Here is a 288,358-nt window from a genome sequence, read left to right as displayed (position 1 = left end):
AAGTGCTGGGTCATGATTGGCGCTAATTTTCAACGGAACTGTTAAAGGAATTTGTGAGTCACTTGCAGCAGATGGTCAACAATTTGACATTTTTCAGGACCAGAGGCCTTGGTATGTGAGTTCCCCAAGGATACGAACCACAACTATCTTGGGGTTCAGGACAGCACCTTTTACTCTCTGGGGCTTAGGACATATTAACTTTCCAGAACAATGAGAACAAGCCTTCCAAGGCTCCAGCCAGCTCTGCCTGCTTTGAGGAGTGGGAGGAAGACTCAGAGGGTCAGTCTCTCAAAAGTTGACCCAGACTTTTGTCATGTCCCTTATACATGACAGGTTTAGAAAGGGAAAATTAGATATTTTCCTTGAGTATGAATCACTCATGAGGAAAGAGAGAATTAATTATTTGACGGTTTGAGGCCTGGGATGGAGTGGTTTTAGATGAGCTCCACCTCCTACTGATTCATTACAAGCCCTCAGGACACCCAGGAGAGGAACTTTGGATAATGCCAGTGTGGATGCCTGTAAAAGACACCCCTTTCTCCCAAGACATTAGTCTGATCACACAGCAGACTTTATCCTTTCCCAAACATCTCCCAGGAGAGACAGACATACAGATCTCTCACTAACCTTTTCAGCAACTTGTCTTCTCCACTGATATTTATTATCTTGACACGGCTTATGCATAGGGCAGCTCACCCCCTAGTTGATTAGTGGTGGGGGTTTAGAGTAATTGACCTTTAGAGGTTCTCCCAGGTCTGATGATGGTAGATCTCTGTGGCATTTATTCATTCATCAAGTATATAATGAGTGCTTGCTATACACTAGGTGCTAATGAACAGCGAAGATTAAAATAGTCAAGAAATCCTGCCTTTGCATTAGGGGATATGCTGATGTTATATGGTTTGGTCAAAGTATAGACTACCTTTATTATTCCTATAGCACAGAGTATTTTGTGATAATGTGAAGGTGGGCAACATTTTCTATTTCCCTTAGGAACTGTTCATTAGTCATCCCATCTGCAAACATATATTATGTACCTACGGCACACAAATCCTCATGATTCCTGAAGCACTTGGTGCTGTGTGGTCTCTTCTGGGTCCATAATGTTAGATAAGATGTCCATTATTTCTTGCACTCTGAGGATTGACACTTTCAGAAAGAAACTCCCTCCATGACTCAGGGCTCGCCCTGAGCTCACTCACCAATTCTGTACATTAGTTACCAAGCTGTTCTTGTTCCATCTTTCCCTGACACCTTCTCTGGCTTGGCTGAAGTGAATACAGCTCTCATGGCCTCCAATTTGGAATCTAACTTCTTATGTAGAACTTTCATTAGCTCCCAGTAGGAGCATCGCCTGAAGTTTTTTTTTTTTTTTCTTCTTTCCATTGTTGTTTTTTGTTTTTCAGTGCTTGGTTCAGCAGGCCTCCCTTTCCCTTAATTGATCAATTTTCCTGTTCAGAAATAGACATAATCAGATATATTGCTTGGTAGCCTCTCTGAGAAGGCATTAGCTACGTCTGCTTAGACAGGCATTAGGTTCCTCACCCCGAGGGTGGCTTTTCTTTTTCAAGAAAAATTAAATGTCTAAGTAAGAGGGTGCTAAAACCAACTTGTATTATGGTTTGGCATTTAATTGAGAAACTTGCTAATGTGTCCTTTGAACTCTTGGTTTCCCCTTTCCCTGAGGAATTGCTGATACTTTGCTTTAATGGAAGCATAAAAATCTCAGTTTGACTCCGGGTGCTATTATTTGGGCTTTAAGATTGCAAATTGTTGTTTTTAGTGCATTCATTGGTCTAGTGATTCTGACAGCCACCATATCCAAGTAACTGACAGTTAAGTTTCTAGTTTGGAGGGTTTCTTAGCTCTCAGGATCTCAAAGTCCTTTCCTGGTGGTTGGCGCTCATGATTCCAAGGTTTAGTGAGGCTTATATGTAATGGAAGTCACCGTTTCCCAACAGTAGGTAGCAGACAGGTGAAAACGCCCCTCCCTGAATAAAGGATCATGGGAATGTGGGAAGTGAGTGGGCTTTGAAGCAAGATAGACTCTCGCCCCAAACCGCCTTTTTGGCAAGACTCAGCAATTCCTGAGCCTCAGCTTTTGCATTTACAGAATGTATGCAGTAGATATGAATCTATAGCACATAACTCACTATACAAGTACATAACTTTCAAAATTTTCTGAAAATCAGACTTTATATCTATTATAAGACTCCCTTCTGATGAGATGGCAGTAGCTTCATTACATAGTTACTTCCTTACTCTTCCTCGTTTCTTATAGTGTCAAGGTGTTGGGGAGAGTCCATCTTCTCCTTGCTCTCATCTGTCCACCAAAATCTAATGCAGCGTCCTTTGACCCGTCTGGATCTGGGGCATCCGTCAACTATAGGTTACCTCTGAGGTGCTCCCCTTGCTACAGTCCAGGTGGACCTGTCAGGTTTTCTGGTTCTGTCTTCCACTTTCCCATCATGCATGAGACTCTTGCAATAATTTTGCTGCTTTAGGTAACGTTCAGGCATAAAAATCTCTGCTTACACTGCTGAGGTACCCTTGCCTGACTCATAGCACATTTCTCTTGGAGGCCTTGTGCCTCCCTGAGATTCTGCTCATCAGTAAGTACAGGACACTCTCTCTGGGGCCCAGCAACATCCCTTGTGTCCTTCCTCTCTTTTGTGTTCCCTATCCCTAACCAGAAAAAAAAAAATTCCATTCTCCAGGGAAATCTCTGTTCTTAAACTTCACCCCAGGAGAACATTTAACCTATGCCCAAGGTCCTTCTGAGTCTTATAAGAACATTGAATTTTTGGAGTAGAATGCCAAAATATTCCTTTTTCTCCTTTTCTCTGCTTTCTACCTGTTTCATCGGCCCCCTAATGTGACGAGTATTGACTGGTCTAGCTGCTTGAATTGGGAGTGGTGAATAGGTGGAAAAAAGCAAACCACCCAGAGCAAAACAGAAAATCAATGAATAATTCCAAATATTATCCTGTCACATGGGGATAATAACATCCTCCCCGTAGCATTGTTGTAGAGTTCAGATGGGAATGTGAGATGCATGTACTGAGATACCAAATAATAGATAGGTGCCATTCACTGTCCATGCCATCTCTACTTCCCCTTAGTTCCAAAGGAGTGTGAGAGGGAAGTTGGGTTCAGTGTCTCTTCTGCTTAAGCCTCCGTTCTCTTTTTGTTTTCCGTATGTCAGTGTCCTTTATTTTTATGTCAGAAACTGGGGAATAATCTTGAACACCTTTCCTGGGCCTCCCTTTTTTCTAATCATTTTCCAAAATCCAATTAATTGCCAAATCTTGATTATTCTCTCTCTTCTATCTTTCTCTCTCTCTCCTATTTCCCTAGTCCTGGCTTCTACCATCTGTTTACAGAACTATCATCCCAGTCTCCCCAATGATATCCCAACCTCTGGTTTTTGCTCACCATTAATTTTTTTTTCCCTATATGGCATCAGAGAATGTTTCACAACAATAAAACCTCTCCCTGGCTTAGCTTCTCGTCCTCTGATAAGAATGAAAGTGTACTTCATGTCCTACATGGTCCTGTAGAACCTGGCCCTGGCTCTCTTTTGAGCCTTATTTTATTCCTATCCAGCCCAGATGAATGGCCCCTAGAGCTGATGCCTCTCAGTGCCTATTAGTCATCCTCTCCCTGGTTGGCTTTCTATTTCTCCCCATTTGATCCTGTAGACACCCTCCATCAGATGCCCATACTGACCTCTGACTTGCCCAATTCTCAGCAGACGACCTAACTTTCATCTTTGAGAAGGTAGGAGGCACGCTTTCCGAGTTCCTTGAATTGGTTTCATGTTCTTCTTCAAAATAGCTTTGTCTTCTCTGCTCTCTTTCTCTCCTCTCTTCTCAGTGCAGACATTTCTTACATCCTTTCCCAGACTTGTCCTTCTTCCTGGGCTCCTGGTCCTAGGAAGACACAGGACACTTGGTTAAATTAGAATTTCAGATAAATGGTGGACTAGATTTTTATTCTAAGTGTGTCCTGAATCTCTCATGAGACATACTTATGCTAAATAATTACATGTAATTTATCTGAAATTCAAATTTAATGGAGCATTCTATAGTTTGACAAACTTGGCAACCTTACCACTCCTTCCTTGGAAATTTTCCCTTCTCTTTCTCCTTTTCTACTGGGTGCTCCCATTCAGTTTTAAAATCTGGACAGAAAGCTAATCATTCCTTTCCTTATGTTCTCCTTTAAGCTACTATCACAACTCTTATCGTCCACTCTCTATTTCAACTTCTTTACTTGTCTTTCATTCTTTAGGTGTTTTTTTTGTTTTGTTTTTTTGTACCAGGGATGAACTCAGGGGCACTTGACCACTGAGCTGCATCCCTAGTCCTATTTTGCATTTTATTTAGAGACAGGGTCTCACTGAGTTCTTAGTGCCTTGAATTTGCTGAGGCTGGCTTTGAACTTGCAATCCTCCTGCCTCTGCCTCCTGAGCTGCTGGGATTATAGGCATGTGCTGTCCATTCTTTAGGTCTTTACAACAGGATTTCCAGTTTCCCACTCAGCTGTCATCTTACATATCACAGGTGGTTTCCAAATTCCTTCTTCAGTAATTTTTATATCTTGTTAGATTTTTAATCTCTCCTGTCCGTATTTCTCCTTATATACTCTGTGCTCCCAATGTCCAACAGTTACCTTCTAACTGTTCTCTTGCAATTTATCCCCCTTTTAGTATTCATTCCCTGGCATAGATTGACTGACTTTTCTCTACCCTCAACCAAGGTCTAATTGCTTTAATTCAAAAGCATCTACACAGATCTGGTTGCCCAGGCTAGAACCCATAGAGTCGTATTCAATTCCTTCCCCTTATCCATCATTCCCAATACAATAGGTCACCAGGTTTATGGCATCTTTCTCAGGAATAAGTCTTTCTTGGTGTTGTCTTCTTTACCTCCCTCTCCCACATTAGGTTAAGCCTCTATCATTTCTCCTCTTAATTAATACCATTGCTGAATCAAGGGCGATGTAACATTTTCTGTTTGATGTATATGCCAAATAAAACTCAGGATTTTGCCAAGTTACATTCTTGTCATTAAGAGATACTATTGTTAATTTTAAAGAATTATTGCCAAAGCTGAGCACTGTCTATAAAAACAACTTTGGCAATCTGTTAAGTAAAAAGACCATTTTGATGTTCTAATTGCATCACTAATAAGGTTGATTTTTGAAAAAGCCTCTAGATCTTTTGGAAGCTCAAATCTGGACCTGCATAAAAATCTTTCATTACCATGGGATGAAATATAAAATCCTTAGTATGATATTTTAAAGTTTTCACTATTTAGCCCCAAATATTTTGTCAAATTTTTGTTACCCATTTTTTCCTCCCTGCCCCCACTGAGTGAAACAGAGTATAATAGTATAAAAGGGGAGTTAGATGGTAATTTCCCTGAGCCAGGGCCTGTGGCTTTTTTTTTTTTTTTTGGTGTGTGGTCCTGGGAATTGAACCCAGGGCCTTGTATATGGAAGGCAAGTACTCTACCAATTGAGCTATATCCCAAGCCCAAAATAGTAACTTCCATTGCCTACTCTGAGGTTCAAACTCAGAACCTTCAGATTATAAGACTGGTGCGCTGCCTACTGCATAAGGAGACAACTTGTGCTTTTTCTTTATCTCCTACTGTGATTCTAGTTCTAGCACATAGTAGGTGCTTAATGAATAGAAGGGTTACAGGTGAGAATGAGTTGAATGAAAGCTTCTGTGAAGAGAAGCGCAAAAAGGCAATAAAGAGGATCCAACATGGCGGCCGGCAAGGAAGCAGCACTTTCAGTATCTCCACATTAACCGGATCAGAAACACCCATTAAAACAGCTACATTCTACCTACTGAGGAACTTCTAGCAAAATTCCGCTGAAAGGAGACCTGCCAGGAAGTAGTAAGTTATATTAGAGGTGACAGTTGGCCCCAGACAAGTGAATCTTGGCCGGCCGCGGGTGCAGAGGTCCAATCCTGCAGCCACCGCCCAACCGGCTCTGCAAGCGGCCACCGGCGGCCCGGGGCAGTGAGAAGGGTCCACGCCTGGCCCAGGAGACGGCTCCCGCCATCCTGGCTCTCCTGGCGGCCCCGCTCGCTCGGTGATCGGCCACCCCACCCGCCCGGCTCTTAGCCACGAGGCCACTGCCTACCGGGTTCTACAAGCGGCCCCCGGCGGCCGGCGCGCCGAGAAGGGTCCCTGCCTGGCCGGGCAAACGGCCTCCGCCCTCCTGGCTCTGCTAACGGCCCCGCCCACCCGGCAAACGCCCCCCCCCACCCGCCCTCCCGGCTCTGTTGGCGGCCCCGCCCCCGGCCAGCACAGGCTCGGCTCTGCAGGCGGCCCCGGCGGCCCGCGCAGCGAGAAGGATCCCCACCTGGCCTGGCAAACGGCCTGTGCCCTCCCAGCGCTGCTAACGCCCCGCCCCCTGCCCGCCTGGCTCTGCAAATGGCCCCGCCCACCCGGCAAACGGGGGCCCCCGCCCTCCGGGCTCTGCTGGCACCCCGCCCATGGCCACCACCCCAGGCTCTGCAGTCGGCCCCCAGCGGCCCTGCGCTTCGAGAAGGGTCCCTGCCCGGCAGACGGCCTGTGCCCTCCCAGCTCTGCTAACGGCCCCGCCCCCACTGCGAACGGCCCCGCCCACCCTGCAAACGGCTCCCCCCCTGAGACGGCGTGAAGGAAATCTAACCAAGCCTTTATGAAATAGCGAACTGGGAACTAAAACCAGAGATTGGGTCAGACCAGAGACAAGCCAGTTCCACCCCTCCCTTCGGACACTCCAGCAAGGAGGCAGGGGCCCGCCATTGCAGAGAGGGGAAGTCACCAAAGTTCGGCCAAAGAGATTCCTTCCCAGTGGAATCTACTTTGGCAGGTGTGTGACTCCCACCCGCATCAGATACAAACAACCGGGAAACTTCAAAATCTCTCCGTGGGCGTGACTGTAAGGGCCAAAGGACTCTCGACCCCCAACTCCCAATACTGCCAGTGACGTGGGCGTGACTGTAGGGGCGGAGGGAAGCAGAGAAGACTCCCCACCCCCAACTCCCCCAACCGCCAACTGAGAGGGCGTGACAGTAGGGGCGGAGGGAAACAGAGGACACTCCAGACCCCCAACTCCTCCTACTGCTAGCGGAGTGGTCGTGATTGTAGGGGCTGAGGGAAGCAGATGGGATCCTCGACCCCCAACTCCCATTACCACCAGTGGCGACACCAATGGTCTTAGCCGCCAGACTCCGAAGGTGTGCCCACCAAAGGGGTCAGGAAAAATTAAACTATTGACTCCCAGAACACAGCTCCACAGCACTGGGGCTTAGATGAATGACAGAGAGAGTGCTCAGTCATTAGGGAAATAGAGCACCCAGAGGTGCTGAAAGTGTAACCAAATCCTTGGAGAACCTCCTCCGGTGCACAGGACCTGGCTGGCTGGCAAGAGGAAGGGGAGGAGGGGCCGTAGAAGTGAAACGGCTCTGGACCAACAGGATTGAGAGACTCCCAGGAGCCGCCTTACAGGGATTGCTGTTGACACATTGAGGGCAAATCTCAGCCTGGAGGGCACAGCTTTGCCTACGGGAAGAGAAGAAAATGGATCTCTAAGACCTAATTTTATTTTTTATTTTATTTTATCTTTTCTCTCCCTTTTTCCCTCTTTCTCTCCCCTTCCAAGTTTTATTGTTCTTTCCATTCTCCTCTATGCTATCTAACTCCCCCTCCTTCTTACTTTTCAAGAGCACCTTCCTTTCCCTTCCCCCCAACTTTCATCCCAAGCATTACGTCCTCCATTTCGTGTAACTGTCTAAATGCAAACAGGTGAATGTTTCGAGGCCGTCTATAGGGCTCCTAAATACCTAGCTACTACCAACACCCTGATCCAATTGACGGTTAGCATCCCCCTTCAGTAGAGCAATCTTCTACAGTAGCCAAGACATACTAACCCGTATACCTTCATAGCACCCAACATAAAGTCCTAAGAACAAAAAACAAATCACCATATGCATACAAAATCCGGAAGCCCTTTATAAATTGAATGAATCAGCTCTAAAGTACAATAAAGCCCAACATCTATAGGCATAATCTCCCACCACAAAGGAGAAACAACAGATATAAACAAAGCCAAAACAAATGTATAGGAGAAAGCAGTTACAAAGCAGTCAAATAGAGCTGGAAAGTAATGTGAACAACATGAAAAAAACAGGGAAAAAAGGAGTACAGATAATGCAGGACAATTTAAATCTACAGGAGGACCTAGAAGCATCAGAAACATGGACAGGGAAAGAAATCAAGGCATACCTAACTCAGATGGAACGGAATTTTAGAGAAGACATGAGACAGCAAATCCAAGAATTGAAAGTATATTTTGAAAACCAACTAAACAAACAAATACAAACTGCAAAGAACGAGCTTTACCAGGAGATAGAGATCTTAAAAAAAACCAAACAGTGATTTTAGAAATGCAAGAAACCATAAACCAGATTAAAAATGCTAACGAGAATATTACAAATAGACTAGATCAAGTAGAAGTCAGAACATCAGATAATGAAGACAAAGTTTATCAACTTGAAAAGAATATAGTCAATACTGAAAAGATGCTTAAATCTCACGAGCAATCTATCCAAGAGATATGGGATTTCATCAAAAAACCAAATTTGAGAGTCATTGGGATAGAAGAAGGCACAGAGATTCAAGCCAAAGGAATGGACAACCTATTGAATGAAATAATCCTAGAAAACTTCCCAGAGATGAAAGATGGAATGGATTGCCAAATCCTGGAAGCCTACAGGACCCCAAACATCCAAAACTGTAATAGGCCAACTCCAAGACATATAATTATGAAGATAGCCAACATACAGAACAAGGAGAGAATATTAAAAGCTACGAGGGAAAGGAGGCAGATTACATTCAGGGGTAAACCAATTAGGTTAACGGCTGATTTTTCATCACAGACTTTGAAAGCGAGAAGATCCTGGAACAATGTATTTCAAACGCTGAAAAATAATGGATTCCAACCAAGAATACTGTATCCAGCAAAATTAAGCTTCAGATTTGACAATGAAATTAAAATCTTTCACAATAAACAAAAGCTAAAAGATTTCGCAGCCAGAAAACCAGCACTGCAAAGCATTTTGGGCAAAATTCTACAAGAAGAGGAATGGAAAAACAGTGCCCAAAACCAACAGCGGGAGGTATCTCAGTAAAGGCGGAGGAAAACAACCAAAAAGTAAAAACTAGCCAAACTAAAATAAATAAATAAATAAACATGACTGGAAGTACAAATCATATTTCAATTGTAACCTTAAATGTTAATGGACTAAACTCACCAATCAAGAGACACAGGCTGGTAACCTGGATCAAAAAAACAAATCCAACAATATGCTGCCTTCAGGAGACTCATATGATAGGAAAAGACATACACAGGCTGAAGGTGAAAGGTTGGGAAAAATCATACCACTCACATGGCCCTCGGAAGCAAGCAGGAGTGGCCATACTCATATCGAATAAACTCAACTTCAAACCTAAGTTAATCAAAAGGGATAAAGAAGGACACTATATCCTGTTAAAAGGAACTATTCACCAACAAGACATAACAATTATCAATTTATATGCACCAAATAATGGTGCAGCAACATTCATAAAACAAACTCTCCTCAAGTTCAAAAGTCAAATTGACCACAACACAATAATTATGGGTGACTTCAACACACCGCTCTCGCCATTAGACAGATCCTCCAGACAAAAGCTGAATAAAGAAACTATAGAACTCAATGACACAATCAATAACCTAGACTTAACCGACATATATAGAATATATCAACCATCATCAAGTGGATACACGTTCTTCTCAGCAGCACATGGATCGTACTCAAAGATAGATCATATATTATGCCATAGGGCAACTCTTAGTAAATATAAAGGAGTGGAGATAATACCATGCACCATATCTGATCATAATGGAATGAAACTGGAAATCAATGAAAAAAGAAAGAAGGAAAAATCCTGCATCACATGGAAAATAAACAATATGTTACTGAATGATCAATGGGTTACAGAAGACATAAAGGAGGAAATCAAAAAATTCTTAGAGATAAACGACAATTCAGACACAACATACCGGAATCTATGGGACACAATGAAAGCAGTTTTAAGAGGGAAATTCATTTCCTGGAGTTCATTCCTCAAAAAAAGAAAAAACCAACAAATAAACGAACTCACACTACATCTCAAAACCCTAGAAAAGGAAGAGCAAAACAACAGCAAATATAGCAGAAGACAAGAAATAATTAAAATCAGAGCGGAAATCAACGAAATTGAAACAAAAAAAACCATTGAAAAAATTGATAAAACTAAAAGTTGGTTCTTTGAAAAAATAAATAAGATCGACAGACCCTTAGCCATGCTAACGAAGAGAAGAAGAGAGAAAACTCAAATCACTAACATACGGGATGAAAAAGGCAATATCACAACAGACACTACAGAAATACAGAAGATAATTAGAAAGTATTTTGAAACCCTATATTCTAATAAAATAGAAGACAGTGAAGACATCGATAAATTTCTTAAGTCATATGAGCTGCCCAGATTGAGTCAGGAAGACACACACAATTTAAACAGACCAATAACAAAGGAAGAAATAGAAGAAGCCATCAAAAGACTACCAACCAAAAAAAGCCCTGGACCAGATGGGTATACAGCGGAGTTTTACAAAACCTTCAAAGAAGAATTAATACCAATACTTTTCAAGCTATTTCAAGAAATAGAAAAAGAAGGAGCTCTTCCAAATTCATTCTATGAGGCCAACATCACCCTGATCCCGAAACCAGACAAAGACACTTCAAAGAAAGAAAACTACAGACCAATATCTCTAATGAACATAGATGCAAAAATTCTCAATAAAATCCTGGCGAATCGAATACAAAAGCATATCAAAAAAATTGTGCACCATGATCAAGTAGGATTCATCCCTGGGATGCAAGGTTGGTTCAATATACGGAAATCAATAAATATTATTCACCACATCAATAGACTTAAAGATAAGAACCATATGATCGTCTCAATAGATGCAGAAAAAGCATTCGACAAAGTACAGCATCCTTTTATGTTCAAAACACTAGAAAAACTGGGGATAACAGGAACTTACCTCAACATTGTAAAAGCTATATATGCTAAGCCTCAGGCTAGCATCATTCTAAATGGAGAAAAACTGAAGGCATTCCCGCTAAAATCTGGAACAAGACAGGGATGCCCTCTCTCACCACTTCTATTTAATTTAGTCCTTGAAATACTAGCCAGAGCAATTAGACAGACAAGAGAAATTAAAGGCATAAAAATAGGAAAAGAAGAACTTAAAATATCACTATTTGCGGACGATATGATCCTATACTTAGAAGACCCAAAAGGGTCTACAAAGAAACTACTAGAACTGATAAATGAATTCAGCAAAGTGGCAGGATATAAAATCAACACGCATAAATCAAAGGCATTCCTGTATATCAGTAACAAAACTTCTGAAATGGAAATGAGGAAAACCACCCCATTCACAATATCCTCAAAAAAAATAAAATACTTGGGAATCAACCTAACAAAAGAGGTGAAAGATTTATACAATGAAAACTACAGAACCCTAAAGAGAGAGATAGAAGAAGATCTTAGAAGATGGAAAAATGTACCCTGTTCATGGATAGGCAGAACCAACATCATCAAAATGGCGATATTACCCAAAGTTCTCTACAGGTTCAATGCAATGCCAATCAAAATCCCAACGGCATTTCTGGTAGAAATAGATAAAGCTATCATGAAATTCATATGGAAAAACAAAAGACCCAGAATAGCAAAAGCAATTCTAAGCAGGAAGTGTGAATCAGGAGGTATAGCGATACCAGATTTCAAACTGTACTACAGAGCAATAGTAACAAAAACAGCATGGTACTGGTACCAAAACAGGAAGGTGGATCAATGGTACAGAATAGAGGACACAGAGACCAATCCACAAAATTACAACTTTCTTATATTTGATAAAGGCGCTAAAAGCATGCAATGGAGAAAGGATAGCATCTTCAACAAATGGTGCTGGGAAAACTGGAAATCCATATGCAACAAAATGAAGCTGAACCCCTTTCTCTCGCCATGCACAAAAGTAAATTCAAAATGGATCAAGGACCTAGATATCAAATCAGAGACTCTGCACCTGATAGAAGAAAAAGTTGGCTTCAATCTACACATTGTGGGGTCGGGCTCCAAATTCCTTAATAGGACGCCCATAGCACAAAAGTTAATAACTAGAATCAACAAATGGGACTTACTCAAACTAAAAAGTTTTTTCTCAGCAAGAGAAACAATAAGAGAGGTAAATAGGGAACCTACATCCTGGGAACAAATCTTTACTCCTCACACTTCAGATAGAGCCCTAATATCCAGAATATACAAAGAACTCAAAAAATTAAACAACAAGATAACAAACAACCCTATCAACAAATGGGCGAAGGACCTGAACAGACACTTCTCAGAGGAGGACATACAATCTATCAATAAGTACATGAAAAAATGCTCACCATCTCTAGCAGTCAGAGAAATGCAAACCAAAACCACCCTAAGATACCATCTCACTCCAGTAAGATTGGCAGCCATTATGAAGTCAAGCAACAATAAGTGCTGGCGAGGATGTAGGGAAAAGGGTACTCTTGTACATTGCTGGTGGAACTGCAAACTGGTGTGGCCAATATGGAAAGCAGTATGGAGATTCCTAGGAAAGCTGGGAATGGAACCACCATTTGACCCAGCTATCGCCCTTCTCGGTCTATTCCCTGAGGACCTTAAAAGAGCATACTATAGGGATACTGCCACATCAATGATCATGGCAGCACAATTCACAATAGCTAGACTTTGGAATCAACCCAGATGCCCTTCAATAGATGAATGGATTAAAAAACTGTGGCATTTATACACAATGGAGTATTACGCAGCACTAAAAAATGACAAAATCATGGATTTTGCAGGGAAATGGATGGCATTAGAGCAGATTATGCTAAGTGAAGCTAGCCAATCCTTAAAAAACAAATGCCAAATGTCTTCTTTGATATAAAGAGAGCAACTAAGATCAGAACAGGGAAGAAGAGCATGAGGAAATGATTAACATTAAACAGAGACGAGTGGGGGGAGAGAAAGGGAGAGAGAAGGGAAACTATGGAAATGGAAGGAGACCCTCATTGTTACACAAAATTACATATAAGAGTTTGTGAGGGGAAAGGGGAAAAAAAAAAAACAAGGGAGAGAATTAAACAACAGCAGATGGGGTAGAGAGGGAAGATGAGAGGGAAGGGGAGGGGGGATAGTAGGGGATAGGAAAGGTAGCAGAATACAACAGTCACTAATATGGTATTATGTAAAAATGTGGATGTGTAACCAATGTGATTCTGCAACTTGTATTTGGGGTAAAAAATGGGAGTTCATAACCCACTTGAATCAAATGTATGGAAGATGATATGTCATGAGCTGTGTAATGTTTTGAACAACCAATAAAAAAAAAAAAAAGGCAATAAAGCCAAGAAATAGCATGAAGCTGGTAGATGGTGTGTCAGACATATCTAGGGGTTTATGATTCCAAAATGTCCTTCATGAGGCTACTGTAACGGTTTGAATATGAAATGTCCTCCAAAGACTCATATGTTGAAGGCTTGGTCCCCAATGCAGCCATATTTTAGAGGTGGGCCTTTTGGGAAGTGATTGGATCATGAGGGCTCTGACCTCATCAGTGGATGGACCCATTGATGCATCCCTAGCTGAATGGACTAGAGGGAGATGGCAGAAACTGTAGGAGGTGGGACTTAGTTGAGGGGAGTCAGTCTTTGGAGGATTAGATCTTGTTCCCAGATCTTTTATTTTTCTTTGCTTTCCCAGCTACCATGAACTGAGCAGTTTTCCTGTACTATGCCCTTCTACCATGATGTTCTGCCTTGCCTCAGGCCCAAAGCAATAGAATCAGCCAACCATGGACTAAAATCTCTGAAACCATGAGCCAAAATAAATCTTTCCTCCTTTAAATTGTTTTCCTCAGGTATTTTGTCACAGTGATAAAAACCTGACTAATACAGCTATCCATCCGTGGAAACTATGAGATAAAAGCAGATCGGTTAAGAAAATTCAAAAAATGCACACACAGTTGTACATAATAATATCTTTAGCAATATACCTGAAAAAGAGAGGGAGTTCCTTCCCGCTTTTCTTACTTCCTTTCCTCTAGGACTAGGGATTGAAACTAGAACCTTGTGCATGCTCTGCCAGTGCTCTGCCACTGAGCTACATACCCAGACCTTCTTAAATTTTATTTTGAGAAAGAGTCTTGCTAAACTGCCAAGGCTGGACTGGATTCTCCTTCCTCAGCTTCATGAGTAGCTGGGATTACAGGTGTGTGTCACCTCACCTGGAATAAGTCATTTTCTTGAAGCTCTAACATCAATCCCTTCACCAGTAATCTTAGGACAGGCCCTGTTAGCTGTCTGGACCACCACCCCTGCTTTCTGGGCCTTCAAACCTAGTCAATCCCTGGCAGAGATTTGCTGACTTTTCTCCATCTTCACCCAAGATGTGAGTGCCTAGGCACCATGTTTTGCACAGATCTCATTTACAGCTCTCCTTAATTGCTCCTCTTCATTGGGACCCCTGGACAGCTAGCTACCTTTCTGTCTCCTCCACCCATAGAGGGCAGCTCCTGGCATCGTCCCTGCTGCGCCCTCTAGTGGCCATCAGGCTGTTGCACAAATGTTAAAGAACAGCTTTCCAGGATCGAAATCCCCCAACAACATGTGTAATCCTACAATAACTCAAAGCATTAGCTCAGCTCATTTACTCTTCCCTGGACCAAGGCTCTTATTTCCTGTATGCTTCAGGTAGGATCTGAATCCATTGTCATGGAGGCTTGGCAATAACACCTAATCCCCCCCTTCTTGTCTTAGGGCACCCTTATTTGCAAATCAATTCCGGAAACATCCTTACATATAATTCCATAAACAAGATGTGTGAATTCAAGTCTAACAATCATCTTGAATTCTATGGATGATTTGTAATCTGTGATAAGATCACCAATTGGTACAAATAGCTGTACCAATCACAATAGAAGGGAAACACCCAGAAATTCAAAATAGTAGGATTGTAACTGACAGTCCTGATTTTATGAAAACAAAGAGCAGCGTGGAAAAGTCATCTAGCCAATAACCTTTGTATTCTGAGTCTGCTCCCATTTTTAGGCTGACTGACTCTCATGCTTCATGCTTATTTTACTTAGGGGAGGAAAGAACAACCCTGAAATACTGAAAGAGTCTTTCCCTAAACTCCCAGCCTCGCTGCAGCACAACCCATGCTCAAACTGTCAGTCTGATGCCCAAGTTGTCATTTTCTTCCTGCTGCCTCTCTCCCCAGAGCCTGATGGAGTCTCCTTGAGGCAGCTGAAGGATTGACAGATAGACGTGTTGTAGAGCGGGGCCATTTGAGGCAGCCACGTGAGGTGTGGAAAATGTGATTTATAGGTATTTTTTCCCTAGGGGAAAATGGATTTCATTATTTTCCACCTCAGGTAAGGGGTAAACCTCTGGGCTTGACCTTGGAAGGTTGTGCAGCTATAATAGTGCTGGCTGAAATGCTGATATAGAGCAAAACCTCATTAAATCAATATTGGTTATTCAAAATCATGCTTGATTGGAGGCAACTGCTTTTCTTCAGCTGCCTGATGCCCCAATCTTCCTTGGGCAAAAACATGAGATACTCTAAAGCTGTTGAAGTTTTTTTTTGATCCTTAGAGTTTCAAATTGATAAGGTTTTATTATTTTCTAAATTGAAGACAGTTCTAAAACACAAAGTCCAATATTGATGATAATCTCCCGCTGTCACATGTACATTTATTAATAAAAATCCTGTCTGTTTGAGTAAAAAAAGTCAGGCATTTTTCTCTATCCATTTACACAGGTGTACACTTTCAATTTATTGGAATAAATAAGCTTATGAACCCGTAGGCAGATAGAAGTTATGTAAATAAACAGCCAATGGCTAATTATCCATGGCAACGGGCAACTGGGACTGCAGATGGATGAGTTCTGTCGTGGCTCTTACAACCAACCGTCTTAGCCAGAGTGAGACGAGGCTGAAGGAACTGGAAGATGAGAAATCCCAGGTGATTTTGGACAGTTTTGTACTCTGTATTCTCACCAAACCAAACCAATTGGTAGTACACAGTAGCACAGGTCACTTGGGTTTTCAGTAAAAACAATATAAAAGTGCCTCAGAAGAGATTACACAGGCAGTAGAGGACTGGTTCATCCACAAATAAATAGATGTCAGGTGTGTATTTATCTTCACGATGGTCCCAGAAAGTTCTGATGGTGCCCACAGAGTCCAGATCACCAGAATGCTGGGCACTCTGAGGCCTTTGGAGGTGATACTGCACATTTGTGTTTGTCACCCATTGACTAAAGAGTTTTGGGGGTTTAATTGAAGCAGGCCATTGGATTGAGTATCTCCTTCATATCATGATTTTCTTCTTCCTTTGTTCTTCTTCTGGTTGAAGCCAGGAAAGTGTCTGCTATTTATAACTTTCATAATATACCTCTTTCTTCTTGAACCCCTCTGAATTCCCAGATCTCCGCTGTGAGAAGTGGGAATGGGTCCACGTGGCATTAGGGAACTCTTCTGGGAGGTCATAAATTAGGTCTGTTTTCAGGGAAGTCTTAAAAATGGATTTCTGATTCTTTAGGGTCCTGGAATGGGAACCCTTGCTACCAGCCAGCAAACAGGACAGGGGAGGAGGGGCTGTCCATGGCTGGGGATCATATCCTAAATTGTTCCTCTTACCTCAGGGACAGTTCTGTTATTATGAAAATAGGATATAGGGACAAAAGTAGGCACTTCTTCCCAGAAATGCAAATGCTTGGTGACCTCATATGACCAAGGGCCATGGCAAGGTATCTGACTTGCAGCCTCCCCTGGCCCCTGCCCCTTTATCCCAGCGGGGACTCTGGGCAATGAGACTCCTTTTGTTCATCCTGGGAAGGCTGCTGACTTGCCCATGTGGATGTGGCCTTAGAGGTAAAGATATAAAAGTGAATATAAAATAAAGATAAAATATATGAAATAAAAAATAAGCCTATTTTAATAAAACCTGATACATGTAAAGTGGAGTTTATAAGACTACTTCCATGACGCAAGCCTCCCTTCCAGATTCCTATAAGCTATGAACTTCCCTAAGAGGTTTTCATTGTTCCTCAATCTGCTCACCACACTTTTCAGGAGCAAACAGGACAGAGTGAGCAGGGCAGCCCTCAAGATAGCACAAGGGGGAAGCTTGTCTAGGGAGAGTTCGAGGAACATTAGCCTGGTCAGGAAGCCCATGATTCAGGGTGACTGCATTGGAAGAGCAATTGAGGACACTCAGCAAATTAAAGACATTTCTCTTTTATCCACTTCTTGCCCTCATTAATTTTCCCCAGTGCATTGTTTTCCCAGGATTGCAATGAAATGAACCTTGCTCATGATTTGTCTAGTCATAATTAGAATCTTCCTTTCTCTCGTTAGACAGTAATGCCAATAATGACTGCAAACATTTTGTCTCCTTTTAGAAAGGCAAGAGCCAAAATCATTGTATCTGTGAGTTGATGTCAGATTTATAAATGCAGAGATGCAGGCTTCACATGCCATATGTGTGCCAAATTTTCATTAAGCCTTTGGAAGGCTTAAACCGTGCATTAAGAAGAGATCCTGTTTTTTTTTTTTTTTTTTCCTGATGAATTTTTTTGTCCTATTTATTTGCACTGAAAAGCCAGAGATTTCTGTTTACCATGACTCATGTTCAGGGGAGGCGAGTGGGAGGAAAGAGATTCAGAAAAGAGGACGGATGATAAGAGATGTGAAGAGGAAAGTAGGGGCAGGGAGGAATTGGAGGAGGATTATAAAAGAAAGTGAAGGAGAGATTAGAGGAGAAAGGAATAGAGACACAGGAACAAGGACAAAAGGTGGTGTGTGTGTGTGTGTGTGTGTGTGTGTGTGTGTGTGTCCGCGTGTGTGTACATGTGCGCAGGGGAAATGAAGAATGATTGCATAGAAAGAAGCTGACAAAGCAGAGGAAAAAGTTAACTTGATTGACTTGCTTTGGCTGGTTCTCCTCACCTGGGCTCACACTCAGACATGCTAGAAAGAATAGTTTAAAAATAGACTGAAGTTATCACATGTGGTTGAGCAGATTTCTCCCAAGGGAGTGTTTTCCTGGACCCAAATGGTAGGATCCCAACCATTTTGCACTGCAGAAGAGGTAATTTACTTCACACAAGTGAGCACTTGGCTCCCTGGGAGAGTATTTCTTCCTTTCTGGCTCACGACAGAATGGGGTCCAATGTTCCCAGCCTTGTTGGTGAGAACTACAAACGTATAAACCAAGGGAGGAAGATAATTCATGGATTTTGAAATTATCTGGATGAGAGAAAGGCAAGAGAATCTTTCCAAGATTCCTGATGTGGGCTCCTTAGTCCACCCCTGCGTGGCAACTCCAGAATGTTTTAGAAAATGGTGCCCAAACGCTAAAGACAGATACATGTTTTCCTTCTCTCCCTCCCTCCCTCCCTCCCTCCCTCCTTTCCTCCCTCCCCCCCTCCTTTACTTTTGTGATGATGATTATCTAGGTGTTTAATTTCCCCATGTTCACTCAAAATTGAAAATTTCTTGCTTACCCCTCCGGGCTCTGGGAAAATAGGTTTGGAGTCGGATGAGCTGCCTGTTGCCAGCCCCTCTGTTTTCTTGGCACCAAGGTTTCTCAATAGTGGACTCAACAGTTGCATTTTTCACCTACAAAGAATTGCTATCAGAAAACCAGACAGCGGATAATTGTATTTTGTGAATTGACGGTGAAGCTACTCGGTTTCAGCCAAGGTCCGAAGGCTGATAATGTTCAACCAGGAGAAATGGTTTGTGTGAGAGAATTCATTTTTGGGTGCTCATTTTTACTGCTTGGATTTCTCTTTATTCTTCTCCGACATGAAGTCAGAGGTTCAGAATCCTTAATAGCTCTGGCAACCACTGCTGAATTAGTGGGAACACAAAACTCCCAGGAAGACTGTGGGCTCTGGTTTTTAGGGGGATTCTCAAACTTCATCCATCGCCTCAAACCTGCTAGGGGAGAAAATAAAAAATATGCGCCTGTAAATATCCTCCCGGACGGGCAGCAAATGGGTTGGCATCTTGCCACCTGACTGTATTGGACATAGAAACATGAAGCGGATGAGTGTCCCCTGCAAGCACACGTGGGGGTGCCCCTGCCCCTGTCCAGAGCAGAACTAAGAAGCTTCTTTAGAAGTGTGCTAGCTGTCCATGGGGCCAGGTTTATCCATCCAACAGTTTTCTGGGACTGTTTTGGCTATTTTTTTTTTTTTCATTTGAATTTGGGGAAGGAAGAAAGGAGAGACTTATATGCCCCTCCTTGCCTCACTAAGGGAAAGTGAGAAGGAAGACAATGCCCGTGAGTCTGTCTCTCACACGTGTTGGACCCAGGCCCACCTCTGTGTGTGCTGTTCAGCTGACTTGGAACACCCTTCTGGCTCCCATCAGTCACCAGTTACCTAGATTTTATTCACTCCTCAAGACTCATTAAATCCCATCTGCTTCATGAAGATTTTTCCATCTATGAGTCAGTCCTCTCCCTCGCCTGGTCTCCTACTGTACATACAATCTGTACTAGGATTTAATGTGAATGAGGCCTTACCTTGGATTTCTTCCCTTTTCCCTGCCTCTTTTCCTGTGCCCAGGACAGTACTGGTCCTTAATAAGCTTCAGGCAATGCTTCTTGGCCCACACGGTGAGGAGATGAGCTGCCCCTCATTCTCCTTCTGCAGCAGGGAACAAGAGCTGAGGAAGTCAGTGCATGCCTCACATGCAAAATTATCCCAGTGGATTTCTGGGTCTGGACTCTCTCTACAGGGTAATATTAAGGACAAGAGAATTGTCCCTTGTCCCCATATCTCTTTTTTTCTCTGTTCTATTATTTTATCAGATCAGGTAAAATGGGAAAGAAAGAGTGTGGAATTCCACTTGTTGAGCTACCTGACAGTAGGGGTGCATGTGAATATTTCTTGGGATCAGGTTTCTTTTTGGGAAGGGGGAAGTACTGGGGATTGAACTCAGGGGCATATGGCCACTGAGCCACATCCCCAGCTCTATTTTGTATTTTATTTAGAGCCAGGGTCTCACTGAGTTGCTTAGTGCATCACTTTCCAAGGCTGGTTTTGAACTCACCATCCTTCTTCCTCAACCTCCCGAGGCACTGGGATTACATGTGTGTGTGCCACCATGCCCGGCTGGGATCAGGCTTTTTTGAGGTCACTCTGCAGCCTCCTTGGAGATCTCTTAACAAATAATGTGAATACCATGAGAACTTGAATTGAGTCCCAGGAGGCCCCTGAGCAGGGGAGCCCACTGTACTGATAAGGTTGGTGATGGTGGGCTGTCATGGAAGGGTTCACAGGGCAGGAGACCTTTGAATTTGGCCTCAAAACTCTGTCACAGTCATAGTTCTTTAGCCTATCCTTGGTAGGGAAGGGACCCTAAAAATCCCATAGAGGGCTGTTTGGATTCTAATGCCTTACATAGCAGCACACATGGATACCCACAGTACAAGTGCTCTCTCCTGGGCTGCCACAGACACAGTGGCTCAAAACAAGGTGGTGGAGTGTCCTGGTGATTTTGCCATATATTCCCCAGACACACAGAGCTGGCTCAGTCTTCCAGCTGCTGGGCAATTGGGAGCCTGGGGATAAAACTGGCAAAGGCTGGCTGATGGTGACAGAGTAAGCCTTCCAGCGTTCTCTAATGGAGGAGGAGGGGAGATGTCTGCTCTGAAGATTGAACCCAAACTGCACGTGGTAGGGACAGAAGGCTCAACCCCAGAGCATCTTTATCAGGGACGTCTATCAGAAGGAAGATCCAAGTAGGCCAACCCTCTCTGGGAGTCATCAACACATTGTACATCAAGTCCCCAAGTGGGCCAGCCTGGTGGCAAGTGGCAGTGGCAGCTTGATCAGCACTGTGTCCATCATCATTAATTTCCCAAAACTGGAATGTAGGTCCAATTGGGATGCTTGCCAGCCCCAGTGCTTTTCAATGCTGCCTCCAGGATTTGCTGAGAACCTGTTTGGTTTGGTAGCCCTGGGTAGCAGTTGGGCAACTTGGTTTAAAATGAAATGATCTGTAGTGAAACCAGAGGAGAGGTGAACCACTGCAGTGCAAGGGCAGGCTGCCATCTAGCCTTGGACACTGATAAGCAAAAAGGCAAGAGAAGGAGAGAGCTCAGAGGTCCACGCCCTGTGTGTCCTGTGGGCAGTGAGGGAGAGTCCCTGGGGTTGGGACAAACACTGTGGGGACAATCCCTATAGGTAATTTTCTGTGCCATGTTATCCTGCTCAGTTTGGAGGTTGATTATTATCGACCCATCCATCTACCCATTCGAAAATCTTTATTGAATGTGTTGGATGTACAAGTCATGGGCTAGGCATTGGTTCTTCAAATGTAGATTGTGTCCCTTTGGGGTCAGAGTCCAATCATAACCATTGATCACTGAGAAATAGATTGGATGACTAGTGTGGATTGGATTTGGTTCAAGAGAATGACCAAAATAATTAGTCTGACAATTTGGTCCTTCATTCATTCAATCATTTTTTTCATTGATTGGATTGAACCTGCATTCATTAAGTGATTCTAGTTGTCAGGAAGCACTGGGACTTTTCTTTTGAGGAGCTTCATCTTTCCTGCTGGAGGTAGATGGATCCCCAAGGAAATAGTACTCGAGTGCCAGAAAGACACAGAGCAACCAGCTCGGCTATTAGTATTAGTGATGGGCAACTAGGTCATTTGAATGGGCAGAAGACATTTGAACTGAGTCTAGAGAGAGGAGAATTGTCAGGAAAGGAAGAGGAAGGGGAATGGAAGCTAGAGGTAAGTTGGTTCAGTTGTGTGGGCAGAGGTACAGAGAGGTAAGGAAGCAGGGTGCCTTAAGCGGCCAGAGTCTATGTGGGCAGTGGAGGGATGGAGGCCAGCCCTTTTTCCCTGGGAAGCTGTGTGTGAATGTTGATTAGTATGCTGCTGAGATGAAATCTTAGCAGTTTCAAAATTATACATTCTGACTTTGAACTGCAAAAGTAAAAATGTAGGCAAGACATACTCAAATCTTCCAAATGCAAATTCATTTTCATACTTCAAACTGGAAGCCTAAATTAATGTTGTTTGTTTTTCTAAATCCTCTGCTTGTTATTGAGAAAAGCCTCCAAATTTCCTGGAGAGGTGATCATAGCAAGAATGCCTCAGATATACTTTAAAACATCTGCTTCATCCTTCATTTGGTTCTGAGGATGAAAATAGTCTGCCCATCGGCCAGGATTCAGGGACAATGGTGCTGTTTGGATTGGCTGGGTTACTAGGGCCACGAATTCCCATCCTGGAAAAAGGAGTTTTCATGAGAACTATTGCTATTCTGGATTTCTAGAAGATAAAATTTCAGGGGTAATTTGTATGTTTTAACAGATTATGCTATTATGGACAAAACTGGAATTGCTTCTAATCATTTCACAAAGGACATTTTAAAACTTGCAGACAGTTTTGCTATTTTGTCAATGTGGGAAGGACCCATTTATACTTTCCAGTTATATTAATTTTTAATTTAAATTTAATGAAATTAATTCAAATTAAGGAGGTGACCAGTATCAATTTCCTTTCCTATTAGTTCCTTAATGCTTTGGCAAATTGCATTCTAAACTTCTCCTTCAGTGAGCTGGATACATATTCATGGGTTTCCTAAGAAAAGATGAATTTGATCTTGATATGCTAATCCCATAGCTGTGGCAGCAATCAAGGAACAGCTAGGGAGAGAAGTGCATTCTGGTATTAATTATGAATCAGGCATTAAGAACTGGTAAATAATTAAAGCTTCGTGTGTCACAACACAAGTTAAGATCAGTGTGTTTTTCCATTACCAAATGCATTTTTGGGGGCAATTTCTAGTTTCATTTTGAGTTGTTTGAACATAAACTGTGGTAGAAATAGGTAACTCTCATTCACAGTAAACTCACAGTACAAATTTTTGAACTTATTGAACTGTTGATGTAGTTCACATTCAATTTCAGGAGCTGAGGCTCTACATTTACAGGAGCTTCTGAGTCATCCCTCTTAGTCCCTTTCCCTGAAGTTTTCTCAGTCTTTGGGGATTCTGTGCCGAGTAATCATGCCCTGGGGGCAAAAGGTTGAACTAGACGTCCTCAAGGGTCTTGCTACTCAAACCATGGTCCATGGACCAGCAGTGCTTACATTTCCCAGGAGGTGGTTCAAAATACAGTCTCAGGCGCATCCAGATGCATTGAATCAGAGTCCATATTTGAAGAAGATTCCCAGATAATTCATATAATGAAGTTTGAGAAGCTCTGCTAAGGGAATTTCCAGCTTGTGGAATTTGTGATTTTCCCAATTCCTCAGTTTTCCCCTCTATGATGGAAAGGAGATTAGGATCTACTTTGACCTTCCTAGTGTTCTAAATTGCCACTGTATACCATCAGACTGAAGCATCAGATACCACTGAGGTTCATCTCAGTGTAGTTAAGGTGCTAGAAGCAATGGTCTTGGGTTTGAATCATGACTCTGCTCCTTGTGAGCTTAAGCAACTGACTAACTACCTGGAGGTGCAGCTCCAATGGAAATAGTGCTACCTTCCTCTTAGGGCTGTTGTGAAGAGTGAATGAAACAATGTGTGTGGGAAATTATGCTTGATAACACAGCATTCTGCAAGTGGAAGCCATAATGATGATAGTGATAATAATGGCATTGAAGAAAAAATAACTTTTGGAAGAACTAATGCCCCAGCAGGAGGTGATGAACTTAATGGACATTAGAATGATGCTTAACAGAGTCTTTAAAGGTAGCCATGGACTATGCGTTATGTTGGCCTCTGCCTGACAGCCTAGAATGGAAGTCTAAAGGAGAGGTGTCTTGGCATGGGTTTTGGGAGAGGAGGTAGTCTCAAGAGAGTGAAAGAGTATTTAAAGGGAAATCCCAGTGCTGTCCCATTTTGACTCTTTTCCCCTGACTTTCTTCATGTCAAAATACTGTAGCAATTCTACCAATTAAATGTTTGTCCTTTCATGAGGATATCACCCTTTTTCTCTGGAGGAGAAAATAGGTACCCTTTTTTGTCTTTTCTGAAGTCTAAATTAATGAGGAAGGCAAATCAAATGCTTGAAGTACTGAAGTCTAAAAAACCTTAACTAAAAATTTTCTATTTTATAAAAGTAAATGTTTATAAAAGTTTGTTCTTGAAGACTTCTGTTATGCCCCTCAAACACAGTGACTGGTCATAATGAATTTAGTCGGTCTTATTTCCCATCCTAGAGAATCTCCTTTCTTCAGGTTCCCTCAGTTATTCCTGCTCCCAAGAAGTATAAAAATGATATTTATGACAATAATAAATCTTGTCCTCTTCAAAGATAGAATGAGCCTTAGTAAGTAGGATGGGGTTAGGAGACCAGATGCCAGGGCAGCCTGCTGAATAAGAATAAGTGAGAATGAGAAGGGTTTGGCGGTTCCCATTAGCAGCTGTAGGTCACAAGGTCACGGGCTCTGGCCCGAAGGAACAGATGAAAACCGAATCCGAAGGGTTACTTCTTCCTTATTCTCTAGAAGGCACACTGTGGAATTACCCATTATGGTCATGAATTGCCACTTTATTTCCAAAGCAATGAAAGACAAGAAAAGTCAAACATTAAAAAAACCCTCATCTTAAACCTTTTCAATTTTTAAGACCATAAATATAGGGGTCAGGACAAGAGGACTTTCTTTTAAAAATATTTTATGTCAGGTTGTACCATATATAATATTTAGCAAGTTTATTTTTTCTCATCTGGGAGGTAAAGGATTTTTTACCAGCTCCACTCACAGTGTAATTTATAAAGAAATGCTGAAATTTATTAGAATTAAGTCCTCAACTTTCCATTTAAATTTTGGGCACCAAGTTTGATTAGCTGTCCATTGGTACTGAAGCTTTGAACTTGGTTCCAAAATTAGTTGCTTGCAGAATCTCTGAGATAGAAGAAGGACAGGCATCCAAGCTAAGGTTTGACCTTGGAAATTTACTCAAGGGGGCTTAATTTCTTCCTCCTCTCTCTCCGCACATGGTATACCTCACTTTAAGTTCCTGATGGGTGTCCTTGTACAACACATTGTCCTCATTTGGAGATTTAAGGAGCAGCATGGCAAAGTGGTTAAGGAGTTAGACTCAGGAGTCAACTTCTCTCTGCTTTTATCCTGCCTCTGTCATAAGCCTCTATGGAAGTTTAAGCAAGACACTCTTAGTTCCTTTTTTTTTTTTTTTGCAAAATGCTAAGAGTAGTACTACTTACCTTGTGGGGTGATAGTGAGACTTGAATAGGTGAGTTAATTCACATGATGCAATTAAAACTTGTACCTGCCATATAGTAATTGGTATATATTCGCTGGATATTTCTCATCCACCTGCCTGACCTTGAGCTTGGGGAAATAATTTGTGTTTATATTTTTATAGTGCCAGGTGGAGTATACATTCATTCATTTCACAAATATTTATTATATACCCTACACTGGGCCTGGCCATGGCTGAAAGACATTATGCTCACCTTTCTGGATTGTCTGGTCTTGTTAGAGAGATTGGTGAGGACTGCAGGATTTCTGGGGTGCTTATCTCTACGTGTGTGTGTGTGTGTGTGTGTGTGTGTGTTGGGGGGAAGTGATAGCTGAGCAGGTAGACAGCAGAGAGTGGGTAGAGGAAAGCACAGGGGAGAAGTCATTCTACCAATAACTGTCTAATAAGTGAGAGAATGAAGAGAAATTTTGCTTGGCCTTTGAGAAGATGAGGAAATTTCAACATTCTCCTAAAAATCTTCCTGGAAGATCTCCCTGGGTCAAGGGCTCTGTACTGAAATGAGACTTGGCACCTCCACATGCTTCATGAAGCATACTGCTCTCTTAATGGCTTTCTTCCACATGTATCGTAGTGCCCTCTTCCTCTGAATCCTGTGATATCCCTGGTGACTTTCCCTGATGGTATTGGTAGGCATCTCCACTGCAGATGAGCAAATGACTTATTGTAAAGAAAACAGGTTGAGCTTCCTTCCTCTCCTGCCCAGAACCCAACATTTTGAAACTGTCCCATCTTCAGAGGGAGTTTTATTCCCATCTGGATAACTGTGGCCACCCCTGCACTCCCAAGGAGTTTCCCCTTCACCCATTTCTGTGTTTCTTACCACAAGGCATAAGCGGACTCTTAAGCTGGAAGTCAGTGGAATTAAATGAAAAAGAAAAATTGGTTTTTGGCTACTCATTTACAAACTATAAAGAGCAAGAAGTAAAACTTGCCAAACTCATCTTAGGGCCCCTCATTGGGAAGTTTTGGTATGGGGCAGACATGAGCTACCACCTTCCTTTCCTTTGAGAAGAATGGAAATAGCCCTTGTCAATACACAGCATCTTTCTCTGAAGAAGGATCCTTGATTGGGTTGGAAGGCTGGCTGCTTTTCCTGCCCCTTGATAGCAGGGTTCCCTTGACTCTCAGTAACCTTTTCAGCATTTCGCTCAACAAGATCAATAGCTTTCCATTAATGCTTCTGGGCCTGGAGGAAGCAGAATAGATGAGAAAAGGTGAGTGGGGTGATAGATACTTTAGAAACACCCAAAGGCAAATGGTTATTTCATATATTGAAGCCAGGAGGGAGAATCACTGCAAGTGTACATATTTTCCCAAGACAGGTGAGTGACTGCATAGCTCTCTGGAAGGGGTACTGAATTGCTCATCAGCATTTTGAGAGTTAGCCAATCTTTGCCTACCTTCCCATGAATAAGAAAATGTCTTTAGAACAAATCCCTCCCTAGAGAACTTTCTGTAACAACTGAACATGTGCAGTGACTTTCCTAAAAAAAGCCCACGTTTTTATTTTTAAGGGAACTTTGTCATTCTGCGAATGTGGGAGATAGAACCGGATTATATAATGATTTCTCATGAGAAGACAAGCAGTACGATAAGTGGCAGGTTTTACATGCTAGTCTCTCTATCGTGCCTGCTTGTGTTTTTCATGCTTGGAAAATGTTCTCAGAGTTGTTTAGGAAATGTGCAGAGCAGGCGTACAATTATGGCAATGCAACAGAGGAGCCAGGCCAAGAGCCTGGAGCCTGCAAAATCCCACCAGAGAGAGAGAGAGAGAGAGAGAAAATTAGAGAGAGTGGAATGACACAGCTTGTTGTAGTTTGGATTTGGAATGTCCCCCATGGGGTCACATGCTAAAGGCTTGGTAGAATCTTTAAGGGGTGAACCTAGTGGGGCGTGCCTTTGAAGGGGATTATGGAACTCTAGGCTCTTCCTCTTCCTGGCCTCCATGAGGTGAGCAGCCTGCTCTCCCACGAGTCCCCCGCTATGATGTGCTGCCTCACCACAAGCCCCAAAGCAACAGGGCCAATGAGTCATGAACTGAAATCACCAAGATTGAGACAAAAACAAACCTTTCCTCCTTATAACTTGATTATCTCAGATATTTTATTAGGATAACAAAAAGTTGACTAACACGTGTCTGATGGTCAATGGGAATGATCACATTTTAATGGGGGACCCTGCTTGGGATGAGTTTTCAGAGTGATTTATGGATGCGTGCCTCCTTTTTTCTTGTCTCTTCTGTGTCTTCTCTAATAAAGCCGCTATCACCTTGCATTGCTTATTTATTTATATGCATCTTATAAGATTATATAGGCCTTGAATTGTAATAGTCTTTTTAAAAATAACGTTTACTTAAAAACGGTCAAAGTAATATGTGAACCTGATGAAAAACATCAAAGATTGCAAAGGGGCTTACAGTGGGAGGTAGTTGAGGTTGCTCCACTCATCACCATCTCCCAGAGGCATCGTTTTGAACTTTTCTGTTTTTTTGTACAGCAATTGTTATGTATTTGTTTATCAACTTGAGACCGCTTTTCATACTAGAATTACTTAGCTCTCATACTTTACTTCCCACTCCTTCTCCCTCCATCCTTCAAGAAGAATTGTTTTTTACATATAGCAACAAAGCAATTACTTTACTGAGTATCTGAATATCTTACATTGTAGGGCCAGGAGGATATTCTGATTACATTTTCTTTCTTCGACAGCTATTGGCTTTTCTTCATGTTTCCAATTGTCTTTCTTTGTTCTGTGTATTGTTTGCTCTTAACACATTCTATGCGATTTCAAATCCTTCAGAAAATTTCAGACTTCAATAATCTTTCCTCTTCTTCCACCTTCCATGTGACCCTCCCTTTGCTGGATAACTCACTGTGAAGTAGCAAGTTTTTTTGAGGGGAATGGTGTATCTTTTCATCTGTCTCTACCTCCCACCTTTTACCTTGTTGGGCACCTACTGCATGTTCATTAAATATTTGATGAATGACTGAATGACTGTATTTCCAAGGAGCATTGAACAAATGAATTTAGCCTTTATGTGCTTGATTGAGCTTACTTTCAGATGTTAAATATGGTAATATAATTCTTTGAATCCCCCATTTCCTTTCTGGTTGTCTTTACATTATAACTCTTGAGTTCACCATGTAAATATTCATATGTTCCCAAGTATAACCTGAATTGAAACTGGAAGGTGGGTAGTGCAAGTATTGTCAATCATATACAAAGATTACTTATGAATACTGAAGTCTAGATAGGAAACAGCTGCTCTTTGTTCAATAATTTAGCACACTGTTTACTCACCTGAGCAGACTACTGTATACTTATTATTATTACCTTGTAGTTCTCTCTGTGGGATGAGTACTGACTATCATGCATGTGAATTCCTGCTACAAAGCTTTTTTGCATTATCTTGTCCTTCTGCATGGAATTTTCCTTTCATTGCATCCCCTTACCCCTTCCCCACAATACACAATCTAGCTTGTGCCTAGTTTTCCTTCATAGCTCAACTTGGTTATTTTTTGATCAGAGAATTTTTATTTTAACTTGATTATCTCAAAGGTATTTTGCTAGGGTAACAAAATATCTTTTTTTTGTTACCAGGTTTTCATCATTATAAAGTATATATTGATTTTATATTTTAGCACCTCTTTAGTCAGGATCCATCTTACAATCAACAGTGTGTCACAATTTGTTAATATTTTTCTTAGTGTAGTACTTACAACTACTATAACTGAATTTTTTATTCTAATTTTTAAATTCATTTTTATTCTTTTTTATTCATTATACCGATATTGTTATATATGACAGTAGAATGCATTACAGTTCATATTACACATATAGAACACAATTTTTCATATCTCTAGTTATATACAAAGTATATTCACACCATTCCTGTCTTCATATATGTTCTTAGGGTAATGATGTCCATCTCATTCCACCTTCTTTCCTACCCCCATACCCCCTCCCTTCTCCTTCCACCACTTAGCTTTATCTACCAATTGAATTTTTAAAAATTTATTTATTCTAATTAGGTATATATGACAGTAGAATGCATTTCGATTCGTTGTATACAAATGGAACACAACTGTTCATTTCTCTGGTTGTACATGATATAGTGTTGCCATAAGTGCAGTCATACTGGTACCTAGGGTAATGATGTCTGTATCATTCCACCATCTTTCCTGCCCCCATGCTTCCTCCCATAATGGTGGGGCATGGGAAGAATGGAGGAACTATAACTGAATTTTGATCTAAGTGATTTCTTGACTAATGACTGCGTCCCCCACTAGAGAGTAAGCTTCTATCATGTGGGACCCTGCCTGGTTGTGCCTTCCATTTCATCCCCAGCGTTCTTTATGGAGCTTGATACTTAGTTGATGCTCAGTTATGTCATTAAAATTTCCTTATGATACGCACACACATACACACACACACACACACACACACGGGCACACATATTTAATAAGGATTGTATAACATTAGACTTCTGGGAAAATTCTTTTCTAAATATATTTGTCTGAATATTTATAGGCTATTCAAATGTTCTTTCTCCTGGGCTAGTGAGAGGAAAGAGTAGGGGTGAATCCCCCATTTCACTAGGAAATCTGGATTAGTGGATGAGTGATCCAGGTAATTTCATTACAGGAAAAAAAAATGGTGTTTTTCCAAAGTGGAGGTTGGTTATGGTTTCCATTAGTTATGGAAAGAAAACATGAAAACGTCTATTCATAATGAGCTTACTTTAAATATAGTATACTATAACACTTCATCTGTCATCATGAATATTCAAGTCTTTCCACATCAGCGAATTTTTAAAATAACTAACACTTATCTTACTTAGCACCAAAACATTTTTTTTATATGTACTATTTTAAAGAAAATATTTCCAGTATCTACATGGACCTTTCTGCCTTCTTTGAAGAAAAGAAGACTTAAGCTTTTTCCTAGTGACTCTGTCATAGTTAGGGACTTTAGAAAATAAAATATATTCATGTCTGGTTTTCACCAGGGTTGTACAATATATTGGTGGAGAGATCTGAAGACCTTGATTTTTTTTAAATGTAAGACATCAAATATTGAGTTAATGCTAAGAACATTTGTAAAATATGTATAAAGTAAAAAGAATAAAAATACAAGGATTGTGTAAGCACCTAGAACCCTGTTTTAAAAGCAGAATATTTTTATAACCTCTAAAATCTGGAGGCACTATTATCTCGATTCTTCTTTTTCATTCTATCCTTAGGTACAATCAATTTTGTCTTCATGATTATCTTGCATTTTATGGCTTCCAAATGTGCATTTACAGCCTGAAGACTATATTATTTAATTTTGCACCTTTGTGATTGTTTATAAATGGAGTCATACTATAAATATTCAGCAACTTGCTTTTTTTTTTTTTTGCTTAATATTATGTTCATGCGGTCATTCCTTGATCTTGAGTATAGCTGTAATTCATCCATTTTCACCGACGTATAATGTACCATTCTGAGACTGCCCAGCACTTATTTATCCATCCTGGTGGATTGTTTCCGGGCTTTGCAATTACAACTGCCACTATGAACATGCTATGTATGTGTCCCCTGGGTGGGAGCTTATCTTGAGGATGAATCTAGGATTGGAATTGCAGAGTCATGGGCTGTGTGCGTTTTAGACTGGATAAAACCAAAATGTTCTCCATAGTAATTGTACAGATTTACGCTCCCAGTGGCAAAGTGTAAGCATTTTAGTTCAACATTCTCCCTAGCACTTGGTGTTGTCAAACCTCTAATTTTTACCAAGCTGGCAAGTGTGAAGTGGTATTTCATTATAGTTTTAATTTGCATTTCTCTGATTACTAATGAAGCTGAGCATTTTCCGCACATATTTATAGGCTATTCAAATGTTCTTTCTGTGAAGTGCCTGTTCAAAAATCCTGCCCATTTTTATTGAGTTTTGTTTGCCTCTTTTGGTATCAATCTACAGTTCTTTATAGCATATTTTATTGAATTAAGGAGACCTCTTACTGTAAGAGGTGCTGATAATTTATCACTAAGAAAGAAAAATATTAACAAATTGTGACACACTGTTGGTTGTAAGATGGATCCTGACTAAAGAGATGCTAAAATATAAAAGCAATATATACTTTATAATGATGAAACCCTGGATATTCTGGATATTAATCCTTTGCCAATTAAGTGTATTTTAAAGTGTAATCTCTCAATTTGTATTTTGTTTCCTTACTGTCTTATGCTATCTCTTTATGCAAATGGTTTCTTCATTTAATACAGTCCAATTTTTAAAAAATATTATTTTGTTGTCAATGGACCTTTATTTTATTTGTTTATTTGTATGTGGCGCTGAGAATTAAACCCAGTGCCTCAAACATGCTGGGCAAGCGCTCTACCACTGAGCTACAAACTCAGCCCCAATACAGTCCAGTTTTAACATCTTTTTTCTTCTATGATTTTTACCTTTTGTGTTTTAACAAGTGTGCCCTACCCTTAGATAATAAAGATATTTTTTCAATAGTTTCCTCTGTACTTTATAGGTTTGCCTCCCATACTTAAATTCATAATTAACCTGGAAGTGATTTTGGTTTATGATGTGAAGAGGACTCCTAAGTAATATTAATTAATTATTACGGTATGAAAATGTCCACCCTTTCTGGACTGATCTGCAATTTCATCTTAATCTCAAATAGTGTCCAAACATATGCCTGCATCTGTTTTGGGGCTCTCAGATCTGCTCCATTGGTGTTTGTTCCAACACCATCACCATGCAGGTGGGTGGGATTCCCCACGGAGCTGAAGAAGCTTGAACTTCATCACCTGCTCATTTGTGGGGTACCTAACTTAGGCTTTGTAATTTTCTACTATTTTCTGTAGAAGTGTGCCCAAATTATGTACACTTAAGGCCTGTATATTCTAGATCCACCCTTGAATGCAATCTAAATGGTTAGTTTTACAAAATAATTCTTGATGTGTGTTACATCAAATCTCCCACTCTGTAATTGTGGAATGTCTTGCCTATTATTTTGGCGTTTATTTTTCTGTAAGCATTTTAGAATCAGTTTGTCAAATTCCATAAATAAACTGCAGTGTTTTTCATGGGATTGTATTGCATCTGTACATTAATTTGGAAAACACTCACATTTTTGCAATATTAAGTTTCTCAACCACTAAACATAGTACATCTTTGCACATTTTAGCTCTCCTTTAATATCTCAGAATAGAGTTTATAATTTTTCATAAATATTTTGTGTATCTTTTATTAGGCTTACTTTTAGTACTCTGTGATCCTTAGTGGGGGCTACTACAATGACTATATTTTTAAAATTGTATTTTCTGTCATTAATGATATATAAAAATTCAATTGGTTTTTGAGTACTGATTTTTGTACTCAGCAGCTTTGTTTAACTTTATTATTAATTCTTACAACTTGGATTCTTTGGGGGCAATCATGTAATGTTAGCATTGTCAATTTTGTTTGTCTTTTTGCAATCTTTACTTCTTCTATCCCTCCATCCCCGTATCACTTATTCTTCCCCTCCCTCCTTCACTCCCTGTTTTTTTTTTTTTTTTTTCTTTTCCTTTATTGCTTTACTCTACTGCCTAGGGTCTCCAGTACAATGTTGAACAGATGGTAGGTACCTTGTGTTCTTTTAAGAACAACTTTATTGAGATATTATTGATATGCATATAATCCACCCAATTAAAGTGTATGATTCAATTTTTTTGCATATTCACGAAATGATGTAGTCATCATCACGATTTAATTTTGGAGCATTTTTACTACCCCCCCCAAAGAAATTCTATATCTATGAAAACCATTTACTCCCCAGTCTAACACCACCTTCACCCCCTAGTCCCTAAGTAACCACTCATCTACTTTCTGTCTCTATAGATTTGCCAGTTCTAGACATTTTATACAAATGGGATATGTGGCCTTTTGTGATTGGCTTCCTCTACTTAGCATAATATTTTCAAGATTCATCCACATTGTATATCAGTAATTTGTTTCTTTTAATTGCCAAATAATATTCTATTGTATGGATGGGCCATGTTTTACTTATCCATTCAACAGTTGGTGGAAATTTTGGTTATTTCCACTTTTGAGCTATTATGAATCATGCTGCTATATTCACGTATAAGCTTTTATGTGGACAAATGTTTTCAGTTTCCTTGAATATATATCTAGGAGTGAAATGGATCATACATTAACTTTATATGTGCAATATTAAGTTTCTTAACCCCTAAACATAGTATATCTTTGCACGTTTTAGCTCTCCTTTAATATTTCAGAATAGAGTTTATAATTTTTCATAAATATTTTGTGTATCTTTTATTAGACTTACTTTTAGTACTCTGTGTCCTTAGTGGGGGCTACTACAATGACTATATTCCTTCTGTGAAACTGCCAGACTGTTTTCTAAAGTGGCTGAGCTATTTTATATTCCCACAAAGGTCCCAATTTCTCCACGTTTTTGCCAATACTTATTATTGTCTACCTTTTTGTTCTTTGTAATCCTAGAGGGTATGAAGTGTTATCTCGTTGAGATTTTGCATTTCAATGACAACAAATGAATATTGAACATCTTCACAAGTGATTATTGGCCATTTGCATATCTTCTTTGGAGAAATGCTTATCAGATCTTTTGTCTGTTCTTTAATTGGGTTATTTGTCTTTTTGCTATTGACTTGTGAGAGTTCTTTGTATAACCTACATACAAGTCTTATCAGGTACATGATTAGCAAATTTTATCTCCCAGAAGGGCTGTCTTTTTCAATTTCCAAGTGGTTTTCTCTAAAGCCAAAAGCTTTTAATTTTGTTAAAGTCCACTTATAATCTATTTAAATTCTGTTGTGTGTGCTTTAGGTGTCATATTTAAGAAGGTTTTGCCTAACCCAAGATCATGAAGTTTTCTGGCTTTTCAGTAGATGCCCTTTCTCAGGCTAAGAAATTTCCCTTCTACTCTGAAAATATTTGGGATACTATCAAAATCATTTTCTATATCTGTTGAAATTACTGTACTTTTCTTTATTTTATCTCTTAATGTAGTGAAGTACATTAAATTCATTCTCTGATGTTAAACCATTTTCAATCCTGGTATAAATCCAACTTATTCATGAAATTCTAAAAATAGATTGCTTAGATTTGGTTTGATAATATTTTACTTAGCATTTTTGCATCTATGTTCATGAATGAAATTGAGTATGTAATTTTCTTTTCTCCAACTGTCCTTTCCAGGCTTTAGAATTGAGGTTAGGCTACCAACCTCATAAATTGAATTAAGGAGTATTCTTTCTTGCTCTTCTCTGGGCTAGCTTTTTATAAGACTGAGATTATTTGTACCTTGCATGTTTGGTAGAATTTGCTGAATAAACTCCCTATGTTTTCTGCACGGGAAGATTTTAAACTACAGATTCAAGTTTTTAAATAAGTTTTTAAGATTATTCAGATTTTCTATTTCTAGGAATTTTTCTAGGAATTTATCTCCTTCAAGCTTTCAAATTTATTTGGCTTAGAGTTTTTTCATAATCTTCTTATTCTTTAAAAAATTGCTTACTGCATGTACTTATATCTTCTATACTTCAGAATATATATATCTGTGTCTTGTTTTTTTTCTTGATCAATATGGCTAGGGTTTTGTCAATATTTTTTTTTTAAATATGACTTTTGGCTTTACTAATAATCTATATTGTATCAGCTTTCCCAGCAATGAACTCCAGATTGTCCCAAATCCCAATGCTACCATGTCCATCCTGAGAACTATATGGGCATTCTCATTATGGAGAAGAATGTCTGGGATGTAGGGTTTGCATGCATCTAGTTTGAATAATTAGGACTGATTTCTCTCACTGGTCTACAATTTCAGTGGACAGGGGTTCCTACATCCCCACAGATTTATCTACCTACCTCATTATGATAGTCCAATGTAAAGTGATAAGCATTTTTGTTTTAATTTGTGTTCTCTGATTATCAGTGTTTGGAGTCTTTTCTCATGTGCTTGTCACTTTCCAGGGATATTCTTTTGTTATACTACCTGTTCATATACTGCTCCTGATTTTTTTAAAAAATTCTATTGTGGTTTCTGTCTTTTGCTCATCGACTGGATGGTGTTCCTTGGATATCCCATATATTAATCTTTCTTTGGCTTTAGACATCACACATATCTTCTCAGATTTTGTTGTTTACTAATTTTTTTCCATGATGGGTTCGGCTAAACAGAAATCCTTAATTTTTATGTGATCAGATTTATCAATTGTTTTCCCTGATGGTTTGTGCTTTGAAAGTGTTATGAAGTCCTTTCTAACACTAGATTACAAAAACCTACATATTTTTTTCTAGAAACTCTCTCCTCCTGCCCTTTATATATATGGTCTAAATTTCTCTAGGGTTCATCTTTAGACATATGTTGAAAAGGAATTGGTTTAGTTTCCTTTATGTAGCAAGGTAGTTTTCCTAATGGTATTTACTAAACTGTCTGTTCTCCACCATTGATTTTGATGCTTTTTAGTGCATGATAGATTCCTATATACCTATGAATTTGCCTCTTGAGTTTCTTGAACCAAAATGTTGTTGTTGTTATTATTATTATTACTATTTTATTTAAAGAGTTTCCTAAGTCTGATAGATCAAATGTTCCACCTCTTATTCAAGGTCAAATTAACTATGCTTAAAAATTTATTTCCTCTTGTAAATTGTATTTATTTTAAATTTTATTTTATCGATTCTTTTTAGTTATATATGACAGCTGAATCCATTATGATATATTTATACAAGCATGGAATATATCTTTTTCTCATTAGGATCCCAGTACCCCTTCTTCCCCTACCCTTTCCCCACCCTCTTTGCCTTCCCTCAATCTTTCTGCCATTTATTTATAGTTATTTTTATTTATTTATTTATTTATTTTAAAATACATTTCTTGTGGATGTACATGATGGTGAGATTCACTGTGGTGTATTCATATATGTACATAGGAAAGTTATATTAGATTCATTCCACTGTGTTTCCTTTCCCCCACATACATTTTGGATTGTTGAGTGTCTCACAAAATCCAAAATGGAGTTTTGATTGGGATTTTCATTGGATTTATATATTTGTGGAAAAATTGATTTCATCAAAATAAAAAATTTTACTCATCAGACTGCCTAAATCTGACAAAATAGTTATAATCCAAATATACAAAGAACTCCAATAAGTCACCAATACAAAGAGAAAATGATATGATAAAAATGGACAAAATACTTGAACAGATATTTCTTTTTATTTTATTTTTTGTTTAAAGAAAATGAATATTAATTGATTCATAAAATTATAAAGTCCATGGTAGAGTCTAGTGAAACTAAAATGACTCTAGAAATCACTTTCTTCCTCTCCGTATCTTTCTCTTTGTTGTCTCCTGTTTCCACTGGTCGCAGTAAGATGGCTTGTTTCAGATAGCTAGCTTCATATTCTGTAAAGTTCAAGTCCAATGTCTTATTTCTAGCAGTCTACATCAAAGACTCAGCATCTGGGATCCATCCCTGAGTCAACACGGGTATACAGGGAAACTCAATGCTCTGATTGCCCATATAGGTCCAATGTTTACCTCTGAGTCCAGTACAGAGTCAACACTATTCAAATGTTGAACAGACATTTCTTAAAAGAAGATATGTGAATAGTTAATAAGCATGTGAAAATATTCTCTACATCATTAGTCATTAGGGAAATGCAAATCCAAGCTACCCACTAGAATGGCTGAAGTAAGAAAAGCTGACAATATAAAGTATTGGAGCTACAGGAACTCTCATACATTGCTTGGTAGAAGTATAAGTACTTTGGAAAACTGTTTGGAAGTTATATATTTTCATAAACTTACGCTTACCACATAACCCAAGAAATTACATTGCTATGTCTCTGCCCAAGATAAATTATCATGTGTGTCTCCAAAATTTGTACAAGAATGTTCACAGTGGCCTTATTTATAATAATTCCAACATAGAAATAACCCAGATATCTACCTATAGGAAGCAGATAAATAAATAAGTTATGTTTATGGTCATATAAGGTGATATTCCTTAGCAATAAAAACAACACATTATTGATATATAACAGAGATGAATCTCAAAAACATGTTGAGCAACAGAATCCAAATAGAAAAGAATTGTTCATATGGTTCCATTTATATGAAGTTCAGGAGTAGTAGGCACAACTAATCTAGGGTTATAGAAATCAGAACAATGGTTGTCTTTAGGGGAGGAATATTGATGAGGGAACTCTCTAAGGTGAGGGAAATATTCTTTTATCTTGTTTGGGTGGTGGTTACAAGATTGTATACAATTATCCAAATTGGTTCCATTGAATATTTAAGATTACGTGCATTTTATTACATATAAATTTTCCCTTAATTTCCTTCTCCCTCATTTACCCATAATATTTTGGGAAAAAACAATCAAGGATATGGATCAAAGACGGAGTATTATAAGATACCAAAGACTCAGGCTGTATCTTAGCTACACCAGGAAGAAAGATAGTTCATGTTTTTATGCATTTTATATGGTCAATGTGTGTTTAGACTTCTGCATAGTTTCTATTTTGTTTTCTCGTCATTTTTTTCTTCCACTTAAGATAATTTGCAATATTTTTTTCCAGATCGAATGACATCCTTTAGGATTTATTTTTGAGTGTATTATGCCACATGATCTTTTCTGTTTTTTCTAAAAAATTTCACATTTGTCTTGAGAGACAGTTTACTGGGTACACAATTCTAGGATGCTTATCATTTCCTCTTGGTGCATTTTGATAGTATCCAGTTGTCTTCTTGGTTGCTGTTGAGAGGTCAGCTGTCTAATTGTCGTTCCTTTGCAGGGGACATTTCTATTCTCTCGTCTTTTTGTTTTGTGTTGCTCTGTAGTTTCCCTGTTGTGTGTTTAGGTGTGGATATATATTTTTAAAATTTACTCTGCTGCTTGGGAATCTTTATAGATCCTAAATTTGAGGCTTTCTTTCATCAGTTCAGGAAAATCCACTACTTTTTCGGGATTATTGTCTTCTCTTCTGCAAGTCCAATTTGCTAAAGATTTCTTCAATAATAATGATCTTACTAGCCAGGTCTGCTGTTAAAGCTATTGATTGGGTTTTAGTTTCAAATATATTTTTCATTTCTAAGAGTTCTACAAGAAACTTTCCCCCTCCTAAAAGAGTTTGGTCACTTAATTTCCTGCTCCTTACATATGTTTTTTTTGTCCTTCTTTTATTTCTTTGAAAATAATATATATTTTTATTTTGTATTCTGATTATTTTAGTATTTCAAGTTCTTCCAAGACTTGGAAAGCCAATAATTATTTCTATAGGCTCTTGCTTTGTTTTCTTATGTATTTGGTGATTTAAAAAATTTTTTATAAGTTTTTAATCCTGAGGGCCTATTTCTTAAATGTTTTATCAATTGGAAGGCTTGAGTCAAAGGCAGATTCTTCCAGAGAACACTTGGATTTGTTTTTAGCAGGCTCCTTGAATATCACCTGCCTGGGACACTTCAGACTTGTCTTGGTGAAGGGATAGTGAACAGGGACTGAAAAGCTATGTGAGGGTAAACTCTTGGGTACAAATTCTGAAGGGACTTTTCTTCTCTACCTCCAGTCAAAGTGTAAAACAAGCAAATTCTTCTGAGTTTACTTTCATTTTATCCCTACATAGATGGTGTGTCCCCTAGGGGTAATCTTTTTAAGTGGGATCTCAGATGATACTCTCTGCATTTGGAGAGGTCTTGCTCCTTATCTCCCATACCCTCCAGCCCACCAGGTATAAGCTGAAGCTCCAATTCACCGATTAAGCAGGTGCCCTCAGGTGGAAGCTGCCTCTATGCTCTATTGGACCTTTCTGGGTTCAATCTTTCAGTAGTTTTGGGCCTCTGAAAATTTCTTACTTTCTTGCCAGTTCATCCTCATATTTATAAAGGTCTAAAAAGAAAAAAAATCTGCCTTGCATCTTTGTTTTCACCAAAAAGGGTTGATTGAGATAGTTAGTTTGTCATAGAACTCCTACATTTATGTTTTATCTCTTTCTTAGAGTCTATTTTGTGTATAAATTTATATTTCTTCATTTATAAATTTAAAATGTGTATATTAATATAGTCATATTTGCATACCACTTACAAATGAATAAATGTAAAGTTATCAGGTGTCATATCTAAGTTGTCACCGCATGGATTATCACTTTTCCCTTGGTGCCTGTGATGTGACTATGGCAGACAGGATGCTTGCAAGGCCTCCAGCCTCCTGGGATCTCTAGGCTTCTTTCTTGACTTCTTATTATGGGGTGGGGTCTAGGAAAATTATGCAAATGTGACTGGTGATTTTTAACTTTCTGAGTCTTCAAAGCTTCCCAGGAGGCATTTTACTTCCTCTTGGAGGTGATGGCTGGTTGGTGCATTTTGTCCGGTGTATCCAGTATCACAGGGAGCCCTATGATACTGACTATAGGTGATCTGTCCGCTCAGTACTGATACTCTCCATACAGCATCTCAAGTAGTTGTGTCCTGCCCCTTTTCTAATGTGCTACTCCTGGCTGGTTGTAGTTGAGACAAACCTCTTTCACTTTAAGAATTTTTTTTTTTTTTTTAATGTTGGAGATGAGGCTTGAGATAGAGAAACTCTTGCTTTTGTTTGACTGATAGAACCTTGGCAAAGGAGACCCATTTTGCCAGTTGCTGGCTAATGTCCTGGCTGGGAAGACCAATAACCTCATTAATGAATTATCTCTTACTTACAAGACAAATTCGATTCATTTCTTTCCTTAAAAAGATGGTGTCATTGATTAAAGGTGGCCATTAGTAACCATGAATAAATGCATCTGGCAAAAGGAAGATGTTTAACATTTGCATTTTCTGCAAGGAAGCAAGATAGACAGGTCTTTGGAGTTATCTTCAGGGTAGCCTCACATTTTTAAATTATTATAATAATCAGAAGAGAAAATTATGTAAATATACCTGAATTTAATAAATAGATATAAGGATACACACTTATAACCCTTAAGTAGGGAGCTGTGCTAACTGTAGGCTAAATTATATGCAGAATCTACTGGGAGTGAGTGTGCTATTGAGGATGCAATTCACAAGCATGGTGATATCCAAGATAATAAGTCTGACTGTAGAAAAGCACTTAACTAAAGCTCTAAAGCCAAAAATGGAATCTATGGCACCAATTTAGTAACCCCAAACCAAAGCCAAATGTTAATTTTTTACAAAAAAGGCATCAAAGTTTCATTTTTTTAAAAGTCGACTGAACTAGGACGGATTGAAACCTGAGCCCATGCATTATTAAAATAATTGAATTGGGCTATCAAAATATCAGACTGAAGTTGAATCAGAATTCCATATGTTCTTGATTATAGATAACAGGTTTCTCGTTTATAAGCTAAATTGGGCTTTTTGAGAGGGAATGGCAGTTACGCTATCAGACAATGAAGTGATGGGACTCACGTGATCAGCCTTCAGAGCGAAGGTACAGATGTGCTGAGAATAACAACGTGCAGCCTGACCCTCCCATGGTGACCACAAGCTGTCAGTTCTTTTGCAGGCCACACACATGTCCATCAAATCATTCTGTAAGACATCTTTTGGCTGAACTTTGGACTGGTCATGGTAGCCTGGCTGGGACTGACCATAGAGGGGACAAGATGGACTGGGCTGGCAGTGTCAAAGCCTACTTTTTTGGGGGGCTCAGAGCCACATCCTGCTAGTTGTGCTTTTCATGAATGACTGAGGGAACATTTGCAAATGACACAGCTCCAGAGCCCCCACCAGCTGCACCGTTTTTTTCTGGGTGAGCCTGATTGCTTTTGGCTCTCCTAGTGCAGTGTTTTCCATCAAATCAGTCTTTGCTCCGCAGGGGTATTTATTATGTGCCATTTTGAAAATAAAAGGGACGCGGAGCAATCATCCAGCAAAACCATAAAACATTTTATTATCCGAGACGGTGAGGGGACAGGTTTGACATACAACACTGGGAGCGGCAATGGCCGAACAATGTGGTACTAAAGCGTGATTTAATGAGGCTTGGAGGATTTAGTTCAGTCAGAAAAGTTCCACTCTGTCTTGGGCACAGGAGAAGCTGAGCTGGCATGGACACCTGACTGAGCGACACCTCACCAGGTAGGCCTCAGCCAGCAGCTGCTATCTGTCCTGCTGTCCTGGACAACCATGGTCAGGGAGACTTTAGCTCTGGAAACTTCTGACTGATTTAGTGGACCTCAAACTTGGCATAGCTTCCTAGTGGCTTCCGTTTTACAAGGCCAGCAGTTAATCCAACAAAAGCCTGAATTCATTTCCCTCTATACCCATTGATTGCCAGCTGAGAGCTGGATGCCGTCAACTTGCCTTTCTTTTCTTTTTTTTTTTTTAAATAAAAAAAATCCATTTCACTGGAATGGAGGTCCTTTGCCCTCTGATAAATGGCAGTGTGCCATCTTGGGATACATTTTTGGTTTCCTACTTTATTCAGAGGAAAAACTCATTAGCAGATGGTGGCTGGTCATCGAGTCAATCATTGTCTTTGGATTTAATCATACACATCATTCGGATCCAGCTGAATTAAATCTACCTGTTATACTTCATTATCGTGTTGGCACAACCTCAGACTTGGAGTTATGAACACAAGACATTCCTGGACAAGATCAAGCATCACTTTGTTATCTTCTTCATTGAAGTAGGCGTGTTCATTGAATACTTCTCCAGTAACTGTGAGATGTCTGGTACCATGGGGATCGAAGAGGAGTGTGGAAGAGTTAAAATCCCTGGTTCCTGTTCCAAAGTGGCTGATGATTTAGAATATGGGATGGGACACAAACACGGAGAGAAAAATCAACATTGCATTATTACATAAGCTAAGGACTACCATGGAGGTGGCCTTGGCCTAGACTGATACAGTGGTTCACAACTGATACTGCATCACTGAATTAGCTGAGAAACTCTCAAGAAGATAAATGTTTAGGCCTGCACACCAGAGACCCTGATACAATTGATCTGTGGGAGGCCCATAGCCATAGTACTTGGAAAAGCTCTCAATGTGCAGCCAGGACTGAGAACCACTGTTTTAGGAGAAAGACACCTAGTTTTTTGGTTTGTTTGCTCTGTTTTTTGTTTGTTTGTTTGTTTTTAGATTTAGATTTTGTTTCTCTCCAGGTGAATGGGAACTTTATTCTCTGTACTCCAAAAGCTCTTGTGTATCTCAATTAGAGCGTTGTCACTTCCCTGTAACAATCTCATTAGGAACCAGTTATCCCAACAGCCCGGGGACCTCTTTGAGGATAGGGGAAAAGGTCCAGGTATCCTTTTATTCTCAGAAGATGATCCATCAATGTTGGTTGAATAAAGGAATGAAGGAATTAGCTGTTGACCTTGAGCAAGATGCATGAACTCTCTGCTTAGGAGCCTTTGTCTCCATGTTCACAAACGCGGAGAAGGAGGAATTATGTTATTTTCCCCTTGTCTTATAAGTGATCTGCATGACTCTATTAGATATAGATGTCTTTCCCTGATGGCCTTGAAGTCCTTTTGGAACAAAGGTGTAATGCAAATGCTTAGGCATTCTCATGGACAATTTACCCTGGAGTAATACCTTTGTTCTCCTAGTTTGTATCAAGACACAGGTGAATTTTGATGAGAATATAGCAGAACTGCTGCTGGTACAACACATCTACTCAGGTCATCTAAAAGAGGTATATGACTTTTAAAATATTTGGAGAATAGACCCAGAGTCTGAGAAGGACCATGACCTTCTTGATGATCCAGGGTTGCAGGCTGGCGGGTCAGTGGTCTCTCCACAACCTTCTATCCCACCAGCACCACTGATCTCTAAGAGACTCCTTTTTTATTAAAACACTCTTCTCAAACCTTATTTGCAAGTGCATTCATTTGTTTGGGGAGGAGAATCAGGGATGAGGAGATTAGTATGTCCAGGGGACTTCTACAATGACAAATGAACTATTGAGGTCTTTTTCTTTTCCCTGAAGTAGTTTAACTGCTTTTACAAATTTCTTCTTTGCTTTTGTCATATGGTAGCTTCAGTGTGATAAAAATTAGCACTCAAAGCTCTGAGTCACATATTCTAGATTACAGGAAGTCTTCTGCTTCTCAGAAAACATGTTGCTCATTTAAGTGCTGTAAATGTTGTGCTATGAGTTTCTGAAATCCAGGCTCATTTGTTGATTTGGGTCTAGAGCCCAGAGATAGCTGTGGGCATTGTCTCCATCTCGCTTCTGCTCTCTGAAGGCTGAGCTGAGGGCTGAACTCCCTTGACTGTTGCTGAGAAGCGACTGGCCTTCTGCCTTATATTTAATTAGCTGATTTTCTCTTTTGAGATCAAAATGTCTTTTTGAAAAATTTCAAGGCCCAAGGACATCAGAGGTCACCCTTTAAGTTTTGTCTCTCTAGAGTAGGTCTTTTCCCATGGTGCTCCTTGCCTATTTATTTTTTATTTATTTTTTTTAGGGGGAACAAAAAGGAGTTCAGACTGTCATTAGGGAAATTAGTATCATTTAAAGGTGAATTAAATATTCCCTTCTTCTCAACTGCTCTGGGAGAGAACAAAGAACTGTTACATGATGGTGGTTGACACAAGGGTATTTTTTTTTCTTTTTCTGGTGTAAATGGTAACTGTGTCATGACAAAGTAGGTTTTGTCAAGACAACAGGGCACAACCAGCTACAGTAATTTGAAGGATTTTGGAGGGAGCTGTGTGGTTAGGTGCAAGTCAGTCCCCAAAGCATCAGGCTGGAGTCAGCTTCTAACATCAGGGCACTTCAACTTCTACCTTTAGAGCAGGGCCATTCGGCATGTCAAATCCTGAATTTAAATGAGTGTGAAGCTCTGTTGGAGAAACCTCACTCCTCTTTGCTGCCACAGCTGGGCAGCCACCAGAGAGTTTTCAGGCTAGACATGTTTTTCCCCAACATCTGTCAGCTTAGCTAAATCAGAGCTCCAAATGAACAGTGTAATACCCAAGATCATTATCTGGATTTGTGACACTCCCTCCCACTTCTCCCTGGAGGATTTGGGATTCTAAATGAAAAACAACATTTGTAAGGGATCAGGAGATGGAGGATTTTCATCTTTATTATTATTACTACTAATAATGCATTTTCATTAACATGGTTTTAATAGTATGGAACACGAGAAATGAAACATACTCCCTCCACGTCAACATGCTCTCCAGTGCCTTTTGCATAAGGTACTGTATCTGTGACTCACGCAATCCAAGATAAGCCTATTAATTAAGCTTGAGTCTACAGGTGCGGTCTACACAGCTGTAATTTTCTGCTCTGAGCTAAGCGCAAACTTGCAGATGGTCTCTGGGTTTAGCACGTTTTTCACAACATCGTAAAGACACGGTCTGTGCTCCAGGTAGAAGGAGAGAGTTAATCCACTAATCAAGTCAACAAATATTTATTGAGTGCCTACTTGATGCTCAGCTAGGTGCTGGTGTTGTAGGAGATGCATGATGAGGAGCACTTTCACCTTTAATGAGGAAACATGACTCACATTTATAAGCAGCGAGGCAGGGTGAACAGAGCTGCATCTGGAATCAAGCTGACCTGATTTGCAAATCCAGTTCCACAGTTTATAAGTGATCTGACCTTGGAAAATTTCTTTCATTCATGGTGTAGGCACCTATTTTCTTTATATTAAAATAGGGATTTTAACACCTTCAGGAGTGTTGAAAGCATTAGCAATAACATATATAGAGCACCTGCCACATTGGAGACGCTCCAAAAATGTTGTTCTAAGACGCTATACTATATAATATATCATAATTTAGCTCTTAATAATAGTTATACAAATGCTCAGAGGCTGAAGAGAATAGTGCCAGATGGAATAGATGGGTAAATGTTGAGCAGAACTAAGGTACTACTTAGAAATGACAGAAGTAAATTGCTAGAAGGAATCCTGGAGATTAATTGGTTCAACCAACTCATTTTACCAATGCAGAAACTGAAACTCAGATACGTTGACTTGCTCAAATTATTCAATAAATTGGGAGCAGGTGCCAGATTGGTCTATATATGTAACCTTGCTTTGGGAGATTGTGCTGTGTAACATAGAGGCTCCCAAACCTGATTGAGTATTAGGATACATGGTGAAATTTTTAAAAATGTAGACTTCCAAGAGAGTCTGATTTGGGAGGCTTGAAGAGAGGCCTAGAAATAAATTTTCTCAATGAGTTCCAGGCTTGCAAATCAGCCCACAGGTATAGCCTAAATAGCCCTGAACTTGGAGTCTGTTCCAGAAATTGCCCTGCTTGGCTGCGTGACTGGGGCAAGCCAACCTTTCTGTTCTTAGTTGTCTGTCTCTTGAATGGGTTGCTTTGGCTGAGATTCTAGTCTCTTTCATCTCTCATAATCACCCAATGACATCATTTCGGCTCAAGCTGGGATTGAAGTTTCAACAGGATCTGGCTCGTTGGTGAGGGGAGGGCTGGTGTGAGTGATTGGAGAGACGGTGATGTGGCCTGGCTGGGAGGAGCTTTCCTGTAGGGAAGGGGAGAGGGGGGGCAGTCACAAGGTTAGGGGAGGCTTTCAGTAAGGAGAGTTCTGCCAGGTGGGCATAGGTGTAGACATCTGTGGAATACTTGGAACATTAGATCTCAGATATGCTCTGAAAGAAATCTCTGTGTTTTCCAGGCATGGTGGTGCACACCTATAATCCCACCAGTTCAGAAGGCTGAGGCAGGAAGATTGTGAGTTCAAAGCCAGTCTCAGCAAAAGCGAGGCGCTAAGCAACTCAGTGAGACCCTGTCTCTAAATAAAATACAAAAGAGGGGTGGGGATGTGGCTCAGTGGTTGAGTGCCCCTGAGTTCAATCCCCAGTACACACACACACACACACAAAGAGGTCTCCATATTAATTAGTTTGGGAGATGCTGCATACTATATCATGGTCTAAGAGATTCATAATGCATATTGAGGGCTCTGAGGAGTCTGATTAACCTTACTTAGTCTGGAACGTTTAACATTTATTTGGTAATGAAACGCTTAAAACCAATAATTATTAATTAATGTTCCATGGAACATGTTTGGGAAACACTGTTATAGAAAACAGGGAGACATTATGAGTTTTGTGCTAGGTTTTAGAGAACTTATAAGAAGCTTGGGAAAGTGATCATTAGAAAGAACATTTAAGAAGAGCAGGGAATGAAGTGAAATTTTTCAGTTTCTTGGTTAAGAGAAGAGAAGCCTTACAACATCCATTTTTAGTTGTGTGAATTGGTATAATGAGGAATATGATTGATTGTTCTTCATATTTGCTGCGCATAAAGCCAGAAGGAATGGGCTTAAGAGTTAGGCCTAGAGATTTAGGAGGAAGAAAACAGAAATCTTTCAGATAAGGGATATTTACTAGAATAGTTTATCTAGGGAAATAATGTAATTTCCAGAGTCTCATCCATTTCATATAATAAAATCAGAAGGATAGACTAGAGAATGAGTCAAGTTGCCTGTGTTTCTGTGCCTGTCTTTTGACACTCAGGGACCTGTGTGTTAATATGGGAGCCACAGAGCACCCCAGCCATTCCAGCATTTATTCAGCAGCTTACGGAACCTTTGATTTGGAAAGGACCCAATATCTGTTCCCAGAAAACTTCCCACCAAAGTAGGAGAATTTTCTGCAGTACTTTTGCCCCGAGGCCTCTAGGAATATGCTGGCAACAACTCCAGTGCTTGGGAAATCATGACTTTTCCAGGCAGCTCATTTCATTTATGGATAGCTTTAATTGTTAGGAAGCTCTGCCTTACCAAGAATCAAAATATATTTCATTGTCTCTTCTACATTTTAAACCCACTTATTTATATTGGAGCTCTACAAAATATGCTTGCCATTTTTTTTCCCTCTGGGAAACCCATTTAGATATTTGGAGACAAATTGCATATCTATACTAATCTTTCTCCAAGACAAATAGTCCAAGCCCTTTAAACAATTTCACCTAACATAAAGTTTCTAGAACTTTCACCATTGTCTGTAAATATTTCAGTTGAAAGTGTGCTTATAACACTATGACCAGAGAATAGGGGTTGATCATCATGAACTACACCTGAGTTTTGATCTCTTTTTTATCTGGGCACCTTAATGCAAAGAGGCCACGTGTGCAGGACAAGTCCCCCAAGAGTTCCTACCCTGAGCACACAAATTTAGCATAGGAGGGTTGGGCTGGAGGTCCACTTGGTCTATTTACATGTGGAATAAAGAGACTACAGAAAGCCAGGTATGGTGGCACATATCTGTAATTCCAGTGATTCTGGAGGCTGAGGCAGGAGGATCATGAGTTCAAAGCCAGCCTCAGCAATTTAGTGAGGTTCTAAGTAACTTAGTGAGACCCTGTCTCAAAATAAAAAAATAAAAAGAAGAGCTGGGGATGTGGTTCAGTGGTTAAGTGCCCTAGGTTCAATCCCTGGCACCAAAAACAAACAAACAAAATAAAACAACAACCCCAACCAACCAACCAACCAAAAAGGCCAGTAAGAGACCTATCCTGGTGTAAAAAAACTGTTTATGAACACCAGTTTCAGGATAATAGTCTCAGGAAAGAGCACTGTGGGAGGGTAGGACTTAGAAAGGATTGGACCTATAATTTCTCTAAGTTACTGAGTGCTGTACCCAAAGCTGTTTCCTCAGCCATATCGGTGGAGTGAAAGGTGAAGATTCAGGAGATGTCACAGCACTTCCTGCAACACATCTTCCCAGGAATTATAGAACCATTATTAGAAATGAGTGAGGAGGTCTCAAGGGTCACTGTACTTCAGAGTGTATGTTGAGTTATCCCTGCAGGGAGGGCAGGGGCAAGTTGGCACCTCAAAGGAACACTGCTTCGAGACCTCTCCTTGGATCATCCAAAACTTCCTTAAACCTCACTAGCCTGGAATTAAGAGCCAGATTTTATTAATTTGTTCAATTCTTTACTATTTTGAATAAAGATCTGCTTCAGTCAGTTTCTATTTAACAATTACATCACTCAGTTAACAAAGCTACGTTTTTTTTTAATATACAAACCACTATGAATTAAGTTCTTCCACATATTGCAGTAAGCTCTTTGAGACTAAATGTAGGAATTTACATTTGTTCATGCTACATCTAATTTTATTTATATGATGTTATTGATGTTTTTATTCTCCTTTTTTTTCTGAAGTGCATGGTGTGCTTCCTAACTTAGCATCGTCCTCACTCTTAATAAATCAGCCTTCCATTTCTTCCTCAAAACATTTGAACATGCCCATCAGAAAAGGATCGGAGAAAGTTCTGTGGCATGATACCAGAGACTTCCTTTGAGTAAAACACTAGCCCTTTAATCAGCTCTTCGAGTGAAAATGTTCAGCTAGATATTTATTCATTCACAACCTAGGAATATTTTCCAAACCTGTTTTTATGTTTTATTTGCCAGGAAATCAAAGACTATCAAAATGGTTTACTAAAATCAAGATATGTTATGCAGCCAGGTGTGGTGGTGCATGCCTGTAATCCTAGTGGCTTGAGAGGCTGAGGCAGGAGGATCGAGAGTTCAAAGCCAGCCTCAGCAACTTAGCAAGGCCCTGAGAAACTCAGTGAGATCTTGTTTCTACATAAAATATAAAAATGGGCTGGGGATGTGGGTCAGTGATTAAGTGATGTGGGTTTAATCCCTACCAAAAGAAAAAAAAAAGATACATTATGCAATGGCTTGATAATTTCTTTCTATTGGTAATTTGGGTTTGAAGTGAAACCGGAAGTATCCTGTACTAGACAAAGACATTGCTGTCTCTGGGTCATGTCCATTTGCCCTTCCAGTCACAGGCATGTCCCATAGCACATTGTGTAACGAGTAACAGCTGCCCCTGACAGCACTCCTAATGCAGCTTTCGGGCTTTTTAGCTTTGTTTTTCTTTGTTTTCCCTTCATGCTTCAATTTTCTAAACAGGCCACATTCTTTATTATTTTTTTTTTTCAGAGTAGAAATTAGAAGTTTATTAAAGGACAGCAGAAAAGACTTCTCCCGGAGGAAGAAGGGGACCCAAAAGGTGGAATCCGTGGAAGGGATGTTGTCTCCCCTTTTTATAGTTCTTTCAGTGATGGAATGTAGGTGGGAAGGACCGAGGGGTGGGACACAGGTGGGCCAAAGAAGTAATCTGGTCAGGAAGGACTTGAGTCAGCACCTTTTTGCTGGGGGGCTGTTCATTAACATTTCTTTGAGGTGGACTTTGGCCTAGGGCCTTTTTGGGACTTCATTAACATTCCATGAGTTGTCCTGTGTTTTCCCTGAGTCATTCTCCGCATGGTCTCCATTTTAGATTTCACTTGATATTAGACCCGATTTATCTAACTACACTGACTACCTAACTTTAAATCTGGCTTCATTCCCCCCTCTAAGTTGGGAACTCCTTACTGCTGTAAGGAAGGGGGGCGAATAAGATCTTTCTGGCTTCTTCAGGCTGAAAAGGGACGATGTGGGGCAAGCAGTTTGGAGTCCCCCTTTAAAAATTGGGTCTGTCGAGTGGTCTATGATAGAAGTCCAATTGAGAAGTAATAGTCTGGAGGGCCATTTGAGTGATGGATGGTCTATAAGAGAAACAAGAATCATTAGTACTGGAACCATATTGATGCAGCAATAAATGCCATAGCACAGGAATATGCCAATGAGTATGATGGCAAAGACAAAGACTAACAATGTTTTCCACCAGGAAGTACCAAGAACCAGGAGCTAAGATATTGTTTCCATGACAAAGTTGCTGAGGACATGGCTTCTATCTGAGCATGTAAATCTTTAAGGACATTTGTCACATTGCCAGAAATGTCAGGGATGTAAACACAACATTTAACTTTTAGGGTTACAGACGTTCTTTCCCTTAAGATATAGTTTAATAATTTAATGTCATCTGATCTTGCAAAATCCTTTTACTAGTATGACCTCTGTGTCTAATAGAGAAATCTTTAATTCTGTTACTGAGGGCTGGATAACCATACTTGCAAACATTAAGCCTACCTGTGTAGGTTAGAAATAAAGGCCTTAAACTAAAAACTACTCTGGCAGTTCCTTTTGATAGTTATCAGGCATTCCTGTCTGAGAATCTCTTTTGCAGCCTCCAGTTTACTTATTTTTGGAAATTACATTTAACTATTATTATTATTTAAAATGCCCAGGGATAGCTGCATTTTGGCTTTGACTGTCTTTGCTAAGTGTTTAAGATGAAGCAAGTCAAACTGACTTTTGTTTCTATCTATTGTTAACAGTCAGCTGAGTTTCCCTGGGAGTCCTCGGGGAACTTACAGCAGCTTCTCAGTTCCGCTAGTGCCATTTGCGCTAGGATGGGTCCAGGCCTTGCTTGACCATGTGGCTTTCCTTGGAAGCATCCAGGATGTCTCCCTTTTCTGATGACCCTCCTCTTCACAGCAAATGCACTGATTGGCTTTCTGTCCTCCACTGGTCTCATTAATCTCCCTGATCGGGAGGTTATGTGGCCTAGAGTTGCAGAGCCCTTTGGAGAAGTCCCCTATTCCCTGATTCAGACTGACTCAGAGGGCAAGAGCCAAATTTTTAATTTTAAAACTTAATCTTAAACATCCAGCAAATAAGTTAACAGCCTTATATTAAGAGCACTGGGCTTTAATGTCTATCTCTCTATCCTGTAGGTGATAACTCCTTATCTTATGTTGACCCAGGTTGTGTTCTTAAAGCAGTACCTCTTTAAAACATTAACAGGCAATCCTTAAACCATCTATAAGCAAACTACAAAACAAAACTAACTAGGGTAAAAACATATTTAGCTTATATAATAGCTATCTTGAATTCTGGCAGGGTTATACATCATAATTCCCTGTTTGAGATCCTAGTAATCTTGGCAAAAACTACTTTTGGACACAACTTTAACTGTACTGAAATCTGGCCTACTTCTTCCATAGTCACTTTCACATGTAGTGAGATGGGACAGAGCCTTATCTCAAGTAAGGCAGGGCTCTTCATAAATCTTAAGTACTGTAGTTCTGAAACTGATCTTTGCTTTTTAAACATCATTTTACAAAGCCCACATAAATTGTTGCTCAAGTTCACATGAATATTACCTAACAAAATATCACACCCAAAACATGAATTAAAGAAAGGCTGAAAGCTTTTAACCTTTTGTAGAAAAGTAGTAATGTACTTTTGTGTTTTGCAATAAAACCTTCACACAGATTAGGCTCTCATTAACTTAAAAATACATTTAAATTGTATCTCAGTGTAAAAAGTAACATAGAACTTTACATATCTTATTGATAACAAGTCCAGTTATAGAACACAAATGATATAAATAAATCTCCAACATGTTTTTCTTTTAAGCCTAAAATTACCATACAACTTTAGAACACCAGCTTGATATAATGCTCTTTCTAAAGCTTCTACCTAATAGACTTGTATACCTGGAAGATATGGACACATTAACACCACAATTACATTGATGTTTTTATATTAATCAAGTTTAGCTTTTTAAAGAAATAACATGGCACAATTCTCTAAAAACAGTACTTGTTTAACCAGCTGTTTAATTTCTTTAAGATTACTTGCTCAAAAACTTACTTATAAGCAACTTACACAGACCTTTTTTATATCATTTACTTAAACCCTCTTAATTACTTAATCATATAGACTCTTATCCAGAAACACATTTTCCCTCTATTAAATCCATACCTAGAACCTTCTAATTTTTCTTTTTCATCTGTTAACCTCCTTCTGTTCACATTTTGAAACAATACTTGTAAATTTTTGAATTTAAGCAGATTTAACATTTTATTAGGGCCTTTTTGAACATCTAGAAAAACTTATAAGCTTAATTTTAAAGACATCTTTACTTTCATCTGTTTACCAAATTTAAATTGAACCATTTGAATCACGTGAATCAAAGATATTTGGATCCATTTTTTAAAAATTTTTCATGAGCGCTCCTCATCTGTCAATTGTCATATCACTGCACGATATATGGACATACACACAGACATACCGACATAAAACACGTAACACAAGTGTAACACAACACAATAGTAAAGGCCTTGTAGCTTTCTCAGGTGAAATCTCATTGCAATGTTTAAAAAAAACTCCAGTTGATCAAAAATAGAACTTATCAGAAAAACATTAACTTGTCTGTAGGATCAAAATCAGGAGCTCAAAAAAAATACAGAATCTAAGAAAAAAGCAAAAGTCCTAGAAAAAATTGACCGGCCAGTAATTAGTAAATGCCATACAACTTACTCTTTGGTTTAATCTAGTTTGAGTGCCCATGAAAAGACACCTTTACTCTTTTTTTTTCTTGGGCCTCAGATCTGTCTCCTACTGATTGCTCCAGGCTTCTTCTATTTGCATATCAACTTAAGTCCTGGCTGAGGTCTGGAAGGAACTGGGAAAACTGGAATTCTGAGCAGAAACCTCATGCCTAAGGCATTTTAACCATAAGTCACAATTTTCAGGTTTGGATGTTGAAAATTATGATACAAGTTTAAGATACAATTTACAAAATTTCATACCTTTACATTTTCCTACACTAGAAAAACTTGCTCACACAAAACTGAAAATAGGATCTCTACCATCAGAAGAAATTTCTTTAGGATCATTAAGTCACTTCCTTTGTTCTGAAGTTCCTAAAGTAGTATTAAGTTACATTAAATCACCTGAAAAAAAAATCTTAAGAGAGAACCACACACTACCATGTATATCCAAAATTAAGCTTTAAAAATTTAAGACTGTTGCTATTCAATGTTATTTCAATAAGCCAGACCAACGTTCCAATTCAACATTTTTCCTAAATCTTACACACTGAGGGGAACAGATACCATATCATAATTTACTATCCTTGCCCAAGTTAATGCACTGGTACACCTAGTGAAATCTTCTCAGGCTACCCAGTTCAAAATAAAACTAAATGATTGGGAGTTACTTGCCAACTTGGAAGTAGAGTTCTTTTTTAACTTTTTTATCCTAAGTATTTAAGTTCTCTGGCATGAATTATCTGAAATCACAAACTAAACAATTACCTAACCCCAACTTTTAACTGCAAGATTATGCAATGCTTCAAACTCATTTAGGTACCAGATTGTTACAATAAAAAAATCATCTTTTAGATACACATTCAGCAAAGATCATCCCCAAGAAACAATCTATAATAACCTTTAAAACAGACCAGATAAGAAAAAATCTCTCCAGGTTTTGAACTTCCATTTAATTATGATTCCTATCAGTGGCACCTTAGATTTCCCCATGAGTGGACCAGATGTTTTCACAGAGGGGCAACTATAGGTGTAAAATCAAGGGTCTCAGTGTGACTGACTTTACTGCATTCAGTGTCCCTTCTTTTTAAGTGGACAGAGATGGAGCAATCCTTACAGTGCAGGGAAGAATGAGGAAATTCCCCAAAGCGAAAATGGCTCCGGCAGCTGCTGGGAATCCTCAGTTTCCCTTTTACTTACAGGATTAGCTCCTTTGGATAGATCCAATCCCAGGCAATCTGGCATATCTCCTAACTTTCCAGTAGAGTCAGTTTTTATCTGCCTTAGGTCTTGAAGGGGGAAGGGGGTATGTACTTTGATCGGCCCAAATTTTTCTCTTGATTCTTTTTCCTCAGTGAGTCCAAGATTTTTTCTCTTCATGGCAGATATCATAGCTAAGTCTACTTTAGACTGTTGGCATAATTTAGGATTTTCCCTTAGAGCAAAGAAAAATCTGAACATATAGCACCTCACACCATTTCCTTTTTTGTAAATTTTATCAAACTGTAAAATTGTATTAAAATTGATATTTCCCTCTGGTGGCCAGGTTTCTTCAGAGTTTGTATTGAGGCCAGGCCAAGAAAATGAGGCGCTTTTCCTTGAGCGTCTGAGGTTCAAATTTATCCCAATTTTTCAATACGCAGGCTAGTGGTGCACCTGGCGTATTGGAGAGAGAGAAGCTCCCCTCTGAGTGAGAAGAAAACAGGACTCAGGCGCCCACGCTGTGCCAGAGAAAACTGTTCTCATTAGGGACGTCTCCCTAAGTTTGAGCTTCCTAAACGGTCCAGAAAACCCGTCTCTCACCTTGCTTTGCCAAGGGGTTTCTGGTCCCCTTTAGCAAAGTGCTAGGGTCTCAGTTTGCCCTGTGCCAGAGACCCTGGGAGGATTCAGACTTAAGGGCATTACTGCTTATCCTCCCGGCCACTAAAAACCCATTGCAAAAGAGAAACGTGCTCTTTTGTTGCCTTTGCTCTGTAGACTGAAGGAGCCGCCTAAGTGTTAAGGGATATCTACTGGTTGTAAGGTAGCAGATTACCGGAGGAGTTGATTCTAAAAATGCCTCTCTAGTAGCTTAAAGAGAACACAGCTCATTTTAAACATTGGGGGAGTAAAACAGACTAGTGAAATTTACCTATGCATCTTAGAGAACCTGGGCAGATTTTACTAATTATCTCATGCCTTTTTCAGTCCTACAACCTGAATTGCTAACATTTCTGACCTGCAAAGGAAGGGGAGCATCCAGGAGGAATGGATGCGAGGTTGGGAGTGTTGCCTGGCCCATACGGAGGCAAATGTGATTGGGGCTTTCCCTCAGTGCCATTCATCTACCGATCACCCTAGATACCCCTGGGGGCCGTCGGAAGGGGGCTCAAGAGAAAGGAACCTTAGGAATCATCTGAGTGTAGCCCAGACCGGAATTCCGCAGTTGTTCCAAACTCCTTCCTCCACCTCCACGCATCCGAGACAGATGGGGATTCGGGACACTGTGTACTCACGCCAATTGCTCTCCAGGCCCAGACAGAAAAGTTGGAAGCGGCTTTGGCAGAACCCAACATGCCTGCTCTGTATTGAACAGGTGATTGAGAGCTGCCTAGGCCGGGAAACCTCTCACCCGAGTCTTGAAGAGTGGCGGCTGCACTAATTGCGTTTAAGTAGCCGTCGGGTGCCCACCTTACCCTCCAGAAAGAAAGAGAGAGAAAGATGCACCTCAAACAGACATGGGGTGCGTGCACTAACCTCGGTGTAGAATATCGGTCTGGGACCTCCAATATGTTACCGCTGTTGACCGGTGACGAGTTCTTGCTTCCCCAATGTTGAAGAATAACACCAAAGAAGCACGCCGAGGCAAGGTCAGAGTAGAAATTAGAAGTTTATTAAAGGACAGCAGAAAAGACTTCTCCCGGAGGAAGAAGGGGACCCAAAAGGTGGAATCCCAGGCCACATTCTTTAAACCTCTGACCCTTGACTCCCCATTTCCTCTTCCTGGACACTCTGTTCTCTTCATTTTTTCTTTCTTTCCTTTTTTTTTTTTGTTTGACCACCTCCTACTTCACCTTTAGCTTAGCCCTAATTGAGGAAGCCAATCCCCGCCCCTCTATCCCCCGGGGCTGAATTAGGTATCCTATCTACGCATTCCCTCTGTCTTAGGTTTACCTCTGTGGCAGCACCTGCCACTCAGGTGTCCTTGCCTACAGACAGTTTCCTTCCCACTTGGTTGTAAACTTGAGAGCGGGGAGTGTGGTCTGGCACACAGCAGACTCTCAATGAGCCAATTCAAGATCGACAGGCTGTGAGCTCATAGGACACTGAGACACATTACAGGACTCTGAAGTTCTCAAGGTCCTCTGTCAATATTTGGAGCATGGCTTTAGAATAAGTCATTACCTTTTGGGGGGCTTCAGTTTCCCTATCCGTGAAATAAAGATGATCTCTAAGTCTCCAGGAGCATTAAACTGGAAACATGTAGCTCCTCTGACCTAGATCTGCCAAGAGATTTGGGGAAGGTGTTTAACCAACCCATTTACTTCTCTGAGTCTTTAGGGTTTTTATTATTATTATTATTATTATTAGATAAAGAGGCTGAACTTTGTGTAGTGGATGAACATGGAGCCAGAGACAGGTGACTATTGGAAAATTCACATCATGCCTTCTTTATTTACAAATTCCTCATTAGTTGGCAACATTCTGGTGAGGATTAGGTGAACTAACTTCAATAATTAGGATAAAAGATAAAAATGTATTGAATATTGAATGTTTTTCATCATCGTGATCAAAATATCTGACAATAACAACTTGAAAGGGGAAAAGTTTATTTTGACTTACAGTTTCAGTCCATGTTTGGCTACTCTCCTGCTGTTGACCTGAGATGTAGCAGAACATCATGATGGAAGGGTGTGGCAGAGAAAGGCTGCTCAGCTCATTGTAGTTGGGAAGCAGAATGAGATAGGGGAGGGGCAGGGATAAAGTACTGTCCCCAAGGACCTTCCCATAGTGACCTACTTCTTCCAACCACACACCACCTGACTATAGTTTCCACCATCTCCCAGTAGTCTATTCAAATTATTAATCCATTGCATGGATTAATCCACTGATGAGGTCAGAGCCCTTGTGATCCAATTATTTCCTAAAAGCTCCACCTGTGAACATTGCTGCCTTTGGGACCAAGCCTTCAACACATAAGACATTCCAGATCCAAACCACAACAAGTACCAAATGCGTGTTAAGTTCGTTCACGATGTCATGGCACTTCATCCTCCGGACAACCTGTAATGATAGGTTTTATAAGTCTCCATTTTTCTTGACGGAGGACCTGGTTCAAGGTCACGCTGTTTATAAATGGTAGAACTGGCTTCCCACGTGGCTGCAAACCATGCCAGTCCCATTTCACTCTGCAGCTCCTCCTCTGTTCAGCACCTGGCTGGGGTCCAGATGCAAAGGCTCTCGGCACCTCTCCAGGTCTAGGTCTGGCCCTAGGACGTCCTCAGCCCCAGGATGAGAGTTGGTGCTCATATGAGGCTCCCTGGCCTGCAGATGGAGAGAGGTCTAGCTGGAGCCTGCTGGCGCCATTGGCACAGCTGGCTTGAAGCCCTGCTCACGCACTCTCTCCGGAGCGGGAGGAGCAGGCACCGAGGCATCCAGGCAGCGTGCATGGTTTATAAAAAGCCATCAGGAGCACTGTCCTGGGACTGCAGTCATTTATCCGCACTTTTTCCTTGTAAAATGTTACTGACTGTTTTACACCAAGGGCAGTTTATCCTGAATGGGATGTACAGGCATTCAATTCACCTCTACTTTTTGCCAACTCTGCTTTTTTCCCCCCTTGCTTCTGAAGTTATATATGGTTTGGAAGGAGGAAGCCATTTTCTATCTGAGGGGATAAAAAAGAGCTGACGGCTGTAAAGAGAAACCCTCCATCATAGGAAAGAACATTTGGTTTGAGAAGATAATGCCTTTGTTTTTAAAAAACAGGATCCTGCTTCAGTGCTATTAAGGTCTTAAAAATTGACCCCATTTCCGGTCAGATGCTAAGAAGTTTACAGAGATGATCCCTATCAGTGTACCTTGCCAGGGTAAAATGGAAGATAGATATGATCAGCCCTGTTTTTCAAATGGGAAAATTGAAACTCAAAGAGGTTAAATCACTTGTTTAAGACCACAATGGAAGGGTGCTGGGGCAAGCAATTGGCCCTAGCAGTCGGGTTAATGATGGAGAGTCAGGTTAATAATGGGAAGGGGGGGGGGGAGAGATTGAGAGAGAGAGAGAGAGAGAGAGAGAAACTCTCCTTTCTGCCAGGTGCCCCCCTTTCTTACCCCCACTTCCCAGATCTCCCATGTGCTTCTCCCCCAGTTCGTGAAAAGGATATCCTTTTGCAGATGAGTCTGAGTTTCTGTGACATTAAGCAATTGCCTGAAAGTCACACTTAGTTATTGCAAAACAGGTCTCCAACCCAGACCTTCTGAGTCCGAGCTCGTTCTCCTCCCCAGACCCTCCAGCTGCCTTCATTAGTACCCGTCACTCGCCTGCCCTGGCTTTTGCAGAGAATCTAAATATAATGGATTGCTGCTGCAGAATGCCAGGATATTTTAATTTATAGAAAAGAATAATGGGGTTCAGGTGAATGCCCTCTTCGGTATATTCTCTTTGGAATGAGGCTTAGCTTTATTGTCCTTTCACTTCCCGTTAGTTCTAGCTAAAGTGATTCCATAATGACATATAAACCCAAACATGAGTAATTGATGGCAGCCTCAGGAGCTTGAGCAGGATAAAACCAGACTGACTAGAATCTCCAGGGTGAAGAATTAACATTTATTGGTTTAGTGAAATGAATTTATGTCCCAATAAAGCCAGTTACGGACTAGACAGTGATTTAATGAGGTGCCTTTTGTAAAAAGAACAAATATGAACTTCTGGGCCTGGGTTAGATGGTAACTAATATGTCACCTACTAAACCATTTTACAGATATATTCAGAAAAATCTGTGACATTTCCTTAATCCATGCCATTTGTGTTTAACCCGTTCTGTCTATAGAGTTGAAAGTTGGAGGGGAACAAAATCCACATCTCTGAAACCATGAACGGTACATTTGTTCTTCAGTCCCCAAAGATCAGGGCTCCAAGCACTCCCGGAAGCTTGAAGAATAAAGACTAACATAAATGCCACCATAAAGGAAAAGAAAAGAAATACTGAATTTAGATATGCATGACACCCTTTAAGTCTAGGGTCCCCTAAGCCTTCAGGAAGAAGGGGGAGAGCAAGGGGAAGAGATAATACAAATCTACCTTCTTTAAAGTGCCTCGCTGCAATGAGGCTGCAGGCAGAACAGGACCAGCTTGGTCACCCTGCTTTGGTCACTGGACATCCCATGGTCACCATTACATCTGTCTTCCACGACTTTCCTTGATTCTTTATTCAAAGAACTGAGGGGATTGTTGGCTTTGATAATGCTCAGGTCAAACATCTCAGAGTTATTCTGGACTCCTTTTGTATCCCAGATCTAATACATCAGGAAAAATCATCAACTCTACATTCAAAATTATCTCCAGAATCTGGTTATATCTCACCATCCCGGCCTCCCTAGTCCAGTCACTACCCTCTCTTTACCTGAGTGACTTCAATCCGAATTGGTCTTCTGTTCCTGATTCTGCCCCAAACTTGAACTCCCCCTTACCTCACATATACAATCTGGTTTTCACACAGCATCCAGAGGGAGATCCTCTTAATAGAAAAGTCACATCCTTCCTCCAACCTACCAATGGCTTCCCATTTCACAGAGAGGAGAGCAAAAGCCAATAAATAGCGTCAGAACCCTGCACTGCCAGGCCCTTCCTAAGCATCCCCAACCTGATCCCCAACCTCCACTACCACACCCCTGGTCCATTCATTCTTCCTGTCTGTTTCTCAAAGGCAGCAGAGCAGGCATGCTTCTTCTACCTCAGAGCTTCTGTCTGCATCTCTCCCTTCAAGATACCCATGTGGTGCACTCATTTACCAATTTTTCCTTTTTGCTCCCTCTCACCTTCTTGGTGAAGTCCACTCTGATTGTCCTATTTAAAACTGTAACTCCCAATTTCCCAGTTATCTTGACCTCCTTGTCTTACTCAGTTTTTTTATCCAGAGTACTTATTTGACATTTAATTCCCTCATTTATTGTGTGTGTGTGTGTGTGTGTGTGTATGTGTGTTGGTTATTGTTTATTTTCTGACTCCTTCATGGTATATAACCTCTGCAAGGGCTGGTATCTGCCTGTTTTGTTCATGAAGGGAGCCTAGGTGCTTGGCACGTAGGAACTGCTCAGGAAATATTTGTTGAAAGAATGAATGAACAAATAAACAAGAAGTTGGCTAAAAGCAATTGTAAATAGATTTAAAACTGAGGTGAATCAAGGCTAATTCAATTTTGTTCTCATAGTCTAATCTTTTCATAGCCTGATTTTTGTTATATGTTGTTTTGTGTCTAAGTCTGGAAAAGAAGATCTATCAAATTGGATTAAAACTGTCTTTTCTGTCTACGAAGTTTTGAGATCTTGTGAAAAAGATTTTCAATCAGATGAAGAGGGTTTTTATTTGAATAACTATTACTGAGTCCTCTTATTGGATCATAGTGGACATTTTGAATTAGAAATTAAGTGAAACAGTATTAGGAAGAATACAACCTCTTGTACTGTCACCATTGACACTGACAAAATATTTGAGCAGCCACTGGGTGCAGAGCACTGGAAAACAAAACAAAACAAACCCATGAAATGCGTGGCACACCCATCTGTGCTGCTGTGAGGCCAGATGTTCTAGTTGTGGGAGTTTTATGTTTTCAGTACTTCTAAGCAGGGGTGTCAGATTTCATGAATTTAAATTAACTTTGTGAGGAGTGGCTGGTAAGTATAAAATGTGGTCAGCAGCCAATAAAGCAAAAAGCAGTTTGGCTCAACTAGAAATATCCTGCAGCATTGGGGTTGGTTTTTTAAAATCATACTTTATCAGGCAAAACGTAGACCATAGTTGTCATCCTAATTCACATTTGTACAGCACTGTGCAGCTTACAAAGGACTTGCTTATAATAGATCATCCCAAGCGTATAGTTTCTGGGAAATGATTTGCCAAAACCGTTGTCTCTCTTGGTGCAATGAGTATAGAGGGTTTGGTTTTGCAGCCAGAGGCTCGTGGTTCAAGGTTGCCTGGGTGAAGAGGAGCCACTAGGAGGAGCCTTCAGCTGTGGGGCAGGCAGCTAGACAGACAGTCACATGCATGGTGCTGGGGTCCACTAGCCAAGAGCTTGGACTCTTAAAGCCAGGCTGCTGAGTTTCAAATCCAGGCCTGTTTCTTACTTGATTTGACTCTTGGTGCCTCAGTTTCATCATCTGTAAAATGGGCTTAATTTTAGTAGCTCTTTGTGTAGCAATTAGGAGAATTGTAGGAGTTTATCAAAGGAGAGTCCTTAGAGCAATTCCTGGCCCTTGGGAAGCCTCCCATGCATGTGCACTTTTAGTGCTAAGGGACAGCTTAAGAGCTTGCTTGTCCCTCATCTCTCTCTCAATTTTCTGGGATGATTTTTGGAATATTCCTCCTTGGAGTCACTCCTCTGGTTATGTAGTTCTTAATGTTTTTGAGGGGCAGAGCCTTATGAGAATCAGATGAAAACTGTGAACCTTTTAACAATGTACATGTAAATACAATTTTGCCTATCGTTTCAGGGAGCTGATAAATTTCTGAAGTCCAGATCAAGAATCTCCAGATTAGGAAGGAGATATGTGTTTCCAGAAAGCCTAGATTAAATTGTCCCTTGTTGGACCATCACATCAAGCCTCTGACAACTGTGACCACGCTGGGATGAGTTATTTGACCTGTCACATCTAGAGCATGGTGCACTGGCAGGGCAGTCAGGGTGATTGTGGTGTATTCCCAGAGGGACATTGGAGGGGTAGCTTGCTGCAGCTAGCGGAGACACAGACAGGGGAACAGTGTCTCCAGACACAGGCTTTCTGGTATAATCGCTCTCCTGGGGCACCTGTCCTCCCCGGCTTCATGATATTCTCTCCCCTTCTGTCTCCTCCCATGCTCAGTCATTCTCCCTGGGGGCATCGAGCTTCTGAGAAGTCCTGAGGGGGAGAGAGACTTCCCAGTGAAAAGGAAGCTGCTTAGGAGCAGATCAGAGCCGGGACTGGGGAGGGATCTGACATAGACGCGGCACCACGGAAGCAGAGCTGTATAATTGGTTGTCAATATATGTATTTCGAAACACAGTCTCCAGGTATCCCAACTTCCCAGGGAGATAAAAAAGAATCTTTCAGTATGAAAGCTTGTTCGGTCTCAAAGAAAGCATGCTGGTGGTTTCCAAGGACAGAATGACAAGGCAGAGTCATAAGCTGCACAACATGGGACTTCTTTGACACCTTGTCCCATCGCAGCTGGAAGGTCTTTAGATTTCTGCTTTCTGTCCCTTGCTCTTCAGCAGCCTCCCAGAGCAGTGCAGCATGGTCTGGTGGGTAGGGTTTTCTTGTGGGTTTAGCAGCCTCATAATTTGGGTCCATATCCACTCTAAGGAGGAAAATGCTAAGTGTGTGTGTCTTTCTAATGCTAAAAGAGGATGATAGATTTTTCTTTTCTTTTTTAACCTCTTAGGGACTTGGGGAAGATTAATCAGATGTTGTCTATGGAATTTGTTTTTAAGTGCTGGCAGAAGAAGGTGGTAAGCATTCTTTCCTAAGTTAGCTTCTTTAACAATTTTGTTGTTAGTGGATATCTCCACCCCTTAGCCAGAGTCTGGATGGGAGATCTCCTGTTCTGCAAAGTCAAAGGGATATAGGGTGTGCTGGTAATGGTGTCTCATGATGAAAATAGCAACCAACTTAATTGGCTCACTTCGGGAACACACTGGAAAGGGAGAGAGATGCTGCCCAGGCCAGAGTGGGATGGGCCCTCTCGGAAGCTTCTTGTCTCAGGAGTTGGTGAGAATGAAATGGGGCATCATGATATTCTGAGATGGCAGTTTCTACCTGACTTCCTAGAAGGCAGAGAGAGAGATTGGGACCCTTGGCTTGGGAAAGGAAGTCAATTTTCTTTCTTGACCAGGTCAGGTTTCCAAGGACAAAAGTCAGCTTGTGGGTGGAGCAATGGTGCCCCTGGTCTCCCAGCATGAGGTGAAGACCAGGTAGGAGAGGTCTTCTCATGGGTTCCTCCTTGGATGAGCTTCTATTCTTCTAGAGCATAGTGCAATCAGGTTGCCTTCTAAACAAAGGACAAAGCTAGTCTTGGCTCAAGAACTTTTTTTCTTTTATTCACTTAATAAATATTTATTGGGCATCAACAAATAGTCATAGTCCTAGTACAGGAGACATAACTGTGATCAAGATGGTCAAGATCTCTATTCCCAAGGAGCTAACATTTTAGCAGGAAAGATAGTCAACAAATAAATGAATTCCTCTATTTACATTAGAATGTGTTTTATTCAGCTTTTTTTTTCCTGCAATGACTGAAAGATCAGACAAGAACAATCAGAGGGGGAAAAGTTTATTTGGGGGCTCATGGTGTCAGAGGTCTCAGTCCATAGAAAGCCAGCTCCATTCCTTGGGACCTGAGATGAGGCAGACCATCATGGCAGAAGAGTGTGGTGGAGGAAAACAGCTGGGAACATGGCACCAGGAAGAAGAGAGGGAGAGAAAGAGAGAGAGAGAGAGAGAGAGAGAGAGAGAGATCTACCTACTAGGACAAAATACGAAAGGCACGTCCCCAATGACCCACCTCCTCCAGCTACATTCTACCTACTTTTAGTTACCACTCAGTTAGTCCCTATCAGGGGATTAATTCACAGATAGGGTTAAGACTCTCATAACCCAATCATTTCACCTCTAAACCTTCTTGCATTGTCTCACATATGAGGTTTTGGGGGACACCTCAAATATAAACCATAAGAGAATGTAAGCTCTACAAGGGCAGGTTCTGTTTGTTTGTTTGTTTTTAAATCTGTTTTGTTCATTAGTGTAGTCCCAGGACTTAGGCAAGGCCCTAATCACTTGATAGTAGGTGCTTAATAAGTATTTGCTGAATAAATGAATGGAAAGGATAATTTCAGATGGTGGTGAGTTCAATGAAGGAAGTGGATTGGAGTGTGGGTGGGAATTGAAGAGTGGATGACAGAACTACTTAGGACACATTGCTCTTACCCAAACTCTTACCAAAGCCCGCAAGACTGGAGAGGGTAAGAGCAATGGGTTCTAAGCACAGGAAGTATGTAATTCAGTTTACACTTTGAAACTACCACTCTAACAGCAGGGGGAGAACAGATGGAAAAGGGAGCAGGTAGAAGCAGGGAAATTGTTAGAAAGGTTTTTCATGGTCTAGAAGAGAGGTAGTGATGGTGCCCCAAGCAAATGGCCAGGGAAGTAGGGAAGGTGGTCAGGTTCCAGATTTGTTTTGGAGACAGAACCAGTGGGATTTGTTAATGGACTGAAGGTGGGGGTCTAGGAGACAGAGGAGTCCAGGATGACTCTGTTGACCTAAGCCAATAGATGGATAATGGCGCTGTTAATGAAGAGGTGAATGTAGGGGCTCTGAAATGCTGACTAGACTGTAAAAATTTCACCAAACAGGTTGATAGCAAAAACCAGGCAGACCAGAAATAGCAAAGAACAAAAAAGGGGAAATTCACTTACTGAGCTTCAGAGTCTTTAACCACAAAATGAGGATAAGAACATTTCATATTTAGCTCACGCTCTTTATTATGGACATCAAATTACTTTTAAATTGTTATATATTATTCTGTAACATAAAAGCTAAGTGCCTCTGGAGTCAGGGGTAGACAAATAACATAACTCTGTGGATTAGGGTCAAGTGTAAGGTAATAGAGAATGGGGAGGCCTGTGGCAAACTGAAACCTGCACTTGGTAAAATTCAAATTTTAGGAAACAATGTGGAGCCTTGTGAGTCCTCTGTGAGTTATGTGGCTTTTGGCCTAGAAGTCTAGTTTCCTGAAAAATGTAAAACAGGATACTTTACTTGCTATTATGTGGTGAGTCTGGATGGGACAATTGGTCATTTTTTTTTAATGACATTAGAGAAGAAAACTTTTAATGTAGTATGACTGAAGGGGCTTCTCCTTCAAGAACCTCCTTCTGAAGATTCCAGAAACTAATATCCTTACATCAGGGTTTGAGGAGGAGTAAGGATAGAGAGTGAGTTTTATGGGATAGTGGTTTTCATTAAGATATAAATATATTATCTACAATGGAAAACGTATTGATTTTCTTTTGACCATTAATACTTTAAGACAGTAATCAAAAACCTCTGTAAATTGTAATTAATTCACTCTTTAGCTTTAATATTGCTATTTCACAGCTAATATGTATAAGGCCCTTTAAAAGGGGACCAAAATGACATAGACAAATGCAGCTTTGAAGGCACTTACAATCCACTGGAAGACTGGAAGAGCCAAGGTGGTGCCTTTTGTTCACCACTATCTACCTGGCACCCCACAGTGCCCAGAGCATAGTGAAGACTCAAACATAGATGGAGACAGGCATGGCCACCACCCTCTGCAATGTTTAAGTGCTTAAAAAAAGGTGTAGCAGGGGTTGTGAGTTTCTCAGATTAGCTCTAGAAGGAAGAAAGAGACTGGGGAGATGGATGCATCAGAGAGGAGCAAGGGACTGAGAATTGATGAGGAAAGAAGAGGATCTTTCTGGAACCCTCCAGCAGGTCTAGGAAGTGTGGTGCGTGGAGTCTCCAGGAGACAAGGATATCAAAAGAGCAGGGGAGCTGGGGAAAAGCCAGAACCAGTTGGAACAGATCCAGTAGCAAGACAGCTTTTGAGGGTCCTGTGGGGCTTGTGGGGTGGACGAGAAGACAGCCAGGTGGGCACTTAGGCTGGCTGCCAGCAGGCTCCTGGCCTGGGAAGGCTTCCCATGGGATCTTACTAGACAGGTGGAAGGGCAGTGTCCCAGCTAGCTGGGATGACTGCAGATGGCTCCATGATATGCCTGCAGATGGTCTCGTGAGAACCTTGCTTGGGTGCAATTCCCAGGTCCTGTCCTAAACCCAGTGGTCTCATTCTTTCCCTGGCACCTGCTGCAGTCAGTTATCTCACAATCCTCTCCCAGACTTAAGTGATAATTTTAATAACTGCAGGGTTTTATGTTGGTAATTCGCCCCTGATAAGAGAACTCTTAATTGAGGCTCTTATCCACAGCTGTGAGCACAAGCTGGTTCGAAGTGAAAACAATGCCCCCAGGTGTAGGTTGGACTTCCTCAGCATCACTGTGTTCAAGGTCAGAACATCTGGGTAGTCTGGAGGTAAGGGTTGACCTTGACTCATGTTTTTGGGTAGCATTAGTGGTCTTTCCTGGTCCCTACAATTTCACCTACAGCATTTCAGCCTCATCTCCTGCCCTGACAACACTCAACATACTCAAGGCACTGCACATACCTGATGTCCTCATACCTGTAACCATTGAGTGATTCTGCCTCTTTATTCTCTGACATCCTTGATTTGCTCATCTTAAAAGTGAGGTGATCCTATCTGACTCAGAAGATTGCCTTGAAGAAGTATGGTGAGGTTGAAAGACGGGTTTTGGTGTCAGATAACAACTGCTTGAATTTCTTCTCTCCCATCTACAGCATTTCTGTGTGGCCTTAAGATATTAATGACTTTTTAAGAGTCTCAATTTCCTTGACTGTAAAATACATACAATCATACTGACTTTCATTGGCATGCAGAAGGCAATCTTAGATGACAGTCCCCTCCCTTTCTTCCTCATCTGTATAGCTCATCCTTAAAGACTTAGCTTGCTTATGGACATGTATTGGGGGCCTATTTGGAATCTCTTTTTTGGTTACTTACTTCATTTTTTTAGAATCATTTTTAACAGATATATGAAAACATAAAAATTGAATATACAATTGGGCTGTCATGTGATATTTTGATACATGTAGGTTTTGTATAATTTTAAAATCAGGGTAAACATACCCACCTCCTCAAACTTTTATCATTTCTTTATGGTGAAAACATTTAAAATGTGTTCTTCTAAGTTTTTGAGATACACAGTACATAATTGTTATATATTGTCGCCTTACTGTGCAATAGTGCAATAGTACAGGGAAACTTCTTGCTCCATTGATCAGTGTTTCCCCATCCATCTCCCCCAGCCTCTGGTAACCACCATTCTATTTCCACATATGAGTGACATCATGTGGAAATAAGGGTACTTATTTCTCTTAACATAATCATCCCCCAGTTCCACTCATGTTGCCAATGACAGGATTTCATCCTTTTTATGGCGGAATAATATTCCATTGTGATGGACACCATGTTTTTCTTTATCCACTTATCAGTCAATTGGCATCTTACAGAGTCTTATGCTGTCACATTTCCTGGGCTCTCCAATACTCCTGTACTGGGCCATACTCTGGCCGGTCTACGTTTTTTGCCTGCTATTACCCTTTGCTGCAAAGAACCACCCTTCTCCCTCATTCCACCCCGCCCCCCCCCCCCCCCAAAGATGCTGACCTCAATGAGGTTTAGGGAGGAAAGCAACTGGATTAAAGAGATTCATATAAATGTGCCAATGAATGATCAACCTTTACCTTAGCAGGAATATTTCTCTTACAGGAACATTTGCATTTTCTAATTGAATTCTTAATCAATGGTAGAGTCACCCTGGTAGAATTTCTGGCTGGAGGACAAAGGTAAGTGTAGAATTTCAGGCATTATGGGGGAGACAATGGTGTTAAAGTTGGAGAGGCAGAATGATATTCCCTTGGTCAGTTACACCTGGCCCTATGTAGCTCTGTTGCTTGGAGCACTAGTACCTGAAGCTACCTCTGAGCAGAGTGTGAACAAAGAACACAGTCCTTGCAGGTCTAAATCCAGAGGGAGATGCTATCTGTCTACACCCAAATGCTATTCCTTCAGAGATCTGAAGGATTAAGATCTGGCCTGTTGCTAAAATTATTGTTTAGAATTTGCATGGCCCTTTGTATTTTCAGGATTCTTTTAATTCATTAATTAGTTATTCATTTATTTAATGCAGTTTTTAATTGTGTGCTTATTCCATCTTGCAAAGGTAGAATTATTCAGAAGAACATTTAAAAGAAATTAACAGTATGACAGAGCTTATAATTGTGCTTTAATCTTAAATTAATATCCCTCCTGTTTTCACGTTACCAGGACAATTATCCTGAATGGTACCAGAAGCAGGAAATTATGTATTGCCCTATATATGGCATTCCCTCCCGGAGAGCACACCATTTATCATGGCTTTTTAATCTCCTCCATGTGCAAAGGAAGATAAAACATCTCAACAATATTTCAGTGTTTGGAGAAGATTAAAGCACCCGAAAACATTCGTGTTTATTTTGTCCACTCCCTGAGCTGCATCTAACTGGGTCAGAGTTTAGGTGGGTTTGGATACACCTTCAAGAATAGAGACAGGCATCCATTCAGAGTTTCTGGGGATTCTCTGAAAAGTCATGCAGTACCCCTAGCAGGAAAACCTGGGAATGTGCCGGTTTCTATCAGTATCTCCTTCTCTGAGGACTTACCCTTTTTTATACTGGTGTTAGCTAGCATGTGCCTGTTGACATAAGTTGAGTTGAAAGTATAGAGGACAAAGCCAGCATTTACCTCCTTGGACTGGCTGTGGATTTAATTTCCCTTAGAGAAGAGCCCCTGACTTTAGGCTTCAGCCCTCAAACTGATGTGCCGCCCATTCCTTACCTGCTCTCAGGGGAGGCCTGAGAAAGATGCTTTGGCTCCTGGAGAAACAGCCTATTGGAAATTACTCAGGGTTTTCAAGTGAAAGAGAATCAATAGGATATATATGCAACCATTTTTAAAAGGAATTAGTTCACATGATTGTGGGGACTGCCACATTCATAATCTGTAGGGGGAGTTGGAAATTCTGGTAAGAGTGGTCCTGAGTCTGAAGCATGGAAACCCAGGCAAACTTTCTATGTTGCTCTCTGGAAGGTGGAATTCCTTCCTTTTTAGGAAACCCCAGTCTTTGCTCTTAAAACCTTCCATGGATTGGATCGGGCCTATCCACATAATGGAAAGTAATCTGCTTTACTTCAAGACAACTGATTTTTAAAGCAGAATCCCATGTAAAAAATAACCTGCACAGCAACATCTAGATTCATATTTGACCAAACAAATGGGCATCATATCAGCCAAATAGAAACCTGAAATTGACCTTTACAGAGACCAAACATCCTGCTAATTATGGGATCCATTGGATCTTTTTCTCAGGGCAGGCAGTGGGGTTCGGGATGCAACTCTTATTCTGAAAATGCCTCACCCCTTTGGAGAGAAGCTCACTGTGATGTTTGAAGGATGATCAAGGTCTTTCTCTCTTTTGACATCCTTTTCTATCTTCCTATCCTAGCTGTTGACCTCCCACTCAGGCACAATGGGCCCTCTCCTACACCAGTATTTTTTGAAGTTGTTTTAAATTGCAATACTGGGGATTGAACCTAGGCCTCACGCATACCAGGCAAGCATTCTACCACTGAGCTATATCCCCAGCCCCCAAAGCGAATTTTTTAATAGAAGTATAAGATACATACAGAAAAATTCACAAACAGAAGAATGCAGGTTGATGAATTTTCACCAGATTCATTATAAGCTTCCTCATATAACCAACCCTAGACCAAGAAATGATATTTGCCCTTCCCAGCCCCAAGGGTCACCTCTACCCTGACTCCTAGCACCCAACATTAATTCAACCTTTGTTTAAAAAATTATATGTTGAGACAACACAATATGTTTCTTTCCATATTGTAGTTTTGTGTAGAGGAAACTGGAGAACACTCTGAGTGGCCCTATCCCTTCCTTCTGTCTATGCTTGCAAGCAGCAGGTGCGGCTGGTCTGTTACACATGGGACATTGTGCCAGAGAGTGCAGACATACCAGTTGCTCAAGAGATGTTGCAGAACCTCAACTGGTGGCTCTGTGGGGAAGGTGGGGAGGCACCCTGCCCTGAGTCTGCTGGGACTGTGGCGGTTCTCAGCCAGCTGGCTCAGTCCCCTTGGCTTCCCTCTCAGGGAGCCCCACCAAGGGACAGCAATACTCCTGATTTGCCCTTTGAAGAAATGGTGCCAGCTGCTTCGGCTTTGCTTGAACTCTCCCTCCTTGGAAGAGCCCCAGGCTGTGCCCATCTGCCATCAATTTATCAGTTACAGCCTCTGAGCACCTTCCCTGCACTCAGTGAGTGATTGGCTTGATAGTCTGGTGACTGATAAGCATTGTGGTCCATAACAATTCACAGCCTTACATTCTCCTGATAAGCAGCTTGTACTTTAATGATGCCACAAGCCACCAACAGTTGCCCATGGGCTTATTTGCCCCCATTTCCTCAATGTCTTTGTTTTTTCCCCAGAACCTAAGTGGACATACCCAGAGGTGGTATTATCAACACTGCTGTCCTTTGTTAAATTATTCTTGATCACAGCTATTAGTTCCTTGTAGACTGCCAGCCCCTGACACTAGCCCAGGTCAGCCTGCATGGTTCCAATGGGACAGTTCCTCACTGGGATCCTGCTGAGACCTCAGACTCTTGCTCCTGTTTCCCTCTTGCCATCAAATGTCCCTCTCCTTGCCCAGCTTCCCACAATCCACCTATCACCAGTTTTCTTCATTCTGCCTGGAAGATGCCTGTGCCCGGCCCACCATCCCCACCCCTCCATTTACCTGTCTGCATTTCTAGAGCTGCTGTCCTGACTGCCTCATTACTCTCTGGCCCCTCATCCATGCATCAGCATCCGATGCAGTTTTTGATCCATCTTTGTTACCGTCTGGGGCTCAGGAGATAAAGCCATATGTTGGGCATCCCAAACCTTCTGTGGCTTGTCCCTAGCAGCTCATCTCAGTGGAGAGTCCATGATCTCCCCAGGCACCCTCAGTCCCAGCTCAGCCTATTCCACTTCTGTTGCAGTGGCTGCTGCTAACTCTGTGGGACATAACGTGTTAAGAGCGGACAGATGAGAAACATCACAAAGGCCAATCCCTCCTTCATGGGTTACCCTGGTATCTGCTGTGTGCTGCACAGCCTGTCATCTTGCCAAGTTGTTCCCATGGCCCTGGCAGGAGGTGATCTTTTCTTTCTGAACTTGACTGCACTTATGATCCACATAATTTTTTCCTTATGTTAGAGTTAATTTTGTATCTAACTCTTTAACCTTCCTATGATAAGCAGAATAATGACTACCTCCTCCTCTCAAAAAAAAAGAAAGGAAGGATGTTTATTATCAATACCTGGAACCTGGCGACATGCTATGCTACATGCAAAGGAAAACAGGAATTATAGAAGGAATTAAGGTTGTTAATCAATGAAGACATGAGGAGAGAACCCTGGTTATTTTCATGGACCCAGTAAAATAATATTTTCCTTAAAAATGATAAGCAAAATGATTAGTGTCAGACTAATGTGATGTGAAGTCCCTATTAGCCAGGCTGGCATTGAAGATGCAGGAAGGGTCACAAACCAGGAGATGCAGGTGGCCTCTAGAATATAGAAAAGGCAAAGAAACAGATTCTCTTCTAGGGACTCCAGAAGGGAATGCAGCTCTGATAAATCTTCATTTTAGCCCAGTAAGACTGTCAGACTTCTGGCCTCCAGGACCTGAGATAATAAATTTATATTGTTTTAAACTTACTAATTTTGTGGTAATTTGTTACAGCAGCAATGGAAAACTAATACACTTCCCTACTAGATTTTAAGTATCTAGAAGCCAGAGACATCTCCTCTACTTCTTCATGTATCCCTCAAGCTGAGGCATTGTGCTTGGTATACATTAAGAGCTCAGTAAGTTCTTGCTTTATGGACTCAGACTTGGTTCCAGGAAACTCCTTGAGGAGGACAAAACTGGCCTTTGTGCCCCCTTCTATTCCCTCAGAGCTCTTTATGGCCTCCTGGGCTTTCATTCTTGGCCTCTGGTCATCAAACTTTTCTGTGTTCCTTTCCTGATCTTATTTGATTTCTGTTGATGGATAGTATTCAAAATTGGAACTTTCCTGGATATATTTCACTTAAAAGGAAATTCTCAGGGTTATAAAATCATCCACAAGTCATAATGCCTGAACATTATGAGGGGAATGGATGGCCTGCACCAGTTCTGACCACCTGCCTGATAATGGTGTTTTTTTTTTTAGTGGTGTTAGTGATTGAATCTGGGGCCTTGTGCATGCTAGGCAAGCACTCTACCAACTGAGCTATTTCCCCAGGCCGCTGGTGATGGTGGATTTTAACAATGATACCAACTGGTTCCCCATCTGGTCAGTTAGCTCTTGTTGCCCACTTGCACTTGGGTCCTAAACTTGGCTTCTCCACCAATGTCCTGGATTTCAATAGAGAAATCATATAACTTCCTTGAGCCTGAGAAATAGGTCAATCAGCTCTCCCCACCTCACAGGGTAGCTAAGCTGAGCACCCCAGGCTAGATTACTCTTGTTTCCAATGTGCCAGAGAATGTTGAAAGCCCCAGGATATACATGGTGCCCCTCCTGGTCATGTCCATTTAAAATATTATTTTCATATCAAGACAATTGTTCCAGACTCATTGTCTCACTCGTCGAGTTTCTGGGGAAGGATGCTGCTATTCCCATTTTCTGAGGTGGCCTAGAGTTATAGTCTGCAGGTCCTGAGGCTGCTGATCCTGCTGGTATTTGTATTTTCTCTTCTCAGCAGAGACTTCTCCCTTTACTCCCACCTGGGCTCAGGCAGGTGGTCAGAACTGGTGCAGGCCATCCATTCCCCTATCTTCCTTATTGTCTTGATTCACCTCCTGGTGTGATCAGCTCTGAGCCTCCATCTGATGTATGGAAAGTAATGGCTTTGCACTTTCTCCTCAGGCACACTGTGTCCTGCCAGGCAGGCAACGGGGGTCACCATCAGAGTTCTTAGCTCTGCGGCCAATCCCTTGGGAACCCTAAGCAGCTCAGTCTCCTAGACACGCTCTTCAGAAGCGTGGTTGAGAAATTGGGGCCACCAAAAATTCCTGCTCAGCATTTCCCAAGGACTATCCTCACCTTCAAGAGGAATCCCAACCTCCTTGGCATGGTTCACAAAGTCCCCCATGGTCTGGACTCTCTTTGCTTGAGGGCTTAGATTTTTATTCTTCTTCTCAGATCACACTGTTTGGCAATAATGCACAATGTGAAAGTCTTAGATCTTACTGTATTCTCTCTTATTCCCAGGACTTTGCAGACACTAGTCCTCTATTTTCCTATCCTTTTATGCCTCTCAATCCCTTAGATTCTTACTTTAAGGGCCTCAGCTAAGACTTCACTTCTTGAAGTAGTTTTCTGAAGCTACTTCAGAAAGATTAGATGCTATCCAATCTTCTGTGAGGTTCTATTTTCTTCCATGCCACTAACATGCTGCCTTTAACTCTGTTTTGGGTTTGAATCTAACCACTGGTTTCCTGTTTGAGTTCTCTTTACCCTTAATGATCTAAGGCTTCTTGAAGGCAAGACATGTGGTTTGCTCCTGTGAGATTCCTGTGCCTAGAGCTACAGAATCTAGTACAGTCACCACTAGCCACAGGTGGCTAGTGAGCATCTGAAATGTGGCTCCTCTGAATTGAGATGTGCTAGAAGTGTAAAATACACACTGGATTTCAAAGACACTGCCAGAAATAGTTAACAAAATTTGCTTTCACATTCATAATTTTTAATATTGACTACTTGTTGGAATGACAAAGTCTTAGGATATAGGATGTTAAATAAAATATATTATTAATATTAATTCCACCTGTTTCTTTTTTACTTTTTCATTTTCTTATTTATTTATTTATTTATTTTTTATTTATACCAGGGATTAGATCCAGGGATGTTTAACCACTGAGCCATATCCCCAGCCCTTTTTAAATTTGAGATGGGATCTGACTAAGTTGTTTAGGGCCTCGCTCAGTTGCTGAGGCTGGCTTTGAATTCGAGAGCCTCTTCCCTCAGCTTCCTGAGTCACTGGGATTACAGGCATGAAACATCACTCCTGGCTTTCCTTTTAAAAATATGGCTACTAAAATATTTTAAGTCACATAGAAGACTTGTGTTTTTGGCTCACAATTTATTTTTATTGGACTGCCCAAGCCTACAGTGTATTGCCTGCCACATCTGTTAAATGAATGTATTGGTGAATGGATCCATGTGAAAGGGTAGGTGTCTTTTATACCCCTCAGCTTCAGCTCATGTTCTTTGCTTCAGGTGTGACCCCACAGTCCTGTGATGCTTAGGGCCCTGAATTGGTCAGCATGGCTGTCTATGAGGCTGAGTCCCTTAGGGATGGACAACCTGGGATGGAACACTTAACTATCAGCCCATGAGCTCTGTCTTGCAGGCACTTTGTACACCTGTGTTCATATTTCCAGGACAAAAAAATTAACACAATATCCTAACTTGAGCAAGGCAGAGGCAATTACAACATCCTTTGATACTGTGGAGGCATTCATTTTTACTAGCAGTGGGTGAGGGCACTTTAATTCTCCATTTAGTACTATCTTTTAAAAACTAATTAATTAATTCTAATTAGGTATATATGACAGAAGAATGCATTTTGACTCATTGTACACAAATGAAGCACAACTTTTCATTTCTCTGGTTGTACACGATGTAGCGTTACACCATATGTGCAGTCATACATATACCTAGGGTAATGACGTCCATTTCATTCCATCATCTTTCCTGCCCCTGTGCCCCCTCCCCTCCCTCCCCTTTGCCTAAAGTTCCTCCATTCTTCCCATGACCCTCCCTTCCCCCATATGGATCAGGATCCACTTATCAGAGAGAACATTGGGCCTTTGTTTTTTTGTCTTGATTGTGTAGTAAAATAACATGTACTGATTACCTTGGGGGTTTTCCAAAGAAAGCTCTGCAAACCTGAGGAACAAAGAACCCTTTTTAAAAAAGAGTAACTGTAGCTTTTCTTTGTGTGTAGAACTATGGCTTTTTCCTCATCTTGTACTTCCTGGGTGGATAGTGTGACCAGGTTAGGAGGAAAAGTTTAATAGACACTGTCTCTTAACTGTCAGGAGTCTTTGAAGTGGGATTTCCTGAGGATTGGTGGTGGCTTAGCATAGCCATGGGCATAGTAAGCACATAGTCTTTGGGGTGCTAAATCTCTGATAGGGCACAACTTTTTAAATGGAACAAAAGTTAATGAATCATTAAATGAAGCTTTCTCTCTCTCTTTCTCCCTTTCTCCCTCCCCCCCTTTCTTTTCTTTCTTTCATTGAACTAGGGATTGAATCCAGGGATGCTTAACCACTGAGCCACATTCCCAGTCCTTTTATTTTTTATTTTGAGAAAGGGTCTTGCTAAATTGCTTAGAGCCTTGCTAAATTGCTTAGGGCCTTGCTAAATTGCTGAGGCTGGCTTTGAACCTGTGACCTTTCTGCCTCAGCTTCCTGAGGCCCTGGGATTACAGGTGTATACCACAGCACCCCGTGGGCCATACAATTCTTGAGTCTAGCTGACAAGTTCAAAGCCATATTTTTTAGTACATAGTAGATCTTAGTTCTTGAAATCATACCCAGCATTTACATCATGCTTTTACAATTTTCAAAAGTGCTTCCAGACACTCATTTATTTTGGGCTTTTTAGAACTATAGTCTTCTCAGAGTTGCCTGTAGTTGAGGTGTACAATTTTCTTCTCTTCACTCAATATCAAACGGCCTTATCACATCACTCTCATTAAGGGCCACTGTGTCCAGGTGTCAGTTCTCAGTCTGTCCATCTCACGTGACCCATTTCAGCCATTTGACACAGTTGACTGCTCTCTTCTCCTTGAAATCCTTTCTTCATTTGGCTTCAAGGACGTCTCACTTGCCTGGCTTTCTTCTGACCTTACAGGCAGCTCCTCTTCATCTGCTTTGCTATTATCTCCACATCTCCCTGACTTTTAATCTTAGAACATCCCAGATCTCACATGTCTTTTCTATCTATACTCACTTCATTACTGATTTCACTGAGTCTCATGATTTTACATATCATTGATATGCTAACAATTTTTAAATATTTATCACCAGCCTACACCGTTCCTGAATTCCAGAGTCATATATACAACTACCTTAACATCAGCTACTTGGATGTCTAGAAACCATCACCAATTTTACATTCCCAAACTGAGCCTCTGGATCTCCCTTCTGAAAGTGTTCCGTCCATGGTCATCTCCATTTCAGTTAATGACAGCTTCACCCTTCTACTCTCTGAGAACAAAGATCCCAGAGCTGCTCTCAAGTCCTCTCTTTCACAGCCCATAGCCCATGTTTTCATCTCAGATATCAAGTGTCACCCAGAATGTGGTCATGTCTCATCATCTCCACTGCTGTCACCCTGGTTGGAACCCCCTTCATCTCCTGCTTGGATTGGTTCAGCTGTCTCAATTCCAGAAATAGTTTCCCATTTCTGCTTTTGCTCAGCACAATCTGATCTCAACAGTGTGGGCAGAGTGGTGATGTTAAAATACAAATCAGGCCATGTTGCTTCTTTACTTAGAAGACTCCCACTTACCCATAGTAAAGTCCAAAATTCTTCTAATAAGGCCCTATGCAATCAGACATTCCCCCAACCTCAGACTACATTTCTCCACCTCATTTTGTGACTGCCATTCTGGCCTCCTTGCTGTGTCATTGAGTCCCAGGTGATGTGTCTGCCCCAGGGCTTTGCATTTTCCCTTCAGATAGTCCCATGTCTTTCTCCCTTACCTTTGGTCTACTGTCACTCAAGAGTCTTCTTCTCACTGAAGCCTTCCCTAATCACCCTACTTCAACATGCATCCCCTGCCGTCTGCATTTCCCTACTTCCCTTTCTATTTTATTTCCCATGGTGCTTAGTACACCTAGAATACTGTATATTTGACCCAGTCACATTGTCTATTGTCTGTCTTGATGAAACTTTCAGATCCACAGGGGTAGAGATTCTTAGCTCCATTGCTATATCCCAAAGCACCTAGAAGAGTACCTGATCCACAGGGCACACTTATTAAATATTTGTAAATAAATGAAGAAACAGTTCTATCAAATGAGCCTATTATTATTCTTTTTTTCCATTCTATAAATGAAGGTATTGGGAACCCAGTAAGACCCAAACACAAACTCACACATTCACATATACTCACATATACATATACCTATAATATAAAACATAGCCAAACACAGACACAGCAAAAGTAACATGTTTGTCTCTGGGAGGGAGGGGTACTGGGTCAAGATGGGGTAAAGACTATTTATATTTGGTAATGGTGGTCTGATCACCAGAGAGTTGTAACTAAGCAATAAACTTTAAAAATTCAGGTTAATGTTTTACAAGTACATTTATTTTAAAATAATCTTGTAAACTTTTCATTAAATATTAATTTTCACGATGACATCAAAGCAATAGTCATTCTAACTCTAAGTACAGTAGCAGGATTTGCATACACTAAGGAAATCTGAAACTGTATAATATCATTACCTAGCAACTGAAGTACAAAATTCTTAAAAGTGCAATTAAATTAGAGAAGCCTCAGGTCCTCTCATCACAATATTTCTGAGTCCTTGGGGTTCTACCAATTGGTTGCCACTTGATGGGCAAAGGTGACAGCTCTAAGAGTACTTCTTCCACCCTCATGCTGCCAAGTCTAGTTTTAAAAAGATGATTTAGATCAGAAAATAATGTATCAGATCTCAGTTTAGGATTTTTCCTCTTGCAGGAAGACTTTCTTAATTGATGCTTACACTGGAATTGATTAGATGCCCTTCACTGTAGTTAAGGTGGGCTTCATGGGCATACAGCCTCCGAATCACATAGGACCCCATATCCAGAAGGATCTCACACTTGGCTTAATGGTTTGCTATCACTGTCTTAAAATTCTTTCATCATGTTTGAACAAGGGCTCCACATTTTCGTTTTGCTCTGTGCCCCATAGGGGCCAAATCATAGCTGGGCAAGGTGAAGAGCATTAAATGAGGACCTGGAAGGACAAGCCAATAGCCCACTTTAATTATGTTCCTATGATCGTAGATAAGGTTGAGTTATTTGGTAATTTTGTGAAATTTATTTGCATAAATTTCCTGCACATGTTTGGCCATTGCTTCATTTAATGATTCATTAACTTTTGTTCCATTTAAATAGCAGATTCAAAATTTGTTTCATTGTGTTCCTGATTGTTTTCTAGAACTCATAAATCTAAGTTTAGTGATATAGCATGTTATCCTTGGTAATACATTTTAACATTATGCTGCTCTCCTGATAAAAGAGGGGGAAATTCACTACCTAAATTGCTATAGTCTTTTCTTTTTTCCTTAAAGAAAATTTTCTTTGCTTCTGAAAAGCAGGTTCTTCAAATTTGAAATTTTAAAATGATAATTGCCTACCATAAGGCCTATATAGACTAGGTAGGCCACTATATAAAGGAAAGAAACCAGGTGTGAGTGGTGGAGACTGTGCCAATCTGGGCAGCGTGTGCTTCTCAGCTCCACTAGTGTTGATCCTGGAGAGTAGAGTGGTTGGTGGTATGAGGGGTTGGCTTTCTTTCCTCTGCTAAAGTATCCCCCAATTTATGTGAAACCTTTCATTTTTTAAATATGTGGGCTCAAATAAATCGTCATGTGTCTGTTCTTGGACAGATAATCTTTTTTAAAAAAAATATCTTATTTACACATTGATGGACCTTTATTTTATTTATTTATTTATATGAGGTGCTGAGGATCGAACCCAATGTCTCACACATGCTAGGCAAGCGCTCTACCACTGAGCCACAATCCCAGCCCTGGATAGGTAATCTTGACATGACTTTCACTCTGTCTCATATAGCATTGATATACTTTTCATTTCTCATATGATAAACCTTTTAAGATAGATAAAAAATTCTCTAGTTTTATCTTGTATTTCGTTAGAGAAAATTTCTATAATATTTAACACTCATGAAGCAATATTAAATTTAAAATCTAGTGACAGTAAACCACCTGGTTAGCTAACTTCCAGTGAGTAAAAAGACATTTGGTACAACTTCCTGTGTTCTGGTAATCTCCAGAAGTTTCTCCATCATAGCTAATCATGCTGTTTGCTCTAGTGTATGCAGCACCATGCAATAGAAATACATTGTAAGCCAGAAATCTAATAAAAAAGGTTTAGTAGCCATGGGAAAAAAAAGAAATTAATTTTAGTAAAATATTGTATTTAACTCAATATAACTAAGTATTATCATTTCAGGCTAGGGATGAAGCTCAGTGGTAGAGTGCTTACCTGGGTTCAATCCTCAGACTGCAAAAAAAAAAATTCAATGGGTGATCAATTTAAAAGCCATTAATGAGATATTTAAAATTATTTTATTTTGTACTAAATCTTTGAAATCCAACACATATTTTTTTTTTTACTTAAAACATATCTCAGTTTGGCTTAGCCATATTTCAAGTGTTCAATAGTTATATTTGTCCAGTAGTTACCATAGTGGAAAGCTCAGGTCTGACATGGTATGCTGTATTTTTGTGCCCAAAGTCACTTAGCTTAGAAGTTGGTAGATCCAACAGTTTTTCTCAGTATTTTAGACTTTTTGCCCCACTCACTACATTGACCTCCTTCTAAGTATTAAGTATTGCATTTTTATATCAATACTAAGCCTTGGCTTAGAATTTGCAGGGTGTCTTAGCTAGAGCTGCTAAACTAAAGTACCATAGAGTTGGTGGCTTAATAACAACAGAAATTTTTTCACACTTCTGGATGCTCACAGTCCAAGATCAAGGGGTCAGTCTGGTCAGATTCTGGTAAGGGTCCTCTTCTGGTTTCTGCCAACTTTGCATTGTGTCCTTACATGGTGGATGAGGGTGTAAGAGCTCTCTGGGGTCCTTTCTGTAAAGGTACTAATTTCATCCTAAAAGCTTTGCCCTCATGACCCAGTTATCTCTCAAAGACCCCACCTCCTAATGCCATCATATTGGGGATATTAGGAGGTGGGGTCTTTGGGCATATGAATTTTGAGGGTACAGACATTCAGTCAGTAACATAAGGTTTGAGAAGATTTGGTTGGGGAAATAGAAAAGTACCAGGCATGTGCTATAGTTTGGATCTGGAATGTTCCCCAAGGCCATGTGCTAAATGCTTGGTCCTCAGCTTGGCACTATTGGAAGATGGTGAAATTTTAAGAGATGGAGCTGAGTGGGAGGTGCTATGTCATTGAAGGTGAGCTCTCAAAGGGGATAGTGAGATGCTGGTCCTTTTCTCACTCTCATGATCCCCAGCTGCCATGTGGGTTGCTTTACCACATGCTCCCTGCCATGATGTGCTGCGTAACTACAGGCCCCAAAACTATGGGACCATCTAACCATGAAACAAAACCTTTGAAATAAACTTTTCCTCTTTTGAAGTTGTTTATTTCAGATAGTTTGTTATAGTAGTGGAAAACTGATTAACACAGCATGACTAAGTCCAAAAATGCTACAGGAATTGAAGAGGTTACACTAAGAATTACCAGGTGACAACATGTCATAGATGTAGCAAGAGTTTCTCCTCTTTCTCACAGTGAGAGGTATATGGGGCTAGACATGTGCAACTAACTATGGAGAAAACACATCTTGCTAAGAACCCAGATATTATAACTAAGGTGTGGTAATGTGAGGCAAGCAGACTCTGACAATGGGACAAATAAGCAATAAGAGAAAACACTTCGCCTCTGGTTGGAGAAACCAACTCACCAGGCCTTTGAGGGATAACTGGATGATTTACAATATTTAGGATATATCTAAAAATATTAGAAATTGAATGGATCTAACCAACATCTATAGACTATTTCGTCCATTAACAGCCAAATTTACTTTCTTCTCAGCTGCTCATGAAATCCTCTTCAAAATAGAACCTATTTTAAACCACAGAACACCTCTTAGCAAATACAAAAAATGAATATAATTTCTTGTGTATTATCTAATCTTAATAGAATAATATTAGAAACCAACACACACACACACACACACACACCCCTACAGAAGCTATACAAACACATTGAGATTGAAAAACATGCTTTTGAATGATGAATGGCTTATAAAAAGAAATCAGGGGAGAAATTTAAACATTCGTAGACTCAAACAAGGGTAATGATACAACATACCAGAATATCTGAGACATAAGAAATTTGGTTCTAAATAAAAAGTTCATAGCTATGAGTACCTACAGAAGAAAATCAGAAAGCTCTTTTGTTTTTAAATATATTTTTAGTTGTTGATAGACCTTTATTTTACTTATTCATATGTGGTGCTGAGAATCGAACCCAGTGCCTCACACATGCCAGGCAAGTGCGCTACCGCCGAGCCCCAGCCCCAGCCCCCAGAAAGATCTTAAATAAACAACTTAATAATGCATATCAAGTTTCTTGAGAAACAAGAAAAAAATTCCAAAACCAGCCTAAGATAGGAAATAATTAAGATTGGAGCCAAAATCAATGAGAGAATTTTTAAAAAAATGTAGTATAAAGAATCGATGAAAAAAATTGTTTTTTTTAAAGATGAGCAAGACTGATAAGCTATTAGCCAAGCTAAACAAAAGAAAAAGAGAGAAGACCCAAATTAATAAAATTAGATATAAAAGTAGAAATCACAATGGACATCACAGAAATCCAGGGATTTAACCCTTTCAAATTCATTCTGTGAAGCCATTAGGAACTACTTTGAAAACTCGTACTCCAATAAATTAGAAAAGCCATAAGAAATGGATACATTTCTAGACACATATGGCATGCCTAAGTTGAATCAAGAGGACAAAGAGAACCTGAAAAGACTAATAACTACAACTGGTATAAAAGCAATAAATAATAATAATAACAACAATAATAATAATAAACATAAACTTCCAACAAAGACCAGAACCAGATGAATTCTCAGGTGAATTCTACAAGACCTTTAAAGAAGAAATAAAGCCAATAATCCTCAACTTATTCCATTAAATAGAAAGGGATTTAACCCTTTCAAATTCATTCTGTGAAGCCAGTATTGCCCTCATACTAAAGTCAGTTAAGGACACATCAAAGAAAGAAAACTACAGACCAATATCTCTGATGAACTTAGGTGAAAAAATACTTAATAAATATGAGCAAATTGTATTCAGCAACATATTAAGATTATACATAATGACCAAGTTGGTTTTATTCCAGGGTTGCAAAAATGGTTTAACATACTCAAATCAATGTAATGTACCCCATAAATAGAATTAACGATAAAAATCATATAGTCAACACAATAGATGCAGAGAAAGCCTTTGACAAAATTCATCACTCATTCATGGTTAAAAACTCTGAAGAAACTAGGGATAGAAGGAACTTACCTTTAACATAAAAAATGTGATATATGGTAAACCTGAAGCCAACATCATAGTGCATGGTTTAAAACTGAAAGTATTTCCTTATGAAATCTGGAATAAGACAAGGATGTCCACTCCCACCACTTCTATTCAATATAATATTAGAAATTCTAGCCAGGGCAGTTAGGCAAGAGAAGGAAATAAAAGGGATAAAAATAGGAAGGAAGAAGTCTGCACTGTTTGCAGATGATATCATCATGCACTTAGAAGAAACAAAAGCTTCACCCAGAAGACTGCTAGAGCTGATAAACAAATTAATCAACTTACAAAAATCAAGAGCTTTCCCATACACCAAAATGAATCTGCTGAGAAAGAAATCAAGAAAACAATCCCATTTGCAATAGCAAATAGTAAATTTAAGCAGAGGTAAAAGACTTCTGGACACTGAAGAAAGAAACTAAAGAAGACACAAGAAGATTGAAGGGAAAAAACCTTCCATATTCATGGAAAGGCGAATTGCTATTGTTAAAATGGTCATATTAGTGATCTACAGATTCAGTCTAATCACCGTCTAGTCTAATTACCATCAAAATAGAAAATCTTCACAGAACAAAAAAACAAAAACAAAAAACAAAACAAAACAACAACAACAACAAAAAAACCAGTCCTAAAGTTCATTTGGAAGAATAAAAGTCCCAGAATAGCCGAAGCATTCTAAGCCAAAAAAGCAATGCTGGAGGCATCACAATTTCTGATTTCAAATTATACTATGGAGCTATAGTAACAAAAACTGCGTGGTACTGGCATAAAAATGAACCTATAGACCAACAGTATAGAATAGAAGATACAGAACAAATCCATATAGATACAATTGTCTCATCACTGACTAAGGTGCCAAAAAATAGACATTGGAGAAAAGAAAGTCTTTTTAATAGATGGTGGTGGGAAAGCTATTTATCCATATGTAGAAGATCCTCATCTCACCCTGCACAAAGTCAATTCAAAATGGATCAAAGATCTAGGAATTGCACCAGAAACTCTGCAACTGCTAGAAGAAAATGTAGGGTCAACACTCCAGCATACATTCACAGGCAATGACTTTCTCAATAGGATCCCTAAAGCTCAGGAAATAATGTCAGGAGTTAATAATGTGGTGACATCAAATTAAAAAGCTTCTTCACAGCCAAGGAAACAATTAAAAATTTGAAGGGTTAGTCTACAGAATGGAAAAAAAAATCTTTCCAAGCTATTCTTCTGACAGAGAATATCTAGAATATATAAAGTACTCAAAAAACTTATTACCAAAAATCCAAATAACCCATCAATAAATGGACAACTGAACTAAACAGACAATTCTCAAAAGAAGAAATACAAATGGCCATAAAATATATATATAAAAAATCCAACATATTTGAACAATCAAGGAAATGTAAATTAAAACTACCCTGAGATTTCATTTCACTCCAGTTAGATTGGCAGCCATCAAGAATACAAATAAATGCTGAAGAGGATTGTGGAGGAAAAGGAATACTTATACACTGTGGGATTATAAACTAGTACAAACACTATGGAAATCAGTATGGTGGTTCCTCAAAAGACTAGGAATGGAACCACCACATGACCCAGCTATACCACTCCTTAGTGTTTATCCTAATGAATTAAAATCATCATACTATAGTGATACATGCATATCTATATTTTTAGCAACACAATAGCCAAACTAGAATCAGCATAGGTATTTGTTAATGGATGAATGAATAATTATATATATATATATATATATATATATATATATATATATATATATATCTTCCACATGATATATATGTATATGTATATGCATATATATATTCATATATATGATCATATATTCATATATATATATATATATATATATATATATATATGATTGAAGTTTTATTCAGCCACCAAGAAGAATGAAATTTTGTCATTTTCAGGAAAATGGATGGAACTTGAGAATGTTGTGTTAAGCAAAATAAACCAAACTCAGAAAGTCAAGGGTTGTGTGTTTTCTTTCATATGTGAAAGTTAGAGAGGAAAAAGGAAAAGAAAGGTGGGGTGTTAAGGATCTCATGAAAATCGTTAAGAGATAGAGTAGAGGAAAGGAACCGGGGAAGGGAGGAGGAGAGGGAAAGGGGAAATACTGGGAAATGTTATTAGTCAAATTGTGTTGTTATATCATGTGCATACATGAGTAGGAAACAATGAATCCCACCATTGTGTATAATTATAATGCCTCAATAAAACAGAATAAAAAGAAGTATGGAAAACTCTGATGTATTGTGGGAGTGAAATGAAGGAGTGTCTCAATGCAGTAGTTAGGAGAATTCAGGGGCAGCCATCTGCTGTGGTACTGGGATGAGCCTGAGGGATGTTGTCCATCTACCACTGGTGATGGTGGTGTGTGTCAGGTGTTTCTTGACTGAAGGAAATACTTGTGAGCACCATTGCAGCTCATTAGACTCAACTTCCCCTCTGAAGGATGTGAACTTTCACTGTCTCCTAAAAAATTAGCATTTGCCACCTTTCAGCATTTCTGTTGTGGTTGCTTTTCAGTATTTGCCTAGAAGTTTGCACTGGTTTCTATTAGTTTCCCTTGTTACTAGTATAGTTTTTATTTTATCCATATTGATGATTTTTCGGCAGATTGAAAACACAAGTATTTGGCTGAAAATTCTGTAATTTTGAGGTTTGAATATTCCAAACCTTGATGGGATGGCTGAATTTAGGTAGTTCCTGATTTAGGAAGTGCTTAGATAATTAGAATGTTAATTTGGGGATTTGAGTCTGGCAGAGGAGCAACCCTGGGAGCTCTGATCCAAGGATAAGTTACTTGGGTTGGCTACATGAGATTGCAAGGGAATGAATATGATCATGACCCTGGAAAGGATTCAGTTTGCTTGAGTTCTCTTAGCTAACTTTTTTGCTTGGCACTCACTTTTCTCCAATGCTAATTTAAACAGTATTTTCTTCAATAGTTATTTAAGCACTTCCTTCCCAATTCTTGTAAATCATTCACTCATGTAGGAATGCATTTATTCACTTCTTAAATATATTCCTCAGTGTGCAACTATTTATTGGGCCTCAAGTGCCAGACACTGGACCAGAGATTAGACACACATGGGGTCATAGTCTCCATCCTCAGAAGTTCTCCAGCTAGCAAGTTCTTCACATGTTGACCTACCTGGGTTGGTTCACCATGGTCTATCCAGTCTTTCCTTAGTATTCTAGCAATTGGTGTTGTGTTCAATTTGTTGTCTAGTATATTCCCTAATGTGGCCTGTCACCCCTAAATAACTAGACACTTCTTTATCAAATTTATGCTTTCTTCTTTCCTTATAACTTACTGTAGGGCCTGATATTTTCATGGAATAGGTGCTAATACACAGTGTTAATGAAGTGACTGCTTTTCACAGTGAATGAATGGTACCAATTGGGTATTATTTTTACATGTGATCACTGGTCTTGCTGACAGATTTGAGGGTTGTTTCTTGTCAATTGCAGTCAACTGGCATGAAAAAGGTCACAGCCACACAGCTTTGAGTGTCAGTTTATGGACTAAGTGTGGCTTCTGATGTCCTGTATACACCAGGACCCTAATGTGCACTCTTCTGAAAGTAACGAAATATGTTTGGCATTGATTTTTAATGATAGGAGGATTAAGTTAAAGTGATGTGTGTATGGGTATTCTCCCTGTACAATTGTACAGGAAGTAGTGCTTTGGGGAAATTCCCCTAACAAAGGACATAAATAGTAACTTTTTTCCAAGCTGTCAGTGAGGAATCTGTTACTCAAATGAATTTCAGTGACCCCATACTCTAGAGAGAGCCCAGGGTTGGAATACATTTTTATAAATAAAACAGTGTTTGCTTTGCAGCCCTGATAATTTTCTCCTGTCTTTGAGGCTGAAAAATAACAGGAGGTTTGCTGTTTCTGAGGACAAAGGTATTTGCAGAGGAACTGATCAAACAATTATTATTAATAATCTCATTACTGAGGCATCACCAATGCTTTTGTGCATTTGAGGTAACCAAATAGATTAAAATTTTATTCTGAAAACTATGGAAGCATACAGGAATCAAGCAGCTTATGAGCACAGTGGGGTGGTGATTTTCCTGGCTAAGACACCTTTGTGTGTGGGGAAAACTGATGCCCCATTTCTGCAGGAATATAACCCCTCTGGTAAGGGGTCTTCTAAAGAATTGGCCATAGAAGCCCTCAAAGGTAGTCATGACGACGGGCGGCCATTGTTAATGAGATTTTTTTCCCCCTGACAAGGGCACCAACGCGCTCTTTGAAAAAAGGGACAGGGAAGGCTCATTATAGTCTCAGGCAGAGGCTACTAGCAAATGAGAACACATTTGCCCTTTGCTTTGGTGGGAATCAGGAGAAAGAGGGAAATCGAGATGGAAGGTAGAGACACGCTCTTCTCCATATTCATAGCATTCAACCTCAGAATAATGGATTCAGTGGGCTGATTTTCATTCTCATACATGCTCTGTGCTTTCTCTTTCTTAGACTGTGCATGGATGATGCTAGAACTTTGGGCTAAAGAAGCCAAGACTGATTTGCTTGCAAGAGAGAACAATGAATTTCATAGTCAACATTCTGCTCCAAAATTCGTGTTCCCAGATAAAATACAGTATATCTTGTTTAATTTGAATGTTAAATAGACAACATGTATTTTAATATAAGTATGACCCAAATATTGCATGGGACATACTAATATTAAAACTTTTTTGTAATTTATAGGGAACTCAAATTGAAACTGGGGATCTCTATTTTTATTTGCTAAATCTGACAATCCTACATAGGGCAGAATATGAGAGGTGTTTGCTTAAAAATACATGTCTTTCCCACTGAAAGCTGACCATAGTCACCAGTTGCTGACCTTCATCTTCACCACAGATGGCCTTTGGGGCAGATAATATAGATAGACCCTACAGTTTCCAAGGAAGCTTTGGAGAAAATGCTCCTATCCTTGCCTCTAATCCCCATACCCACATGAAATAAGAAGACACTCTTGGGTGGCTCAACAAGTGTGCCTCAAAGTGTGCCTTATAGAACTTAGTCTAGAAGCAGACACTGCAATGGTCAGAGACAACCTGGACAGTGAACACTGAAGAGGGAAGCTTCAGGCATACTGGGAGGGACTCGGGGTCTCTAAAGTGAGCGCCCTCACTTTCTCTGGAAAGCAGCATTCAGTGAAGTGTGAGATCACACCTAGAAGTGGCTTCCAGACAAAGGACCCAGAATTGCTTTTCCTTCCTGGAACTTGTATACTCTGTCTTATTCACAGAGATTATCTTTGACCCCATCTCTTTAAAGGGCATACCGAGTTGGTAAGCAGATATTGGGCTTGAAAAAGCACAATTGAGTTAATATTTGTCAAGGGATAATCTGGATCTAAGGGTAGGTTATAGAGTAGGGCTCGGTGAGATGTGGATATGACTCAAGTTACTGGGCATCCTGACCTTCCTGGGTCATATGTTCCCTGGTTGCTTCCTCTTTCCCCACACACTTGCCATGGGGAAATCCCCACTGGGCACTATAAGAGATCCCTGAGCTCTGGGCAGAAGCCAGTGGATCCTGTCAAGAGGACAAGATGAGGTGGGGCCTTGCTTTCCTCCTACCCCATCTGTTCGTTCTCAGCTCTGCTGTTGGAGGATTGGAGAATCGGAGCCTCTGGACCTCTGACTTTCCGGAGGCTTTGACTGTAGCTCCAACTTCAGTTTTAACTTGGCCAAAAGGCCATGCTGCAGCCACAGCTTGGCCAAAAGGCCATGCTGCACCCCAGGTAAGGGGGCCCCAGAGTCTGAGTGAGTTGTGTTCATTCCCTTCCTTTAGCTTTTTGGGGACCTAAATACAATTTCATGGATGGATAGACCTGGGCACTCTAAAAGATTTATGGCTCTTGCTGTTCACTATAGGTGCCCTGGAAATGAATTAAAACCTGGGTGAAATAATTAAATTGTTAGCAAGAGAGAACATCCTAGTTCTCCAGCTGGAGGCTTTGGGGAAAGAATCTATGCTTTAAAGAGGTTCTTAAACCAGTCTGCACATTAGGACCAGTGGCCATGAGACTCCCAAGGCCCAAATGTGTGGGTTCTATCCTACTTAGATATTTAAATATCAGATATTTAAAAAAAATCCCCAGGTGATTCTCACATGCAGTCTGGGGTAGGAATCCTTATGGAAGGGGCCCTGTAAGTAGCAGCTCCAGGAAAGTTTGTTAAATTGATTTGCTGGCAAGAAGGGACCCCTATCATGGTAAAAAGTAACCCTCAAGGGAGTTACCTTGATGCTCCAGGAGGAGTCCAGGCAGTTTATCTGTCCTTAGTTTGTAAAGAAGAGAGAAGTAAGGGGAGGAATTTTTGTTTTTTAGCAAGTGCCTCTACATGTGGACATTTCCTGAGGAATTTTAACTCTTTTGGATCTTCTTTATAGGGAATCCTTAAGTCCATTTCCAGTGCCAAACAACTACAGTAAAAAAATAAACCAACAAAACCCCCATGTACTAAAAAGGGATTGGTCCAGCTAGGCTACCTTGTAGGACACATAGTTAGCCCAGCCCCTTGGAGGATGAGTCTTCTTTAGATCTCCTTTAAAGAAACGAGAACAGGCAAGGAGGGGTGAGAGATTGGGAGCAACAAAACAGTTATCTGTGCCTTCTTTTTTTTTAAATAAATTTTTTTTAAAGAGAGAGAGAGAGAGAATTTTTTTTTAATATTTATTGTTTTAGTTTTTGGCAGACACAACATCTTTATTTGTATGTGGTGCTGAGGATTGAACCCAGCGCTGCGCGCACGCCAGGCAAGCACGCTACTGCTTGAGCCACATCCCTAGCCCTATCTGTGTCTTCTTTGAGCCTTTCTGCAAGAGGCCTACTCTATAAAACTTCCTAGGCTAACCTTGCTTCATTAAAACTTGGGGTTGGAGGTCCAGATTCCATCAAACCTCCTCCTTCTGCACTTCTAGGATCTTCATTCACAAATTAGGTTGCTACTTATATAAGCACTTCTGAATGAAGGGGTGAATGGGAGAAGGGGTGAAGGGGATACTGTTTGCTTGCTTTCTTTGGCACCATCCGAATATGTAGACAATGAAAATGTGATGACTAGCAAATGGTTTGGAGAGATCCTAGAGGAAGACAATAGCAATAATTGTCACTGTGTACCTAAAAGACCAGGACCAGGTTAAGTATATAATATATATTATTTAACCCTAAGAGGCAGGTAAAATAAGTGATCTCGTTTTAGAGATGTTAAAGTGGAGGCTTAGTAAGGTAAAATCTTTGGCTTAAAGTCACTAAGCTGGCAAGTTATATAACTCAAAATCAGTTATTTCTCCCTGCTTTTAACTCATTTCCAGGGTGTTTATAATGAATATCATCTCTCTGTACACAGCTTTCTCTATCTCTAGGGAGAATAGATGAAAATTCCTTATTTTAAAGAGGAGAAAGTTTTCAGAATCATGAATATGCACAAGCATTCTTTGTAGCCAGAAATCAGATGCATAATTTTATCCCATGATACTGAACAATTTCTGGGGACAATTAGAATTGGTTAGCATATTTTTCAAAGTGAGGTTAACAAACAATAATTTGTTATGATGCTTTATCACGAATTAAAAACCAGCATTTGGGGAAGATCAGCTAAAATAATATAAAATAAAATATAGGTCAAGAAAAAAGAGAAATTAAAAATGCCTATTATCTGGTAAGACAAATATTTAAAAGGAGATAAGAAATGGTGGTTAAATTGTATCTTGAGGTTCTAATTACCTTCTTAGTTTACTTATCTCCCTCTGGTGATTCAGTGTTACAACTCCAATCTCTCTTTTTTTTTTTTATAGTGGACTGGGTGTCAATTCCACTATCAACCTAATTTTCTGGGGCTGGCTGTCAGCTTGATGAGCTCTTTGGAAAGTGGTGGAAAACCCTTTTATAACTGTCATTGAGCAAGTTCCAAACGTATCATTTTCTGTACGCTGAAAATGTTGAGTACCATTATTTTATGCCTTGAATCTTTGTGGGCACTTAGACTTGGCTACTAATTAGAGCCATTTGCAACCTTAAATCACAAATGTGAGTTGCACCTTCTGCTGTAGGGCTCAGAGCACTCTGCATGCCTCCAAAGAAGGGGCTGCTTCACAGCCTCATTTTATAGACAAGGAAAGGGCTTGATGCTTTGCTCTGTGCAGTAACTAGCAGAATCAGAACCACAATGAGTCAGACTACTGGGATGGTTGGAAAACAAACAAACCTTAAGAATTTTATAAAGATGGTGGTCCTGATTCCTGGCTGAAATTGGTCTTAATCATCTTATGCCAGAGTCTTACATATCGTATACATCAGTAAATGTTAATTGAACACGTCCTGAGTGGGAACCAAGCAGAGCTGGGTGTTTTGTGGGTCACACAGGACCCTATTTGCCCTCCGCCAGGGGGATCACATATCTTTCCAAAGGCCAAAGGGACAAGTATCTGTCTTTGTCTCTCAGTCCTCATGTTACACTCAAGTAGAGTTTAAGCATTCACCACAGAGAGAGACTCATCACCATTAGCTTCATTGTCTTTGGATTCAAGGAGCAGAAATATCTCTAATGGGAGACACCGATCAAACTTATGGACCATTTTGATGTCAGCTGAGCATGCTGGGCTGATGATAAGCGGGAGAGAAGCCCGCAATGTTGGGACAGAGATGTTCAATAGAAACCAGTGGAATGGCTGTCAGCAAGACTCGTAATTATTTGTCTGTCTTTCAGGTGATCTTCAAGACTAAAAGTTGTTAGCTAGTGGTTCCTAGTTGAATGTCTGGAGACTACTTGATGATATCTGCTGTCTCCTGAGTTGACAGAGCTTTTCAGAGAAATCTAAGATGGTCCAACCCTGTCTTGGGCAGCTAATTAACCTCCTCTTGTCAATTGCAATGCAAGATTTTTTTTCTTTCTTTTCTTTTTTTTTTTATTGCTAGACAGTTATTATAATAAGCTATTTCTTCAAAAGCCTGTGATTTGTTGGTCCTTCCTATAAAAGACCTGGCATGCTCGAATTGGAGTCTTTCTAATTTTAGACAGTGATAGAGCTGAGTTTGAGAGAGGCTGGCCTCTCTGACAGGCTGGTGTATCTCCTCCTGTCCTGATTCATCCCTGGCAAAGGCTCCTCCCCTCCCCACCCCATCCCCTTTCCCATCTTTAGCATACTGCTTGTTCCTCTTCCTTACTCTCTGATTTCTACAGGTGTGGGGATGTGATTAGAAAAGAAAATTGAGGCCAATATCAAGAAATTACCTGGCAAGGAGAGTTTGAGACACACACTTTTTGTTTTTTATTTTTTTTTCTCCCTTTCTGATTATCTTAAAGAAACTTAGGCTAAATTTAAAAAAAATAGTAAAAACACAATATCAACAACAAAAAAATCCCTTGGTTGCAAAAGTCTTAATTAGCCCAGAGGTCACAGCTGGGTTAGGCTGATGGCATATGCATCTAGGCCAGGCTTGCTCAGGAGTCTTGGAGGTGGGTAGAGAACACACAGAGAATGCAGAAAGAACGCAACCTCAGCTGCAGCTGGCTGACTTGAACGTTGAGAGTCATGGCCTGAGTCTTCAGACTCTGAAAACCACTGCTCTCTCCTTCATAGTTCTATGAAAAGTCCCTTCAGGCTGATGCTCCACAGGTGAGCTTTGGGCTGGCCTTCAGATGAGATCATTAAAAGGCACAGACAGTCGGCTGCTGAGAGTCCCACTCTGTAAGGCAATGGTAGTAATAAAAAAAAATGTTAATTGTGCCAGCATCCCCTTGGGGTAGTTCAAAGGGGACAAAAGAAAAACAGGATCTTTCAAACCTGTCATTTTAAAATATGCAGCGGCACCAAAGTGTGAGCCTGAATATCTTAAAGAAACATCAAATATTTTAAAATGACTTTCCTGCAAGTGGTAAGCTGGAGAACTTTTATTTAAAACATTTGCACAAAATCTCCAAAACTCATACACTGCTCAGTTTTTTAACCAATGGTGTATTTATTTCCATTTTGAAGAATGTTAATTATACAATTTCGCAGCTGAAGAGAGAAGATGAATTTGCATTGTATATTTTCCCCAGCCCACACCCTTGGCGGCTTCCTCATCCCACTTGGGATGAATTAGATTGGGATTGGGATAAAAGGTGAGGGAAGGGTGATGTTTAACAGAAGAGAAAATTGACAACAAATAGATCACCTACTAGGTGCCAGGAACTTGGCTCACATTACTTGGTTAATCCTGAGGACAAATCCTGTGACAATCTCATCTCTGTTTTACAGATGAGGAAACTGAGACTTAAGAAGTCACATCAGGAAGTGGTAGAATTGATATTTAAATTTAAGGATTCTCATCACTTCTTTCTTTCCCTTTCTTTGTGTAAGTTGTGTATAGATGGTAATGATTTCCTTTAAGACTCCTCAAGAATGAAGAATCTTCTTTGGGTAAAGGCTGGGGACACAGTGGCATAGTCCAACAGCTAGAGATGTGGTTAAATGCTCTGTGAGGTCCCCATCTCATGACAACATCCCAGTTTCAGCTTGCTTCTGTGATCCTATTTGTTTATATGTTGGACTCCACTTGCTTGCCTCCAAGCCCTCATTTGATAAGCCAATTTCTGTCACTCCTGTTGCCAAAAACCCCTCATTTTCCAGCTTATTATTGATGTCTACCTTATTATTATCTACAGTCATTTTCCAATTTCACCGGCTCTGTGGATGAACGTGGAACCTGCCAGTGCTCTGTTTCTCTGCCAGACACCACCTTTCCTGCGAACCGAGTGGAACGCTTGGAGTACATAGCTCACACCCTGTCTGTGAAGTTTGAGAAGGAGCTTTCTAAAGTAAGCATTTTCTTTTAAGACAATATCTGTTAAGAACAAATAGCAAAGAAGCAAAACAAAGCACTTGGTTGTTTGGTATATTAGAAGCAATCATTCTTCACTGTACCAAAGATAGCACTTTTATATCTTATGGCATCCTAGCATTCATTCACAGTCCATCTCTGTAGTTCCTCATGGGGGTGAGAAGGCAGGATGGAGGGTGTCCACAGCAGGCTCGCTCCAGGGCTGTGGTCCTCATGAGTCATTAAGAGGCTGCAAGTTCTCCCTGCAATGCCAGCTCTGCAGTTTTCGTTTGTCTGTTTCTTCTTTCCTTTGTTGTTCTTCTAGATCTTTCATCCAGCTTTGCCTTCTTTTCTTTGCTCTCCTCTATCCTCTTTAGTCTATTTTCTCTTTCCTTCACCTTTCCTTCTATTTCTATTTCCTTCCTGCTTTTCTTTCTTGTTCCCTTTGCCTCAATCCTGTCTCTTGTCTATTCCTTCTAATCTTTCTTTCTGTTTTCTTCTTGATTCCTCCTCCTCCTCCTCCTCCTCCTCCTCCTCCCCCTCCTCCTCCTCCTCTTTGACTCTTTTTGGTCTTCTCTTCCTTTTGGATGATTTTTTTATTCTTTTCCTTTTTCCTCCCCTCTCCCTCCCCCAAATCTTCTCCCTCTCATTCCCCTTCCTTCCCTCTTTTCCCTTCTCTTGTGCTTGCACTCATGCATGTGTACACACACACACACACACACACACACGCATGCACGTGCACACACACATACACATTTAAATCTTTACAGTTTGCTCTCTTCCTTCCTTTGTTTTTTGGTACTTGTCTTCTGTTGTTTCCACAAGAGCATTTCATTCTGGTCCAGCATTAGATCAGAATTGGAGGCTTCCTTGGGAATTTGAATCTACACTCACAGGTCTCTTAAAAACTTAACTGGAAGCCTCTGATTCCTGCTTTTCTCTGGCCAGAGGAAGCTATCCTCAACACTTTGCATTTCTCCCAGCTGGCTGGAGCAATGTGACTTAGCCTTCCACTTTTGACCCCTTCCGGATTTTCATTCAAGTTACAAATCAATTAGAAAGCCTCCTATTTTCTGCACAGGTGAAGTCCAAGCTAGAGTATAATCATATTATGCATTATTTAATACAACTCCATTAATTTACAAGGAGCTCTGGGTTTACTGCAAGACTCAAAATAAGTTTTCTTCAGAAATTTAAGCTTCACCACCTTAACATCCAGCATAGTTATCCTTTAAGACAAAAATTATGGTGAGGCTGAGACCCTGCTTTCAACCTGAATTGGTAGATAAATATTCTAAGTTTAAATAAGTGACCAAGAAAATGTGTTTGACTACTCCAGGAACCTAGCTTCTTAAGAAATAAAACGTCCTTGAATTAATCAGTAGAAAAGGCACAGCACTAAATTATAAATTCCAACCATTAATATTCATAGCCTTATTCCAGCATAATCAAGTACAGATAAGAAGTTATGCATAAAAACATAACAAGTAGAGGAAAATCCTAGGTAAAGATCTTTTCAGTTAGAGTCATTTGCTTTGAAATAGTGGAAACCACTGATTTGCATGTCGTCGTTGCTGCCAGGAGTGTGAAGGGCAGTTTGAAACCTCTTGCTGCTCCAGGGAGAGTAGGTGGATTGCCAGGTTTATGAATATGGGACATTTAATTTCAATCCTGAAAGGTAGGTATGGGGCGGGTGGTGCAGGTGGCATCTGCTTTGCTAATAATTGACAGGGAAGAAAGGCAGAGTAGATAGGAAAACTTTTAGTCCCATAAGTATTAGTAACTGGTCCCCCCCCCCCAAAAAAAAAAAAAAAAAAAAAGATTGTGATTGAGACCCAAGGAAGAAACTTACCTGACAGTTGGGATTTACATAATTGATTTGATGTGACAGGTGATAACAGTAGCAGCTTTCATTTGTGTTTTTCCATATGCTTCCAATTCTATTTTCCTCTCTAGCAAGTCCTTTAAGGAGAGAGGCCAGGGGGTCCTTCCTCCCATTTTAGGGATAGAAACACTGAGGTTTATAGAGATAAAGGAACTTGCCCAAGGTCATCTCTCTTGGCTGGTGAAGCCCGATCAGGAATTTGAGCATTTACCATCATCAAAGTTCTCCTTCCTCCTGGCCAGGCTGTTACCCTTCAGTGCAGACTCAAGATGAGATGCAGTAGGTCAGTAACGCCTTTGAATTCAAAGTTATCTCTTCAGCTGAGGGCTTTTGAATTTCCAGGTGAATTATTATAGCTGTCCCTAGGTTGCCTTGGAAATCACCATTTATCTAGGAGCCTGGGGGAATGCCCGTTTGGGGCAGGCCAGCCAAAAAGGGTTTTGACGGCCTTACATTGATTCATTATGTGCCAGTACACAGAGAAGACAGGGAGCTGCCTCTGCATACGATGCTGAAAGCATTTTATACTTTTCTGTTGTTTATGACATGTCCTTTTGTGACTGTACTTAGGAAAGAGACAGCATAAAAGGCAGCTCAGGATTTTTTCTTTCTCTGGAGGCTTATGGTCTTTGGGGCAAGTTATTTAATATGACACATTTGCTAATAGATCCTCATGCATGAGAAGGTTGAGGCAGCCTGGGAGACATTTAGGCAACCCATAAACAAACAACATTGATTGAGCAATGCTTTGTGCAGTGAAATATAATAAATTAAAAGGTCAGATTGAAAAACACTGAGATCACTGTTTCTCTATTAATTTCTATAATGTATGGGGGCATCCATTAGCTAGGCACTTAATGCACATCATCTCTAGTCTTCACAATAATCTTGTAAGCTTGATAATTTTACCTTCAGTTTTAGGAGGAAGCTAAAGCTTAGAGAAATTAAGTGATTTGCCCACTAAATACTGAAGTCAGATTTGAGCTCAGGTGGGTGTAGCATCCAAGTGCTCCATGTCTGATGGTCACATCAGCTTCAATTAACCTAGTTGTATTCATTTTTAAGGACTTATTGGAAATAACAGTATGTTGCATAGAACATTTGCTTATTTCAAATAATCTGGCCATAGTTATGATCACAGATTTTAAGGAATTGTGAAATTGTTACAAATATGAACCAGACAAACTACTTAATAGCTAGCCACACTACATTTTTAATTATAAGATTTTAAGATACAATAGCAACCATGACAAAACAACTTCCAGACTTTGATTCTTCATTGATGACATAGTAAGTGCATAACAAACAAAATGAAGCAGAAGCTCTAAATGTTAGGCCAGTGGTTTGAAGGCTAGCACACACGAGTCTTCCATATTCAAATTTGTAGTAATTATAAATTTCAAGGTAAAGATTTTGACACAGGTATGTGTCCTCTTGGGCTTAGATTCATATTCTTGATAGGATTGTTTTACAACACCCCTGACCTCTAAATGCCAGTAACTTCCATCTACCCCCAGTTTTGTCTCCAGACACTGATAAATGTTCCTTGGACACAAAGTACCACCAGCTTCACCACCACCACTACCACCACCTTCTCTTTGTTTAGGAACACTGCTTTTAATATAACTATTTTCTAGAAGAGGAATAAATCCACTAAATGTATTAAGTGCCAGGAATGTAGGTTAGACACAGCTGGACTGCTTCTACTGAGCCTGCATCTCCCAAGTAGAGCTTGGATGTTCTCAGAATTGTCCAGGCTCTCTCAAACTACAAATCCATATATGTGAAAGGTCTATACTAATAATCTATTTAAATCAGTAAAGTTCATACTCTAGGTTTTTCAAATTTTCTCCTGTTTTCTGTAACTCTGAGGATCATTCCAATTTTCCTGAGCACCACTGAGCTTTCTTCATCAGCTTATAGAACCTCAAAAATAAAATTTTCCTCCAAACAGATTTTTAGAGACTATCTTTTGTAGCAGAGGTAAGGCAGGCACAACCTACATTCTCACAGGTTACAAACTCTAAGCGATGCCTTGGTTTTCTGTGAGAATCAGGGAGAGCCACATTTTATTTAGTAGAGATGACAGTTGAATCACTCATTTTTTGCAGAACAACAGCTGTGACATGCCACCAAAATGTTCCAGGAAAGCTAGGGGTGTTTCATTTGTTCCAAGAGCTGGCAAGACCAAATGCCAACAAGCATATTCATTTCTCAAACTTCCATTTCTGCAATGGCTTGGTGCTTTATTATTATTTTTGTATCACAGGCAAGGTTTTATGCCCAATTTGGTGGAAACTGAAACCTGGCCACTCTATATCTCTGGGTGTATTTTTGAGGGGGACTCGTTTAGTCTTACCCATATATATGCACACACACACACATAATTTTTTTTGAAAACCTTCTTATCAACCAAAATGTCACCAGCCTTTCAGCCTCTTAGGGATGGCACACCTGATGGCAGTGAACATCAGTTGCCTGAGGAGATACACTAGCAGTGCCAAGGGCTGCATCTTTAACTTTTCATTAAAATCCTCTTTGCCTGAAACCCTGGCCCTTTAGGTCTGTGGCCTCTGAGTCTACTCTAATTTGCACAGTGGGGTTAAGTGGAAAGGCTAAAATGACAGAAGTTAGGACTGCTTTTGGTATTAGAAGGATTAGAGGTCAACATCTGGCTCCGAATTCATCCAGGCACTGTGGACCAGCCATTTGACATTAGCACAGTTTGGGCAGAAGTATCACTTATGTTCATATTTTTTAAAAGAAAGTAAATCCAGCAACTTTTAATGAGCAGGTCCTTTAAAAAGCCATGACATTTCATTTAGAGATCAGATATGAAAAGTGCCACCAACAGTTTATTGAAATATCCATTTGGAGATTCCAATTATATACTAAACCACCAAGGGAATTTTTGGAAGTATTTTAACTTAATGATCAGACATTCAAATATATGCAACAAATGTGTAATTTAAAGGTCTGATTGCAATAATCAGTTCTTGGAATAAATGTGAGCGCACTTAATGAAATGTGCACTTTCCTGTTGCATATACACTCAGATATTGTGTGGTAAGCTGGGCCTTCATGGGACTTTGTAAAGGGCAGAGGGACTCATTGCTAAAACGGTACCAAAGAAGGAATGCTACTTAGTATATTTCTCCCTCTTCAAGAAAATACCTACATTTAGAGCAATGGTTCTAAACAAAGGGAGGGTGGTGGTGGTGGTAATTTCTCTCCAGAGAACATTTAGCAATGTCCAGAGATATTTCTGGATATCACAATGGAGAGTCAGGAGGCACTACTAGCATGTGTAGCTATCAGCACAGCAACCCCCCAGAAATAAATCTACTAAAATGTCAATAGCTCAGGTTCAGAAACCCTGATTAGAGCAAATGAATTGAGAGGAGGAGGGATGGCAAGAGACTCTGATCCAGTTTGAGGAGTTAATATCTTCAAGCATTGAAATGGAGATTAAAAAATATATACGTGAATAATGACTTTGAGGCAAATTATTTTTAGTATAAGTGCAAAATCGCTTGCAATTAAATTTTTTAGTTTGCATTTGGGTTAACAAAAAAGAATCTAGTTAAATACATTTTTGATTCATTTCCTTACCAAGAAACAAAAACAAACAAACAACAACAACAAAACACAAGGAAAAACCTATAGTGATTGACAGGAATCAAATAGTTGCAAATAGCCTTCCAGGGTTTGGAAGTGGAGGAATAATGTTTTATATTACTTTGGGAACTGACTTTTGATTCCTCTTCAGGTGAAGAAATATGTTCAATTAATCAGTGTGTATGAAAAGAAACTCTTAAACCTAACTGTCCGAGTAGAGATCATGGAGAAGGATAGCATTTCTTACACAGAACTGGACTTTGAGCTGATCAAGATAGAAGTGAGCGAGATGAAGAAACTGATCATACGGCTGAAGGAGAATTTTGTTGGAAGCACAGAAATTGTTGACCAGCTGGAAGAGGAGGTAAGGAAGGATTTCCCTTTTCAGTGGGTAAATACTAAATTATCTTCAGTGACTATGAACAAATGTGAGGACTTGGATACCAACGTCTCCCCAGTTCTAAGTCTGCTCCTTTCTCACAATCATGTCACACATTCTATGTTTGGGCCTATTTTTTTTTTTTTTGTACAGTTAGTTAAGCACACTGGGAACACATTGACTGAGAGACAGGTCATTTAATGATTAGAACCCTGCTCCAGGGCCTTTGAGTTCTTTAGAAAGGAGGTGACATAAATCTGAGCAACTGTCCATACCATGGCTAGAGCGGGTGTGTTTTCTGCTCTGGATTTATCTTCATGGTAGTAGAAATCCACAGTCTACTTGACTGTGGACACATTAGGTCTGTTCTTCCTTTTGTACAGCCTTCTAATCCTTGGTTCTTCTTGGAATTCTTCTCACATACTGGCAACCTCCTTTAAGAATATTTTGTGTGTGTGTGTGTGTGTGTGTGTGTGTGAGTATGCTTTAGTGAAGGCTTTTAAGATATGTGGATAAAGACCATCACATTAATGTTACGGTTGGGTAATTTATATCAACGAGAATTTACTAGCACAGTCATGACATGGGCTATAATTGACAATTCTAGTTACGTATTTTGAATTTAAGTTTTCTCTGGCCCTCATCATTCATTAGAAACTTAATTATAAGACAACATGAGTAAACACGAGTTTATAGGGGAAGGTTATTAGAAATGAACTTTAATGGACATTTGTAGATGCCTAGAATGAGTCCGTGCTCTATTATTAAAGCTGTTAAAAATCTTTGCCATTTTCTTCTTGTCACACACATCTGCCTGAGATCTGACAGGCATTCACACTAAACCATAAAATGTATTCTTCCAAATGAAACCATTCAGAAGAATCTCTGGTGTATTCTGTAGCGATGTCTCACTAAATGACAAATTCAGCCCTGGAATGTTTATGAAAGAAATTGCACAATAACATAAAGTCACTCTGAATTTTTATTTCCTTAGATAAGGAATATGTCTCTCCTGGTAGAGGATCTGGAGACACTAGACAAAAACAATGTCCTTGCCATTCGCCGAGAAATCGCAGCCCTAAAGAACAAGCTGAAGGAATGTGAGACCTCTAAAGAGGAAAACTATCCAGTCATCCTGCCTCCTGCTCCAGGTAAGCAGGCCATATTTTTGCTACAAAAGCCAGGTCCTATCGTGTGTGTGTGTGGGGGGGGGGGGATTGTAATAATGGAAGGATCCTATTTTTGCAGTTCTAAGCTTATTCTTCCATGTTTTAAATCCCCTTACCCCAAGTAGTTCTACTGTCATATTCTGGGGTTCACAGAGAAAAAGCACAATGAGTTGATTTAAAACAAAATCCCACGAGTTACATGTGTTCCCTCTGTATTTACTGATAGGAAAACCATCTCTATGGTGATAGAGGAGCTATCAGGGGCCCAGGGGAGAGCTTCTGGAATCTATGTGTGACATCTGCTTTCCTGTGGATTATGAGTGCTGATTGGCTTATTTATCTGGTGAACTAGTATATGCCTTGGATTTGACTGCTTTCCCATTCTCCTTCCCTCTCTTCCCCCCTCCTCTTCACATTTCCCTTTATTCTTCCCTGTTGAGCACTTACTACAATCTATGTCCTGAGATTTAGTGAGAATTGAGCAGTTGGGCCCACAGGTTGTGGTACTTGGGGGGATCCCATGCCGTCCCTCCAGGACTGTGAGCTTTGGAGGGTCGTGTGGCATCTCATTCTCTCACCATCCTCTTTGGGGTTAAGTACAGCACCCAGTGGGAAGCTCTATAAATGCCTCTGTGAATGGAGGTAGTGGAGAGGAAGCTCAAGGGCATAGCTTTGGTATCCCAAAGACCAGAGCTTTCCAGCTATGTGGCTGGGGGCAAAAGATCCTTAATCTCTTCATTTGTAAAATGGGAGAATAATAATACATACCTTGTAAGGTTGCCATGGGGATTAATGAGCCAACACCTGGGAAGCTCAGGGCTCTGTAATCAGCACTCACACACTGGCAATGGATATTATTAGTAATAATGATAATTGGAATGAAAACCTTGCTGCGAACAGCAGCAGGGCCAGATCCTTGTGCACTGCAGTGCCCCCTGCCAGGTGAACTCAGCTGCAGTGTTCATCCCTGTCCTTTAGGGACACTATGTCACAGGGAGCTTCTCTCAGCGAGCTGTAAGATTCTTAGCCCAAATGGGTACTGTCTCTTTTCATCAGATCAGACAGGCTTTGTTATCTGTATTAATTCCAACCCTCACAACCTGTTTCCTTTTGGACTGTGAGTTTCTGGATCTTTGTTAATGTAACTGATTTCTTTAAGGCCTCAATTAGATATGACCATGGTGACAAGCCTCTTGGTCTTACAGGGGACACTTTTCTCTCCTTCTGTAGTGGGGACTCTGTCCTAGTCTGACATACAGAGGATGTTTAAGGCAAAGACAGCGGTCTGTCTTCTGTAACAAACTAAGGCTAAGTTTGGCCTGGGACCAACATGTAAACATGTTTTAGAAATGAGAACAGGCTCCAGTGGTCCATGAAGGTTCACTGAGGCCAAAGTGGAAGCAATGTGACAACCTCTGTTGATAACGGAACGAGTGCCCCATTTCCCCAGCAAACAATCCTTCTTTTCTGGCATAGTTTTCTATGCAGATTTCAGAATGAGGACATTTTAGAGTAAGGAGGGACATTCAGGAACACCTATCTCAGCCCCTTCATGTCTCAGAGGAGGGGACTTGAGTAGCAAGGATGCTGATTTCCCTGAGGTCACACAGCAGGTAGTGACAGAGCTGAAGGTAAAATGCAAAGGTCTTCCCTCTCTGGTCATCTCAGAGTGTCAGGTGTCAGAAACTCAAAGATGGTTGGTGGAGGAGAAAATACATGGCTCAGTATTGGGGGTGGGGAGGAAAACCAGTAAGTCCATTGGACTATTTTTGTTGGATTTTTTTCCAGAACTTTCCCTCAGGCCCTCACACTTAAGACTTTTGAGAACCATCTCAGCCCAGCTGTGTTGTTTAAGCAAATTGAACCCAGATTTCCACTCACTTTCCCACAACCTTGTCTGTACCTGGATCCCTGCCAAGCCACTTGGCCCTCCTCCAGCTTTGTTCATATTATATTTATGATGTTTATATTAAACTGACTTTTTGTCATGTTTTTAAATCAATTTCTTTCACTTGCTCTCTCTTTCTGTTCGGATTGGTTGATAATGCAGAATTGAAAAATCCCCAGGCACCACAAAGTTGTGAGCCTGTGGAGACTTTAATTAAAGTTACTCACTATTATGGGACTTTAAAATCTGGCCTGTCTGCTTTTTTTCACTGCAGAGTTGCACAGAACAAAAAAGACTGTATGCAAGTCTCAGCTATAAAGTAGTTCTGTGCTCTCAGGGCTCCTCCCTTGCGGCTGCAGTTTGCTAACCCTATGGTCAACTTGAACTTAGAACTGCTACGTATGTTTTGGGTTCAGTAAAATGCACTTTGTATTTGCTTTTGCTACAAATAACATCCTTTTCTGCTTCATTTCATATATCTTTCTAATTTAAAGTAATTGGCCTTCACTTCATTAACATTTTTCCTTAAAACAACTGACTTCGCCCTCCCTCTGTTTTTCCTCCGAGTTCAAATGACTCTGCCTTGGCAAAATGTGATGGAAATGCGCAGGGATCTTGCCTGGGGGATGCCAGGCTTTGCTGGTATATAGTAGGTGCTCAGTAAATGGCTGGTGATTGAACAGGGTATGAAAGAAATGGGGTGACTTGCTTAAATCCAAAGCTCAGGAAAGGTCAATATTGAGTAGCAACATCTAATAATTCAGAATCAACTTAGTCTCAGTTGTTTTAGGGTTATGACCATTTTCATTGCCTATTTCTTACAAGTCAATGGCATTCTTCTCCTTGGGATTCAAATAAAATTTAGTTTCCCAGTTGCAAGAATGCATTGATAGATCCAAGATTAAGTTTCTCTTCAGGCAAAAATAGTTGACATTTTAATGTTTGACACTACTAACCATGATAATTTTAAAAAGCCAGATGAGAATATTTGAAAGTCTCATGACTGTGACTTTCCTGGGTATTTCCAGAATTCTGCTAAATTGCCTGATAAATATACAGGCCAACCAAAGATTCACTTGTGCAAGGGGCATCTTGTATCATGTTCTATGGAATAAATGTCAGGCTCTTTGAAAAGTCAGATATGTGGCAGGGTGAAGGGTAAGTTCTTTAGGATAAGTTGAGTTTAAGTGATTTGATCAATCTTTTTTCCTTTATTCCAAACATAATTTGGTCTTCTGTGTGGCTGATCCTGTTCTGAGACCTGGGGTTACCAGGATGGGTAAAGCAACCTCCAGAACCACTCACTACTCAAGAGGGGAGACAGTCATGTGAACTCTCCCTGTAATATGACATGAGTATAATGATAGTTATCATTTATTTACATTTATAAGACTTCATTCTGTCCAAAGGTCTTGCAGAATATTATTATTTTTCTTTTATCATAAGGAAATTGAAATTCAAAAGGTTAAATAGCTTGCTTAGGGATGCACAGCTCTGAGTATGGCAGTTGGGATTTGGATTGGAAGCTGTCTGTTAATATTGTCACTGTACAGGCTGCCTTCCAAGGTGCTCCAATAGCGGAGTATACCCAGGACTTATGGAATCACACACAGTTCCAACAGCTCACCTACCTGATTGAACACCCCATGTTCTTTGCTTCCGTGCTTTTGGGGTAGTTAAAAGAGTATTTTTGCTCCTGAAAGCTCTGTGGTATGTTTTCTTCCACAAGAAAGTGCAAATGGTCCACTGATCCTTCACAGTTCTTGGACCATGGCTGGGATGGAAGATGGGTAAGAAGGGAATGAAGTGTATTTAAGACTTTGACCCAAAGGAAGGGGCTGGGAGGGGTGTGAGACCAGGAAGGGTGGTGAGAAGCTCAGGGTATATGGGTTTAGGAGGATCAGCAGCAGGTGCAATGATGGCTGTCAGGTTCATTGTTGTTTCCATGTTGGTTTGATGCTGGGAATTGGCAAACCCCCCTCATAATCTTTTCACTGGTCTGTCACTAATGTCACCACATGTGCAGCTTTGACAGCGATATAACTTAGTTCTTGTCCCTATTGCTACTTCTGTTTGACCATAGCCAAGAGCCCTAAAAATGGCCCAAAGGGGCTGGAGGATAAAGGGGGAATAACAAAATGGACAGGAGGGGGTTTAGGATTGGTTGGGAAGGTGAAGAAAGCTTCATACAATTTTAATTTTCTCATAAAACTATGAACCATTATTATTACCATTAGCAGTAATAGTATTAATACTATTGCCAGTATTTAATACTATTATACTACCAATAATAGGACTACCACTATAATAGTACAAGTAATAATGATATTTTTGACAGGTTTATGTTGGTTCCTTTATTTTTAAAAAAGTTTTTTTTCTTTTTTTAGTTGTAGATGGACGCAAAACCTTTATTTTATTTATTTATTTTTATGTGGTACTGAGGATTGAACCCAGTGCCTCACACATGCTAGGCAAGTGCTTTACCACTGAGCTACACCCCCAGCCTATGTTGGTTCCTTTATATCTGAAGATTTCTACATCTGGAGACAGATGGTTTATCTTTAACCCCATGATAATGCTTGAGCAAGTTATATGCATCATAAATTTTTCTAAAATATTTTGTTGCTGCTGGTGGGGTATTTTCGTTCTAGAAAGGTAAGATTCAATGAAGCAAACCATTCTTAAGTTTCCCAACCTGAAAGAAAAAAAGTGATTTTCTTTCATTGCCTCACAGTGAAATATAGTTGAATAATAAGTTTTTAGGAAGATATTTTAACTAAAAAATCCAGTTTGTAGCATATGGAAACTGGAACAGTTTTTGTTATCATTAAACTGAACACACCACTAACTTTATTTTAATAATTCATGCATTGTTTCATAAACAAAAGCAAACAAGCATTCATCTGAGAGATCACTTTGAGGAGAAGAAATAATAATTTATAATTTTATTTATTATTTCTTTAGTGGAGAACAGTCTCTTGGTTGAACACACGTTGCTTTTTTATTTATGAAATGGTGCATGCATTATTAAAATAAACCTGTGACTGTGTTCTGTTTAATGATATGCAAAATTATTTGAGGTTGGGTACAGAGTGGTTTCATTTCTCTACCTGTTGTATGGTTGGCTGGTTTTCTCACCAACTGTGTATTTATGAGAGCATTTAAAGAGCACGTATTTAATTCTGGGACCAAAATGTCCCAGCAGATTGGAAAAATAAAAGCAGGATTTCTAGTAATGGTTTCCCCTCTGAGCAGTCAGTCCTTGAGTGAAGAAGGTAGAGGGGGAAGCATTCAGCAAGGAAAGGAATGAGTCTCTCCATATTGGGCAGAGGCAGAGGCTCAGAGACCAGTGCCTGGCTCCCCTAAACCCCTCAGTGCTCTCATCTCAGGCAATTCTTTGGAACTCTGCCTTTGGTTCCAGCTCACTCATGTGTTCTCCATAGCTCCCCTAATTCCCTCCAAGCATTTAAAGCCAGATCCAGTGATTCAGGTTCTGTTCCCTTCTTCCTCACCTGCTCTGCTCTGAGCAGCAGAATGAAGGAAAATGACCTTAAATATACCTGAAGTTGAATTTGAGTTTTCTTTTTTTTTATCTTGTAAACAACCTTACCATTTTTTTTAAAGAGTATTTGTTAAGACCCCCCAAAATATGCATTCAACTCTTTGGATAGTTATTATTAAAACCTGGGAGGAATTTTATTTCATTTTTTTATGCATTTATTTATATGCTTCATTTATAAGCACTTTGGGTTGGCAGGCATTTCAGAGGGAGTTCAATGTTAGGGGCCGGTTGCCCAGGCTGAGTCATTTACACAGTGTTTCAGGGAATGCAGATTCAATGGACCAGTGCATCTGGTCCCACTTGATTGTACACATTATGACAATGACCATGTCAGAATGGGAAGGATGAAATACTTGCCTGTCATGCTGGGGCACAGCAGCATATGGGTTACGAACAGCAGGACTCGCCTCATAACTCTGCAGCAAGATGGTCACCAAGCGATTTATGCGATGGGCTATATGGTGGGCACAAAGCAGGCAATGCTGTCTTGAAAATAGCTTCATGGCTTCTCCAGGCTGAAACCCCACCATTCTAGACCATCTTTTTGGATCTATAAAATACTATATTTAAAACTTCCTCTCCTGAGATTGGCTTGGAGCAGGATTGATGTGGATATTCACTTGGGGGTTATAGGGAAGGCAGACATGGAGACTAGGCAAAGATCATCTTCTCCTTCATCACAATTCTCCCTGGGGTTGACCCTGGAAAAGTAGCACCTTCTGGTTTTATGAAAACAGGGCAAGCTTTTGAGATGGTTGTACCTTCTTGATTCTGCTATAAGAAAATGAAAAAAAAAAAAAAGATAATATTTGCAATTTTCTTTTTTTTTTTTTTTTTGTAGAAGACAATATATTAAATTTGTCAAGTTTCCCTTTTTCTCTCTCTGGACTCCTCCAAACTTTTAGATATGGCTCTTGGCAGTTTCATTATCTCCATTTCCCTGATGGAAAAGCCCATTCATAGAAACAGAAAGTCGTTCTCTGTAGATGTGACAGTGGATTCACTTTGAGACTGAAACTGAAGAGAAGTTTGGTTCTTCTACAGCAGAGCCACTGTTGTCACTGAACCTTGACAGGGAAAATATTGATGGATGCCTTTGGTTCTTAGAATATTAAATGGTTTGTATGCTGTCATTCATTGTCTCTAAGAAAGCCTTTTTCCTTTTCTCGTTCTATAGGAAGCTGTAGTCACGGTGGTGTGATGAACATCAGCAAACCGTCTGTGGTTCAGCTCAACTGGAGAGGGTTTTCCTTTCTTTACGGTGCCTGGGGTCGGGATTACTCTCCCCAGAATCCAAAGACAGGGCAGTATTGGGTGGCGCCTTTGGAGACGAATGGGAGGACATTGCAATATTACAGACTCCACGACACTCTGGATGATTTGCTATTGTACTCAAATGCTCGAAGCTCTCAGATTGGCTATGGCCAAGGCAGTGGTACAGCAGTTTACAACAACAACATGTATGTTAATTGGTACAACACTGGGAATATTGCCAAAATTAACCTGACCACTAACAGGGTTGCTGTGACTCGAGCGTTGCCTAATGCTGCCTATAATAACCGTTTTTCATACGCTAATGTTGCTTGGCAAGATATTGACTTTGCTGTGGATGAGCATGGACTGTGGGTGATTTATGCCACGGAAGCCAGCACTGGTAACATAGTGATAAGCAAACTCAATGACACCACCCTCGAGGTGCTGAATACTTGGTTTACGAAGCAGTACAAACCGTCTGTTTCTAATGCCTTCATGGTTTGTGGGGTTCTCTATGCCACCCGTACATTGAACACCAGAACAGAAGAGATTTTTTACTACTATGACACAAACACAGGGAAAGAAGGGCATCTGAGCATTACAATGAATAAGGTGAAGGAAAGAGTGCAGAGCATCAATTATCACCCCTTTGACCAAAAACTCTATGTCTATAATGATGGCTACCTTCTGAATTATAATCTTATCTTCCTACAGCAACCCCAGGAAACTGCTAGGCATTAGGATGAAATAGAAATAAAATGTTTGTTGAAAATGATCTCCACTTTTTACATATCTGTAGAGGAATCTAGAAGTGTGTTTCTTTAGCAGTGATATTTAGGTGCATAGTTCTACCACTCTAGGGACTTAGGATATTTGCCCTCATTTGATGATGATTTCTCTTGAGAGTCATCTGTGTTTTGGGATGCACTTCCCAACTAAAATAAAGTTCTTCTAGGGTGGGATTGTCAGAGGTCTGGGGTACCATGGGTCTAATAAAACCTGTAGTGAGGTGACATCTGGAAATTACAGAGAACTCAGTATGGATTCTAGGGATTCTTTGTACAGGAAAATTTGCTGAATGACCATCCTTATCCATGTAGCCTCACTGATGCATGCCTGAAAGCAACCTGGGGCTTAATTAGGCAGATTAACATCTGAAGGAGGTTGAGGGACCAAATTTCCCCTAAGCTCCTGGAAAGATGCTTTGTACATACCAGTCAAGTAAATTTTACCTGCTAAATTATATATGCAAGGTGCTCTGAGTTTTCTGGAGAAAAGACCTTTTATGCACTAAGTTGTACACCCCAAATAAATCTCAGGAGGATCTTCGGATGAGGTTCTGGACTTTACTTTTCTCTCATTGTCCACCTACAGAAGAGTCAGTGGAATCCTCTACCTTGTAATTTAATTCCAAAGCAGTTCAGAAATTTAGAACCAGTCTGACCAACCAATTCCCCCAACCCCCCTCTACTGCTTGCTTTTTATTATTTAAAAAATTTAACCAGTTTTCTATGGAACAGATATAAGTAAAAAAAATAATTTTCTTTTGTCTTATTATGAACTTTTATTTACGTGGCTCTAAAATGGTAAGAAAATCAGATGACTATGAAAAAATGATGGCATTTCTGGTTCTAAAATAGATACCTAGGAGCATACATGAGGCATTCACTGACTTCAACTGTTTCACGTGACTTTTGTCTTTGTGGGGAACTCGTAAGAAAACAAAATTTAAAAGTTTTTTTTTCTTTTTCCAGGAAGGGATGTAGGAAATCTAAGAAATCTGTGCAGTGGTTTAAAGCCTTGTGGGCTGGGTACTTCCATGCTTTTGGATGGCTTTATCATCTGGTTGTGGCTATTTTCTATTTATGTTCAAGTTCTTGTGTATAGAATTGGATCAAACACTGTACTTCTCCTTTTTAAGTAAGTGATTAAAGTGTGCTTTGAAAAATTCATCTTTTGTTTGCTTACTTTTTTTAATTAAAAAAAAAATCAAACTCTTAACAAGGTGGTCCACATCTTGCTATGGGGTACAGGGAATGGCTACCTCCCCAACACCTGTGACCAGGAGGTCATCTACCTAGCAGCAGAAAATATCAATAATTTTTAAGAGTCCAAAGTTGTTCTGGCTCTTTAGTTTTCATTTCCCTTTAAAATCCATTCATTCTGGCAGCTTTTATTGTGGAAGACTGCCCCCTATTATCTTTTGGGAGATGACCTTATGTACTTATTAATTTTTGCATGACTTATCTGATTATTACCAATGCTAGACTATATTTGTGTGGCTTATGTTCCTTTCCAATTGAGCTATTAACATGGGTCAGAAGCCTCTGGATATTCCCTAAACAGAAGGTCTTGGACAGAAAGCAAAGGCTCTGACTGGCTGTATAAAATTGAGAAGTACCTTTACCAAAGAGAACATTGGGGGTGGTGGGGAACAAGTGACCTAGAACTGGAAGGACAGATAGACTAGGCTCATGTGGTTCTTCTTGCTGAAATGCTCATTTTACATCCATACCAAGCTTTCTGAGGCAGCTGGAAGCTACAATGCTTAGTATTTTTAGCAAGATTTTTCTCCTATCTTTTCAGGGCTGAGCGTAGAGACAGGTATGGCCTTCAAAATGCAGCAAGATATGAAGATAAAGACATGTATGCCATGTGAGATATAGGTTAAAAACAGTGATGTTATATTTAATCTGGCTTAAGGCAATTTTCCAGATGAGTGCTTCTTGGCAAGTACACAGTATGACCTCTGAAGATTCGGGAGAGAAGGCAGGAAGCTGAGGTAACCCTAGCAATCAGCTTCTTATTCGAACCGCTACAGAGGCATTTGCCTGAAAATTCACTTCAGATCCTCCTTCCCCCTGGACCTGGTGAATCAGCTGGCAGTGGCTGCCTGCAGGAAATTTCCCTGCTGAGAAGGTGGACCCACTCAGGGATTCAGACACAGGTTGACTGCAATACAGTTACACAATGGAAATTTTAGTTCCAGATTTATCAGCTAGTGCCTATTTGAAATATGTATATATGTATGTGTGGGTAGATATAAATAAATATATGCACATATATTTATATAATCTTTTTTGAGGTGTAATTTACACATGGTAAAATTTGCCAATTTTAAGTGTACAAGTCAATGAGTTTTGACAAATGTATGGTTATGTAAAGTCTACCACAATAAGAGAAAAAAGACATTTTCATCATACCTAAAAAAAAAAGTCTTCTCATGCCCTTTCACAGTTAATTCCTAATGCCTGCCCTCCAGCATCTGGTAACCACTGATGTGGTTTTGCTTTTTCCAGACGGCCACATATATGGAATAACAGTGTGTAGCTTTTTGAGTCTGGCTTCTTCAGTTTTCATTTTGAAGAAAACCAGTGGATTCAAATCACCCCGTAGGGTAACTGGGCATTATCAAGAAGCCCTTGAGGCTTCCTGCATTTTTTATTATTTTTTTTTAGGGTTGGACAGGAGATTGTGGAGCCCTGTAGTAACCTGCAGGTGTTCCCCGGTGGCCTGGAGTTACCATTACAGGGGAGGGGATCTGGATCTTGGCATCAGTCAAACCTACCTGGCAGCACTCTCAAAGCATGAATGCTTCCTTGCTACTAGCTATGTCCAAGGTTTGTTCTCCAGTTCTTTACCTCATCCTTGTCCAGGCGAGTCCTGATATTAATTAATGATGCAAGGAAGGAGTGGTTGTGAGTGTAGGATTCAGAGTCACGCAAAACTGGGTTTGACTTTTCCTATTGCTCACAGGTAGTATGGTTATAAGCATATAAGCACTTAACTTTTCTGAGACCCACTTTTCTGTTTTTTTTTTTTTCTTCTGTAAGATAGAACAAAACCTCCTCACTCAGAGTCCAATTGGGTGAATTAAATAATATTAAGTATATAGTGTCTAGTAAAATTTTTTTGGCACATGTTCATCCTTCAGAGTTATCTTTGATTCCCATTTCAAATTTTAGGTTCAGAGTGGTTATTGGGTTGACAAGGAATAAAGATAATTGCAACTGGAGTTTACATTTACCCCATAAAGGTTGTTGCACTAGAGACTCCTCAAAGAAGACTGAAAGAATTCCAAAGAAACCTCCTCTCTTTGTCTTCACCTTCGGATGGGTCTGTCTTCACCTTGCTATGCTGTGACTCCAAAACAGAGACCAACAGGAGCAGCAGAGCCTGCTGTCCTTCTCCCTTCAAGCCCAAGTGAAGGTTTTCATCAAGCTCTATGGTTAAGACTAAAACAGATGCATAATTTTTTCTGCTTTTCTCTAGTATCAGTCTTCAGACCAGAGATACTTATTTGGTACCCCACTTTCAGTAAAATATATTTACCTCTTAGGGTTTGTTTACATCACTAACCTCTATAGTGTGCTTTTCTCCTCTTCTTGATTCCTGAACCACTGAAAAGGAAAGCCTGGCAAAGGAGGGACTGAGGGTTGCTCTGTGGCCACCTTCAGGATGACAGAGGGAGGGAGGTTCTGGATCTGAGCCTTCACTCATATCAAATAGATGTCACCCTACGAAGGGTAATTAGCCTTCTGTGCTCCAGAATGTTCTGGAACAATGAAAGGGTGAATTCTGACACATCAGAAAATAAAAGGCAGGCATGTTTCTAAGGCACGATCCTGAGCAGTGGAACAGACCAGCTGGCCTGGCTCATCTGGGAGGGATGCTATTTGAGTTGTCGGTTCAGTTGCCAGGCCCCACATCTGTAGCTTGGGATGCACTCACTTGTCTCTGAGGTCTGCATCTGTTCCTGGAACTCATTCCCGGGGAACAGCTCTTGGAATCAAGGTCCATAGTGAGAAAGAGGACCTTCAATCCATCCTTTTCTTGGGTGCCACCTGGACCTCTTAGAGCAAGGAGTTCTGCTGTGAAGAGTTTCCCAGACCTCAGGCCCCCTGATGAGGACCTGTTGTGTAGTTGAGAACTTCCAAGTAGCTCGACTGGAACTTAGTGGATGTGGAAGGTGGCAGAGATTGAGGTTAGACTAATGGCCAGGGCTTATCTGCCAACTGTCATGGTTTGGAGATGAGGTGTCCCACTAAAACTCCTGTGTTAATGCAGGAATATTGAGGGGTGAAATCATTGCATTATGAGATCTGTAACCTAATCTGTCCATCCTGATTTGAATGGACTGTCTAGGTGGTAACTACAGGAAGGTAGGGCATGGCTAGAGGAGGTAGATCACTGGAGGAGTGTCCCAGAAGGGTGCATCTTCCCTGCAGCCCCTTTCCCCAGCCTCTCTTTCCTGAAACTGCCATAAGCTGAGCAGCTTTCCTCTGCTGGGCCCTTCCCCTACGATGTGCTGTATCACCTTGGGCCCAGAGCAATGAAACTGACCATCTGTGGACTGACACTTCTGAAAGTCATCAGTCCCAAATAAACGTTTCCTCCTCTAAGTTGTTCTTGTCTGGTATTTTCATCACAGCAATGCAAAAGCTAACCAAAACACCATCTAAGGAATTTGGATTCCTATATTTCCATTTAGGAAATGTACATGACTCCAAGAATCTCAAATCTCCATTCCTTTCTTTTTAGCTTTATTGAAATAATTAAAAATTATATATATTCAATGTATACAACTTTGATTACATATACATTGTGAAATGATGGACACAAGTAAGCTAACTGACACATTGATTGCCCCACAGAGGTGCCAAATCTCGTTTTTTTTTTTGGTTGGATCCTGCCAACTCATGCATTCTTTTTGTTTATGGATAATACTTTTTTTTTAATTTCTAAATTTTACTTATTTATTTTTTTTGCAGTGCTGTGGATCCAGGACCTTGCACTTGCTAGGCAAGTGCTCTACCACTGTGCTACACCCCAGATCCCCCAAATGTTCTTTACATCTGTATTATTGGTGACTTTCTCTTTCATCCTTGGTGGCTGTTGTAAGTCAGGGTTCCAAGTAGGAGATAAAAGCAGAAACAGTCTTAACTGGGGTGCTACTAACTGCTTTAGTAAATATACCTAATTATCTCAGGGGCTTAGCACAGTAGCCTACTTTTTTCTCCCTTACTTCAATGACCACTGGCTTTACCATTTTGTCTTTGTTGTTGCTTCTAACATTTCCCACATTTCCGACACCTTATTTTTTACCCCTTCACATTCAGTCATGATTTTGTATGGTGTCACTGTGTAGAAGAATGCTTCTCTTTAAAGGTGATCTCTTCCAAGCAGTGATTCAGGAAACCAGGCTCATTCCACCTGTGACTTCCAAGGTCACTGTGCTTGTCTGCACAGAGCAGCTAGAAGGGAAAAAGAGCATGGAGGACCTTACATGGGAGGTTGGTCTGAAAGAGATGCCCAGTGTTTCTGCTCACAATCCATTACCATAGGACCACAGCTAAGCTGTAAGGGAGACTGGGGAAACGTACAGTCTTGTGGATACAGAGCAGAACAGAAAACAGGTTGGTGAGCAGCCAGTCAGTCTGCTGCACCATTCTAGGTATTATAAGGAAAGGATTTAACATGGAGAATAGGGGTCTACAAAATCACTGGAAAGGTTTGAGATGCAGCATCCATAGGCTAGCAGTGAACATTGGGCTTCGAGGTCACACCACTAACTAGAATCCAGAAATCAAGAGCCTGAATCTGTGTCTACCATTGGTGTCATCCTCACATCTTCAAGCTGGTAACAGATGATGGAACATGGAGTCACGAACATTCACGAACATAGGTCATGAACATTCACCTCTGCTGGTGCCTACTTATCTCCCTGTATCTGCAGAGAGCAAGCCTTCCACCTTCCAAATCTAACATAAGTGATCTCATTGACTGAAACTAAAATGCACCCAGAACTGTATCTGTAAAGAAGAGTTGTAAATAGGGTTTTAATCTTTCTCCCATTGTATTAGGGGAGACAATAAGAGAGATTGAAATTGGTGACAGTGCCAATAGAAAATATCTGACACCACAATCATTATTACTGATGCTCACATTTTGTTTTTGGTGATTGCTTCTTTTAGCCCTGCTTTATTCCCTGGTCATTCATCACTTTCGATGCTCCTCAACTTATTATGATAGGGCTATATCTGGATGAGCCTATTGTTATGTTTAAAATCTCAAGTGGTAAATGCATTGAATACACCTAACCTACCAAACATCACAGCTTAGCAACACAGTGCACTGTAGAGGATCAGTTGTTTCCTCCCGTGATCACATGGCTGGTTGGGAGCTGCAGCATGCTGCCATTGCCCAGTATCTTGAGAGAGTATTGTACTGAATATCGCTAGCCTGGGAAAAGATCCAAATTCAAAATTTGAAGTATGATTTCTACTGAATTTGAATTGCTTTTGTGCCATCATAAAGTTGAAAAATTGAACATCAAACTCTCTTAACTTGGGGCCATCTGTGCATGTGTTTATATATACTTATATATGTGTGTGTAAGTGTGTGTCTGTTATGTGTGTATACACATATGCACAGATTTAATGTTCACACCTCAGTAGAATCTTTGCCTGCTGCCAACACTGTGGGAGAGAGTTTCCCCTCCAACAGCAATGACTCTGAATGAGCTTTCGATGGGGAGCTGACTTTTCCAACTTTAAAGACCCTCTGTCAGACTCCATCAGAGACAAATATTGCCATGTAGCGAGTCACTCTCAGGTGACCCACCAGTGTCCCAGGAGATGTTCAGGCATCTCAATTCTGTTTTTTTGTTTGTTTGTTTCTTGCTTGTAGATAAGAATCTCTTCTACTTGTAGAACCACCCAGAAACTTTCAGCATTTCCACATCCCTTATGTTTCCTCTTTTAATCATTTCTGAGCCTGGCTAACCTATGGGGTCATTTGGCCGACAAGCTGCTGCTCTCAGGAGATTTTGCCCAGAATTCCAAGGTGACATTGCAGTTGGGGACCATCCAAGGCCTTCGACAGTCTTTATCTCTACCTGGAGAGAATCCAGGTAAGTCATGGAAGCATCGTGTGTTTTCAGATGACCCCGCTTGGCTTTCTCAGACCCACCCCAGGCAGGGCTGCAGCACAAGGAGCCCTGAAGCCCCACTGAGACCATCAGCTGTGTGCTGTGCCCGGGTGGCAGATTTCCTAGCAGGATCTGAGAAGTCAACGAGTGAAGGCAGAACTGCCCTGGAGAGGAGGAATTCTGGCAGCATAAGCTCAGGGAATTAGTTTGGGAAAGAAAGTTTGTAATAACAGTGTTCTAGTTCCTGCTGAATAAAACATTCAGAGAGCTTTTCTTCTCCCAGCAGAAAAATAAAGTACAGTGCTCTGGTGGTAACAGGATGTTTGTTCTTTTTAAATGTTGTTTTTAATAAAAATCAGACGGTTGCAGTCATCTGACCTTGGCAGTGCTCTCCTTCCTGGTCCTGTACTGGGCATTCTGTGTGTGCGCCTGTGAGAGAATATGTCCCCAGGCTGTGTCACACTTCTCTCATTTAAGCAGATGGGAAAACAGCCATTTGAATGAATGGGGCATGAGCCCAGAGAAGGTACAACCAGCTGCAAACAGACCAGTAAATATGGTTGTTACACATCTGGTAGGTAGTTCTACAGCGAAGCAGCTAATGGGGCTGGTATTTAAATGGCCATTAGACTCTGGATTCCGTGCACCCAATTAAGAAATACCCTGGAAGCTCTCTCTTGGTGTTACTCTGTTGTCATTCGGCTGCAGACTGGGCCAGCAGTAGACCTCTGGTCTGCATGTCTGTCATTCCCTGGAGGGAGAGAAACTTCATTTTTGTCAATAGGAGATAGGAGATTCTAGAGCAGGCTTCTGCATCCACAGGGCATCGCAGAGGCAAGGCGTGCATCCCCAGCGTCTGTCTCTCATTAACCTTGTATCGACAAAGCCTAGGATCAGTTAATCCTAGGGATTCAATATGCATGAGGGCCAGGTTATTCCCTTTAAACCCCTCCAGCAAACTTAAGAAGGTAGAGGGGCTTTTTCATTATGAAGGGTCCTCACAAGAGAATGGAGTAGCTTCTGATTACCTGGTATAGATCCCAGTGCTGCTGAGAGCCACTCTTGCCTTAGGAATTTGTTCATAGTTAAAATGCAAATGTCTTTGGCAGAGAATTTATTCACAGTGGTTTGGATTTTTAAACCTTGCTTGGAAACTTTGAATGGTGGGGAACCTAAGGATTTTGAGGATGGTGGGCTGTGTGGATGAGCCACATCTGGACAGTTTAAGGGATAAGAAAGTATACAGACAGCAATGACACACATTTCCTACCTTTGCTGGTCCCTGTCTCCACTGCCTCCCTAGGGAGGAGCTCTTGAATTTTCTTCTTGTTTTTCATAGGTATTATTTTAAAACAGCAGTGACATGGACCCTGCTGTCTGAAACTTACTTTCTGGCTAGAGAAGTGATGTATTGGCTTGTGTGGGACAGTTTGGTTTATGCTCATTGTCCTGATGTATATATTGAATAATAAATCATGTAGTCACCCTAGCCACGGACCCTTCATAGGAGAAGGTCATTTGTTTTGTCTCTTTGTTTATCTTTTCACTTTTTTTGGTCTTGTTTCAGGGAAGCTGCAAGGAAACCCATGGCTTCTAGTGACATGCAAACACATGAGTTAATTGGGAAAAAAACAAGGCAGATTGAAGAGATATCAGGCTATGCAAAAAAATTGTGATTGAAATGGAACACCTGGTTCCTGGTCCCAATTCCTTCATGGGCCCCTGAGGCTGGCTGAGACTTCTGCTCAACACTGAAGCACCTGCACTGTGGCAACAGGAAGAGTTTTGGGAAAATGGCTTAGTGAGTTTGGTTATTTATGGCCCAGTGGCCTGAATGGAAAATTTTGGGGACAATATGCTGCAGACTCAGCGATGTGGTTGGGGCATCATGTGAAAGAGGTCAAAGTGGGGGAGGAGGATGCAGTAACATCTGCTCCTAGCTCCAGCTGTCAAACGAAGGCTGATTAAACTCATATTGGGTCCTTCTCTAGGAAAGGGTCTCTTGGAAGTAGGAAAATGTGGACAGACCATGGGCCTGGGCAGTTTGCACTGCTATACTGACCTGTTCTTAAACCCCAGGGCGTTTGGAGATACACGGAGACACACAGAGACAATCACAATGCGATGCGATAGGCACTTGGCATGTGGATGTGAGGTGACAGTAAGGCTGCAAACAGATCAGGTTTGGGGGACAATTTGAAGCTGAATTCAAACACTGGAAGCTCCACAATTTATTAGCTGTGCTTACTCATTCAGGCTTCTTAAACTCTGAGTGTCAGTTTTCTCAATATGAAATATAGTAGTTTTGAGGATTCACAGGTAAAATATATTCCCAGTTTTGGCATCTTGTCTAACCCATAAGATTAGTCACCAGTTTGTTCTCATCCTGTCTTCCAGTTGTAGTGTTAAGAACCTGGTATTGGAGCTGGGGGAGACTGAGGAAAGTAAAACCTACTCTCTTGTGGCTAAGGGAGCATGTTCACAGTCAACATTTTATTTAGTTTCAATTTTCGTGTTCCTTATGGGCAGCATCTAGCCCTGACCCAACTTATCTAACCTCAAATACCATCAAGTGCTGGTTCCTGGCTCACTAAATGTGTTATTTGCTTTTACTGCTATTGAATGGAGGAATAAGGGTGTGTGGTTTCCCAGAGGTTGTACCACTCAGTGATGCTTTGGTTCTCTGAAGTTCTGACAGGCATGGGTGTTTGTTCTTCAAACGACATTGTTGAGGATCTGCTCCTCTATTTTTTTTTTTTTTTTTGTTATCCCAAAGCAGTAGGAGAGTAAGTGACAGGACCCATCCCCTGGAAGAAAGGCCTGCTCTTGGCCTGTTTCTAGTGCGTCATCTCTGTATGGCCTCGACTCCTGTGTGCTGTACTGTGAGCAGCATATCAATTGGTGTTCAGGAGGAGCAAGCCAGGCACCGCCAGCCCTGTGTGTGCACTGTCAAGGCGGAAATCGTGCTACACACACAGAAAATAGCTTTATTTTCTCATTTGATAAATTAGCTTAGTGGTCCCTGGGATTATAAACCCTTAGTCCCATAGAAGGTGCTTAAAAAGAGTCAGGGGTGGGGTTCAGAATACAATGCTTATAGCAGCTCTGAAAGGGAAACATGGGTAGGTGGGCAACCCCTAGAGCACCCTGTTCTCTACCTTCTTTCACCCCAATTTTTCTCCTTATCATCAGCCCCCACTTTGGATGCTTTGTTGTGATCTCATCATTGGCCTGTGATCTCATTTGGGGCTTCTAGTCTGGGGTCCTTTTTTCTAGAGGACAAAGGCCCTGCAATATGTTGCATTTCTAATCCTGGGAGTCTCTTAACCTTTTCAGATATAGGTTTATCATCTATGCTGATTTTATCATTCAAACAGAAGTCACCAGAGCTAGAAACATCATCTAGACCCCTTTATTCTATAGATAAGGAAATTGAAACCAGGGAGGGGTAAGTGACTCCCCAGGGTCCTCACACAGCTGACCAGTGACTGGGCTGGACCCAGAGCCAGGAGCCCAGATGTGCGTCCCCTTTGATTCCGCCTATCAAAGAAACAGACTTGAGGTCTGGGGGGGGAGGAATGGAAAAATCTTTCTCATTTTATTTTATTTTGAAATGAAAAACACATTCCTACTTGTTCTTAACCTATTTGTAAATTCTAACGACAGGTTCTGTGTTAATTACTTAACATAACTTTGTTTACTTAATGAGCTAAATTGTTAACTATGGAAAGCAGTTTTTCTTGACCTTTTATAATCTATATTCCTCCCACTGCAAAGAAGTTCCTATCATTGGTGTTGTGGCACTGCCTTTGAAGGTGAATTTCTTGGCAGAAAACCAGAGTGTAGCTCCTGAAGGTCGTACTTTCCTCTTCTGAGCATCCCATACTTCCTTAAAAATATAATGTAGAGAAAATAAGAGCACTTTTGAATTAAAAGCACTACACACACATATACTTATCATCCGGGAGACTTAATGTAATAAGCATAGAAAGACTGGAGTCATTGAATTTGACTTCAAGTTTGACTTCTCGCTTTTCTTACCTAAAAGTGGCTTTGAGCAAATAACCTTTCTAAGTTTTTGTTTCCTTATCTGTAAAATGGGTGTGATCATTGTTTCTATTTTTTTGAGTGGGGTGATAGACCTGTAAAGTTTGTCGTATCTTACCCAAAATACAGTAAGTCTTTAAGAAAAGTTTATTATGATGATTATTGTTAATACATTCTTACCAGAGAAAAACTTTGAAAGTTCTTAGAAGCATGAAGAAGGAAACAAAATCTGCCTCAGTTCCATCCCTCCGACACCACTACTCTTCCTATGGTGGACAAACTGACAGATAAAACCATATATGCATATTCTATCATGGTATCCTAATGTTTTAGTCAGATTTTTTTTTTTTTTTTTTTACTGCTGTGACTGAAAGATCCAACCAGCACAACTGTAGAGAAAGAAAAGTTTATTTGAAGGCTCATGGTTTCAGAGGTCTTAGTCCTTAGAAGGTCATTTCCATTTCTTTGGGCTCCAGGCTGAACACCAGGGAGGGAGAGTGTGGCTGAGGGAAGCAGCTCATAGGGTTTCCGGGAAGCAGAGAGACTGCACTCACCCCATACAAACATGTACACCAACGCCATGCCCTAATTCCCACCTCCTCCAGCCACACCCTATCACTTCGGTTGCCACTCAATTAATCCCTCTCAGGGGATTAAATCACCTGATTGGGTTAAGACTCTTACAACCCCATCATTTCTCCTCTGAACCTTCTTGCATTGTTTCACACGTGAGCTTTTGGGGGACACCACATCTGAACCATAACACCTGAAGTAGGTTTAATTTAGTAGATTGCTAAATTAAATTGATCAGGATCTTAAGCCACTTTTGCCAAGTTGCTTTGCAAAAAACAAACAAACAACAACAACAACAAAAAAAAAAACAGCAGCTCTTTTATTTTGGAAAGCTCATTCTCTGAAGCTGCATGCAACAAGGTTTCCCACTGGGATGTTTTTGTGAAAGGAGTAGTCAAATTCCTAATTAACCTCCTTGGTCAATTTCCTCCTCCTTCTGCTCTAGGGCTGCATATGACACAGTTGGGAATGTCCCTGATTTAGGGATGCTTTGGAATCTCCGAAGGAGACCCCTGTGTGTGCTGGTAAGAGTTACTGGAGCCCCAGCTAATCGAATCTGAAGTCTTCAGGCTAGTGCAATGGCCTCCTCCATCCTGCCCATCTTTAAAATCTTTCAAAGTAGTCCAGCCCAGAAATTCTTTGCTTAGTTTGTATGGATAAATCCATCCTTTTTCTGGAAAGTGACTGCTTAAGTCAACCTCAAATCCTTGACCAGTTTGGCTCTGGTGAGCAAAGGTCTCAGACATGTCCTCTCTCCATAGTGAGTGGGTTATGACTCAGTCCCAGGGGTGCTTGTCTGATGTCCTGTCTGGGTCTGGTACAGAGAATGCTTGCTACACAGCTTGGGTACTCAAGTTTCTCCTCCTTGGATTCAGAATCTTTATCTTTTGGGAATCATCCTTTCTATTCTAATGCTGCTACCCTGAATTCAGGGCTTCTATTTATTCTTCATGTCTGGAATGCTGGATGCTTACTTACTTGATCTCCCTGCTGCCAACTTCTTACTGTGACCTGTTCTACACACAGTTGCCACATTAATCTTCCTTCAGTATAGTCTGGAGCTTGCTTGTCTTCATTGACAACCACATTAAACCCTTGTTCAAGACCACCCATTGTGTGGATTGCTTCCTGGCTACTTCATCAGTTTCCAGCTGAACTGCATTACTTGCTTCCCCCCAAACCTTGTCAGACTGATTACCTTCCTTTTGTCTTAACTGCCCTCCTCTCCCCCATGCCTCTCTATGAATATTTCCTCTGTCAGTGCCTACCCCAAATACCCACCTTACCTCCTTCACCAAAAGGAAAGCTCACCCTCCAGGAACACCTATTGCCTATTCTTCTCTTTTCTCAGCTTGCCTCACATCACAGTGATTTCTGTGGTTGCCTAATCCTCTCTTTGTCTCAATCTCTACAGATAATAAACTCCTAGAAGACAGAGCTGAGCCTGCCCCACCTCTGTATCCACCATTGCCACACACAGTGCTTTGTGCATGGTGGACATTTGTATGTTCTGAGAGAGAAGTCTTTGGACACAGCTCTCCTCTGGCTGCCAAAGTGTGGGAGCAGCACAGCTGCCTACATTTATTACTTTTCCCAGGAGAGGCAATTATAAAACTTTATCTTCCCCTTTTGGCTTTTAGCCAGTGACTCTGCCCCTAATCTCTAATTTTCTTCTTGTTCAAAGGGTTGTTCACTCTATCCAGCCAAAGCAAAAGGATGATGATAATAATGTGGATTGCTGTGATTTATTGAAAGCCTACTATGTGCTAGACACTGTTTATGTATTAATCTTCATGGGAATTTTATAAATTAGATATTACTATGCTACTTTATTGGAAGAGAAAATGAAAGCTCAGAGCAGTTAAAGAAAAGTGCACAAAAATCACTAAAGAAGTGAGTGAGAATTGGAATCAAGAGTTGACCCCAGCTCTCTCAGCCCATCTTCCTAGCATGCCTCACTAGAAAGGGGGACTTCGGTGGGGAATGGATATGAGGCTGTGGGCTTAGTTCCTGGAATCTAACACCCTGAGGTTTTGCAGTGTGGGGGAAGTGCGCATCTTTATTGCAGCTTAGTGATGCTAAGCCTCTGGCTCCTCTTCATCTATGCTGTGTCCTGGAGAGACAGGGAAATAGAGTTAAGCCCATGCCCGAGTCTGAGTGCTGACAGTGAGCAGCAAGTACAGGACTGCAAACATCTCTGACTATACATATATTCTGTTTCCTCCAGAGATGGCCAAAGTTCTTAAGACTACCTGTACCAAAAGGAAAATATACTGGATGTTAAGTTGTGAGAAGTCTGACTCATTGATACACTATCCAGATCATCTGCTTGCTGGGTGAAGGCAAATGAAAATGGGTATAGTATGTGTCAAGTTTAAAATAATCTTATATGCCTTACTTTAAACATTAAAACTGGTTGTTAAGAGAACTCAATGCTGATTTTTAAAGAATACTAGAAAACAGCACCCTTCCATAGTGCTTGAAGTAGTTGCTTGGTAGACATTAACTGAATAAATGAGTGCTTGAGTTCAGGAATGTATAAACAAATAAGTGATACTTGAAGGATTTTTTTTTCTCCCTTGGCAAGCAATGGAAAATAGTGGAAAAATGAGATCTGCCAACTATTAGTGGGGTCACTTTGGGTAACATTCTCTTTGAGGCTAAGTTTTATCATGTGTAAAATGGCAATGCTCACACCTACTGTTAAGAACTGTGAAAGTCTGAGATTTTACCCACCGCCCAGCTAACATACTAGTGCATCACAATTTCAAAGGTGCTGGCAGAAGACATGAGACCTTTGGATCAGAAACACGGACTCTATTACCATGGTACAGCAGAACATGAACATCACTGTATTTGTGTAAGTTCCTCTTGCAGTTGGCTCAGATGGATGCCTATATACACAGTGAGCAGAGTTCAAAGAAAGAAATAGTTTAGGTATTCTGAGTTTAGAATGTCCAGTGAGAATCTTTGTCTTTTTCTGTGGAAGGAGATATTTCTTCTATTTTTCCATGAATTCAGCTCTACAAACATCCTTGGGACAATATTCTGAAACAATTAGTGCCTTGCTTGAAAAATATAGGATGCTTGAGACCCATCAATAATTGTCTCCCCACTTTTATACCATTGGACCTTTGGTAGGATTGTAAATTAGTACAACCACTCTGGAGATCAGGGCAGAGGTTCCTCAAAAGGCTAGGCATGGAACCACCATATGACTCAGCTATACCACTCCTTAGTATTTATATTGAAGAATTAAAATTATCATACTGTAGTGATACAGACATAGTTATGTTTATAGCAGCACAATTCACAATAGCCAAACTGGTGAACCTGTCCAGGTATCCATCAATGAATTAATGGATAAAGAAAAGGTGGTATATATATATACACAAGGAAGTTTTCCTTGGCCATCAAGAAGAATGAAATTATTTCATTTACAGGGAAATGTATGGAATTTGAGACCTTATGTTAAGCAAAATAAGCCAAACTCAGAAGGTCAAGAGTCATACATTTTTTTTTCTCTCATATTGGAAGCTAGAGAGGAAAAAAAAAAGGAAAAGAAAGGGGTATGTTGTGGGAGGAGGATGGGGAATCTCATGAAAATAAAAGGGTGATCAGTAGAGGAAGGCGACCAAGAGATAAGAGGTGGGGAGGTAGCAGGGAAGTGATATTCGCTGGGGAGTGAAATTCGCCAAATTATATTGGTATATTGTGTACAGGTACAAATATGTAACAACAAATTCCATCATTATGTACATCTACAATGCATCAATAAAAATGTGGAAAAAAAGAGAATTGTCTTTCAAAACCCATTGCATATATTTTTTAAAAAAATGAGAATTCAATGAAGTAACATATTTTATCAATTAGGATAGAATATGCTATGCTGCAGCAACAAATCACCTGCTCAAATCTCAGAGCCTTAGACCATCAAATATTTAATTACTGATGATAATACATATTCGTGGGGAGTCATCTGGGGGCTCTGTTTCACATCATTCTCACTCTAGGACCCAGGCTACAGGAAGCTCCAACATGTGGCACATTGTCATGGTAGAGGGAAAGTTAGCATGCAAAATAGCAGCTGGCTATTTAAAGTTCAACTCAGAAGTGACACGCATCACTTATGCTCACATTTCATTGTCCAAAGCAAGTCATGTGACTACACTTAACTTCAAAGGGGAAGGGAAATTTCAAGAACTTTAAACTTTCACTTGATGGGCAGCACAACTTACTGCTACACAAATACGAAGTCCCTGCATGGGGCAGAGCATTAAAAATAGTCACTTCCCTCTTCCTTTTTATTTCTAGAGTCCTGAGTTTAGGCAGTGTCCGAAATGTGGGTCTTTGGTTTAGAGGAAACTCAGCATGATCATGGATTCAGATGGTTGTCTGTCTATTTTTGCCTGTGGTCAAGAAAACCCACAAAATTCCCAGCACAGAGCTATGTGCCCAAGTTTGTAAATCAAGTTAATCGATACTAATTATTACTATGCATTCAAGATCATGAGTTTGTTGGTCAACATGAAAAAAGAAGGAATACAGAAGTTCTCCCAATCCCCAATTATGGCACAGAGATAATAACTAGGCTGAGGAAAAAAAAGAAAAATGTTGATTTATTTTTATTCATAATACAATGCAATCACAGATTCAATAGCTGAAATATGTCCTGCCTTAAACTGGTCACCACATCTGACTAGAAATCATTGAATGCCAATAGAATGGAATAAACATTACTGATCATCATAGCTTCTATGCACACGAGTTTACAAAACACTGAACAGGTCATTAATTCCATTCTTCATTCAATGGGACTCCCCTATCTGTCAGGCACTGTATTGAAGCGTGAATAAAGAGTTAGAGGCAAAACTCACACATTTCCTGACCCTAAGGTGCTAGAGTCTAGAGAGGAAAAAAGATAATTGTAAAAATAAAAGCTAACCTTTATTCATGTCTTGCTTACTAGGGGCTGGTTGTGCAATATGTTCACATTTCATTAAGAGTCACGGTTTTGTGTAGTTTATTATTCAAAATAATCCTGTGGAGAGGGTGGGAGCCATGGCTTTGACCCTGTGTAGTTGAAGCTCTGAGAAGTTATTTAGCATATTCTTGGGTGCCAGAGAAGGTAGGTCAGAACTGAGGTCTCTGTATCCCAGATTATAGATGCATCAGCACCTAAGCAGTTTCACTAATATGCATCACAAAAGAACCAGGCTTCTAATAGGCTGTGCATCCCTCCTATCCAGGCTGTGCCTTCTCTTAGTTAATATTCTCCATCAACACATGAATAATTCAATGAATTGATTGCACACATCTTTGGTACCAGACACTGTGCAAAGTGTCCACTTGTATCATGGATTTCACACATATTACATACTATTTGTACAATTATGTGCAAGGATAGAAATGATTATCATCAGAATCATCACTTTAGATGAAGAAATTGAGAATCTGAGAGGGCCCGAGACTTGTCTGTTATATCAAGCCTCAAAAGCCAGCACTATGCCAAGCCTTGTCTGAGCCAGAACTCTTTCTTGAAGCATGAAGCTGCCAATCTGGCCAGTGGATACTCTCAGACCTATAACCATGGCTCTTACCAGACATCCCTAAGTCCCCCTGCAATAACAATGGGTTATGAAAGCCAGGCAGCTAGGAGAAACAGACTCATTTCTAGAGCACCTGCCTCTTCTCACTGCAGCAGAGCAACATGCTGTTTTTTCTCACCTATTCTGATGAATTCAATAAAATGACCAAACAACCTCAATATGGCAGGCCCTGGAGGCTAGCAGAGTGAGTCCAACATATCTCTGCTCTCTGAGGGCTGAAAATCAAGAGTGTGACAGAAACTCAAAGCCACAACAACTATAATACAAACAGACTTAACTCGGGGTTATAACCAACAAAATGCAGTGGGAGAACAAGGAGAAGGAGAGAGAGAATCCTGCTGTGGGAAGACATTTGGGGGGAATGTAATGTGTCAGGGCCTTGAAGAATTGCTAAGAGCACTCAAATGCTAGAGATGGTGCAAGAAGGGAATGGAGGGAGAGAGTGAGTGTGGAGGAGCCATGTCACACAGACAGAAGAAGCTGCCATCTTCCAGAGGACTGTAACTTGGAGAAGTTCTTCTTCCAGAACTTATAAAGTCTGACTTATTTTTACAGAGCCCCTTGGGGAGGAGCAGCTGGTAGGAGCCAGGTGCAGTTGGAGAAGGAGCTGTCTCAAAGGTTAGCTGAGAAGAAAGGATGCTGTGGACACTTAAGGTCTTGTCTGAAAGGGAGCCATCTGGTGCTTAGGACCAAGCAAACTTCTATTTTTTCCAGGCTTCTGGGTTTGGAAGTCTGATGTACATTCCCCCTGGGCTTTGTGAGGGTGGGGGACGGGTGATGACTCCCTGGGCTGGTGAAGGGCTTCATCTCATCCCTGAAGCTACCTGGTCTCAGCCCCTGCTCCTCTGCAGAGTGAGGTCCCTACGGTGAGCTGATGAGCTGACAGCTGTGTCTTTAGGGCCCCCTGGTGTCTCCTCTGCCTCCCCTGTGAGTGTCCCTTTGCAGGAGAAATATGGTGGGTTTTTAATCCTGGCAAGTCACATCTGGGAGAAACAATCCAAATGTTAATCCATCTGGAGAGAGAACTAATCCATATCTTCTGTTGTCTGTATCTTTTGTTTTTCATCTCTGAATCTTTAAATCTAATTATGAAGCCAGAATGAACCCCCTGCAAGCCTGTCTCCTACCCTTCAGGCAGCCATTTAAACATTTCTTTGTGCTTGGTCTCCTTATGCTCTCAACCAACAGAGCTCCTTTCATCTGAATGTGGCACAGATCTTTAAATAGCTAAACAAAGCCTCACTACACCCCCATGAGGAAAGAAGTGATCATAACTTGCTTTCCCCATGCCTGAGAGGAGATGAAGCAATGGATATGACTTGGGTAAGGAGTCCTAGCTACTGCAGCCACCCCAAACAAGAACACCAGCCACAACATCTGCTCTTGTCTATTTTCACAGGAGTAGCTTGTTGGGTTCAAAAGGAACTCTGTGCATCGCTTCCTAAACTGGTTCCTCCTCTTGTATGCTGGGTTTGGAAAATTTGTATCAACCAATAACTCAAGCCTGGAGCACCCAACTGTCCCAGAAGGTAGAGACTTAACCTATCTCTCAGTTGTCATGCCTGTTCTCTCTCTTCCCGATCTCTGACACTTCGGGGAACCCTACTTGCCTGGATAACTCCCACAGCTTCCCCTCCTTGATTCTACTATATTTTCCTCCTAATCTACCCTCCAGGCTGCTGTCAGAATAATTTTTCTAAAGGACAAACTTAGTTAGGTTTTTCTGTGCTTAAAACCCATCTCTTATAGGATAAGACAATCTCTTAAGCCTGGTATAAAAGCTCCATGTTCCATGCCGGAGTCTACCTGTCCAACCTCGTTTTCCACTGGTGCCCCTTCATGCTGTGTAACCAGCCCTCACGAGCCCCTTTCTGTTTCCCAGATGTGATGTGCTACACCTCTGCATGAAACCCTACAAGTCACCATAAACCAGCTTCAGTCATCACCACTCCAAACATTAGAGGGAACTCATTTCTTGCTCCTTTGTGTCATGTTGTATCTTCGTTGTCATGTTGTTTTCTTTTGGATCACATAGTAAGACAGTCATATTTACTACTAATCTCCAAAGGAAGGCTTCAGTAATATTGTATATGGTCTATTTGTGTCTCCTATACAAGTGTCATGTCTTATTCATCTTGGCCAGTACCAAGGATAGCACCTTGCAGATAGTAGTCATTTAACATGGTTTCCTGAGTGAGCAGGATCATCACATGTGCCTGTGGGAAGTGGGAAAGGCAACATTAACATACAGGGAAACTGAGGCTGAGAATTTCCCTAGAATCATGCTGTTAAAGTACCAGTGCAAGTACCAAAACCCAAGTCTTTGGTTTATAGGCCATTCCATTCCCTTTAGCACCTCCAACCCCACCGCCCCCCCCCCAAAAAAAAAAAAATCTAGGAAGCTGTTTTAGAAGAGAGTTTATATTCATCTACATGTCACAGATAACATTCATTTATGCAGTTAACTAATATTTTTGGATGTGCTAGATGTTGGAGTAATAGAAATAAATAAGACAGGAAATATCCTTTCCCCAAACAAATATTCTACTTGGGAACACAGACATACAACAGATAAAGAAGCACATAAATAACATATTAGGGAGCAAGCATGGGACAGATCAAGCAGAAACTTGGTAAGTCATCATGAGGAGTCAGACTCTAAAGAGTAAAGAGAAGCCATTGGTAGCTTTCAAGAGTGAGTTTGATGGTTGCATGGATGAGGTTTGGAATAGAGTGAATGAGGGGACTTGAGTTTAGAGTTACTGCAGTGTTTCCAGAGAGATATGATAGCAGTGTGGACCAGTGGAAGTGGAAGAAATTGGACTGACTTGTTTTAGAGATGACCTGTTAGTACTTGCTGATGGTTTATTTGTGGTTAGAATCCTTGGGCTGGAGGAATGGGCTTTATTTGCCCACCTCTTTCAGTCAAACTGAAGACTGAGAGGCATTGAGTGAGCATTCTGAAGTCAACAACAGATTCCAGCATTTGTTCTTCACCAGGTATATTGGTGAACCTCCCTACAACACTTTAATGTCATTCACATAAGTGAACAACATTATGGAGCCCTCCTTTGGAGATCCAACTTTTTCTTGTACCTTCTATAGCCAAGTTCAATAGCAATAGGGCCCTGGTCCTGGGCTAATCTGGGTTTGAATAAGGCCTTGAAGGGTTTGTCACAGGGCCAGAAAGATATAAGAAGAGCTTGGGACTAGAAGTTAATTAGTTATGGTTTCAAGTCCTTATTCAACTATTCAACTACTTATTAACCTTGTGTCTTTGGGAAAAGATTTTTTTGGGGATACCTAGAATTGAACTCAGGGGCACTCACCACTGAGCCACAACCCAGCCCTATTTTGTATTTTATTTAGAGACAGGGTCTCACTGAATTGCTTAGCGCCTTGCTGTTGCTGAGACTGGCTTTGAATTTGTGATCCTCCTGCCTCAGCCTCCTGAGCTTCTGGGATTACAGGCATGCACCACTGCCCTTGGCTTGAGAAAAGATTTTTAACTTCTCTGAATATCAATTAAGGGGCATCAAGAATACATACCTTAGAGTTGATGTGAAAAGTAATGTCATAAATAAAGCACTTATAGGTACTCTCCTTCCCAGAAGAAGTAAGGGGACAAACAGAAAGCTCCAGAAAAAGACAGAGCAGTCCTTACATTTCTGATTTCTAAGAATCACATTCTTCATATTTCTAGGTGAGTGCCGACCTAATTTTAGGGATGAAAACTTTCTCTCCTTGCTTGTGGAACTCTGTAGAGTGTAGTATGGAGCACAAAGTAAGTCTTTTAATCTGCTAGTGGCTTGCACTTTCCTTATTCTCAGTGAGGATCATCATAGAGTAGAATTATGGCAGTGTTATGATGCAGATGCCCATCTTTAGCCAATACTGTGGTATCCCTTAGTGTAGATTCTGGACCTGGAGGTTAGGTTGAATCATGAGAGGACACACCCATAATGACTCTTCTTTTATTGACTTTCATATGAATCCATGTGAAAACAGGGACTCCTCTGTAGGTAGGTGTTGGCTCCCATGACATAAGTCTTTCCAGGGAGATAAAGCAATTGAAGAGTAGTTAATCTTCAGAAAGGACAATAAAACCCAGAGGATGGGCCTTAGGCAGGCATGCAGCAAAGGAATTCCCTAGCCTTCTCTGAGCTTTTTTTTTTGATAATGACTGAGGAATCTGAAGCAAGAATCACAGTTTGGTTTAACTTTGTGGATTTGTAGTTGATACCTGAATATCAACGAAGTCCTCATTCAATGAGGAAGAGTGGTGTGGTAGAGAAGGCTGGCAACGCATAAGCTATGGGTTGGCCAGTCCTAGTGTGGAGATTCAGGGCAGCCCTCTAGGATGGCTGGGGCTAAACATGACCATGCCACCTGGAGACAGAAGGGCATCCAGAGGGAGGCCTCCTCATAGGGGGCCACTTACTAAAGATGGAAAAAACTGCTTTGTATAAACCAGATGATCTGGTTGCTTGCTGTTTTCTATCTGTTTATCTTTTTGAACCCTTAGATATTAGTGTAATCTTCTAAAATGTTGGGCTAGGTCTCTGTTTTGTACTCCAGGACTGGTGAAGGGTAATTATCTGGGCTGGAGTACAGAGGAGGTGTATGGTAGATGGAACCGTGGTGCCGGCAGTGGGTATCACCCAAAGGACCCAAGAAGAAGGCAAAGCAAGCCCATCTACCCACTTCTCACATGTGGATTTTCCCTCTCTTGCTAGCTGTAGGTGAGCTGGCATCTAATTCTCTGTAGGTAATATTTGGCTCTTCTTTTAACTACATGTTTTCTTTTTTCAGAATTTTGCTTAAACTGTTGTTAATCAACCATTTCAATTTTTAATTCTATTAGGAAAACAAAGAGAAAATACATAGAAGGAGACACAACCCAAAAAGTCCTAATTGAATTTCAAAATTTTGGGGTGTGTTTTATCTCACAATAGTCCTATGAAGTAAGTTCTATTGTCACCATCTAATAGATGACAACACTGAGGTTCAGAGAGGCCCAGGAACAGGCTCCAGGTCTCCAGCCCAGCAAAGGGCAGAGCCATACGAGTCCTTCCCACAATGTGTGTGCATGCTCTTTTTTCTGCCATGGGCCCTTTACAGAGAATACAGGTTGGTGGTCCTGACGGAGACTCCTGAGAGTGGCGGGCTCCCAGAGGACAGAACTTGAGCAGATTTTTCTGTGCAGGCCAGGGATGGAGAGCTTCCCTGGGGTATAGAAGGGCCACTAGGGAGACTAGATAGGGATAAGATGCTCTTGTGCTCTTTGGGCAACCTAAGGGAGCAGTTTCCCTGCTGAGTGGGGTTGCTGTAAACCATGGTGCTCACAGCACTAGCAGAACTGCTGAGCCTGCAGGAGACTAGAGTCTGAATGACAATGGGTTCAGCAGACCCCTCGGGCCTCCAGTCTGAGCCTGTGTGCTCAAAAATGCTTTTAACCACAAGATTTGCTCTATGGATGTTTTTGTTAATAAAAATTTCAAAGCATTGCATTGAGGGTTAGCTATGACTTTCACTAAGTTTGAATGGGAATTGTGTAGCTTAATCTCTGAACAAGGATTCCTTATGTTGTGTGTGTGTGTGTGTGTGTGTGTGTGTGTGTGTGTGTATGTGTGTGTGTGTGGTGGGGGAGGATGCTGAGGGACATGCAGATTTAACTTGATGTCACTGAATATTTTGAGAGACCTATTGAATACTCTGTAATTAACTATCTGTATTTTTGGGCTTAGTGTTATTGTTTAGTTTATAAAATAGTCACTCCTAATTATAACAAACAAAAGGTTTCATTTTTCTTAAAGGAACAAAAAAGGTTCTGCTTAAAGCAGCCTAAAATATTACCAGATTTTTTTTTAAATGTCTAAGACAGGCACACCCAAGATAATTTTTTATCACAATTACATCTGTATAGCTTGAAAACAAGGGGCCTCTCTTTACACCTTCTGTCTGAATGTGGTGGCAGAGAGATTAGAAGGGTTTTGTGTGCAAAGTTTAAACTGAAGCTTGGATTTTGTGCAGCTAAATAGCAATGCCTACTCCAGCATTGTTCCCTCAGGTTTCAGTGTGTAGACGGAAGCCTAGGGATTTTTGCATGAGTCAGTGGGAAAGGAGGTAAGATTTGCAGTCTCCCTCTTCATGGATCAGCAGGAAGGGGGTTAGGGGAAGAGGAGCAGGAAACCACCAGGTGCCTGCCAACCCTGTGGGGTTGGGGGCTAAATTCTTTGGCCCTGGGAAATGATAGAGTAGTTAAAAGCAGAGCTACGGTACTGGAGGAGATTTAGCTCTGCCATACATTGTGCCACCAGAGGCATGTTGCCTTACCTTCTCTGAGCCTCATGTGCACAATGTAAAGTATAACATTGTCTCTCTTAGTGTTGTTGTGAATGAAGGGGAAGCACTTAGCTCAGCATTTACACAGCCTTTATGCAGCCTTGGCTATTATTTTTAAAATGTGCTCAATAAATACGTGATGAATGAATGAAGAATATTTGTTCTGATCACAAGATGCTTGGGGCAGCCTTTTCAATTTTAAGTTATGCCAGTAAGAAAGCCTAATGAAGTGCTAGGCTCCCCCGGGAACCCTGTAACTTCTGATTGTCTCCAACAAGAATGCCTGCTAATCTTCCAGTTTAACTGTGGGCATCTGCACACTGCGGAGACAGCAGCCAGGAGCTCTTACTGGAGCGGAAGTGGAATTAGGATGGGGCTGAGATAGCAGGGCCTGAGAGGCCTGGTAGGCCCTTCTATTGCTATATACAGCTGGTGCTCAGGGAACTGTTGCCATGCATCAGCACTTCATGGTTAGAACACCCACCCCACCAACAGGCACCTTTACTATTCCCATTTTACAGATGATAAGCCCTGGACAGAGAGGTTTGCCTAGTACCACCGCTTGTAGGTGGCAGAACTGGGATAGGAGCCCAACCCCATTCCAGTCTGACTCCAGCATTTTCCCTTAACCACGGTGCTCTTTTGCCTTCCCTAAGCCTGTACATCGGGTGCCCTGAATATGACTTATGTTAGGAATCAGGACTTTGGTTCTCTGCTCCACAGGGACATGGAGACATACCCAGAGCAGGCAATCCAACTGGCCTGTTAAATCACACATCCAGGAGACACACACACACACACACACACACACACTCACCTGTTTGTGGATCTTCTGAAACATTTCACAGGGCTTGGACAGGCAGGCAAGAAATAGCACAAAGACCACAGGGAAACACTGTGAAACTAAAATATGGAATTTTGAAGAAAAGGAAAGAAAGGTATATCCAAATATTTGTGCTTGTTGGAAGGGCTCTCTCACAGAGTCATCTTATTTTCATTTACCCTTAAACATTTTTTTAGGCTTGCCTCTCTGGGCTAAGATAAAGTCACAGTCTTTCCTAATGGGTCTGGTTCCCTTAGGAACTCTTTCTCTACTTTGGTGAAGACAGCTGACAGTCACAGACATGGCGGAATGCACCCTGGGTCTACACCTGCCTGCATTTCTCTCCAGTGAATACAGGACTGTGTAAATCAGCTGTGAGAATGGCTTGGCAATTAAGGAACCTGACACCTGGGGGATTGCTTCATCCTCCATGGTTGCCAAACTGTTTGGAGCCACGAATCTCTTTGTTCAATCAAAATCCCACCCAGACAACCCGTGTATGAAGCAGCTAAAAGTAGAGCTGCTCTGGTGGATATCAGGGGGTCCCTGGCACTGCCCCCCTCTCCCACAGGAAATACAGGGGATAGAGAAAGTGGTTTTAAAGCCTCAGGGAGAAGCTCTTGCAGTTTCCCTTTATCACTCAGAAGACTAGCTTGCCCCTGCTCGGTCTCATTCATCTCTTCTGGGTACCTGGGACTCATGGGTACACACAGACACAGCTCAAGTGCAGACAGACTCCAGAGGCACTCGAAGAGGGCAGCTTTAACATTTCATTCTGCTCCAGTCTTCTCTAAAGGAGACCTGGTAATAGTAAATAAGGTTTTGAAAGGTAGAATAGTTTAGAGGCTGGGAACATGAATTTTGGAGTCAGGTTGCCCGTGTCCAAAGCCCAGACACTTACTACCTAAACCATGTGACCTTGAATGCTTTTCCTATCCTTTCTGCATCTCAATTTTTCATCTGTAAAATGGGAATTAAATAATAGCAAAGTATCTCATTGGACCTTTGTGAGACCTAAATAAATTAATATATATGGTGTACCTAGCACAGTCCCTGGCACATGATAAATATTCAGTTAGTGTTATTAGTATTTACATAGTCTTGTTGTCTCTTCCCATAAGTGAATTCCAGGGCACCCTAACCTCCTAAGTGGCCTTTGCTTTGAGGGGAAAAAGGACAGAGTAGCATGGGAAGAGAGCCAAAGGGCAGAAAAACCACACAAAGAGGAGCCCACAGCCTGCGGAAGACATGACCCCCCTATTATTCCAGACCACTTGCTACTGGGGTTTGAACAGTGGAAGAAACAGGGCTGTATCTTACACGAACCCAAGGGAACAAAAAGACTGGCTGGAATTTTATACAATAGTTTTGCTTTCTGAGCCAGCACTACCTCGTCCAGTCATTTTATGGTAAGTCGTTTTCTTTCTTTTCCTTTTGGACTCTGACTCCCTTTCATTATGCGAGATGCTGAGATATTTTGGGCCCATAGCTGTGCTCCAGGTGCTGGGCTGGCAAAGCAACACATGTCCTGGCCAGGAGACTTCCTGAGGTGTTGAAGAAGGCTGCAGGGCAGAAATGCCAGGTTACTCTGGAAATCTAGCCTGCTAAATATAGCAGGTGATTATGCAGTTATTCCGTTGATTTTTTTTCTAGTCACAGTTTACTGGAGGCCTTAACCTTTAGAATTCTTAACAGCAGGAGGCTTGGAAAAGCTATTTTGGTGTCCTTTCATTATAAACACCTTCAAAGAGTAATTAAGGCAACTTATTGTTGCCTTGGTTACACAGAACCATCCCAGAGTGTGACCCCATGGTGTCCAGAGCCAGTGGGTCAGGAAACAAGTGGTCATCGGTGGAGCTGAAGCAGAACACAGGTTGGGCCCCAGAACCTGGAGTGTAAGACTGGGAGCTAGGTTAGAGGAAAATGTCCCTTAATCCTTCAATTTTTTAAAATGCTCAAAGTGACAAGGGTTAATAAATGTAACAGGATCTAGTGTTGGAGTCAAAGAAAATATCAGGCTTATATATAGGACATATCTAAACACAAACCAATACAGGCATCTTAGGAAAACTTGTAGTTGAGGGAATGATGATACTATAAAAATATATACATGCTGGCTTGGAGCCTCTAATTCCTCACAATTTTGATTTTTGAAAGCATTTTGATTCCAGAGTCTGTAGCCAAATTATTTAGTTTTTTGAAGACATCTGCCCCCAGGTGTGGTGGGCTGTAGCTACACATATGGTTTTGTAGATACTGCCTCTGTTTATTATCTCATTCCTGGGCTTGCAGCAGGAGGGGTCTAATGTCAAGTTCACCCTGAGTCGGTAGTGGATCCCAGAGGTACCAAATAGTAGGACAGATGTTGGATCTCTGAAGAAGCCTGAGAGGAGTCCAAAAGGATACTCTTTCCCTTTCAGACCCAAAATTTCTGGGTCAATTGAAGGAGAGTAAAATTTGGAAGGGGCTTAAGGCTGGTCTGAGGCCCCTCTGAAAACTTCTGAGTTTGTAGATTTTTAAAGTTTAACAATTATTTATTGTGGTTCTAAGACACTGTTTTGTGTTTGAAGAATAGGGAGTAGGAAAACAAATATAAATTCATTCTCTGGCCTTACTTGAATCCTAAGGAGCAATGTAGTAGCTGTATGCACCAATGATATAAGGCAGCCATGGGGAAGTGGGCATAATTTAAAATTATCCAGCTTTACAATTTTAAATTGGAGCACTGGGGAGGGGTCCCCTTTCTAAATTCCACTGTGGTCCCATGACCCATGTTGGTATGTTTACCCTTTTCTCAGGGTAGGGAACAAGTTGATAGAGGGATCACCATTAAACCTTATCTATCTATCTATCTATCTATCTATCTATCTATCTATCTATCTATCTATTATCTATCTATCTATCTATCTATCTATCTATTTCTTATTGCAGGAAATTCTACCTGGGTCTGGGGGACTTCAATTTTTGTAATCATTTGCTATATTTTTTTGCTCTAGTGCCCTAAAATGAACTTGTCAGCATTTTTATTCTTGACCCTTTGGGGGAAGAGAGCTAGAGAGAGCAGAAGGGCATTCAGAAGCCCAACTGCCCATTTAGCCCCTCTCAGCATTTGTTCTTGGGAAAAGGCAGCCGGCCCAGATAATTAGAGTCAGAATCCTGACAGAGGTACTTTGTTCAAAGTTCAGTCACAGTCTGGGATGGAGAACTCTGCATGCCCACTTCCCTTGTTAATAGCTTTGCTGACCTTCTCCAAAGAAAAAGTCATTAGAATGTTGAGTTATGATCTGTTTCTTGTAAAATCGCGCCAGTCCCCCATTTATAGCCCTGTATTTCAACCAATTCTAATTACCTTTTAGAATATACTTCTAGCTCATGGAGAATATTTTAAACCCTGATCCAGGCAATCAAGCATATTTCTTGGCTAGAAAGCTGATTGTGACCTGACTCACACAAGTCTCAATGTATGCCCCCCTCCCCATTCCCAGTGGCCGCATAATCCTTACCTATAGGACTCTCCAGGGCTGTACGGAGCAGATGCCGCTTGGTTACTTAACCTTGGAAGATGACCTTTCATGGAGGTTGTTCAGTATTGGGAGGCTAACAAGGGAGAGCAAAAACCTCTTATGTCTCTTATAAGCATTTTCTGCATCTCTCCCTCCTTCCCACTAACAGACCTCCTTTGAATTGTGTGGCCATCTTATTCCTCCACCTCTGGAGAGTCTGGTTAGTTCACAATCCACTGGGGTCCTGGGTAATGGAGTTCTTGCATTGCTTCTTCTTTATCCCCATATAATACAGTTTTTAACAACAACAACAACAAACTCTCCCTGCTGACTTATGAAGTCAAGAGCCCCGAGGAGTATCTTGAACTTGGCTGTGTCCCATGGATTTCCCCACCCCACTTACTTTCATGTACATATTAGCCTCTACCATTTCAGACAATTCAAGGGACTAAAAGATATTTGGAGGTCTCTGTTCCTTTTATGCTTTGAATGGGACTAAAATCACCAGCACTACTGAGAGGAAACATTTTATAGACTTTCTAAATCTCTCCACTGCTGAGAAGAATTAAAATTAAAAAAAAAAAAAAAGGAGAAGAAGAAGCTGCAGCATTTCTCTTGTCTCTTTATTTCTAATCACTTTTTCCTTCTAACGGGACTGAAGCACCATGAGAAATGGCACTCTTTTACGGCAAGGACTCATTTGCCCATAACGAACACTGAGTACAAAAGCAAATTAAAAAAAAAAACCAACCCTATGCTTAGAGAGACCATTAGGAACGATTTGACATTTATTGAACAACAGATGGCGATTAAAAGCATAAAAGCTAGATTGCCTTGCTAGAAACAAAGGGTAGTTCTACTGAGGAAGTCTAACGTTTCAATTAAAATACCTCTCAATGTCAATTAAATCATATGAAGATAAGACTGAAAATGGTTTCTAGATGCACTATAATCAATAGTGCAGTTAAAATCCTCATCAAGAAGCACCCAAGTTTTTAGTTTGACAGTTTGCTGAAAGATTAGCCAAAGCTTCAGGAAACCATTTCCTTCAGTATAGGGTTCAAAAGGTAAACATTTAACCAGGAGTGCTTCATATGTATTAAACAGATTTATTTCAACGATGTGAAGGAAGCCTCATTGCCTTTGCTTTGTTTCAAATCTCATCCACTTTTCAGTATGGATTAGGCATTAGTGAGGGGTGGAAAAATAACCCCATTATTTCCACAGCAAAGATTTCATTTTAATGAGGTTCATATTCTTTTGGGAAGCAGCAAGTTGGAGTGGAGAGAGAGAGAGAGAGAGAGAGAGAGAGAGAGAGAGAGAGAGACCTTGGTTTGAATCACAGCATGGTCACTTTGAGCAAGTGTCTTTCATGACCACAATCTGTTTTCTCACCTGTAAAAGTGATACTACCAGCATATCACCTGTCTTACATTATTGGTGCATCCTTGACATTCAATAATGGAGGGTCCTACCTTAGCCCTCTGTTGACTGAACCTCATGCTATATGATCTGTTGGTAAGATGGGCAGATCTGACCAAAACTGGGTTCAGTGGCACAACGGTTCTACACACTTCACACCAAATGGTTATTGTGTGGTACAGGTAGAATTATTCACCTCCCAAATTCATATGTTGAAGTCCTAACCTCCAGTATCTCAGGACGAGATTTCATCTGAAAGTAGGTTTGTTGCAGAGGTAATTCGTCAATTACTAGAGTAGGGTGGGCCTCTGATCCAACATGACTGGTCCCCTTATAGAAAACAGACATTTGGAGACAGACATCCACTAAGGAGAATGCAGGCTTATGAAGGCTGAGATCAGGCAAATCTATAAACCAAGGAATGTCAGAGATTGCCAGCAAACCACCAGAAGCTGGGGGTGAGCCATGGAGTAGATTCTCCTTCATAGTCCTAAGAAAACAAACAAACAAACCAGTTCAGTGGTTCACTCCTGTAATCTCAGCTATTGTGGAGGCTGAGGCAGGAGGATTGTGAGTTCAAGGACAGCCTAGGCAAATTAGTGAGATCTCATTTCAAAATAAAAAGGGCTGGAGACATAGCTCTCTGGTAGAATGCTTGTCTAGCATATGTGAGACCCAGCACTACAAGAAACACACACACACACACACACACACAAATGGAACCAAAACTGATGACACCTTGATGTTAGACTTCTAGCTTCCAGAACTATGGGACAGTAATATTCTATTGTTTAAGCCCTTGTGTTTCTGATACTTTGTTACAGCAGCCCTAGCTAACTAACATATCATGTCAAATACATTTGGTAAAAATTGGTCCTGCTTCCTGCTTTTGAAGATTCATAAATCACTTCACCAAATTCAAGTCTCTGAGAAACCTTGCTATTTACAATGATCTCTACCTTTATTTAACTTAGTGTTTCCAAAACATTTTTTTTTGCCATGAAAAGATTTTCTTCCCTATATAAATACCTACCTTTTTATTGGGAAAGAATGATCCAGAAATTTTGCCTTTGAATGCACCTCTTTACTTACATCATCTCCATCATGGGACCCCAACCCCAGGACTTCTGCTCTAGCTCTGGCTCCCTCACCTGCAATCAGTCACTAACCCTGTGCTCAGCACCACTCCCGAGTGACGCCAGTTCCTTATTCACTCCATCCTTAGGTAACTGCCCTGGGGGCTCTTAACTCTTTTTTCCATTTTTGCTTTCCTGAAGCAGAAAGTAAAGGAACCAAGTTAAACCCCATGGCAGTAGAATGAAGTACTTTTTAAGCTAACTCTCTGCCATGACTGCTGCTCAGCCATCCCTGTGCTCAGGCGGTGCTTCTTCACTGTTGCAAGTTCTCTGTGCATCCATTCCTCACCTGGTGCCTGGTCCACTGTGAGCAAGCACTGAGCTAGTCCCTGGGCAGGTAGGTTAGTAGGGGCAGGCACTATGAGAGAAAAGCACCAATACAAGTACTGTCATGTTGGATCAGAAAGGGTGAAGGTAGATTAGTAGCTGGGAGAACAGGATGTCAAGCTAGGGAGGAGATGATGTAAATACTGTGTGCTAAGGCATTAGCAAGGCTGCTTTCCTGTTGAAATACATCACGGAGCCTCCAAGGTTTATTACTAGAAGAAGAGGTTTCTGCTAAGGAAGTCCCTAGCCTAAACTAAGGTTTTGACTTTGATAGTAGCAAAGGTAACTAAGGGAAGAGAGTGTCAAATTGAGGGATCTACAGGAACAGAATAAGTAGGGATTTGTAACTTATTCCCTGGAGGACAGAGCAAGAGTCAGTGTGATTCTCATGCTTCCAACTTTGGTGACATTAAACAGGAATTTGCTGGGTAATAGGATGGATTGAACAACATACTAAAATATGCTCTTCAAATTAAATTCATAGGAATGATGGCTAAAACATTTTAAAACTATAAATAAAAGTAAAAAACCAAAACCAAAAAAAAAAAAAAATTCAAGCTGGTGAGTAGGAGGCAAAAGTTACCCTTCTCAGGGTGGGTGGAGCCAACAGGGGCATTAGCATCTATGTTTTCACATCACCCTGGAGACACTGTTAAGTCCACAAGCTCTGGGTTGCAGTGGGGGTGGGAGCAAAAATTGGATGCACTGTGTGAGGCTTTGGGCTAGAAATTGCTTCCCTTCCTTTCATAGGAAAAAAAAAAAAATCACCCCCCACAGGACAGGAGTTGTAGCCTAAAGCAAGCTCTTGCCTCAGACAAGTGGTGAAAACAGTCATCCCAGGCTAGTTCAGGACTCTGGGCTGTGTCTGTATAGGGCTGGGACCCAGATTTATGCTATTTGTGTAAAGCAAGAACTCTGAGACTGTACCTAAGTTAAATCTGAGTTGGGGCCGGTCAAGTTCATACAGATGCAGAGCAACTGTAAAATTGGCCAACTGGGAAGCTAAGAGGTAGAAAAATATAGATGCAGAGATTCATAGATGAAATCCACACCTAAATACTTAATAGTGCAAGCACAGAATATCAAGTATAATGAAAAATCCTAAAAGCCAATGGAGGGGAAAAATAAAGTTAAATGTGATCTCGCAATAATGACAGCTTATTTCTTAACAGCATAATTGTCATTAGGTAGTGCAATACATTTTCTAAGTCATAAGGACAAAAAAAATGGGACTCTAGAAATCTCTAATGAGCCAATCTATCATTTAGGAGTGAGGATATTTTGTGCTTCTAGAGTATGAATCATGTGCTTATTTTAACTATTCAAATAATTAAATAGAAGAGTGATGGTAAGATGTTTTAGGCCTACTAGGACTTAGAAAATCTTCTATCTCCTGTGACATTAATGGATTCCACTCACTAAAATGATTACTAAATGTTGGACTTTGGTTTGAATAAAAAGCTATTCAGAAGGAAAAAAGTGATATAGAAGAAGTAAAGGGAACACCTAAATTATTATGGAAAGTCTTAATTTACATAAAAATCAAGGAGGATAATAAGAAACTGTGCATAATATGAGTTTAAGACAAAATGGAAACAAACTATCAAACAAGAACAACATGTAAAGCACAATGTCAGGAGAGCTGGATGAGGGAATTCTGAAGGGACATCCAGTACACAGAAGTCACAGAAGTTCTAACTTGCTTTGCAAGGAAGACAGATCTATGAATTAACTTATGGCTTTGACAGACAATTTAAAGTTTTCTCTTTCTTTCTCTCTCCAAACTTTCTAACTTCTAGTGGACCTAAAATGTCTTTATCGTACCTTCACTCTTCAATTTTATTTTTGAATAGGTAAAATAAACACATAATTCATCTTCAGGAAGTACAAAATATTCTCACTCTTAAATGATAGGTTGGCTCATTATAGATTTCTAAATCTCAAAGTATATATACACCCACAAACACACATATACATATATATGATGAAAAATATAGGTTTAATTACCAAAGGAATTAACATGGACTATATAACTCTAAATGAATGAAGAAAAATAAGTCTAAAGAAAATATGATTATGTAATGGGGAAATTGAGGTGGACTCTGCATATCAATGTCAGCTTTATGCAGATGACGGGCACAGGCCACACGCAATGTCGCCATCCTGACAATTCTGGGATGTGTGAGGATGGGGGTGATGCCTGTTCTAAATTGGCCTCCAACTGAAGGGAATAATTTATTTTGCCTGGTTAGGATGAGGTTTTGTTTATTTATTCATTTTTTTTCAGTTGATGATGGATCTTTCTTTATTCATTTATTTATATGCGGTGCTGAGGATAGAACCCAGTGCCTCACACATGCTAGGCAGGCGCTCTACCACTGAGCCATGATCCCAGCCCAGGGATGAGAGTTTTCTTCGTGCTGCTAGAAGCTTGTAGCTCCTCCTGACTCTGGCAGCTTTCCTAAAGCCCTGGGGAATTAGTCTTGGATGAAAACAAGGGTGGCAAAGTAAAGAAGTGGGCACTCCTGGCTCCTTGGTGACATTGTTGAGTCATTGATCATATTGCACCAGGAACCTGCCCTCCTTCTGGACTGGTAGTTATGAAGGAATATGGATATCCTTACTGTTAAAGGCAGGACCAGCTGGGAAGTTTTAGTACCTGAAACTGAAAATGTTCTAATAGCTACAACAAGTAGTTGGTAATCAAAACCAAAACCAGGAGAACACACTCACTTATTAAAAGGCAGGATCTTAGATGGGGATATAGCTCAATGATAAACTTGCTTGCCTAGCATGCAGGAGGCCCTGGGTTTAATCCTCAGCACCGCAAAAAAGCCAACCAAAACAAAAGGCAGGATCTTAAAGGTTAACAAATAAACAACAACAACCAAAAAAACCAAATTAAACAACTCCTCCCACCTCTCTGGAATTCACCTACACTTTACCAATGTGCAAATTTGCAACTTGGAAGAAATATGTGTAAAATAAAAGAGCATGTAAAGACTAAAATTAAATGAAGAAACAAAGATATACCAGACAATAACTAACCAGCAAGGTAGCTAACAAAACAATAATAATGTCAGACAGAATGTAAGATGAATAAACTTAGAGAAACACAGAGAAAAATGTTACGTAAATAAAAGGAACAGACCACAGAAAACACAAACCTAACAACATAGACCTAAATTAAAGCAAAAACTGAAAGTTGCATGGAAAAACTAATATGTTTATATATTAAAAATATATTTTATAATTTAAAAATTATTTTATTTATAACTAATATATTTTATTTAATAATAAAATAAAAATAACAGAACAAAATGCTATTTATGAATTAATAAAAAACCAAAACACACCTGAGGAAAAAACATAATAAAATATGCAGGATCTTTGGGGAGCAAATAAAATAATACTGATGATCACAGAAGAATAAATGAGAGCTATGTCACGCTCTTGGATGGGAAGGCTACACATTAAAGATGAAAGTTATTCTCTAATTTATCTATAAATGCGATACAATCTCAATCCCCATTGAAATGGCTGTACACTGTTTTTGATACCTTGCAATGTGATCTCAAAACTCATACGGATAAAATATGGTGCATTGTAGGCTAAGATAATTTTGAAAAAGAAGAACAATAGGGGGCAACCACTTTCCAGATATTTACTGCAAAGCTATCATATTGAAAACAACATGAAGTTGGGAGAGGAATTTAAAAGTAAATCAGTGGAATAGCATGGTGACCCCAGAAACTGACTTAGACATGGAACTTGGTTTGTTACTGACGTGACATATAAAGCAGTGGGGGGAAAATATCCTATAAAACACATGGTGTTAAGACAAATTACTTTCTGCAGGAAAAAAACAAATGGAAATTAGATGATTAATTCACACCATACACAAACAAATTCCATACAAAAATGTGAAAAATGAAACTTTAAAACTACCAGAAAAAAACATGTTGGAAAAAAATTATAGAAAAATATGAACTTGGATAAGGAAGGAATGCTTTAAAAAGATCAAAAAGCATAATCCATTGAGGAAATGGTAGATAAAATTGACTTCATCAAGACAAAATCCTCCATAAACAAGGTTTAAGAACAAGCTCTGGATTAGAAGATATTTTTTTGTTGGCATGATAAAGGATCATTGTCAAGAATAAACCAGAAATTCCCACAAAGGTATGAAAAAGGACAGAAAATAGAAAAAAATATTTTTTTCCAAGGAGAGAGAAAGCAAATCACAGTAGAGATGTGAATGAACAATAATTAAAGCACACAGTGGGCTGGAGGGTGTGGCCCAGCATGATGTTTAGAACATGACCCTGGGCTCAGTCCCAGCACCCAGAGCAAAACAAAGCCCAACAATGAAAAATTCTCCATTTCACTAGTTACTTGGACAATGTGAATTTAAATAGTTAACAACACGTTTTCCTTTCTGTTTGTCAAAAAATAAAGTCTGGCACTCACACATAATAGTGAGCACCTGGGAAAGGTATGTAATAAGCCACCAAAAAGAAAAAAAATCTTCCTTTTGAGCTGATACTTTATTATTTTTCATTTTTGCTTGTTTTGTTCATTGCTGTGAACAGTCTAGCATAAGATGTGGCCCCTGGGCAGAGTGAGTGACATGATTTTTGAATGAATAAGTGGATTCCCCCAAGAAAACAAGAATTGCTTTTCCTTCCTTGACATCTTATCTCATTTTGTTTGTATCTTTTTATGGCCCTTACATTATTTTTGCCTCTGCTGGAATCATTTGCTAATATGTATACTTGTCTTCCTTTATTCTCCGTTCTCTTCCCCATGGTAAATTTTTTTGAAGGCTGGGGCTGTTTTATATCTGACTTCCTTATAACTCATAGCATACCACCTTGGAAATTGAGAGTGCTCAATAAATAATTGTTAGATGCAATTTAATAAAGATAAGGATCTTTTAATCTTCACTGGAAAAATGTGCTGGCTATGAGAGTCTTTGTTTGCCAGAGAATCTCCCAGAATTTTCATGTTTTGATTTAAAGGGCTTCATGGTCTATGAAGGAAAGTGATATTTTTACACCATCTCACTTTTTAAAGGTTTTCCTGTGGAAGAGGAGGGAAAAGATAATTGGATTTATTTATTTATTTTAGGAAAGTTGTGATTGGAGGGAATGAGTTATGGTAATAATCCGGGCATTCTGAAAATCCTCAACATTGGATTTGCCCTTCTTCAGACCACAGATGAGCTCTGAGCATTTTGGTTACTAAATACAATAGGAGCAAGGAGTGATTTGGGGGTTCCCCAGAAAGTGAGTTTTGGTTTAATTAGGTCTCACTGTATGAACTGCAAATTGATGCACACTGTGGAAAGAGGGAAACAGGAAAAGAGTAATTCTGCTCCATTTTCTCTGCCCATTTCTTCCCAACATGTCTCCCTAAACACCATCTCTCATTTTCCATCTATAGTCTTCCTTCTTACACTTTTTGTTCTCTTAGGTTGTTCAATTATTACTTAGCATCACTTATTAAAAATCTCCTTCTGAGGTCGATAGATATTTCCACCTTTCCTTGTCTGCACACAATTTGTCTTTCTCAGGGATGAGGAAAGAATTCATGTGGTATATTAAAGACACATATTCTGTAAAATATCCTAGAAAGGACTATTGCTATTCAGTGAATGTACTCTAGTGGTTTAGGAAATAAAATACTCACCTAGACAAGGGGAGAATTTAGCAGCCTAGGATGCCTGGGCAGAAATAATTGCTAATTAGTACCCGAATAGCTTGGGAACATTAATTGGCTTTGGGGGATCTGCTTTCTGGACCCAAAGTGTATTTTGTTCATTTTAGTTTGCTCTATAGGATGAGAGGAGAATGACAATTACTGAAATAGTTTCATTTCAGTAATTCAACCTAATGGAAGACTTGTCATTTGAATGATTATCCAGGAGCTGGTCCTGTTTTTTTCTGCCAAGTTTTCAGAAAAACAAACTTAGATATTCCTCAAGCCTGAGAAAACACAGCCCTTCCTTCAAAATAATTGAGAGATTTTTATTCCTCAGTACAGGAATGCTCACAAAAAGACTGTCATCCTATGTGACTATGTAAGCAGAGAGGAAAAGGAAAGAAGATATCTTTCCTAACATTTAATTTTCACTTCAGAACACATCAAGCAATAATATGAAATAAAGTGCTTCAAATTGATATCTTTAATTTTCTCCCAGATAGAAAATTTCTCAGCTATTTTATGATTTATTCAGGCTAAAGGCATATGTGAGAACAAGTTTTATGATTAATTAAATGAAATTACTTGAGCATAATACCCATAATGATATTATCTTTGAATTAAAATTCACTCGAATAAGATTGATGACATTTTCAATCAGGAGATTAATTAAACTCTTTTGTTAATTATACATAAGTCAATATGTTTGGATTCTCTTTCAATCAATATACTGAAGCCACATCTACTTTCTGTGCTCTAGGAAAACTGCTTTGCTGATATTTTTCTAGCAGTTTATTTTATATCAAGGGTCTCACTGTTGAGCAGCATGAGCCGTGGAAATAACTATTACAATAATTTATTTTTTGCTTCTATTTTCCTTCATTATGAAAGCCTTTCTTGGTTTTGGATGACTCCTTCAGTAATTATTCTTGTGACTGAATTCCCACTTTGCCATGCTCAGATCTTTTTGTTAGAGAGATGATGGAACCAGAGCTGACAAACTCTGCAGCTGGTGGGCTCTGCCTGGCGCCTGTCTGATTTGAATTGTTCTCTGGGCTTCTGCTTCCCATGTGCAAGCAGGGCAGCCGCTAAAATGGAATCTATCGTGTTTAACGTTTAGTGTTTAGACATCTTACTCTTCCTTTGACTTTACCCCAAATCCCATTTGTAGAAAGTTAATTCCTGATGAATTCATCTTTGTCTTTGTGGGTTGAGGTTGGAGGGAAGTGAATAGTGCCTTTTGACACAAAGCTATAGAAAGATGCATTTTCTTACGTCTTGGTGTGCTTGTGGGCCTGTGGTGGCCCATACACTGCCAACTTTTTGTTTTGAGTGCTTCTACTCAGGGCAATAGACCAAATGGTGTGGTTGCATGATCAATCCAGAATCTCTCCTCCTCCTACTATCTCTGAGCATTTATTTTCTATATTTTTATTCACGGGGCCAAATTCTCTTCTGAGTCTGGCAAGAGTTTACAAGCTACAAATAGCTACCCTTGAATGAGGGGGAGTTTTCTAGGCTCTCATCAGAGAATCCAATTTGGGGCTGTCATTTAGTTCCTGTCAAAGCCTGCCTGAGACAATTGATGTTTAAGAAATGGAGTTTAGAGGTGTGCAGTCTCTCCTCTATGTGTATTTTTTGATCGCCAGAGAGCTCCTAAATGTGGTGTTCATTAGCTTAGCCTTTCCCCATGAAAACTCTTTTATGAATCATGTTTCAGTGCTAGATCTTTATTATTTTTTTTAAAAAAGGCATTAATCCTGGGAACAGTGAAGTGAAGAATATTTCTGTAGCTTCTATAAAAACTGCATAAAGTTACTGCCCATTATGTTGTTCAATGTTCCTTGTGCAAGAATTCATGCAATGAGTTCTTTTTTAAAGTTTATTGTCAGGAAAAAGTTTGCTTTGATTGAAGGAGTGAAAGTTTTGCTTGCTTTGGACAATGAATATGATTGTTTTATTGTTTCTCTTTGTGCATTGGCTGTCAGGAAGCTCCAAATGAAAACAAACATTGTATCATGAGAAGAGGGCGCGAGAAGTCACAGGTAGTTTCCAGTGGGAGCATAAGAGCAACTCTGTCTTCTCCATATCTGTTCACTTAGTGACTCCACTGACATCTGTCAGGGTTAAGCTCTGCCTGGACACATCACATTCTCCTCCATGAATCATTAAGAGTAAGTCCTGGGTGGACAGGATCGGCATGGAGGGCAGCACTCCAAGGCATACAGGGAAAACTAAAGAAGCAGTCTCGGCAGTGTGTGGGTTATGAAATGAAGCTGGAGACGGGGCAAGACCCAAACCCCAGAAACCTCAGTGCCTTGCCTAGCAGTCTGTGGTTTGTCCTCTGGAGGATATGGATTTGTAAGTGATTCAAACAGGGTGACAGCATGCTCGAATTTGCATTTTAGAAAGCTTGTTGGCAACCTAGCAGAAGACAATTTGGGAAGGGGGCCAGCTGAGCAGCAGAGGGTCTGGGTAGAAGTGGTTGAACAAGTGCAGGCAAAACTGAAATGACTTACATGAAGATTGGGGATGTGGGAGGAAGGAAAGTGAAGCAAAGAGAGGAACAGGAATTAGAATCCACAAGACTTGGCATCTAGTTATATATTGGGCATGAGGGGAGGGATTGGCAAGGATGTCATCCCAGGTTTCTGGCTCAGGAGACTGTGGATCAAGATGGAAGGAGAGACTATGGAAAGAGAAGCAGGTGCCATCATATGGGTTGGGAGATGATTAATTAAATTTTGGTTGTGTGGAGTCGAGGTGCCTGAGAGCCAGATGATGAAGATGCTTTATAAGCAGCTAGGTGGAAAGGTCTGGACCTTGGTAGAGCCATCTGAACTCAAGACCTGGGAGCTGATAAGATCCCTGAGGAGAAGTGCAAAGTGGGAGTACAGAAAAGGAATGAGGAGATGGAGGTGACCTATACAATGGAATGGGCAGAAATGCAGGAGACCTTAGGGGGACCTTCAGGAGGCATGGGCAGAGAGGAAGGGAGGGATTTGTAGCAGCTTTGGCCTTTGCATCCCATTGTCCCTGTGCTTGGGTTAGGAGGTTAGCCTACAGCCCTCTCCAACTCAGTGCACCAGAGGCCGGGCTCCTCCTGTTCCCATGTGCCCTCCTTCTCTGTTCTTCCTTCCAAGTGGACATCTACCCATATCACAAGCCAGATTCCAAGGAGTCACCCTGGAGTCCTCCAAAGCAGTCACCAAGCCTTGTAGGAAACTCTCAGTTTCTTATGAAGCCATTCCTCTGCCCATGTTCTTGTTGCCACCACAGTCAAACCTCAGTCATGGTTGGTATAGTCCCCCAGAAGTCCTTGACTACAGTCTTGCTGTTGAATTCAAATTTGGTCACATCACCTCCTTGCTGAAAAATCATCCAGTGGATTCCCTTTTCCTGCTGGATAAACTCTAAAGGCTTGACTTGATATACAAGACCTACTTAAACATGAGGCGGGGAAGCCATTTTTTTTTTTTTTTGCAAATTATAAAGAAGTATCACCCTAGCCACATTCCTCATTGTCACTTCATTGCCCAGTCTTTCTCCATTCAACCTGTTCTTAATCTAGGGATGGCAAAGGAGACTCCACTGACCCCAGGTCAGGAGCAAATAATTAATGACCCCCCTGATTCCTGGCATTGTGAAGTTTCACCGTCTCAGTTCCATCTTGGGTGAATTTTCTGATACCGAGATGCAGTATTTTCCTTTCAGCACCAAGCTTTTGCACATTATTTCTTTCAGCTGGAATGACTTCCCCTTCTTCATTTTTGATAGGTTTATATAAGAAATAATGTAGAGGTAGTGAATTCTGTACGATAAGGGACACTTTGTTCAGGTTATAGTTAATCTAGATGTTGTTTTCTTACCACTGCCCCTCCCACCCAAGCCAGGATTTATTACATCCTTCCCTTTGCCACAGTGCAGTTCAAAGAGACAGAGATTAGAAGAAAGAAAGAAAAGTCACCTCTGAGCGACTATTAGAGGCAGCCTCTATTTGTAGAGAGTGCACTTGAGAGGTAACGAAATCTCCACAGAAGTGAGCCTGATGACTTAAAGGTAAATTTTGGACAATTGTTGACTGAGATGCTGGAGATTCTCTGTCATTTGAATGAATGCTCTGATAGAAAGAAGGATTCTTTGCAGAACACAGTGGTGTTAGATGTCGAATTTTGTAAAGCAAAGAAGAAGATCAGCAAATAATGTAGCTCCAGGGCAAAGGAAAAAAGAGAATTTGCACAGTATCTGTGGAGAGACGTTTTTCTTAGCAACGGCTGGGCTCTGAGTTCACCAATTCTGAGGTCAGAGGAATGAGTAGTTTACCGTGTTTTCAGTGCCTGAGTTCATCATTTAATAATCCATATACGATCTATTCCAAAGTGAGCATTGATTTAGTCATTCTCAGCTGGGAAAACAAAAATTATAAACCTAAAAACTCTGGTTAATATTAAAAGCAACCATAAGTCATCATGCTATTTGATAAACCCAGGAAGAAAAGGAATCCTATATGTCAAAGCACTTTGAATTTTGAAAGTGCTTCACTGATGAGATAAGGATATTTACATTCTGTGACCATAGCGACGGAGCCAGAAAGAATGCAGTTAAGAGAACAGACAGGAGGGGAAGGGCACTATTTAAATTTAAATTTACACAGGCTTTGTCTGTTATTAAGTTTATTGGAAAAGAGCTCGAAGCTTCTGGACAGATTCAGCATCTATAAATTTTTTCCTGAGATATCCATTTAATGTTAACTACAAGACTGCTACTTAATATTCATGGAATGTAACCTTCCACTGCCCTGTGTACAGAAGATTCTATTATTTACTTAATCCATATTTGTTTTGTAGGAAATGGAATTTGTTTACTTAATTTTTAAGGAAGGCAACGGCCTGTGTTAATCTATATGAAAATTGTTCTTGCATTAGTTGGGAAATCCTCTTGTTTTCTTCTTTGCAAGTTGCAAGCAAATATATACATTTACCAGATTTAAACCCAAGTGCCACATGAGGCTTGGTTTGCATGACATGATAAATGCAATTTATTGAGCATTTGCTGTGTTCCAGGTGCTGTATTGCACTGAATACCTGCTCTCTCCTGATCTTCCTGTAGGTCAGGCAGGGAAGCAGAGCCACTGTGAGTGGAACTGGTTGAAGGGGTCCATCCTGTGGTATCCTCTGGACTCCTGAAAGCACCTGTGTGCTTCTCTTCTCAAATCCACCTTCAGTGGCCTAATGTTGGTAGCTTGAGAGTTGGAAGCATTTATACCACAGAAATCAGCAAAAGCTATTTAACAGCCTTTCCCTGGAGAGCAGGATTGTTATGTAATTGTGGAAGGAGACATGGAAGCCAAAGTCTGGAAGAGGGTGTTGGAGGGTGAGAGGTCTCATGCACCGGTTCCCCTGAAGCACTCTCCCAGGTGGACAACTTGGAGCTCAGAGAAATCTAAGGCAGCGAGTATATCTGGCTACCAAAAATGGATTGCAAAGAAGCAGCTCTTGGGGAGGCCCAGGGGAAGCTGCAACCTCTGTTAGCCACTGCCTCTGTGGTTTGTAGCCAAGCATCTGGTGATGGGCCTGCGGATGCTCTTGATTAACAGAGTCAGCAACAGGAAGACACGCTCAATGGGCAGGACACGAAAGTCAGTACCTATTGGGATCCACCAAGCACCACTGACTTTTTCCATCACCATAATCTGACTGCAGAAAACGACTTTTGGGCTTCCTTTTCTGTGTCATCTCAATGTCACCTCCCAAATCTTATGTGAATTCCTCTTTTGGCCAATCCTAAACTCAAATGATACAGGACGCTGGTGTCTGGGAAACATAGGTTCCAACCTAATCACTTTGACTTAGCAAATCTAAAACACTTCCTAAAAGGGTAATGACAAATATCATTGCCCCCATTATTCAGACAAGAAAAACAAGATCTGGTGTGGTAGCTTGTTTGAGGTTACACAAATATATCACTAGGTCCAAAGCCTGTCTACTTAACTAGTACAGTATACAGGGCGTTTTTTAAAACAATAATTTCTTGCTTTTTCTAAAAAATAATGACTCAAAAATAATAATTGTATCTAAAAGTGCAAAGGTGAACATTTGAGATGGACGTGCCCCTTTGACAATTATAGTCAACACTCTAGTGCACTGAATGGCCAGACCTGGTGAGCACTTACACAAATGCATCCTAACAAGGCTTAGTGCAGAACATGTTATATGTTACTCTTAGCTTCTGGGGCAACAGAAATGGGTGATAAGACAGAATTCCTGCTACGAAGGAGCATGTTGTAAGAACAGACATAGGAATAAGTTTAGTATTGGACCATTTTATGTGCTTTTCCGTGTTCGTTCAGCTCCTCCTGCCCACCGGGCCTGCATGGCTGCTCCCTGGCGATCCTGACATCACCGTCAGAGTCTGAATCCTTCCTACTCGGTCATCATCTGGGCTTCAGCATGGGCTCCATTTTGACTGCTGAGATAGGTACTTATGGCCTCTTGGCTCAGATCTGACCTGACTAACTCAGAGGGAGAGACTGTGCGAGCCACGACTCCTCTACCACCTCTGACCCTTAGGAAGCCTCCTATCATTGACTATGGATCTGGGTTCTCCAGCAGCTTCCAGGAGAGACTCAACATCATAACTCAGAATTGGGTGGGGTACTTGGAGTAATCTGGGAGCAATGATAAACCAGAGTTGGAGAACTCTGGCTGATAATTCATCCTGCCTGTTTACTATGGTCGATTCTGGGGTACTATAGTTCCATGCAGCGGTCTACAAGTGGGGAGAGGTCATATGATTGAACAAATGACTGCGTTTTCTAGGACAATGAGCCAGTCATATACCACTTTGTTTATGCTTACCCTCCTTTCCTTCTTCTTCCTTCTCTTCTCCTCACTTGGGACCCTCAGACTGTACCTTCTGTAAAGCCTTGACCTCTAATCTTTGCCTCATATTCTAATATCCAGGGAACCCAGACAAACTGTAACTACCTAATTGTAAACAAGTGTCAGAAAAATGCTACAGTACATGTATAAAATACTGTTGGGAAGAGTTGCTAAAAAATATAATTCCCTACTTCTATTGTGATACTTGTCTTATATTTCACTATTCAAAATCAAAGCCTTTGATCCCAAACTCATTAAGTTCTTAAACTAATCCCTAAGTATTCACATGCCATATATGACAACACATTATGACCCTCAGTGAAAGTGTTTGCATTTTAAAAGATATTTCATTAAGCTAAAAACATAAATAATATGCAGATGTCATATTGTATAGTGGGGAAGACAGGATAGAGGAAGGAGACACTAAAATCACATGCCATTGACAGTGATCTTCTAGTCCATCCCAAAGTGACCATTTTATGAGTGAGACTTGCTCAGTAGACATGGTTTTCTGCTGTAACACCTGTTAAATTTGCATGAATTACCAATTTGGAGAAGTAAACAACTATACATTTTTTTTTCATGAAGCCAATACATGCTTTCTTTAGAAAAAAATAAGCAATTATTATGGTTATGGAAAACAAATAAACAATAAATAAACAAAAACATTTTAGCCAGAAGATTTAGTCTAATTGTCCAGATATCATTATAAAGGAATGTTGAAATTAATAGAATATGGAAAAATAATAGATACCTTATGTTAATGATGAACACATTTGTAAGTTTAAGAATCACAGTTAAGCTGGGTGTGGTGTTCACACCTGTAAACCCAGCAGCTTGGGAGACTGAGGCAGGAGGATCAAGAATTCAAAGCCAGCTTTAGCAAAAGTGAGGCTCTAAGCAAGTCAGTGAGATCTTGTCTCTAAATAAAATACAAAACAGGTCTGGGGATGTGGCTCAGTGGTTGAGTGCCCCTGGGTTCAATCCTCGGTACCTCCCCCTGCCAAAATTCACCATTAAGTCAGGAGTAGCCACACGTGCCTGTAATCCCAGTGACTTGGGAGGCTGAGGCAGGAGGATCACAAGATTGAGACCAGCTGCAGCAAATTAATGAGTCCCTAAGCAACTTAGTGAGAACCTCTCTCAAAATAAAAAAGAAAAAGGGCTGGGGATGTGGCTCAGTGTAAAGTACCCCTGGGTTCAACCCATGGTTACCAAAACAAATAAAAACATGTTTCAAAGCTCAAGGATAACATGCATGTGTTTATATTCTTAAATGTGTTTGTCTAGCAACTGCAGAATGGGCAAATTAGCTTCTTTTATTAAAAGAGAAGAACTCTTCCAAATTAACTTTGGAGACTAAATCCCAAACTGCAAATAATTGAAAATAAAGGTTAAAAATGAATACGCTGATACAGCATCTCCTAAAACAGAATGCACCATCACTATATAATTATAACAGGGTTTACCAAATGGAAGATTAAAAAAGAAAGCGTCAATTACAACATTCTGGCTGTGAATGTGTTTAGCAAAACCTCCTAGTAAATATTAAGACAATGGTAAAATAGTGTTATGGATCTTAAGCTATTTGAGAGCCTTCACAATAATTAGAAAAAAGCTATTTTTTTTTCTATCAAGTTTTTACCTTTTCTTTTCTTGGTTAGAGACAGAATCATCTCGATGGAAAATTAGCAGTCACAGAGTAATGTTCAATTTCACTAAATTACGGTACAATTCTGGTTCTGTGTGTTATGAGAAGCCTTTAATACCATTGCTGCAGGACAATCAGAGGTTTTTCCAGTTCTTGGTACTTGAATTGCAAAGGAGAATATTAATAAGATAAAATCCTAGGATGGAAAAATCTTTCAACTCTGAAACTCCATGCCTGGAAGAATCATAAGATAGCATTTTCTCATAAAGTCCCTTTGCTTTAGAAGATCCACAACCCTGATTATTATTCAAACCTAATTTCAGCTCAGAAAACTTAAGTAAAGGACAATCTTCAAGTTCTGAGGATTATAAAAGATGACAGGATGTATGTACTTTTGATAAAAAATGCACCAGGGGCAACAGCTGCCCACCAAAAGACGGCTCAGAGAGGCTGTCAGTCAGCATGAGAGGGAGGCAAGTCAGAGCAAGGCCCGTGTCAGACTCCCAGGCAATAAAGCCATTACTCCTTAAATGCTGTGCAGTTAGGGAATGGTGCTGTACCGTGAAAATGACATTATGCCACTCTTGGTTTATTATTTCTCTTTAGTTTTCATTTTAATATTTATGTACTTGAAAAGGCAACCAAATTATACATTGTCCTTGTTAAGGTTTGAAACACAGCTTAACATACATTTCATTCCTTCAACAAATATTTAGTGAGTGGTGCTATTTACCAGGCACTAGGCTAGATTCTGGGACTATAAAAACGACTGGGTCTTGATCCTTGTTCTTTAGTAGCTTTGGGTCCAAATGGAAGATTGGCATGAAAGATCACCTAACTCAACAGATAAAGAATCTGGACCCATAGTGTGTTAGGAATCTTCCAAAGATGAGCTGACTTTCTAGAAATATAAGTGAGGGGACTCATGACCTCTGATTACAGAGGCTCCCTTAGGTTCATTGTCCATTCATTTATTTATTCATTCAACAACCTGTTCTGGACCATTCACCTCCCTCTTCTCTTGGAGGTTACTCTTTAGTGGAGAAGATGAATATCAAAATAGTGAGGAAGGTAGCAAATTCCTTAAGCCATACACAGATATGTAGATAATATTGCTTAATTTTATAAGTAAAATATTTTTACAATCATCCAGATCATTTAACATGATCAGTTCCAGGTGAATCATGTTCATACCAGTTTTTTCACTCTCCCCTTCTCCACTGGGTTGGTGTAAGTTGCCTCAGGAACTTATGGGTTATTGAGGAGGTCCATCTGGTCCTAGGTCATCATCTATCAATGCTGGAAATATTTGCTGAGATGTTTGATTTCCCCTGTCCTTGATCTTGTCATCAATCTCAGTGATATCTGCTCATCTATGGATCCCTCTGCTCTGTGCTATCTGGGGTCTTCTCACGAAGCCTCTTCTCTGGGGCACCTCAGGTCACCCAAACAATCTCTTTTTCCTGCAGGGAAAAAAAAAGTTTTGAATTTCTTATTGGAATGGAAAATTCACTCTTACATCTTGCCTTCTTTCTAATTTGTTGTTCAGGTCAAAAATATTATGCCTCTAATTCTTTAGGGCTCTGTCTTTTGAGAGTCAAATGCTAGGATTTTTAGACTCTGACTGTTCCTTTAATTCATTGTCACAGAGATGATTCTTGAAAAAAAAATGCTTTGAAACTCAAAAATAGTTGACACTTTTTCTTTTAACAACCTAACCTCAGGGCAGTGATTAGGGGTAGGGTGGTGTGCTAGTTATCACTCAAAGCAATAATATTAATTTATTACAGTTTCTCATGGTTTCTGTGGATTAGACATACAGATAAGGCACAGTGTTGACAAGTCATCTCTGCTCCTCTGTGTCAGGGACCTCAGCTGGAAATCATCAAAGATGAGGAGCTGAAATCATCTTGACACTTGTGAGTGTGGTGTCTAGAGGTTGCTGTTGGCCAGAGGCCTTGCTGGGGCAGTCATCTGGAAGAGCCCCACATGGACACTGCACCAGTGTGCTTTCTCACAACATAATGACCAGATTCCAGAGAGAGAGGGAGAGGGAGAGGGTTGAGGGTGGGGGTGGGGAGAACTAGGCAGAAGCCCTATTATCTTTTGTGACAGATCTGTAAATGTCAGAGTACTCATTAACAAGGTGAGGTAGTTCAAAAGTCCACTCATGTCTGACGGGAGGTATGCCTTCTGGTCTGTGGCCTCAACCCCACCTCTTGAGTGGGAAGGCTGGTTTGTGCCACATTTGGAGTGAGATGTACAATGGTGAAGCCACCTTTGGAAAATATAATATGTTTAGCAGGAAATATGAGGAATGAAAAGCACTGGGTAGCATGTCATGATATTATCCAGTCACATAAATAACTACAACTGATAATCAATCACCTTCTAGGTTTGCAAGTGTGATCCAAAAGAAGTGACATGTGCATTGGTGGAAAATCAAGCTCTCTCTGTGTGCATGTGTGTGTGTGTTTAATCTGTCTTGTTGGGGTGAAGGGTACTTTCTAGTTATCTGTGTCCCACTAAGGAGCTGTAGGTCTGCCCAAATACATTTATAGGTAGCCCCAATAGTTTTGCTCCCTAGTCACTCTTTTTATTTATTGCCTGTTATGGTTAATTTTATATGTTAAATTGATTGGACTATGTGATGCCCATATAGCTGGTAAAACACTCTTTCTAGCTGTGTCTGTGAGAATGACTCTCAAGAACTTAGCATTTGAATCAGCAGACTGAGTAAAGACAATCGCTCTCACCAATGGTGGGCAGAGTTCACCCATCAATTCAAGGCTGGGACAGAACAAAAAGATGAAGGAAGGGCAAATTTTCTTTAAGCTGAGGCATCCACTTCTTCCTGCCCTTGGATGTCAACACTGTTGGTCGTTAGTCCTTCAGACTGAGTTATACCACAGGCTTTCCTGTTTCTTTGGCTTTTCAGCCTCAGTGATTGTGCAAACTAATTCTTCTCCTCCTTCATATACACATTTATACATGTATCCTATTGATTCGCTTTCTCTGGAGAACTCTATCTAATATATTGTCCTTTCTCTACTTTCTCCAGAGACTCAAGTTTGTTTATGCTGGATTTCCCCTGCCCCTACCCTATCACCAATTCCTGTCGATTTCCCGTCTTTCCTTTTCCATAGGAGAATTTAACAGTCCAGCCTTCTGCTGGGGAGTTAATTGGAATTACCATGTCTCCAGCTAAAACTTTGCACTGTTGTTATTTTTTTGCTTATGTGTTTTAACAGCCACCTGATTGAAGTATTTAAAGAGAATAACTAGGAGTGAGAAACAGGCTTCTGAAGCTAGGATTTATTTTTGGATGAGACCAGAGAAGGGTAGGTAGAAGCAGCTCAATACCTCCTAATTGCGCCCAGCTGATATCCACCTGTGTGGCCTGGGCAGCACCAGCCTGCTCTCAGTAGGCTAATTAACCGGCAGAGAGGAATCACCTTTCCATATTCAGATGAAGGGCTGACAGAGCAGAAAAGAGGACCCAGCTAGTCCTGTCTTTTTTAGCATATTTTCTTCAAAAAGAAATAATTTGACTAATTCATTCCAGTTATAAATTTAATACATGCCTACTCTTAAAAATTTTATTTATTTATTTATTTTTTATTTTTATTTTTTTTAAAGAGAGAGGAAGAGAGAGAGAGAGAGAGAGAGAGAGAGAGAGAGAGAGAGAGAGAGAGAGAATTTTAATATTTATTTTTTAGTTTTCGGCAGACACAACATCTTTGTTTCTATGTGGTGCTGAGGATCGAACCCGGGCCGCACGCATGCCAGGTGAGCGTGCTACCGCTTGAGCCACATCCCCAGCCCCCAAAAATTTTAAATAATACTGGAATATATAGAGAAAAAGGAAAAGCCATCTGCAATCTTACCATCCAGACTCAACTGTTGTACTATTTTGCAAAAAACATTCCATATATTTATGTATGCATGGGTACCTTCAGCTACACCCCTCCATAACTTAGTATAAAGAGTATTATACTAACATACAGGTCAGTGTCTTATTTTTTTCATTCATTAACAGTTAATGGGAGGTTTTTCTTGTGTCAACAAATATAGACCCACACCATTATTTTTCTCGACTGTACACTATTCTTCTGTGGGACATACCATTGTTTATTTAATCTCTATTGAACAACAATTATGTCAATTGTAATTTTTTGACACTATAATTAATGCTTTGATGAACTTTCTTGTATGTTTTTTTTATGTACTTGTACAAAAATTATCCTTGGGATAAACTCCCAGGGGGGGAAAGTACTGGAATTCTTTCTTTTAAAAAGGATAATAGAAAGCTATGGGGAAAAGAAAAATTTGGCAAGAAAACTAGCTCCAGAGAATTCATGTGACAAAAATGCCTAAAGTCTGTGTTGAGTCAGGAGTCTAATCACCACAGCTTGGGTTGCAAAGATAAAGAATCTTCAAAAGACTCCAGCCTAGTGGGAAAGAGAGAACAACACTTTAGCCAATAATTACTGTAGTGAGATGAAATTCCCAATAAAGATGAGCAAAGCAACATGGAGGATAAAAGAAGGCAATTATACCTGGGTAAAAGAGATGGGGGGAGAATTAACAAAGACAGTAGCTATTGAGCTGTTCCTTCATTAAAAAAGATGGTTTCTTATTTGCTTGGGCTGCCAAAATGAAGTACCACAGCACGGGCAGCTTAAACTACAAAAAATTATTTTCTCACATTTCTGGAGGCCGATGTCTAAGATCAAGGTGTTGCCAGGCTTGGTTCTTTCTGAGGGAAGGATCTATTCTGGGCCTCTCTCTTTGACTGGTAGACGTCCAGCTTCCTGTTTCTTCATATGGTCTTCCTCTGTGAAGTCTGTGCCCTCGTTTCTTCTTACAAGACACCAGTCATATCAAGTGATGGCCCACCCAGATGACCTCATTTTAATTGACCTCTCATAGACCGTATCTCCAAATACGGCCACATTCTGAGGTACTGGAGGTAGGACTTCACTCTGTGGATTCTGAGGTGGACACAGTTCAGCCCATAACCACGAGGGAATGAAGAAAGGCTCATAGCAAGGCCTAGAATCAGGAGAAGGAGCTGTGTGGCTGGGGAAGACCCAGGAAGCCTTTGTGTGATGGGTGGTAAAGGGCAGAGGACTGGGAACATGGAAAAGAAATGGTGGTGGAAGATGAGTCTGGTGGGAAGCAGGGGCTTATAAACAGCCCTAAGGAAAGAGTGCCTCCTTCTGCAGGGAGCGGGAAATCTTGGGTATTTTTGAACAGAGGAGTAGCAGGATCAGATTTGTCTTTCAATTAGATGTTGCTGTCAGAATACCAAATGTTGGTGGGGAAGTGGAGCACCTGGGATAATCATGAACAGCTGGTGGGAAGAGAAAATTGGAACAACTCTATTGGAAAATAAGTTGACAGTTCCTTAAAAGTGAACCGTACACCCATCATATGATCAAGCCTTCCTCTCCCAGGTATTTGTTCAAGAGAAATCAAAATATGTCTATACCCTAATTTGCATGCCTGCGAATTTCACTAGTAGCTTTATTCATAATTGCAAGAAACTGGAAAACCATATAAATGTGCAACAAAAGGTGAATAAATAAATTGTGAGAGATCCATTCCCTCTAATAACACTTAGCAATAAAGAAAGAACTGCAGATTGATACCCATGGCACAGATGAATCTCAAGGTAGTAGTACTAAATGAAAGAATCCAGGCCAAAGTGAAAATAAATAAAAAACAGTGTATGGAGTAGGTTTCCATTTACATGAAAAGAAAATGAAAAATAAAATGTGATCTGAGATTGGGGTTGGGGACAGGTGGAGCAAGGTAGCAGGGACAGTGTACTAGAGGAAAGCTTTGAGATGGTATAATTTTTTTTTTTTTTTGTCTTGATTGAGGTGATGACTTCATGGGTATATACTTAGGTCAAGATTCATCAAATGGTGCATTTTCAGTGTATGGAATTCTTGGTATGTCAGTTATCTCTCAATGGATGTCCAAGTTACCAAGAGGAAAAAAAAACCCAAAAAACAAAATAAACAACAAAAGAAGTTGGGGATGGGTAAAAAAATTTAAAACATAGACTTGAGGAAGGAAGACCAGTTAGGAGGCTCCTGAGCAAGAGATTATGGGAGTCGGAAGGAGGCTGGGTCATCAGTATCCATTTGACTTTGCTCTTCCTCTGTCCAGAGACTCAAGCTTTTAGGAATTGAACTGGAGGTTCAGAGAAAAGCCCTTTGTCCCTTTGTGATGGTGGAGGACACTGGTCCTTCCTCCTACCTTCTTCTGTGCCAGGGATAATTTTAGGCCTTCTGAGAAATGGTGCGTAGGATGGACAGACATCTATTCTACTCATAGGGCTTCTATTCTAGTGAAAGACAAAAATTAAGTAGTGTCAGGTAGTGCTGAGTGCTATGAAGAAAATTCAGGGCAAAGGACTAAGTGATGGATGGGGATTGGGTATGGAAATGGTTTTGTATTCTAAGGAGGTGACATTTGAGCTTAGATCTGTTTTAAGTGGCTAAAGGGGGTTTGTTTAGATCAGGTACACAAATCTGAGACTGAGAGACTGGCAAGTGCAAAGATCTTGAGTTGACTATGAAAAGTAGCTCATTAAGAAAGTGGTCAGAGTGACTGGAGAGAGTAGGAACTCTGACAGAAGGGCCTTAGTAGGTTTCTGATTTTCCCCTAACATGTACCTAGACAAACTCCCAGCCATTCATGCTAGGCATTTACTCTTGAAAACAATGTTCAAGCTAGACTGTTGAAAGTGTTAAATACCGTGAAATACCATTTAAGTGATTATAGCTTAGATTCTTTTTCTTATACTCTTTCTCTTCCCCCTTTCCTATTTTTCACTTTTGGTGACGTTGAGGTTGTCATGGGATTTAACCCTCATCTCATAGGATCCTAAGCTGTGAAAAGTCTTACAAAGTTACCTTTACTTGCCATCTATCTTAGTGCCCGGTACTGAGTGGAATCCCAAATTTAAACAAATCTGAGTAGGACTGAGAAACGGCTACTCACATAGGGTTGACAAATTAAGATCAGGGGTACTCCTCTATAAATTCTGCCTGTGAAGACACAGTAATTGAGAGGAAGCAACAAGTATTCTTGGCCTCCAGTTACAAGGTGAGCATTTCCAGAAGCCTAATGGATCCTGTCCATGACTTTGTTATTTAATACCACTTTGCAGCTATAAAAACCGAGTTTCAGAAGTATTAAATTACTTGTCCAAGGTCACCCAGTGAGGAAGTGCGAGTTAGGACCTGGAGTCAGATCTGCTGCCCCCAGGTGCCTTCTCAACTTTCCACATTGAGCCTCAACGTGCACAGAGCCATACTGTCCCAGAGTGAATAGAAAGAAGGTTCTCTTCAGAAAGCCAACAACTTCCTTAAGAAAAAGCCCTAAGGCTTTATTCTCTTGATTGTCAAACTTACTATCTGTCTGCACATTTTAGAGGAGCTGTGCCTGGCCACAGCCACTCCTCCTTTCCATCTAGAATTCTCCAAAGGGACCGGCGGCAGAAGGAAGCTGAAGGCAGTGGCCCAGTCAGTCAGACGTGATTGAACACCGTTCCTGTATCGAAGACCTGATAAAAATCCGAGGCCTGTGGGCACTCGATTTTTAAAGTAATCCTGTCAGTTTCCTAATAATAGTAATAAATTAACCAAACAGCAGATTCAGTGGTATTTTATGTCCTAAGGGTATTGCTTTCACACTTCAACTTGATAGCATGATTTATCAAGAGATAAATTACAGCTGGGAACGAATGGATTTACTGATGTCAGGGAGACGACAAGTATATTCCGAAGATGTTACCAGTGATGGGCACGTACCTGACAAGCATACTTGAAAAATCCCCAAACAAAAAGCTTCCCTTCAGAGGCCAAATAACTTTAATTTTTGCTTTGGATGGAGGTTATTGCAAGGACAGGAGGATTTTGATGTATTCAAGTGTCCCTATACCCAAGTCACTGCGACCTAAAAGTATTGACTACATTGCTCTTGGGAAGTGGGGTTATGCAGCACCTCAAACCTTTTCTAAAACCAAGCAGGAGGATAAACAAATAAGGGAATGTGGGGTTATGTTACCACATATGAATGTGTATCTGCCTCTTCCCTCGTTCCTCCACTCCCAATTGGCCTTTGCTATGCATCTATTACTCTTGTTATGTCGGTGCACATTATATAACATTCTTGTTATATAAGTTGTCAGAATTAAAATGGAGTTGCTTTTGTCAAGTTCTATACCAAAAATAAGTAAATACAGCCATGATGTTCCAAAGGAGTGGATTTCATGCATATATGCCGGAAAGCAAGAACTATTCAGAGAAGACTACCAGAACTACAACTCTGTACAAAAAAAAAACTTCTTCTTCTTCTTTTTTTTTTTTTTTTTTTGGTACCAGAGATTGAACCGAGGGGTGCTTAACCACTGAGCAATATCCCCAGCCCTTTTTATTTTTTTGAGACAGGGTTTTGCTAAATTGCTTAGGGCCTTGCTAAGTTGCTGAGGCTGTTTTTGAACTTGTGATCCTTCTGCCTCAGCATCCCGAGCTTCTGGGATTACAGGTGTGCAACACTGTGCCTGGCACACAAAAATACTTCAGCAAGGACATCCACCCAGCTTCTGTCCATTTTACCTTGAATTGGTGCTATCTTTGCTATTAGTCCTTGTAGTCAAGGATTATTGTTTCAAAATGTCTGGTCTACTTAGGGCATGTGTTTTCAAAAAAGGACTAGTGAAAGAATTCTTGGTGAGCAATGGTTTAATGAAAGAGTTCTTAAAGTCTTTTTAAGAAAAATAGAGTTTTCTTTTTTTTTTTTTTGAATATGTGCATAGTTTGCTATAGCAGGGGTTTTCAGATTGCAGTGTTCTGCTGTTCTCAAATAAATATCATTATTCTTTGAGGAATTTCCTCTGATTGTTATTTAGATTGACATGCACATGACTGAGATGGAATTTAGCCGTTGGACCTGCTTACAGAACAAGACCTCCTGGTCCCTGCATGTCAGGGCACTGGGGTTACTTCTGAGAGGTTGCTCAGAAATCAGAAAGCAGAACTGAGAGAGTTCAGGGCGAGACAGTGGGGGGACTTTCAGGGTTGGAAGAGAGCTCTCTGGAGGCGTATGAAGATGATCCTTTTCATTTAGACACAGACCTAGAAATGTGAGCTGAGGGTGGATCCTGCCCAGAAAATCCATAGATGCTTCTGGTCTACCTAGGGTATGTACTTTCAAGAAAGTGCACAGTAGAAGAATTCTTAGCAAGTAGTTTAATGAAAGTGTTCTGAAGGTCTTTTTGAGCCTTCTAGAACAAGAAGAAGAGTTTTATTTTTTTGTGAACAGAGCATGCAAGGGTGAGGAGAGCTGGGAATAAGGTTGGGTATATGCTATTAGTATTTAGCAGTATCTTCAAGGGAAAAAAAAAAAAAACAAAACTCTCTCAGCTTGGAACTTCTACCTTAAAAAAAATGAGGCAAGTTAAGAGTGTCTTGAGCCTAGGACATTTAAAACATTTTTAAAACAAAATCTGGGCAGTGTATAATTAACAAACCAACAAATCAAATTGTGCTCAACACATCAAAGCAAAAAAAAAATATGTCATTAGAAAAAGTAGATGTAGAAATAAGATTTAGCTTCAGAAGCAACCAAGCAGTTAAGCTCATTAATTAATAGTCCACTCCTGGAACAAATAGGATTTAAAATGCTTCCAGCTTTTGGATGGTTTAAAGCCAGCCATAGCTAGACAACTATGTACACAGATTAAAAGAAAATGGTGCAATGCAGTTTCTTGTTAAATCTCTTTAAAGTTTACCAATAGCCTGAAGCATCTGTCAGAATCCCAGGGAGGTGCTATAAGGAACTATTTTAAACCTCCAAATTCAGGGCACCTGAAGAAGTAAAGGTGTGCGTCATTTTCCCTCTTGCAGATAAACAGCTTTACCATATATAAATTATAAAAACTGTTATAAACATATACCCTTTCCTACCATAGGGTTTATATGGATTTCTCTAGGCTTGGCTAGTTTTTCTTTTGTAAAAATATTTAAGCTGCTTCATGCATCTTTTTTAAAAATTTTTTTCCAGGCCAAATTTTGTGTACATTTTTATAAGAATGATTAAAGGGTTGGGGATGTGGCTCAAGCAGTAACGTGCTCGCCTGGCATGCGCAGGGCGCTGGGTTTGATCCTCAGCACCACATAAAAATAAAATAAAGATGTTGTATCCACCGAAAACTGAAAAATAAATATTAAAAAATTCTCTCTCTCTCTCTCTCTAAAAAAAAAAAGAATGATTAAATATGAGCTGGATCTCCTGGATTCTGGGAGAAAGTGGAGATCTGGTTTTTAGGCTAAACTTTGAAGATAGAACCTCACGGTCTTGTCCACCTGACATCCAGATAAATCCTCCAAAAATCAGGTCCAGGTAAATCATCTTTAACACATACACTTCATGTTCAGAGAAAATGTGCCCAGAGGATAATGGGAAAGGCAGAGCAGAACCAGAGAGAGAATTAAGTCTTTCTAACTGATGGTCAGTCTTAGGTGTGGAAATGAACTCTGATAGATACCAAGAGCAGCTGTTGGCTTTGATGTCTTCACCATCATCTACACTTCTAGTGGGGCTAACCTTGCAAACAAGGCAACCCAGTCCAACTCTGTTCAACTTAAGGTGTACAGCAAACCCAGATCGGCTACCTGCCAGCCTACTATATGATTCCTTTCTCAACTTCACATTAAATCAGAAGTCAGAAAGTGGGGCAAAGGGTGAATTCTTCTATCTCCTCTGTTACTGCCCCTCCTTTGGGGCCCAATTTAGCCTAAGCTGGATAAAAAGAAAAAAAAAATAAGGTCAACTGCTTATAATATTTCTTATGTTCTCAGTCTTTCATCTGCTTTGGGCCAATTGACCCAACTGTTGTCTTTTTGTTTGGTTTGGGTTCAAACAATCATTATCAATTCTTTTTTTTCTGCCTATGGTTGGTTGAAGCAAAATTTGCTATGGATTACAAACTTTGCCTACTTCCTGTAACCATTTACATATATCACACATAAAAAATTATACTACATGAAAAAGTGGGAAGAAATGGCACAAGTTTTAAAGGATATGTAACATACTATGCATAGAAAACATACACCTGGTGAATTTTTACAAACTACAGAACTTTCCCAGATGGGCCCCATCCAGATGAAGAAATTGAAAATCATCAGAACCCCAAAGACCTCTTATATTCCCTTTATTTATCTATTTATTTATTTTTTGGTACCAGGGATTGAACCCAGAAGTGCTTATCCACTAAGCCACATACCCAGCCCTTTTTGTAACTTTATTTAGAGATAGGGTCTCACCACCAAGTTGCTGAGGGCCTCGCTAAGTTGCTGAGGGTGGCTTTGAACTCTGAATCCTCATTCTCCGGAGCCACTGGGATCATAGGTGTGTGCCACTGTGCTCAGCTCTAACCCACCCCCCCTTTTTTTTAATCCCTTTTTTAACTTTGAGACAGGTTCTCGCTAAGTTGCTTAGGGCCTCACTAAGTTGCTGAGGCTGGCTTTGAAGTTGAAATCTTCCTGCCTCAGCCTCCTGAGCTACTAGGATTGCAGGCATGGGCCACTGCACCCAGCTCCTTGTATTCCCTTCTAATTCCTATTGTGACAAAAATGATCTACTAAATTGACTTCTATCCCAACAGATAGTTTTTAAAAAATCTGCTTTAGGGATCCTGCAGTGTGTGTCTTTTTGTGTCTGACTTCTGTCATTTCTCTCATTCAGCACTATGGTGTGAGAGCCAAAGTGTCGTTGCTGCAGTGTGTGTTCTTCATTCTCTGCTCTAGTATTTCAGTGGGTGAACACATCACAGTGCATTGTCCTTTCTTCTGTGGATGAGCATTTGGGCTGCTTACAGCTTTTGACTCTTATAAACAATGTTGCTATGTACAATCTTCTACATAACTACCTGAACACATGTACCATGATTGTTGCTTACATATTTGGGAGTGAAAGCCTATTCAAAGAATAGGCTTATGTTCAGTATTGGTAAACACTGGTTCTCCAATATGAGGATGGCAATTGACATTCTGATTTGAAGGTTTGTGTTGCTCTACATTCTCGCCATTACTTGGTGTTGTACCTTTTGTATTTTAGTGCTTATTATAGTTCAATCAATGGTACTTTGTGGGATTTTTTGGAATATACATTGTAAAACAAGAGTTATATTAAAAATAAAAGAACAGCTAGGCACAGTGGCACATGCCTGTAATTCCAGCCACTGGGGAGACTGAGGTACAAGTTCAAAGCCAGCCTCAGCAACTCAGCGAGGCCCTAAGCAATTTAGCAAGACCCTGTCTCTAAATAAAATATTAAAAAGGGCTGGGGATGAGGCTCAGTGGTTAAGCGCCCCTGGGTTCAATCCCCAGTACCAAATAAACAAACAAACATTTTTGTGTTTTGAAGATTAAGTAAGACAAACATATGGATGTGACCTCACTGGTACTGGTGACAGATCACTTATGTATGAATAATGTTTTGAGGACAGATTGTCTTTATTCCATAAAAGACGGAAGAGTTGCTTTAAAATGTGATATTTTAGAATTTAGATAAAAAACACTTTAAATTTAATTCATGTTTTATGCACACTTTAAAGAATTCTAATCAATACCTGATTGCAGGTAATTTGACCACTGGTTAATCTACATCAGCACACACACAAACACACACACACACACACACACACACACAAGTGCTGTGACAGGGAGTCTGTTCATATGCTAAATACTCTGAAGCATTTTTCCCTGAAGAAATCTAAATTCTTCTATCATTTATTAATTCCCCTTCCATTATTTCTACAAACTAAGTTTTGGAATAAGTCTACATGTATTTCTTATTGCACTAGAGCTGTTGATATCCATCATTCATTACTGACATTGAACATATTCAGTGCCTAGTTCTGCGCTGACTATGTAGCAACATCTGATCCTAAATGTCAAGTTCAGAAGCCATTTGGTGAGGATAACAAGTTAATCTGGAGTAGAGTAGCTCAAACAAAGTATTTTTCACACTTAATGAGACATATTTTCTGACTTTAAGAAGTATTTGCTAGCTAGTTGATGATGTTTCAATGGATCATCAATGTCGTTAGTCGTCTAGCTTTCAATCATGCAATTCCAGCATCATTAATGCACCAGCTTTCACACCCCTTGTAGCCTCATGGTTGCAAAATGGCTGCTATACTTCAGGCATCATATCTGCATTCAAGGAATATAGGAGGAAAAGAGGGAGTGATTCCAGCCCTATCTTTCCTGCTTATCAGAAAAGATGAAGAACCTATAAAAGACTTCCGCTGACACCTCTGTATTAGCTAAGTATCCTGTGGAATAAACAAGCCTCAAAATTAACGATAAAGCAATAACAATACTGCAGGGAATAAAATTAATTAATACAAAAACAAAAGATTTATTACTTTACAGTTTCTATGGATCAAGAATTCCACAGCGGCTTGGCTAGGCAGGTCTGTCTGGCTCTGGGCCTCTCATAAAGTTTTGATTAGGAGATTGGCAGTGGCTGCCTTCATCTGAAAGCATGACAAGGGCTAGAGGATCCACTTCTAAAATGATTTGCTGCCAAGATGGCGGTTGGCAGGAATCCTGTTACTGACCACATGGGCCTTTGTAAGGTCTCTCTGTTGCATTCTCACAACATGGCAGCTAGCTTCCCCCAGCAAGTGACCTGGAAGACAGCAAGGCAGAAATCACATCGTCTTATGAACTAACCTCACAAGCCTAATACTATGGTTTGAATATGTCTCTTCCAAAATTCAAGCTTTGCTAATGCGATAGTTTTATAGGTAAGGCCTAGAAGAGGTGGTTAGTGTGTGATGGTTTCTCCTTAATTTCTCATTAGTGAATAGGATCAGGGTTCTTATAAAAGAGGCATCATGAAGTGTTCAGCTAGCTTGTTGGTTTGACCTTCTGCCTTCTGCCATGTGGAGAGGCAGTCAGAAGGCCCTCCAGACAATCAATGTCAGTGTCTTGATCTTGGACTTCCAGTCTCCAGGACTTTGGGATATAAATTTCTTTTCTTTATAACTCCCCAGTTTTGGGTATTTTGTTATAGCAGCACAAAACAATCGAAGACAGTCAATTCCACCTTCTGGAGGGAGGACTACCAAAGAACTTGTGGACATATTCAAACCACTACTGCCTTATTGACCAAAATTGATTCACTTGCTCAGTCTAATTACATTAGAGATTAGAAAATCAACTTACAATTGGAGGCCATGGGTATTTTCCCCTCAGGACTCTTCTGATAGGACAAAAGAGGAGATAATACTGACAAGTCAACTGGCTCAGAAATTTGTACACAATAGAATTTTTGATAACTTGACCAAATAATTCTGAAGTTCTTCTGAAGAAATGAACAGAAAAAAAAAAATATATATATATATATATATATATATATATATATATATATATATATATATTTTTTTTTTTTTTTTTTTTTTTAAATAAGGTTGTTTAAAGCAAGGGGATGACCAGACTTACTGGATTTTCAAAATGCACAATGAGTCAATATTCAGGTTAATGAATGGGAAACAAGATAGAATACTTATATACAACCTAATTTATAGTAAATTAATATTGAAAGAGATGAGTTTTTCATAAATATTATTGAAAAATATGTTTAAAAAGATTCCATTTATATTCTTGCTCTACAGCAGAGTAAATTATAGATGAATTGGAAATTAAAATGTGAAAAAATGTAACCATTTTAAGAAACTAGGAGAAACTTTAGGTAAATATTTACCTGATCCTAAATGGGGAAGGACGAGGCATACAGACAATAGACTAAATAACAAAGGAAAAGATTGATTTTAATACTTAAAATTAAACACCCTATGTCAAAAACATCATAAAAATTTAAAAGCAAATGAGAAGATTATGCATTATTGATAGTTTGATGGAATATATTTATTAACAAGAAAAAATACATTAGCTTTGCTTGAGGTCTGTGGCCCTTTTCTATGGAGCAAATATTTCAGAAATTAAAAATAAAACAGTGGGAGAGTATTAATATATAATGAGGTAATATAACTGATAATAAAACCTCTATATCCTCAATAAAACAGGCAAAACATAAACCTACAATTCACAGAACAGATAGAACAAATGGCTAATAAACAGGAATAAATGCTTAACCTCATTAGTAATCATATGATGCAAATAAAAACAGAAATAAAATCCAATGTCTTACCTATCAGCTTAACAGATTGTTTAATGTAAATACATGGGGCTGGCCAGAGTGTGTATAAACTGCTGGTTTATGCAAAACCATTTGACAATCTTCATCAAGAACCTTCCATGTGTTTTATTTTTTGTGTCCGATAATTTCACCTGTAAGATTTTAGCTTAAAGAAATCCCAGAAATGCACTTAAACATGTAGATGTGTGTGTGTGAGAGACAGAGAGAGGGAGAGAGCAGAGAGAGACAGAGAGAGCAAAAGAGAGAGAGAGAGAGAGAGAGAGAGAGGAAATTTGTGAATTTGTATACTATAATTCTAGGGAACTTATGTATAAAAAATGCTAAAACTTGTTTTGTCAGGAAGTGGTAGATTAAATTCTACAATAATGCTTTAACTCTTTCAGGCCACTAAGGGACCAATTAGTGCATTATGCTAAGGGGCACTAAATTGTTTCCTACTAGCCTGGAGGAGACCAGGCATATCCCGAAGCTCTAACTCATATCACCACTGGGAAGTGATTCAAGTCTGGGAAGAAGCTGGCTCATTGAATATTAATTGAATGGGTGAATAAATGAAGGCGAGGCAAGGAGGGAGCTAACAAGCTCACATGTATTGATTATTTACTGTGTGCCAGGGGCTTCCCATTCCTTATCTCAGTTAATTCTCATGGCGACCCTATGAGACCCCTATTATCATCACCACTTTACAGTAAAGGAAACCCAATTTAACCACAGACATGAACGGTTTCCTGCCCCTCCTGTGGGAAGATCCTGGTGCTGACCTTAGATAGTCACTTGTTCACTGTGGTCAGAAGCACAAAGTCCCTCTTGGCCCTGTGGGGTCTTCTTTCAGGCTGATTTATAAGATTCAGCAGTTCAAGATCCTCCTTTATAGAGTATGGTTTTTCTGAATCTATTGCCAAGGCTATAGTTATTCTAAGGGAGAGTTGGTTGGGGAGGCGTCTGGGCAGTGGGAAGCCCTTTGAGATATCATTCATTTACACTGAAATAAAGATAAATTTCATATTACTTATTGAGAACCCATTTTTAATTTAAAAAAAAAACTCAAAGAGGAGAGCAAAAGATTATTGTTGCCTAAGAAGGATGAAAAAGAGTGTCTCCAGTTTAGAAAAAGAGATAGAACAGGGCTGGGGGATCACTACCTACTGCCTGTTGGTGTTACTAAGGCACCCTTCTTGAATCTCCTGAAGGCAAACGGAAGACATTTGCAAGACAGTTGTCTGGGCTGCCTTGGTCCTTGGAGCGAAGGAAATTTGATTTGTAAAGGAAATGCATTCCTATCTTGTTTCATTAACAAGCAGCTCTAGCCCAGTAAGTTGGCTAGTACAGACTTGTAAATGGTATGTGAAAATGTCATAAGAAAGCGGGATGTCAGAATCAAATCCATTTCTCGTAGGAATCCTGAGCTATGGGAAGAGTTGGTTGCTCTGAATCATCCTAGATAGAAGACCTCTCTCTTTTTTTTTTCTTTTTGGTACTGAGGATTAAACTCAGGGGCATTCGACCACTGAGCCACATCCGCAGTCCTATTTTGTATTTTATTTAGAGACAGGGTCTCACTGAGTTGCTTAGTGCCTCACTTTTGCTGAGGCTGGCTTTGAACTCGCAATTCCCCTGTCTCAGTCTCCCAAATTGCTGGGATTACAGGAGCGCACCACTGCTCCATCTAGAAGATCTCTTTGACAGGGGACACATTCCTGCAAGGATGGTGAGAAACAGCTCTATCTTTCAGACAATTAAAAGTATTGAATACAGAGTTCTTCATCTCTATTATTTCATTTTTAAAAAAGAAACTTCAAGAAATAAGACGAAATTTCTCAAAGAAGTCTTTTTATTCTTTTTCGCTTCTTAGTTGGGGAACATTTATATTTAGGCTATCAAAGAATGAGGGGGTAAAGATTTTCTTTCTAGAAAGAAAATCCAAACTACTGATGTCTTTAAATAGATTTATACCCAAATTATACACTGTAAGTCTACAAGCAACTTTATAAAAAATCATCCACATAGCCTTTTGTATTGGGATTCTTTATGTGATACTGAAACTCCTGTAGGAGGGAGAAAATAATGATTAGGCTTAAGCAAAGTGAAAAGATATTTTCTCAGCTGGAAGCTGTTAATACTTCAGCTGATAGAGACTTGGAGAATAACTCCTCTGTTGTGTGTTTAAAAAATAAATATACAAGTACTGGAATAATTCACAGGATGAGAAATCACAGGAGGCAGATAACAACCAAGCAGATTTGAGACCGATCGTTTTTCTGCTCATGGGGATGTCGCTCTTTTGCCCTAAGTCTTGGACTGACAGCTCTTCTAGATGTTGTCTCCAGTCCTTTGGGTCTTGCTTGAGTAAATACTATGTTGCCAAGTCATCCAGTGACTTTAAATTTTCATAGCAGACGGAGAATTATTGGAAACATAGGCAGAGAATTTAGAATTCTAAACCTCCTCCATTAAAAAATACTAAATATAGGTATGTTTTTGCTTACTGTAGAAGTAGTATATGTTCATGGAAAACTTGTCAAATACACACAGAAGGAAATAGAAGAATCCATATTATAATTCTACTAGTGAGAAATAATCACTAATTAGAAGTGGAGCATATCTTTTCTCTCTCTTTTTAATCCCATGGAGTATTTTTTTAACCAAAAAATTTCCTCCTATGATGCATATAGTTTTCCAATCTTCTTGGGTCTTCTCCCCTGCATTAGCTTTTTCGCTGCTATGACTAAAGGATCTGACCAGAACAACTGTAGAGGAGGAAAAGTTTATTTGAGGGATCATGGTTTCACTTAGTCCATAGGAGGTCGGCTTCATTCCTCAGGGTTTGAGGTGAGGCTGAACATCATGGCAGGAGAGGGTGGCAGAGGGAAGTAGCTCACATCATGGCCATCAGGAAGCAGAGAGAGAAACTCCATTGGCCAGATACAAATGCATACTTCAAAGCCACGCCCTAATTCTCACCTCCTCCAGCCACACCCTCCCACTTCAGTTACTACTCTGTTAATCCCTATGGGGATGAATTCACTCATTGGGTTAAGATTCTCACAACCCAATAATTTCTCCTCTGAACTTTTTTGCATTGCCTCACATGTGAGCTTCTGGGGGACATCACGTCTAAACCATAACATCCCCCAAACAATCTGAATAATAGTTTAAAGTCTGCACGTTGGAATTAGATCCAACAATGGGTAGAGACTAAGCCTTTTGCTAACCACCTTGGTGACAATTTCTTCCCCTGAAAAATGAAGGTCATGTTACTTGGCTTGAATGGTGGCTGTGAGGATAGAGATAATGTATGCAAAATGCTTAGCACATAGTAAAATTTCAATAAATGGCAGCAATTACAATTTTTCTTTCTCCTTTTATCCACCTCTACCATATCAGTGATTTGCTTTATCTTTTGTTCTTTGTACTATTGCTAAAATTATATATGGCATTAAAAATGTATATTTCTTAAAATGTATCTTGCAGGTGAGGAAAAGAGAGAGGTTCTCCATTTGGGTATGATCACTTGCATTAACTAAAAGCAGTACTGAATGTTTAGTTTTGGGTGCTGATTAGGTTTTACTTTGGAATATATAAAGATTGGGAAGTTTTGGACAGGTCCAAACATTCTGGCATTAAAATGAATTGATTCTCAAGCTTCACTATATCCAACTCCGTCTCTTTAAGTGAGATAAAGACTTGAGCCCCTAATAATCAGGGTCACATTTAATCGAGAGGAATCTGGGGGCTAAGAGAAGAACACCCCTACTTCTACTTTAGTTTTAACAACCATGGAGGAGAGGGGAATGTGATATCAGGACAAGAATAGTGAAGTGACAGAAGACAGTTGGGCCCCATCATGGACTGTGATTGCTATGTTCAGAGTCTTAGGATGTTCCCTGGGATAAGCAAATGGAAGTGTCTGCCTAGAAACTGTGAAGTCATGAACTCAAAGTAACCATATGTAAAAGTGTGTCTATGACCCCTTGCACGCACTTTCAGAGAATGCTGGGAAGGGGAGTCTGTTTTCTCTGTTCAGCAGCAGACAACAGGTGCAGGACGGGAAGTCACTGGCCCTTCCTCTTTTCTTTGTTTGCTGCACCCAATAAGTGGATTTCCTTATCCCTGTGCCTGGTGTGAATGGCCTGCACCATTTAGTTGGCCAACATGAGTGGGCCTGGGAGGACTTGAAAAGTTTTTGTAATGGCAATTTTCTAGCATCCACGAGTTGAGATAGAACAGTATAATGAACTCATGAACCTACCACGTGACTTCAAGCAGATTTCACATTTTGCCAATTTCGTTTTATCTTTTGCCTTTCCGCTTTCCTTCTTTGCCTCATTTATTACTACAGTCTTTTAAAGTAAATCTTAGGGAAGAAATTCTCTAAATGCTTTAGTAGGTAGCTTTAAAAGATAACGGCATTTAAAAAAACCCATAATCATAGTACCATTCATACTGAACAAAATTAGTAGTAATTCCTTAATATCATCTGTCTATTTCAAGTTCAAATGTCCCTGATTATCAAAAAAAAAAAGCATTGGTTTGTTCAAATCAGAATCCAATCAAAGCCTACACATTATACACGATTGTCAGTTCTCATAAAACCCTTATAATAAGAGTTCTCCCTTCCTCATCTCCTATTTTAATGCCATTTAGTTTTTGAAGAAACTGGATTATTTCTCCTTTGTAATCAGGGCTGACTTTGGATGAGCTGCCGTTTCAGGCTGTAAGATTTTTTTTTTTTTTGGCTAAGTTAGAGACCATGTGAAATGGTGTGTCGCTGAATATGTTAATATCTCCATGGGAGTGAGACCAAACGAGTGGGTGATTAATAGGACAAGGAAGAACAGCTTTAGCGCCAAGATAGAGATAGTTGGGAATCTTTGCTCAAAGGGACCTTTCTCATGCCGAGGAACTTACAAGGCAATCTAGAAGGCCAGCGGCCTTTGTGAATGACCCCTGGATGAAGAACCCCACCCTGGCCTCTGGGCTTGCATGATCTGTAAGATCCATCTTCACTTTTTTGTGTGTATCCACTACATTTTCTCCCACCCACCCTGGCTGGTTGGGTTTTATTGGTAATGCACTGGTTTTCCCATCTGTAGACTCTTTTTTTATTTATCTTTTAAGTTTATTTGTTCTAATTAGTTATACATGACAGTAGAATGCACTTTGACATATCATACATAAATAAAGTATAACTTTTCACTCTTCTAGTTGTACATGATGTAGAATCACACTGGTTATGTAGTCACATGAGCACAAAGGGTAATAATGACTGATTCATTCTATTATTCTTCCTACCCCCACACCCTTCCCCTCCGTTCGCTCTCCTTTGCCTTATTCAAAGTAACTCTATTTTTCCCTAGTCCCCCCCCCCCCCTTATTGTAATATTCATCCGCTTATCAGAGAAAACATTCAGCCTATGTTTTTTTGTGGATTGGCTTATTTCACTTAACATGATATTCTTCAGCTCCATCCATTTACCAGAAAATGCCATCATTTCATTCTTCTTTAAGGTTGAGTGATATTCCATTTTGTTTCTTTATCCATTCATCTGTTGAAGTGCTTCTAAATTGGTTCCATAGTTTGTCTATTGTGAATTGAGCTGCCATAAACATTGATGTGGCTGTGTCACTGTAGTATGCTGATTTTAAGTCCTTTGGGTATAAACCAAGGAGTGGGATAGGTGGGTCAAATGGTGGTTCCATTTCAAGTTTTCTGAGGACTCTCCATACCCCTTTCCATAATGGTTGCATCAATTTGCAGTGCCACCAGCAGTATATAAGTGTATGCTTTCCCCTACATCCTCCCCAACATTTATTGTTGCTTGTATTCTTGATAATTGCCATTCTGACTGGAGTGAGATGTAGTTTTGATTTACATTTCTATAATTGCTAGAGATGTTGCTGTAGACTCTTTTAGCACTCCTAGTCAAGGCCATTGGCAGTGGCTATTGATCCACCTACTATATGCTCTGTATAAGAAAAGAGGTGCAGTGATACCATTGGAAAAGTCTCGGTTTTCTATGCCAAATTCAAACAAAAACAGATTGGCTCTCTAAAGTTTTAAGGAGTTACTTTGTTGATTCTTTGGTCTTTGAAGCCCTATGATCCTCTAGGAACTGGAAAAGATATTCTTTCTTGACATGACTGCTGGGTCAATCTCAGCTATCTTGCCATCTTTGGGAGTCTAAATGGACAAGAAGCTCTGGATTCTTCCATTGCCCAAATCCACATGGAGTGCTCAATATTTCTTAAATGAACTCTAGGATTTCCCAGTGTCATGTGTTGCCTTATCTTTCAGAAATGTACTCCTTTTCTACCTCCACTGAAATTTCTTTAAGATTCATTTAAAATGACAACAGCTTTGGGAGGCCATTTGTAAACTTCCCAACCTGGCTTGTTTTCCTCTTTTTGAACTTCCGAAGTGCTAGCATTCAATGGACCTGCTGGGACTAGAACTTGTGCAGAGACCAGAGTTCTAACTTGTCCCTTTTCCTCTAAGTCCCTCTGAAGATTGTGGCCAGATATCCAATCAAAGGAAAGAGGACATATCTTCAACTAGCCAAAAAGAAGCAAAAATCACTCAAGAATGACAGTAGAGATGATAAACCCTTGGCAAATTATCCTATGCCCTGTTTCTGAATGGAAATTTGAGTTCAGTTGCAAATTTTCCCTTGTACTATTTTCTACATGCTAAAGATTATGCTAGGAGAGTACAAAGAGTTACCGCTGAAATTTTATAATGCTTATCATGTAGCAGACCCTGTTCTAAGCCCTTAATAGTTGTTATTCATTTTATCCTCAGGACAATGTTATAAGGTTGGTGCTGTTATTATTTCCATCTTACTTTTGAGAGAAACAGAGGCATTTTGAGTTTAAGTAACTTGCCAAGGTTATACAAACTGTAAGTAACAGAGCTGGGCTTTGAACAAAGGCAGTCTGACTCAAGGAAAAATAAGATATAATCTTTTAGCCTTCGAATTTTGCAATCTGAAGGTTCTAACAAGAGGGGGAATATGGTGTGCTTTCATTCTCAGAATCCCAAACACATTCCAAAGAACTAAAAATATATATAAATATATGATATATGTATAATATATGATATATATATTATATATATATATATAATATATATATATATATATATATATATATATATATATATATATATATATATATAATATATATATATATATAAAATGAGGCACAGAGTAAGTTTGGGGCTAGGACACTGTAGGCCAAGTCTGTGACTGAGATCAGTGTTGAGAATGGATTGGCTCCGCCTATACCAGGAAGACAAGTGATCGTAAACAAGGGCTGAACTGAGGCCCCTGTTAAACCATAAAGGCTCACCCAGAGGGATTTATTAGGTATTGTCCATCGGAAGTGGCTGGGAAGATAACTGTTTAAAGAGGCTGGCCTTTCCCTTGAAGGTCACCCTGTGTTCTGGTTTATTATCACCAATGCATCAAATTGTACAATGCCATTTTTGTGGTACAGACTTACTGCCTATTAAAAACACCTCTAAGGAGACCTGAACATATAAATAACCATTTGGATATTTTTTTCAGAATTTCCTTCCAAAGCAACAGATCATGTGGTAGCGATGACACTGTTGAACCAAAACCATGTGGAATTGTAGCCAAATGTTGGGATGGCATAGAAACCTCCATAAGCATTTCTCTGGGGATTCAGGAATGTTCTGAGCAACCCTTTATCTTAAACATGGCGTTTTCTTTTTTAGCCAAATAAGTTTTCTGAGAAAGAAGAGGTTTTAAGGGCTTCTCTGGAGATAAATGATCATACAATCATCTGCTCTAGGGGGAAATGGTTCCAAAGCTCTGGCATAAATCTGAGAAGTTGTTGCCTTAGAAACAACTAATGTTGTGTAACTCTCTTCCCTGGACAACCATTTAGGGTCTCTATAATTTGCTCACTTCTACCCTCACTTTCTAAACCTTTAACCCCATGTGAGAAATCTTAGTCTCTTTCTCCAACGAGGATGATAGCAAATAGCTCTTCTTATTTCCCCAGACATCAAGCACTTACTTGGTGGGGACTGATCCTCTCCTTCTTAGATGGGATTCTGTTGCAGTGATAGAGAGGAGTTAACCACGGAGGGACTACTAGGAGTTCGGTGGCATTTGTGCTGGTTTGCCCTTGATGGAGGGGTTTCCTAGGATGCAGGATTTTTAGTGCTGAAGTCTGAATGATTGTCTATCCTATTAGGAACATGGGCAGCTCTCCAAGTGAGGACTCAGAACTCCTTGGAACTCTGGGCTCTGGACAGCTCAGAGTTCCTCCCCCAGAATCATCTGTGGAAGGTTGACTCACAGCATGGTTCCAGTTACTGCTCTTTCAAAGATTCCCCTATGGCAGACAGAGTTACATCAGAGAAATTGCTGGGAATATTACACATGGCCAGATTCAGTTCAGCTCATTCAGTTTTACTCAATTTCTCCAGCCTCCATGGAGTTCCTATAAATACATGATAGTGCACTAGGAAGCCGGGAATACAAAGATAAATAAAGCACACTCCTGCTCACTGGGGGCTCGTAAGCTAAGGGGAGAGATGAAGGTACAAACGAAGGGGCATCTTTCAGCTTGAGGGATGCTGTAATAGAAGTGGCAGACAAGGTGTGGGGGAGGGACATGAATGGAGTAGTTAACTGATTGAGGTCAAGAAAGCTTCACAGAGAAAGTGATGCTGCAGTGGAGGGTTGGAGGTTGAGTAGGTGTTTGCCATTGGGAGGGGAAGAGCATTTCAGGGAGAGCTAAGGACATACTGCAAAAGCACAGAGACAGGAAATTATCTAGTCTGGTAGAAACTTCATGGTATACTAAGGGAGCACCAGGTATAGTTGGAATGCAGGTGGCTTTTTTTTTTTTTTTTGAGATAGAAAGGACAATATGGGAGAAAGATAGAAGCAAGGGTCAAGAGACACACCAAGAAAAGCATTTTATGCCACTTTATTAATCCCTGTTGATGAATTCCAATACCTTTTCCCACTTTGCTGAATTTTTTTTCAGGTGATATTCCCCCACATAGCCAAGAATGTCTTTGTGTCAACAAAATGATCTCATTTCTCTTATCAGTAGCTTATTTAAGATTTTACTGTGTCAAAATTCTGGCCAAAGAAAGGTGTCTCTGTTGAGGGTCCCATAGGAAAGGATGTTCTGTTCTGCTGGAAGTGGTCGTGTCTACATGTGTGGCAGCCATCCTGTGACCATGAGGACTGCTGCCTTGAACACAAGCTGATTTACTGAGAATGTTAGAGCAGAAAAATGGAAAGTGCTTACAGTCCTTGGTTCAGTTTTCCTTCAGAGTAGGTGAAATAAAAGAATTTCCTCATTGTACTTTAAATAGAGATTTCAGTTACAGGCAGTTGAAAGTATTTAATTACATGGTATAGTATGCCAAAAAGTTGAGACATAGAGAAAAAGAAAAATGTCATGAGTTTTGTTGTAGAACATCAACCCCCTATTTATCAGTAGCCATGTTTCTTGCTTTTGAGTCCTAGATGCAAAAATTCATTCAACTAGAATTTCTTGTGGAAATTTTCTCACTTCTACCCTTACAACCATTTTAGATGCTAGAGATACAATGAGATATGATATCTACTCTTAGGGAACTTGCAATTTCCTGGTGGAGATAGGGGAGTAAATTGAGTTCACAAGCACTGTGGCAAGTGCTTTGTCAACATTTCACCCAGGGTACTATAGTGGTGTTGTTGGGGCTCCTAAATCACTCTGATAAATTGAGAGCATTTACTAAGGAAATAACACTTGGGCTGAATCAGTTGAAGACCCCTGAAGTGACTAGTCATCTGGAGAACTGCTTCTGGGTCCATGTACACACATGTATTTGCACCTCGTGTTTCTGCTGTGGTTCCTCTGACTTGAACCCATTTCTGGTTGTCAGAGACCTGTGTTTGGATTTCGCCCAGCCTCAGCTCTTCTAGATTTCATTTCTTGATCCTATCTCTTGAATGGACCAGTTCACCCATTCTAATTTGTCTTTTTTGTTTGTTTGTTTTCCTGGCTCTAGCTTCCAGATTTTGTGTGTGTGTGTGTGTGTGTGTATGTGTATGATCATCTCATCTTGATTTTACTAGATCTTGGAATTTCCCCTCCGCTCTTAGACATATTTGTGCTCAGGAGGTAGTAGGTAGTACCTAACCTTTTTACCCTGTCTGGCGTCTCCTTATTTTACCTTCAAATGGTCTCTAAATGTGGGTCATGGCATTAGTTGTCAGGGCACAAGGGTTCAGTGTACTAATAATGACTGTGGATCACACGCATGCAGTAAATTTAGGACAATGTAGAGGTCAGGTTGGTGGAAAAAAATGATTGCAGTAGGTAAAAATGGAACAAGAAATAGATGTCCTCTTCCTTTTCCATGTCTATTTTTGGGAGGTGGAAGGGTCAGGGGTCTGAAAGCTTTTGAAATGCATGTCAGAATAGTCTCTCACTTGCCACAATTGTTTGCATTATAAGTGATATTGTGTAGTGTGGAAACAGTATTAATAAGTCCCTAACATTATGTAAAAGGCCTTTCTCTAGAGGGTGTAACTTAAGAGGAAGACTTTGGATAATGCAATCTTCCTAAGTCCATCAGCCCCAGAGGGGTAGGAACTTGTGAAGGCACATGACTTTTCAGAGAGTGTCCTGTGGGTTTAAAATACCTTATTCACCCTCTAGCATCATTGAGTTTGAAAATCAGCAGGTAGAAGAGGGTTAAGTAAACAGAGGATAAGAAGTAGCACATATTACTTTTAAAAAATCAGAGGTGCCAAATAATTAAGCTTCTCTTAAGTATCCTATGTATTTTCAAAAAGAATAAGAGTTCTATTGATCTTTTAAAATAATATAGCTCATTATAAAGAAATCAAGCATCAAAGAAAGGTGCAGAAAGCAAAGAAAGTCCAAATCCCATCGTACAGAAATAGTCATCATTAACAACTGGCAATACTCCCCTCATCTCCTTGCAGAAATACAGGCAGAGGGAAACATACGGAAAAACGGAACCGGGAATATTGTGTAACACTATTTAAATTTTAAAAATAACTTTACTTCAATTTAATTTTAAACCCCTAAAAAAAGTGAAATGAATAAAATTCTTATATTTTAAATATAAGAAATACTAGTAGTTTCCAAAACATTTTCTGAAGTTGAGAAAGTAAAAAGTTAAAAGAATATTGAAAAATTAGTATCATTGGATTTTTTTGAACTTCATGTGTCAAATGTGGGCAGTATTTATGGTCTAAATGTTAAGAAAATATAGGGAAATTATTACTGTTTTTATACTATGAACCTTTATTTAACGCTTATGTTCTGTTTAGATTGGTTATTGACACAGCTGTTTTGTCTTATTTTAAGTGCCTGTGAATTCAATCCTCACAACCAGCCCTTTCCCTGAGGGTTCTCTATTTTTTGAGATTTTCATTTGATCGACATCATGGTTGAATATCCTTAACAAGTAGAATTTCTGCCCTACTTTCCCGCCCTCATCCCAAAAGAATGTCTGTGAGTCTTTTTTTCCCCTTCTTCCTCTTAGAACTCTGGGGATGTCACTCATTGCCTATTGTAACTGTGGTTAAGGCTGACCTGCATTTTTTTTCCTTTTATATGTGTCTTGCTTCTTGGCTTGAATGCCCATATTATTTTTTTCCCTTATCTTTCAGAGTGTAATAACCCCATTGCCATACATACATTTTTTTTTCTAACATAAGAAACTCCCTTTGACTTTTTTTTTTGCAGAATTTTTTCATGTACATATTTTATTTTGGGGAGAGGGTTACATTTGTTCTTTCTTCTTCAGAAACATCAATTATGAATATGCTGCCTCTCCTTGATTGTCTTCCTTCTCTATTATCTTTTCTCTCTCTCTCTCTCTCTTTTTTTTTTTTTTTTTTGGTACTGAGGATTGGACTCAGAGGCACTTAACCACTGAGCCGCTTCCTCAGCCATATTTTGTATTTTATTTAGGGACAGGGTCTCACTGAATTGCTTAGCACCTTGCTGTTGCTGAGGCTGGCTTTGAACTTGTGATCCTCCTGCCTCAGCCTCCTGAGCCACTGGGATTACAGGCATGTGCCACCCCTGCCTGGTTCTATCATCTTCTCTTAATGTTTATAGTTTTGTTATTTTTCAATTTTTAATCTTATCTTCTGCTGCAGTCTGGCTGGGCACAAATAACCGAGCTGCCACGAAGCACTTGTAGGTTCAAACAGCAACTCTTTATTGCCCAAACTCCACTAGCACTCCACACACGCTCCCCGGGAACCCTCTCCCCTCCACCGGGCTCCGTGAGCACTCAACCCCAGAGAACTCAACAGGAACTCCAAAGTAGTAGTGGGCGCCTGAGGCAGCAAGAGCCGCCCTATTGCCAGACAGTAAAGGTCTATCTACAATTGAATACACAGCTTAACATAACCATCATCATCTCAATGGCTAGCTGGAGTCACCTCTTAACCACTCCCTTCTGGCAAAATGCCATGCGTCATCTGGCCCTCAACACTCTTCTTAGTTTCTATTTCTCCAGTCAGGTAATACTGTAGATAATGTTTCTGGTGTGGCTTTCCACCTACTAATTTTATTTTCATAGTTTCTGTAAGGCTGTATCCTTACATAACTTCTCTAGTGGGGTATGTTTTTCACCTATATTCTTTCCTCATTTTTAAAGTATCTATACTTCAACTTTTAAATTGCTGATTAATATTTAAGTGAGGCTACCTACCTGGTAACAGGATTTTGTGATTGAGTTGAAGTAGGCACCAATTTGTTAGTTATAGTGCTTGGGTGTGGTGGGACCGTCCCCACTTAGCTCAGAGTTCTAGGAGCAGCTGTCCCCCAGTGTTCCCCATGTCACAGACTCCTCGTGCTGAAATCTGACTCTTCTTGCCTCCCCCTTTCCATCTGCACCATTACTCACTTTCTGTCTGTTGCTCTCTCAGGTGGGTTGAGAAGTCCTACTCAGCTAGTTTCTCAAGGCTCTGCCTCCTGTCACTGGAGTCAAACTGGATCTCTATAGGGCCATTCTCTGCTCGTCTTGTGGCCTATTATGTCCTCAGATTTCACAGATGCAAACATGGTTTCTTGGGGCTGTATTTTGGGTTAGCCTACTCAATGGACATGGCTAATATTTCAACAAAGAAATGATTATTATATTCTCTAATGCATAAGAACCAGGAATTTGACACACAAAAATATGGGTGTCTTGCTTCTCTTAAATAATCTGCTGACATTGGGCCCAGTGTACCGACATCTAGAAGTAGGATGCCCTACTCCAAAATGCCACAATCCCCATACCCTCTAATTCTCCCCAGTACAGCCCTTGTCAGCCACTTACATTATATGCTTGGCACCTGCTGGATTTGAGTGGGTAACCACTTCTTAATCAAAGGGTCCTTGAATAAACCTTTTGAATGTTGGTTGCGATAAGGCTTTTAGGTGATCATTTATGAACATCTGGTAGTATCAGATGCTAGAGATATAATAACAATAAGATATAGTCTGTGCTCCTGTGGAGTACACAGCCCAGTGGTGGTGTGATGGGGGTGTGGTGGGGAGAAACACATCAATGGATGCCTCTGATGTGTACATGAGCAGCAGTAAGACAGCATCTGCTAGGCCGTTTGTGAGATATACAATTTATCCTAGAGCATGTTTTAGGAAGGAAAGTGTGATACCATTTTTGGGTCATCAGGGAGATATTTACTTTGTTTTTAATATATTTTCAGGTTTTTAATTAGCAGATATAGGTGAAAAGGGGGTCCCCAGTGGAGACAAGGCCATCAGCAAACCAGAGTACAGAGCTGGACGAAAAAGGAGAGAAACTGGGCATTGCAATCATGCTGCCAGGGATGCTCAATCTTCGTATGGTGTGTGTGTGTGTGTGTGTGTGTGTGTGTGTAATACAGGGAATTGAACCTAGGAGTGCTCTGCCACTGATCTACATCCTCATTCCTTTTTATTTTGAGTCAGGATCTCCCTAAGACCCAAGCTGGCCTTAAACTTGTGATTCTCTACTATCTGGGGTTGTACCCTTTGGTGAGAAATGACAGCAGGTTGAAGTGGGGTGGTGGTGACATGATCAAAGAAAGTTTTTTGCTGGATTAGAGATTATTCTTGAGCAGGATGAATTAAAAGGAGAGAAATGCAAAGGAGATGGAATTTATAGACCACCCATTATATAAAAGCTTTGTGAATTAAAAAAATATTGGGGTCCTTATGAGGATCACCCATCAGTTACTTAAATTTTTAAAGATGCAAACAAGAAATATCTTGGTGGGTGTATCGGTTTATTCACTATGTAATACTCGGTGAATCCTTGCTAATAAAAAGACTTGCATCTGTTTTACCTCAAGAATGACCCTTTACAAAATTTGAATACTCTGATCTCTCTTTGGAATTTTTATTATACATAAATACTAGATTTCTGATCACCTCCCTGTGTTTCTCAACTTTTTAGTACTTTATCATGTTTATCTTTTATACTCCTAGGTATGGGGATGAACCTAGTACTATAATTCTTGAACTGGTCCTATAATTAAATGATTCAATTTTATATAGAATCTATTTGTTTTATACTGCATTTGTGGCCTTTTAAAAGGCATCTGTCATTTAAACATAACTAATCAATATTTCATAATGTTAAAAATAAAGAGACATTATAGTTTCTAAAAATGTTCTGTGAAGTCATCTCAGTTAGTCATTTTTCTTTTCATTTTAAGACTAAGAAAATGGAGATTCAAGGTTTATGAAACTTGCCCGAATTTCCGAATCCAACATGGGACAGCATTTGGAATAACTCTCATGACTGTCAGACTTCATGGGAAATCCATTGTCTGATCTCCTTCCTCCATATCATGGAGAGGAACTGGCATCATGGAGGGACCATAACCACTATTATGCTTGTACCCAATGTATCAAGATACTGCAGAGCTAAACATGCTCAATCCATTCATCCATTCAGGCTACAAGCCCCACTCTTTCACCTTTCTGAACTTGGAGAGAGTTTGATAGCCTTGGAGAAGCACTTACTCTGTCTTAGACCCTGAACCATGAAGCAGAACAGCAGGAATAAAATCTCTGAAAACAAATGTCATTGTAAAATTTTTATGTTTTATTTCTTCTTATTCCAAGAGAGCCTTTCAAATTTCTGGGGGGCAAGTCATGATGGAATGTGAGAATCCTGCTCTAAGTTGCACAGGACACTTTAGCCACCTCCTCTGTCCACACTGTACACCGTGGCAGGTCCCAGTGGAGAGCAAAGGCAATGTTGTGTGGAGTCTTGCTTCTCCCCTGCCTGCAAGGGTGTGGGTGCACAGGCCTGGGCTACAGTGGCAGAGCTGTTAGGATCAGCTAAAGTTTTCTTATCTTTCAGGAATATTTTTAAACTTCTCTAGCTCTCTAGCACCAGGCACATCTTTTTTTAAAGTAAGAACAACAACAAAACAAGTCTGAAAATAGAAATATTGACTTCAGTGTCTTAGAAGTACTTTCAGTTTCAACAGAAAAAAAAGGACAAAGTTTTAAAAAGCTACCTCATAGGTATTGTCAATGGACTTTAGAAAGGTAACTTTGATTTCTCCTAAATTTTATGAACTTAGGAAAGAAAGAGGGGAAAGCCCCAGAGGTTATTTGGGCCAGTAAACCACGGCACTTGCCTTGGATGGCCCTGAATCTACCTGTGCTCACCCCCACGACATCCCTACAGCTGGCCCTGCTCTGCCAGAGACTGATCTGGGTCACCACTGTGGTTAGAACACTTTCCCTTTTCCTTTGTGTTTCATCTTATGGAAAAGAAAAAGCCACGGCAGGCATTAAGGCACCTGAGGGGGTGTTGAAGACTTTCTCTTTCTAGCTACTACTTCAGTGTTCCTGGGCTTGGCAGCATCTAGCTTTGCAATGGAACAGTTGGTAGATATTATTGCACTGACTATTACTCAACATTTATAGATCAAAATAATGATGATTAAAGCTCAGTGTGGATGACAGGTGGTGACACTTGGTTTCTACAGTATGAGACAGCAGCGTGACTAAATGCTAAAACAGCCTTAAGGGGTGATGGTTGGACAGGAGGGCGGCATCCTCCAAGTCACAGTCTTTGGTTACGTAATCATGGTTGTGACATCCCACCCCATGATCTGTTAGCTAGAAGCAAGTTGCTAGGTTCAGCCCACACACAAGGACAAAGGATCACACAGGAGTACAAACACCAGGACATGGGGTGTTGGAGGCCATGTTAAAAGCTTCCTACCACAAAGCCCCAGAGTGACCTCTTAAAATCATAACTCATGTCATCTTGTACCCTCCTTAAAAACCTCCAGCTGGGTGTGGTGGCACATGCCTGTAATCCCAGCAACTGGGGAGGCTGAGGCAGGAGGATCACTAGTTCAAAGCCAGTCTCAGCAATTGTGAGGCACTAAGCAACTCAGTGAGACCCTGTCTCTAAATAAAATACACAATAGGGCTGGTTTGATGTGGCTCAGTGGTAGAGTGCCCCTGAGTTCAATCCCTCATATTAAAAGGAAAACAACAACAACAAAACCCTCCAATGACTTTTGTTTTACTTTAGAGTGAAATCCACAAGAGTCCACTTGCCCAGTCCCTGCCTACCCCTGTTACCTGTTATCTTACTACACACGTCTTGGACTGTTCTCTCTGGACATCCCATTGCTTGCATTCTCCACTTACACTCCTTCCTTTGGACCTCGAACCAGGCCTTCCTCCTTTCGGATCACTTTCTCCTGGTCTGTGTGGAGATGGCTGGCTCTTCTTGTGTAGATGAAGGGGTTCTTCTTCATTTCAAGTCCTCCCAGGCATTCAGCTTAGCATAAATCTCTACTCTCTATCACACAACCTCTTTGGATCTCTGCCTTGCTCTTATCACTATTTAATAATTTATTCTTGTGCATATATTTGTTAATTACTTAGTTAATTTATTTTTGGGTACCAGGGATTGAACTCAGGGGCACTCAACCACTGAGTCACATCCCCAGCCCTATTTTAAATTTTATTTAGTGATAGTGTCTCACTGAGTTGCTTAGTGCCTCATTGTTGCTGAGGCTGGCTTTGAACTTGCAATCCTCCTGTCTTAGCCTCCTGAGCCATTGGGATTTCAAGTTTGCACCACCATGCCTACCTGTTAATTTATTTGTTATTTCTTTCTTGCCTTCCCTCCCACAAGTTGAATGGATTAACCAGTTCTAGCTTTGGCTCATTCTTTCTGTATTTTCAGTGGCACTGATCTCTGTTTATAGAATTACCAGAGACTTTCTAATATACAATTTTCATGATCATGTTTATAAAATAGCTAATAGTTATGTGATACTTCTAAGGAGGCAAATATTGTTTTAAATGCTTACAAACATCAACTCATTTAATCATCACAACACTCACATTCTTTGGATAAGGAAAGTAAGGCACAGAGAGGCTAGGTAAGTTGCCCATGATTACACAGGAGGTAAGTAGGAAAGTTGGATTTTGTCCTCACAGTCTAATGTTGTAGTCTTTGCTCTTAATTAGAACATACTTCTTCCATAATTCTGCAAAACTCCTCCATCATTACTCAGCACTGTCGAATGCTGTTAGATTTGTGCAATCTCTGTCAGCCAGTATCAGGCATCCCCCCCCGCCCCCCCACCCCGGCACCCCCCACCAAAAAAAGTTTTGCAGAACTCAGAGTCTCTCAATCTATTTATTATCTTCATTAACTGTATTTCTACCTTTTTAGTGAGTGTTTCAACTAACCAGGACAGAGAGAGAAAAACTGTTGAAATTTAAAGAAATGTATTTTCCAAAGTGCTCTTTGAAGCTACCATCTTACCCAGGGAACAGATTATGTCTAAATCTCTCGCAAATCTGCTCTGGCCTATAGTTGTGGAATGGCTTTCAGAAGTTTTTCTGTCAGGAAGAGAACAACTGTTAGCTGGGTTATGACCTAAAAAATGCTCCCTTGTTCCAAAGATGTTATTGACTCCATGATACTTCCTGTGTTACACCATCAAATATCCCCTCTGGCTGGAACAATGCAGGGTGTTACTGTGTAATGGCTTAATTCTCTGTCTACGTGGAGCTATACCTACCAGTACACCTACCCTATCTTATTCCTTGCAAACTTCTCTCCGTACACATTTTGAAATTTAGCTGGTAATTTTCCAGCAGAGGAATTTCTCTTGCCCAGATAATGATAATCAAATGGCAGAGAACAGGGGCAGCCTCTGTTGCCAAGTCCTGAGATGGAAGAAACATCACTCAGCTTCCTATTCCTTCCCTTCTGAGAAGGAGCAGAAATGACTTGAGAGTAAGGAAGAAAACAGTGACCAGATAAAAATGACTTATTGAGAAATATCCCGTTTTCCTCTGGGAGGTCTGTCTGTGATGTCGACTCCACAGGGGAGCCAGCCTCTCCTGCTGGCTGCACACCCCAGACCTGCTGGTGCAATTTTCTTGATACTTCTTGTCTCCGGGTGGGAAGAATGCTATTTTTTTGTTTAAGCTGAACATTCACCTGAACAAATAGCAGATGTTGATGAATATTAATTTGTGCTTAGATTAATGCTTCAAAGTGTCAATTTAATTTCTGTTTTACTATTCAGACCTTGATTGTAATGAGCTACTTCAGGATGTGGGGAGCATACACCTGGCTCAGGGGCGGGCTTCAGGTCTCCAGGGAGTGGAGCAGGGTCCTTGGGCTTTTATCTCTCTACAATGAGACAATTCAGGGGGGGGGGGGCCCAGCTGTGCACTGTCCCAGTGGAGGGCTGGTGGGAGCAGAAAGGGGAGAGAGAGAGAGAGAGAGAGAGAGAGAGAGAGAATATCATTTGACCTAGCAAGCAAGCTGTATTCCAAAATCCAAGTGAGCTGAGCTGCTATGGTGACCCCTGCATCATCCATCTCCTTTTAACCTATTCCAGTCTATTTCTGTTATTGGCTTTTATATTTTGAATTTCATTCTGATTTTTACTCTCATAGGTCCTCAGGGTGTGGGGAAGACAACAGGCCTTTGCAGTCAGACATATTGGAGTTTAAATCTCAGCCCTGGATTTCTCTAGCATAGGATCATTTCTTCAGCTTTCCAAGTCTCAGTTTACTCACTTGTAAAACAGAGCCTTCAGGAAGACTCAGGAAAGGACCTATATTCCAGGCTTAATAAGGGCCTGACTGGCAAAAATTACCTCTCAACACACAGAGTTCCCCTCCCTCATCCCTTCCTATGGATAAGCTCATTCTCAAATAATGTAAAAATTTAACTTCTTCTCTATTGAGTTTTGAAATATCTCTCTGTTATGTTTATTTTTCTATGCTGTCCAATTTTCTAATCCTCTGTCTGCTTTAGTAATATGATAAGTAAATGTGACATAAATGTTTCTATTTTGAGTTTTTCTGCCAGGATAATGTAAATACTTTGTGTTTTAGCCAGCTTTTCAGCTGTGACTAAAAGACCCAACCAGAACAATTTAGGAAGAAAGGTTTATTTGAAGGCTCACGGTTTTAGAGGTCCCAGTCCACAGAAGGCCAGCTCTTGTCTTTGGGGCTTGAGATGAGGCAGAACATCATGGCAGAAGAGTACGGCAGAGGAAAGCAGCTCAGATGGTGATCAGGAAGCAGAGAGGGAGGTTTCCACTTGCCAGATATAAATATATACCTCAAAGCCAGGCCCTAATTCCCACCTCCTCCAGCCACACCCTGCCACTTCTGTTACCACTCAGTAAGTCCTAAGTCCTAATCAGGGGATTAATTCACTGATTGTGTTAAGATTCTTACAACCCAATCATTTCTCCTCTGAACCTTCTTGCATTGTCTCACACATGAGCTTTTGGGGGACAGCTCACATCCAAACCATAACACTTTGCCTTTTTTTTTTCTTTTAAAAAGGGATACTGATGGCACCATATTCCACATTTCTCTTGTTCCTCATTGACCTATGTTGTTGCTTTGTCAGATGCAAAAGCAGAAAGGTTTCTCTCTTATAGAAAATTACCCTCTGCAGCCCAACTCCGCCAGGCCTTGGCCTTGCCTTGCCATTTTACTCTCTCTCTCTCTTATGCAGCCCACTCATCCCACAGACCACAGGCTAGCAGAACATTATTAACCGCAGTGTGTAGGATGGCAAAGTCTAGTTATCCTGTTGCTGAAACTGATGAGGGCAGGTTTCAGCACACCCTGTGGATTCCCATGTCTCTCTATGGGTTAGCTTCCTAGGGCTACCACTGAAGCCAGATTTAAAGATAGGTAGTCAGTATAGTTAGGTAAATCGGGTCTAATATAGAGTAAGATCCCAAATGGAGCCCATGTTGAGAATGAAGTCTGGGAAAAGCAGAACAACTCTTGGAATGTTAATGTCCCCAAGGCCCAGAGTCCATCCCAAAGAAGTGTTAATGAAACAGCTCCCAGCAAACTTGAAGATGCTGACCCAAAAGTCCTTCCTGCCCAGATTACTCCTTTGGCCCACTTGTGCCCCACCCTTAACAGAACAAAGGACAGGACTGTGACAGGAATGTGGGAAAGCTAAAAGAAGACCTTAGCTATAAAAAGGGGAGACACTGGCCCTTCCATGGATTCCACCTCTTGTCCTTTAATAAACTTCTACTTTCCACTCTGACCTTGCCTTGGCGTGCTTCTCTGGTGTTATACTTCAACATTGGGGAAGCAAGGACCGGTAAACAGCGGTAACACCAAGACAAGGTACCAAAAACTGGGTGGCCTAGGATAACTGAAATGTATTACCTCCTAGTTTGGGAAAACCAGAAATAGAAGTCCAAAATGAAGCTGTGTGCAGGGGCATGCTCCTTCTGGAGTCTCTGGGGGGTAGGAGAATTCTTTGCCTCTTCCATTTCCAGTGGTGTCCATCAATCCTTAACATCTCTGGGCTTCTGACAGCATAATTCCAATCTCTGCCTTTGTCCTTACATGGCATTCACCTTGTGTCTTCCCAGGATCTTTTCTCTGTGCTCATTTGTGTCCAAATTTCCCCTTTGCATAAAGATACTATTCAGATTGGATTAGATCCCATCCTAATGACCTCATCTTAAATTGGTTGAGTTTACCAAGACCTTACTTTCAAATAAGGTCACACTGAGATTTTGAACTGGGGCTCAGAACTTTAACATGTAATTTTTCCCAACCCACATCAGATGACAATTATGTCTCCTTTCTTTCCCACTAAGGTTGCTGATCAGTCCTCTTGGTTTTAATTTGAATTTCAACTGAAAGCAGCAACACTCTTTGCAATCTGGCCTGTATTCATTTATGTACTTTTTTCATTCATAAAAAAATATTCATTTAGCTTTTACAATATGCATGGCCTGATACTTTCATATCTTATTGAATTTTCACAAAACCTAGAAAGATAGGTATTGTGATTCCCATTTTAAAAAGCAGTAAGACGAAAACCCAAATAAATTAAGAAGCTTGCCTATCACTTCACAGTATAAGTGCCAGAGTTTGTGTCTGAGCTCGGGGTTCTTACTTGGAGTTGATTCATCAGGTCAAAACTGTATTGATTTGACAACAACCTTTATTTTTACTTCAACTGCTTCACCTCTGCCCTTGACCCTAAGAAATTCCATTTACCCTTGATCTCTTCCCTCTCTCACCCTTCTCTGGTCACTCTCTTTTTCTCGTTGGCTATTTCAGTGACTTTGGCCTCCGCCCTCACTCTCAGACCAGTAATTTTGTCTCCTACTGGCTGCTTTGTTTCCTGGACTTCTGTTCTGTTGCCAGTCTCCTTTCTGTCTCTGTCTCTCTTTGTTCTCATATTTTTTTAAACACGGCAGCAATCCTGACCCTTGATGTCATTCACCCACACCCAAACCTAGCAGTCAGTTTTCATCCTTTGTGTTCATATTTTCTGGGCATCAACATAGCTTCTTACCACTTCTTGACACTTTTCTGTTTTTTTTTTTTTTCAAAAGCCATGCTCACACAGCTTTGAGTGGCCTTAAAACACCCCATTGATGCTGGAACACAGCCCTGTACTCTACCTCTACCACTTCCTCCAAAAAAACGACACCTTTGCCTGGCAGACATAGCATGTTCCTTCCCCAGCTCTCAGAGGTGGACTCTTGCTGATGTTATTATATGGTGCTTTTTCAACCAAACCCAAGGAGTCTAGATGTCCGGCTGCTCTTTTAAGAAGCTTAATGCCTTGCCTGGGAGAGCTACTTCAACTCATTTGAAAAATTAAGCTGATAGTTCTGCTTGAAAGAATGGCCAACCTAAAAGGTGAAAATGTAGCCTGTATCGAAAACCTCCTGAAAAACAATCGCCATTTTAGGGTCCCATATTTCCTTCTGCCTGTGTTATTCCTGCTTGTGTTCTGATCTTGTTTCTTACTCTGTAGTACTATTTATATGCTGGAAAAAGTCAAGTCTAATTCTCTTGTTTTGATGCCTTGCCCAGGTACCAGGTCTGTATTTTTAGCTACCTGCTATCTACCTGGGTGTCCTGCAAGCACCTCCCACTTAACTGCCCCCATTCCTGCTTTCTTCTTGCTTTTTGAGTCTGGATTTTGTTACTGACTTTGGTCATATTCTCCATCTCCCAGGTGATGAACCATTGTCTGTGGTTCTGTGCCCACTCAGTAAACAAATGCACCATTTTAGCTCAGAAATACTCACATATTATTACTATTTTTTAAAAATCCTTGTCCTCAGCATTTCTCACTGAGCACTGGCCTTTTAGCTTTACTTTTTTCTCTAACCTCTTTTCATTCTATTCCAAATATACTTCTTCAGAAAAATTAAAGTTGACCACCTGGGTGACTTGTTTTGAAATTGCTGCTGGTTTCTCTGCCAGGGACCAATCTTTACACTCTGTATATTGTCATTCTGGGCCTTCTCATATCTGCCCTGCCCCAGTCCACTCTCCCAGCTCCCAAGCCTACCCAAATCCTGCCAAATGGGGTCTCTAATCATGTCTTGGAAACAACATGCCCTCTTATGCCTTTGTACTTTTGCATATATTATTTCCCCTGTAAGACCCTTTCCTCCCTTTTTTACCTGACAAATTCTTTCTTACCTTTGAGAATGAGAGTGATGTTAAATTCTTGGTGAAGTTAACAGTAAATCCCTAAGCCAGAGCTGGTGACTATTAGCCAGTCTGTTACTATTACAAATATCTGAGATAATCAACCTACAAAGCAAAAAGGTTTTCTTTGACCCAGAGTTTTGGTGGTTTTAGTCCATGGTCGATAGGCCTTGATACTTTTGGACCTGTGGTGAGTCAACACATCATGGTGATGGTGTGTAGTAGAGCAAAACTGCTTACCTTGTGGTAAAGTGGAGGTCAAGAGAAAAGGGAGGATGGAGCTCATCACCCACAATCTCCTCCAAGGGCATGCCCCCAAGGACTGAAAAATATTCCACCAGACCACAGCTCTTAAAGGTTCCACCACCTTCCCACATGCCATTCTGGGGACCAAACCTTCAACATATGGTTCTTTGGGGACATTCAAGATCCAAACTATAGCAGTGGCTCTCTCTGCTGTACTCAGTGGTACTCTCTGCTGTACTCCTATGGTGCTTTGTTTATAGTTGCATAGTGTGACTCTGTAATAATTTCCCATCCCTCTTACCTTTAGACTGTGATCTCTCCAATAGTCAGTGTGGTAGCTGAATTCAACAGGAAAGCTTGGAATGTTTTTGAAAAATTGGATACTTTAGAATATCTCAACCAGATCCATCTCTTTTTATCTCTCCTCACTTTTTTTTTTCCTTTTTAGGGTGGCATACAAAAATCCACATGCATAAGCTACAAATGAACAAAGAAGCTGAGGTTTAAAACAAGACAGTGAATATTATTCAGCCATAAAAAGGAATGAAACCTTGTCTCGCAGCACATGGATGGAATTGGAGGTTCTTATATCAAGTGAATTAAGTGAGACACAGACAACTACATAATCTCACTTATAGAAGCTAAAAAGTTAATAGAGAATAGAATAGTAGTCCCTAGAAGTTAGAAAGAAGAAGGGTAAAGGGGGAGAGAGGGAGAATTGGGTTAGAATTGAGTAGCAAAATATAGTTAGAGAGGAAGAATAAGTTCTAATTTCATACAGTCACTATGTTTTAAGGGGTATTAAAAGAATGGAGTTCAAAGTATTTCAACACAAAAGAAATGATAAATGTTTATGGAGATGGAAATGCTAATAACCCTGATTTGACTGTTATATATTGAACACATGTATTGAATTACTACACTGTGTCCCATAAATATGTAATCAATAAAATAATTTTTTTAATATTTATATTTTTAGTTCTCAGCAGACATAACATCTTTGTTTGTATGTGGTGCTGAGGATCGAACCCAGGCCGCACGCATGCCAGGCGAGCGCGCTACTGCTTGAGCCACATCCCCAGCCCCATCAATAAAATAATTTTAAAGGTGATGGGGTCAAGTCAGGGATGGTATTAGTATATTATCTACCCGCCTGCACAGGGGCTAAAGGATGGCCACCGACTTTTTTTCTGAGCTCCTTAGCATCCCAAAGCAAGATAAAGATCAGCTGATACAATTATTAGTAACCACATAACAAAGTAACTCCTTGATCTGGAGAAGAACTATAAGTCTTGAGACCAGGGAGAACTCTCACACAAGGGTGACTTGTAAACAGCACCCTCCTGTTTCTCTGATAGAATATTCAACAAGGCAGGGAGATTCTTGGCTGGTCCCTGTGAAGGGGGTATCCTATTTGTCCAGTGTCTACATGAATGAGTTTTAATTATGCAACAAATATGCACCATTTCTTCTCGGTCTGTCTGATAGACACAAGTAAAAGGATGAGGGGAGGGTCCCCTTCTTCAGACTAAAAACTCTGGCAGATTTATTCATTCATTCATTTGTAATAATTCTTAATTGAAAGTCTATTTTATAGCCAGCTTCCTGGGGGATCTCCCTCCCACCTCCTATTGTGCAATCTCTCCAACACTAAGTTCTACTGGAAATGATCTTACCATATATCAGCTCTTTCAAATCAAAGGCCAGAGGATGCATCTGCCTAAAATTGCTTTGCACAGGATTCAGCTCTCAAACTGGAGGTTTTTCAGTGGCAGCTAATGGTTGTCATAGAGAGGAACAAAAAGGGCTCTTGGACATGCTTCTTTTTAAGCGTCCAGGGAACATTTTCTGGCTCGGGAAAGATTGCTTTCACAGAGCAATTTTAGCCATTATCAACTGAGAATAAAACCTACTTTACAAAATTAAATTAGCCAGACTTCCCTCCCAGATTCATTTTTTTCCTGCTTTAGTGTGGTGAAAGCCATCTCTATTGAGCAGGCCATGTAACCTCTCCTACCTCGTTGTTCAAATCATTTAGTAAAATAAAAAGGCTTTAAAAAAGGAGGTTGCAAATATAAACACGAGTGCAATTAAGATCTCAACTCCATTACATTAATATAACTACTTTGCATGGAGTTCATTATGATGCGCATCAGGGTTTTAGTGTTTTCTCCAGTTTAGTGCCATCCTTAGTTAGTAGGAAACATTGTGCTATAGGAAACAATTGCCTCTTGGGTTGGAAAATAGCTTGAATAGGATTCCATTGTGATTAATTAAACTCACACATGATAAAGTAGAAAGAACCAAACAGTTGTTCTTCAAATTGACAGCATATTCAGTGAACAAAAAAAGATTTATAACACTAAATTTAAATTTTCCTGATATAATAGTATATTATGGAAATTACTCATCCCTTTTTTTTTCCTTTTTGCTAGAAACATGGTGAGCCTTTTTTTTTCCTATGCAAAAAATAGAGGCACAAACAAGAATAGGGGAAATAGAAGAAAAAAGGACTTAATGAGCAAGCACAGGCATGATAATATGGATAAAAGCCTTTATTTTCTCTCCATTACCCTCAAATTATTTCCCTCAAACATTTTATCAGACAATTCTTCTTTGCAGTCAGCTCTAAATGTGTGCTGCCTTGGCGAGGAGGGGTCGTACATCTTTCTCCCTGGAAAACAGCCTTCCTTCCTGGAAATCTTTTTCCAAATTGAAAAGCTGCTCCCATCTTCTTTCAGTTCATCTACTGGTCTCACCCATACCTCTACTCCCCTCAGTGAGTCTGTCAGGAAATAACCACTGTCAGTCCTTAGACTATGAGGCGGGCCACATGGGTGGCGTTAGAAACCTATAATAATGTGTCTGAAAAGAGAAGAATGAGCTCTACTTTAAAGAATGTTTCCACCCAGCCTCTCTGTCTCTATTTTATCTTTGCCTCATTGTTCTGCCTGCCTACATCTTTCTTTGTATCTGTTTTCCTGGGTGTCTGTCCATCCCTCCTCAATCAGTTCATCCATTTCCTCTCCCTGACCACCACTTCTTCCTCCTTCTCTGTTAGCTTCCTGCCCATTTTGTCCTCCCCTCCTTCTAAATTCTGAGTCTTTGTGTTATAATCAAGATCCTGGAAGCCAAATAAGGAGTGATGGAGCATGTCTCTGGAGAGTGTCTTAGATTAACTGGCGAGATTCAGGAACTGCTATTAATGAATACAGGCAGCTCCCTGGGGTTGGCTGGTGCTCCTAGGGCAGCACATTCAAATACTTTTTGTCATTGAAAAATTCATTTGGGCCTCAAGTGCTCATTCCTTGTTGGATGAAACCGGGATTCCAAGGCTGCAGCAGGATCAGTGTGATGCTTAAAATTTTGCCTCTCTTGTTGTCCTTTGTCCAGGTTATGTGATGTAGCTTGCAATGAGCTGGCCCAGTGTGTAGTCAAGATGGGCCTGAGGTGGATGGGGACATGATTGAAACTTTCTTTACTGTCATGAGCCACCGAAGGAATGTCCCCCTTAAACACCATCTTGGTTTCAGAAGAAAGTGACTTCTTCCAGGGAGATGGTAGCTTCTGATCAAGAGCCTAATGGGCTAAGACAGCCATAATCATCCTCGTTTGCTCAAGATGTGCAGACGTGAGAAACAGAATTACCAAATCATTCTTGAGATCCAAAGTGATGAAACACTACAGAAAGTTTATTGATTTGACAACTTGGTTTGCCCTTTCTGAGTTTTTAATGGATGTCTAGAATGAATGTATAACAAATACCCAAAGTCCAAGCGCTGCCTCTTGATATCTGATTCTTTCTCCCTCTGTGGCCTCATAGGCCTTGTTTTACAGAATTTCTGAGAAAGTAGGAATAATTGATTTTTAAAAATAATTCATAAAATGAGATTTAAAACCAGGCTTTAGCCTTGTCCATCTACCAAGGATAGAGAAAAAGAGTTTAAAAATACTTTAAAAAAATTTTTTGTTGTTGTTGTAGATGGATAACATGTCTTTATTTTATTTATTTATTTTTATGTGGTGCTGAGGATCAAACCCAGTGCCTCACATGTGCCAGGCAAGCGCTCTGCCACTGAGCTACAGCCCCAGCTCTAAAAATACTTTTGAAGTTAAGCTATTAGGAAATTTAGTAATACTTAAGGATTTACTTCTAATTTTTTATGGTTTTTCAGTTTGGGGTGCCATCTAAAAAGTTAGAAAAAATAACTGTTGAAAAACCTCAGTTCAGTTCAGTTTAAAATATATTAATTAAGTATTATATACCAGATACTAAAGAAAGGTGAGGATCCTGTGATGAATACGACATGGTTCTTGCCCTCAAAGAACTTACCAGCCTTCAGAAACCTCATAGGGATCTAACTAAATGCTGAATGCCACTTCTCTTCCTGGCTAATAACAAATATCCCAACTCTCACCTCCCCCTTGATTAAGGACTTTCTAAATAGGGTGAGCAAGCACCACTGGAATCCTTTCTTATTCAGTTTCTTTCTACTCATTTGCATTCTCCTTGACACAGTAGTAGCCACTTTGTACTCTTGTACCCTTTGTATGCATGATTATATATGTGACCAAAGGATGGTTATTGAATGAATAAATGAATGAGGGTCTGAATTGTTGGTTCTTTCTTTCTGTTTTTTTTTTTTTTTGTTTGTTTGTTTGTTTTGTTTTTGTACTAGGGATTGAACCCTGAGCCATATCCCCAGCCCCTTTTTCACTAAGTTGCTTAGAGCCTTGCTAAATTACTCAGGTTGGCTTTGGACTTGCAATCCTCCTACTCAGCCTCTGGAGCTGCTGGAATTAGAGGCGAGCACCACCACTCCTGGTACTGAATTATTCTTTAATGACTTTTATCAACATGTCTCTTACTTTGGACTCTTCTAGAAGGGAGGCCTTTGTGTCCCTAAATAATGTGCTCACAAAAATCTTGGAGTTATAATAAATTACATTCCTGTCTTTTTGTAGAAGGGGAATATAGTTGATTTTCTGTATCTGTGGGTTTCACATTCATGGATCTAATCAACTGCAGATTGAAGATATTTGGAAAAAAATTTGCCTCTGTATTGAAAACACATATATATTTTTTCTTATTATTATTCCCTAAACAATACAGCATAACAACTATTTACACAGCATTTATATTGTATCAGGTTTTATAAGTAATTTAGAGATGACTTAAAGTATATGGAAGTATTAGCATAGGTTACAAATAAATACTATGTCATTTTATATCCAGGATTTAAGAATCCTCACATTTTGGTATCCCTCCACCCCCTAGATATTTGGTTCAAGAGAAATGGCAATATCAAGGACAAAAATAGCAAGAACTAAGGGCTGGGGGAGTAGTTGCCAGGCTTGGCTTTGTCATACCTTCTCATTTTCCAGGTCTCTTCTTAGACCTTGAGGAACCCTTCTTAATGCTAGTGCTCAGAACATTTCAGGACCCATGTCTGTGAGACCAAGCAGCTCTGGGTGCAAGGCCTGTCTCTTCCCCTGTGTATGCCTGGTGCCTCTAACAGAGACAGCACAAGCATTTAGTAAGGGTGTGGAAAATGGGCAACCTACTCTGCTCATTTAGCTCATTGTGCTCATTTGGCTTATTGTGCTAAATGAGCAGAGGAGGTTGCCCATTTTCAGCCTGGGATACCACTCTTGAAAACGCTTGCCACCTCTAACTGTCTCCCAGGTAACTATGTGCCCAGACTATGCCTGGGGCTTATTGATTTTGGAGTTAATTCTTTGTTCCATAATTCCTAGGCAAACTCTGCGCATGAGCGCTGCACCTTCTTGTGGATTTATCCTACCTCTTAGCAAAGGAAAGTCTTCAATGAGTGTCATTTTCCTTTTGATTACATGCAAACAACCCTGAAATAAGTGACATTTTATACTGCCCAACTAGAATTAAACAACAATTAATCTGGAGAAATTTGTGGTGAAGGTTGATGTACCAGGAGAGAGCACAAAGGGGATTAAATGAGTTAACGTATGAAAAGCACATAATCAACACGTATAAATGCTTTTTAAATGAAGAGATGAAATATTACTGCTGTAATTATCATTATTAGACCTGAAGACATTATGCAGACTGGAACATTATTTCCTAAGTCACTGAAGTTCTGATATTTTAAAGAAAAGAAGTGTATTTTACATTTTGGAAGTCCCCAAAATAAAATATGGAAGTACTCTTGGCTCGAGGTTTATTCTATTTAACACCTTTCAATAGGGCAACATCTGGATGTTATCATGGCTTGGCAAGATGCGATGCCGAAATTACAAATTCTGGAAATGCTGTGCATTAGGCACTCTTGTCTTTGCCTGTAATTGCCTTAAAGATATAAAAGAGCCTGATTGTAATAACTCCCCTAGTGTAGCTATTCTTCATTTCTATTCCACAAGAGAAGATAGCAGGAAGTGGTATCACTCTAAGGGTATAAGTAAGGAGAGAGGGAGCTAATCCTTAAATATGTGTGCCCTGCATCTCAAGTAAGTACCGAACAACAGTGTGAAAGGATTACCGGTAATCTTATATATATATCCCTTAACCTATTAACTGGAATAATTGTTGCACTAAGATAAGAACCCCCTAAGTATTCCAAGCTAGGTGGCCCTAGGTCAGAAAGCATTTATTATTTATTTCCTAAAGTCCTGTTCTGCAGCGATAGGGATGGAAATTTGGCAGACCAGGTCTCCCCTTGTCAAGCAAGTGAAATGGTTGTTTCATTTTTAATCTGGATCCTTTGCCCTGACAGATAAATCTGAAGAGTGCTGTTAAGAATGTGATGAATTAGGCTCCTGGTGATGTCTGTGGGAAAGAGAGGCAGATATGGCAGCCTGGAACTACATTCATTGCCACATGACTTTAAAGTGAAATACGTAGAACAGACCATTTCTGAGAAGACTTAAGCAGGAGGAAAGTTTGTCTCAAGCGTAACTTGAATACTTTCAGTGAACTTCATCTCATTTTAGGGAACATATTGAAGGCCTTCATACTGTGCTGGAATGATGGCAAAAAATACTATTGTGGCTGGGTTTGTTTTATCTCTGGGTATCATAGAGTTTTTTGAGCAGTGAAATGGGAACGTTTGTGTTGTAGTCCAACAGCTCTAATGGGAAGTAAGCTGGTAAATGAGAGAGTGGGGCATGTTTGAGTCACCCTTGGTATCACGTGGCTAAATATCATGTCTGCCAAGCATGAAGATAAGAATTGCAATTCCTTATTAGGATCATTTGGTCCACAAGGATAGTCAAACTGTGGGATTTTAGTTCCCAGCTGGACTTTGGTTTTGGATTTAAAGATGCTTTAGTTTGAATGCTATATATGATTAGAAGTCATTACAGATTTTTAGCAAGAGTTGGTATGATTTGATTTACATTTAGAAAGAATAAAAGTGATGAAACATCAGGATTTAGGAGACAGAAACCACAATAGTCATTTGAATAAGGGAAATTTAATACTGCATAAAAATCATGAACTCATTGAAGGGTATTTCCTACAAGAAGTATGAAGGAAATTTTCACGAAAACAGGAATTCAATGTAGGGAGCTGTCACTACTTACAGGGCTGAAAGAGAATATGCAAAGAAGGAACAAACTTAGAGGAAGTCCTTACTTTCAATTCAAGGAGGTGATTCCTCTAGAGTGATTCAGGGGGTGACAGAGTTCATTGAGGTGGTGCAGGCTGGGCTGTGGAGCAGGAAGCCACCTGCTAGGATGAGAGGGAAATTCCTTATGTGCAGGGGAGGGGGTTCGTGTCACTAAATCCTTTGTGCACCACAGGCAAAGGAGTTGTCAGTTGTCAAGGAAGCTGCCCAGCACTTTGTAGGAAGAACAGATTTGGAATCCAGAAGTGAAGAGCTTTCTTAGTGCATTTTCCCTCTGGCGCCCTCTACTGAAAGCTTCACGTGGTGCCCGCTCACAAAGATGTTTATTGGGTTCAGCTCCAGGATCACGAAGCAGGCAGATAAGGGTGTAACTGGGGCTTAAAGACAATAAATCCATTATTGTTAGTGGTGGTGAAATAAAAGTTGGAGTGGAGAGGAATGAGTTCAAAAAATTCGCAGGGGGTGGAACAGCAGGTAAAGGAGGAGGAGATGGGGTGGGGGGCGGGGATGCACTGACCATGGTCCTGAAATGTGGCTGAGATTGGGGATGAATCGGAAGGAATTAGAGCAGTGGCCAGGAGGTAGAATAGATAGGACTCCATGGCTGAACAGTGTGAATAGGAAAAGAAGGGGATTTATGCTAGTCTTAGTGTCCTTCACAGCTAAGAAAAATAATATGTTTCAGAGGAAAATAATTTCTGTTTTAGAAAATTATGTCAATATCCTGTTCTGACAAGAAATGTCCTGGCAAAATTCAAAATTTTCCTGGAAAAAAACCCCAAAGATTCAAATGTGCAGTGGGGTTATGGATTGCTGCAACTTTTAAAAAAAGTTTTAATTTAAGATAAGGGCTAGCATTGAAGTTCAGTGTATACTCTGTGTGTGTGTGTGTGTGCCTGCATGTATTTTTGAACAGAAAAAACTTCTTCTATGTATGCAATTCCCAAATAAATGAAATTTCTACAGTTAGAAGACTAGGAAATGCACTGTGATATTTTATTTAAGGCTGGTTGGATATATAGAAATCTAAAGGAAGGTGATAGAATTAATGGTTTGAGAAGACAACAAAGACAAAGCAAATATAATTTTCTACTAGCACTCATTTCTTGTACCACATAGAATAGCACTTAATTGTATTTTGTATTTTGTGTCTAGTTGTTTTGTACTGATTCCCTAGAAGGCAGCACAAATACCAAATATTATTTATTCTTCACAGTTTAATAACAGTTGATCCATAAGTACCTCATTTTTATTTTCCCTAAATGTTTATCAAGCATCACTATGGACCAGCACAATCCTAGAAGATCCTTGGAACTAACATGAAAAATACACAGCTCCTGCTCTTGAGGAGTTCATGATTAAAGTGAAGAAAAATATAGAAAGAGTCCATTTTAATAAAATATGGTTGGATGCTTAAAGTGATTATTCATTCTCTACTTAGATCCTTCAATTTTGAGGGGATCTTTGAACTAAGGATCTAGGAAGTACCATCCATTTCCCCCCAAATTTGTGAGCTTACTGGATATCAGTCACTCTGCAGGCTAATCAGAACTAGTAGATTTGTAGGCAAAACATCAAATGAATGTTCATATATTATATGGAATTGTACTGGAGGAAATGTCAGAAGAGTCTAAAGCTTTATAAACTTGACAAGAATGTTGGGAGGAATAACAAGTTAATCTTTCACAAAATGCTTTGAAGATAAAAAGTGCCAACATAAGTGCTAATTATTATTATTAGCCCCGTGACCTTTTTCCTTTTCCCTTTACCGTTAGATCTATCATAAACCTTCTTAACTTTAAGGGAAATTATTTTTCTTTAGATGAGCATTTTATAAAGTAAAATGTTAATATATGCATGTATGGAAAAAAAATCTCTTCTTTCATGATTCTTTTTATCCTCCCTAGAGGGCAGAGATTGTGTCATTTATCTATGATGCCTAGCAAAGCAGTGCACATTTTGCCACTTTATAAGTATGTCAGCAGTGGCTGAATCGCCTTTTAGAAAAACAAAATATATATTTAGAATCCTAACTTGAACTAAAAATTTTAGTAAGATTAAAAAAAAATCAGAACTAGGTAACTAAAGAGAATAGCATTTTAGAGTGGTCACTAGGGAGACTGTAGAAATCTACTCTACCAGAGATGCTGACATTATCCTCAAATATTTTGGTTGTCTTCATTTGGAATTGCTTTCAGAAGCACTTGTCCAAACCATATTAAGAACTGGTTTCGTTACTTCATGTCACATCTTATACATAGAAGAGAGCACCAGAGACTGAAAGCAGGAAATAGGCCCAACGAGAGCTCTCTGTGTTGGTGTGTGTAACGCTGAGAGTCAATGAGTTAGAAGCCCGTTGCTGTAATATGAAGCAAATCATCCTAATGCTACACATACCCACATAAACTTGAGAAAAATTGAAATGTATAAGAGTATTTTCAAATTTAGATTTTTCTGTTATAGTGTATTGCTTGGGAACAAATTGAATTCCTGTGTGAAAGATACTCATTGAAGAGGCAAAGAAAGCAAATGGGAAGAAAAACAGCACAGAGAGTCAGACAGACAGACAGAAAGACCCCTCCACATACCCACACCCACACAGTTCTCCCTTTCTCTTCTTTTTGGTGTTTTTGGTAGCCTAATCAAATGTTTTGGAAAAAAATGATATCTCTACCCCTGCCTTCAACTGGCTATTTCCTTTTTCCTTTCTTCTACCACAGGCAATAATAACCAAGGAGTTTTGCTTACTTCCCACTCTTTTCTAACCAACCCAAATTGTTGCCAGTGAAGAGAAAGAAGGAAGAACTAGATAATGGGCAGTTGGAACACAGAGTTGGCTAAAGACGCCCAGGCTCTTATTTCTCTATCTCATACATCTATGTAAGTCTTGTATTGATTTACTAAAGCTTCTGCAACCAAGTACCACAAGTGGGACACCTTAATCAACAGCAATTTATTGTCTTATATTTCAGGAAGCTAGGAGTCCAAGATCAAAGTGTCTGCAGGATCAATTTTTTTCCGAGGGCAATGAGGGAGACTGTTCCATGAGAGCTAGCTTCTGGTAGTTTGCTGGCAATCTTTGGAGTTCTATTACCTTGATGTTCGTGTGGTATCCCCTCCATGTGCTTGTCTGCCTTCAAACTTCAAGTTTTATTAGGACACCAGTCTAATGGATTAAGGCCCACTCTAATGATCTCATTTTAACTTGAATATCTTTATAATCCTATCTCTAGATAATGTTGCATTCTGAGGTCCTGGGGATTAGAAAGTTAACATAAAATTTGGGGAGGCATAATTCAAGCCATAATAAGCCAAGAGGCAAAGTGTACAGAGAAATGAGAATGGGAAAACAGAAAACTAACAGCTGGCATTTTGCACTATGGCACGTGTGAACAAGTCATTTCTCTTACTTTCATAAGTTGTCATGTTAATAAGGGTCTGTGCTAAGAAATCTTTATCATATTCATCTCAGGCAGATTCATAGCACCTTACTTGTACCTCTATTATGACACAGTTTTCTACCTTAGACTATAGTTCTTTATGCACATAATTTATCTCTCTTATCAATCTAGAAACTGCTTGAAAGTAGTGACCAATTAATCTTTGTTTCTATCCTTTGACAGCACCTTGTATATCATAGATATCCAGTAATTACCATTGAATCTATGAATTGCTGTCTAGACTTTATAGTGACAATGTTCAAGAAGTACACAAAGTCATTGTTGGTGATTGTGTCAGTCAGGATAAGTCAGTTTGTGCTGCAGGATAGAGCAGCTCCAAACTCTCAGTGACTTAATACAATAAGGTTTATTTCTTGCTCAAACTCTTGCAGATTCTGGCAGTTCCCCCATAGTTGTCAACCTCCACATGGGAATGAAACATCCCAGGTAAACCCATCTTATAGCATTAAGCATCAGGGTTTTGCAGGGTGGGGGAAGAGATAAAGAAGCCTGCACTGGATCCTTAATGCTTTAATGGTAAAGTGACAGAAGTCACTCTACTCCCAGTCTGTTGGCTTGAACTGCTTACATAACCCTAGCCAACTGTAAGCAGGATGAGACAAATTGTCTTCCATGTGTCAGGAAAGGAGAAAGACTAGAAATGGGGCTGAACTCTAATAATATCTATTGGAGGCACATTTCCCCCCTATAAATTTATCTTACATTAGCATTGTAGTGAATCCAGTATTTATTGAGTCCTTATTATGTGCAGGCAGTGCTCTAGCTACTGGGATCCAGTGAAAAAAGATAGACCAGAGGTGACATTTCTGTGTGGGGGCAAGAACAACACAGGAGTGACCAAATAAATGGACTTTTTTATCCTTATATGAAAAATGAGATATTTACATGTAGGAATAAATGTCATAAAAATAGAACAGGAAAATATGACAAAGAATAACTTTCCTGTGATCTCAGTGGTAATGTCTTCTAAGACTCTTTGTCTTCTAATATAAAGTTAGTGCCGTTTTCTGCTTTCTCATGTAATTTAATATAATATCATCATTATTATGTTAACTGGAAACTAATTGAACAGAATCTTGAAATAACTGGAATTGAGAACTTTCCAACAAACACTTATAGGTTTTAAAGTCAAGTCGTGAGAAAATTAACTCACAGAATTTTTTTTTTGTCTGAAACAAATTTATTAAGAAACATCTCAGAAGAATGGGAGAAAGGACAGAGGAGCAGGGTAGGGGGAGTGTCCCAGGGAGGGCAGTCTCTGATGTCTTCTGCAGGTAGAGGCAGAGGAGACTCCTGAAGTCCAGGTGGATGCAGAAGTGCTCTTGGCTATAACCCTGGCAGAGGGACCTGAGGTAGTTAGCACATATTTCTCCTGAAGCTGTTCAGAGGCCACATGACTGATGCCCAAGCAAGGTGTCAGGATCCACAGAATATTTTTAAAAGATTTTAAAAATAATTTTTAAATGGAAAAAGGAAATGTACACACTCTATGTATCTTTTATTGCACAACCAATCACCTTAAAATGTAATGATTTAAGACAACATCAATCATTTAACTTGCTCATGAACTGTGATTTGGGCAAGGCTTGATGAGGAGAGTTCATCTGTGCTCCATGCCTGTGGGCTGGAATGTCCAAGATGTCTTTTTCATTCACTTGACTGATGACTCAGCTTGGTGTCTATATTTGTTGAGGCCATCTGTTTCCATGTGTCTTCTCCAAGTGGCTTGCTTGTGCCTCCTCACAGTAGGACAGCTGGGTTTCAAGATGGAGTGTTTCAAAAGAAGGCGGCCAAATGGGTAAGTGCTTAGGGAAAATTTGCTTGTATCACACTTGCTAATTTCCCATAGCCCAAGCTGGTCACATGGTTAAGCTCAGAGCAAATTTGAGGCAGAATTATGTAAGAATACGATGGGAGACATGGCTCATTGGGAGCTACCAAAATATCTGTTTACTATTGTTTACCCTATGGCTTCCAATAATTCCCATTACTCTTACAGAGACAATACACTCTGCTTTCATAGAGACCTCTGAAGTCTTATTCCATGATAGCATCAGGTTCAGGATTGAATTCTAGATTCTTGTCACCTCAGTCAAGCCCAGGTGAAGATGAGGCTCCTCAAACACTAAGGAGTTTTATTTTTGACCCAAAGTGCTTTGTATTTTCTTCAGACTCTGCTGGAAAATGAAATAGTTGATTTTGGAACTCATCTCATTCCCATAACTTATCTTGGGCAGACGAAAGTTGTCTGGTGTCACCCTCAATGTTTTGCATGGATGTCTCTATAGCTGGAGCCATGAGTTAATTAGGGTTCCTGTTACTTTAGGTGATGGTTCTGCTAATTAGTCTGCCCCTATATAACCTGAGTTTTCAGCTTCTGTTTCCAGAAGCTGGTTCCTTACCACCCTTCTCACTTCCTTACCATTGGGCCTTTTTGAGTTTCATCAGGTTTCTGCTCACTGCACAATTCTAAATCCCACATGTTTTAGGCTTTGTTTATTACTCCACTTTTGGATATTAATTCCTAACTCCCAAGTTACTCCGAGGACTATTTTACTAATTGTTCTGCCAGTACATAACTCAGATCCCCCTTTATCTAGTTTCCAGTGATTGTCTCTTTCATGCCTTTCCATTCTCCACTAGTACTGAAACTCAAACAAAAATCTCTTCCAAGTTATATCTTTAGAGCAGTAAGTACACATTTAATTTGGTCCCCTATATCTTCCGGATCAACATTTGCAATACTGCATAGTCATAATTGCAGTTATTAAAATTTCTCAACTGCTAAAGGTTCAATTGTCATATATTTAAAAAGTATAATCAATAGCTTCATCCTAGCATTCCTTCCACATTTACTGAATACTTTCTGTGATTCAGGCATATGATATTTAGCATAGGGCATATAAATAAATAAAACCAATTCTTACCTTATATGAAGCTTACCTTCTAGGGAGAAACTTATTCTTCCTTTATCCTAAAATTTAAATGAACGAAAACCTATTTTGATTATTTGATTAACCCAAAGAAATATTTCAAAGTAAATAAAACTTGTCTTTGGTTCACCTCACTTCATATGTTGGTTAACTTCTCCCACTTTTGGAAGTCCTATCCCTGGAGTGCAATGTCCTTAAATTTTTCCTTTGTTTCCTTTGTTTAGGAAGCCTTTGTTTCGGTTTGATTTTCCCCAGAAAAAGCCTCAGGATCTATCCAGTTTTCCTGTTATATGTACATGAGCACGTGCACATGCACATACACACACACACACACACACACACACACGCTTACTTTCAGTAATATGATATTGATAGTCATTTCTTTCTCTGATAAAATGGTAGCATTTAGATAAGGAATTTTCAGGAGGTGTAATGTTCAATGCAAAGAATGTCTAAAATTATGGCAAAGCTTGTAATGAAGATAATGTAGGGGTAAATTGGCCTTTTAGACTTCCATGTTGCCATGACAACTCCATGTGGCTTCTCTACCTCTTGAGATTCTCCATGTGACCAGGTTCTTGTGCTGGAGAAGGCCAGCTTTCACATGTGGATAGAAACAGAGGCTATGCAATTAAATGTATCCAAGTGCTTTGGAGACCAGAGAGGTTGGCTGACTTTATAACTTCCCTTTATACCTTATGGCTCCTCAAGGTGCTAAGGGAATCTAATTAGCCAAATGGTAAAATCTATGCTCCAGGGCCACCAGAACTTTGCAAGAATTAAGTAACTGTGACCAGCATTTGCTTTGACATTGACTTGAAATTAATTTATGTTATCTTTTTTGAATGTTTAACATCTGAGATTTCTAACCCCACCCCACTTTTTCCTTGGTACAATTTTCTTTTGTGATTGTTTATACCATAGTTTGCAACAGCTGGCCTGGACATCAGGAGAGATGACAAGACAGCAGGAATGGCCCACTGACAGAGTTTTAGCTCTTTACCCACATTGAGGTTTTCTCTGAGAGGATTAAGCAGAGGTTCAGAAGCCAAGAAAGGCTGTTGGCTGGCGGAATGGTCTAAAGTCTGGCTCCCAGTGAGGAGGTAGAAAGCAGGAACTGCTATAGTCCTTCTCACCTGTGGGACCTGTCAAGTTTGGAAATTGCTACATTTCTATAAATGTGAAATGTTCTCAAGTGAAGACAATAAAGAGAGAAATGCAACCCCTTCAAATGATAGTTTCTTTCTTTCGTTTTTTTTTTCAGTTGTAGATGGACACAATACCTTTATTTTATTATTATTGTTTTTATGTGGTGCTGAGAATTGAACCCAGTGCCTCACACATGCTAGGCAAGTTCTCCACCACTGAGCTGCAACCCCAGTCCAAATAATTGTTTCTTAATGTACAAAATGCAGAAAGTAACATATGCTTAAGCCTTCACAGTTATATGTATAATTCTGGTCTTCTTGGGGATGGAGGAGTTCATACATTTATGAGAGTTTCTGCAAACCAATGCACAAATATATTCCTGTAAGGTGCAGGTCCAGCTGACTTTCTGATTCAACATGAGCTCTTCTTGGTGGTCAAACCAAGTTGCTTTTCTATGCTTCTTTGAGATCAAATTAAAACCCAGAGACATTGAGAGATACTCTTTTGTAGTTTTGCTGCTACCTAGAAGAATTTTCTTCTTTCTTTCTTTCTTTTTATAGGACTAAAAATAGAATTTTAAAATGTTCCCTTTCTTTGGGGGTAGTTAGGTGTGAAACAGCTTAAAATCACCATCTAAACAGTTATGACAAAACGACTTCTTTTTTCAGGGCGGAAGGTATAATCCTATTATCTTTGTGTGGTTATCAGCACCACTTGAAATTCCAATTAGTGCAGCTAATCACCATGAGTTCCTCTGGTACTTAGCTGGCAAACAGCTAATTCTAATTAATACTTTGGAGTGGTGGGTAAATGACATTTTGTTTATTCCTGTAGACACATTTTCTTAGTAAGATTCTGATTTGGGAGCATCTTGCATTTCATGGGCAGTTTATAAAAAAGGATAATGACAACAAAAAATAATTCTATTGAAATTAACAAATAATATCCTCAAGTGATTTATGCAATCTGAAAGGACTTAGAGGTTCCAGGGAGAAAAGTAGGTTATTGGATGGGCCGTCAAAGGTTTATTTCTCATCTATTTATTGTGAAAAAATAGATCTATAAAATAGGAGAACATTAAGATTCTTAGAGAGATTCATTACCATTTGACTCTTTAACAATGATTCATTTGGTTAAAAACTGGATAAAATGTTATTAATAACCTGGGCTTCTGAGCTTTTTAATGCAAATGACAGAGCCAGGGGTCTCTGACAAGTTCATTATAATAACTTGGATGACCTAAAGGCAAAATAATATCTTCTTTGGGCCAGTAGGCATTTTATATGGGAATTGGAGCTTAGTCTAGGAGCTTAGCCTGCTCTTCATGAAAAAAAAAATTCTTTATTAGTACCTCCCCATTCCCCACACCTAATTCAGGGCCCCACCATCTATCCTAGTGAGGTGCTGAAGTTAATTTGGATGAAGGTTCACTTCAGGTGGGGAAGGCAGGCTTGACCACCTGTCTAGTGTTGAGCACATTGTCTACACCTTTGGGGAAGAGGTAGGCAGGTCCTCAACTTTGTCAAACCCCTTATGACTATTGAAGAATCCAGTCTGATGGTGGATCATTAATGTCCCCTCAATGTCTGAAGACAAGTGCCACAATAGTCATATTAATCAAGCAAGTAAAGAAAGTTTGAGTTTTCCTTCAAGGCTGTCTGTCCATAAGCCTGGTGGGTTCCTATGCATGTGTCCTAGAATAACTAGTTTATAATTAAACAGTTGCTTTGTTCTTCTCCGTCGAAAAAAGTTTGTATTTGCAGAGACTTCCAGAGTTTCTAGGCTGTACAGAAGGATAATGAGTCTCAAAGAGTTGTAAATTTCTTTGGTTTTGAGCTCAAGCCTGTGACTGGGCCCTGGTCTGGGAAAAGGGGACACTTATTTTAAGACAAGATTTCTGTGTTTAATTTTTAGGAATATGAAAGAGCTGAATGTTTACTTGGGAAGGGATTTGAAACCTTTTGTAGGCTCTTTGAGTTTTGCAGATGAAGGCGATCCACACCGCTGTTCTTAGGCAAAGTCGTTCTGCAAGAAGCTCTCGCAGGAATGAGGAGTCGCTCCCCAAGTGTAAGCATTATTCTGTATAATTATGGATATTTTCACTTCCAAAAATATTTTTTTTCTAGAAGCTGCTGTTTCAAAGGCTTTCAATTCTGTGTGTCATTATCAAATAATCTTTTTTGTACTTGGGTGTTTATTATTGGATTGCAACAACGATAAAGCTCTAGGGGTTTTTGTCTCCTTTGGTATGCTAATTAGCCCGTTTCCTTTTGATCTTTTTCTTACTGCAAAGAGTGAAAAGCTATCTCGGTAGGGAATCTTAGTGCTGTACATTCATGTCCTCATCTCCATAATCTGAGGATCAGAGGAAGACAACAATTTCACTGCTGAATGAGAGCTACTAGGGGCTTTAGTTAGAGCTCGCTGCTGTCCAATAATCCTGCTGGCACCCGGAGATGGGCACCAAGGAGGAAGATGCAGACAGAAAAAAGACACATTTCATGTGACAGAGTGAGCTCAGTTGTTTTTATTTCTTCTCCGAGTGAGCATTCAATCCATGCAAATCTATGTCATTTCGCCTAATTTTCAACTTTTAGATTTCTTTTCTCTATTCATGTTTTCAGTGACAATGACTGAATGCTTAGTTTGAAGAAAATGGTCTGAATAGTAGAGAAAAGATGCTGCTGACAAAATCTGTTAGACAACGAAGCTGCCTTTCAAAAGACACAGTAAACTCACATATGCAGAGAAACTGGAAAAATGCTCTGTTCCTACGGACCATGTTTGGGAATGGATGGAAGAAAGTAAGTTAGGTTTTAACTTTGAGGCTGAACTGTTGAATGGGAAACTTTGATATCTGTGTCATCACTACATTATTGAGGATGTCCTGGGAGGGCAACATTGCATTATGAGGTCCAAGCAAGTTGCCATTTAAATATTGTGGCCACAGGAACTTTACCCAGCCAGTACAGGTACACACACTTAGATTGAACCATAAGAAATCTCTGCTTTTGCAAGTAATAAGCAGTTTTACATGCTTCAGTCTAATACAGTTTATTGTTTAGAAGGTGTGATCAAGATAATCAAGTTTTAATCAGGTATGGTGGTACATACGTATAATACCATTAGCTCAGGAGGCTGAGGCAGGATGATTGCAAGTTCAAAGCCAGCAACAACAACAACAACAACAAAAAAAAACTGGGGGTGTGGCTCAGTGATTGAATACCCTTGGTTAAAACCCTGGTACTCCCCAACCCCTGCAAATAAAAAATCAATTTTTATTTAAAAAATCATTTACACATCCAAAACACTCCTTTAAAATCATCCAAATAGAGGCCTGATTCCAAAAATGCTGTCATGGTTTAGGGCATTTTTAAAATAGTCCTAAACATGAGGTTTTCATTTCCTTAGTGTTTAGAAATCAGTCTTTATCCTTTGAAGATAGGCTTGAATTTTGGATATAAGAACAGGTCATTCAAGTCACTTTTGTGAGTAAAAAATTATATATACCAAATAAAACTATTTTGAATAAGAAAAATTTGAATATGAATAATGCAATGGCTTCCTTGTGTGCCATAGCCACCACCAGAGCCATACCCTTTCCTATTTAGAAGATACTTAAGAGATCAGCTGGTCCAGCAGTCCTTCAGCTTTATTGAACTTAAAAGTCACCATGGGAATTAACAATGCAGGCTTGGGCAGCTTGCCATAGAGATTCTGATTTATTTGGTTTAAGAAGAGGCCTAGAAATCTACATTTTTAATAAACTCTTCAGATGATTCTGATGCAGGAAGTTGTTGACAATACTTGGAATGGTCACTCCTGTCAATAGACATACAGAAGTTCATTGACCTGCTTGAAGTTACTCTGCTACACAGAAAGTGGCCCAGAACAGAAGTCCAGGCTCCTGACTTCCTGGGGAGCCTTCAGGGACTTCTTGGATCTGAATCCAATTTCAGTACTCAGCCAGCTGAATGGCATTCAACCAATTTTAGAACCACTTTTAAAGTCCATGTTTTCTCATCTGTGAGGACAGCACTAATACCAAGCTCACAGTGTTGTGTCCTATTAATTACCTTCTATAGTCCTTGGTAGATGGTAATTGCTTAGTAAATATCAGCTATTCTACTTTTATCTGAAGAGTACTATTGTGGCTCTTTGTAGCTATTCCTTTTTCTATATTTGTCTCTTTTCATGGCTTCCTGATCCTTTTTTTTTTTTTTTTTTTTGGCAGGCATCCCCTCTTGCATTCTTTCCTCACGACTCTGGTCACACCTTGGTTTCTGGTGCTGCCACCAGACTAGAGTGTCATTGTTGAAAGGTAGTGCTCAACCATAATAACTCTCTGGAATCATCCCTGAGAGGAGCAGCTGGGTCTTTTCACATTTTGTCTTTATGCCCAATTAACCCCTAACTACAGCCCTACTGAGTTGTTATTGTTGCAAAAAGAAAAAGAAAAAATCTCAACTGTGAAACCAAAGTGTGTAGAGATGGAAGGAATTAGCACAGAAATTCCCTCTTCATGCTCTCTGAGAGAAAGGGATGGATCAGGATGTGGGTCGGGTGGTGGGCACAGCTGGTCTCATCTGCACTTGCCCATGGGCTCTTCAGACCTGGCTTTGAAGCCAGAGGCTCTAATGATGGTTTCAGAGGGAGAACAACAGAGTGAAGCATCCATGCAAGGTGCCAATGAGGTACTTGTATCTCTTCCCCATCTGTTTCTGTCACCCTTGCACCCTCCCATTTGCTCACAAATAGATAGGCAATGGGTGACCAAATGCTGCCTGAGCTACCTGATGTTGTTAATTACTATGATTGTTTAGAGACAATTAACCCCACAAAAGCAAAACATCTTCATGTAACATGCTAAATGGATACTGTTTTAGTCTGGGGTGGAGACACTCTGAACATTTTGGCTTAGTTTAAGCTAAAAAGACTTCTTTGGCATAATTTTCAAAGGCATTTGCTTTCTTCTAATTTTTATTATTGTTTTGCGGATGCTACAGTGACTAAAAAGGCAACAATATGATTGAGACAGAGTCACTCTGGGTAGATAGGTTTGTGTCTTTTCATTGGGTACTGTATACATTTATACACACACACACACACACATATACACACAATGGATGCCAATTCTATATGGTCACTTTCATAAATCAATCAGATGTTATTCTTGGTTTGAATCCCCTAAGTATTTCTCTACTCATTCTCTCTCAATCTCAATTTGGTTTAAAGACATCATGTAATCTATGTAGAACCTCCATGTAACACAATCGTGCATATATTTCTTCAAACTTTCGCTGAGAATCTACCTCAGCACTTCATTTATTTAATACAAATGATTGGAGAGAAACATCTGAGTTAACTCTTACCTTTAGTAAAAGTGAAATGATGCCTATATAAGACTAATGAGGTGTAAATCTGAAATAATTTTCTGATTTACTGGTCAAAACACTTCAACAAAGAAAAAAGGTGGAAAATGAATTATACATGGCTTCTGCTGCTCTGATTAGCATCATTGGACGATTGCTTGGCTCTTCCCTCTTTGTTCATAGGTACGAGCTGAGTCATTTCTCTCCTGTGTCACTATTAGAAGGAATAAAGATAATTCTTATGGAAAGTATGTGTATGATTTCTGTCTTTTCTCGACATGAAGGCAGCTCTCACAATTCAGTCAGGCACCCGGAGAAGAAGGAGGCTGATACATATCTACATATCGGAGCTATGGAAACACCTGGAAAAGGCTGGATTTCTTGGCAATGCTTCTAATTGGTTCTTTATGTCTGTGGAGGAGAGGACCATATACCATGGCAGCATCCACGTGTTGAATAAGGTCAATGTGGTCTAGAGAGTTTTGTTACTCCTTTACCACTGTGCAAACCATGGGCACTTGGCTGTAAGCAGGGCCCACAAGGACCCTGTCCCTACACAGTTTCAAGTAACACCAAGGTGAAGCCTATGGGGAAAATCAGAAAGAGTTCATTCATTCACTGGAATTAGAGAAAGAACACCAAGATACTTTGAGGCCTAAGAAAGGCTATTTGAAAAAGTCTGAATTTTGTGATTACAGTATATTTCTCTGAGATTTAAAAATATCAAAATTATTTTTGATAGTGTTAAGAGCTACCAACTATCTTTAACATTTAGAAGAAATTTTGGATGTGTGTGGTTGTATGTGTTAAGATCAAACAAGACTTCAATTTATAGATTGTGGGGCTATCATAAAATCCAGCTGGTGACCGAACTGAAATTTACTAGGTACCCCTTTTTCGTCATGTTGAGCACCAGGTGGTAGTTATTCTGGAAATGATCACTCTTCACTTTACTGCCTCCCAGTGAAGTATGTCTATGTGTGTATGTGTAAGTATGAGGGAAAAGGGGTATATAGGTGAACATGTGTGTGAATTTGTGCACACGGGGGTGAATGTGCATGTGTGAGTGTATATGTGTGTCAATGCATGCATTCATTGTGCATGTTCTATAAACTATCATGTAGGCCTCTTCATCCCTACAGGGAACGCAGAGACACCCCTGGAGAAAGTAATTCAAATTATATGGCACTTAAGTAGTTCTAGTAACCCAGTGCAGACCTAAATGTACATTTAAAAAGAAGTTTATTGAAAAGAAATAGACCCTTTTCAATAAGCTTTCAGTTGCTATCATACTATGAGGCAACATTTGGACAGTGTCCATGGTAATCTGTGCAGTCGTCCATGCAGCCTTCATTTAAAATTGGTCTTTTTAAGTATAGCAGTAAGTGGCTGCTCATAAACAGGACTGAGCAGGGTCTGAGTGGGAAGAGGTTCTGCAGCTTCTTACCCATGGAATCTGTAAAACTGGCATGGGTGTATTAACATTTCTGCCCAGAATATTATTATATAGCCCATGATGATATTTCAGGATAAATATTTTCAATATTTTCTAGGATAAAAAAATGTGCCCGTTGCTAAAATCATTTCAGAAAATGAAACAAAGGGGTAGATCATTATTTTTCATTTTTTTCCCCTTATGAATTCTTCTTTGAACTGTCTCCATTTCAGGTACCGCTAGGGGTTGTGATTTCATGACTGCTGTGTCCTGGTGTGCCTCCCTAAAGTCAGACTGGGAGACACATATGGCAAGTGGAGCTTTCTTAGCTGTCTGCTTTAAGTATTGGGGGCTTTTTTGTGTTAGCATTTAGACTGATTCAACATATACTTATTAAACAAATTTTTGTGTCTCCTAATGACAAGCTCTGGGGAGTAAATGATGGATCTAACCCACGGCCTTCAAGTGCTCTCCGGGTGGTAGGGGAGGCATTCTCTGAAAAAAGGGGCCTGTTGGGATGGGAACACAAAGGAGTGAGGAAGGAATTCTTTGCAGAGTATTAGGGAAGCCTTCCAGTATAAATGATACATGAGCCGAGGCTTGAGCGATGTGTGCGAATTTGTCATGTGACACCATAGTGGGGGTAGAGACAGAATATTCCAAGAAAATCCTGGATTTATAAAAATGAAACCCAATGTTGAATTTCCATCCTTAGAGATAAGCAGCCACAATTTGAGACCTATTTATTATTTTTGCTCCTTTCTCATTCACGGCTCTAGTCTTGCCATTTCCCCTCCTCTGCTATGCCTGTTTTTCTTCCAAAATCTGAAACTCAACACTTCACTTACTATCAAAACACAGGTCTAACAAAGAGCATCTCTATTCTACATTGTGTTTATTGTGCTACCTTCCTTGGCTAGGAAAAACCGATTTATTGATTTAGAATTTTTTTTGGCAGTGATGGCAGGGCAATTGGAGGCCAAAACAACACTTTCCATTCCCCAGAGCTACCTCAGCCTCCATGCAGTGACCCAAGAACAGGAATGAACCCTCCATTCCCATAGAAAAGAAAGAGTTAGGGCGGCCCATAGGTCTAGCCAGAGTTTCTTCCAGGCTGTTTTACTTCAAGAAGCTCACGTTAAGTCAAGGCTAGTTTGAAACTGGTCTCTATCTGCTTTTTTATTTTGTTTCGTGTTTTTGAATTGTGAAGCATCAGGGTTTAGTGGCCTTTAGATAACTCAAGATGGACAAACAATAAAACCAGACCAAAAAGCAAAAACAATATGAGACAAAAAAAAAGCACCTTGTTTGATATTGCAGCAGACTTGGACCTTTTGTGTATAGGAATAGAAGCCAGAAATGCTCCATTTGTAAACAGAAAGTGAAGATTTATTGGAGTTAGGTAATGAAGGCATCAACAAGGGGCCAGAGCAAATATCCTTCTGAAAACATCAATGACATTCTGCTCCACTTCCTACTAGGTAGGCCTGTAAATCTGCAACCGTCAGAAAATGGCTTCCCTTTAGGCTCATCTGAAATGTTTAATGATGTTGGTTTGCACCAGTCAGATACAATGTTATACAGCAAACAAAGCTAGACTGTGATTTAATTCCTGCACATGTATTCTTGATATGTGTCAATTATTATGGAGCAAAGTATCGGGTTTGCAATCCCTGAGATTATCTCTTCTTGTATTAACACCTGTTTTTGTCCCTTACTTTGCATAAATAATAATCCTCTTTTGTCTCGGAGATAATATTTATATGGTATGAGACTAGAATTATCTCTATTCTTTTGACTATAGAAACCTGCATCATTTTACCCTCCATTTTCTCTAATTCCAGAGTATGAAGTATAATACAAGCATGGGAAGTTTAGTGTGATACCCTGGGTGGATTAATATTGTTTATTGTGATGCTTCTTTTGGTCAATTGCTGAGCAAGTGAGAGGCATCAGACCTCATTTGGAAAGAGGCAACAGGAGCCTATGGCACCATTATTTTCCAGACTTTTGTTTTCTGCTTCCCTAGTGTAAGAAGATTCTGCGATGGGTAGAAAGTTCTGGCTAGTTCTACAGATATTCATCAAGTGTGTGTGCAAGATTCTGTATTGGGTATGTGGGATGCCGAAGGAGTGGGAAAAACAGAGTTATGTCTAAAGATAAATAAGGATCAATCCTTACCCGCAAGGACACTAACATCTTCAAGGGGAAAGGCCAACCTCTACAAAAGAAGAAATGAAATGAGCTATAAGAAAAAGCACAAGCACAATACTTTGGCAACCTGGAGAAAGGGAAATCTTTAGAAAAGCCAATTTCTCTCAAGCTGTAAAAATCCTTACAAACAGGAGCTCATTACTTCCAGCTTGATATATTCTCTGGAGCTGTGATATGAATAGATCCAACTCCATTTCACATGTATATTTCAAAATTGCCTCTGGTTTTGGATTTTTGTGGCAATGTGTTTTATAGACTCTATGATTCCAAAGGCAGGTAGTATATAGTTAAAAAGTTATAAAAACCATGGTATTTAGTTTAGGAAAACCAATGTTCTCAACAATTTTTTTTTCTGAATAGCTCTGTTTTGCATGCTGTCTTGAATATCAATATTGTTTTTATTGTGTCTCAGGAAGCTTTGATGATCAATTCACTTTCCTTATTACAACTTGTGTTTTCTTAATCTGGAGTTTTCTTAGTCCAGGCTACAGGAAATCACTTCTGGGACTGTAAATGTATGCAAGAAGTTCTCTCTTTGGACATTTTTTCTCCCCCTGGGAAGAGTCCATTCTTTCCATGAGATTCTCTAAAAGAGCCATGAATCAAACAATATGGAATTGCCATATGTTCCTCCTTCATAGTTTTATCTACTCTCAATATTTCAATACCAAATAAATATTGATGACTTTAAAAACCTATATTTCATAGCCTCCTATGAGTTTTATTTTGATTTATCAGAGTGTTTGCCAGATCTTTCCTTCTTTGGACCAATAACACAAGCCCACCAATCCAAAGGTTAAATTCACGATCTTTCATTCTAAATCTTGCTTACAAGACACCATCCTCACTGGTACCATCAACATCTACTCAGTTAACCAGGATGGAAAACTGAAAATCATTTGGTTAACTCTTACTTGTCATTTAAGACAACTCAAGTAGCCCTTGCTTCAGGGAGCCCCTCTTGATCACCAGGCAAGGAGCTTGTTCTGTTTTGAGCTCTCATAGTACATATCTCCTTCATAACTCAAGCATATGCAAATAATCTGCTTATTTTTTTATTCCCTCATTATCCCTCAAGATCCTTGAGAGAAGTGACCATCTCTTATTTGGGTTTGTAAATTTAACATTGAGCCCAGAGGTCAATGCTCAGTAAATGCTTAGGAATCAATTAATAAAGAGGAGAAATGATGGCTATTCCATGAATATACATTATACATGGTTTCCTCAAGTTCAGATAGAGTGATAGTGGCTTGAAATATTCTGATTTCATGGCCCATGAAAGTGTGGAGGAAAGAGAGTTTTGTCCATTGTAGCCTGCTAACATAAAATTATTTTAAAAGTCAGATCTTAATGTTGATTCTATGTCACTCAGTAGGAAGGGGATACCAACTGTGTAGTAATAACCTACTGTCCTTTATAAACTTGAAAATCTTCCTGTCCAGAGGGGGGAAAATTCTATTAAGTTAAACATCTAAGTTTTAAAAAATAATGTTTTGCAGTCAAGTGATTAATAATTCACAACATTTATGGCAGTTGGTGTTAGAGACAGCATACAATTCCCAAGTTCTGATGGAAGCATAAAGAATAAGTAGAGCAATATTTTTCCCCCATTGTGTTCAAGACAAAAACACTTTTAAAATGTTGATTAATTTTAAAGTATATAGAATATGTCTGTCTGCTATGGTTGGGATACTCCTCTAAAACTCATGAAACTTAATTCCAAAGTCATATGATACTAGTATTTGGTGGTACAGCCTTTCACAGGTAATTAGAATTAAATGAATTCGTGAGGGTGGTGTTCTCATGACAGTGTGAGTGGAAGAGAGACAAAGCCAGCAAACTTGTTCTGTCTCACAGTGTGATGCCCTGCGCTGCCTTGGCACTCTGTAAGGAGTCACTACCAGCAAGAAGGTGACCAGATGTGGTCACCTAATTTTGAACTTTCCAGACTTTAGACCCATGATCCAAATAAACCTGTAGTCTTTTTAAATCACTGGGTCTGTGGAATTCAGTTGAGTCATAGCACTAGAAAATAGATGGAAACACCACTATACCTATTTTTAAGCCATTATAATTAGTTTTTCTGTACTTTGCAGCCAAATAAGTTAGAATTTTGTATCACTTCCTTTCCTCATGGGTTAAGGGCACGGTAGTACTTTTCCCTATTCTATGCAATGTAGGGGGCATTTTAGAGGAAGTATGGTGTTGGTCAGAAGGGGAGCCTGACATCTCACCCTGGCTGTTTGCTAAGCTGTAGACACTTGTCTGTCTCTTTGCCACCATGGGAGCAGAGCCCAGTGCAGAGTCTAGGGAGAAGGCTACCTGTGACTTCTGGAGTCTGAAGCCAGAGATTGGGTCTTGGCTGTAACATGGAAAATCCTAACATCAAGAGGCTGTGTGGAGATGCCCCTGAAGATAGACCAGTGGAAGAGGCTACAGTGGGAGCGTCCTATACAGCTATATTTTGGAAATAGAGGCACAAGCTTTTTCACTGGTTAACTGGACACTGTGATAAGAAGCAGGTTTACAGGTATTTTGTAAAAACTCTGTCTAAGAAGTTTGAGATCAGTGATGATGCCCTACCCACACAAGGCTGAATGGGATATAACAATAGAGGAGAGAGGTGAGAGTCTGATGGGAATGGTGTTGGAGTTACCTTGTTTCAGAGTGTGTTCTTTCCCTCTAATTTCTTCCTCATCCCCTACCCTGCTCTACTTGTTGAGAGTCTAGAAAAAACAAGTTAGAATCGGGGTAGGCAAAGGAATAAGGGAGACCTAGATAACAATTGAAAAACTAAAAGTTGCCATTTGTGCAACAAAATACTTCAGTTTAGTTAATTTTTGAATAATAGAAATTTATTTCTCCTAGTGGTGGTGTCCAAGATCATAATTTTATCGCAATCTAATTTGCACTATAATAAATATTACCGTGAATTCTTCATATAAGTGATCCCAGCCAGGGCATAGAGAAAATCAAAAACAATGCAAAGGATAAATAATCAGATAAGTCACAATAAATAGGGAAAGTAGATGATGAAGATCATGGTGATGGTAATGATAATGATGATGATGTTGCTTTATGGGACTTAAGTATCTAAAAGATAGACACATGACAAAAATGGAAAACTCTGGAGAATGAAATCACATTGTTCTAAAATCCTTACATTGTGTCATGGTAAAATTCAAGGATATATGTTTTATTCCAGGATAACTTCTAAAAGAATAGTAAATATAATAAAAAGATATGAGAGTAAATGAAATAATATAAGATATTTATAACTGAAACAAGGCAAGAAATAAGAGCAAAGGGAACAGGGAGCTTGGGCAGGTGGAGAATGTTACATGACAAGATAGTAGATTTAAATCCATGTCTATCAATAGGGGCACTAAATGAAAAGACTACAATTAAAGACAAAAAAAAATTGCAAGTCTTATTTTTTTGCAAGTATTATTTTTCTAACTTTACAGATGGCACCCCAAACTGAAGAACCATAAAAAAGGAAAGAAGTCAAAACCTTTATGTTGTTTATAGTAAACTACTTAAAAAATGAAAATGTAGAAAGGTTTACAGGGAAAGGACCACAAAGATATTCCCTGTGAACATTAACCCAAAGAAAGCAGTGGACCAAGCAATCTTAATGGCAAGAAGAATTGGTAGAGAGAGATTTTAGTGATAAAATGGTTAACCTGCCAGGAAGTAACTCTGACAAATTTGCATAGATATAATACATCTTTTTTAAAAAAGTAAAAACTGACAGATCCCAAAAGAGAAATAGACAAATCTAATGTAGTTTTAGGTAATTTTATTTATTTATTTTTTGGGGGTACTGAGGATTGAACTCAGGGGCACTCGACTACTGAGCCACATCCCCAGCCCTATTTTGTATTTTATTTAGAGAAGGGATCACACTGAGTTGCTTAGCGCTTCAGTTTTGCTGAGACTGGCTTTGAACTCACGGCCCTCTGCCTCAGCCTCCTGAGCAGCTGGGATTACAGGTGTGCGCCACTGCACCCAGCAGTTTTAGTTAATTTTAATATACCTTTTTGGTAGCATAGAATAAGCAGGAAAAAAATGAAGTCTATAGAAGAATTGAAAGGCAGGTTTAATATATTTGACCCAATTGACATACACAGAACACTGCACCCAATAACTGCAGTGGATTCCAAAACAACAGTGTCTCAATAAACTTCCAAATTTTAAATTCATCTAGGGCATGTTCTCTGACCACAGAGGAACTAAGGTTAAAAATCAGTTATCAACAGACAACTTCAAAGTCCCCAAATGTCTGGAAATTAAGCAATACGGTTCTAAATAAACCAAGGGTTAATGAAGAAGTCACAATGGAAATGAGAACTTAGGCTTTAGAAGGAGAATAACTATGATTGTGCTCATATAATAGCTGTAGATGTCAAAGTCAAGTAGCCAGCCCAAAGAAACGGAGTAGAATCTTTCTTTTTCATTCTGTATTACTGTTTCAAGGAATTTTATATCTGTGACACAGAAATGTTGTGGTATTGCTTTTTAAGTGTTTTGAAATTCGGTGTATTAATCTTGTAGGTCAAATGGTCAATTTAGAGATGCTTTCTGGGACAATAATGGGTGATGTTGGAAACACTGAACACTGCGCTCAGAAGTAGCAGTGATATTTCTACCAACCAAAAGATCTATCAAGTGGCCTCAGTCCTCCTCTTTTTTCATTTATGTAAAATGTTACTCTTCCCTGGATGAAATCTGGCAGATATTTAGGAGCATGGGGAAGCACTGCAAACCAGTATTTAACCAACCATACTGTGCAAAGTAATTAAGAATCCTGCTATCTGTTTCCTTGAATATGAAGGAAAGGGATAGATAAACAAAATGAGACAAACTAGACGTTTTTGTGTTCCAAATAAGGGTAAAGATGGTCTTTTAATGAAAACAATTTTTTTTAAATGTGCCAATTTTCAAGAGATTGTTTCTTCATAGGGAATATTACATTATTAAATAATAATAATTATGTCAGTAAATAAAGAAATGGAAGGTGGTGTTCTCTGCTTCTCCTTCTATCCCTCTGTGGAAGATCATAAGCTCCCAATGCCACAAGCACTCAAAGCTTCTCACATTGGAGACCCCAAGAAGCCCAAAAGGTCAAGTAATTTTAAGGCTGTATGTCACTGTGCTCCGAGGGCCACCGTCTCCTGTCCCAGATTGTCACAAATTAAGTGTCACAGATTAATCAAAGAGCTAAATTAAATGAGTCAAGGAGCTCAGTTTTATTTTTTTTCCTTCCAGAGCCCCACAGCTTTAACTTTAGAAGCAAACTACCAACCCATCAGCTGCAAAACACTCTGGCTTATATTGGAAATGTAAAATTCTTCCTTGATGTTAGGATGAAGGGGCTCATAAAACAAACTTCATTCTTTCTCGAGTAATTGGCTTCCTGCTGACAGGAGCTCTAAAGAGATGTCTGACAAGTGTTGGAATTGGCGTCTGAGTCCCCTTCCTGTGTGCTCTCCCATGGTCTGTTTGTATTTCCTCTTGTTAGCATACCCTTCACTAGCTAAAGACAAATTTGGATTTTCAATGTCTTCTTGTACAGACCTGGAAGTGATTTGTAGTTGTACAGAGTTCTCGTGCTTTTGTCACTGTAAAATTTATGGCTAGGCGAGGACACATGAGACTGTGAGGTCCTCCAGTTCTGGATAGCCCCCAGGGGCCTCAGGTTTTTGACCTTTTCCTGTTCTGTTGTTCTTTGGAATGCTCTGACAGACTCACTTGGATTTTATAAGAGGTAAAGGGTAGTTTTAATTTCAGTGATCTGCCTCTTAGCCTGTAATAGAGCACAATTTCATTCTTCTCTCAGAGTACAGTTCAAACCTTCTTGAAGTGATTACTAGAGGGGTGGATATCCCACATCCCCATGGGCTGAAACGGAAGCATCTCTCTCGGGCATATACTAATAGGTAACTAAGTCAAAATAAAATCATTTCTGAGGAAGACTGCCATGTGAAAGCAATAATGGGAAGTTTTAAAATTCCTAGGTATCCCATCTCCCTCGGTAGAGTCAGGGATCAGGATGCCCTGGCTGAAGTCATGGGTGGGAGAGAACTCAGAAATACGTTTGTGCATCTATCCTTATAATAGCACACCTTCCTGATTCTTGCCTAAGCCTAAACTGTCAGGATTATGGGGATGAAATGGGTTCCTATCAAATGCCATGAAGAGTTAAGGGGAGGAAATTACAAATACCTTCTTTCTTTAACTCGTCAATTGAGAAAGTTTTCATTTAAAATCTGTGACCGGAATGTAGATATTAAAGATATAATGTAAGGTGGCAAGTGTAGGAGACTCTATTCCATCAAGGCAGGATTGAATCTCATGCAAATCAGTTGGGATACTTTATTAACAGCTTAGTTCTCCAGTCTTCTTGTCCTATGACCTAATTAAAAGAAGTCACTTGATCTTTCTGCTCCTGTTTCTCCATGTGTAACCTGAAAGGTTTGGGTAAATGTTAAGGAATCCAGGAACTTGTGAATTATTCCTAGAGCCCTTAACAGATTTGGATTAGTGAGTTGCAAGTAGCCAACATATACGGGTAGGGTTGATATTCTAAATATTTAGCAACCCTATAGCAGTAGAGGCTTGGTATAATAACTGGTAGTTTTGTATTTGTGTATGCTAGGTAAATAGCAACTACACCCATGGGAAAGGAGCCTTGGACTTAAATTGCCAAAGCAGGAAAGACCTTAGAAATCACCAGTCCATTTTCTTGATTTTACAGGTTGTTGAGTCTTTGTTTGAAATAGCACTTTATGTTATTGAAAAAAAATGCTGCAGAAAGATGACACAAATGCATAGGCCTTAGGACCTAACTGTGATAGATTGTCATAGTAATGGCACCAATGAGTCCAACTTCCCTCTTTCCACACACTTTCTTAGTCCCTTCCACATTGACTCTGGGCTTGGCTCTGTGATTTGTTTTGATAATGAGACATTAGCATATGTGATAGAAGCAGAAGCTTAACAAATGCTTGCTCATTAGGGCTTGCCCCATCTTTTGTTACTTTTGGAATATAGTCACTGTGTGAAGAAGGTTTCTGGCCTGTTGGTGATGCGTGGCCTAGCTGACAGCCAGCACTCTTCACCAGACTCACGAGTGAGGCTTAGACAAACAAGCTGCATTTGAGCTGACAGATGACTATAGCAACAAGAACAACCCCAGATGAGACGAGAAAAGGTACCACCCATGTAAGCTCAGCCCACATTGCTGATCCACAGAATCAGAGAAAGTAAAATGGTGGTTATTTGAGCTACTAAGTATTGGATTGGGTTGATAAATAGCAGGAGATGCTTGAGACATTGAGAAAAAGAACTTCAAATTGGAAAAGGGCATTCTGAGGGGTGGGGTAGTTGATGAGAGGACAGAGTGGTGGTCTCCTCTGCTTTCCTCCTTGAAGGATGGATTGAGGACTTGGATATAGTCTCTATAAACTGATCCCTTGCCTCCAAGATGGTTTAAGGTTGCAACTTCTTTCTTGTCTTTTTGTTCAAGCATGTCTAGTTTCAGGAAACAAACAAACAAACATAGTTTGTCCTAATCTCTCTCAGTGAGGCCTACAGGTGGGTTTTCCTGCCTTTCCAAGCTTCTGCCATCATTTTTCTTTTCAGAATGTAATGAGGAACAGTTGATCTGGCCTTTTCTTGTTAATTCAGTAAATGGCTGCTAGAGAGTAATTTTATGGAATATTATGAGAATAAAAAGGATTCTTGGGAAAAGGTGAGAAGATAAGATTTTTAAAATGACTTGAGAAACACTGATCTTTATGTCCAAATAGAACCTGCAACCATCTTGCTTACAATGCTGCTTTGAGACAATAAAAAAAAAATTCATTTTGTCATTGCCCTGCAGTTGATATCTTCCCTCTGGCAGCCACAAGTCAAAGAATTTATATAAAACAAAGCCCTGCAGACTTCTGCTTTTTGTCATAAATGACGCTAAAACTGGAAGATATGGGAAGCAACTGTTTTCAGGTATTGAACAACAAGGAGCACAATCCCCAAGGGAAGAGAAAATCTCCTTCAGTATTCATCCAACTCTCAGCCTCTGTTTCCAATGGTACATGGAAAGCTGGAGTCCACACAAAGCTGAAGAGGAGAAATAAGGGTCCAGGGTTACTTAAGTGATTGGAAATTGTGCCAAAAGGAGTTGTGCTGGGTGGTAAGAGATGGAAGGAAGAAGTCTCTACATGGGTTCCTATGAGCTCATGGCAGAGGACTGGGTGCATATGTGCAGGCAAGGTCACAGAAGGCTTGTTGCTGTGGGACTCTGTTAGAATGGAGATGCCAGAGATGGAACATTGCTAGAAGATGATGAAGTTTTGACTCAGCCTGAAGACAGTTCTTCTTAACCCAGGCTCTGCATTTGAGCCTTCCAAAAGTTTGCCCCATAGAAGAAAGAACTATGTCTTGTGTTAAGATCTATTCTAGGAGAAGGAAGATGGCGGCGAGGGGAGTGCATTGTCCCCGTGTGCTGCTTCACTGTGTGGGAGTATGACAAGTCAGGACGGCTAAAGGATATTTTGTTAGGAATTTCCAGCAATAGTGGGGTGCTCCGGAACCTGGAGGAAGGATTTCCATCGCACGAGGATCGGCTACGGGGACTCAAACGCGAGAGGTTTGTCGCACGGAGGGTAACACTGCTTATTCAGCAAATCGCCCCGCGGCTAAAGTCTGGGATAGAGACGCAGGGTTACAGCGCTGCAGTTTCTGCCAGCCGCGCAAGCACCGTACTCAGGGCTGAATTCTGGGTTCGAGACGGGGGAAGGAAGCGGTCCATCTCGGTTCTCCACACCGGTCAGACCACAGAGGAGGCCAGCAGCCACCATGTTGGTAAACTGACGTCACCACCCCTGTTTTTGACTGACCGCAGCTCATTCAGCCATAGAACAGGTAATTTCAGGCTGCAATTCGCCTGCGGCTTGCAGACAGATTGCTAGGGCTCAGCGCCTGGGTGCTTCTTAGAACCTGATCTTATCAGAGTGAATACCGAGCGCGGAGCGGCCGAGTTCCGGCTCCCGGAACTGAGCCCGCGGGGACTGCTTCTTGGAGCTTACATTTATAGGAGCTTACACCGAGCACGGAGTGGCCGAGTTCCGGCTCCCGGAACTTCCATGGCCCGGGGCTAGGAGCCCGCGGAAACGGCTTCTCGGTCCGGGTCCTGCTGAGGGCCGGTCAGGATTCACCCGGTGCTTTGGTTGCCCGGCAAGGGGAACGAAATGCTGCCATTCGCATAGGATACCAACATGGCAGAGATCTGACGTCTGCAGAAAGCGGCGGAGGAGGGAACTTCATCAATACCAGTGGTGACATAAGCAGTTGGTCTCCTGGTAGGGGGGGTGAGGCACAGTCACCCGAGTCTCCTCAATTTGTCGTCGAGCCAGAGGGAAGGAGCCGGGCCGCCGCCAGCGCCCGGAGCAGGCCCAGCGGCTCGCCAGCGTGGTGACCGCGTGACCCCAATTGGAGAGGGGGCGGAGCGGAGCCGCCACCCGCAACCGCAAGGTGGGCAGACCCGCGACCCAGTGGTACATGGGCGTGGTAGGAGGGGCAGGGCAGAGCCGCGGTTCACGCTTGCAAGGTAAACAGACCTGTGTCAGCCTGGTGGGTCAGGCCCAGTGGCCTGCCAGTGTGGTACACACGTCACCCCAACTGGAGTAGGGGCAGAGCAGATCCTTCTCCCACGCCCGGATCAGGCCCTGCCGGTGTGGTGGTCACGTGACCCCAATTGGAGTGGGGGCGGAGCGGAACTGCCACCCGTGCCCGCAGGGTGAGCAGACCAGTGATCAACCTGCAGATCAGGCCCAGGGGTCCGCAGGCGTGGTAAGAGGGGCAGGGCAGATCCGCCGCCCGCGCCTCCAAGGTAGGCAGACCTACAACAGACCGGCGGATCAGGCCCAGGAGCCTGCCGGCGTGGTACAAACACCACCCTAATTGGAGTAGTGGCAGAGCAGAGTCGTCGCCCGTGCCAGGAACAGGCCCAGCGTCCTGCAGGCGGGGTAGCCATGACACCCTAATTGGAGTAGGGGCAGAGCAGAGCCTCCACCCGTGCCCGAAAGGTGGGCAGATCTGCGACCGACCAGCGGGACAGGCCCAGTGGCCTGCCGGTACGACAGACACGTCACCCCATTTGCAGTAGGGGCAGAGTAGAGCCGCCGCCCGCGCCTGCAGGGTAGGCAAACCTGCAACCGACCGGCGGATCAGGCCCGGTGGCCTGCCGGCGTGGTACACTCGTCACCCCAATTGGAGTAGGGGCAGAACAGAGCCGCCGCCGGATCCCAGAACAGGCCCAGTGACCTGCCGGCGTGGTAGCCACGAAACCCCAATTGGAATAAGGAGAGAGCAGAGCCGCCGCCCGCACCTGCAGGAAAGATACGCAAGCAGTATGAAAAGACAAGGAAAGAAAGGACCACAAGCAATGCAGGTCAACGCAACTTTAGAAGAGGTAACAGCTGCAGCAGATGGAATGTCAGATAAAGAATTCAGGATATACATGCTTCAGATGATCTGGAGTATCAAGGAAGACATTAAACAGCAAAATCAGACAATGAAAGATCACTTCGACAACGAATTACGCAAACAAATCCAGGAAGCAATGGATCAACTATACAGGGAGATAGAGGTTATAAAAAACAAACAAACAGAAATCCTAGAAATGCAGGAAGCAATAAACCAACTTAAAAACTCAATGGAGAATACTACCAGCAGAGTAGAACACTTAGAAGATAGAACATCAGACAATGAAGACAAAGTATTTCAACTGGAAAAGAACATAGACAGCTCAGCAAGACTGTTAAGAAACCATGAGCAGAACATCCAAGAAATATGGGATAACATTAAGAGACCAAACTTAAGAGTCATTGGGATACAGGAAGGTACAGAGCTCCAAACAAAAGGAATGAGAAGCCTATTCAATGAAATAATACAAGAAAACTTCCCAGACTTGAAGAATGAGACAGAACCCCAAATCCTAGAAGCCTACAGGACGCTGAATGTGCAAAATCATAAGAGATCCACACCTAGACACATCATAATGAAGATGCCCAACATACAGAATAAGGAGAGAATTTTAAAAGCTACAAGAGAAAGGAAGCAGATTACATTTAGGGGTAAGCCAATCAGGATAACAGCTGATCTGTCAACACAGACTCTGAAAGCTAGAAGATCCTGGAATAACATATTTCAAACACTGAAAGAAAATGGGTTCCAACCAAGAATTGTGTATCCAGCGAAATTAAGCTTCAGGATGGAAGATGAAATTAAAACCTTCCATGATAAACAAAAGTTTAAAGAATTCGCAGCTAGAAAACCATCTCTTCAAAACATCCTCTCCAAAGCATTACAGGAAGAGGAAATGGAAAATAACAATGAAAACCAACAGTGGGAGGTAGGACAGTAAAGGGGGGGGGAATAATCAAAGAGGAAAACAAACCATGTTTAGTAACAGAAATAAACAAATATGGCTGGAAGAACAACCCATATCTCAATAATAACCCTAAATGTTAATGGCTTAAACTCACCAATTAAGAGACACAGGCTAGTAGAATGGATCACAAAACAAGACCCAACAATATGCTGCCTACAGGAGACGCATTTGATAGGAAAAGACATACATAGGCTGAAGGTGAAAGGTTGGGAAAAATCATGTCACTCATATGGACTTCGGAAACAAGCAGGAGTGTCCATACTCATATCAAATAAAATAGATTTCAAGCCAAAGTTAATCAAAAGAGATAAAGAGGGACACTACATACTGCTTAAGGGAACCATACACCAACAAGACATAACAATCATAAATATTTATGCCCCAAACAATGGTGCAGCTATGTTCGTCAAACAAACTCTTCTCAAGTTCAAGAGTCTAATAGATCACCATACCATAATCATGGGAGACTTCAACACACCTCTCTCGCCACTGGACAGATCTTCCAAACAAAAGTTGAATAAGGAAACTATAGAACTCAATAACACTATTAATAACCTAGACCTAATTGACATATATAGAATATACCACCCAACATCAAGCAGTTACACTTTTTTCTCAGCAGCACATGGATCCTTCTCAAAAATAGATCATATATTATGTCACAGGGCAACTCTTAGACAATATAAAGGAGTAGAGATAATACCATGCATCCTATCTGATCATAATGGAATGAAACTGAAAATCAACGATAAAAGAAGGAAGGAAAAAGCATACATCACTTGGAGAATGAACAATAGGTTACTGAATGATCAATGGGTTATAGAAGACATCAAGAAGGAAATTAAAAAATTCTTAGAGATAAATGAAAACACAGACACAACATATCGGAATCTATGGGACACATTGAAAGCAGTTCTAAGAGGAAAATTCATTGCTTGGAGTTCATTCCTTAAAAAAAGAAAAAACCAACAAATAAATGATCTCATACTTCATCTCAAAATCCTTGAAAAAGAAGAGCAAAACAACAGCAAAAGAAGTAGAAGGCAAGAAATAATTAAAATCAGAGCTGAAATTAATGAAATCGAAACAAAAGAAACAATTGAAAAAATTGACAAAACTAAAAGTTGGTTCTTTGAAAAAATAAACAAAATCGACAGACCCTTAGTGATGCTAGCGAAGAGAAGAAGAGAGAGAACTCAAATTACTAGCATACGGGATGAAAAAGGCAATATCACAACAGACACTTCAGAAATACAGAAGATAATCAAAAACTATTTTGAATCCTTATACTCCAACAAATTAGAAGATAGTGAAGGCATTGATAAATTTCTTAAGTCATATGATCTGCCCAGATTGAGTCAGGAGGATATAGAAAACCTAAACAGACCAATATCAATTGAGGAAATAGAAGAAACCATAAAAAGACTTCCAACTAAGAAAAGCCCAGGTCCAGATGGGTATACAGCAGAATTTTACAAAACCTTTAAAGAAGAACTAATACCAATACTTTTCAAGCTACTTCAGGAAATAGAAAAGGAGGGAGAACTTCCAAATTCATTCTATGAGGCCAACATCACCCTGATACCTAAACCAGACAAAGACACTTCAAAGAAAGAAAACTACAGACCAATATCTCTAATGAACCTAGATGCAAAAATCCTCAATAAAATTCTGGCGAATCGGATACAAAAACATATCAAAAAAATTGTACACCATGATCAAGTAGGATTCATCCCTGGGATGCAAGGCTGGTTCAATATACGGAAATCAATAAATGTTATTCACCACATCAATAGACTTAAAAATAAGAACCATATGATCATCTCGATAGATGCGGAAAAAGCATTTGACAAAGTACAGCATCCCTTTATGTTCAAAACTCTAGAAAAACTAGGGATAACAGGAACATACCTCAATATTGTAAAAGCAATCTATGCTAAGCCTCAGGCTAGCATCATTCTGAATGGAGAAAAACTGAAGGCATTCCCTCTAAAATCTGGAACTAGACAGGGATGCCCTCTCTCTCCACTTCTGTTCAACATAGTTCTTGAAACACTGGCCAGAGCAATTAGACAGACGAAAGAAATTAAAGGCATCAAAATAGGAAAAGAAGAACTTAAATTATCACTATTTGCAGATGATATGATTCTATACCTAGCAGACCCAAAAGGCTCTACAAAGAAACTATTAGAGCTAATAAATGAATTCAGCAAAGTGGCAGGATATAAAATCAACACGCATAAATCAAAGGCATTCCTGTATATCAGCGACAAATCCTCTGAAATGGAAATGAGGACAACCACTCCATTCAAATTATCTTCAAAAAAAATAAAATACTTGGGAATCAACCTAACAAAAGAGGTGAAAGACTTATACAATGAAAACTACAGAACCCTAAAGAGAGAAATAGAAGAAGATCTTAGAAGAAGGAAAAATATACCCTGTTCATGGATAGGCAGAACTAACATCATCAAAATGGCGATATTACCAAAAGTTCTCTATAGGTTTAATGCAATGCCAATCAAAATCCCAAAGGCATTTCTTGTAGAAATAGAGAAAGCAATCATGAAATTCATATGGAAAAATAAAAGACCCAGAATAGCAAAAACAATGCTAAGCAGGAAGTGTGAATCAGGCGGTATAGCGATACCAGACTTCAAACTATACTACAGAGCAATAGTAACAAAAACAGCATGGTACTGGTACCAAAACAGGCAGGTGGACCAATGGTACAGAATAGAGGACACAGAAACCAATCCACAAAACTACAACTATCTTATATTTGATAAAGGGGCTAAAAGCATGCAATGGAGGAAGGATAGCATCTTCAACAAATGGTGCTGGGAAAACTGGAAATCCATATGCAACAAAATGAAACTGAATCCCTTTCTCTCGCCATGCACAAAAGTGAATTCAAAATGGATCAAGGAGCTTGATATCAAATCAGAGACACGGCGTCTGATAGAAGAAAAAGTTGGCTACGATCTACATACGGTGGGGTCGGGCTCCAAATTCCTCAATAGGACACCCATAGCACAAAAGTTAATAACTAGAATCAACAAATGGGACTTACTCAAACTAAAAAGTTTCTTCTCAGCAAAAGAAACAATAAGAGAGGTAAATAGGGAGCCTACACCCTGGGAACAAATCTTTACTCCTCACACTTCAGATAGAGCCCTAATATCCAGAGTATACAAAGAACTCAAAAAATTAGACAATAAGAAAACAAACAACCCAATCAACAAATGGGCCAAGGACCTGAACAGACACTTCTCAGAGGAGGACATACAGTCAATCAACAAGTACATGAAAAAATGCTCAACATCTCTAGCTGTCAGAGAAATGCAAATCAAAACCACCCTAAGATACCATCTCACTCCAGTAAGATTGGCAGCCATTAGGAAGTCAAACAACAACAAGTGCTGGCGAGGATGTGGGGAAAAGGGTACACTTGTACATTGCTGGTGGGACTGCAAACTGGTGCAGCCAATTTGGAAAGCAGTATGGAGATTTCTTGGAAAGCTGGGAATGGAGCCACCATTTGACCCAGCTATTCCCCTTCTTGGTCTATTCCCTAAAGACCTAAAAAGAGCATGCTACAGGGACACTGCTACATCGATGTTCATAGCAGCACAGTTCACAATAGCAAGACTGTGGAACCAACCTAGATGCCCTTCAATAGACGAATGGATAAAAAAAATGTGGCATTTATACACAATGGAGTATTACTCTGCATTAAAAAATGACAAAATCATAGAATTTACAGGGAAATGGATGGCATTAGAGCAGATTATTCTAAGTGAAGCTAGCCAATCCCTAAAAAACAAATGCCAAATGTCTTCTTTGATATAAGGAGAGTAACTAAGAACAGTGTAGGGACGAAGAACAGGAGAAGAAGATTAACATTTAATAGGGATGAGAGGTGGGAGGGAAAGGGAGAGAGAAGGGAAATTGCATGGTAATGGAAGGAGACCCTCAGGGTTATACAGTGGAGGAGGTAGAGAGAGAGGAGGGGAGGGGAGGGGAGAGGTGGGGAGGGGGGAGGGTGGAGGATGGGAAAGGCAGCGGAGCACAACAGACACTAGTATGGCAATTTGTAAATCAATGGATGTGTAACTGATGTGATTCTGCAATCTGTGTATGGGGTGAAGGTGGAAGTTCAGAACCCACTTGAATCAAAGTGTGGAATATGATATGTCAAGAAATTTGTAATGTTTTGAACAACCCACAATAAAAATTAAAAAAAAAAAAAAAAAAAAAAGATCTATTCTAAACCCACTCTGATAAAGCCTAAAAAAATAAAAAATTTTGACAAGATCTACAGAGGCAACAAAGTATGGAGATGAGTCTACTTGAATGAGAAAAACTATGGCATCTCACAGCCTAAAATCCACAGCAAACAAGTTCAAATTTTCAGTAATTTCAAATTTGAAATGTCAGTCAGTAATTTAATTGACTGTCAAAAACATCATGAGAAAAGAAAATTATGAATAATAACCCTAATTAACATAAATTCACCCCCCCCAAATTTTAGCAAATAAAACTCAGTAATATTTCTTAAAAGGTAGTAAACATATCATGACTATGTGGGGTTGATCCTAGGAATACAAGGCTGGTTTAACATTTACAAATTATATAATTTATCACTCTACAAAATAAAGGAGAAAAATCATATGATAATCTCAATGAAGAAAGAAAAATTTCTCAGCAAATTAGGAACAAAAGGAAACTTTCCAAAATTAATAAACATCATATTGGATGTATCTATATAGCAAATATCATAGTTAATAGTGAAATACCAAGTGATTTCCTCTAAGACCGGAATATGGCAATGATGTCTGCTTTCACCACCTTTTCCAATATTATATTGGAGGGGCTAGCTAGTGAAATAAAGAAAGACAATGGAAAAAAGAGATAAATATTGAGATGGAAGAAATAAGATTATCTCTAATCACAAGTGGCATATTATCTATATAGAAAAGCCTAAAAGTCTATAAAATACAAAGAAACAAGCCAAATTAGTGTATAAATTTAATAATGTCTTAGGCTACACTCAAGTTAAAAAACAACTTTATTTCCATACGTTAGCAACAACCAACCATGAAATAAAAAATTTAAAAAGACATTTAGCATAGTATCAAAAACATAAAGTATTTTAAAATAAATATAACAAAAACCTAAAATTCTTGTGCATTTAAAACAGTAAATTCCTGTAGGAAAACATTTCAGTATTCGAAATAAACAAAGAGATATACCATATTTACAGATTGGCTGTCACAATATTGTTTAGATGTTCATTTTCTCCAATTTGGAACACAGACTCAAGGCAATCCTTACCCAAATCTCCAGAGTCATTTTTCTAGAAATTGAGAAGCTGACTTTAACATTTACACAGAAATCCAACAAATCAAACAAACAAACAAACAAACAAACAAAATACCCTAGATTAGTCAAAACAATTTTGAAAAGAAATGTTGGAGGATCTATACTATCTGATTTCATGATTTTCTAAGAATGCTACAGCAATCAAGACAATATGGAATTATCAGAAGTTTAGGCATAGAATCAGTGAAACAAAATAGAAGATTCAGGAACAGACTCACACATATATGATCAATCAATTTTGAGAAAGACAACAGGATAGTTTAATAGGAAAGAGAATTTTTATTTTTAATAAACAGAACTGTAACAACAGATATCCATAAGGGAAAGAATTAGCCTTGATCCCCTACTATGTATTACATAGAAAAATTAATTTAAAATGGGTCACAGATAGAAAAGTCCAAACTAAAAATTTCAAGTCTCTAGGAAATAAGGCAGAAAAAAATATCTATGTAATCTTAGGATAGGGAAAGATTTCTTAGGATAGAAAAAGTACTAATCATCGACTTCAAAGATGATAATTTGAACTTCATCAAAATAAAGAATTTCTTCAAATTACACCATTAAAAAATGAAAAGGCAATCCGTAGTCCAGGACAAATATTCACAATGCTTATATCTGACAAAAAAACTTGTAATCAGAATATACAAAGAACTCCTACAACTCAACAATAAGAATACAAAAACCCTATTAAAATGGGAAGAAGATTTAACACTTCACAAAAAAAAAAAAAATACAAAGAACTTTTGCACCTTAATAAGAAATCAATAAGAAGACAATCTATTAAAAGGGAAACATACACACACACACACACACACACACACACACACACACAGAATTCAGAATGGTCCACGATGACATGAAAAGATGCTCAATAATTTTATTCATCAGGGAACTGAAAATTAAAATCATAGCAATATATCATTTCACACTTATCTGAATGTGAAACATTAGGAAAAAAAAACCTCTAAGTATCAAACGTAGTTAAGATTGTGGAGCAACAGGAGGGTTCAGACATGGATGGTGGAACATGAAATGTCACACCATTATAGAAAATATTCTGGTAGTTACAAAATTAAGCATATGTGATTTACCCCAGCAATTGCACTTGTTGGTATTTATCCTCTCTCTCTTCAAGATAAAAAACATGTCCACCAAAGTGTTGAATGCTAATGTTCACAGACACCTTATTCATAAGAGTCTAAAATTGTAAACAGCTCAAATGTTCACACAGGTGAATGGGAAAGGATGGTATGGTCATATGGTAGAATACTGCCCAGCAACAAATGAACAACATATAAGCAGAGGAAAGGGAAATACACGGAATATCATGGATGCATCTAAAAAGTATGGTACAGCAAGGAAGAAGACAGCTACAGAGAACTTGTTTGATTTCATTTACATAAAAATTGAAAACAGGTCAAACCAATGTATAGTGATAACATTCAGATCAGGGGTTTCCTAGAGTGGGATTGATGCAGTTTAGCATTGAGGGAACTTTCAGGGGGTGATAGAATTATTCTAAATCTTGACTAAGGCGGAAATTTTATGGAAATACATACTTGTCATACTCCATTGAGCTGTACCCTGATAATATATGCCTTTTATGCTATGTAAAACTTGATTAAAAATGAATAGCCTTTAATAGTAAAAATTACCAAACAACAACAAAAATAAAGCCTAGAGGAATTCCTCTTTGAATGAGTCTTTTTTATTGAAGGAAACTAATTTATTACTTACCTCCAAATAGTTATAGAGAATATAAAATATTGAATAGTAATATCATAAAATTTAAGGAGAGTGCAAGTTTCAATTCAAATACAACTATGATTAAACCTTTTCACATTAGCAAATTTAAACTTCACAAAAGCAGGAGACAGGCATTAACTGCCTCATTTCTATATTAAAGAAAATGAGCCTCAGAGAGGTTGAATAGCTTGCCTAGAGTCATCGTAAATTAGAAGATGGGAGTCAAACCCAGATATTTTGGCACTAAATTCAATGATTTCCCCTGTACTATGTTGTTTCTCTTCTCATGCATCCCTTTTAAAATATTTTCACGAACCAAAGATAACAGTATCCTTTCCGTTTCTAGGCCTTAAATTGCATTTCCTTTGATGTTATTAGATTGAAAAAGGCACTGAGTTTTTTTTTTTTTTTCCCTCCTGAAATCTTCTCAATCTCTGGATTTCCAGAGGTGCTGGGATCTTTATCTTCCTTGCAGGAGGTATGGAATCTTTGAACAATCAAATTAGGTTGAATCTCATGTTAGCATTTTCTCTTCCCAACCTGCATTGCTGACGAAGGTAGAAATTGGTACAATATTTCTGCAGAGCAATTCAGCAATACATATTAAAACTCTTAAAATGTGGCATATCCTTAGATTGAGTAATTCACCTTCTGGCAATCTATTCCTAGGAAAGCATTAGAGCTGTGTGTATGGATATGTGTATAAGAATGTTCATCCTAGCATTACTAACAATAACAAAAATTAGAAACAAGCTAAATGACTGCCTCCCCCCTCCATTATTCTGTCTCTTCTTTCTCAGCAACAAAAATCCTGGTTTGTGAATAGGTATGTGGCCAGTGACTAAAGCATTAGATGTCTCTGCCCTCCCTTATAACTATTTCGTGGCTATTAGAAATGTATGTGAATTCTAGAAATCTCCTTGCAGGGTCACACTTTTCTTTGACATGTTTCCTTCCAGATTCCTAGATTGTGGATGTGATGGTTGGGTATAAAGCACACCCATTTTGGAACATGAGTCATCACACATGTGGGACAGTGAGATACAAAGAGTCTGAGTCCTTGCACTATGAGAATCACCCCACAAAAGCCTTAATTAAGTTTGCATGACTGAAAATAAACTTTAATCTAGCTGAATCACATATAGTATCTGCATGTGAATTTTCTGTCCCCCCACCCAAAATTGAATCCTAACACTTAAACTGTTCAGTAGCAAAGGGATGGTTAAATGCATATGGTCTATGCATAAAAAAATTCCAAGGAACTTTTCAAATGACCTTATACAAGAGCATTTATTTATCTATTTTTGTTCTAATTAGTTATACATGACAGTAGAGTGCATTTTGAAACATCATACATAAATGGAGTATTTAGTAACATGAAAGAGCTTACTATAGGACTAAGAAAAAAAGAACAGGCCACATTCAAAAGCAAGGATAAGTTCTTTGCAGGTATATGCAAAAACAAATACTTTGTTAAATACGTAGGTATATTTGTGTGCATGCATGTATCTCTATAAATGCATATTGTGCATACACATATGTTTATTTATTTATAAAATGTTCCTCCTTAATATATATGACCAAAATGTTGACAGCTATTATGTTTTAGTGTGGAATTTTAGATATATCTATGTTTTTAATATGAGGTTTTCCTTTTTCATATTAGTCATGCATTAAATTAGTTATAAAAATGAAAGAATACTTCTCCAAAATAATGCAAGTTTAATTGTGATTCACCAATTTCTAAAGAAAACGCTATGCTAACATATGCAAAGAAAGAAGAAATTAATATGGAATGAGTCTTGTCCCTTTACCGTGTGCATTTCATAATATATGCTGCGATTGCATATTTTCTTATGTCGATGCATGAATACTTATGATTACTCTTTAAAACTCTAGGCAAGGCAATTATTTAGAGTATATACTTTATAACTCCTTTTCCAACAGAATGTGAAGCCGAGGGACATTCTAAAGATGACATCTAGCGGTTGCTGTGGTAACCTTACAGACTGCATTTTAGAAATCTTTTATGTAAGTTTATAGCATTGGAATTGACTTTACAACTCAGGAAGAAGGCAGTAACTGGTGGCTATTAACCCTTACAAACTGTATTTGTGATTATACTCAGCTTTAAAGAGAACAGGGGAGTCACCATGGAGGTGTGTAAGAATAGCTCTAAAATGATTAAAGGAATCTAAAACCTGTGTTAGAATTTTCCTGACAGTCTTAAAGAACTGTCATGCCAGCTAATAATTAAAGCTCATATTTATTCTAGAGCACTTGCTGTGCAGCAGGCATCATGCTGAATCCTCCATAAACACTGTCTTGTTTACTTCTGATCTCCAACTGAAACCTTAGAATAATCCTGCAAAGTAATACTATTGCTATTTGACAAAAGACAACAAAACTGAGACTTAGAGAATTTAGGAGAATTGTCTAAACCCATATTGTTAGGACATGATTAGAACTCACGTCATCTGTCTTCACTCTTAACCACTGCTTTATCCAGGTGCTTGCCCTGATACCTGGTCTGGATCTGTTCTACACGTACCCTTTAAAGGGAGACACGACGATCATTCAGGTTTGTCTGGTCTCATCTTAATCAGTGACACTTATTAAATAACAACCACATTGAACATGACGCTGTTGTGATTTCTGAAAGCCTGATGTCCACTTCTTATGAAATTATGGTACACAATCAAGCTTACAAGAATAATTGTGCACACCACACATTTATTTTGAAGCCTACCTATAAGATAAGGTAGATGGCTAAATGGGGTAGGTCTAATAAGTGCAGTAGGAGAGTTGCATCAGCAGTGAGTGGACACTTCCCAAAGACCTGGCCTTCGAATAACGTCTAAATTCTAGCTGTTGGGAGGGCAGAATTGGAGGTGCTACAGTGCTGTAGCACTGTTTAAAATGCAGATCTAAGACCCTACTCCAACCTACTCAGAATCTTCATTTTAAGAAGATCCTCAGGTGATTTCAGGCACATTAAGGTTTGAAAAACACTGTTTTAAAGACTGTTTTTGTACAGCACTCAACAGCATTTGTGGCAGGAATTGCACTGAGGTCACAGGACAGCATGAGCTAAGACACAGTGGTGGGAATGAATGATGCAGTTCCAGGGAAATGTCGCCTCTGGTGGAACCATACCTTAAATCAGAAGAAGGAGAGTTGTGGGAAGATAGGGCTGAATTCATGGAGGGGCTCTTCTTGTTCTAGAAGTGATGAGGATAACTAAAAGTTTTTGATCTGGAAATGATGTAATGGTATTTTTTTTATCTAACAGCCCCTTAAAATTTATAAAGTATTTAAAATTTGTGATAAATTTGGAATTTAACCTTTGGGTAAAGTGCTGCTCTACAGTCTTCACATCACCAAAAGGAAAAAAAAAATCTATTATTAATAGGTATTCAGTTTATGGCGGTTATTAAAAGAGAATGGCGCAGACCATGAAAGCAATCAGAATCACTTGAGAATTCTACACCTATCACCATTCCCCGACAGGGGTTTGATAGTTAAATTGATCTAGGAGATTTAAAAGCCCACATGGCCTTGTCCTTCATGAGAAGATGGAACAAGAGATGACGTATTGGCTCACTGTTTTCTGGATGGGTCAGGCTCTCCTTTGCTCTCTCAGTCTGAGAAGGGCCCCAAATCCCTTCCCTCAGGCTCTTTTGATGAGACAGAAGCTATTTTGTAAACCTGTCAGATGTCCTGAATAAGGGAGCCAAGAACAAGAGAAACAGATAAGAGGTGCATCTCAGGCTTGAGTGGGGGCCTTGTCTGCCTTGAATTAAAGGACAAGGGAAGAGGATTTTGGAAGGGCGGGTGAGTCAACTGAATGGAATCTTCATCTGCAGGCTGACAGCAGTGTTACAGACACAAAATGTGTCAACAGAGACATCCAATGACTGGTTGAGAAACAAAGACAAGGAACGGATAAGTACCACTGGACACAGAATGCTTCAAATCAAGGGTGAGTGCATTTATCAGAACAAGTGTCTCAGAGGGAAAGGTAAATAATCCAGATTTCTGCTCCTGAACTTGGTCCTGGCTAACCAGGATATATATTTTTTTGCCACCAGTGGGCAACTTAACCAGTTTCCTGAAGGAAGCTCACAGACTGATGCAATCACTGAGTCCTGCAACAAGCCAGATCCTGGGAGGGTATGCACCATTATCTGTCAGGAGTAGGTGAGATTCCTTGTGATCTGCCAACCTGTGTGATCCATTGAAACCTCACTCACACATCTAATCAGAGATAACTGCAATTAAAAAAAAATAACACTTAGACCTTCACCTAATGGTCATGATCCATAGCATGTCTTGTTGGCCAGGAGATGCAAGGACTTCCTACCCCGGCTGAGGTACATGTTCTGAGGTCAGCCATTGTAGCCTCCCTAGATCCTGGTCATGGGGATGGTATTTCTTGACCTTTGCCCTGTGTGACCACATGGGAGCTGGGCATTAGGAACAATATTTCAGGGGTTTCACCAAGATCACAGGCCATTTTTAAATTTGGGGTTCAGCGCTATGAGAGTCCCCCCATTTTTTTTGGCCGGGTAAATGTTTAGTATTTGCACTTATCAACTCCACAATCAAAGCTGGGGGAAGGGTTTGGATTTACTCCTGGCCTAGGGATTCCTACTCTGAGCAACAAGTTTGAATGTTTTTTTAGTTTAAATGACTTCCATCTGGGTCCTGTCAGAGACATTTAGAGCAATTTTTTTTTTTGAATGGGAATCACAGCTAATATGTCCCTTTGCTTCTAGCCTTCATTCCAAGGTATGGATTTTTACTGTGAGGCTATTGTCATTTTTCTTCAGTTAGCTATGCCATACTTAGGGGAGTTTGGAAGTGAATGTGGGGAGTCTAGTCTTGTGAGGCCTCACTCTTCTTGATTATTTTTGTTTTTATTTTCCTGCACTAACTTGAGTTTGATGGAGAAATTTTTGCCTTATCTACCAAGATTCTCAACTCTTAGCCCTCGTGTTGACCTCTGTCAGAAGAGTCTATTTTAGTGATATCATATTTTTGTCTTTTTCTGTTTCAGAGGAACCAATGTTAAGTTGAAGACTATCTTTTTTCTTATAAATGTAGTCAAGCCCTCCTAATCTCTGACCCCTGTTCTCTGGCTTTAATAGACACATGATCTGAGTCCCAGAATAGAAGTAGCAACTTCCCAGCAGCTGTGCAAACATATAGCAAGAATGCAGGTCAACCTTTCAACTTACCATCTGTAGGTCCCCACTGACCTCTTCTATGTATCCCTTCAACTAATTTACTCAGGCTAGGGTCTGTTACTAATAATTTCAGAGAAGCAACTAACTACTGATTGGCTTCAACATAATAGTGGAACTCATTGTTTTATGTCAATGAAAAGTTCAGTAAGTGATCAAGAATGGCTGGATATAAGTGCTCAATGCTATCTTGGCTTTTTTTTTTTTTTTTTTTTTTTTTGCAAAACGTTGACTTTACTCTCAGTAAAGCACTCTAAATCTAGTAGTTTCACAGCCCAGTTTATATTTTCTGATTTTGGCAACTCTCTGAATGACTTGAGTTGGGACACTTTGCATCTGCCTAAATCAATCACTGAAGCTAGTGGGATGAAATGTTCTAATTTGGCTAAGCGTGGGTCAGGTCACCTTCCTAGCATCAAGAGTGGGGAGTCTATCTATCCTACTTACATGGATGGACTTGGTGAACAGATGGCTTCTCAAAAGAAAACTGGAAGCTGAGCAGGCAAAAACAAGTGTCCTACATTTCTTGATTGGTCAGTATTGAAGCTAACCCAAGACACCAGTTTTGTAACATGTGGCAGGACCAAAGTCTCAAATATTATTCAATAAGTTTCATTTATTATAGAAGTCTCATATAACCATTCTAGACACCAAGCCTATGGTTCTTCAGTTTTCTAATTTTGAATTCAAATGATCTTATGTGGTATTTCACAGAAATGGTATAAGCTGGGGGGATAATAAATATACCCTTAAAGAAATAAATCACAATATAATGTGCAAATGCCTATAACAAAGAACACAGTTGTCTTTTGAGATTCCACAAAGTGTTAAGCATTGAACTTCTTTTTCTTCCTGTATTTTCTTATTTAAATTTCAAAGCAACTCTTCAAAGAAGGCATTCTTACCTAAAGACATTGAGGTTTGGAAAGAGGAAATTCTTCTGTCTTTGGTCATTTAGCTAATGAGTATGAGGAACCATTGGGAATTCTATTTGGAAATACTGCTTTTCTTTGTAATTAGGAGATTTGAGAAAGTGTGACCATTTTTTTTTGTTTAAAATAATGTATTTGTTTTTCATCTTATCAACCCCTTAGAGCTTATCTGTCATGAAGTTCTACCAATTTTTTTCCACTGCAATGTTCCTCAGATCTTCTTGCAATACTTCTTCCTACTCTTTGTTCAGGCTTTTGACATCTTGTACCTAGATTGCCAAGAAACTTCACTGGTCATCTCTTTGCTTCCAGTCTCTCTAGTTCATCTGGCTGCCCGGTAAGTTTTGAGGTAAGCAGAAAGTGTATACCATTCAATAATGGCTTAATAAGTTATTTAATAAATATTTATTCAGAGCCAATCATTGTGTTGGATGCTGATTTGAAGCTTTAAATAAAATGCAATTCCTTTTGAGAATTTCAATATTTAGGGAAGGCAATTAGATACATTATTTATTATAATAAAATACACATCAACAAGCTCTTGCTCCATAAACCACAGTGTTTTATCACTTCTGCTTTGGAAGTATTGACAATTTTTACCTTAGCATCAAAGTCTTCCTCAATAGTGCCACACATTTAAACTTGTTCTACATAATGTCCTCCTTGAGCCATTCATTCTAGTCAACTGGTCTACTTGGTGCCTGTACTCCTCTGTGCCTGTACTTCTCCATGTCTTATTCACATGACTCCCAGGTTCTTTCCATCCCTGGCAATTTTAAGACTATAATCTAACTTTTAAAACTCTAAGATCACTTCTCATTTGTACTTGATATAACTGTGTTGTTTAGCACTTGTGACCATCTCTGTATTCTGATGGTAAATGTTTAAGTATTTTCTTGTAACAAGGCTGTGTATTTAGTGTATCATCAATATGTGATCAAATAGCTGTTGATACAACGCCTGAAAGTGCTGTAATTAGTGATGGATACCAACATTTGTGCTGAGTAGAAAAACAGGGGTTCAGCTTAGAGGAAAGTAGATGAGGATTAAAATAAGCACAGATAAAAATTGCTTCTCAATCACTACTCTTTTAATTTTTTCCTTGCTTTACTGTATTCTCTGGTGTATATAGGTGTGTGGGGGACCCTCCTCCCTTCAAGGTGAGAGGGACACAAAGTTTGATCTTTTAGCCCATAACTGAAGGTCAAGGGGCAAAGTCAATCTCATTGCCTCACTTGGAATTTGAGGCATAGTTGGACCAAAACAGTAAAATGTTTTTCATTATTCATTTAATTTCCTTCATGCAGAGATATTAATAAAATCAGTAATTTAAATTAATAGTTTTATGTAGAATTTGGAGATTACATAGTTTTGATGATATCTTTATTAACATGATGATCCTTATGGGAAACTTTTTTCTAAGTGAAGATTATACCATTTAGATGCTTATTTTATGTTAAGGGGAACTTGTGATTAGTGTTGATACTCTCTGGTGGATTTCTGTGATTATTCTCTGGGATAAAGCACTTAAGTAGTTGATAAAATATCATTTGTTTCTATGCTATATTTGTAGATGGTATTTTGACTGACTTCAGGGCTGAATTATTTTTCCTAAAATGATTTTCCAAAAAAGACCAGCAATTTGCTAATAATTTTTCTTATAAATGGCTGCACAGTCAAGCCCTAATAACAAACTGATTATGTAATGGGGTAACAGGAATATGAGCGAATGATACTTCTTATGAGATAATTTAAGACAATTTCTCTGTTTTGGAAGCTTATACCACTAATGATTGACTTTAATTTTTTCAGGGTATGATTTTCAAAAAGAAAAATACAAGGCTGTTAGGTTGATTTGTTTTCTTTCGAACAGATTTAATTGCTTCAATTTCTGGAACTTACTCCTTGAAGACAGCAGCATTGCTTTTGATAATACTTTACTCATTCAGCTTCAGAATGTTTGTTCAATTGAGAAACGAAAATGTGTCTCAGCATAGAACATAGAATGATTTTTTTTTTCTAAATGACACTAAAACTGTTTCTGGCCTAGGGAAGTATTAGTTCAGGATCCTGTAAAAAGTTGGTGCTTTCTCTGACACATGGACACAATAAGCCAGCCAAATTTGCTCAAGAGCAATTTCCTATGGCTTAATTTTCCCCCAAACATATATTATTATGTAAACAGGAAAGAAGAAAGTTTCAAGGGCACAGACACTATTCTGAATTAGAAAGCTAATTTCCCCTCCATGTTATAGATGAAAGTAACTTTAGTTTATATTCAAGGTTCTCTCATGTGTAAAGAGAGGCACATTGATGTTATGTGTTCAGCAAAATATAAAATCTTTCATTTAAATGATCAGAATGTAAATCTTGTGTTATGCATCTGATATGTTGACATTTTGGGAATCCACTAGCACATTTTTTTCTCCCCCGCCCCTCTGCCCCCAGGAACAAAGGTGAACTCTGGAGGGAGTTCACCAATTCCTCTCTTTATAAAAACGAACTGCACAAGAGGAACATATTGTTGCTTTATTTACATGTTGGTCTCCTCTTGACCCAGTTGTTTGTCTCACTTTATCTTTGACTCCAACAGAGATCAAAATATATTTTATGGACTTACAGTGTGGCAATATGCTGGCAAATGGGAAAAAAGCAACATAAAGCAAATTTCTGCCATGGTGCCTTTAATTTTGAGACAGATTTTTATCTAACAGAACCAAGAGAATGGAACATGAGAGTACCAGAAGCTCGGGGCTGTAAACACAGCTTCCGGATGACACATCCCTAGGGGGACTGATCACACAGTTTCTATATTATTCAGCTTGTCACCCTACCAGCACATAACTGATTTTTGCCTCAGAAAATGTCTCTTTCCTGAAATTCCAGCTGTCCTTCATTCATAAAGCAATGTTTTAATAAGGTGGTTGTTTGCTACAAAACAATAATAGTCCTAATAATGAATCACTAACAGCATAGCATATTCCTTACCATGGATGGTCTACATGATGCTAAACAGCTGGAGGAAAAGTGGGGGGAAATGCAATCAAGCATTTAAACATCATCATTGGATGTTTCCAAACAGAAGCTTCCAGATGTTTAGCATTGTGGAAGTAATGTTTGATTGCCTGCCCTTTTCATATTTTATCTGGATCTTTTGATGTTCTTTAGATGGAGTCTTGGACTCTTCTTCCTTTTCAGTATCCTGAATAGTTTTTCTGATCATAAATGGCAACAGCAATGTTGAAAACTAGCAAAGGCTAAACCTGGCAGGAATTGTTTGAGATAAGGAAGAAGAGACTTGGACTGTGGTTAAATGGGTCCCTCTCCTGGCTAATGTATATGGAAGCATGCAATTTCTAAGGGAATATTTGAAGCAGTTTCAGTTTTCAGTTAAAAGATATGTACGAATTAAGATGCTTAGTAAAGGGACCTTATTTTCCCTGAGATCCAGAGGCTGAATAATAAGGAACTTCCTTTGGATATTCAATTCAAAGAAAGAAAACAATCTAATATGCTGTTGAGTATACAGGCTTAAAATGAATCTGATCTTTCTAGTGCTGAAGTAGAGCTATTTCTTTTTTTCAGATTGATGTTTTATCATGCAAAATTAAAAGTCTAGAATAAACTGAGTTCTAGCCCCCCTCAACCATTTTTTAAGGATCTCAGAGTATCATACCAAAATTAACTCCTGCTTCCCACTGTACTTCTCTCACATATCAGTTATTGGAACTTAGCATAAAAGTCATTGCCAAATGCTCTGCTAATTTAAAACCGCTGAAAATTAATGATCTCATCAAAGATGGCTCAGTTTCAGAATGGGATTCATAGGTCTTGGTGCTAAAATAAATACCAATTCCTACCTAAGAGTGAAAGAAAAAAAAAATAGTCACTTACTGACATGTCCCTGCAAGAATGGAGGAACCAAGAAAATCTTGGGTATGTTAATAACTCAGCTTGTTCACTGATTCAAGATGACTAGTTAAAGAGCACTGTGTACTGATGATGACTCTGTGGCATGAGGAACAATGTCATCATTAACATGTGGGACTGCTTAGCATTTAGAACACTTCACACATAAAGTGAAGTTAACACAGGACTATTTATGTGCTTTAGACAGATGGTTTAATGTTTCTTTAGCCTTCAGTCTATGAGGCCACCCGTGGTTTTCTTCAGCCAAAGGCTTTTAAAATATAATTGATCTGCAGCCATTTTCTAACAAGTCCGACTGCAATATATTTCCCTAAGTCTTTCTCTCACCCTTAACTATCTCTTGCAATAGTTTGTGACTGACAAACCTCCCTGACACTGATTCCTCACATTTAAGCAGCTATGGACATAAAAGGAGATGAAGGGAATGAAATATCATCATTAATGGTTTGTTTGCTATAGAAAAGCTATTCAGATGATTACTTTGGAAATTGGTTCTCCCCTGATTAGACATTGCCTTGCTCTGGAGAAACTGTTGCCCAAGAAACCTTCAATACACGCAATGACAACCCAGCATAGATAGATAACTGTGTAGCAAGGATGCATTACACTGAGTATATATGTTCATCTCAAATGGTAAAGGAGAAGAGCAACTGTACCTCTGAAGAAGAGGTAAAAGGTACCAGCTTAGGAGGGAATAAAGAGGCTGCAGATCCCCTGATCTTACTATCAAAGCAATAGAGTAGTTACCTGGGTGAATCAAGCAGGACATATTTGTATAGTGCAAACTTTCTGTGGGCTCTTAATGACCCCCTACACGGCTCTAGCCTCTCTTCATCTCTCCAGGCCCTTTTGTGAGTCTTTTTAGGGGAGCAACGTGACCCAGTAGTTTGGGGACTCCTGAGATTGGCCTGAACCGATGCTTATTTGCATGCTCTTGTCTATATAACCACCTCCATTGGGGTTCTACAGAAGCATGTTTAGGCCTGGGGCAGAGAAAAGTAATTACACAGCAGAGAGGATTTAATGATTAGATGTGTTTAAGGGAGCAAGTGTCTCCTGGCTGCACATTCCCATTCAGGAGGGCTTGAGAGGTCTGAAGTCTAAGCACAGAACTTGCCATTGGCTTTTCTCTATGAGGAACAAAGATGACTTTCTGGAGGCTCAGATTTCCTGGTGACACTTTACAAGGGGTTGGACTGGAGTACTTGCTGCTTATCTGGCTGTTACTAGTGTCAGGCTCTTGCACCAAAACTGTCATTTCCTCACGTATGAGGAAGAAGCCCCGTGCACCGTCTTCGGTGTTCTCTCTGACCACATTTTGTTTAATTCCCAGAGCAAGGTACCTAGCCAGTTCTGACTTATAAAGCAATTCAACAGCTCTCTGCTTTGGGTGCCGAGGGTGACAGGCTGACTGTCGGGGATGTAGGCCTGGACCATTAGCGACTATGTGGCCAGGCCCCTCGATGTGTGCTGGTGTTCGACGTGGTCAGTTTCTCACAGGAGCAATTCCGGCTGGTGCACGTGGAGGTGGAGGTGAGGGACGTCAACGACCATGTGCTGTGCTTCCCCAGGGCCCAGATTCCAGTGGAGGTGTCAGAGGGTGCGGCCGTGGGCTTGTGCCATTGGATGAGGACGTGGCCATGACAACGCAGCATAGATGGATAACTGTGTGGCAAGTGTCATTGGACGAGGACGTGGGTGCCAATGGGCTGCAGAGTGTGCGACTAGCTGAGCCACACAGCCCGTTCCAAGCGGAGCTGCAGACGTGTGTTCGCGGTGCCCAATGCGTGGATCTGGTGCTGTTGCAGGAGCTGGGCTGCGAAAGTCAGGCTGCTTACAGCCTAGAGCCAGTGGCCTGGCCCAGGAGGGGGGCCGCTGGTTGCGGTCTGCCATCGCAACTCTTCAGCGTGAGTGTGCTGGACGCCAGTGACCACAGCCCAGCCTTCCCTCAGGGCGCGGTGGAGGACGCCCCTGTGGGCTTGTTGTTTCTGGACCTGGACGCGGCGGACCCCCACGAGGGCCCCAGTGGCGGGTGTTCTCCTTCTGTGCTTGCAACCCACCCAAAGTGAGCCGCCTCTTGTGGCTCGACCCGGGCTCCGGTCGCCTCATCCTAGCGGGTCCCGTGGACTACGAATGCCAGGACACCTATGATCTGGACGTGAGGTGCAGGACTGCGGCCCTGGTCCTCGGGTCGCCACCTGCAAGGTCATCGTGCTCATCCGTGATGTCAATGACAACGCTCCAGACATCGCTATCACTCCGCTCGCCACCCCGGGAGAACCAGTCACCTCGTCCTTCACCGCTACCGCGCTCCGGAAAGCAGGTGCGACCTTGTCAGCGGGGCTGGGGCTCTCCAGGCCTGCGCAAGCAACCTCTTTGGCGCCTAAAGGGTGAGCGCGCGAGAGCTCAGTGATTCTGGTCAGCACGTCGGACAGGGACTCGGGTTCCAACGGGCAGGTGCACTGCGCCCTCTATGGGTACAAGCACTTCCGACTGCAGCCGGCCCTTTTGGGTAATTAGTCGGTGGTTACTTAGACGTTGCTGGACAGAGTGCGCATCACAGAGTACTACCTGATGCTGGTGGCAGAGGACCACGGCGCGCCCCCACTGCTCACCGTGAAGCCTTACAGTGTGCATGTGGGCGATGTGAACCGACAGCGCACCGGTCTTCACACAGCCAGTCTATGAGATGTGAGTGATTGAGAACAATCCGCTTGGCTATGATGATCGCCTGGGATCCGGACCTGAGCCACAGTGGCCAGGTCACCTACCGCGGTTGGAAGACTAGATGGGCCGCGCCAAGGACTCCGTATCCACCCATGTCTCCTTGGACACAGTCACTGGAGAATTGCGCGCTCGACGGTGCTTTGACAGCGAGGAGCTGGCTGAAATGAAGCTGGTACTGGAGGCGCTAGACGGCGGCTTTCCACCGCTACAGCAGTGCGGTTGCAGGTGGAAGACCAGAACGCGCTCCACCAGGTGGCCCTGATGCTCTTCGATGGCTCAGCCCAGCTACCTCTGCCCCGAAGCGTGCCTTTAGGCTACCTAGTGACAAAACTGCAGGCAGAAAACGAGGACGAAGGCTTCAACGCAGAGCTGGCTCACAACCTCCTCTGCAGTGACAGCAGTTTCCGGCTTTTAGCACTGTACCTGGTTACCCGTGAACTGTCCCTGCAGCACCATCTGTCCTTTCAGCCCTCTGGCCCGCTGACCGCGGTCGTCGAGGTGAGATCGAAGCAGGCCTATCTTGTCACACACCGCCACTCAGCTTTTAGTGCCCACGGATCCAGTGCCACCTGGCGGAAAAGTGGTGCTGGTACCGCCGCCGCCGCCACCGGCGCCACCGCCGCCACTAGAGGGAGCGGAAGGACCAGTCTGGAGAAACACTGCTCAGGGAGCAGCAAGGCAACCTGAGCTCTCCATAGTGTGGGTCGGTGCTTGGGCCAGTGGCTGTGGTCTTTTGCTAGTGGCCATAGTCATTGTGACTTGTTCCTGCAAGGGAGAGGGTAGGACATGGAGGAATAGGCTTTGTGAGCACTGCCCAAGTGGGTATCAGACGAGAAGTGACCAAGCTGGCCGAAGTTGCAGAGTGTTAGGAGCTGACTCCCAGGGGTTCACCTTGAGGTTCTTCATGGGATCATGGCCGCCTTCCATTTCTTCAGAGGTCCAGGATGTCGGGTCTTCAGGAATTTCCAGGAGTGGGGGTAGCGGAGCATCTTTGTGTTCCTCTCCTGGGGAGAGGACCAGAATCTCACAGGCTCAGGTAGAGCACATTTCAGCTCTCTTATTGTCCTCATTAACTCCCCCACCCCAGATTTTGTTTCTTTTCTTTCTGTTTTATTGGTTCTTTCTTTTTATTAATTATACATGACAGTGAAATCCGTTTTTATAAAATTATGCAAGCATTGGATATATATTATTCTAATTAGAACCCCATTCTTGTAGTTGGGCATGATGGTGGGTTCACTTAGGTATGTTTTACATGTGTATATAGGAAAATTATCTCAGATTTTCCTACTATCTATTTTATTCCTATCCCCCACCCTTCCTTTCTTTCTCCTTTGTCTAATCTACTGAACTTCTCTTTTCATCCCTCTTCCCCTTTATTGTGCCTTAGCTTCCACATATCAGGGAAAGCATTGAATCTTTGTTTTTTTTTGGGGGGGGATTGGCTTATTTCACTTAGCATGATAGTATCCAGATCCATCCATTTACTGGCAAATATCATAAATCCATTCTTCTTTATGGCTGAGTAATAGTCCATTGTGTATATGTACCAGATTTCTTTATACAGTCATCTGTTGATGGGCATCTAGGTTGTTTCCATAGCTTAGCTATTGTGAATTGTGCTGCTATAAACATTGATGTGGCAGCATTACTATAGTATGCTGATTTTGAATCCTTTGGATATATCCTGAGGAGTGAGATAACTAGGTCAAATGGTGGTTCCAGTCCTAGTGGTCTTTTTTAAAAATAATTTTTAGTTGTGAATAGACGTTTATTTTACTTATTTATTTATATGTAGTGTTGGGAATCAAACCCAGTGCCTCACACATGCTAGGCAAGCACTCCACCACTGAGCCACAAACCCAGTCCATTCCTAGCTGTTTTGAAAATCTCCATACTGCTTTCCAGAGGGGCTGACCAATTTGCAGTTCCCCCATCAATGTATGAGCATTTCCTTTCCCCACATCCTCCCCAACATTTTTTTTGTTACTTGTATTCTTGATAATTGCCATTCAGACTGGAGTAAGATGAAATCTCTCTGTAGTTTTAATTTGCATTTCTCTAACTGCTAGATATGTCGAACATTTATTTCATGTATTGGTTGACCATTTGCATTTCTTCTTTTGAGGACTGTCTGTTTAGTTTCTTTGCCCATTTATTTGATTGGGTTATTCATTTTATTTGGTGTTAAGCTTTTTGAGTTCTTTGTATATCCTGGAAATACATTCATATTGGGGGGGGGGATCGTCTTATGAAAATTTGGTGCTGATCACATTGAGACTTCAAATGGCTAATGGGGCGGGGGTTAAAGAAGAAAAGTGCTCCACAGATGAGGGCAGAAGGGGCCCTGACAGTCAGATGTTGGTGTAGGCCGTGTCTGTTCTCTTTTTTTGCCCATGACAATTCCCCTTGGGTTGAATGCCGTCCTCCCTCAGGGTTAATGCTGCCGTCCTGAAGCACTTCAGATGAGGGATGCAGGGCCCTCTCTGTCAGTTTCCATATCTAAGGGTGAAATATTATGAACTGCTACTCTCCTCTCTTTTTAAATAGGGTTCATTCTCAGTTCCTTTTTATTCCCAACCCTTTACCGAGACGATAAATCTGCTGCATGTTTAAGGTAATTTCAGAATATTTATCGTTATCTCTAAGCAATGTGTTTGACAATTTTGAACACCCTTTTTTATGGATAACAAAGTAATTCTTCCTTTTTCACTATCAGGACACATCCACATCCAGATGAATTTAGTGTGAAGGACAGTGGAGAAGGAGACAGAGGATTGAATGACAGCAGTTCTGATATCAGTAGAGAGGGCTTCAAGAAAGCATCCTACCAAATGATTGCAAAGCAAGGGGGTAAGTTCAAACCTGTGACTTCCAATCTCTTCCTCTCAAAGTCATTGTCATACTTGTATGAATCACTGAAAAATAAACTGTACAAGTGGCCCATCTATACATTCGTAGAAGGCAGTGCCTCAGGCATTTCAGGTTACTGTAATAAGATACCCTAGACTGGGTGGCTTAAACAACAAACACCTATTTCTCATAATAGATAAAGTTCATAGGGGTCAGGATTTCATTTGCTGGGAATATATGAGTATATGGCTTTGTTTGGTTTTACTTTGCTTAGAGAATTCCGCACCAACGCAACCTCATGCTATTTGGTTTATCTGCTGTCTTATTTTGAGGTTTTGTTCCCTGGAAATGCACATTCTGTAAATGGTCAAATTCTCTCTGATGGTGTCTGGTTCTGGGATGGAGCTTCTTAGGGAAAGGCATTATCGATTATGAGTTTTTGTGTTAGTTTGCATGACAATGCAACCTGTTCTCTGTGTAAGAACTGGCCTTGATCCTCTTTGCAGATCAGTTCCTGTGTCTCAACACTACAAAGTCTTCTCATTTAAAACAAGACCCCTAATTCTTCTCAAGGTGTCCCAGTTACTACTGTTAGCCCCAAACATAGTGACTTAAAATAATAATTTTGTTATGCTCATGGATTCTGTGTGTCAACTTGGACAAGACTCAGAAAAGATGGTTTGTCTCTATACTCCAATGTGTTTGGGGACTTAGCTGAGAAAATTTAATGGCTGGAGCTAGAGTCATCTGAAGGTTTGTTTCATTACATAATGGGTATGTGAACTGAGATGACTCAAAGTCTAAAAAAGTGGATGAGGGAGAGGAAGGGAGGATCATGTTCTATTTACTTGACTTCCAACTTACCACATGGCAGCCTCAGGAAAGTCACATGGCAGCTCAGGGCTGCAAATCTGAATGATCCATCCAATAAGACAGAAGTCACATATTCTTTAATGACTCAGATCCTGAAATGACACTGTCATTTCCATTAATTTCCATCATATTCTACTGGTCCAAGGAATCTTTTTTTTGGTTTGTTTTTGTACCAGGGATTGAACCTCAGGGTGCTTAACCTCTGAGACATATCCCCAACCCTTTTTAAATATTTTATTTAAAGACAGGGTCTAACTGCTTTGCTTAGTGCCTTGCTAAGTTGCTGAAGCTGTCTCTGAATTTGAGATCATCCTGCCTCAACCTTTTGAGCAGCAGGGATTACAGGCATGTCCACAGTGCCCAAGTTGGTCCAAGCAATCTTAAACCCATCCCGGATTTGACCCTACCTCTATACTGAAAACTTTTCAAAGAATTTTGGGGAGTGTTTGTAAATCAATCAAACATGACCTAGAAAGTCCCACATTATCTAGTCCCTGGTTGCTTCTCACACCTGATTTGTTCTCACTCTTTCCCTTGATAATTTATATCAACGTTTTGACTTTCTTGTCTGTTGAATACACCAAGTTTTATCTCTATCTCAGACCTAAGGGCCTTGCTGTTCCTTTAGCTTTCCCTACATTTCCACATTGTTTATCCCCTGCCTTTGTTTAGGCCTTTGATCAAATGTCTATCTACTCAAAGAGATCTTCCATACCTCAGATTTCCTGTCCTCCTGACACTCTCCATCCTCTTTATCCAGCTTTGCTTTCCTTCATAACATTTATCATTACTGACATCAAATATATACTCAAAATAAAACAAAAGCAACACATTTACTGGATGGATGAATGAAAGGTGCATGCTAACCAGCAACTCGAATGACAGCTTTGTAGGATCATAATTGTATTTTAGATTGGGGTAGCCTTGTGTTGGTGTCTTTCTTTGTTTTTTGAAATGCCATTGGACCCCTGTACTTTCTGGAAAACTTTAGTGTCACCTTAAAAACGTTTTAAAATGTTTTTAAAAGATTTTAAAATTAATATATTATCCTGGATCATTTAATGTTAAATTAACTATTTTAGAATATCAAATAACTGGAACTCCTACTGTTTATTATTGTCTTAACTTACCAACTTATTCTTGTCTTAATTCAGCTTCCTCTTCCTAACATTATAAGCAAACCTTCTGGGTCCATGATAGCTCAAGGTGCTTCAGTGGCAGACAATAATGTGGTCAAGGCAATGTGTTCAGTCTGAGAGGATATAGTTTCTTGGTAATAACAATCACATTTCCTCTTACTGACAGGAACCTTTTACTTATTTAATAATCATTTGCATATCACTTTCTGTATGCCAGGAATTGTTCTGGTTGCTTTTAAAATATTACCTTACTTAAGAATTCCTACAACAATGCTGTTAAATAGGTACTATCATTGAACCCTATTCCACAAATGGGGAAACTGAGACAGAGATGTGAGAGTAATTTGGTCAATGCTAGGGAAGCTGTAAAGGGGAAGAGCTTAGTTTATAACCTGGAAAGTTTGCAGTTCATACTTTTAATGTTCTGCTTTACATATTTTCAATAGGTTTTTAAACCCTTACTTTATGGGTCTTTTAAAAATTTAGGACCGATTTACATTCCTGAGGATGTTTCTATCTTTGAGCGTGAATGAGATGTTCTGATTTATGGTTTGGTTTATCCTCCAACTCTCGACTGCATTTTCTTATAAAACTTTTAGTAGGGTTATTGAAAAAATGACACATGGGTGATGGCAAGGCAATTGAATTAAGAGCTGATAGTTAGAAGATAAGTTTAATGAAGGTTTTTTTTTTATCATTTTTGCATCTTGCCCTTAATGGTTAACCCAGAAAATAAATGGATTATTAAACACACTGCTAATCTTTTGAAATTTCATTTTTGATTGTAACTTCCCTCATTCCTCTCACCAAACCTATATTAAAGATTTCAGCGAATAATTTAATGGACTTGCTTGAATTTGATTTCCACTTCACTTCCTCAGTGTGCCAGCAGGTGGAGGTGCAAATCATTGGCAGAAAAACCAGAGAAAGAAAAAAGAAGCTAACAGCTGGAAAACTAGTTCCCTAATAATGAATGTTGTTTGCATTTTAAGCATATTGCTGTATAACATTTTGATTTTCCTCATTTTGGGTTTTAAACTCTGTTTTATTTCCAAGTTGTTTCAGATTATCAGAACGGAAAGCATTTAAGGATCCTGAAAGATTAAACCAGGAATCTCAAACCAGTATGAATTCTTCATCACATCATGAAAATAGCTACAGGATTGAAATTTCTTCAAAGACCCTTTACCCTCACATTTCCCAGCTGAAAAATATGAATTTCTATCCATAGCACTGAGAACTCAAATGATGTTATTTTCAAGTCTGTGCTTCCCAAAGTGAAGGGCTGCCAGATGTATATGACAGAGTTCAAAACCACAGGCCAGCATTGCCACCTCCCCTTTTTTTGGACAGAATGATGAATTAAATCATCCTTCCAGGTATAGATCACCTTGACATCCCTCAGAAATAGCCACTTCATTCTGAAATATTGCATCCCATATAGACAGTTATGTTTGGGGAATATATACATTTATGTTTCTGAAAAATGTTTAATAAGCCAAGTTATATGCCTCCTGGTTTTAGTACACATTTCCTTAAATTATGTCAATGATGACCTTATATTACATGGGAAAGTTTATGAAAGAGTCTGAAAAGTGATCTTTATTGCTATGAATATAATGAATGAACATATATTTTATATTCTTATTTATGAATATAAATACATATTCAGGATAGCTGTTCATTTATTTTTCTTAAAATATTTTTTAATTGTCAATAGGCCTTTATTTTATTTTTTTCATATGCAGTGCTGGGAATGCTAGGCAAGCACTCTGCCACTGAGCCACAATCCCAGCCCTGTTCATTTACTTTTGAATATGTATGTAATTCTATTTCAGAATAACCTTAAGGCTGGATTAAGAACCTAGTTTCCCAACCTTAATCATAAAGCTCAATGTGGAGCAATAGGAAGCTGTAGATAGGCAACAGTGAGGTGTGGGGCTTTCATCTCTCATCTGGCATCTAAGCCAGTTGCTGAGTGCTTCATGGGGATAATGGTGGCAGATTTTGGCAATGGGTTAAAATAAAATGGGAGTGGCTGGTGATGTTTCTTAGTACTAAACCATTTGCAGCAGCAGCCTGGTCAGAGGCTGGGACTATTGGCAGCAGGAGTGGCAAGAACTAGAGAAAAGCTCTTATGGTTTCTGCCATTTGGGTTAGAGTTCCTAGTGGGGTTCCTCTCCTAGATGTAAACAGGAGGCTAGAAGGAAACTGAAGTAAAAGAACAGGGGCAAAGAAGGAATTGGGCCCTGAATGCAGTGAATTGAGGGTCTTTGTGAGCAGCTGGGTCTTATTTTTGTCTGGCTGGCAATGGGACGGAGAATCCTGTCTTTTTTTTTTTTTTTCCAAGATTGGTCCAGATTGTGGAAAGATTGGAGTCTCCACGTGCAGGTCCTTAATATCAACTGGAAGGCTCTGAGGTCATTAGATTCCAACAGGCAAGATCTGTGCTACCTGATATGATAACCATTATCCACAAGTGACTGTTTAAGTTTAAATGAATTAAAATTCAATACAATGAAAAATTCAGTTCCTTAGTCATAGTATCCACATTTCAGTTGCTCAATAGCCAGACATAGCTAGAGGCTCCAGAATTGGACAGAGAAGCTATAAACATTTCTATTTTCATGGAAAGCACTGATCTGGAAGAGGCAGACTGGAGGAATACCTCCATGGGCTGGGCTTGAGGGGAGCCACAAACCTTGCTCATGTATATGGGGGATGGTGTGGTTTTGTTTGTTCTCCACACTTCCCTGGTCCATGACAGTTAAGTCTTTTATCAGTTCATGTATTTACTTCAGAGTAGATTGGCATATTATATTATTTATAATATAAATATAATGTAAAATCTTTGAAAAAGCCTAAGGATGATAATTTTCAGTAGCACAAGTTTCTCTAACAGGTAGAGAATTTCCAAAGGCTTTTCTGTGCTACCTAGCATGTTAAATTTATAGTCCTCACCATTGGTCCTATAACCTTGGAGATTTTGTGGCAATAGTCATGACAGAACCTACCCGCTTACTCTTAAACTCTTCCAAGAAATAATTCAGGAGTTTTCAAGACAAGTTATTCATTTTTTTTAACTTATGCTAAGGCGAGGAGCTGGTAAGTGCTTTTAATTTCTTTGGTCACTGGATTCCTATATAATATTTCTGCTATTGAAATTAGTCTCTGGGTCTCAGTGTCTTCAAAGTGTCAGTGTGCCATGGCAAGTTTCAGCTTTCTGGGTAGGATTGGGTAGGCTCCAAAGAGATGGCAGGAAATGTGAATGAACCTTACTTTACCTAGTACAAAGCTAAAAAGTAACATGGACACCTGTCTTTTGGGTTGTACCTAATAATGCATAAAATACACTAGAATATAATCATCCCTTGGTATCCACAGGGGATTAGTTCCAAGACCTCCTATAGATACAAAAATCTACAGATATTCAAGTCCTTTGTATATAATGGTACAGTGTTTTAGTATAACCTATGTGCATCCTCTCATATTCTTTGAGTCATCCCTATATGACTTATCACATTTAATACAATGTAAGTATTGTTATACTATATGGTTTAGGGAATAATGAGAAGAAAAATGTTGGTATGTATTCAGTATACAGTTTTAAAAATATTTCCATTTATAGTTAGTTGAATCTACAAATGCAGAACCCAGAGATATAGGGGGTCAACTGTAATTTTTTATGTGAATATATTCTGCAGAGAACAGTTTTTGAAAGCCAAGAATCTAAGATTTTCACTCGAATTTATAAACATAGAATCAGATATTTACATTTTTAAAAATCAGGTTCACATGTACTTTTAATATTAGCTTCTACCTTAATTATGATTCCTAAAGTAAATTACAGCTCCCCACACCTGCCTATTTGTGATTGCATTCTCAGAGTGAAATAATAATAGGTAACATTTATTACTCTCTATATGCAAGGCTCCTCTGCTAAAAGCTTTACATGAATTATTGTATTTATACCTCATAACAATTCTAGGAGGTAGTTACATTATTATCCCCATTTTATAGATGAGGAAATAGGTTTAGAGATGGTAATTTGTCTGAGGTCACACAGTAAGTAAAGGAACTTAGAGTTTTTAAAATTATGGCATAACATTAAAGTGCATGACTTTTAGGTTTACAGCCAAGTGAAATTTTCTACATACATACTCATATCACCAGTACTTAGATCAACATATGGAACATTCCCAGTTCCCTGGAATTTTCCCCCATGCACCTTCCCAGGCAATCCCTCTTCCAAAAGTAATCAGTATGCAGAATATAAACTGCTATAGCCATTGTGGAAAACAGTATAGAGGTTCCTCAAACAACAGAAAATAGAATCAACATAAATTCAATAAGTCCACTACTGGATATCCAGAGGAAATGTAATCAGTCCTTGAAGACATATCCATACCCCCATGTTCACTGAAGCAATATTCATAATAGCTAAGATAGGGAAATAACCAAATGTCTGCTAGTGGATGAATGGATAAAGCAATTGTAGTATATGTGAAATTCTTATTTGTCATAACCAGAGACAGATATATCTATGTAGATGTTATATGGTCTTAAAAGAAGGAAATCTCAGAAGAATAGAAGTCCAGTGGATTAGACAAAAGGAACTGAAGGGAAGGAAGGGGAGATAGGAATAGGAAAGACAGCAGAATGAATCGGACATAACTTTCTTATGTTCATATATGAATACATCATAGTGAATCTCCACATCATGTACAACTACAAGAATGGGATCCTAATTAGAATAATATATACTCCATATGTATAATATGTCAAAATATACTCTAGTGTCAGGTGTATCTAAAAAGAACAAACTAAAAAAAGATAAAAAAAAATTAAAAAGGAAATCTTACCACTTATAACATGGATGAAATTGGAGGATATTATACTAGTAGATAAACCAGATGCAGAAAGAAAAATACCACATAATCTTATCATTTGTGCAATCTAAAAAGTCGAATTCACAGAAGCTGAGAGTAGAATAGTGGTTAGCAGGGGCGGAGAGTAGAGGAAATGGGGAGATGTTGGTGCATCCTAGTTAGAATGGACTGACTGGGTGATAACTTCAGGCAGGTGGGGTATGGCTGGAGGAGGTAGGTCCCTAGGGGTATGCCCTGGAAGGGTGCCTCTTCCCTGTGGCTCTCACCCCTTATCTCCTTCCTTGCTGCCTGCCCTCTCCCATGATGTGCTGCCTCACCTTGGGCTCAGAGCAATGGCGTCAGTTGCCTATGAACTGAGACCTCTGAAACCATGAGCCCTAAATAAACTTTCCCTTCTCTAAGTTGTTTTTTTCAGGTATTTTGGTGACAGTAATGAAAAGTGGACTAAACCGCTGTGTCATATACTTGAAATTTGCTAACAGAGTGGATCTTCAATGCTCTCACCTCAAAGAGAAAAGGTAACTGTGACCTTCGGCTCGTCTATAGTAATCAGTTACATAACTTAAATATATGCAATTTAAATTTAAAAATATTTAAAGATAACGACTGTTTAAACTTTCACCATTTGTTATTTTTTCCTATACTTGAAATTTATATAAATGGAATCATAGAGGTTATACTATTTGGTGCCTAGCTCATAATTATGTCTATGAGCTTCATCCATACTGAATATATATATCATTATATGAATATTTTGCCACTTATTTGTAATACTATGGTTGATGCACAGTGGAGTTATTTCTAGTTTTGACTTTTGTGAATAATGAATGAATTCATTGATACTTTTTTTTTTGTGTGTGTGGATTCATTTCTCTTGATCATATGCCCAGGACTAGAACTGTTAGGCCAAGGGGTGACACAGTTAGGATTTGAACCTCAGATTTTCTGACTCTACTATTAGCCACTGAGCAATACCTACTACATCAATAACAGCTAATGAAGACTGAGAGCTCTCTAGATTTTATTTTCCCAATCAATCCCTTGATTCAGTTGAGAACCTTCTATAAGATTAACTAATAACAGCAAAGGAAGTTTTATATTTGTTTAACAAATAAGAGAGTCTTTTAAATTATCATTAAATTATTGATATATTACAATATATGTGGAACATTTAGCAGTCCCTCTTTTAAAAGACCATAATAATACCAATTTTTGACAGACATGTTTTGCTCATTGAAATGTATACAGTAAGAGTAGAGTTAGCAATTGATTATTCATTTAGTTGTATACTGTAATTAGCTAAGGAAGAAACAAATCAATTTTAAACCAATTTCCATAGTCTACACGTGCATGGGAATTGATTGCAGACTTGAATTTGCTGAATAAAAAGTGAAACTAGCTAATCTCAATTTGTATTTCATCGAGTAAATGTCAGCTATTGATTTCTGTAGCTTACTACTGGTGAGGCAATATGTCTGTCATTCTTTAGAGGTGGCACAGCACAATCACAATGCAGTTTAATTAGGTGTGGGCTAGTCATTTCACTTGCTTGAGGAAGATGAAATGTTTAGCTATGGTGGAAGGAAAAACCTCAGCCAGCTGTCTGCTCTATCACTCTCTTTCAGACTCTTAACATCTTAATTTAATGCTCATTGATTCTTATTGTTGGATGTTGTACTGAGCAGCCCTTTTGTAATGTGTGTTGGAAGATTGGCTAAAACTGTACAGGCCAACTCAATTCACTCAAGCTTTCTTGAACTCTTTTTTTTTTCTTTTTCTTTCTTTAACTCTTGACAATGCAGCATTACATTTTCGGGGAATGATTTGACCTGTGTGTTACAGAACAGGTTTCTACAGTGTGCCTGGTTTTCTTAAAGAGTGATCCATGTTGTCATTGTCATACAGGATTTGTATACTGTTTGACAAGTTGCTTTGCCTTCTGCAATGATGCAACATAGAATGGGTTATGTTGCACTGTTAATACCTATGTAAAAAGTGGCCTGAAATGGCAGAGAGAATAGTCTTTTTTTTCCTCAAAAGAAATGCCATAATCTCTCCCTCTCTCCCCTTCATTCATTCGCTTGTTTGTTTTCTTGCCTGTAAAGTGGGGATAACAGTACCTATTTCACTGGGACTTTGGGATGGCTAAATGTGATAGTATATATAAAATGTTTAGAGCAGTGTGTCTTGCACTTAGTAATCACTTAATAAGCCTTTATTATTATTAACATCAGAAACATTTTCACTGTTTTTTTTCTCGTCTAAATCAATGTAGTTTCTTATTGCAAATATTCCTAGATTTTTCTTTTTATATCTTTTCGTTTGGTGAATTGTTTTTTTTCTCATCTCTTTGGGTTGGCTACCATTATTATTTTTAAAGTAACTTTTCAAATGGGTGAGAGATTATGATTTAAAACCCTAGAGAATGATGGTATTTTTGACAGTGACATGAGAACAAAAAAGTTGTTATGAGAAACATTTTTAATGGTTCTTATAAAGTTAGAGAAGTTGGTTATTTTGTCCATGTCTCTATTTCAAGGCAACCATGGTCTTGACAGACATAGAGGACATTTAAATGGAAAGGCCAGGGTTCAGTGACAAGTATAGCAATTCTTTGGTTCAAGAATTAAATAAGAATCTCACAAACATGGAATCCCATTTTAACCTGCTTTGACATGTTCATGTACTCACCTGCTCTGCACCCTAAATAATCACATCAGGAGGCTGTTGTAATACCCGCAAGAGGCATGAAGTAACAAAATGGCAAAGGATCAGCCTCACACTCAGTCCTCTATAGCTGGGAGATGATTGGTGGGGAGGCATTACTAAATAATGGGACAGACTTCCAGAAAGGACTCAACATAAAAGGTATTCTCCCTCCAACTGGAAGCCAGGAAAACCTACAGAGTTTTTCCCATATAAGAACTCAAAGCCATTAGAGGCATAAATAATGCAGAAGACATTTTTATAAAAAGCAGATGCTCTGGTCCCAGATAACTTTTAAGCTCCATCTCTTGCCACCCTCCTGCTGGCACTTTCTTCTCCAGTCTCACTGGTCTACCTCCTGTAGAGTGGAGATGGGGCCTTTGCATAGACAGGAAGTCCAGGCTCTGATCCCAGAATCCAGAGCCACCACTCAGATGGCCCTCCCAGGTCCTTTAGAGAAATGGTCCCCTGGAATGTGTTGGTCTGCTCACCTGAGTCCATGTCCCCAAGCAACCTTCCTCCTCCATTTGATTTCTTCCCCACTGAGGTTTGTCTTCAGGGGAGAATGGTCTTCCGCATGCAAGGGCATACTTTCTGTCCTGTGCCAATTAGAACCTTCACTATGAATTAGTTAAATTATGACTTTGATTTTACAATCAGCATTTTGAGGATGAACTGATGTGATTCTGCTTTTCAGGGAAGGGCCTAGTTCACATTGTTGAACAGTTGGGTTTCTGAGTTTGTGTTTCTGAGTACTAGACCCTGTATTGTGACCAATGGACCAAGATAATTAATGCATGTACCTGAGGCATCTGAGAATAGCCCTATGGTCCTTCCCCAGATAAGACTTCACCCTAATTCCTGCACTAGATAAGCCAGAGCATGGAATGTTCTTTTAAAATTGAATGTCCACATCAGGCACCATGAGGGAGTAATAGCTAATGCCAGTGTAGCTTCTTGTGTGGACCGTGATATTTACTACAATCCTGAAAAGCAGGCACCATTATTATTTTTCTTCTCTGCATAAGAAAATTGAGGTTCAATTACTTATCCAAGTCACAGAACCAGTGTGTGGTGGAGCTTCAATGCCAGATTGTGTCTTCTGGGTTCAGTGCACGTACCACTTTGCCTTACTGCCTTTCCTTTAGCTTGTTAGTTCTTTATTTTATTAGGTCTATAGGTCTAGAAATCAAAGTACTTAAAAACCCATTTTGGTGGTTTCTTTGCTCAAATCACCAGGAGCAAATGAACAGTCTAAATGCATGTTCAACCACTGGAAGCCATGATCGGTTCCCTGGCTGAGTGTCCTTCATCCATCATGCCAGCTCCTGATGGACAGGACGGGTCTTGCACAAAGGGGAGTTTTTCTTCCTCTCTCAGTGGTGTTTCCTTTGAGGCATGCTACTGTTCAGGGCCTGTTGAGATTTTGATTAAAAAAGACAGATATTGTGCAACTTCTATTAATGTTCTATTCTCCTGTAGCAAAACGTAGGTTCTTGCAACTTTCTCAAGGGAATTTAATTTTCCATGTCTGTTGGCAAATTCAATTTTGAGTTTTACATAAAATACTAGAAAACAGTAGCCTTGTCAGGGATTATGCTTGTAATTCAATGATTCTTTGAGGTTACTTTACTTTGCTATCACACATGGTTTCTAACCCTTTTGCAACCTATTCTCCTATATTCCATAAGCCACTAGCTTTCTAAAGTAAAATAAAACTTCTTTTTAAAATATGGAATGCCTAAGGTTTTTTTTTTTTTTTTCTTTCTCCCATTACCTGCCTCTCTCTGGTTATGGTAATGCCATTTGATATTTTTTTCTTCAAAATGTTTTCCAAAGGGGGAAAAATTCTTTCTCTAGGCTAAAAACATATGAAGATCTGTTTTGAAAATGCTCAGCACACAGTAACTAATATTAAGACAGCACATTACACACCTGAATGGCTCTATAATACCTTCAGTGATACTGTGCCTGTGTGTGTGTGTGTGTGTGTATCTCAGTGTCCCAGTCTTTATCTAGCTCAATGTACATATAATTTACTTTTATTAATACTGGGACTTTGTGAATTGCTAGAGTATTTTCCTTCTCTTTCTTTCTCCCCGGTTCTCTCTTCCACTTGAATACTATTTTTTTTTTTTTGTCTCCATTGATGCTTTTCTGGTGTTGGAAAAGAATGGAGAACAAAGAAAGTCAAATATATGAATTTGATTTCTTTTATTTTTTGGCCACTTAAGTGTTAGAAAATGGTTAGATCAATCAAGCAACCAGTTCGCAGTTTGGAGCTGCAGCTTCTACTAATATTTTTCTAGAAATCCGGAGTAAACGGGGGCAGGGAGTGATATAAACATGATTTCCTGCCACTAATAAGTACCCTAGGGATACTCTTTTTTTCCTCTGGGATGTTACAGCCATATGTATGGAATCAATTGCTCATATTCCCATAGAAAGGCTAAGATAAAGCTTGAAGAATGATTAAGCTAGAAGTCCAAGTTTGTGTTTTAAAAGAGCCTCAAGTATTGTCTACAAGGGTCATATTTATAGACTCCATTGAACTGTGCATACACAGAAAACTGAAAAACTACAGTTTTATGGCATAAGGTTTTTTTGTTCTTTAAATTGAAGTCTTTGCTATCACACATGGTTTCTAAGAAAACCAAAGAAGAGATTTGATTTTAAAAAGTTTCATAGACTAAGAGTCAGTAAATTTTCTTACTTGGATTACCCTGAGAAAAGGTCATAAAATGCATGTTCTACCAGCCCTAAAACTGGTCCACATCCGATCAGACTTGCGAATCCCCTATTCAGAGTTTTCCTTCTTGTTAAGAATCTGTTCTGCCTACAGAGCTGAGTTTGGGGACAGATGGAGGCCCAGCTGTGTGTCAGAAGGGAACTTTTCTGCAGCCATCTGCTCTTTGCTTGGTGAGCTCCCATCAAATGCCTGAGTCCACAGCAGGCTTTAAAGATGATGGATTTCCCACTGTCCCTAAGGTTGACACAACTTCCCTCCCTTAATTGTACAGGGGCTGGGTTAGGGTGGTTTGGGGATCAGAAAATACATACTCTGCTCTTATACATTCATATTTCTTTCTCCTTTTTCTCTTTTGACTTAAGATCTGATAAAGTTAGACGGTATCAAAAGTCTCATCTTCATGCAGCCCATCCAAAGAGAAAGTAGATCAACTTCCTTTTCACGCCTCCAGTGACTGAGGTTCTTTGGGATCATGGCCAGTTGTATTTTTAATGATTAAGTGTAAAAAATAACAAACAAACAGGCAGACTTGTCTGTCAATAATCTCCCTGGCAAGCTGGATGTGGTTCATTTTCATATTTACATTTCTGCTTCCAGTGGATTATCTGATGGATATGTAGTCTGTGCATTCTTCTAGATACCCTAAATGGTATCTGTAGATCAAGCCAACCCATTATTGATCTGTGTACCTGGAATTAATTAACTGCCCTCCCAAGGTCTTGCTTTTACTGAACTTGCCTTTGGATTTATGCCAGAGGGCCAACGTGGGGGGAATAATAGAAGAGGTAGAGTTATGAAACTCACAATTATATTTATGCTAAGAATCCTTTTCTAAAAGTTTCTCCTATTCTTCCAGTTTTGGGCTTATGTATTTTGAGGCTATGCCACGTTAATTCAAATTTAGAATTGTTTTATCTTTCTGGTAGATCGACCATTTTATCATTATACCTATTTATAACTAGAATGCTTCTTTTTTTGTTTAAAAATGAAAAAATAACTAATTGTAGAAAATATGAAACATAAAATTTGTCATCTTAACAATTTTTTAGTGTTCAACTCAGTGGTGTTAAGTATACTTACATGGCTATGCTCTAGTAATCCTTATTTGGTAAAATCTACTTTTTATGATATGAATATAGCACCAGTTTTTTATGGCATATCTATTTTCATTTTTTAATTTCAATATTTATGTGTCTATATATTAGAATATGTCTTTTATAAGTAGCATGGTTTTTTAAAAATCTATTCTAAAAATTTTACCGTAAGAATATTTAGTTCATTACATTTATGTAATTGCCATTTCATATACTTAAATCTCCTATTTTGCTATTTGTTTTCTTTATTCTTTTTTCCTTCATTCCCTCCTTTGAAATAGTCAAGAATTTTATTTATTACTATTCAATTTTTCTCCTTTATTTGCCTTTGGTTAGAGATTACTCCTATTAGGCTAGACAGAACATTATGAACACTAGACTTTGAGAATCTACTGTAAATTAGAACTTTTCACCACTTTCTGAGAAATGTAAGACTGTGGAGCAGTTCACAGGACTCCTTTCTCACCTTCAGTCCATTGTCACCTGCTCTAGCTCTACATATGCTTTATACTTCATAAGAGAACATTTACTGTGTCATGCAGTCAGTATTCATTTAGTTTAATCCATTCACCGCTGTTACTCTTAATAATATTCTGCATTTCCTTGCTACCATCTGGGATCATTTTCTTCTGCTTGAAGAACTCATTAAATAATTCTTTTACTTTGGACCTGCTGACTATGAATTCCCTGTATTTATTGGTCTGAACAGATCTTTATCTCTTCTTCATTTAGAAATGAGATTTTCTCTAACTATAATACACATCCAGAAAAGTGCACATGAAGCTCAATGAACTGAACACACTGTGTGACCAGTATCCATCTCAAGATCATGGATCACGTTTGCCTGTCTCTGCATTATGTATACATGGAATCATATATTTTCTTTTATGATTGATTTATAGGTTTGTATTTGTGAGATTCTCTAATATTGGTGCATATAGTTATAGGGAGTTATGCTAATTTGCATAGTATTCAACTATGTGGCTATATAAATATTCATTTTATTACTGATACCTATTTGGGTAGTTGTCAATTTTGGTAGATTACATACAGTACTGCTATGAATATTTCAGTATGAATTCATGTCCTTCTCACATGTAAAATATATTCACCCTATTCCTGCAGCCCCCCAAGACAGCTCATTTGAGCATCAACTCCAGGTCCAAAGTCTCTTCAAAATATTTAAATCAGATAGGGTGGGACTCAATGTATGGTTTATAATGAGGCAAAATTCATCTCCAGCTTGGAATTTGTTAAGCCAGACAAATTATGTATTTCCAAAATTCTATGCCAAGACAGGCAGGAGATAGATATTCCCATTCTAATGGGGTGAAGTCACCACTTTAGAAAAGAATGATGGGTTCTTGTCAAGTCCAAAACCTAGCTGACAGTTGCATTAGATTTTAAGGTTAGAGAAAATCCTCTTGATACTCTGCCTTTCCAGGAGTACAGGAATGGCACTGTCACCTCCATGAACACAGGCAGGACTGACTCTAGGTGGCATCTTTAACCTCCAGGCATTGTGTGGTGGCAGTCTGGCCAGTGAAACGAAAGAGGAGACAAGTATATTCCCAAGACCTGTGTGCTCTGGACCTGAATGGCCTTTGGGGCCATTCACCATTTTTCTTGAAGGATAATTCATGTTTCCAGCCAAGTAGCTTTATTATCACATTCTGTGGGATCCAAGAAGTTTAATACTTTTTCTACATTTTGTTGCATCTCTATCCCTTTTAGTCCAAGCTGAAAGTGTCTTTCCTGGTGCTTGCTGAAATGACTGCTTGGATCATGGATAATTTCTTTTCTTTTTTTTAAGCAGAGGCAGTTTTAATTTGTCAGATCAGCTAAGAAAGATTTCTATCATTGAGCTGAAAGTTTAAGTATTTATAAAACTGTGATTTTTTTTCATTTACATTGAACAGTGAACATTTAAAAATGTCACCTCCTTAATGAAAGTTTATTTGCGATCTTCAAAGTATTCTTATGTTATGAAGCTGTTTTTTTTCACTAATTGCGAATATTTATATACTTCTTTTCCAATAGATCCTTTAAGCATGTATCTAGCCTGAAGGGAATCAAGATTAGTTTTCAATATTTTAAAAAATACCAAGTAAATAAGTGTTTCTGTGAATTATTTATTTATTTTGGAGTGGTTGTTCAGCCACACTCTTGATGCTGTCTTTAGAACATTAGTATTAAAGTTGTTTTGTAAAATGAACTGGTTTGAGAGTTTTCCAGAACTCTTCAAATTCTGTTTATTTTTTGATAAACAATTCATTCAATAGATCCTCTCACATTTTACTATAAGCACTAAGGAGAAATCAGGCCACATCTTCAACTCTTAGTTTAAAAGTCTCTTCAGAAAAATATCCAGTTTTATTGTTTGACAAGTTATCCCTTCTACAAAACACACACACACACAAAAACAATCCAGCCAAGTTCCTTGCCACTTTATAACAAGGATTGCTTGTTCTCTACTGTCTAAGAGCAAGTATTTATTTCCTCTGAGACTCCAGTAGGATCATTTTAATACTCATGTCCCTAATAGATCTCGAAACTCTTCCATCCTCTACCCATGACTCATTTCCAAAGCTGTTTCCGCATTTTTAGATATTTTTAGAAGAATCCCACTTGATAGTACCAAAATGAATATTACTACCAAAACAAAATACCATGGAATGGATGCCTCAGAATACAAAAATTGTGGATTTACATTCTGGAGGCTGGAAATTCAAAATCAATGTGCCAGTAGGGTTGGTTTCTTTTGAGGCATCTCTCCTTGGCTTGCAGGTGGGCCACCTTCTCACTGTGTCCTTATATGGACTTTCCTCCATGTACTCCTGTCTCTTTTTTTTAAAAGAAGGACCTCGATCCTACTGGATTAGGACCCATACTTACAACTCTATTCAATCTTTTTTTTTCCAGATCAGGTTCTCTTGCATATCAGGTAAGGGCTTTACCCCAAGCTAAACTCCTCCCGCCCTACAATTTAACCTTAATATCTTCTTAAGTGACCTATTACTAAATATAGTAACTTGGGGGTTAGGCTTTCAAAATATAAATTTTAGGAGGGTATAATTCAGTCCATAACAGAATCAAGTTATATTTTCCCTAAATAGTATCCAACAAACCCAGAACAATTTATTGAAAAGGTAAACATGTCCTCACTGAATTGAAGTTTTGCTATAATTATGAATCAGTTTACCATGTACCTATGGATCAGCTTCTGAGCTCTCTATTCTGTTCTATAGATCAGTTGGTTTTTTTACTGCATCATTACCAAACTGACTCAATAATAGGTTGATATATCCTAGACTAAGACTTGTTCTTCTTCTAGATTACCTTGTTTATTTTTATTTTGGTACCAGAGATTGAACCAGGGGTGCTTAACCACTAAGCCACATCCTTAGCCCCTTTTATTTTTATTTTGAGATAGGATCTCACTAAGTTGCTTAGGGCCTTGCTAAGTTGCTGAGGCTGGCTTTGAACTTTCAATACTCTTGCCTCAGTCTCCCAAGCTCCTGGAGTTACAGATTGTGCCATGGTGCCTGATACCCTGTTTATTTTCTACTCATTTCATTTTTATAAGATTAGTCAGTGAATTTTATAAAAGTATTATCTTGAATTTTGATTTTGACTACATTGAACCTATAGGTTTTCATTGGTGTCACATATCTCTCATGGGTGTAGAGGTCCTGATAACATTTCTTTGGATTTAATTCTAGGAATTTGTTGTTCTTTGATGCCATTATAAAAGACCTTTTCACATTTTTCTTTCTTTTTTTGCAAGATGTTTCTGTTATATATAAATTTCTAGGTTGGGAGTATGTTCTTTCTACACTTCAAGCAGGTATTCAATTATCTTCTGGATGCCATTATCTTGTTTTTGAAAAGTTAATGTCCATCCTAGTGTTGCTCCTTTGAAGTTAATGTGTCATATTTCCTTTGGCTGCTTTTCAGAGTTTTGTCTTTGTTTTTCAATGGTTTTACTATTCTGGTGTCTAAAGATGTTCCTTTAGTGATTTATGCCTCCTAGTGCTTATGCCCTTATCATGTCCCTCTCCTTTAATATAAAAAAGCCATGTGATTTACTTTGAGCAATAAAGTACATCATCTTTAACACTGCAGGATTCCAGAGGCCTGGGTTTAAGAAGTCTTGCTGTTTGCATGGCCTCTTGGAACCCTCACCCTGGATGTTCCCTTGGGAAGCTCACTGTTAAGAGTGCAATTACTTTGAGATCACTATGTTATAGGAGGATCAAGTAACATAGAAGCCCAGGAAAATTCTCCAAGATAAGTTTCCATTGGGGAAAGGGAGAGAAGGGAAGGTGCGGGAGGAGAGAGAAGGAACTCGAAGCTAAGTATAAAATCAAATTCATTTTGGAAATCCAGCCAAAATCCAGATTTCCAAATCTGGAAATTTTTATATCACTACAGCTTTGCCAATATCTTACTGCAGCTGCAGGAGAGACCCCACCAAGAACTGAGTAAGCTAAAGTTAGTTAACCCACAGAAGTATGAGAGCTAATAATAAATTATTTAGGAAACCAAATTATGCTGTGGCTAGTTACATAGTAATATAAAAATGGAACAGAAAATAATATCTAAAAGTTGGTTGTAACAAAACCCTAAGACATATATATGGCTTCAGCTTTAGGGTCAGTGGGCAGGAAGAGGCTGGAAGATCCTCAGGGTATTGTTGATGGGAACTGATGACAGGGAGGAGGCTATTAGTAATTAGATGCTGAAGGAAAGGAAACCCATGTTATATATGGCAGAAATTTTAAGAAATCTTTTGTCTGAGACAAGATGGACAACAGAAAATGTCCCCAGTGGAGTCACTGGGGTAAAGAGATTTCTAGACAGAATGTCAAAGGTATAATTGGTTATTTTCAGCTATGTATGATTAATGTATTATACATAGAGAAAGAGAGAGAGAGGTACTAAGGGGTAAGTTTTTTAGTTTAAAGCACAAATTAGAGAAGACACAAAGGACATAAGGTTTTCCTAGTTTAAAAGTAAAACTGTACCTTATTCCCAGCTTTTCTATATTGTAGAGATTATCTCAAGAGTACAATTGAAATATTAGATTTCAGAAAGTATTAAGGGTGTGCCTTGCCTTGGAGATTGTTTGAATTAGGTACATTTTTTTTTTCTAAGAATTTTAAGGGTGTTATTCCTTAGCACAAGGCAAAGTGGGCCTGTACCAAATTTCTGAGTGAAGTTTTTGTCTGATGATTTATAGGAAACTGAAACATTCTTTAAGAGAATTATATTGACAGAAGCATCATAATCTTGGACTGTGCAAAATGAGAAGAGTCTTCTGGGTCTCTGATCTCACATGGGTAGGAATCAGACTGAGACAGCTACTTAGCTGTAAAAATGATTTTTGTGGCAAAGGAAATTTGGGATCGATAACCAAGAAGGAGGAGACAATCAGAGAGCAGAAATAAGAACTGTAGAAAACTGTAGAAAATCCCCAGAACTGAGCCCTAATCAAAGAACTACTAGCAACACATGATCAACGGATTTCAGAATTGTTTGGATCAGTGACTGCCATGTAATTCTTGTCTCCTTATCTCTCCTGCCTTCACCCACGCCCCATCCCCTTGAAAGCAAAGTCTATTTCAATTGTAATATCATGGTAATAACATTTTATGTGCAGTGTGTGTGTGTGTGTGTGTGTGTGTGTGTGTGGTGGGGCGGGGCACTATTTGTGTCTTTAGTTCAAAGTCTTCAGATTGAGAGAAACTATACTCAAGGGGCTGCACCAGAAAAAAAATACTTGACAATCCTTATCAACATTGGGCTTGACTTAAATGCTTCTGTTTGCTGACTTCTTTTCATGAGACATTTAAAAATCAGCAAAGCTTTTAGGGGAACCATGACACAAAATGTTGGCTCACTTCCCACAGTTTTCTTTTGTCCAGAATCTTGTTGTGTCTGATCCAATTGCTTTTGATGCCTACAAACAGATATTTTTTGTTTTTTTTCTATCTTATAACTGCCCTTAGTAGGAAGATTGGTCTAGTGCAAGCTACTCCCTCATAGTCCAAGCAATCCACATCGTTATTTTAAGAACCTTTGTTCAATTACTCAGTGCTGTCTTTTAAAGGACCCCAAAATTTCTCTTTTCCCCTTCAGTAAAAGAAGAGTGCTTCTTATGAGCCAGAACATTTTATCAAATGCACAAGATAAAGCATATAATTGATTATGGTCTCTTCACATGTTTAAAAAATTTAAAACACATGTACTATATTTTTTTGAGGGGGGGTGGTACCAGAGATTGAACTGAGGGGCACTCAAACACTGAGCCACATCCCCAGCCCTATTTTGCATTTCATTTAGAGACAGGGTCTCACTGAGTAGCTTAATATTTCACTTTTGCTGAGGCTGGCTTTGAACTCTCAATTCTCCTACCCCAGCCTCCGGAGTTTCTGGAATTATAGGTGTATTTGCCACTGCACTGGGAACGTACAAGATTTTATTAGATAATTTTTCCTCTGGAGGTGAAGGAATCTTAGCCTCACATATGGGGATTCCTCATTTATTCATTCACTATACTGTATTCTTTATTTGGAGTAAAGTTGTGTGTAAATTAACAGATTTGGAAGTTGGCAAAACCAGAAGCTTAGCAATTACAGAGGACTCATTCTTAAAGGTCAACCAATGTGTCAAATTTAATGTTTATATAATCATCAGAAATCTTTCAAGTAAAATAAGAATAATGTTGGTCGGATCCTTTGATGAATTATCTACACTACTCCCTAAATGCAAACTGTGTATCCATGGGAGGTAAATAACTTAGATTTTCTAGGTAATAAATTATTTCTTCCAAGACCCCAAAGAGTTCACTGATGCCCTAGAAAATGGTATTTAAATATCAGGGACAAATATTCAATTTATTGACAAAAGTGATGTTTATGTTAGTCCTGGTACTCTACCATTTAGGTTTTTTGACAACTAGGAAATGTTATTAACACAATAAACATAGTATAGCCAGGATGAGAGCAAGATAATTTTAAATTCAGTCTATCTGTCTAAGGACTAGGCTCCTAAGCATGGTAACACCAGAGCATGTTCATTTAAAAATCTAATTCATGTAATCTACATGTGATAAGGTTAAATTAGTCACTAATTTACATAGGCCAGTAGTGATTCTCCTGATCCCTTTCTTCCTTTTCCTTCTTCTTTCCATTTCCATTAATCATGGTGTATTACTTTGTACTTGGACTAAATAAACAAGTCAGAAACCACAGTATTTCTATTGTTGAGTGATAGGTGAGGGAAATCAGACAACATTTCATGACAACACTACATAGGTGCCAATCAATCAGAGTAGCTGCCTGATTAATAAGAATGATGTTTGACCAATTAGAAAGACCACACAATCAATCAGAAAAGGGGCCAGCCCTGAGCAACAGATTTGACTATGCCTAGCTACTGAATGCTAGCTCTGCTCATGCCATGTTTTTTTTTTTTTTTTTTTTTTTTTTTTTTTTTTAACAGGGAAAAGGAAGAAAGTAAGAAGCTAAAACTCAATTCTCCTCTTGAGGTCTGTTGCCTACTAGACCATATTATTATGGAATAGACTACTTTTATTCTTTATCTGAAGACTTTTATTTTACTTTTTTCCGCTGCAAGATGTTCAAAACAGAAGCTGCTGTAAGTGAAAGGCTGTCTTAGTGCAATTTATTTCCTTTCAAGTTAAAAAAGAATTTAGAAAGAAAACATTTCACCTTATCACACTCCCTGGTTTTCGTGAAGGAAGTCTCCAGAGTAATGAAACAGTTGGTGACTTTTGAGCAAAGGAATAGGAGCAAGGATATAATTTGGTGTTTTCCTTTATCATTTAAATTGAAACAAAGTACGTGGTTGTGTTAATGAAGAGAATGTGCTAGGCAAAAAAAAATCCTTCTCAATGTAGAAAAATATTTCCCATTTAATAAGATAGTTTGTTTGAGAAAAATTTAAAATACTGAACTGAAAGGAGGAAAGAAAGTTAAATTATATTGTATGATGGGGGCTGAGGTGGTGAGAGAGAGCAGAAACCATGTAATTTGGCATAGAATCAGGATTTTATGGTTGGGAGGAAAATTAGATGCCATCATATCCTGTCTCCTCCTTTTCACTTGAAGAAATAGAGATCTAGAGAAGTTCAGCGGCTTGCTCAGGATCACACATCTACATATTTACTCAGAAAAGCAGAAACATCCCTCCTTACCACCCAGTTCTTGAACAAATTTACTCTGTGTGTGATACCAAAATAATTGATTGATTCTTAATTAGAAAAAAAAACAAAACCCAACAACATGGGGACATTGTGTCCCTCCTCCCTGAGGCCTCCTGCTGCCCCTGCATCTGCCCAGAATCATTTGCCAGGACTCAGGAGCCTCTCCCTGACTACTGAAACACACCAGACCCTCATCCAGCTCTCCCAGGGCATCAAGAGATGTTGTTTTTTTTTTGCTACATAGTTGACAATGATTGGAATTTCAGAGATAGATTTTATTCCCTGTTGTTAATCGATACACTCAATTTTTGTTTATGTTTTAAATTATGGCATAATTTCTATTATGTCATAATTACTCTTAAGCACACAGTTCAATAGCTTTAGGGGCCTTGACATTGTTGTGCAACCAATCTGTGGAACACTTTTCATTTTGAAAAACCAAAACACTCTTTTCTTCTTCCTTCTCTGAATTTGATTGCTTTAGATTCAAACGAATGAAATCATATAGTATTGGTGTTTTGGTGACCGGCTTACTTCACATTCAGAATAATGTTCTGAAGATTTATCTACACTGCAGTATGAATTTTCTTTCTTTTTAAGGCTGAATAACATTCCATTGTATGTTGAGACCACATTTTTCCCCATATATCCATTGATTGACATTTGAAGTGCTTCTAGCCTATCACTTTGTAATTAACTATTTGGGGTGTGCAAGGGCAGTTCTGAAGTGTGATTCAAAACAAAAGATTGGAATCATGAGTGTTACACAGGGGACCCTAGTGTTAGAGAGGAGCAAACTGCTTATTACTTTACAAATGTAATACGTAGGATACCTTGTCTTCTAGAATTTATACAACTGTGGGGTATGTAAAGGGACTGAAACTGGCCCAGCATATGGTGTTCAAGGCCACAGAGGTTTCTTAAAATTTATGAATTTTGCAAATGAAAGGCACTGTAAAGGACACAGAGGTAGCATTTGAGCATTTGGATTTTGGCATCCAGTATATCTAGGCTCAGGTCTTTAGAGCTTTATTAGTTTGTCTGTCCTTGAGTGGATGACATATTTAGAATCTGGAATATGAAATACAGTATCCAGCTCATGGGGTTACTGAGGATTTAATGAGACGATGCGATTAAAATGCTTAACAAAGTTCCCCGTGCAGAATGTGATTTCAACAAATTCTAGCTAACGGTTGAATTTCCTAGCTTTACAGATAAAGGTGAGCCTCAGAAGGGAAAGTGACTTTCCTAAGACCACACAGACAAAACAGTACAGTTGGAGTTAGATTTCTACTTGATTTATTTCCAACGAGTCATCTTTCTCTCGTTGGAACTTTCCTGGTCATTGATGGATGCTCACAGAAACTCATGCCAGGAAGAACCATGGCACATGCTCTTTTCTCACTTCTTGTTAATTTGTTCTGTCACTGACTCACTCAATGAATTCCTTCATTCACTGAGGCCCTGTCATATGACAATTGGATGGTCATTGAGGACATAACATTTATGTGGAGGGGACAGGCAGTGTGGTGTGCTGAGTGTTCTGATGGGGATGACCCTACAGAGAGCATGGGAGCTAACAGGGAAAGTGCCTAACTCAGACCTGCTGGGTCAGGAGGAGTGAAAAGAACAGGAGGGATTGGGGGACTGAGCCCCAATTTATTCTCTGTTGCCATACAATTGAGTTAGCCTGGTTTATGCCTTTCAATAGTGGGAGAATAGCCACACACAGCAACAGAGAATATGATTGGGCACAGCAGAGGGAGTGACTGGTTCTGCCTAAAGGGCATTTGGGAAGGATAATGCTAGGGATGGAGAAAGGGCTTAGTGGATGATTTGACAATGTAGATAAGCCCTGTAGGACGAAGATGGCAACACCACCCAGAGAAGGAAGGGAAAACATGCAAGTGCAGGGCTCCAGAGCCCTGGGACAAAGGTCCTCCACAAAGGCTGGGGATAAAGTGTAGATGGAGATGAGCCTGTTATGGGAATGCCCCAGGCCTTAACTGCTGGTGAGGATATGAGGTCATATTAGCATTTAATGTACTGATTCCACTACTGTTTAATCCTTCAGAGTATCCCATGCTCAGTCTCTCCCAGATATTTATGGGGTACTCCCTGCCCCAACCCCAGAGGCATCTGTCTTACCTGGAATCAAGAGCGATGGTTTCTATGCTTCTGCTCTGGTGTCCTTAGTGAGGTTCCTTTAGCTCGTTACTGATGACAGTGCCCTCCACCAGAACAATCTCTGCCCAGCCCAGGGAACCTTGGCTAGTGGTCTCCATCAACTTCCAAAGGACCAAATCTGTCTTGTGGTCTGTGACTGGGAATGGGGTAGTGGGGATAAATTAAGACGCTTTCCTTTATGGGAGAGAGAGGATGGGGGAGGGAGGGAGAGAGAAGGAGAAAATCCATGAGATTGTATTTCTCAAGAACAGAACCTTACAGACTCTCTTGAACACTCTTCACCTTTTATTCCAAACTCTTCCCTCATTAGGGTTTCCAGGCCCAAAGGGATGCCTTTGCTATCCCATTCCTTCCTCTGACTTTATCTCTTAAGCTATTACACAGGCACCATTATTAATGCACCATTTTCTTTCCTTTGTTTTGGTCAATTAAAAAAAAGTTCCATAAATGCCTACAGAATAAAAAAAACAGATACTTGGTCAAAAGGTATTTGCCCCAATACCCTGTGTTTCTGATTCTTAACACTGGTCCATCTAGTAGCTTTTGAATGTCTCTCATTGTCAAGTTGAGGAATTCTTGGCGTTTATTTGAGAGATATTCAAGAAATAATTGCTGAACTTAACTGACTCTCCCGTTGGAAAGAAAGCCATTGAGCCTGTATCTGTTTGTTGGAAGGTGAATTGCATGATCAAACTTGAGTCTTAGAGGGAACTGTGGATTTTAGAAGCAGAGAGCTATAGTAGGAAGACCAAATTGGAAATTGTAGCAACTATCAGGGTCAATGTTGACAGAGGTTGTTAGGGAAGGGATTGTTAGGGATGAAGTGATGGGGACAGAATTGAAAAACAGTGGAAACAAGAGAAGTTGGAGATAGGTTAAATGTGGTAGATGCAGGAGAGCACAAGATGGTGGCCGTGAGGTTCGTCTTAGGAGAGTTGGTGGCTGGTGATAAGATTGGCATCAACCAACTCGTTTTACATAGAAGTTAAGTGATTTGCCCAAGGTCAGTGAACATACTGATAGCAGCATTCAGTGTTCTTATTGTGCTAGAAACTCCAAACCAGAATAGTTTCTACTTCATTACCCCTGTGGCCTTTTCCCATTATACAAAAACTTCTACATACAGAACATACTGAAATAATTTTCTAAAATGTCATTAAAATTAAGAAGATACTTAAAAGGACGTATGAGAAGCCACATTCAACAAGTTCAGAAATAAATTAGAGATGAGAAAATATTAAAATACCTGACCTGCGTGGGTATCTGCATAATATTTAAAATGATCTCATCCATTTAGTTCTAGTGTTTGGTGTCCTGATCTGAAATATGAAAAATGTTCTCACAGAGAGTCAGGCAAACTGAAGGAGGATATCTTAATATACAGTGAAATATAAATTAAAAAGCTCTCTAAAGCTATTAGTAAGAGTACTGAAATACATTAGCAGGTGCAGGGTTCAACTTTGGATGAATGTTCTTTGAAATCGGATTCATCACCAAAATTAATCTGAGAGGCGTCAAATCTGTGCTAGGTTAAAGAGGTGACGAATGGGAAGACTTCATAGAAGTTCCAAATTGTAAAGGGATCAGAATTAATAATCCTCTGTCATGGGTAATCTGAGCACACGAAGGTTTAAGAAACTCACATCTTGGAAAAGAATTGAAAAGGAACCTGGACTATCATTGTTGGAAGGAGAAGTCTGGTCATCAGTTGAACTGATTTGGCTTTGTGAATAATGTCAAATTGGTCCCAGATAGCCATGAAGGTAGATTTCCATGACTTTTTAGTAAATGGGGTTTTGTATTTCAACAGGTTGGTCAAGCCATTCTCTTAGAGTGAGATAAATACAGCCTTTTTCTTCCCATCCATCCTTCACACCTGTAACACCTGCCTTTTCCTTCTCCTCCCCATAAGCTCTACCCATTTAATTCAGAGCTTCTTGGATATCATGCACTATAGAAGCATCAGTCTTCACCCTCCAGTGCCTTCCATTATGTGCTGTTTGTTCATGTGGACTCACATCATAAAAATAATCATAAAGAGAAGATGGAGGTGGGGTGTCCTAAACCATTCCAAACATATATCTCTCTCCAAATATCTAAAATAAGGAATGCATTTTTTTTTCTGGTTTTCAACTAAGTAGGAATACCAGGGTCTACTTCTGAGGCAGTTCACTCATAACAAGAAATATCCCCCTAACAGGAAATTCTTGCTCTAGATTTTCTGTTGGCCAAGACTTTGTCAGGACTGCCTGATGGTCTGAGCCTCTCCTTACTGTTTTTCACCCCTTTCCCTTCTCAGGTGATAATGATCTGCATCATGGGCTGAAGACTTTCCCTGTTATAACCTGCTTTGCTTGCCTTTTTTCTTTCATAGGCATGATCCCTCAATTAAACCTCCTGCATTTCAGCTTTGTCCTATTATCTGCTTCCCTAAGGATCTGTGCTTTTGTTGGAATTTAAATTTTAACGGGGCCACTTAGCCACTTGAGTGAGTGATGGAAAGAGGTTACTCGAAATCTTTTTGTTGCCTAAAGATCCTACATTATTATTATTATTATTATATTATTATTATTATTTGGTACAGGGGGCTGAACTCAGGGGCACTGGACCACTGAGCCAGCCACATCCCCAGCTCTATTATTTTGTATTTTATTTAGAGACAGGGTCTCACTGAGTTGCTTAGTGCCTTGCTTTTTCTGAGGCTGGCTTTGAACTCATGATTCTCTTACGTTAACCTCCCGGCCCACTGGGATTACAGGCTTGAGCCACCACGCCTGGCTCCAAACTATCTTAAGGCATTCCCTGAGCCTAAGGGATTGTTTTTCTGTTAGGGATACCTTCGACCAGGGAGAGGTTTGATTCAGGTTTCATTTCATAAAGGATGCTGAATTCTATGGTGGTTTACTTGGGGCTATAGAACTTTTGTACAACTCTTAGTTGGGAATCCTCTGATAAACCAATAAAAGCAAGGATGGAGGAAAACATCCAAATGCTTAATGAGAACTTGCTGTATCCCAGACTATTAAAAAAAATATTTGCAAGATCTTTCTGATTAATTGCAATGACTTAGAAATGTGGGCAACAACATCTTCATTTTAACAGAAGAGGGAATAGAAATTTCAAAGGATTTAATTAAAAAAACAAAAACAAAAAACTGTTCTCCAGTTATACAAGTGCTAAAGCCAGGACTCAGAATTTCGATTTCCTGACTCAGAGGTCCTTATCTTTTCAAATTCACCATTCTGCCTGCATCTAGATGGGCACTTTCAATTTTTCAATTCAGAATCTTTTTTTTTTTTTTTTGCTACCAGGGATGGAACCCCAGGGCACTAACCCATTAAGCCACATCCCTATCCCTTTAAAAAAAATTATTTAGAGACAAGGTCTCACTGAGTTGCTTAGGGCCTTGCTAAGTTGCTGAGGCTGGCTTTGAACTTGCAATCCTTCTGCCTCAGCCTCCTGAGGTGCTGGGATTACAAGCGTGTGCCACTGTGTCTGGGACAATTCAATTAGAATCTTATAAGGGCAGCACAAGAAGCACCGGAGAATGGATAAACCTAGAGAAAAAAGTTTAGTTTGTAATAAAAATCTAAACAAACTGAATACCACTGATAGTATGACTTTGTGTTAATTTTAATTCTTTTTCACTAACTGACAAGTGGAACTCTTAGCCAAATGTGGCTAAGAGAATCATAATCTTTTCACATCTACTCATGAAAGGAAAGTGACCATGACACTCCAGCGACCAAGAGATCTTTATTGTGTTGGTGTCTGATCAACAGGAGAAAGAGAAGAGAGAGAGAAAGTGTGTGTGTGAGAGAGAGAGAGAGAGTGGGGGAAAGAGAGAGAGGGAGAGAGTAAAGTGTGTGTGTGTGTGTGTGTGTGTGTGTGTGTGTGTGTATGAGAGAGAGAGAGAGAGAGAGAGAGAGAGAGAGAGAGAGAGAGAGAGAGATCCCTTTTGCTGTGCTGTTTAAATCTAACAGGGTCTCTGGGTCTGCAAATTGCCTTGTTGTCATGCAATAATTGGATCATACAGTAGTTGTTAAGGGTGTCATCTTCTGCCCTCAAGCAGATGGGGCAGGGGTCGGATATGGGTTTCCCTTACACCAGACTGGTGGGGGCTGAGTGTTCAGCCTTGAGTGGGGTTTAGTGTTCAGCCTTAAGGCAAACAAGTGATAAGGAACCAGATGGATGGGGGTCCAGTGTTCAGCCCACCCTGCAACTTGGGCCTCAGGACTGGTAGAGAATTTAAAGGCTGTCTTTTGCTTGAACTTATTCAGCCTGCGCTGCAGCTAACAACCCAGATCTTTGTTTCGTTTTGTGTTTTTAGTCAAGAACACTATGGATTAACCTATTCTACATCTGCTCCAACTCCCTTCTAGAATTACCTTCTTGTCTTAACAGTCATATTTCCTAGACTCCCTTGCAGCTGGGGCTCTGCACACAATGAGGTGATACTCTCAGGTGCGCTCATGTGAAGCTTTTATTTTTAACTGATCCACTTTTCTGTCATAGATCACGGCAGAGCCTATGTGGTTCTGGAGTGAGTTGATGTGGCTGCAGCTTCCTTGGTGATCTCTCTCTGAGCTGTGATTTCTGAGAGTAATTCTTGGAACCTGTGCCAGAATCATCTATTTATCTGTTTCTTCAGCCTTCCAATGTTTTTTTTTTCTCTCTCCCTATTACACACACACACACACACACACACGCACACACACAGACATGTTTATTTATGCACACACACACTATATTCCACATTAATTAATGAATTAATTAATTTATTTTGAGGCAGGGTTTTGCCTAAGTTGCTGAGGCTGGCTCAAACTTGTGATCCTCCTGTGTCACTGGGATTACAGGCATGCACCATTGAGCCCAACTTATTTTTCTTTAAACTTTTTAGATTATGTAGTTTCAATTAAGAACTTTGATCAATACAATTCACAATCCAAGGCCTTTTTTTAGAAGAATGACAAATTCCCTAAATAAGTGAGGGCTAATTTACAAATCACAGAAGAATCTCAGTTTCTCTTGGTGTTGCCCCAAATCTGCATCTCAAGTATGAATTTCCATGAATCACGTTGCTATAACTCTTGCCACTTTGCTATTCAGCTTTATTGTTGTACAGATTTATGAGCAATGTTAGACCTTAGGTCATTACTCTCCTATAGAGAACACACTGAAATATTCCAGTTATAGATGTTTATTGCAAAAAAGTGACTTCTATATTTTGCCTTAATTTTTTTTCTGGGTTGCTTTCTTAACTTGGGCTTCAGGACTGGTAGAGAATTTAAAGGCAGTCTTTGCTTGAACTCAAAGACTAATTCTTAAAGACATACTCCTCCTTCTGGGTGGAAGTTACAGGATACTAATATTTGTCATGTTCTATCCTCAGCCTCTTCCCTCAGACCCCCAGCATCCTTCTCCCTTATCTCCATAATGTCATGCTGGTTACAATATAATCATTTGAGACTTATCTGATTTAGGCTACCAAGAATATGTCAGTATAAGCCACAGTACATGTTGGTCTGAACTCACATTGTAACACGCTGGTAGATAATATGTACCCACAGGAAGACTTTGCAGACTGCAAGATATTATGCACATATTGGTTTTTCTTATTGACTTAATTCCTGGTAGAATTAGAATCACAGATTATAGAATTTTAGAGATCGTCCATGTCAGTTATTTTTATAAAGAATTTCATAGAGTAATAAAACTTCATATGGATTCCTTTGGGCCACATGGAGGGATCTAAGCATCCAACCTGTCTTTGCCCTTTTCCACTATTATTTCTTTTACATTCTGCTACTAAAAACAGTTTTACAATAATTGATCTCATCAAATTCTTGGCCCATGCATTATGCTCTGTGATCAACATCTCTCATAGCTGGTTGTCTAGGTTTTGGTTGAATATTTTCAGTGACAGGGAGCTCATTACTTTGCAAGGTAGCTTATTCTATTTTAAGATTGTTCCTTTAGGTTGAGGGAGAAGAAATTCTACCTAACAGATTCCATTGTTGGGTTCTGGTTAATTAAGACTTTCTTCTGTAAATATTTTGTATACACAGATTTTCAACATTTTTTTTTTTTTTTTTGCAGTTTATGTGCCTATTTGGTAATCTATCTGGAGTGGAGATGGTATAGGAATGAGGATAGGCATGTTGCCCACCACTTTCATTTATGCATCTTGCTAATGACAGATAAAATAGCTAGAAGGTGGCACCAAGTTGCCACAAGCAGCTCATCAGATAATATTGTGGTTCAGAAGATGTGAATCTTAGGTGGGTGGGCTGAGAAAGGAAGAGATAGGTGTGGATGTTGAAGGCCTCTTTTGTTTAAGTCCATCACATATTTTTTTTCATATTCACTTCTTACAAAAATCATCCTTAGGTGTCATTACCTTTAAGCCCAGATACAGTGAGAAAATGGTATAAAATTTCACAGTGAGTTAATGATTTTATCCCAACTCTGTCTGACTTCTCTTTGCTGCTCCAGAAGGAAATTTCCAGTCCTATTCTGGTCTCTACCACGAGTCACGTTATTACTGCATTATTGTTTTTGAACTGTAGTGGTAATACACATAGTCCTAGAGTCAACAATGTCTGCTTAATCATTTCCTCTTCTTGTCTGAGTTTGCTCATCTACAAAATGGGCATAATAATCACAGCACGTTCATGAGGTTGTTATGAAGAAAAAAGAAGCAATGTCAAGTCATGCACTTCATGTCTTCCTGGCACAGGGTTAGCATGGGACACAGGATAACTTTGCATCATTATTGTTATTCTGTGCCATGCCCTTCACCCAGTAAATCAGAAAGCACAAGTTCATTCATACATATGTAGCTGACTAAAAAATAAAAATTTTAAAAAAGCATAATAAAATGCCTTCAATTTCTGTTATGCCTAGGAACTTGCTAAATTGGATTGTAATGTCAGGGGGCAAGAGCAGAAATGAGGGTAGGAGGCAGTGGAGATGGTAGAGGGGAAACTAGCTGTTTCCAGGCCAAGGGCTTTGCAGAATGTATGTATCCTGTAGTCCAGCACTCTCAAGGTGTGGATATAGGGAAGAGGAGAGCTCACTTGATAGGCACACCAGGCCAGTTCAAAGGCATCACCATGGCACTGTTTTTATCCCCTTTCTATTCGTGACCCTCTGATTCTGGAAACAAATCCATTAAACCAAACAGGATTAAGCTGCAAAGCTCAGCTGGGGATACTGTTGTTAGGCAGCCATCTCCCTGCTAGTGTTAATGGGCTGTGGTGCAGAATCCTAACCCCTGGCTATCCCACCACCCAGGCAAGTGTGAGGCCAAGGGTTGCAGAATACTATGCACTTTCCTAATGTGTCACAATTACAGAGACAACTGTGCTAAGTAACTTTTCATGGATCTGCTCTGAAAACTTGCAGTGTGTTCAATAGCCCTCAAAATTTTTCATTTGGGACCTGTGGTGAGGTGGTGTGGTGGTAGTTATACTGAGCAATGCTAGAATAAATAGTCACCTCAAGAGATTTTTTATTTTCCCTTCCCCTTTGAAGTGTATAGCTTGTAAATGAGATTGGGCTCTTTTTAGCTTCATTTGTGTCTCAATTTAGTGCATTGGAAGAGAAAGAGACAAGGTTGCAAAGATAGTGCAGGTGCTCCTGGCTGCAGAACAGGATCTCACACATTGCTAAGAAGCAGGCGCCAGCCTCTCTGGGAACAATACTTTGTATTTACAAAGCAGCAGCCTGCCCAGGCATTCTGAGAGCACTGCATACAGGAGTTATCCCATTAGCGCTGTCCATGGTGCTGGGCGAGGTGCCCAGTGTCAAACACAGCCAGGGATGGATGTAGGGGGCGGGGGTGGGGTTGCTACTCATCGCTAGGGGCCCCCTGGGTAGGCCTCAAATATCTCCTACTTATTGTCTCTAGTGAGTGGAGCTCTGGAGCACAGACCACTGGAGAGAAGCACTAATTATTTACCCAGAATAAAATCCAGAAGCTAACCCAGATCTGCAAAATGTTTCCCATTATTATCAAGAGCACCACTTCTCAAGTCCCAGATTTGCACTTCAGAAATAGGTGAAAATGAGATCAGATGGAGGTGGTGGCTCTCAGGGCACACCCACGCTGGTTTTGTGGTTGTGATTCATCAATCCTCTAGGAGAATGCCTATCAGCACTTCTCTTTCAGGTGACAGGGAAGGGTTATTAATGATGGTCTTATTCTTTCTGGGAGACCCACACTCCAATTAATAAGGTGCAGCTAGGCAAAACCCAGAAGAGATGGCTGTGAATTAAGATGGGTTGAATGGTAATGGGCAGGTGAGGAATTATTTAACAGGAGTCCAGGCATAGACTGAGTTTCTCTAGTTTCCTTTTAGGAAAGCAAAGTTGTCTCCTCTTTACTTGGGTGCCAGAGTGATTGCTTTAGTATCAGGGCTGCTTTGGCCTTTGGAAGGCACCCTGGTTGGTTTATCCCAATGGGTAGTGGGAACTTCACCCAGTGAGTTGGCATTGCCCTGACAGGCCATTTTCGGGTTGCCTTATTTTGAAGCTAAAGGGACAAGCACTGCTGTCACATAAGAACTTTTTCCAGCCTACTTTGAAGCAGACATTAGACCCCCAATAGCTATTTAACCACCAAAGTCATTCATCTTCTGATCTCAGTCTTCCTTTCCAGATTACTTACTGAGTGTGTCCTTCATTCAGTAGCCTATATTTGTTTCTTTTCATGGAGGCCCTGTTCTTAAAACCCTCAAATGTAGAGGGTGTGTGTGTGTGTGTGTGTGTGTGTGTGTGTGTGTCTCATGCCTTTGCTTGTGCAGTTGTGTCTGCAGGCAGAGGCCCTCCTCCCTCCCCTTCCTAAGCTTCTGCAGTTGTTATCTCTCAGTCCCTTCCCAACTCCACAGGCAGACTCAGTCATGGAAATGTTTTCTTAGCACTTTGAGCTTACCTGGATTGTGTTGCCTTTCACATTATTTTCAAATTATTTATTCACTTGTCTATCTGATCTACAACCTTGTGAACTCCACTTGAGAAGAACACAAGTCTTATTTATTTTTGCATGCTCAGGGCCTCAAGACAGTAGATACTTACTGAAAGTTTCCCCAAAGAAGAAATGAATGGGGCTGGGGTTGTGGCTCAGCGGTAGAGCGCTCACCTGGCTTGTGTGAGGCAACTGGGTTCCATCCTCTGCACCACATATAATTAAAAAAATAAAGGTATTGTGTCAACTACAACTAAAAAATTAAAAAAAAGAAGAAATGAATGGAGTAGCTTGGGTACTAGGTGTGGTTCCTGGCAGTGGTCCATTGTGCTATGTATCTTCAGTCAGGATATAATGTGTCTCTATTTTAGCTTCTCATCTGTTAAAGAGAAGCGAGTGTGAGAATAGTACAGGCCTACCTTAGGGGACCATATATGGATTAGCAAACTAGAAAATTATGCAAATATCCATTTTGATAGCTGCCAAACCTTGAGATGTGGCTGAGCTTGTGATTGGGAGCTGGCCAGGTTACTTTAGCCCATTTAGGCATAGATAATCAAATACACAGCTTTTCTGACAGCTGCTGATCACAGACACTACTAAAAAGGAAATGGTCATAATCCAGGTGACACAGAGAGAGGCAACCCTTCTGAGTGGCAAGGTGGTACCACTAGGCAAGCAACCTTACCCAGAGTCCTTACTCCAAAGCACGGTGACTGCCTCCCTTTGCTGTGGGCAGGGGCCATTGGAAAAGAGAGGGCTTGTGTAGACAATCATTTGCATTTTATTAAAAATAATTGGAGAAGTTTACAGACATTTCTTGCAAACATGCAACTGTCAGGCATGGATGGAAAAGAAACATTTTTTCCCCAATTGTGAGAAATTCTAATGTTGTAGCAAAAAAATCAGGAGTCTGATGATTAAATGTGGAGAGCTGTCATCTCGGCATTATATTAAAATAACTCGCCTCCAGCAAGTGCACAGTATTTCTTCCTTTAAATCTGTCATTTCTCGGGAGGCCGTAGCTCCGGTTGGCTGCACTGGTGGCTTTGTAGCCATGGCAGTTTAACAGCAACAGGGACCCTCTGAGGCTTTCTGGGGTTGTGCGTGTGAGTGTGTATGCTTATTAACCCCTGCATGCCTGCAGCAAACCATTTGCCTATCTATTTCTTTGTGACTTAGTGGGGGCTCTCTGGAATCTGAGACTTGAAGCAGAACACTTGCAAATAAATTATTTTCAGCAGTGCTCCTCAGATGGCGATGTCAGGCTGCGGGCAGAATGAACTGCATTTGTTTATGAAATCGGTTGCTTAATGGCACAATCAGTGTCTCATTTCAGCCTCTAGTCACGATACTTTTAATGATGTCCACACTGGGCTGCTTTTACATGCAAACCATGTGAGAGCAGAACAATGGAAAAGAGCTTAAATTGGCGGAAGAGAGGAGAGGGATGCCGTATCAGGGACCAAGTCTCCTGCTTGGTTGAATTGAGCAGATGTGTCTCTGCACGTGTTTCTTTCCTTTGCTTTTGCTCAAGAGGCCATTTAACCTCCTTCCCTACTCTAATGTTTCCTGTAGATCCCAGGGTAGCCCCTCCTGTTTCTCTACTTTTCTGATTTGTGCTGTATGATATAGCAAGTTTTTTTTTTTTCTACAATAACACTTCAGTTTGATGGCTTTTGAAAGTTCATTCTCATCTAAATCCTACATATTCCTAACTAAAAAGAGGCAGAGAGGATTTCACAGTAGTGAAGCTTTCTATTTGCCCAGCTCTAACAAGGTGAATAAGGTCTGAGTATCATATTGTATAGTTTGGTTTTGATTTTTTTCAATGATTGTGCCCATAATACAGATGAGCAAGTAAGGCAGAGGAGATGGCCTGGCAATTTGTGACGAACATGAGATTTTGGGCTCAAATTTGTTCTGTCATTCATTACTATGTGAACTTGGGCCTGCGATTTAACTTTCCAGTACTTCCATTTCTTCTGTAAAACAAGGACAATAGTCACTTCCATAGTGATTTTTACAAGGATTAGATGGGATGAGTATTGCATTTAAGACTGAAGGGGTTTAATGATTTGTAGCAATTATTAGTGACAGTGTTACAGAAATTTAAAATCATGAATCTTAGTTAAAGGCACCATGAGTTTGGCTAGAATGACACACACACCTGGTCACTGGACAGCCAGGTCTCCCTCACCCTTACTGCCTTTCTTAACACCTCAAGGGTGTACAGATTTTACTGCTTTCAGCAATTCTAGATACAGCCTGCAAGGATATAAAAAGCAAGTGAGGAGCCTGCAGAAATGCAGGTGCAGTTTGGGGTCCCTTAGCCAAAAGTGCAGCACTTCTTCAAAAGCCCTTAAATGTCACCTCTCCTTGCTCAGCTTGGTTGGAAACGCCCCCATCATTGCCTCTTCAGCTGAGGGGTGATATCGCCTGAGCCATGTGAATCTGAAAGAGGGATTCACCTTGACCTTTTGCTTTCCCAGAAGAAGATACAACACAAAGGAGGCCATCAAAAGCATCACAGTTCCTCCCACTCGGCATGTCTCAAAGACCTCCCTCTGACCCCATCGATCAGCCATAAAACATAAAATCAACAGAGTTCTGCTTTTCCATCTCATGCAGAAAAATCAACATTGACCAGCCTTCTCAGCCAAGCTCACGGAAATATACAGTAAAAATGGGAGTGCCCATGAACTGCTCTTTCAGATCCTCTTAAGCCTTTTCTTTGTCCTGGACCTGGATGACAGCTGTGGAGCAGAGCAAAATCCTGCTGCTAAGTACTAAGTAGGAGAAGCATTCATCGTTGTCCCTGCACACAGGGTGCTTCCAGCGAATCCGTGACTGACAGCCTGAATAAGCAGTTATTTCTCCAGGCTCCGTTGCAAGAGGCACATGTAACCCAGTGCTTGACCTTATGCAGCTGAGCTTGGCATTCTGGGGCCAGCTTGCTGCCATCATTACCTGTTAAGGTTAAAATAGTGTTGAGTTGATTGACGATGAAGCTCTGATCATGGACTCTCCTGCTGAAATAACTTTTGACTGTGCTCCAAGTCCTGCAAAATCAGGTCCAAATTCCTTTCTTTGGCATTTGTGGCTTATGATGATCTGACCCCAATCTACCTCCCCAGTTTTGTCTCCTAATAACAGAGTTCTTAAGTCCTGTAATGCAGACACATGGAAACATTCTCTAAATCTGCCCCACACTTTCCTGTCTTAAAGTTGCCCCTGATGTTCATTCCTCCAAATGCTCCGTTCCTTTGCTATTCCTGTCTAAATACCATTCACCCTTTGAGCCCCATTTAAAATCCATCCTTCTCCAAGAAGAGTTACTTATTTCCTCTAGTTATCAATAATTTTCCCTCTTCTTTATTCATGAAACTCTGTGCATACCCCTTTTAAGATGTTTAATGCTTTCTGCTCTGTATTGTGTTTTATATTTCTCTCTATCTAGATGTAGCTTCTTGAGGATGGGGGCCGTATCTTTTTGTTCTACGAATCACTAACATTTGGTCTAGGGTCTCTGGTATTCATAGAATGCACTTAGTAAGAGCTTGTAACCAAATTAAAGGATGATCTTGTCTGCAAGAGAGCCTCATGTGGGGTAGGGCAGGATCATGTTCATGACAAGTGTGTTGGTACAGCCAGAGTCCAATCAGATTGTCTCAGGCCCAGCTAGTTGCTACATACTATATTTCAAATATCACCCTGCGATGAGGAATTCACTCAGTGTGGTTTTCTATACTGTCATTTAAGGGAGTAAATTGTATATCATGCTTCCATATCATCAACAAATCCATTGGGGTCTCTTTCTTTCTCTCTCTCTCTCTCTCTCTCTCTCTCTCTCTCTCTCTCTCTCACATCTGGAAATGCTTTGACCAAACTCCCTTTAAAATAATCTGCTTGTATTTCCTTGCTGTGGTTCATGTGAAAAGAATCCATAAACAATGTTTGTAAAGTATTCATAATTTCTGGTCTTTATACCAATTGCTGAACATACATTGAAATATAACATTGTACCATGGAATAAAAAGATCAAGAGGAAGTAGAATTCTTACAGGAGAACATGCTTGTTGCACAGTTTTCACTGGAACTGACTTTTCAGAACACATAAGGGATGGCTAATGATTGTCCCCTATTCCACCCTCGCCACCACAAACAAGAGTGAGCATGTCTTTCCCCAGTTGGGCCTCAATTAATAACTTATGCACAACATCCATTCTCTTGGGTGTTTGGATTGAGGCTGAGAAGGCCAAGGTGCCTTAGATATTTTCTAATTTTTACTCTCAACGCTGTATGACCTGTGTGTTGTTATTTTCCAGAGTGATATTATTCATTAAAATATAAATTTTTGTGGCAATCTATGTATGTAACTTCATTTAAGAAAGATGAGCTCAATATTCTCCGGGACTGTGTTATTTGTGCCACTCCAGGGCTGCTCTCCATTGGCATGATTGTAAGCAGAGAGAGATGTTTACCTGTGTGTTTAAATGGTATCTATCTCCACTTAGTTCATAAAACATCAGTGAAGTTCAGGAGTGAACCTATAATGTTGCACTGACCACTGATTCTCTTGTCCCCCAAAGCAAGTGGAACATTCAGAGCTGCAGAGCTGACCTTTAGCAAGAGGGCTGCAAGTTATATATTCCTAGTCCTCACTGCTTAAAAGCACTAAGCACCAAGAAGCAGATAGAATACAGAAAAGAATCCTTCCCACCATCAAGCCACCACCACCTGAAGCATGAAGGAGAGATCAAGGAAGGATCACCTCCTAAGCGTTGGTATTAGAACACCCGTCCTCCTCCTCCTTGCCCCAAAGCAGTGCTTTTTATTTTCATTTCCATGCTAACAAGGTAGACCTGTCCTAGCGTGTGTTCTGAAGAGGTTCTTTCATGCTCACGGCCTGGGGAGCTTTAACATAGTTAGATGTACTCTAACAGCAGGTTGCCATCAAAAAATTCTATAATAGGATTAAAATAAAAGAGAAATGCACTTGCAATGGAATGGCCATGATTATTTAACACATTTCAAGTGCTGGGTGGGAAGGTGCAGCACAAACACAGCAGACAGACCTGCTGCGTGGGTGTGCCGCCTTCTTAACAATCAGGATTTTGTGCAGTGATTGTGGATTTTTGCAGTTCGGCATTGGAGAGAGGCCAAAAGCTAGACAGCAAGGCACTGGGAAAGGGCCTTAGCATTGTTGGAGATGATCATATCTATGTATGCCTGCTTATGAGCATGTGGCCCCTCCAGCCCCTTAGAATGTAGCTTCTGGGAGGGCTGGAAATCTGTCTGACTTATTCATTTCTCAATTCCCTGTGTCTGGAACTATACCTGGCACATAACAAATGCTCAAGGAATATGCTTTGTCTAAAAGAAGGGGTTCTAAGGATGGACTTGGGAGTCACATTGTTAAAGCATACTCTTAACAATCCCAAGCACCAGTTTTCTCATCTCAAGAAGAGGGAGGGCAATATAGCGCCTTCCTAGAGTTCTTGTGAAGGCACCTAAAGCAACTGCAGCTATTTCCGTATCTGGCAGGCTGCTTTTCATGAACAGCTGTTTGGGATGGATGTGCTAGTAAAAACTCAACTTCAAGACCTGTGGTGGTAGTAACACTTTTGGAGGTCCGGAATTCTTGTCTTACTATAGTGATTTAGCACCTGACACCTTTAGAGAGTGGTAGCAGGTGGTGGTAGCATCAGGAGGAAGGAGAGCCCCTTAGAATATGCACGGAGGTGGCCCGGGAATGAACTAGTCGATCCAAGTCTCGGAAACTCACAGCATCAGTGTTGTTCTGGAAGACAGGAAAGGAGATTGCAAAGCAGTATCTATTTTTAGCATATAGAAAAGGGGCATTCAAGGTGGTCATGGACTTGATTATTAGAATCTACCTTATCTTGAACTACCTGTCCTTATAAGGCAGTATTCTTTATTTCCATCTCTCAATATCTTAAAAGCCAGTGTTCTGCCACCTAATACTCTAGTGATTATTTCCACTTATTCTTGCACCTGCAAACTTTCTATTTCCTGGA

At 39.9% G+C, this 288,358-nt stretch overlaps 1 protein-coding gene and 1 pseudogene across 1 annotated transcript; both read left to right on the top strand.

Moving 5' to 3' along the window:
* Positions 1-90,632: 90,632 nt before the first annotated feature.
* On the top strand, positions 90,633-107,302 carry Olfm4 (olfactomedin 4). The gene is made up of 6 exons (XM_034635993.2): positions 90,633-90,710; positions 91,585-91,620; positions 92,652-92,804; positions 98,461-98,673; positions 99,683-99,839; positions 106,485-107,302. Exons 1-6 carry the CDS (start codon positions 90,633-90,635, stop codon positions 107,300-107,302), a joined length of 1,455 nt encoding a protein of 484 aa, XP_034491884.1.
* A 5,411-nt stretch (positions 107,303-112,713) lies between these two features.
* LOC114087260 (protocadherin-8-like) lies at positions 112,714-247,316 on the top strand (annotated as a pseudogene).
* The last annotated feature ends 41,042 nt before the right edge of the window (positions 247,317-288,358 follow it).

This window comes from Marmota flaviventris, chromosome 4 (assembly GCF_047511675.1).
Source record: "Marmota flaviventris isolate mMarFla1 chromosome 4, mMarFla1.hap1, whole genome shotgun sequence".
NCBI lineage: Eukaryota > Metazoa > Chordata > Mammalia > Rodentia > Sciuridae > Marmota > Marmota flaviventris.
This window is presented reverse-complemented; position numbering and strand designations above follow the sequence as displayed.

Excerpts from the sequence above, each read along its gene's own strand:
- Olfm4 (XM_034635993.2), top strand. The coding sequence starts at position 90,633 with ATGTTGGGACAGAGATGTTCAATAGAAACCAGTGGAATGGCTGTCAGC. Across the intron at positions 92,805-98,460 it reads TTGAGAAGGAGCTTTCTAAA|GTGAAGAAATATGTTCAATT; the intron begins GTAAGCATTTTC and ends ATTCCTCTTCAG. Across the intron at positions 99,840-106,484 it reads CATCCTGCCTCCTGCTCCAG|GAAGCTGTAGTCACGGTGGT; the intron begins GTAAGCAGGCCA and ends CTCGTTCTATAG.